Source organism: Carettochelys insculpta, chromosome 18 (genome assembly GCF_033958435.1).
Source record: "Carettochelys insculpta isolate YL-2023 chromosome 18, ASM3395843v1, whole genome shotgun sequence".
Classification (NCBI taxonomy): domain Eukaryota; kingdom Metazoa; phylum Chordata; order Testudines; family Carettochelyidae; genus Carettochelys; species Carettochelys insculpta.
In genome coordinates, this window is record NC_134154.1 from 10,237,563 (window position 1) to 10,525,920 (window position 288,358).

Sequence of the window (288,358 nt, forward strand, 5' to 3'; positions counted from 1 at the left end):
ACAGATCTGGAACACAAGTGCTGGGTCACCCAGCTGAAGCCCAGAGTCTTGCTGGGAGCTGAAGGTAAGCTGGGAGGCAGATGCAGCCCATGAACCCTCAGTTCCCATCGCTCTCCAAAGCGATGAACTCATCATCAACTGTTTTACCACCTTAAGTTATGGAAGTTTGGAAGCAATTTATTTCCATCCTGGGGTTGTTATTAAGCTACTCACATTTGCGGTCATGGTTTGATGTCAGCACTGGAGCTCTGATGAAAACTGCAGGAAGAAGGTTTTGTTTTGTCCAAGAATTATACAAAAAAAGGCAATTTTGAACAGCTAGGCATTCATCAAGGTTGGGTGGGGGTGGTGCTTTGGCAGCTGTTTTTCAAATTGCTGCCTGCAAACAACCCTGTAGAAGTTTAAAAATTAAGTTGAGATTCTTTGTAAATGCTCGTGCCTGGGCTGTTGTACACGAACTGGGTTCTTAGTGCTGGCAGTGAGTGAAGGAAAGCAGCTTGGCCCTTTTTTTTTTTTCCCCAAGTGTAGTTGTTTGCAAGGCCATAAAAAATACCACCATCACATTTGTACCCATATCAACCTTGACAGGCTGTAAAATGAGGATTTCTAAACAAGAAGTTCCCATCCTCCCAACAAACTCTGGAAAAAGTCAATGCCATTCACTGACTCCAACATGAGGCAGTATTACAGGCTATCTATACACATAGCAGTGAGTCAGTAGGGCCTAGCTTTAGAAAAAACAAAAACTCTCCTAAGACCCACAGTTATGGGGCTGAGTCTTTTTGCCAAAAACTGGAGTCAAGTCACATAATGGTGCTACAGTGGTAGAAGGGTTTTCCCTCTGCCAATACTGTGTTAGCCAGCCAGGACTAAAAGACTTACTACTGTAGTGAGAGAGACCTACGATTTTCACATCAGCCCCTGACTGACTCTCAAGTGAGGTTATTTTTGGGCCCCTGCAGACTTTACCTGAACTTAAATTGGTGGCTTAGCTATAAAAGGTCCTATGTCCCTACAAGTCCCAACACCAGCTTGTCCTCCTATTTGTGTTTTGAACACAAGGCAGTTAGCAGTAATTGTGGTTGCTAAGCAGATGCCTGGAGAGTAGTTCACTTCATGACTGGATCAGAAATTAACTTGCTCTGGGTGGGCATGGGGTGGACCCAAGGTTCTGCTTAAGTCCAGTTTAAGCAGAACAAAATCCAGCCCAGAAGTAGGTTGAAGCTATTCCAAAGTTAACAAAAATTGCCATTTATGTAGTTATCATCAGGATTCAGAGTCAGTGTTCTGCACAAGCCCCAGGGAATTCCAAGCATTTGCAGGGAGACCCTAAACCCACAGAAGATGTCTAATTGTGCAGACTTCCCTATACAACAAAGCAACTAATCCGTTCCAAAAGGTAAATCCGCCACCAGCTGTGGCTACCCCTGCTAGATGCAAGTGAGCTCTGGTTCAGACCTGGGGTTTGTACACCTTCAGATTGTTCTTTCCCATCAACACGTTTAAGGAGTTGAGTGTGTAGAAGATGGAGTCTTAACTGTGTACATGGGAAAACTGACTGATACGGCTCCAGCAGAAAAATTATTCTACTATAGCTATGTGCTGGTGCAACACCCCCTGTGAACACACTGTTCCAGAATACATATATGTGACTTGATTCAGTGTAATTGTTCTATTTCCAAAGTGAAGTCACACTTATTGTGGAACAAGGCACCCTCCAAGAGGTATACTGGTATCACAACAGCAAGGTAACTATTCAGCCCGAAAGGACAGAGGATGTAGCAGTCAGTTTTCTTGTTTAGTTGAGCTCCAAGAGAACATTAGGGGCAGGACTCAACGTTCGTCTATTTTCCTGTTGAGGGTGTTGAATTGAATCTCGGATCCATCAATGAGTCTGCTGTGCAGTTTCAAGTTTGGCGCAAGTCTCAAAGAGGGACTGAATCACAGCTAGGAGAAACTGCCTCTTCCTTCATCACACTTTTCATCCAGCTGGGCCTAATAATTTGGGTCCATTCCAGGCGTAGCCAACCTGTTTTCATCAGGAGCCACGTGGCAATTTTTTACATGTGGCAGGGGGCCGAACCCAAGCTCCCCCCTCCCCCAGATTTAACCTCTCAGCCCCAAACTGCACCCCCCCGGCTTAACTCTTCTCAGCCCCAAACCACTCCCTTGCCTCCAAGCTTCACTGCATAAGATATCAAACAAATCACTTTGCAATAACACGGATCTAACTGCCTACACACACATTTTTCAAGCATCATTGTTCAATTAATATTTCATAGCGTGAAAAAGTAGCACAAGTATTTCAAACCACACCCCCATCCCCAGGCATTATCCCTCTCAGCCCCAAACTGCTGCCACTCCCCTTATCTCACACAGGAGCTCCATGTGTTGCCGCCTCTTGCTGCACCTTCACCAGGTCACTGCTGCCTCCTCAGCGCAGCTGCACAAATCCCCCCAGCCCTCCTACTCCCTTCCCCACCTGCAGGGCAGGCATCTCCCTGTCCTGCCCTGCCCTTCTGAAATAATGGGACTCAGTTTAATTGGTTTAACAGCCGGATCCCGCCTGCCATCTGTTAAACCAGTTAAACCGAGTCCCATTAGTTCAGCGAGTCAGACAGGGAGGAGGAGTCAGCGGCAGCAGCATCCAAAGCTGCAAATGGCTCCTTAAAGAGCCACATGTGGTTGCCAATCACTCACCTCACAGAAGGCTTTGAAAATGGTGCTGCTGCTGGCTATGTGGGCCGGATGAAAAGGCTCCATGGGTCAGATTCTGGCCTGCAGGCCACAGCCCTGGTCTGTGCAGCCCTGGGCGCAGTGCAGATGGTCCCAGTGACTTCAGCATGCAGGTGCAGGCAGTACTGGCTGTGCATCTTGTATTGAGTTGAATTCCAATCATCTGCCGAGTCTGCTTTTTATTTTGTCTAAATTTACTCTCAGACTCCATCTGCTCTCCTTAGTAGCCACTCTGCAGGAGCTCTTGGAAGACTCTACTTGTAGCACTAGCAGCAAGTGTACATTGACAAAATGCTGCTGGAATGGTAACATTACCTACCTCACTGTGAATCTGGATCCGTGGGCCAAAGGTGTTTCCCGAGGCTCTCCTTCAGCCATGGCACAAGCATTGACCTTTAGCGTTCAAAATCGATGCAGATTTTTGCACCAGCCTCTGTCTTGGCCTCTTTTCTCCTTTTCACTCAACCCTCCACCTCCTCTTCTGAATTCCTACCTCCAGTCCACAGCAGTGTCTTGTTAAATGGGCTAAACTGAAATAGGTGGACTACCTGTGAACAGCTTCCATATACAGTGTTACTTGGGACTGCACAGCAAGGTTAACACATGCAGGCTGATATTGTTTAAAACAGACCATACATGCAGCATGCATGGTACAGTGGGGCTGGAGTAACAGTACAAAGGCCAAGATTCAAGCGAAGGGATGAAGGGAGAAAGCGTGAAACAGGTTATAATTTTATGAAGAAAGAGGTCAGGAGTCAGAGACAAGACCTGAACAGTTGTAAACAAGGGTATAATCCAGCCTTCTCTGAGAGGCTGGCAGTGAAACAGCATTTCTGGCATAGGGCGGCAGGCAGAGAAGGAAACAGCAGGGGAAATATCCAACTCAAGTCTCACCTGCCCACTCATGGGCCAAGCCTTTCATCCTCTGGAGAAGAAACTAGACACTCAGAACCCAAATTCTCCATTTTCCTGCTAGTGCCACTGACTTAGCAGAGGAACAAGGTTATGTCATTGGTTGGCAAGACAGCTGGACTGTTTTTAAGCTCCCTGTGTTTTGTTTTGTTTTGTTCTGTTTTTTTCTATTGCGCACTGCTGAGCAGCTTCCATCCTGTCTCCCCCCTGCCAGCTCAGTCTGAGTTTACAGAAGCAAAATGAAACATGCCACAATCATCAGTCAAGCTTTTCTCTCGGTTCTCTCCAGCTTGGATCTACCAGAAGAATGTTGACGTGGGGGTCCCTCTTCCTCCCACCATGTACTTCATAACACAACATGCTCAGCCCAGTGATGGACATAAAGACAATCCTGTCTCTGAAGTATTTATAATCCAAATAAGACAGTCCCCAAGCACAGGACACATTGGCTACGTCTACACATGCAGCCAACATCGAAATCGCTTATTTCGATGTTGCGACATCGAAATAGTCTATTTCGATGAATAACATCTACACGTCCTCCAGGGCCAGCAACGTCGATGTTCAACTTCGACGTTGCTCAGCCCAACATCGAAATAGGCGCAGCGAGGGAACGTCTACACGTCAAAGTAGCACACATCGAAATAGGGATGCCAGGCACAGCTGCAGACAGGGTCACAGGGCGGACTCAACAGCAAGCCGCTCCCTTAAAGGGCCCCTCCAGACACAGTTGCACTAAACAACACAAGATACACAGAGCTGACAACTGGTTGCAGACCCTGTGCCTGCAGCATAGATCACCAGCTGCCGCAGAAGCAGCCAGAAGCCCTGGGCTAAGGGCTGCTGCCCACGGTGACCATAGAGCCCCGCAGGGGCTGGAGAGAGAGCATCTCTCAACCCCCCAGCTGATGGCCGCCATGGAGGACCCAGCAATTTCGACATTGCGGGACGCGGATTGTCTACACAGTCCCTACTTCGACGTTGAACGTCGAAGTAGGGCGCTATTCCTATCTCCTCATGAGGTTAGCAACTTCGACGTCTCGCCGCCTAACGTCGAAGTTAACTTCGAAATAGCGCCCGACGCATGTAGACGCGACGGGCGCTATTTCGAAGTTGGTGCCGCTACTTCGAAGTAGCGTGCACGTGTAGACGCAGCTATTGACTCCAAGCAATGAGTGAGCAGGAATTTTACATTATTAATAGTACTGCTGACATCTTCTATGGGCACTGAACATTGTTTTTAGCTGGAAACCTAGTATGCCCAGTGGTGTGGTCTTAGCAGAAACCTTCAGGTGGTTAAAGCATTGCACCAAAAGCATGGCAATTGACTTACCATGTAGCTAAGTACATTATAGCACAGCTGTTTTAATTATACAGCAATCTGAAAAGTGCTAAGCACTATCTAAACACTAGAATTGGTCAAGATATGCTACCCAGAAATTAACCACATCAAGGCCCTTTAACTGCTGCAAAAATACACCAATTGAGGCGGTCATACGGAGGCAGTACACTCTATTTCCTCTGTCTTCAGCAAGGAAAGTTCACCAGTATTCCAGCAAGTTTCCTTACATTAAGTTTGTCATCTGCTATGCAGGACCCTGCAGTCTGAAGATGCAGAGATGCTGTGTTAGGGCTTTGGAGTCATAATATCCAGTCAGCTTAGGTACGCAGTGGAACCAGTAGGATTCTGAGAACACTGTTCTACAGGTGACACACAGGACCCCCTAGGTATATGGTGGGGCAAGATTCAGAGTCTGAAGGGAGATTTCCCTTTCCACACTGGCTGGTACATTGTGGCCTTCAAGGTCTTATACTGTTCAAGTGGGATAGAACTCCACTTCTCACCCAGAGGCACAGGGTCTCTAGCAGTAGAGCTAGAATAAGGTTCTTACCTGGCTAACACTTAAGCCCTGTTAGTCTGCACTTCACAAAAAGCTACGATTCCTGGTGCAGAGATAGGGGGTGGGTCTTACCCACAAAAGGTCATTACCTAATAAATACATTTGTTAGTCTTTAAGTTGCTACAGGACAGCTTGGTTTTTGTGAAGCAGGCCTGATACTCCATCCGGAAGAGAACCGTGACATGAGAGGTTATCACCACTCCACAAGCGCATGGTAAGTGCATGACCTATGTTGGTGGTTAAAATATAGTTACATTTTGACAAGCCCTGACTGAACTTGCCCTACATGTGTCCATTTTGTACCTCTTGATACAAGGGGGAGGGAGGAAAATCTCTTTCAAAACAACATCACTCAGAAAGTTTTTTTAAAAACCCTCAACGTTTCAAATGGGCCACCCTCCTTCCTACTTCCCCACTCCAGGATCTTGAGTTCCTCTGCACTCTTACATTGTAAAGGGTCAGAACCTTTATGGTAGACTACAGAACGTGCCAGAAGCTCTGCTAGTCTTTTTCACAAAAGATTGCAAATACTGTCTTAGAAAGAGATTTTAAATCTTTATTAAAAGTCCGCTGGATATTTCCAAGCTGGGACAATGAAACAACCTGGGAAGTCTGATAGATACAACTTAGAATTTAAAAGCTGCATGGGAACATTTCTACGGGTAGGTGGCTTTGGAAAAATGTTACTACATTTTACAAAACTAGTTCTAGGTCAACTAGTTTAAGCCTCTCTTAAGAGCACGAATGTACACAAACCTGATTTTCAGGAATTCCAAGGACCAGCTACTCCAAATGAAGTCAATAGTACTACTGGGTGCGTGTTCCAATATCCTGCCTTTGAATTGCTGATATAAGTTGAGGAGGCTTTCTTCTGCTCTCTTCCTTGCAATTGCCTAATACTGCAAAGGTCTTTGTTCTTAAAGGCAAAGCGTCGGCTGGATCAGAACATCTCATTCCAGGTGTAATCTCACTGAGGGTTTTTCTAGCTCCTAAAACTCCATTAATTCCCTGGTGCACAAAGAGAGATTATCTTATACCAACCATGAGCAAAAGCTAAACAGAGGTTGCCTCAAGCTCAGACAAATCAATGGTTGATAGAGATCAGTTCCCTTTAAAAAACAGGCTCCTAAGACTACGTCGGCATTAGGTGTATGGGTGTGATTCTCCAAGTTATGTGCACATACTGGCATTAGCTACATGAAACCATAGCTGTGAAACTATACCTGGGCAGACAGCAGCAGCATAGCTTAGCTCTGCTAAGCACAAACACTGCCACCTGAAGTGAGAGGCTGCATACTCCGTCCAGGTAAGATGTGCTGCCACTGTGGATGCTATCATGGCTACACTACTCTTGGTACTAGTGCTAGCTCTCCTTGAGCTACTGCAGGTATGTGAGCTGGGGAAATCATCGTAACCCCTCGCTTATCAAATAGACCGTCACACAAACAGTCACGCACGTAGTTCAAATCAGAGTTCACTGCTGCCCTAGGCTACATCTCTTATCAGGGGGAAAACATGCTGGACGTATGTCATGATCCTACCTCGTGACTTTCTTTGGTAAGATTTAGCCCTTTCCCATCTTCCTCTTACCCACCTTGAAAAAACAGTTAAAATGTCCAGTTTAGGCTCCAAATTCACATTTGTTAAACAAGGTAAGGTTTGGCAATGTAAGGTCAAAGGAAACGTTTCCATGTTTAAACTGCTTGAAAAAAAATCCAATGTGTTTGGTTTTAAACATTCCCTATGCAGGGCTTGCACACCAAAACACTTAGGGATTGGGGTAGCGTGAGAAAAATAGTGAAGCTTACTAGAAACAGAAGTGAAACTAAATGGTCTGTTTCTTCACCACTGTTGAATTTAATTAAGAGGTTTTTAAGGAAACCACTAAGATTTAACAGGTTCATGACTTTAAGCTGGCACCACCCCCTTCATTCATCATACAGGCATGGCATCTTTTCCCAGGATCCCAGACAAGGTCATTCTCACTCCATCCCTGCAAGGTGGTGTGGGGAAGTCTCTTCATTGTAGCCTTGTTCAGTAACAATCCCAAGCCAAAGTCATCTGGTAGCTCTTTTGTGAGGAGCTGGTGATTGGCTAAGATTACAGAAAATACCATGAAAACCATTGGTATACTTAGGAGTCCTAGGTTCCTTTATTATGGCCTGCGTTTTGTTCTACAGCTGAAACTACAGAATGGTCTATAGCACATTAGAATACTGGTGGTAAGGTGGGTGCTACACAAATGGCTGATGTACTGTGTTGTCAAGTTCATCAGGTCATGCATGTATACCTACTACTGATCTGTTGTATGTGACTTCCCAACAGCCTTCAGAGCTAACTGTGCATTCAGAACTGAGAGCCATTAAGTACAGCTCCTCTCTCAAACAAATAAAAAAGCCTTTCCAGACGAAGCTTGCTTTCACATTCAGGCCCCATAAAACATAAAAAGAGGCAGCCAGGGCCAGCAAACCACATATGTGCCTTTTCCTCATACGGACTTCAGCACCCAAGTTGGGTCATCTTGCGATGAACACTTTTACAGCAAGCCCAGTTCCTCTCAGGGGCACACTGAGACAGTTTAGTTTTGCCAAGTCCACCCATCTTATCAAGATTCCTGTGCTATTGGGTAGTTCTCTTGAAGCCCCAGCTCCTAGAGTCTTTTAGTTAGATGAAGCTCTTGCCATTCATTTAATAAAATTCTGAGCCTCATGGTGGAAGAAAGTTGGGGTGTAGGGGGGGAGGAAAATCAACACCCTAAAAGGCTCTAAATCAGGGCAACAAAGATAACCTAAGGCACATTTGTTTTCCAAATCTAATTTTTAAGGCTATTCTTATAGTTTCCTGGTGCCTGACTTGATTTTGAATGCTTGCTGTAGGCAATACTTAGTGCAAATAGTTTCAAATGAGTTTAAATTTTGTATGTTCACTAAGGAAGGTTCTGCAACTGCCTCATGAGTACCAACAGAAAGTAACATAAGAGTGGACCACTAGCTCAGATCCACTGTACTTGAACCTCTTCTGAAAGGTTGGAAGTTAGCTTCAGGGTGAAGTACAAGAGCAAGAGGTAATAGGTAGAATTACCACCTATTATGCTACAATGGTGCTCCTGCAGCTTGCAGTAGCAAAGATGAAACTATTCCATGTTACACACTTCCATTAGTCATACTCAGCTGTGATAAAGCACCTCCCATTTAATGTAATTTAGAGATTCACATCTTGAACTGGAGGGGGCTCTTGGGAGGTCATCTAGTCCAGTCCCCTACTCTTTTAGCAAGACCAAGTGCCATCCCTGGCATGTATTACCCCAATCCCTAAATGGCCTCCACAAGGATTGAATTTGTAACCCTGGATTTAGGAGGCTAATGCTCAAACCACTGAGCTATCCCTTACTCCTTATAGCAATGAGATAAAATGCCCTCAAATGCCACTCACTGTGGCAACAAGTGGGATTCAAGCAAGCATTCCCCCAGGATGTGTAAGGTGAGTATACGAACATGTGGCCATTGGGAGAAAAGTGATGAGCCAAACTATACATAACAGCATATTGAGAGTACGGCAGTGTAGTAGCAAATGCTACAAATGAGAGGGGCATGCGAGCACCTAACAGTTTCCACTGTGACCTTTAGCTTTGCTAGTTGTATGGGAGCTGCTGAATGCAAGTCTAAAACCTCCAAAAATCAGGTTGTTTTCTAACCTGTCATTTTGGTTTAAATTAGCCCTTTCAATGCAACTTAAACTCACTGAAGCACCATGGTTTTCGGGTTCCTAACAATTAGCAAGTCAGAGTGGTCAGACAACAATTAGCTATATACTTCTTTTAATTTACCTAACTGGCTTTACTAAGTCATGCTCACTTATAATTAAGTACAAACAGTTTTACAAATCTACAACCAAGATACATAACAGAAGAGGAAAGAAAGGATGAACTCTTCCCTACTTTTTATTTTATTTTCATACAATAAATTTAGGTCAAGGATTTGTTAAGCTGTTTTTGACACACCTTTCCAAATGCTAGTTGCCAATGGGCTAGGAAAGGACAACAAGCTGCCTTTGGCAAGGTTATTTACACAGATAAAGTTGTATATTAAGTTAAACAGCAACTTTGTGTGTTAGAACTGTGGTAGGTAAAGATGACATTTTATACAGAGAATACATTAACTTAGATTGTAACAAAGTCTGTTACATGGGTATTCGCTCCCATTTTATACCGGGGCACTTAAGTGCTATGGCAATGTCCCAAGTCACACAGATCTTGCCTGGCTGGAGCTCTTCAGTATGTACATTCTGAATTCCCCCTCTAGAAATAGGACTCAAGCACTTCAGGACATTGTTATGCAGAAGCCACAGCACAGATGCAGCTGTGCTGGTGCAGTTGAACAAAAAACTCTGAGAAAAGTGAGCAAGGCAGAACAGCTCAGGAAAGAATCAGTTTTTTCCCTGAACAGCCCCTCCACTCCCCCAAAAAGGCGCTCACTATTAAGATATCATCTTAAGTCTTCTGGCTTAGCTTCCAGGGTTGATGCCAGAGCAGAGAGTTGGCTGCATCTTACAAAAGCCAGCCACCAGGAACAACTTTGTTTTTGTGCAAAAGGCATCATTCCACCTTCTCTCAGTCTTTGGACTTTGCAGAGCATCAATTTTTGACTTTGAACCAGTCAATCAACCTTCATGGGAGGGTGCGAAGGAATAGTGAGGGTAGTTTCTATGTAAATAGATACCCAGACAGCCAACCCCAACACAAGCTGAGATTTTTAACAAGAGCACCGAGAACAGTACATGTGCTGGTGCAACAGGATAGATCCCATATGGGCTTGAGAGCTAAGCTATCTATTTCCACTAAGCCTTCTGAGTCACTTAACAGCTAAGCTATAGTATATCCCCAACACCATGGTGTAAGCTTTCCTTGCTGAGCACGAGAAGAGAGGGTGCAGTATTCTCCCACAGAACACCCGTTGGAGAGGGAAACTTATGTGGACTGATGGATAGCCAAGGTTAATTGCAATGAAGGAAACATACTCCAATGGTGAGCGGACAAGGTGACATATTTGTACATGGACCCTCTATTATGTAGCCTTTTTTGATATCACTCCTGAAACTCCCTCCCCATCTAAATTTTCCATGACTGAACAGCAGTAACTGCTAATGTTGCTGCTTTAGTTACATGACAAGGATGAAGGAGCCTTGGACAACAAGGATCATGATCCTGTTAGAAGAGCAAAAGACTTCATACCCTCCTTTGGTGGAATATTATACAAACTCAGCACTACTGTTAGAGTTGTGGTAAGACTCATATGGAAAGAGTCACTCCTCCTTCTTCCCACATTTGCCTAACTTTTTTGGGGAAAACTGACTGTGGCTTTAAACAAAGAACACACCTTAGAAAAGAAGTCTTGTGGCACCTTACAGACTAACAGAGTTTGGAGCATAAGCTTGTGTGGGCAAAGACCTGCTTTATCAGATGCATGAGTGGAGGGGTTGGTGTCAGAGGGGTATTTAAAGAGTGAGGTCCCCATAAGAGGGAGGGCCAGAGCTGACAAGGTTTATTCAAAAGGTGGAACTGGCCCACTGTCAACAGTACTTTGGAAAAAACAAGTCAGATCAGACGGGCATGTGAGCCTTTGTCAGAGTGTAATGGGGAGATATTAGCACCCAGAGCAGAGAAACTGCTTTTGCAAGATGCAAGCCACTCCCAATCTCTGTTTAATCCATGGTTAATGGAATCAAATTTGAAAATAAACTGCAGCTCAGAGATTACTCTCTCCATTTGATTTTTGAAATTTGTTTCATAACTGTCACCCTTAAATCTGCCACTGAGTGCCCAGGGAGACGGAAGTGTTCCCCCACAGGCTTCTGTACATTACCGTTCCTGATGTCTGACTTATGTCCATTTATTCTTTTACAGAAAGACTGTCCAGTTTGGCCAATGTAAATTGCAGTGGGGCATTGCTGGCACATGATGGCATATATTATGTTAGTAGTGTGCAGGTAAAGGAGCCCCTGATGGCATAGTTGGTGTTAGGTCCTGTGGCGACATCACTGGTGTAGATATGTGAGCAGAGTTGGCAGTGAGGACTGTTGCAAGGGCTGGTTCCAGGCCTAGTCACTGGTTTGTGATTTGTAGTGGCTGGTGAGGATTTGTTTAAGGTTGGCAGGCTGTCTATAGGCAAGGACAGGCCTGCCTCCCAAGGTCTGGGAGAGTGAAACATCATTGTTCAGGATGGGTTGCAGATCACTGCAATTTACACTGGCCAAAGCAGACAGTCTCTCTGTAAAAGAATTAATGGACATAAATCAGACATCAGGAATGGTAATGTACAGAAGCCTGTAGGGGAACACTTCAATCTCCCTGAACACGCAATAGCAGATTTAAGGGCGACAGTTCTGAAACAGAAATTTCAAAAATCAAATGCAGAGAGAAATCTCTAAGCTGCAATTTAGACTCCATTAACCATGGATTAAATAGAGACTGGGAGTGACTTGCAGCTTATAAAGGCAGTTTTTCTGCTCTGGGTACTAATACCTCCCCATTACACTCTGACAAAGGCTCACATCCCTCTCTGATCTGACTTGTTTTTCCTCTTTTGATAAGTGCTGTTGATACTGGGCCATTTCCACTTTGTTGAATAGACTTTGTCAGCTCTGGCCATCCCTGTTACTAAGGCCCCACTCTTTAAAGACCCCTCTGAAACACCTGCCCCCCCCCTCAACTCCTGCATCTGATGAAGCAGGCCTTTTCCCACAAAAGCTTATCCTCCAAAATATCTACTCGGTGCCACAAGACGTCCTGTTGTTCTCAAAGCTACACTAACATGGCTACCTCTCCGATACTTGTCACCATACAAAAGGGGTTTGGGGAAGAGTCCACAAGAGGAAGGCGGTAGCTTTCTCACTATGAGCATGGGTCCTTTCAATGAAGTGCAGTCTAGACTGGTGCTTTTCAGCACTGAGATTTGTCACTTGGGCATATTCTTTCATTCCCCACCATAGTTACATTCTTAGGATGGAAAGTGGAAGGGTAGATGAAGCTTAGTTTCCACTTTTCCACCCCAAAATTAGATTAAGAAAAGCCCTCGTGAAATACAGAAGTGTGACCTTGTTGAGGTTTGGGTTATGAGGAAGTGTATATAACAGAAGATACATGCATGACACTGCTGTATTTAGTCTGTTCTACTGGTGTAGCAGATTAAGTGGCATGGGAAAAATCAGAAATAGCAGCCTTCCAGCATGCACAATTGGTACATTACATGGAGTACAATTGCAGTGGGTGGATCTGAAGAGTAACCCATTCCATTGCAGGTACCTTCCAACCACAGCAATAGTTTTCAGTCTAAAAATTGACTGAGGTCCTCCTAGTGCATCTCTGGGGCCATATTAGAAATGTAACATTTGGTCCCTGCTCCTGTGCCTCAACTGATGGTAATTTTAGAAGTATGTACCCAGTAGAACTGTGTTTCAAGATTAATGTTAATGGGAACGGTTGTATATAAAAATCTATTGTTCTATCATCATGTTGCAGCCTGAGCTTTTGTTGAGGCTCAGATTCTTGGTGGCTAGAGTTACAGATCTCAAGTAGGCACATTTTTGAAACTTTTATGGGCAATGCAACAAATGCACAGCCTTTCATGCTTACAACCCAACTAGATAAGCCACTTAAAGTAGGCAAAGCACCTGCTCAACAAGTTATATGCTCAGTAAAGGACACCCTTTGGCTGTGTAAATTGAAGCTATGACTCCAGCTGCTGCAGCTTGAAGTATAAATGCATGCGTATAGGACAATGAATTACTGCCTCATGTATTCAAAGTTGACAGCTGCTCCAATAGGTTTAAGTTCCTTAGGACAGCTCTTAGTTCTCCTACTCCACTTGAATCAGTCTGAGAATGGTTTCCAAGTATATTACATTTCCATTTCTTCATTTGCCAGATGCAAGTCATTTTCTAGCTTTAGTAGCAAAAGGGAGGGATATACTTCTGTAGAATTCCTCCTGCAGGCAGGTTAATAAAGTATTCCAGTAGTATTTCTGTAATTAGGATATATGCTAGAGGAGCAAATATGGTAAAGGTAGGGCACTTGTTCTGCAACACTAGTGTTTGAACAGGTTAAATACACTAGAGGGAAACCCCCCCCCCCCCACTATGCACAAATTCTAGCATCCTTACTGAAGTTGTCAATTTGAGTTTATACTGTTAGTCATCTTAAGTGGCCCTTTCACAGAAGGCTGTTCTTGACTGTTTGAATGCATCAGGCCAATTCACTTCACCCTTTTGAACCAGAGGTGGTAGTTTCACATTCAGATGCAGAGTTTTCCTACTCTTTCAGAGAGGATGGTGGTGTTCTATAAACACCAGAATGGTGTAAACATCATGGAGAGTGCTCTAAGTTACACTGAATGACTTATAGTGGAGTATATTCTGCTAGTTTTGTGGTAGTTTCCAGTGGTGGTTGTTCTCTTTTCCTTACCTCTGCTTAGCTTACTCAGCTTCAGTTTTGGGAAGAGGCCCATGAAAGACTACAGCACAGAACATAGTGAGGTTGTCTTCCAGTACAACTGAAGAAGAACAGTAGAATGAAAATCTAGGCTGGACATTTCAGAGAGGCTGTGCATAAGGTGTTCCCAAGATAAAAATGGGCAAATTGCATTTAGCACTTGTTTAGCAGGGAGACCAAAAAAAAGGAGTAGATTGTTTACAGCACTGTTCACATTAGTTTCACATGGGATTTCCAAGACTAAGTAGAAGAATTGTCCTATACTTGTATTTCCTTATTCACCCTTCAGAACATACTGTACCTTCCCCCTCTAGAAGTAATTTCAGAGCACTTAGGACTGAGTATTATGGTGCAGGCAGTGTACAGGTGTGGAAAGATATGCCTAGTCTAGTTTTGACAGTTGCCATATTGGTAGATGGAACACTCCCTGCCAAAAAATAGCAAGACTACAACCACAGGTGTACACCAGTTTTACATTTATAATTGACATAATATTCATGATTAGCACAGTTCATTACCATAAATTATACATTGTTATCTAATTTCAGTACATAAAGTGTTAATTTTATATGTATTTGAAGAGTGGCACTAGAGTAAATACAGCCCTGTTGGCATTCCCAAAAGAAAAAAGGTGTGTGTGGTAGATGTGCCCTTTACACTACTACAGCACAGCAAGACCAAGAGTTGCCAAATGCTATCAGATCAGATGCTGCCCCTAGCTGCTAGTCAGGGTCAGGAATTTGAGTCAGCTCAACACGGTGGAACAGGATACCTTGACTCCAGCCTCAGATTTAATAAATATGCTCAACCAGGATTCTCTTGCCATTACCTCATGTATTTCAGTGATATCTTCCCTCTCCCGATCCTGACACTGTACTCTTTGAATCATTGTTACCTTAGCATATGCCCATAGCATTTTGACACATTCCTGCTACATGTTCAACTTGCCATACACACAGCTGGAGTTTTCCTTTTGTACCATTTAGTGTCAAGGAACATGCTCCCCTCAAACAAAAACAACCATCTGGGAAGTGTTTGCTCTCTGATATAATCAGATTTATTTCCTTTCAGTAATCAGGTCTCACACCTACACCAGAAGGTGTAAGACAGGCTCAATCCACACCCCAATAAACTTTCTGCAAAAATGCTCCCCTTGTTCCTCCAAACAATTGGTAGAGGACATTAGTCTCAAAGCCCATTCTCCTTTTAGCATACACTGATGCAAACAAAGTGGGGTAGGTAGATTTAAGCAAATTTCTAACAGTCCACCAGTAAGAAGATGCTGAATTCAATTCTGAATATCCATGCTACCTACTTTGTAGCTTCAGCTACAGTACTTAAAGCTTTAACGACTTGATGCCAGGTGATTTACCCAGCACAGCCACTGCCAGCATTGGGATGGCAGCAAAGAAATATATCCTTCCTCTTCCCCCTGGCCTCAAGCAGTTATTGCTATATTCTGAGTTTGATAAATAGTGCCTCAACTTCAGTTGAGAGTCTTGCAACATAATTAACAAAGCTGCCTTTGAGGTTGAAATGTAACTGGACAATAGCAATAAATAATGGTAACAGGTATCCTCTGGAAATCTCCTCACTGAGTGGGACAGCAAGCATTCAACCAACTGAGGGGTCATCTGTGCCATTAGGATCATTGTAAACTTCACCGAGTAGTCTGCAGGACGCGAAGGGAGAAAAAGACTGTAGGTCTGTCAAAAGAGAGACAGTTACATATTGAAACCATAGACAGGCGGCTGGGTGAATCCTGGCGCCGTGTATCCATACGGGAAGTTGGCCTGGGGTGGTACTGCACTGGGGCCTGCTGTTAACATTAGCTGCTGGCCTAGAAAGGAAAGGAAAGAAGCAATTTGTTGTTTAAAACAAAGTTCTGAAAGTGCCAATATAAAAAGATGAGGCTGTATTAAACTGTCAGCATTCAGAATGGCTATATAGCTGATTAATCTATACCCTTCAATCCATCTCTTTCACCAAGGAGAAAAAACCATGGACAAAAACTGGTCATCCAGTTTTTGCTGCCAGACAGAGGTAAGAGCAATCAATGTCTAAAACAAGGTGAAATTTTGAACACACTTGAACTGCAAAAATCTTAATACTAAAGCACTATCAGTTTGTGCTTGTTAAGTTTACAAAAACTAACTGTATCCAAATTTAAGAAATGTTTAGAAAAAAAAGACAGTTTTGAAATGTACCACTAAAATAGAATTAGTTTTTATAATGCCCAAAACAAAGCATCTCCTTTTGGGTCAAAGTATTTTGTTAGACCTAAAAAGATGTCTGAAGTTTCCAGCGGGGGGGTGGGGGAAAAAAAAAAAAAAAAAAAAAGAGAACCACCCCACAAAAATCAGTTTTCTGCCCGCCTTCCAACAAAGGTGAGCAGTGGGGGAGAGACCCAAAAAACCCAAAGCCCTGTCCCCTGAGCTTGAGACTGCTATATAGCTTTCCCATATGCATTGGTTTCCAAAGAATTCACATTAGTTGTTGTTAAGACTCATGCATGGTCAAAGTTTTGACCAAAGCAATTCAGGCTATTGAACAGTCAGCAGCTTGTTTACATGTAAAACCACCACACAAAAATGCAACCAGCCGCACACACACACCTCAAGCAACATTCAACTCAGGTGTAAGCCTGGACATTAGAAAATCAGACCAGTCATACAAGTCCCTGCTTCAGATGTACTTCAAGGAGGTGTGAGAAAGCAGAACCTGCCTTGTCACAAAACAGTCTACAAAGCAGCCTTATGCAGAGTCCATTGTGATAGACTCTCCATTTACCTGTTCAACAAAGTCTCTTGGATAGGGCATTTAAAAAAAACCACCACACAAAACCACAAGCCATCCATTCAGTGTTTGATTTGTCCAGTGGAGAGGCAGACATCAATCTCTTTGAAAGGTACTAAGATATCAGAGGACACAGGAGGAAGGTTTCATCTGGAAATTCAGAATAGATGCCGGGAGCCCAGAAGTCATGTTTACTTGCATTCCATCACTGAAAGGCTCAGGATTTATGCTTTATCTAAAAAAGGTGTTGGGATGGTAAAATGAGCTAAAACACACAAGTTGGACTGTCAGCTACAGTGTTACTCAAATATTTGATGTTTTAGTGCCCCAAAGTTTTCTAGCATAGTCACAAACAACCGGCTATTATCCAGGCTAAGGGCTCTACAGGTAGGGAGAAGACAAAACTGCTTCAAACTGACTAGAGTAAGGATACCAGTACTACAGAGAGGACCCAGAAAGTGATTAAAGGCCACCATGGTGGAGACCTAACTCATAAGATCTTGCTAGCAATAAAGACAAAATAAGACACCAAGTCTTTCACCTACCAAATACTATCGGAGTGGGTTCAGCTACTTGTTCCTCTTCTTTCCTTAGGCTTTCAGAAGCATCAAGTTTATCCACCTATGGTTATAAAGCGAAGAGGAGAGGTGTATGAAGGCCTTGTTTAAGTCCCGTGCCACCTCACTGTTCTGTCTCACATACCAAATGCTTCATGTGTTAGAGTACTACCCTTTCAAGTCTGATTTTGAAGCCATAACATACACTTGTGTTCCAAGTTGTCTATGGGGTCTAAATCCAAAAAGGAGCAGGGAGACTAATTCTGAAGCAAGCATCAAATATTTGCTTAGCTGGATACAAAAAGATATATTACTGGAAGTGGAAACAATGCTTGGTAACTTTCTCCATCCACAGGAAACATTACATCTTGTAACACAAGCTGCCAATTTTAGAGTTAAGGTCAAGTGTGTATGAATCAAAAAGAGACAGGTCTGTCTAAAAGCTACTGCCTAACCAGTAAAATGTTTGTTTTTAGACATGTCTACAGCATGTTTGATACTGAGAAACAGGCACCATGATGCAGAGTCCGACATAAATCAGTGTTGTAGCCCATGTAAAGCAAGTAGATCTAGTAAGCTCTATTTATGTACTTTGTCACACCACATATGTTCAGCTAATTTTTAGGACTAGGTTGCAGAGCTAAATACTATTTTCACTACTATAAAGTATTTTTAATTTAGAAGTAGCAAGAATTTGTTTCCTCCAGTAGTACTACAAGGTCCTGGGGACTTCAGTGAGATGATGGCTAGGTGTTGCCCTATATGGGGAAGCTTCAGCCAGTTCCAATTCACGCCCTCCCCGCCCCCCGGCTACAAACCCCAACCTCGTTTGGTCTGATACATAAGACAGCTACTTATCACCACAAGAGCCACCATTAAAATCCCTAGGTATTATTCTGGAAACTGGAGGAAGAAGTTCCTAGTAGCAACTCCTCTGCTCTGAATCTCTTAACAGATTAAGACAGTTGTTAGAGCAGCATGTCTGAAGTCACCAACTCACCTGTACCCACAGATTGCCTGCCTGCTGCCCTGACAAAACCTAAGTATCACACCTTCAGAGTTTCCATCTCTGGATGGAAAAAAAGGACTGTTAAGATAAGCTGTAAACAGCCTGTTTAGTTCAGCATATACAGAAATAAGGGATACAACTCCCTCTAGAGGGAAGAAGCAACAGCGTTCTGTCTGCAGGAGTCTCTGCTACTAGAAAAAACACTCCACTTGTTCTCCCCAACTAGCATACTCCCCACTACTGGCTCATGGGTTACAAGTTAGGACAGATAAGCTAAAGAGATGGATTCAAATATTTAAAAAAAACAGAGGCCCAGTGGGCCAACTCTTTGGAAGGGACAGGGTATTCCCATACTTCAGTGATAAAAGGTGGCCAAGGTATGTGTGTGGGGGGAGGGGAGGAAGATGTGTGAAAAGGGAAAAATACACTGACCAATTAATCTAGCGTGATTAAGAATTTGCTTGACTACATGATAGGAAGCAGAATATATCAGAGTAACAGAAACCCATTTTCTAATTCCACGTTTTCTGTCGTTAATGTCACAGATGAAATTAGTGTCACAGCAGACTCACCATGCATTTTACTTCTGGAAAAGTTATCCTGTGTTTAGTAGATCATGTTCACTTGTAAATCCAGCCAGTATTTTACAGGTACTAATCAAATCTCATTTGAGAAATCTACTGTACCACCTTTTCCATAGGAGTAGATTAACAGGTTTATTTAAAGCTATTGTGATTAAATTCTGAAGACTTTTTAATACAAGATCATTCCAAGAAGCTTCTAAGCATGCAGATAGAAGTCTGCTGGGAAGTTTTTTCCTGCCAAGTCAGGGGCCATCTTCTCCCAAGAGACTAAATATGCCAAAATACTAGACTTGTTCACATGCCCACTGTGGGTATATACACACAGAACACTTGGGACAATCCTAGCTGGAGAGCCGATGACCTTTTTTACTATACTATAAGGTTCTCATAATGGACTAACCCCCCACCTCTCTGAACAGGAGCAGTACAAACAGCAGTTAAGGATGACAGCCGCATTTACCTTGCATCCATTTCTTTTTTGAAATTATGAGCCCACATGTTTGTTAGTGTTGACTAGTTTTCCCCCAGCTGAAAGTGACCTAAGTCTGGCTGGATTCTCAAGTTGCATGTGAGCAGCTCTGCTTCTAGAGCATTAGAAGTTAATTAGAAAAAAAAAAAAAAAAAAAAACAGACAAAAAGCTAAAATTATGCTGCTTTGTGGCAGAAACTACAGCTACGTTCCAGTAACAAAAAAATCCTATTATATATATTAAGGGACACAAATGAACACAGACTTTAAAAATCAGAGACTGTCACCTTATTAAACAGACCATCAACCTGCAAGAAAGTTCAGAAGGGAATGCTTATCAAGTGACTATGCAATAGACAAAATCTGAAGTTTAAAAACCCACATTGAAACACTGGGATAGTGAGGCAAGAGATCTTTGGAGCATTTAGTGCAGAGAGGGGAAAAACAATGTGTCACTTTCAGCACACAACTTATGTCTTTCTAATCATGCACCTCACAGCTTACAGTTAGCTGTCTGCAGTGCTAAGTTTACCACATAACACTTGCTATTAAGACATTTGTCATGTCAATGACATAGGCCTTCCATTGTGCCTATTTTCGTGTATTAAACATGTCTCCATGCATGCACACATTTGCATATTTGTGCACTGTAAGCCACCATGTTACCCATGTAAGTGGGGTAGAAAAGTGACTTCCATCTTGTGACCAATGGAGCAATATGAATCAACAGGAAAGCAGCACTCTTCTAGTTTTGACAGATCATTGTTTAACACTATGGGATCTTGCACCTGCAGAGCTGCACAGTCATTGTAACCATCTATGGGCAAGATTCTCCCCAGCTGGTACAAATCAGTATAGTTTCACTGAAGGACTATTTCTATGATTCACCTCATCTGAGGCTATTATCCCTTATGGTAATATGAATACAGCCTCAGGATTTACAATCTCCCCTTCCCCTCTCACTGAGGAAACACATGATGCAAGTTCTGAGTTTGTCAGTATCACTGATATTACAATTTCAGCAAAATGAAGACTACAAAATTGCATTAATATTTTGACTTTCATTGCCACTGTGCATATTAGCTGTGGACCTATGGGACTACAGAATCTGTGGCTATGGAGTTTCTACATACATATTCCTATAGTTGTGGGTATGGGAAGCCTTCAGAAGGCTAGTGCTTCATGAAGTATTACTCCCCACTACTCCCAAAGAGAGCTAGTTATATTTCAGGCAAGATGACAATGGCAACCCTCACTTAAAATTGGTAGAAGTCAGAGGAATGGTAAGACACCAATTATAAGACCTCACAAGCCTAATTTTTTGCAAGCTGCCATTTTATGTATAAACTGGCAGGCAAAAGCATGACTGAGTTACCCCAGGAGACAAGTAAATGGCTAGACCACCACCAAACAGCCCCTATATCCAAAAAAGCAGCATGTGCTATGGTAACACTTTTTGCTTTGAATCTAGAGATTCAGTTCCCAGAAGAAAAAGGATAAACTGCTGGAGAGAAAGTGGTCAGTTGTTTCAACTAGTGGTTATAGCCTCAAAAGCATCTGTTTTAGTTAAGATAGTACATAACAATGTGAAACAGTAACAGGATCAATTGATAAGTATCAAAAGGGGCAGCTGAGTTAGTCTGTTATCTTAACAAAACCAGCAAGTCCTGTGGCACCTTATAGACTAACGGATATTTTGGAGCATTGGGTCTCTTGCCCACGAAAGCTAATGCTCCAAAATATCTGTTAGTCTATAAGGTGCCACAGGACTTCCTGTTTGAGGATCATTGATGTGTGCTGAAATTTAGGCCTCCATCTCAAACTCCGCCTGGAACAGTTCACGATCTCTACAATCCACAAGCCATCTTACCTAGCTCAGTTTGGACCATGCTAAACATATGCAAGAGGCTTGCACAAAGCAGATACTCTGGTTTTTAAAGACTATTACTCACTTTGGTAAGGTACTCCCTCATCACCTGGATGAAATAGGGCATTGCAAAGTCCACAATATTATGCCTCCATGCCAGCTCAAGGACAACATCTGGGTGCAGCAAGTCATAGCACGCAAAGAGAGATGCTGCGAAACACTCCTGTTTTCCTTCCTCCAGAAACCACTGGAGTAGTTTCTCTGCCAGCTCTGCATCTTTGGACTCTGCTGCATACTGCATGGCATCCTACAAGTGAAACACCACACACACACACATTAGAGTTACCGCTAAGTAGCACCCTATATGCTTATATCAATAAGCAAGGACAACTTGAAATACTTTGCATTAAGCCTATCCACATAACATATCATTGGATGCTGCTCAATGTGTATATTCTGTTTGTGAGTTTGTATCTTTCCTACATTTGAAGTTAGGAATACAAAAAATAAACAAACCCTGTTTACAAAGCTAGACATGTTAAGTGAAGGCCATTAGTGGTTCTTAAGGAACATAAAATGACCCTGTATTTGGGATGATGAACGGTGATCGATACTGCTGTTCCTCAAGCCTGGACTCAGGTTGGTCTTGCAAAGGCATGTGGACAGTCTCCTGATGCTGGAGCCCAATCTTGGGCTCTGAAGCCACTGGTTTGGTGCACTAGTAGTTATAATGCCTGCAATAACTTTAACCCCTATCAGCCAATAGGATAAAGTAAAGCAATGGCTTAACATTTCCAGAGTACTGTATTCCTTTCAGGAGGTTGATTAGTCTTGCATCTCCTTACTTAAAAAGTACAGAAGTGTCTACAGCACACTATTACTGAATTTGCTAGTGCTTTTCATTTAGCTTGTTGCTAAGATAGGAAAAATATCTAGCTGAGTTCATGTACTGCCTGGAAGACCTGTGCCTACCACAAGGGACAGGGAGAGGAAGAACAACTAGTGATAGTTACTCCTCAACTGAAAATCCAAGAAGAGCCAGCTCAGCTTCTACAAAAAAAGTTAAGTATTCCATGACTATATTATACAAAAGCATCAGACTATCATGGTGATACTGTATCTAGCACAGGATCATAGAATGTATTTTCACTGGCAAATCAAATTCTAGCTAATCTGACCCTTTAGTATTTGTCATAAATCCCATTAACTGGTTGCAGGCATTGAAGCAGCACATCCAATAAGATAAGACTTCCTCCAAGAATGGGGGGCGGTGGGGAAGGAATCTGTATGAGGATAAGTAAAGCAGTAGACCTTGGTTTCTAGGATCTCACTACAGCTGAGATACTGACATTTTAAATTACTGATGACTCCAGTATTTGAAGCCAGAGTGACAAAACCCAGAAATGCCTTAGGCTAGTTTACAGGACCATCATATGCCTCTTTAGAGCATCCCTCCCCAAAGTTGGCAAAGGTGTAGCCATTAATTCCGTTTCAGGTTCAATTCTTGGAAGACAGGCCTGTGTTCATACTTGTGCATGAGACAGGCTAGTGTCTGATGTTACAGTGTATAGGTTGTTTGCCACACATCCACTGAATACATAGCAGCTGCCTACTGATTTACACTGTAGTTTTAACGACTAAAGCCTCAGTAACTGCACACTAATTCAGCTACACCAGGCTCCCCATCTGAAATGATACAATGCTGCAGTGGGATCTCCTTAATTTTACAAGGTATTTTCTGGAAAAAGTTAAAACTATCCTTGCCAAGTGAATACCTCGTCAGCACTAGTGGACGTTCTATGAAAAGGAATTCAGATCTAATGACGGCCTCAGATTAATTTTGCTAAGACAGGGAGCAGTCTACACTGCAGTGACAATGCAGAACGCTTACTGCGGTTTTAGAATTGCCTCTTTAGAGAATAGCCTCCTCCACACCCTTTAAAAAAGGTTGGGGGGGGAAGAGAAGGGGAGTTCAACAGTAACTAACCTTGTAGAGACGATCCTTCTTGCAAAGCTCCACACTCTGTTTCCAACGATTATTACCTTTGTACAAGTAGGCTGCAATACGTCTAAATTCAATCAATTCATGTTTCTCCAAGCGCTGGGCTAGTGTGATGTTATCAAAGTTATCGTATGCATCAATAGATGCCCTCAAGCCCTGTTTAGAGAAAAATTCTGGTCACTAGAACAGCAAATAAGCTTCTGAATGCCAATGGGAAAGGAGAAGTATGACTAGCTTAAAGTGGTTTGGTGGGTTATGAGTTCTACGTTACTGCATTATAGATGTGGCCATTTTCTATTGGCTCTCGTTAAAAGATTCAGAGTAGAGAGACTGGCTCCAAAGGAGCCACTCCGGGGGGGGGGGGGGGGGGGGGGCGCGGGGCAGGCAAGATATGGTCTGCAGGCCAGATCCAGCCTACCCTCCCCGGGACCCTCTGGCTGGCTTCATGCCTGTTGAAGCCACAGGCAGCTGCAAGTACTAGAAAAAAAAAAAAAAAACAGCCAATGGCAGCTGCAGTTTTGTATTGCAGAGGGGCAGCAGGCAAAAAGTCTTCCCCCACCCTGTTCTGAACAGCACATTGAACAGCCAGCCACTGAGCAGCAGCACGTAGGGAGTGTACCTCATGGTCCCCTCCTGAGCTGCTGTCCAGAACCCTGAGCAAGCACCTCCCAGTCACAGCCTCCACCTGGCACCCCCTCTGGTCATCACCCAAACCCTCTGCCCCTTCACTCCCAGATCCTGTGCCCCTCCCATACCTCTCCCCCAAGTCAATCCTCTCCTGCATCCATACACCCCACCCCAAACCTGCATCTCATCTCCTGCCCAAGGTCTAAACCCTCTTTCACCCAAGCTGGAGTCACACCTTCTTCATCTCAGTCCCCGCCCCCTGCCCCCGCCCCCCAACAAGCTCCATAAGAAAGTTCAGCCCTTGACAGCTTACCAAAAGGTCTGAGTAATACCCCCCAAAACCAATAACTGCCCGTTCTGTGAGCCAATCCCACACACTTAAAGCCATGATGCTGGCTTGCCTTCATAGGCATTACAGAAACATTGATACGTGTGCCCAGTGTCCTATTAGCAGTGAACACGTTATGCAGACTGAACACGTTATGCAGACTGAAGTAACTGGTCTGTTTGCCTAGGCCATTTGATGCTGAAGGTGGCAACCTGTGTTTAAGATCCCCATGCAATGGCACACAGACCGAAAGAGATACAATTTGGTATCCTAATGCTGTCTAGAACACAGCAACTTTAGAAGGGGTCTGGATACATGGAGGACGTGCACTTCATTCTCATCAGTCCTCTTCAGTCATAGCTGCTATTCCTCCAAAGGCAGGCTGACCTCCACCTTTACATTCCAGAACAGTTTGAGATGACATGAATAATTCTAACAATGCTTGTGGAACAGCTGATTAACTAGCAGGCATGAGGGGGGGGGGGGGGGGAAAGGTGAACTTTCATACCAATGTGCAAATGCAGCTGAACTGGGAGACATACCTGATAATCCTCCTCCTCTGTCAGGAGATTGTTTAAAGCCTCATTTACTCCTTTGTTGTTGTGGTTCTGGACTGAACGCAGGTAAGGCTTCACTAGAGGCAGCTGATTAACCTGTAAGCAGAGCAGCAGTAAATACATGTTGGGCTCAGATTATTGCTTTGAAGGGCAATACTCCCAAGCAGCAAGCTTTCCAAATTTAGCACTATACACCAAATTTAAAAGAGCCCCAGAAGTTTCTAGAATAGCTGCCAGCAGCTCAGATATTTAGGCCAATTTTATCCCTTAATTGTCATCATGAAAGGCCTACAGTCAGGATTTAAAGTTTAGATAATATGAAAGGAGACAGGTTCAAAAAGGTGATCCACAGATAGTGAGACACCCATTGCAAGTGATTGTCAGCACTGTCTGAATACTTGCTATTCCAAGAGGTGGAGAGGGCAAACTCCTCTCAGTACATTCTTGTCCTTTTTCTGATAAATCTTGGAGTTTAGTTTCTATGCCTGTTCTTGGTAATGAAGCTCTCACCTTTGAGAAAAAGCTGACTGTCCTGGTATGATCAAGCCGTGGAGATAATACCAACAGAAGATCATTTATCAGGAGAGGTTTGTAGTCCAGGTAGAACTGCAATGCTTTATAATACAGCTCTACATTGGCCACCTGAATAGGGAAGAGGTTGGTTAGATCAAAGACTACCTTTGCATCTGAAAGTTTCAACTATGTTGAGGGGAAAAAAAAAAAAAAGTGTCAACTTTGCAAAAATAAAAGTTTAAATGTTAGATTTCTGTTTGAGTACTAGCCAGCTTCCCTTTGAAAAGGAAAAGCTTCTTGCTTGGAAGCAGGTAGCACAGGAAGCTGACAAATACTAGCTCTCCAGGAATCTGTACAAGATTCCGGTACAGTCCAACTGGGACAAAAATATTTACTAGATCAGCTACAGCCTCGAATTAAAGGGCAAAAAAGCTAGGCACAGTATGCCCAGGAGAGAGATCAGAAGCTTCCTGCTCATTTCAGCAGTTTATCCAACAAGTTAAGATGAAAGCTTTTGTCACTTCAATTTTGCTCTGTAGTTCATGTACTCAGCTAGAACAGCACTGGAATGTTTGAGTCTCAAACATGGGTTTTTTAGGAACATCATATTCAAGAACATTCAACAATGCAACAGCAAGCCAGTGTCCTTGACTAGCAGAAATAAGTTTAACTGCTAGTGTAGCATCTTCCCCTGAAGTTACTTAATAAATAAGGCCACACTATTCTCTGAAAGAGCAGTTGACAAGCAAACTTTTTGAATATTGAGCTACGGTCTGAGAACTAATGTAGTTTTACACAAATCCAAGAGTCCTTCAAGACAAAAACTGCACAATATATTTGAATGGATAGGGTCTTATTTTACAGAGCACTGAAGAATTAAAAATTAGTGAATCTGACTTAAAAGCAGACTCAAGTGAGCTTCTACTTCTGATAGGGTAGTACAGGGACTATTTACTTATTGCAGTTTGCAAGTGTAAACATACACTTGGACAATATGACTTTGGTAAAGCCTTGATCTTCAGTTGTGATATTTAACTTAACTTGTTTACCATTTGGCCCTTCAGATTTTTAGGGTATGAAGCCTGTAAACAGTCCTCAAAGTTCGCCAAGTCCAGTAATTAAACCAGGTATTATACCTTAGCTATTATGTCTTTGAACTGCCCTTCTTTCCAAGCATCAGTAGGATGGTTCATCATCGTAATTATTGCATTGTCATATTCTTCATATTTGTCATAAAGGAAGACAAGTTCTCCCCAGAGATGGGCTTGTTCTGCAGCTCTGAGCACCTGGGGATAGGAGGAAGATGGATAAAATTAGGAGTTGCATGTTGCTCAGCACTTGCTGAGCTGCCTAAGAGTTCAATGCAACAAGATGTCTACCTTTGGAATGTTGACTCTGGACCAGAAGAGCTCCAGATGTTCCCTCATCTTCTGAGGCTTGAATTTGGAGTACAAGATGGCAAGTTCAGTGAACATTCCCATGTGAGCACGTTCCAAGCCCAAAGCAGCTTCCAAGAGGGCAATCAGTTCTTCAAAGTAGCCGCGATCCTAAGATGGAGATGAATATCATCCCTTTTCAAAAAGTTTCCATAAACAGCAGAGTAGGGGACAGCATAGCAGGAACAGTGAAGTGAAGTCTGAGACAAGGGTTTCAAGACTGAGGTTTCTCATAAAGTACTAGCTCTTACTTCATTGCACAGCAAAGACGCTTTCCTGTTTAAGCCTACAATTTCAGATTTTTGAAGTGGGGAAGCTTACCCCGACTAGTACCAATACAACAGAAGTTCTGTTACTTTACCTACAGTAAGTCACTGATGCATCACCTTTTCCTCCTTCCTCACTATTGCCTAAGTTTCCAGCCCCTCCTCAAGAGTTCCATTAAATAACTTTTGTAGAAATTGAGCTTGTTTAGGTGGTTTGTAATAAAAACTGAAAAGGTTTTTTTTTTTTTTTTTTTTTTAAAAAGTCCTAGGAATGCCAACTGTTACTACAGCACAGTGGAGGTTTGTGTAGTTGCTGCCATTTCAGATTTTAAGGCTCATTAACCAATCCTGCAAAATAGGGATTGGACAGACAATTACTCAGATTAAAGGCAACCTAACCTGATAATAACTAATCAGCTCCTCGAGTTCATCTGCATGGATTACAATGTGTAAACCACATATCTGTGCCAGGCGGAACTCCTTTCCATCCACACAAGCAAAACACACCTGTAACAAGAGAAGATTGTGGTGAAACTAATGTTTTATGACATATTATCCAAAATGAGGTGGATAAGTGTAAAACAGGATTCTTCTATACATACAAATCAAAGAGACTAAGACAATATTGAGGCACTTAGAACAATATAGACTAGAATTCAGTAAGTTAGTCATGCTTCATTGTCTCATTTAACACAAGGTTCTAAAAAACAGCTGTTGAGGCTGACTTCTAAAGCATCAGCTATACCTTTTGCTTCCTGCTTGTGTGAAACCTTCTCCCATTTGTGATCACACAGTAACCAAGCAATTTCTCATACAGAAAGTGATACTGGGAAGTATTTTAGTATCATGATTAGTAGCTGTAAAAATCAGCACTACAAGCTTAATAGTCCACAGACTATGGATAAGATAGCCCTTTGTGCTAGTGTGCGTCTGCAAGAGAGACCTCAGCGAGGTAGACATCGAGCTGGACAACTGAGAAGATCTAGCAGATGGAGGCAGGGGTTACACAAGGGCAAGTTGAAGATCAGACAGCTAGCAGAGGAGAAGCGAGCGCACAGAAAGCACAAGAAGGACTTGCCAGACACCCACTACATCTGCAAGAGATGCAGCAAGGACTGTCACTCTTGTGTGGGTCTTTATAGTCACAACAGACGCTGTAAATGAAGTCCTCAATTGAAACTTTAAAGGGCGCGATCCATAGTCTATGCAGACTGAAGGATGCCTACTACTGTGCTAGTGTGCATTTGACAACTCTGGGAGAAGGAGCACATTATATCTTCCACAGGCAGCACCACATATTAAGAAGGGATTCCATACAGACCTGACAGTATTAGAACTGAGGTAAGATGCATTACCTCCTTCCAAGTCCTGGTGCTGTTGGCTTTGCGGCCACTGTCTACTGCTGCCTGGTACTCGCCAAGATGCACCAAGGTAGATGCCAGGCGGGCAAAATTAGATACATTGTTGTAGAGCAGCTTTGCTGCATCATACATTCCCTCCTCATAGCAGCGATCTCCAACCTAGAAATAAAAACAAGGTTGAATAGATTTGGAGTGATGGGACACGAGCGGAGTAGGATCAAGTTTTGAAAGCTCGTCCCATTTTCTTAGAGAATCAGGAAGTTTGACCCAAACCTATTTAAGGTCCTTCTTATTCTAACAAACAGGAGACATACCTGCTGAATGTGGGCATTGTTAGGACCACTGACAAACTCTTCCAGCTCTGAGAGGCGGTTGGTTTTTGCCAGAGCAAATATAAGTTCAGTTTCTACGTAGGACTCTCTGGCCTTTTTTCTGGCCATTTGCAAGAATTTAACCAGGTCTTCCCAGTTATCTTAAATACAAGAGGGGAAGTGGGGTGGGGGGGGAGAGACATTAAGAAATTTTGTTCCAGCCCTTTAATTCTGAGTTACTTCTGACAGTTCTCTTGACCACCACTTAAAAAAAAGCCAGGAATAAAAATTTACTCTGCAGAAGCTGACACACTGAGGAGCCACACAGTCCAAATGGAATTAGCTCATCCCACACCTAAAATGAAATGCAGGAGCCATCAATCCTTGTGTGGATCAAGTCGTGTTCCCCCCGCCCAAACATCTTTTGGATCATGGTTATTCAAGAGTGAGTTGTGTGGTCAGTATTTGTTGTTCTAATGCATGTAGACATTTGAGAATTGAAGTCAGTGACAGCACTTAATCTCATATTGAAACATTGGATTGGAAGATTCCATAATTAGTCATTAGGGACACCAGTCAGTAGTTTGTGCCCCCCACCCCCGACCTTAAAGTCGGAACTTTTGTTAACCTAGCTCTGTCCTCCTACCAGTTATTCTTTTTAAACCTTTACCCCAAGACTACTAAAAGATAACAGCTTTCATTAAACATGCAATGCCTAACGACAGAGGAAACCTTAGCTTACTGTTTCTACTAGCTGCCTGAACCACTTCCATGTAAGCAGAGGGATCATCTGCCTTAATATACGAGTCAATGGCTTCCTTCACCAAGTCCTTTTGGAGCTGTGCTCTGGCCAGTTGGCTCCATACAGCTGGTTCATTACATCTCTCTGCAAATTCATAGGCACGGTCCAGGTTACCTATGTGTTCTATCAGCACCTATAAAGGATAAAACCTGTTAAGTGTGACATTCCAGACCTATAGCCTTTAAATCTCTGGAGCTTTTCCACATATTTGAAAATGAGCAACAAAGGTTTTTCTATACTGGTATGAAAGCATGCAAACATTCTGGATTTCAAACATCTAGCAAATGAGTGCACTGTAGGGTGATAATGTCTGTGGGTGGAAAAATCTGAGGACAAAAGAAACACTGATTCAATTAAAGGATTACTATAGTTAAGTCCCAAGAAATTGTGTCCAAGTTACTTTATTTGGATGCTGAACAAAATAGATCATTTGTCTTTTCATCCCTAGCCATCTTCAAGTGCTCAAATAGTAGCTTCTTCTGTAGAACACTGATATGTACTGTGTTGGTGACAGGCCTTACAACACCACTTCAGCTACACAAATAGCTAGACTTCTGGAGAAGGCTACCAGCTACCCTACAGTTACCTGTTTTTCCACCTGTCCATTAATTGTAAATTCAGTTTGAAGCATGAACTGGTAGTCATGATCACACCTCACCTGTATTGCAGAAGTATTAACATCAAATTTCCTGAAGATGGCAAAGGCTTCTTCAAACAGCTCATTACTGATGGCTATATTTGCGATATCTGGAGCATCATAATTATCAAGGCGATTGATGTACTCCATCACACGAGTGCGATCAGCTTTAATGGCGGTCAGGATGAGCAGATTCTGGAGGTTTCTGTAAAACAGGATGCAAGTTGTCTATAAGAGGTGCTACCTACTACTGACCCCAAAAAGGCACTAAAAAGGCAGTGATGTCCACAACTGAAGTTCTGAAGTAAAGTTCCAAACCCTGCCCCCCCACCCCAAAAAGTCAGTCAATCCAACAATTTGTACACTCAAAGTGAACTAGAGAGCTAGTTACTCACAGTGCATCAATTCCCCTTCTAATCAAAAGGGCCAATATTCCTTTGCAATAAATACACTGGGCACACTACCTTCAGTTGTATTCAGAAGTTCACTTTAAAATCCTTGAATGCCTGCATTTAGATCACTGCTGTCACTGCTCCCCTTTTCTAGCCACTCATCACCTAATGCTACTAGATCTAATTTTGCACAGCCAAAAAAGGGCTATCCATTTATGGAGAGATGGTAGAGCGCACAGAAGTCCAGTATTTCAAAGGCTTAGGGTCATCTTTCAGAGAGAAAGCAAACTTCTATATTTCTTCCAAACAATGGGTACCATCTTCCACTTACCTATGTTCACTGAACACAGAGTTGTCCAAGACAATCTTTTCAAGAAGTTCAATTAATTCATTGGGCAGATCAGCAGTCATGAAAGCTTTAACAGTAACAGAAACTTCTTCAGGATCTTGTGTCTCAGATAAGGCTGTCTGGACAACCTAATTTTGAAGACATTTGGAAGGAGCAGTTGAGGGCTTTTAGGCTTAAATTGTGTTTTATTAAATGATCAGCCCTGAGATAAGGACACTCATTAAGTCATTCATTGCAAAAGGTTCTGGAATATCAAGCTAAAATGCACCAGCTTATTGCCAAAAAGATTCCTTTCAGTCTTATGCAGGTGGCTTTGAAATATAGCTTCAACAGTAATTTGTGGTGCTGGGCATTTCACCCATTTAATTAATAGTACCACTTCACTAGCTTTCTAGTATAAAAAAAGCCTCCCTTAGTTTCATCAGAGACAGGGTCCCAGAATTACTCCTTTTATATTTTATAATTTTAAAATATAATTTTATATTTTCATACTACCTGTAAAAGTAACTTGAATTTTATTCAGGATGGTTAAGACTATCTGGACACTGTAGAGCATATAACTAGTCAGTGAAGTAGAGCAGCTGATAGGGCAGACAACAGTATTTTAAGGGTGCAGAACAAGATGGATTTGGGAGTCATTATGAAGTCAGATGATACTGGATAAAAAGCTCTCATTTCTATTTGGAGCCAATTACTCTCCTGTACCTGATCAATGAGCTGTCGTCTGAATGGACTGTTTTCCTCAAGGACATTTGCCCAAAGGTCTGGATCCTTCCTGCGTACCAAATAGCGAGCTTCACTCTTGAACAAGGAGTTCTCATTGCAAACCTGAGGAGAGAGAAAACCATGAACCCTGAGCATGTGAATAGGTAAGTGAACACTTACAAATGAGATCCCACCCAAGTAGGGCTCACTGTTAGGGCCAAAAAGCCATACTCTAGTTTTTCCCCCCCCCAAATACAAATTAGCTGCTGGTCATCACTAAGTGCCACCCAGGCAAGTTCTGATTCTTACCCAGGCAAGTTTTGTGGTGTTTAAACATGCTAGCCACTAGCTACATGTAGCTATTTGGCCAGTTAAGTGTGGCTAGTTCATTTTAAAAAAAAAAAAAAAAATCTTTCAGAACATGACTAACATGCCTCAGAACTGGGTGGATACCATGGCTCTAATATAAAAAAGTGTCACAGCAGACAGAATGCCAGAGTGGCTAGCTTTTGCCCTGTAAAAATACAGGGCCTGCTTTTGGTAATATTTTTACTTTGTCTAAAGCCATTAGTTACACAGGCTTCTGACAAATTTCAGACCTCAAATGGGATTTGTTTCGTGAGGAGGAAATTTAGGTCAGTGTTCTTTTTATCTGATTTTTTCCACTCAGCCTCAATCTGTTAAGGGGAGAGTCAGACAGACTCCCTCCCCAAAACATACTGGTACTGTTCCCAGTGTTTCTGCAACTATAGATTAAGTAACTGCATGCTGTAGTTTTCCTGAATCAAAATATTTTGTGCAGAAGCTCGAACAGAGGAAGCAAGTTTCCACAATGGCTTATATAGCTTTTTTTAAAATGCTGATCACAATTGTGTAGTTTGAGCCTTCAGACTCAATGAAGCTTTTAGTTACATTTCATCAACAGCAAAGCAGGTCTTTTCAGATCATTTTAATAGGCATCTGGAGTCCAGTCCTTCCTGAAATTTTGGGTTAAGATTAGGCTGGCTACTAGCCTTGCACTTGATTTTATAACAAAAAAAGCAGTCCAGTAGTGCACTAGTTATAATAGCTCATAGCCATTGAAGGCAAGGCACTCTCTAAAATTAAAGTGGTGCTGAGACAGTCTGACTAAAGCCATCTCAAATCGTGTAAGTGCATACACAAGACTAGTACCCTCTTGATAGTTGCAGAAGTAGTCAAGGGTTACACATTTCTATTCACTCCTCCAGAAGTTAGCTGCACAGACAAACTGGCAGCCAGAGTAAAATCTTAGTCTGGCTAGGTCTTTTCTGAAGTCCTTGGATTGCTTTGGTCTCTTCCCACCCCCTGCAACGCCCCCCAACCCTGCCCACACACACACACACACACACACAGTTGCTGTAATAGAAACGTTTCCCTGCTGGAAGACAAGAGCCATTTGCACAGCCTCTTGTTGGGGAGTGAATTCTGTAGTATACTCTAAGAAAAGTGAACACAGACGTTGCCTTTAAGAGTAGAACCTGGAAAAAGCATTTTTGAATAACCACCTTACATGGAACTACTCTTAACCTCTGTTACTCTGTAAATTCAGATACTGAATGTACAAGAAGACTGATACTGAGGGTGCAGTCTCCCTTCCATTCTCATAAGGGGAATGTGAAAACTAGACTCAGCTGCTGCAGTGGACACAACCAGCTTTTTATACTGAATCATTAAGTTTGCTTTTTCTATAATGCACTATTCCTTAAAAGGAACCAGACCACATGCCAGAAGGCAGCGATTCCAGGCTGTGATGTGCTGCAGCACTGTGGACTGTTGGGCACTTTATGCCTCCAGTTACGACGTGGCCATTCCACCAATGATTCGGCTTGTGCACCAGAACATTAACAGCATCTGCTGTATTTGAAATAAAAAGCAAGTTTCACTAACCTTAATGAGTTCAAGATCACACTGCCCTCTCTCATATGCAACACAAGCCAAATGAGGGTCCCTTTTTTCACAGTATTTGCCCACAACACAGCTGTCGTAGTACGGGTTCTCCCGAAGAAACCGCTCAGGATTATTGTTACTGTCAATGTAGATTTTGGCTAGTGCATTGTGGGTAGCAGGTTCTTCACAGCCTTCATGAATTCTAGATTCCAACCATGGCAGCAGCAACTTTAGCCTTTGAGGAAAATAAAGCGTGTTAAATTGACAGACATTTATCAAAGTATGCTATTCAAGTTTTCAGTTCTGTCCCCTTACTGTCTGGGCCGAACTTGCCAGCAAGCTTAACAGTTGAGGCTAATTGCCTTGCTCCCCAGAAAGGCTGAGGTCCTAGCTTACTGGTCCTCTTGACCAACTCATACTTAGCTGAAAGGCCCCCAGAACAATCTACAAAAATACTAGCATTTTAAATCTGAAATGGGTTTCCCTTCCCCCCCTCCCATGTTTAGGGGCATGCCTACAGAGTATGCATTTGGAGTTTCTCTAATCTGACTGCACCACAACCAAAAAACCCCACAAATTTCACAGGAGAGAGGAGCCTGGGAGAAGCCTAGATCAGAGCGCCAATAAAGACAGTATGTCTAGAATCATACAAGCCTCAGGATTTTACTCTGAAAACAAGCTTTACTAAGCAATGAAAGCAGCATCAGTTGGACTAATCACCACCAGTTAGCCTCTCAAAAGGAGCTCACTTAAAACGTTACTTGAGTGCAATAAGTTGAGTATGGCATGTGGAACATGCCGTACATTATTTGATAGCTGCAATGTTAGCGAGGCTGCTCTCCAAATGGGCACTTCCTGAGTTAATGCTTCCCCCCCAATTGGGCACTACTAGAAAAAAAAAATGCATTAACTCAGGAAGCGGCAATGGTAGTTTACATATGCACATCAGAATAGCTTCAAAAGCAAAGATTAAAGTAGGGGAAACTAGGCCAGAAAGTTAAGGCAGCAGCAAAGGAACTTAAACAGGAAAAAATTCCAACTAGATTTCTGGGTGACTACTGCAATATTCCTCTGTCTAAGAAATGTGGTCCCTAATCCTATGGATTTTTAGTAGGGTTAAATAGGAATGTAATGAATTTTGAATATTAAACAGCATCAGTGTTTAATAGATTAATTTAAGCTTTAAGTTTAAAATGCTAGTGAAAGGATACTTACCTCAATTCCATACTTTTATAGTATCGTAGAAGTAGTTGAGTTTTCTGAACAGGAAGATTTAGCAAGTTGTGTTTATAACAACTGTCCCCAGGGCTCAAAAAAAGTCACTTACAGCTACTGCACACCACACTCCTGGTCCAACTACTTAAAAATGCAGTCAAATCTGTCAACTGACAATACTCTGCAATAGCTTCAGGCTTACCTGTCAGTCAGTTTCTTCCTTCCCTCTATCTTTTCTCCTGAATTTAAGAAATGAGAGCAGAACCACCAAATGGTCCCAACATTTGCAATACCTTGCCCCTTCTCCATTCTGTTCTAAGCAGCTCATCGAAGTAAAACATTTATTCTCCTGCTCTCTAGCTGTATACAGCAGACAATGTTTTAGTCAAACACTGTCAAAAACTCAAGTTTAGATACAGAGCTGGTTTTTACCTCCTCACTGCCTTGTGTAATGATCTCCCACATTCAGGAGTGGAACAAGTGAGCTCGTTTTAGGATTTAAATATGTGGCCTGAATTATCAATGCACAGGATACTGCAATGCCTTCCCACATACCATAGGCACACTTGTTACAAAATTTGTATATAAACAGGATTCCTTTGCTTAGGAAAGTTGCCTCACATTAAGTTACCATGACATTCTTTCAACCTTTTCATTTCAAGTACTTTCAAGCTGGGACTGACTTAGCAATGGAAGCAGCTCCTGCATACCAAAAAGTGGAAAGCCTCACAGTAGAGCCTAAAGACATGACTGTTTGACTTTTACAGTCTTTATTCTTACCTATTTCTTTTTTCTACTTCAGCTACCAGCTCATCAGTTGAGAACTGGCCTCTCACCACCATGATCAAGTTTTTAATAACATCTTCAGAACAGTCCACATCAAGAAGCCCTCCAATCACAGCTGGTATACGGCTTGGATTCACCTACAATAAGCCACCAGAAGAATGGTTTTTTGGATTGTCCCATAAACGGGGATATTTAAATCATTCTTTAATGTTGAGAAATTTAGGGAAACTGACTACTTCAATTAGACTTAATCTAAAAAGTGTTCTTAAAAGTGAGGCTCCATAAGTAAAGTTACCAATGTAGGCATTTACTTCTATAGAGACCACCACCAAAAAAAGTCTTACATACCTGAGTGAACCTCTCCTCTTCCCACATGACCCCTCCCTTAACCCCCAAAACAAAATGCCACAACACACCACGAGTCTCATCAGGAATATACTTTAGTGACAAAACTTCTCCAGTTTAAGAGTGCGAGGAGAGCAGTACTCCTTGATCTCCTATATCACAGTAACCAATAAGCTTAAATTATCATGCAGAAGCTACAGTCAGGTTTGCTTTTGTAGCTGAATTAGACAACACTTCATTGAAGCGTGGAATTTCATTCTACTCTAATAGCAGCTTAGGTTACTAGGGTGCTGAATAAACTTCCAGAGTGTCAAGTAAATCAAAACTCCCAGCACACATGCTGGGTCCTTTTTAAGGGGACTCCTTACAGGGAGATTTTATTTTACCTTCTGAACATATATCTCGATGTACTTCTGCAGGTTATTGCGGTATAAGTAGAGAACCAGGTCATGAACAAAGTCAAACCTGTCACAAACAATGATCAAAGGAAGCTGGTCTGTGAGCTTGGCCTCCTGTAAGTTTGAGGGAGGGAAATGGAAAAAGGAGAGAGAGTTAGAAGAGTCACTATCTCTACAAAATTAGAGAGCCAAATTGTTTTCTGAAACTATAGTTTCAGAAAGATAGTCCTAAAATGGACTCAAAATTAGTCCCATCCCTGACACCCCAAGAATCCATTGTATACCATCTTAAATTTGGCTAAATCACTGCACTTCGGCTTTAAAGGGAAAGGTGCTCTTTCAATAGAGACTAACAATCTTTATGTCCTTGGGGGGTGTGGGGGGGAGACAAACCACAACTGTAGAGGTCTTGCTGACAGTGGACATCCTCTGTATAGGACCTGACTTTCAAAATGCTGGATTTTGCAGTTGTAGCACCTAGAATCCCTTAAACCAACATAAGAATCTGGAAGCCCCATGTTCAATCAAGAAGAGACATGCAACTTGACTAGGGGTTTGTCTATAGTACCTCCCTACTTCGAAGTAGGGATAATGGTAAGTAGGGTGTTGGGAGTTCATTAATGAAGTGTTGTAGTGCATATGCAGCACTTCATTAAGCAAATTCCACCCCCCCATGGCAACTCTGAAGTTTTAAACTTTGAAGTGCTGGCTTGCATGTAGCCATGGCTCACGGGCTGGTACTTCAAAAGTGCCTGGGGTTCTTTGAAGTAGGAGGTAGGTGTAGACACAGCTTAAGTTACAGAAACACCACATTTCTCCCCCCTGGCCCATGCTGCCCATTCTTATAGAATGGCTTGTAAAAGAAAGGGCTGCTTTTACTTAAGTCACAAAGGAATCCTGTCTCTATATCTGGCCATGGGGAGACAAGTTCCCCATGGATCATAGCTAAGCCCAAAACTAGCAAAACATCCTTGAGTTAAGCATATGGGCATTATAGTTTATATTCAATTTTGTCATCTTACTCAGGAAATTCTCAAACTGTGGTCCATGGTTCCACTAATTAGATTCTTGGATCCAAACAAACATGTAACTTGAAGTGGTAGTATGGGGGGAGGGGAGAGGGGAAAGGAAGTTGGGGGAGTGCAGTAGGAAAGATGTGGGACATGCAGGGCTGCAGCAGCCACTAAAAAAAAAAAAAAAAAAAAAAGTTTTCCTCCAGCTCTACAGCTGTAGCTACCAGGCTGAGGTGGCCCTCCTTCCTAGCCTCAGGTCTGTGCTGAGACAGACCTCCTACTGATGTTGAAATAGAAATGGTGTACTTGTTTTTGGAAGAGCCAAAAATATACAGGTTTAAATGTACAATGTTTATCTAAAGCGCTTTACAAGCCTTTGCTTAATGGTCTTTCCAAATGCCTGTACAATTAGCTAAGAACCTCAGCTGCTTTCAAATAGTCCATAAAAAAAATAGCTGAGAATCACTGAACTGATGCAGCAGCAAAAGACTAGTGACATTCTTGGATGTAATGATACGAGTGTGGTTGAGCCAGACACGGAGAGGTCTTGCTCTACTTAGCACAGATGAGGACCTTGGGTGGGGGGGGGGGGGGGCGGGGGGAGGGAAGAGGGTCGGGAGAGCAGAGTGTCCAGCTTTGGGCATTGAACTTTAGAAAGGTGGACAAACCTGGTCACATTTAGTCAAAGGCACCCCCCGCCCCACCCCACCCCATCACCAAAACACACCACCCCACCCCAAGACTGTTAGACGCACATCCCAGTTTTTAAAAACATGCCAAAGAACCACCATATGTAGGACAGTGATCAACTGTTTTCCATGTCAACTGAAGGAGATACATTTCCCTTAACTATTAGGAATATTTCATAGTTTTCAAAAAAAAAAAAAAAAAACACAAGCACTAGAGTAGGCTACTAAAAAGGAGTGTGTGGTATTCCCATTACTTGAGCTTTAACAGATCAGACAAACAGGCCAGCAATGATCTAGGTTTGCTTGGTCTGCTCACTGTGCATGGTTGCTCTGAAATACATGACTTCTGGAGATTTGTTTAAGTACTATATTTGTATGATTCTAAGCCAAGCTACTATAGTTTTTATTAAAAAGGAGCAGGGGGAGAAACTGGCTAGTACAGGTTCAGAAGGCAATAAGGAAGTTTAAAACTAAAAAAAGTTTAAAAAGGAAGTGTTCTAGTAGTTTTTATGCCAGCTACAGTTTGGTCACACCTGGGACTAGATATACATATGAAGAAAATATGCAGGTTACTTTGTCTTAAAAAGACTACCTTATTTCTATTGCTATAGCAGGAGTAGCCCTTACAGCTTATACCTCTTCATATGAAATCTAAAAAGGTGATTAGTTTGTACAGCACCTAGTGCCCATGCCTACTGTATTATAACTGACAAACTAGAGCTCAACTATCTCTGGCACTGTTACTGGCTCAATGTTTAGCACCAGACTGTACATGGAGAGCTATTTGAGATCCGAGAATGATCCATTTGTCTTTGGACTTGTGATAAACTAATACAAGAACTGCACAGTGCTCACAGAGCCTTAGCTAATATGTTTCAATTCAGCAGTTGGAAAAATACCTTCAGAAAATTCTTCACTCGTTCTGGGTTATAGCAGTTACTTTCACGACAAATCCTTTCCACCTCCTTAATTTGACCAGTTTTGCAGGCTGCCTGAATATATTTGAAATGGACATCTGGATCCTGGCTGAAGTTCACAATAGAACCCAAGAAATAGAACAGTCCTAGAAAGAAGCAGAGATTACCTACTTACAGCTATGAACATCTGGAGTTGAATTAAGGTGTTCTATGCTTTGATGATTCATTACTAACAGGAAGGAAAAACACCCACTACACACTGGTGAGAACAGGTGAATTAGAAAATAGCTCCACAATAGTGGTCCTAGGAAAGCTGCCAACAGGAACAGACTATTGTGTACACATATGGTTGCCTTCCTCCACTCATGTGGAGCTCCTGGACACCACATGCAACTACTTGCAGGAAATGCAGTTAATTGTAAGCACCAGCCCTATAGTAAGTTTCATACTCGGTTCAAGTAAACGTTGCAGCTCAGTATGCCACTCAACTCCGGCTGCCAGCATACCCCAGACAGCAAGCACCTCCCTAGAACAAAAAAGAGCACCTCACCTTCGTAACTTTTGAAGGATTCAAAGAGCTCCACAAGAGACTGGGTTCCAAGCTGTTCATGGTATTTAGAAGCAACTTGTACACAGAGCTGTAGGTTTTGTCGGATGTTGGCCGATAGCATAGCACGCAGACATTCCACAGAGTCCTCAACTGACAGAGAGCCAAAGAAGTTTACAAGCCACTAAGAAAAGAAGATGTTAAAATGGTTTGTTGTTGTATACAGTCACCTCAAATTCAGAAGTAGTTTACCAACTGCCACTTTAAATGCAGAAGGTAAAACATGTGCAACAGAAGAGCACGTGTACTTGCTCTTCAGGAACAAGAGTTACTTGATCTCCTTTCAACCTTCCTAAAAATATAGGATAGCAAAGACTCTGCAACCTCTAGGCGATTATGGGTTGTTTTTTTTATTTTCTTTTAAGAATAAAAACCACTTGTGATAGTTATGGGCAAGAATATTCTTTTGGTAAGAATTTGAGCTACCAAGAAAAACTAATCTCAGGCTTTAAAAAAGTGAAGAGCACTTGCATGATTAAAAGGTCAGCAGCCGCCCCCCCCGGCTGAGTTAATTACCAGTGCAAGGTGGAGTAGCTACAGGCCAGTCACTAAGACTACTCATTTGGGCTGGTCAAAAATAATGGCTCCCACCCTTTCCAGGACAAGTTGCACCTCACTCAAGTGCTACTTACCCCAAAAAGAGTATCATACCACACTACAAAAAAAATTGGCCATTATAAATGAACTGGAACTTGTTTGTACAACGTTATCTACGGACAATGGTTTAGTTTTGGTGCTTTTTATGTAGCCTGGTATAGAAAACTAGGCCAATATCTAGAGAGCTGGTGAACCCCAAGACAGACCTTTTTATATTTCCAGGGATATATGTACACCCCTGGTTGAGAACCACTGGTTTAGGCAATTTCAGTACTTGAAGTTATGTATTACTTTCCCTTTTTTTGGAGAGACAAGCTTAATTTGTTTATTTATATAGTTAAATAGCAGGAGAAGTTTAGTCTACAAATTAAGTCAGTTGAATCTAGTCTTACCTCAGGGTTCAAGAGGTGAGTGTGAACAACAGCACGCTTTATATCATACAGATCCGTGTAGTGCTCCAGTGCTCTCTGTAGCAAGCCTGCCTTTTCACATAACTGTGCGATGTGAGCACGATCATAATGTGTGAACATTTGGTTTCCAAGGATGGCATCTGCAACCTGAAGTTTAACAGATTGTATCCTTAAGCTTACAGGAACAGTCTAGAGAGCGTTTATTCTACATATCTATTTAGAACACTTACAGTGATTCTGAATATTCACCCTTTCCATCTTTACCATAATACTTTGTCTCAACCATGCTAATAGCTGGAGACTGCTAGGGCCAGAAACGATGTTTAATGGCAGAGTTCTAAAGAAACTTTTCCAAGAAAGTTAGAAGAAATGGCACATTAGCCTTATTTTAAGGCAACTAGATTGCAGAACATTACCTGTGGTGCATGAATCAGATTCATTTCCAGCAGCCGTGTCTGAAGGTGTCCTTCAGCAGGACGATTATTCTTCAAAGCATCCAGCAAGAAGGAAGTGCACTGCTGAATGAGACTGTTTTCCATGAATACATCTACGATCTGTAGGGACAATAATCAGGTCATTCACCTACATAAAGGTCTCAGTTTTGAGTAAGAGTCAGGAGTCTGGCATGCGTTATGAAGTGCCTACTTGCATCAGCTATTGCACATCTATGTAACCAGCTTCTTAGCTCTTTTAAAAGCTTCCAGAATTGTACTTCCACAGTAACATAAGTCAGTTTGAGTGCGCTCAAAGGGAGAATATAAAGTAGAAACAGAGTGAACAAAAACATTAAGGTATCAGACAGTGCTCAGATTTGTCCTTTGTCAAAAAAAAAAGATTCAGAAACCAGTCAGTCATTTTGTCTGATGTGTCAAGTGAGTTTGTGCCAGTTAGTGAAGTTTTACAAGTCACAAAGTGCTAAACTATTTTCCCAGAAGACGGTTATGACAATAGTAACTAAGTTGTATTCTAGATCAGTCTTTGGGGTCTGGTTTATCTGCTGATCTACGTCTCTGAAAGAAACACATCTGCTCCTCCCCTAATCCCTGTTAGGGCCAAGAACAACTGCATTCCTGGACCTCTGAAGCTTGGCTGTCACCAAGGAGCATAGCCAACTTGATATGTAAAAGGTGCTGTTCTCCTTGCGAGTCCCAAGGCAATCTGTACAACTATATTTCAGAATTGACTGTAGGTTGTTTGGTAGATGGATTGGGGGAACCCAACCCCGCCCCCCAATATTACTAGAGATGTATGCCCATAGCTAGCCCAGTATAGCTAACTCAAGCACTAATGTATTGCAAAATAAAGTCACTGAACTGGGCTTTGATTTTACAAAATATGTCAGGTATACCTTGGACTCCATGTCCATTAAATGAAGTCATTACCAGCTGCAAAATTTTACCTGGTTAATGTTAGCCAGGGGCTCTTCATCCTGCACTAGCATCTGAGAGAACTGTAAGCCTTGTTCTGGGCTGACTCTCATCACACTTCTCAACAAGAAGATCCAGTCTGGTGTATAGCCAACCTAAAACATTACACAAGTTTCAGTAATCTAAACTCCCTGCAAATGTTTTGGAATTTATAGGTTTTTTGCTTTCAAAGTTACTGTAGTTCAGTAATGAATGCTTCCAGACTTGTTTATTCCCATACTGTGGGAGAGGTCTAATCATACAAGGCTATCCCATCCCAAACTGAAAATAATGTGTTTGGTTTTTAAGTTTATACACACACTAGTTAGATATAGGATTTTAAAAGCTGTGCTAGTCTTACCCAAGTGGTAAGATAGACAAGTGTAGGGACTCAGGATTTGTGAAAGTTAGTTCATGGGGAATGTTCAGACCAAACTGCCATCCAAAGTTTATGGTGGGCAAGACAGCAAAAGGACATGCAAAGTACTGTATTTATGACAACACAAATCAAACCGTCATCATCTTTCAAGTTGTCTCCATTATGTGACTGATTTAAGACCATGTTATCCAGTGTTCCAAAAACAGAGTTCAGATTCTTACAGGCTAAGCTATTGATTAGTCCTGTTGATATGACAAATCTGCATCAAGGTTTTTAGAAATTGGGAGTCTTAAGTCAATTGAGCAAAGGCAGATCTCTCAACTGCTTACCAGTTTTATGGAATCTTAAGACATTGCCTTATCTCATGAAAGATACCTAGAGTATGCACAGGTTAGAGTACTGCACAGAGGATGCCTACTAGGAATTCAGCAGTTAAGAGCTATTATACATTTACCTTTTTGGCATAGAGTACTATTTTCTGGAATTGACCAGTTTCTGCAAAGCACTGAATGACTTTGTTTGGCACATTAGCACGAAGGTAAACACTGAGTGCAAGGGTTGGGTCAGCTGTCTTCACCAGATCTCCTAGCTCCTCAGAACATTCCAGCTGAAATTAGAAATAGCATTTGATGATCAGGCAGAACAGAGGTAGCAAAGATGAACCAAGTCGTAACAGTTACAGAGAAGTAGCCATGTTAGTCTGTATCTTCAGCACTCCCTGACTCAAAAATAAGCTAATTCAGTCATATAGCACTTTAAAGCCAGACCCGTATAGCTAATTCAAGTACTAGAAGTATTGCAAAATTCACTGGATTGGACATGAAAGCTCATCACCTAATAAACTGTTAGTCTTTAGTTTTGTCGAATAGTAGCACTAAGTACACAAAAACATACAGCAGTCTACCTACACAAGACTAGCACTGAGTTTAATCAAAAAGTTTGCCTACTTTATCTTCCTTGAGCCATTTCTCCAGGAGCTGTTTGCGCCCTTGTTGGAGGACAGGACGGCAGAGTTCTAATGATTCAAATTTGTTAAGCTGTCCTTGATCAAGCAAAATACCAAAATACTGCAGCAAAGGAGATGCCTGCCCAGGCTGTGCTGGCACACTCTGGAACTTTCTGATAGTATCACTGGTACGTAGGATTCCCTGAAAGACACCAGGGGGTGGGGAGAGGAAATCCAAGATTTTAGCATAAGTGGTTACAGATAGATACCTTTATCTGAATAGCCTTTCCCCTTTTTCTGCACCTGAATTTTTTTTTTTTTTTTTTTTTTTTTTTTAAAAAAAACCAGCCAACTGAAAGCCATGTTGAGGTCTTGGATATTTTTACATCTGCAAGATTTTGACCCACAAGGCAGCTTTTAGCTGAACTCTTCTCTTTATACTGTGCCCAACCTAGCAGATCCTAAAAAAGATGAATATCTTTTTACAACAAGCTGGACTCCTCCACCAGAAAAAAGTCTTTGTATCAACTCACTAATTGTTACTAGCCTGAATACTCTGAACATTTTAACATCTGCTGTTATAAAAGCATGTTAGAGTAACCACCACCTTTAATCCTTAGTTTAACTCTGAAAATACTCACCTTTGGTGCAGATGCTGCTACCTTAGCAGCTTCTGCATAGCTTCCTTGTGCAAAGAGTGTATTGAACTTTCTAGCAAACAGCTCCTCTGCACCAGCCAAGTTACTGCGAATAGCCATACGCAGACCCAGGTCTGGATTCTGGAGAACGTTAGTAGCATAGTTCACAATGTTATCTTCTTCAACACAAACTGAAAGCACCTGGAAAGGATACAAAGTGACGTGAGGACCATGCTGCTCAAGAGTAATAGAGCTAACAGACTACAATGAGGACAATTTCACCACATTATCCCTTTTCTTAAAGGGCTCTTGTAGCATTAAAAGGCAAGTACTACTTTAGACTAGTGGGAAGAAAGTTATTTTTGTACTATGCCCCTCACAATGGGGCTGAGACCTCTTACATTATGTATGTAAGTGTCCAATTCAGTTAATTGGAAGCTTCCCAACTAGTTTATTTAGCTTCTAAAGGTGGCGATTCCCAGCCTGGGGTTTGTGGACCTGTAGGGGGTCCACAAGGTATTGCAGAGGGGTTGGGGGAAGGTTTGTACCTTTGCAGTTTTAGTCAAATTTTTAAAGTTAAATATCTTCCAATAGTGTTAATTGCTGTCTGAAAAGCTATCCTTAGGCTTCCTTTTTATTTAGTGAAGTGTATACCCTGGCAGGAATTGATTTTGATGTGGGTCTGCACTAGTGAAAAGGCTGGGAACCAGTGCTTTAAGATATCTTATAAGGCCATAAGAAGGTATGCCAGCAACAAATACAATCAGCAACACTACAGCAGCAAATAACTCTTAAAACAATTTCAAGTGCTAGATTTGCTCTAACATTTAAGAGCAGGAAAGTGTCACAGCCTGAGTCTGCAATTTTCCTCAAAGCAGCTGTTCAGTGGTGCATCTTACACATTTAGAAAGGAAATTTTCCATTCCAAGTACGTGTTAGTGTTGCAAGTTGGCATGCTAAAGGTCTGAAATTGTGGTAACTTTTTTTTTTTTTTTTACACACACACACACACACCCCCCCCCCTGCATTATACAGACTCAATACAAGTCAAGGGCATGCCTCATCACTTCCTAGACTAAAAAGGAAAGGTGGAGATATTTTCAAACCACTGCAAAAAGTGTGGCCTGATATGGGGAAGCCTTATGTTTCCAAGAAACAAAAACAAAGCTATGACAAGCTCAAGCTGCACATCATATGCATTAGTTGCTTTTAAAAAAAAAGTTACAACAAAAGACCCACACCCCTACAGCAAGCCACAAACCCCAAACCTCAGAAAGCAGTTTTCACGTCTTCAGTAAGGAACTGCAGGGAATGATGTTCTATACTATATTTAAGATTCCTCTGCACATTTCTCTTTATACTACTTAAAAAAAACAAAACTGCTACATACTCATGGCGGGGGGGCGGGGAGAAGAATAAAGTCAGGTTTGAGATTTTACACAAATATGCCAAAGAACAAAAGTAGTGTTTAGAATTTGAGTAGATAATGGTATTGACTATTAAGAAGTCAGCAGAGTATACCATGCTCCATTTAAAAGTTTAATAGGCTCAAGAGCTGACAGGACTCATTTACCTGTCCTTTTTTATTCACACCAATAATGCCAGATGAAGGTTCATGAGGAGCAGTTACAAAGATTGTGTCAGCACTAATACGGTTCATATAAATACACACTCCAGATTCTAAGTCATACATGTGAATGTATCCATACTTCGTGATCAGGTAGATAACGCCATGCTTAGTTCCAATCTGCCAAAAATGGAAAGAGAATATTTGAATACAGTTTCAATGTGCGGTCAAGACACAAGCTACTAGACACCTAAGGCAGTGCTATATAGCACAATAGTCTCACTATGTTATTTGGCAAAAGGTGAAGATAGAGCTGTAAGCTCTCCGCCTGCAAGGAAGGCGCATTAACAATCCTGTTGCTCACTTATAGGAGCTGCATGTCTGCAGCAGCAGTGGGCAGAAGACATCCTTCTCCAGGGCAGAAGACACTGGGAGAGAGTAGAAGGGAAGGCATGGGGCAAAGTTGTAAAAAGATTCTTTGCCTGGCTAAGCTAGGATGTTAATTCTGCAAGCTTTAAACAACTGCCTTAAAAGCTTCTATTAACATGAAAACTAGTGCTATCATCTCATGCTTCTTTTCAGGAAGGCAGCCAGACTACAGCAGACAGAAATGTAGTTGTAAAGTTGTGCACCTCTCACTTTAACATTGTCAGCTCAGCTGTCACATGTTAAACATCAGTATTGAGATGGAAGAGAAGTGACAACTGAAATCTTCAAATCCACTTATCCTTTTGGCCAAGAGGCAGATCTTAGACTGGATACCCATGATCATAGAATCAAGTTGTTCAGAATATAGTCATCTGACATTAAACAAATGTATTCTGCTAAACTTGAAAGTACTATATTAGCTAGCAAGTCTACAACTAATGATAGCTAAAAATTTTTAGCACTTTTGCACTATGCAGAGTAATACCTAGTTTCCATTATAAGTTGGATGTTCAGAGAAAAAGAATCTAATCCATCAAGCCATGAGATCTGAGCAAATGAATTTGAGAATTATAGCCACACAAGAAAGTGGAGCTATTCAATGTCACCTTCCAGAAGATTCTAGGGTCAAGGACAATGGCATATCTGTTTCCTTATCACCCCCCGCCCCCGGCCCCCCAGCACCCTTAGAGATCTGATTTGACCTGTTTGGACACAGTAAGCAATGAAGATCTTATGCTGAGACTCTCAAAAAATAAAATCTTTGCCATCTGATTCTCCCCCTTGCTGTTTTTATCTACCCAAGGTATCACAGCTTTATATTGCAAGCTCAAAGGCCATCTTTACTGTTTGTATGGTACCTAATAAGGGGACCCTGATCTAGATCCTCGATTCTCAGATGCCACATTAGTACAGGTTGAACCACTAATGCAGAACTCCTGCCCAGCAACATCTGTAATCTGAAGTGATTTGATAAGTGGTCATCTGCCTTGTGTGTGTGGCTAAGTTTGTTTACTACCACCAGTCCTGTGTGTCAGTGTTCTGTGCAGTTATTTGCCCAAGAAATTTAAGAGCTCAGAAAGCACTAAGTGTTGGCATTACTGCTTGACAATATTGATCTGTGGTCCAGCAAGCTCTCTCATTTGGCACCAATCAGGTCCTGAAGGTGCTGAAATTAGAGATGTACAACCTGTACAGATAGTTACTTTGAAGTCTATACTCCATTGCACTGAAGCTACAAAGTGAAATCCAACATCAAATCCAATATTAGGCTGGTTTTTCACTAAAAAATAAATAGTTGCCTAGGTTTACAGTGGCTGTGTAATATCAAAAACTTAGGTTTGATCCTTTGGGCACTGTTTCCCACATGCACAAAACTGCGTGTGCCCGTGCCTGTCCAAGGTCACCCTTAGAACTCCTTGCAAGGCACAAAGGATTGAACAGGAGGAGCACTCCCATCGACATTGATCCCTGTCTTCACTGCAGAATGTTAACTGCTGCAAAGTTGATTTTAGGTACTCAACACTCCCAATAAATGCAAATGTAGACTTAGGCTCAACAATGAAGTGTTTCCTTATTCCTCAAATTAAGTTTTGGAATATAGCACTATTCCTGTCGCATGTATGTTGACCAGTGGTTTTGTTTTTTTTTTTTTTTTATAAGCCAGGTTTTGGAGTTAGACAAGACTTCGTGAGTTACTGAGCAATCTCAACTGATTTGGGTATGAAGGAACAGTACTTGCTAACTGATCCAAGATAAGGAAAACATGAAAGTCCTCAAAAGCACAGATTAGGCTTCCATCCCCAAGTCCTAAAAAAGATCACAGCAAGTTTGTAATTGGACAGGTGGGAGAATTCTGGAACACATGTATGGGGGTAAAAGAAACCGGAGTTTATGCATCCAGTTAGGTGCTTTTTATGGTTTTTTTTTTTTTAAACTTGGGTTTGTATTTGTACTACTAAAGAGTTAACTGACCAAGGATGTACTTGTTGCATTATGGAAGAATAAATCCACAACTGACACAGGTCTAGCATACACTCTTGAACACCTTACCTGCATTGCCACAGGGAAGTCTGTCTGAGCTTCCGGAGGGAAAAACACATCAACAGCTTTCTTTACAAAGGGCTGGTTTCCAGCAGCTGGTTGACCTACTTCAATTATATGCAGCTGGGAAGAGGGAATTGCACATCACCAAGACAAGTTAAGCAGAGTCACGGTATGAAACAAGTTGATCCCCTATCCAATCAGTGCTACCCAACAAACAAACAGTCTACAGACCAGGCAACTCACTCACTGTTTCAATATCTTTTGCCAACTTACCCTAGAAGATTCAGCCAATATTCCCGATTCTAGAACTTTAGTTGTTTAAGATGCTTTTTAATAATGAACTTTGAACGTGGGAGCATCTGTGCTTGAGAACTGCTTTTCACTTCCCAAAATTAGTCACTAAGTACACCACTGTTTGAAGACCCGACTGCTGCCACTACTTGGCTTAGCAGTTTCAGATGTACTCAATCTTGAACAGTTTGTCAGAGAGCAAGGTTTATTATGGTCAGGTTCTCAAGATTTCAGTGCAAAAAGCAAAAAAAAAAAAAAAAAAAACACAAACATTTTTCTGGGGCTGTTCCACCTGGTAAGAGAGACTACCAAAATGTTACTCAACTCATTAGAGCCCAGTAATTCTCTCCATTCTACAGGGCAGCTTGGCAAGTGTGCGCATCTGTTTTGATCTTTTGGAAAATTTGATCAGAACTCTACCAATCTTTAAGGCACAAGAATGAGAACCTGACTTCTGCCACAATACTGGGGACTCCAGTTTTAAAATTTTCGATAAGGATGCAGTATTTATAAATGGACATCAATTTAAGGTGTGCAAGGGAGCAAGTGACCTTGTTCAACTGAGAACCATGCTATAAGCTACACATTTATTCAAATGTATAATCAAAAATGCCTTTGGTTCGAGATGTCACTGCTTTCATTATTTGTTTAGTTCCTTAGGAAAAAAGTCAGAGGACTAAATCGTGGGTGCTGCTTACTTTACAGTAAGCCATAATGCTTTGAATGAACAACCACTTAAAAAAAAAAATATCACTGTTGACTTTCCTAAGTGCAACCTTACTGAAGTCAGTTGAACTTAGTTAACTGTACAAGAAGAAAGCCCCCCCAATAAGTATTTAATGGGTCTTAATCTGTAAAGCTTCCCATGGTAATGGAAAGCTTACGTGACGGATAATTTGCATTAGCTTGAAGATGGTTAATAGGGTTTACACATTTTACCTTTCCTCCTGCAGGACTCCGCACAGCAAAACAGAAGAGCGTGGAAGGCTTGGAGTTTCCTTCTATTTTGAATTCTGCAAAGGCTGCTGCATGACCCTCAATAGGTTGGGAAACCTTCCGATCAACTGAGTACAACTGCATTGCACCAACCACACGGTTTTGCTAATTGACATGGGAAGAGGGGGAAGGAGAAAGAGAAAAGTGGAGTTTTTTGTTAAGGGTAGCTTCTCTACAGTAACTAAACATGCTTTTAGCACAATAGTGAAGCCAAAAAACCTAACCCCAAAACATTACTATACTACCTCAGAAAGGCTAAGAAAGCTTTTAAATGGGAAATAGTTAAAGTTTAAGTAACTACAGTCAGTATGTTAGCCAAAACAAGTTCTTGTTTCATTACTATCCCCTTTTTCTGGGCCGCCCACCAATTTTATGCCTTCATTCACAATTCACCTTCTGTACACTATTCCAAAGAGGCCCTTACCTGGGCAGAAATTCCAATCAGGAGCAGCCATTTTTGGTTGTCATCTGTCCTGTAGTTGATGATTTGGCAGCCTGCAAGACTAGCATGCCTGTCAAACGTCTTTTGGGGCTGAGATTCTCCCTCCATGCTCCAATGGAACACTGCCGTCTCTGTCACCAAGGCAACTGTGTTCACCGATATCCATTTCCAGAAGATGACTTCTTCTGCCATAGTATGGGCTTTCATCTTACTTTTCATCTCAATGTTAAAAATCTGAAGTGTCTTCCCAGCTGGTATCAGAGATACAAAAGAATCAGACCTCTAGACATGAAAATTATACTCAGCCCTCTTGTCTGCATGAATTGCAGGCATGTTTGGCACAACTTAGCTACAATGAGCTAGTGCTTCACTTTAACTATTCCAATAAAGATGAGGAATAGTGATTAAGTTGCCATGGCTTTGCTCCAGCAGAACTACCTCAGCAAAAGAATAGGTTAGGTCAGTTACCTCATGACAAATGCTGCACCACACAGACCGAATATTTATTTCTGAAGAGGCAAGGGACACTTTCCAGCAAGTTATTTTTATATTCGTGCATGCAAAAAAGTTTATTTTGTTTCAATGGAAACGCAGACAAGTCCTGACTTGTCTAGTGAGCCCAGTCTTGCCTTGAACAGGGAATAAAATAATCTTGATGAGGAATTTGAAAGTCACAAGTGTCTACAGCTACAGCAATAAAGTTTTGCACATGTATATTTCCCTTTTGAACATTCTGTAGTATTCAGTGAACTAGTAGTTCTGACATTGCAACAGTCAGCTTTATAACTGGTACAATACTAATATTAGGCACCTAAGATTTAGGTTGTATTTCATGATTCCTACTGAAATTGTGTACATTGCTAGCATGCCTCCACTTACTTTGTATTTCCTCACATTAGGAAGTTCAGAGTAAAGTTTATAGTAGTGTCAAAAGTTGACCCTAGCAGCTACTTCAAAAGAAAGCTTGCTTTTAAAAAAGGTAGGGAGGCTCTCCATGTATAGTTTAAGTGATCAAATTGAATTTTTGCTACAGGTTGTGCCTCCTTCAGGCCTTGAGGAGGGGGTTGCCAGACAAGAGGAGGTCAGGCCAGGTGCCTGGAAGGGCTGCCCACACTGTTGGGCTTCCCCCCACCCCCAGCAACAGAGCTACCACAAGGCTGCTGCATTCCCCCTAGGCAGGGGTCCCTTGGGCTTCAGGTAGGGATTCGTGCCCCAGCCTCCCAGCCACAGGGCTGCCAAGTCCCCCTGCTGCTGGTGTTGCCAGTGGGAACCTGGCTCCCCAGCTGTGGCTGCTGGCAGGGCTTTGCACCCCCAGCAGCTTCTCACTACAGGGTTGTTGGAACCAGCTGCTCTCTGCTCTGGCAACATGCATTGTCCTGATGCAGGAGGCATATTGCCAGATGACAGAGTGCCAGACAATGGAGTTTCAGCCTGTACACTTGTCTTGGAGTGAATTATGGTTGCTGTCTTCCTGAAGGTCTCCTCACATGAGGAATCTTTAATGTGGAGACTGCAGAATAATCCTGGACAGTTGTTAACACTATGCATCTGCCTGTATGCCACCTGACAGGAAGAGTTACAGTTCTGTAGTAAAAAAAGTGACTTTCATGACTAAACTAGCCCTGCTTCAAGGCCATAGAAGTTGACCCAGCTTCTATTAGCTTAGAAGCTAACACATTTTCACTCTACCCAGGCACAAAACAGAACATTCCCATTTAGAAGGGCAAAATTAGCATGGTAGATCCATCCTGGAAAACAGGCTAGCAAATGCCTTGTTACCTCATGCAGTTCCCTAGTAAGACTGGTTTTACTTACCTACAAGAAGTAACACACAGGCATTAAAAACCAATGTGAAATTAACCAAATCAGATTAGGCCATAAGGCTTTAGATAATATTATGGAGCTGCAAGTTGATTCACATTCCAATAAGAGGGTTGATAACATTTGTTATGGTGTTAGCTAGCAGGCACTAATGGAAATTCTTCTGCACCCCACATAAGAAGTTAAACTACAGACTGGAGCCACACACCAATGCCTAGGACAGGGGTGAGCAAAGTCGTAGGCAGGCCTCCTCCAGGGGTGTGAAATTTCCAGGGGAGGGGGGAGAAGGGGGCATGACTGGCAGCTGGTGCCATGCTCATCCATTTCATGTAAAATGCTTGAGTGTTCGTGTATTGATATTTACCTAACTAATTATGAAATTATACATACATTCATTCATATGGGGGGGGGGGGGGGGACTTTTATTTCTTACACATGCCAAAAGGTAACTAAAATTTCCATGGGTTTGGATTAAATTAGACAAACTTGGAGGGGTGGGAAGCGGGGAAACTAATTGCAGGAATTAAAATTAAGGCCAGATGTAAAAGAAGTTTGCTCATCCCTGGTCTAAAGTATGACTACTGCATAAGTATTGGCTTTTTGGAAGCAATACCAGATGTAGCTGATAGTTCTTGGACTGTCAGTTTATTCCCACCCCTTCCCCTTATGAGCTTCCTTTAATAAAATGGATACTCAACATGAATGTCAGCTTACAATAGCCAGAGCAACCCTAACTATTTACAAGGTAAAGCTATCAGAAAGCATGGCAAGAATATTGTCAAACAAGACATTGGTCAAAGAGACTAATTTTTTAACCAGAAGGCTTAAAAATTGTTTCAGAGCTTTGTGTAGCTAAATACTAGAAGCCCTATCCATGATAGGAAGGCTGATACCTGGGGCTCTCCCTGAAGATTCCAGAAGAAATATGAGAATGCAGAGACTTCAAGAAGCCAATTATCTTCTGCATATGTATGTTCTAGATCTCCTCTAGCAGAAGCTGCTAAGCAGTAATGAAAGCATCCTACTCTCACCAGCCCCCTACTGGTAACTTCAGTTTCCCATTTAGCAGGGCTACAGAGATGGATTAATTCCTATATCCTCAACTGAAGCTAATTAGCAGGATTAAGGCAAAATAGTTTTACTCATGGAATCTTTGTATACTAAGGAAGGACACCCAAATCTTCTGGGCTTTTAAGTTTTCAGCTCAAGTCATCCTGGCATCACTACTTCAAAGTGGGGGAATTGGATTATCTATGCCTAAAGTGCATCTTTAATGTCCACTTCTCAAAGCATTTATGAATATAAAACTTAAACCTCTTTAGTTTGGCACCCTCAGGACTTTACCAGTGCCAAGTGAGAATTTGCTGGATCATGGGAGGTCAATATTGTCCAGCAGCATTGACTCTTCCTCTGCTTAGGCATTTTGGGTACATTACAGCCAATTAACTGCACAGAACACAGCCAGGACTTGTGGCTGTACACAAAACCTCTTGGGAAACTTGGCCACTCCTATGTGGTCATCCACGTAACTAAAAATCATGTCAGATTAGAGAGGTTCTAACTACTATGCTTCAGCATTTGAAATAGTACTTGTTTTAGAAGTGCAGACTACTCAGCTAATTGATCCCTGGGTCTAATGGACAAGTTGAGTTGTGCAATCATGCTATTTCTTAAAATGAAATAGACTTCTCATTCTCTGCCCCTCCCCAAACACTCCCTGTGTTGCAGGACTGGGCAGTGCATAACAGACTTGTTTACCAGTGCCCTCTTTTCTTGGGTGTCTAGCACTGCATTAGAGGTAGGCTGGATCATAATGAAAAAACCAAATACTGTACTAAAAGTAGCACTAATCGGTCTAATAATTTTCTGCTCTGGGGACTTTTAATACTTGCTTCTACCCTAAGATTTTTGCTTTTCTACTTGAGTCTCCCATGTACTGGAAGGAAGGCAGACATTATCTTACTTGTCTAGGGCTATGTCTACATTAGCCCCAAACTTCAAAATGGCCATACAAATGGCCATTTTGAAGTTTACTAATGAAGTGTTGAAATGCATATTCAGCACTTCGTTAGCATGCAGGCAGCCACAGCACTTTGAAATTGACGTGCCTCATCCCGATGGGGCTCCTTTTCAAAAGGACCCCAGCTACTTCGAAGTCCCCTTATACCCATGAGCTGACTTCGAAGTAGCTGGGGTCCTTTTGAAAAGGAGCCCCGTCGGGACGAGGCACGTCAATTTCAAAGTGCCGTGGCTGCCTGCATGCTAACGAAGCGCTGAATATGCATTTCAACACTTCATTAGTAAACTTCAAAATGGCCATTTTGAAGTTTGGGGCTAGTATAGACATGGCCTAGGACTGATAGTGAATTTAAACAAATTTTCACTTTAGGGCCAAAATGCAAACTTTAAGAGTAATGCCTTGGAGGATACTATCTGCCATGCAGTTCACTTTAACAAAATTCAGACTGGCAGCCAGTCTACTTATAGGAAAAAAAAGTTGCCTACCACACATGAAACAATTTTACAGAAGTTTAAGTTAGAGCATGAAATTGCATTTTTACATTCCCATGATTAAATGTCGGGAAATGCCTTCTGAAAACACTTTGCCATTTGGTCCAAGGTATTGTAAAAAGTGCTTTGTGGCACTGAACATAACGAGAGATAGCTACAAGGACAAAAAAAAAGTGTCATACTTAGCACACTAGGGGAATGTCACATGCAATCCAGAAATGCAAGTTGTATTCATGTTTACCACAATCCATAAATTGCTAAATATTAGAAATCTCATTTCCCACTGGAGATTGAGATTGTACATGGTTGCTCAGTAGTTCTCACATTATGAGCAGCCACCAGTCATGGTTCATTACCTTTTTCATAAAAGGCATGTTATGTAACAGCTTAGACTGCCATCTTCACAAACTATCAGCAGGGAAAGTTTTGCATGTTTCACCCCTTTAGCTAGACAGTCAAGTATTAAACATGGGCTAAAGTCTGACCTAAGTTTACATTTTCAGGGCACTGGATTTCTCTTTTTAAATGATAGATTCACATTGCTATAATTTGTGTACCGTTGTCCAAGGATAGCTAGACAAGAGACCCCCTTGTCATTAGCTAACATCTTTCCTCCCTGCCCCAGACATCCAGTCTGGAGATATGGAATCTCCCACAAGCCTGCAGGGCCCTAAACATTAAAACAAGTCTATCTAGTACATTGTCACCACACACTGAGTGAGCTAACATGGCCTTAACAGACGTGTAATTACACACACTGTAGTAGCAGGACAATATTACTTCTGGGTAAGTAATGTTGCTAAAAATAAAGCTAGACTGTTAGAAGCTGATGACACTAAACCAATTTCACAACTATTTATCCCACAAAAGCTCACCACCTAATAAGTTATTTTGTTAGGTCCTTACTGGACTGTTTTGTTTTGAGTGTATCTGTTACAAATCAGTAGGTTAGCTTCAGTCAAGGACAGGCTAGTAGTTTTAAGCGCTGGATGAAGTTACTACTACAACTACTACTACACAGGATGCACTTTCCTTGCCAACAGGTTGCTTTACAGGGGGTCCAAGATTATAATTAAGGAGAACGTTCTAATCAATGTGCTACTGAACAGCAAGATAATACCAATTTAAAAAGTCTATTGTTCAGCATCTCTGCCCAGCTCTCATACATGGAGACTAGTCACAGTAGTCTGAAGGAAATCATGCAGCAGCTGAAATATTTTGACTCCAGCTCAAATTGGAACTGGTTTATATGCTTTTGAAGACAGCCTTGGCCTCAAGTCTAGGCTGACAGAAAAACCATGAACTGGATTTCAGAAACATTTCTTGGACCCCCAGATATCACCATGACTTCTCAGACTAAATATCACACTTAGGCAGAAGTTACTAGCACACAAGACACCATGCTAGCAAAAGGTCTCTCATAAAAGTATTTGACAGTTTTGTCTATCAATTGTACTACAATTACATACATAACATTGGTCTCCTTTAATTGGTACAGTCAATAGCCAAAGGCACATCAATGAATTGATGTTTTCTTCCTGGTGCACTTACTAAACTGAGGATTCAAATTCCCAATTCGCTCTAATTACAGCTCAAATTACTATTTGTAAAAAGCTCATTACTTTTTATGAGATTTGACCATTTTGTACTAATAAACATGAAATGTCAGTACAAATTGACTCACCATCTGTTTAAGACAAGAATGCAGGAAGAAAAGTACAGAGTCAGTAACAGTGTGAAGCAGTTATTTCAAGATTAAAACACCAGTAAGCTTGCAAGTTTTTTTTTTTTTTTTTTTTTTTAAACATATATAAAGACAGGCTGGGAAGCCTCCAACTCCATGATGCTCTGGTAGCTTGTGAAGCAATACCCAGAAAACTAAGAGCAATTAAACTAGCTTAAAACTGTTGCTAAAACCTCCTTTGCAAGAGTTTTATAGATTCTGCATTTACAGTTTTAGCTGCAGAGACAATTTCCACTTAAAGTGACAGAAGTCACATGAATTAAGAGTATTTATACAAGTACTTAAGCTTACAATAAGCTACTGCCTTCCCTTATGTGTCATTAACATTAAAGTATAAAATATCTGGCAATATTTGACACTAGCACACATTGTACTTCACTATATTTTTAAAAGCTGTACAGTTCTTCCACCTGCAGATTTATTAGCCTGCAACAGTCTGACTTTTCTATGCATATTCTGTGAAGCTCACATGAGCATTGGCACTTTCCAGATTGGTTGAAATGGAATCTAGAAGTCTATGGACTCTCCATAGCCAATGCCCTTAGAGTTTCAGGATGGAATGCAGTCATGCATTTCTGCAGAGGAATTAGCTTTCTACCGTGCTGTGTATGCAAACTGAGCTCAACTCTTAAATCAAAAGGGGTGGAGACTATAACCACGATTGCACAGTCAAGAAATTTGAGAAGCTCAAATCCTGCATAAAATTAAGCTTCAGTACAGAAACATCCACCTTTTGGCTGAATGCACGATAGCTACCACTGAAGCCAGTATTGACTCACCTTTTAGAGCAATGACTTTAGAAGCTGGATTCATGATGGCACTTTCTGCAGAAATTGGACGTCTGATAGCTGTAGTAGGATCACTCATATCTATTATGACTACTTGTGCTTGTTCGCCTACTTTCTCTCTGATGCAGATAAATTTATCAGATTCCATTGTTAGGGTGCTGAATCCAATGTTGGCTGGGTTAATTCCCAGGTTTTGGAGCTAAAGAAAAGAGAAAGTTGTTTATGCTTTGACAAGTACTTGTTCATACAAGACATCAGCTTATTAAACTTCTCTGGAAAGGGGAGGCATTTCTCTTTACTCAAAAGAAAGAAGTAGAACACCAGATACAGCAGTTTGAAGAGAATCCCCATTAACAAGTGTTGTTTTGGGGAACTCTTCCCATGAAGGCTGATCAAACACTATAGACATTTTTAAAATTAAGAGTAGTTTAAATTTGTTTCAAAGTTCTGAAACTCTGACTCAGTTTAACTCTTATCCCAAATTGGCAGAGAAAATGACAAGTGTCAAATTACTGGAATTTCCTGTGAGATGCAAGCTATTTTATGAACAGTTCTATGGGATATTGTGAACCGAGGCAAGTGATGTTTTGTAGTAATAAGCTCAGTATTTTGGAGCTAGACTGTAGTAGTCTTATCTATTATGAAGACCTGACATTCTCCAATACAAAGCTCACACCAAGTCCCTCCCCAGACCTGAAAAGCTTGGTGTGGATCAAAAACTTGTAATTCCACTAACAGGAATTGGTCCAAAGGAACCCCACAAAAAGTAGAGTACAAATCAGAACTCCGACAGGGAGAATCAGTTGACTGAGCATCAAATTGTATAGTTTTCATTCAAGATGCAGAAGTGAGGGGGTGGGGAAAATGTAAGTTAACATGTAATTTCACTTACATGGGCATTACTATTCAATCAGTATTCTATATTTAGTGGAGAGCTTATGGAGCTGCTATAACAGAGAAAATAGTGGAATCATCTTGTCCCTCAAGGGAGTGTGGGCCTTTATACTTACCAGTCCCCCAAAACCTAAAGATCCATTAGTATAGCGATTAAAGCTTTTACTAGCACAAAACTATGCCATTCAGCTATAGAGCAGGGGCAGGCAAAAGCCACAGCCTGGACCTGGCCTGCTCATGTCCTCCAGCCCAGTGGGACCCCAGGCCAGGCTTCCTCCATGTTGCACTCCCAACCCATGCTGCTCAAAGTGGTCAGCTGATGGAGCCATGAGCATTTCTGCATGCTGCACCCCCCCACATAGAGGGTGCCTCCACATGCTGCTCCTGCCCCCAGCACAATCTTCACAGTTCCCCATCGGTCAGAAACTGGCCAATGGGAGCTGCCTGGGCCATGCCTTTAGGCACAAGCAGCCCATGGAATGTCTTCTTTCCCCCAGGGCACAGGGTACACATATAAACACATGGCCCCAGAAGTGGGGGCTAGGTAGGCAGGGAGCCTGCCCCAGGGTCTTTCTGGGCCACTGACCAGGAGCAACCTAGGTAAGTGCCCCCAAACCAGAGCCTGCACCTTGTCCTCTCCCCCAAACTCCTTGCCCTGGACACAACCCTTGTTCAGATTCTGCATCCCAATCCACTGTCCTAAGGCACAAAAACCCTCTTTCACCCAAAGATCTCCCTCCTAGACACTATATCCCACTCCTTTCTGCACCCAGCCTAAACTACAGATATCATTCCTCCTGCATAGGAAAGTGCAGCATTTGACCATTTGCCAAAATCTTGGAGTGGCTCCAGCCCTTCCTAATAAAATATTATTGCCCAACCTGCTATAAAGTCTGTTCCTGGAATGCTACCTTTGGTACGAGGCTCCTTATTACCAGTATGACATATGAAGGTGCTGAAAAAAGCAAAAAGTTAGGAACTTGGGCTTTAATAAGCAGAGGACATAGTACAATTATTTAAAGTTGAATGTCAGAGTGGTACAGACACAAGATAGTACAAGAAAAGGATAACTCTCCCTGCCCCCCACCCCCACCCCCCTGGAGCACCATGGGCAAGGGGGCTCCAGACAGACCAGAATAGCCCTGTCCACAGCAGCCCTAGAAGGCAGAAGGTGACTGGCTAGGGACTTGAGCACTCCCACCCTAGAGCTGCTGCAGAGGGGTGCTGCTCCAACCAAAGCACCCTTGCCCATGGTGCTCCTGGGCTGAGCTGCTATGGAGATGGGGTGTGCTCTGGCCTGGCTGGACAGCCCACCCAGGGTGGGGCCCATGGGCTAGGATGCTCCAGCTAGGCTGAAGGAGGCCTAGTCCACAGCAGGAAGGAGCTCTTCAGATGGGATGAAGTGGCCTCCCTAGTTACCTCCCCTGCCCATGTGATCATTTAACCAGTTAAACTTAAGGATTAACAAAACAAGATTTTACATCCATCCCTACCCACAACCATAACAGGGAGGCACTACTGCAGAAAAGGCACCTTCTCCAAATTCTCTATCCTCTACACCTTGCTATCTCTAACAGCATGGGCTTACCTTAGCTAGGAGAAGTGTGCCCCTCCCTCAGCTCAACTAGAGTTGCCATGGCTGGCAGACATGTCTCTCACCGGCTCAGAGCTGCTGCAGTGGAGTAGAGAGGAGCCTTCTATCCCACTTGTACCCAGACTGCACCCCCAAATCTCCTCCGACCCCAGCCAAGCCCCCTTCCACACTCTGAACCCCTTGCCCTTCTATGTGCGTTGTGTTATGTGTGCAAATTTGTGGTTCATGTGTCAAATCTCCACACTGGGGCACATAGTTCATTCTACATGTGTTTAAGGATGATCACAAAACTTACAGTTTTTGGTAAGTGTTAAGTATTAGTTTGCCTTGGAAAGGTTCATAATTCCTGGCCTAAAGCATATGGAATGTGAAATATTAGTGCAAATTGAAGACAACTATTTGAATCTTAAATACCTACTACAGTGCCAGCATATTACATGAGGCTGATTGTATACAGTTTGTAAGTGGCAGAGTGCTGAAACTGGACCTCTACATACCAGCTAAGTTCTGGTGACACCTTTTTATTAGTCACTAAATCCTACTGACAGCTTCATTAATAAAAATGGTGAAGCTCTGCATTTTTTTTTTTTTCAAATCCAAACGTGGTGGCTTTAAGCAAGCTCCCAACCTCACTGGAGCTTGAGGGGGGGAGGGGAAGCAGCTCATCTACTGGTTCACATGCTGATGAAAATTGGATTGCATACTGCTCTTGGCACCTGTGCCAAGGGTTGCCGACACCTATTTTAGACCAATGTCTTAAGAAAAAAGCCACAGAACACCAGACTATTTTTAAATGCAGAACACCTATGAATTTAAAAAAAAACAAAAAAAAAACCAAACCCCCCCCCCCCCCACACCACATTGTCAAAACACAAAAAACCTCTTCTACCACAGCAACATATACAGCAAAACCAGAACAAAGTAGGTTTTATCAGGCATCAAAGCAATGAAACAGTAACGTTCTGTTTTTAAAGATCTACACCAGTGTATGATAAAGGCATCAGATGCTCCAGCACACCTGTGAGCCGTTCACAGAACAGTGTTCCAGAGTATAGTTTAAGAAACACTGCTTTAGACATGACTTCTTAAGCAGCTTGCTCCTGGGCACAAGGGTAAGGATTAGAACTGCAGAGTTCTGCTTCTTGTCACATGCTCTGATGTGGACTATGCTCCTCTTAGTGTATAGGGAGGAATCCCTGGTCATGCTACATAGATAGCCAGGCAGATACTTCCATAGTCTAATGGCTGAACTATGAGTTAGAAAAAACTGGACTATTTCTGTGCAGAGAGTCTTTAAGACAGTTCCAAATAAGCAATAGTGTACATTTTCTTGAGCATTTCACATCAAGCTTCCATAATTTACCCAAACCAGAAGAGTACCAGCTTAAAAAAAGTGCACTTTGCCTATGATTTCACTTGTTATTTCTATAACACAACCTGTAGCATTAATGCAGCACTCAATTTTCATGTCTCCATATATTCCCCTTCTTACCATCTTCTTGGTTTTGTATCTTGTAAAAAGTTTAACTCCACTGTTTGCTTGTACCATGTGCTATTCTTCATAGGGTATTTCCTCTACTGCTACTGCCACCGCCTTCTTCCCCCTCCTGCCCTTTGAGCACATTCTTCATGAGAAGACTCCCATTAACCATCTAGCCTTCCAGAGTCATTTTTAGTAACTAGAATTAAGCAGGCTTATATGTTGCCTGTATCTGAGTCAGTGAAGAACTGTTCCCATGGCTTGGCAGAATAAAAAGCACTTAGAGTGCTGCAAACTGCTATTATTCAGTAGTTGTATCACCAGCCATGTACTGTCCTCTACACTGTACACCTAGCTCATTTTTACCCCAACAGCCCTCCCTTAAGCCATACACCAATAAGTGAGCTTTAAGAAGTCTGAGTCAGAATGAGTTACTTCCTCACTTTTGCAAGTGAATATTGTTTTTTCTAGACAATGACATTATCTTGCAGGCACCCATGAATAACTCAGTATTCCAAGTTTTATTATGGTATCCCTTCCTTAATTGTCACCGGCATAGTGACCGATGTCAATATTTTACAATGCTTTGGAATCTAACATCTAGAGGTTTTAGAACTAGTTTCCACTCTTCAACAGGGCCTTACAAAGGTAGTAGATACCTGGTATTTTGTCTCTCTTCCAACATGTACTTACTGCCTGTGCAGAAGTAAGGGCCAACCTCTTTAGAGGTATCAGTGAGCTACTCCTGGACCTCCTCTTCTTTACCCAGGATGTTCTACTTGTGGGATTTCACAAAATAATTTTCATTTTAGTCCCCCTCCGCCCAAGGTTCTTTACAAACACTACTCCATTAGCATTTGAATTTTGTTTTTTCTGTTTACATTCCCTCCCTGTGCTCTAAGAAGGAGCAAAAGCTGACTTTATGTTTTCATTTGAAGGATCACCCTCCTGATAAGATATTTAAAATGTGTTAATGGTAAAACGATGAAGGCACACAAGGACAGCTAATAGCTTGCTTAAAATGACTATTCAGACTAGTATTGTATACTAGGGATAGTCACAAGACTTAGTGGAATTGTCTTTGTAGCTATGGCTTCAATTGAAGCACAGATGCTTTCCTTACCTTACAAGGTTTAAAAAAAAGGGTGTGTTTTTGTACTTTTAACAAAGTATTGCTTGTTTTGCAGTTCTGCTGCCCGATTACATCCTCATTTCCACCCCCATACAAGCACAATTGGTTCCCAACTTTCTGCTCATAGGCAAAAAAACCGCATAAGAGGGACACTAAATTACCACTGAAGTCTCCAATTGGTTCCTAGTGCTCCTAATTGGGAGAAACGAGTAACAGCATGCAGCTGCTTTTGAAAAGAAACTGAACCTTGGGAGTGGTGTTGGTAACGATTAGAGACTAGGGGCAGTTTGGGGCCCCATGAGCAGGGAGGAGGGTTAAAACCTGGTGGTGGCTCCAGTGGAGGTGGTGGCCACTGGTTCCTGAGGCTGCAGAAGCAGTACCTGTGTGTGTGTGGGGGGGGGCGTGTTGGAGCAGGCCAGGTGGTGCTGGGGGCCTCCCCACACCCCAGCCAGGGACCCCACAGTTGGCTCATGTAAGTAGGGGAAATTCACTCTTTTAGGCTGCATCTACACTAGCCCAAACCTTTGAAATGGCCATGCAAATGGCCATTTCAAAAGTTTGCTAATGAAGCACTGAAATAAATACTCAGCGTCTCATTAGAATGCTGGCAGCCACAGCACTTTGAAGTTGACGCGGTTTGCCACTACCTGGCTTGTCCAGATGGGGCTCCTTTTCTAAAGGACCAGGGCAACTTCAAAATCCCCTTATTCCTATCTGCTGTTAGGAATAAGGGGATTTTGAAGTTGCCAGGGTTGGTTTTTTGTTTTTTTTTTTTTAAAAAAAAAAAAAAAAAAAAGGACCCCCATCTGGACAGGCCGCGTCAATTTCGAAGTGCTATGACTGCTGGCATTCTAATGAGTTGCTGAACATGTATTCAAAATGGCCATTTTGAAGTTTTGGGCTAGTGTAGACACAGCCTTAGTGAACAAATGTATGTATATATCATAGAAGATTAGGACTGAAAGGACCTCGAGAGGCCATTGAGTCCAGCCCCCTGTCCTCATGGCAGGACCAAGCACTTTCTAGACCATCCCTGAAAGCCATCTAACCTCTTCTTAAATATCCCCCAGTGATGGAGATTCTACCACCTCCCCTGGCAATTCATTCCAGTGTTTGATCACCCTGACAGTTAGGAACTTTTTCCTCATGTCCAACCTGAGCCTCTCCTGCTGCAATTTAAGTCCATTGCCTCTTGTTCTATCCTCAGAGGCAAGGAAGAACAAGTTCCCTCCCTCTGCCTTATGACACCCTTTTAGATACCTGAAAACTGCTATCATCTTCTCTTTTCCAAACTAAATAAGCCCAATTCTTTCAGCCTTTCATAGGTCATGTTCTCTAGACCTTTGATCATTCTCGTTGCTCTCCTCTGGACCCTCTCCAATTTCTCCACATCCTTCCTGAACTGCGGTGCCCAGAACTGGACACAATACTCCAGCTGAGGCCTAACCAGCGCAGAGTAGAGTGGGAGAATGACTTCTCGTGTCTTGTTCACACCACATCTGTTAGTGCATCCTAGAATCATGTTTGCTTCTTTTGCAACAGCATCACACTGTTGACTCATTTAGCTTGTGGTCCACTATAACCCCTAGATCCTTTTCTGCTGTACTCATTCCTAGGCAGTCCTATCCCATTCTGTGTGTGACACTGATTGTTCCTTCCTAAGTGGAACACTTGGCATTTGTCCTTATTAAGCTTCATCCTGTTTACCTCAGACCATTTCTCCAAATCCTTTTGAATTATGACCCTATCCTCCAAAGAAGCTGCAACCCCTCCCAGCTTGGTATCAGCAGCAAGCTTAAGTGTACTTTCTACGTCAATATTTAAATCGTTAAAGATATTGAACAGAACCAGTCCTAAAACAGACCCCTGTGGAAGCCCACTAGTTATACTTTTCCAGCAGGATTGAAAACCATTAATAACTACTCTCTGGGTATGGTTATCCAGCCAGTTGTTCACCCACCTTATAGTAGCCCCATCTAAGTCATATTTGAGTAGTTTATTGATAAGTATATTATGTGAGACCGTGTCAAATGCTTTACTGAAGTCTAGGTATATCACATCCACCACTTCTCCCTTATCCACAAGGCTCGTTATTCTACCAGAGAAAGCTATTAAATTGGTTTGACATGATCTGTTTTTAACAAAGCCATGCTGGCTGTTCCCTATCACCTTACCACCTTCCAAATGCTTGCAGATGATTTCTTTAATTACCTGCTCCATTATCTTTCCTGGCACAGAAGTTAAGCTGACTGGCCTGTCGTTTCCCGGGTTATTCTTGTTCCCCTTTTTATAAATGGGTACTACATTTGCCCTTTTCCAGTCTTCTGGAATCTCTCCTATCGCCCATGATTTTCCAAAAAATGATTGCTAAAGGCTCAGATACCTCTTCTATCAGCTCCTTGAGGATTCTAGGATGCATTTCATCAGGCCCTGGTGATTTGCAGACATCTAATTTTTCTAAGTAAATTTTAATTTGTTCTTTTCTCAGCTTCTAAACCTACCCCTTTTTCCACTAGCATTCTCTATGTCAGGCATTCCTTCAGATTTCTCAGTGAAGACCGAAACAAAGAATCATTAAACATCTCTGCCATTTCCAAATTCCCTGTCACTGTTTCTCCCTCCTCACTGACCAACGGTCCTACCCTCGGTCTTCCTCTTGTTACCAATGTATTCGTAACAAGCCTTCTTGTTTCCCTTTATGCTTGTAGCTAGTTTGAGCTCATTTTGTGCCTTAGCCTTTCTAATCTTGCTCCTGCATGCTCATGTTTGCCTATATTAGTCCTTTGTAATTTGTCCTGGTTTCCATTTCTTATACGACTCCTTTTCTAGTTTGAGATCAAGCAAGGTCTCCTGGTTAAGCCAAAGCAGTCTTTTGCCATGTTTTCTATCTTTCCTACACAGTGGGATAGCTTGCTTTTGGGCCCTTAATAATGTCCCTTTGAAAAACTGCCAACTCTCCTCAGCCGTTTTTCCTCCTCAGTTTAGCTTCCCATGGGACCTTACCTACCAGCTGAGTTTACCAAATCTGCCTTCCTGAAATCCATTGTCTCTATTGTACTGTCTTCCCTTCTACCCTTCCATAGAATTGTGAACTCTGATTTCATGATCACTTTCACGCAAGCAACCTTCCACTTTCAAGTTCCCAATAATTTCATCCCTATTTGCAAAGATTAAATCTAGAACAGCTCCCCCCCCAGTAGCTTTTTCAACTTTTTGGAATAAAAAAAGTTATCCCCCATGCAATCCAAGAATTTATTGGACAGCCTGTCTCCTGCTGTATTAGTTTTCCAACATATACCTGGATAGTTGAAGTCCATCACCACCAAATTCTGGGCCCTAGATGATTTTGTTAGCTGTTTCAAGAAAGCCTCATCCACCTGGCTAGGGGGCCTGTAGTAGACTCCTAGTAGGACCTCATCCTTGTTTTTTTACACTCCTCCGAGTCTAACCCAGAGACTTGCAACCCATCCATCTCCACCTCTGTCCAAGGCAACACCCCCTCCCTTCTTTCCCTGTCTGTCCTTCCTAAGCAGGCTGTACCCTTCAACACCAACATTCCAATCATGAGTATTATCCCACCAAGTTTGTGATGCCAACGATATCATAGTTGTGTTCATTTATTAGTACTTCCAATTCTTCTTGTTTATTTCCCATACTTCTTGCATTTGTATATAGGCATCTCAGACATTGATTTGGTCTTGCCTCCCAGTTTTGCCCTGGCCCTCTTTTTACTCTCCCAGTGTAGTCCATACTCCCTCCCATTTCAAGTTGATCTCCCAGGTATCCATGCTCTCCACTTACCTGCAGGCTTTGCTCCCCTGCCCCTGTCGAACCTAGTTTAAAGCCCTCCTCAGTAGGTTAGCCAGCCTGTGTCCGAATATGGTCTTCCCCTTCCTTGAAAGGAGAAGGCCATCTCTGCCTAGCAGTCCTTCCCAGAGAAGGATCCCATGGTCAAAGAAGCCAAAGCCTTCTTGGCAACACCATCTACGCAACCAAGCATTCACCTCTAGGATACACCTGTCTCTGCCTGGGCCCCTACTTTTGACAGGCAGGACTGGAGAGAATACCATCTGTGCCCCAAACTCCCTGACCTGTGCCCCCAGAGCCCTGAAGTCACTCTTGACCTGCTCAGCATCACACCTCGCAGTATCATTAGTGCCCACATCAATGAGAAGCATGGGATAGTAGTGAGAGGGCTGGATAATCCTCGATAATGCCTGCGTAATATCTCGGATATGGGCCCCCCAGCAGGCAACACACCTCCCGAGATGAAGTGTCAGGGTGACAGATGGGCGTCTCCGTCCCCCTCAGAAGAAAGAGAGAGTCTCCAACCACCACTACTCTATGTTTCCTTCTTGCAGGGGTGGCAGTAGACTTCCCAGCCTTGGGGGTATGAGGTTTCTCCTCTTCTGTATGGGGTAATTCTTGGCCTCCTGTATTGAGTACAGCATAATGTTTTTTTCAGTACCATGGTGGGAGGGTTCTGAGCAGGGGTGGGGCACTGCCTGCTACAAGAAGTAACCAGCTGCCAGTGTCCACCCTGGTCCACCTCCTCCAGTGGTTTGTCAGCTGTCCCGTGCATTGGGACAGTTACCTCTGCAGTCTCCACCTGACTACTACCCAGGAACTGCTCATGGACTTGGATACTCCTCAACCTGGCCACATCCTCCTGTAGCTCCCCCACTTGCTGTCCGAGAGATTCCACCAGCAGGCACCTTTCACACTGAATATTCCCCTCAGCCTGGGTATCAGTAAGTGAGAACGGCAAGCCACAGTCCTTGCAGAACCACACCAGGATCTGGGTAGAAACATCCATGGTCAGGCAGTCTGTCTGGCTACAGGCAGAAGTGGAGGAGACAGCAGTAGTGCCGGCACAGGTATTGCGGGTCTTCCTAACCATTATAGTCCTCTGCCACACTCCCTCCCGAACTCCCCTGTCTGCAGCTCCCTGTCCGCTTCGCATTGTTTTAGTGAATACTTCTAAGTCAAGTACTTGTTAAATGAGGGATTAGTGTACTTCCAGATCAGTTTGTAACAGGTTCTTTTGTAGTACTCCAGGTGAAAAAGAGACGCAGCTGTCCCAATAGCCTTGCACTCTACACCGGATGATAGATTAAGAGGCATGCTGGCTAAACCAATTTGTAGCTGACATCACTTAAATACAGAACTTCAGACTACTGTCAAACCTGGCCAGAGGGCAGTTGACAAACTCACAACACCAGCTACAAGGCATGTTGAATCTTCACTGGCCTCCAGTGTGAGCGTTTGCTGCATATTGACCCTGCTGTCTTCAAGCAGGAAGAGAGCATGAGTGGCATTGTAAATCAAAGATGTGTACACACATTGTTTGTCATCTGGTAAACTGTCATCAGCTACAAGCCATTCTACAGGCTACATCCATGTTGCAGAAAAAAGCCTAGGTAGGCATCCTGTCCTGAGCACACTTGCCCTCAGTGATAAGGGCACTCTGGGTAATCTAAGAGGTTTGTGTATAATGGTAGGCTTGGGACCTCACCTCCAGCCATTCAGGCTGCAGCAGCCTCTCAACTGGTGTGTGGAGGAGTGATATTGCATAATACAAAGCCATGTACTTGTGTGGGGCAAGTCTAGTTTACAATGCCTATGGCTAAGGATTGTGTCAAATTTGACATAATGGAGCGCGCACTCTGCAGTGGAGTAACAGAAGGACAAGCCAGATCATGGAGAGCAAATTGTGAATGCTAGCCAATTTCCTTAAAAGACTGCTATGGGACAACCTGCACCAGTTTGCTACCCACTAAATGGGCTATGCTTCCAAAACAAGTTTTTACAAGAATTATTTGTTTCAGTTAATTCTTTGACACAGAGCTCATGTTTTGTTATGTGCGGCACTGATTATCTCCTTTATTGTAGTCACTCCCCCTCCTGATACCGTGTCCATTGTGGCTACGTCTACACTAGCCCAAACTTTGAAATGGCCACGCAAATGGCCATTTCAAAGTTCACTAATGAAGCGCTGAAATGCATATTCAGCGCTTCATTAGTAAACTTCAAAATGGTCATTTGCGTAGCCATTTCGAAGTTTGGGGCTAGTGTAGACACAGCCTCTGAGAGCTATACTTGTGAATTACCTAGATCTTTCACATTTAACTTGCATTGTGTTCTATTGGTAGTTGAAATTCACACTGTTTCAGACTAATGCTGACCGTCAAGCTATTTAACAGCGAGGGAGCCATGCTAGTCTATATACTATCAAAACAAAACTGACTGCTTTTTGTTTTGATAGAAAATATTTAGTATTAGATTACCCAGCTATAACGGAAACCCGAAGTAATGGAATACAAAAATGCCTACTGTCTAAGATTTCACATGGCAGACTGATACAAACACTAACATTTCAGCATCTTCAGAGGCCTGTTTGAGTAGTGGTACACGTGACAACTAAATGAGTCACCATTATGGGATAGAAAACTACTTCCCCTTCTGAGCTGCTATGACAATTTAAGACTTCTCAGCTGTCAAGAGTGGGTAGCAAACTGGTGCAGGTTGTCCCATAGCAGCCTTTTAAGGAAATTGGCTAGCATTCACAATTTGCTCTCCATGATCTGGCTTGTCCTTCTGTTACTCCACTGCAGAATGTGCGCTCCATATGTCAAATCTGACACAATCTTTAGCCATAGGCATTGTAAACTAGACTTGCCCCACACAAGTACATGGCTTTGTATTATGCAACATCACTCCTCCACACACCAGTTGTGTCAAGAGTTTGACTTTGTCAAGTTTCTTTAGAAGTGAGAAAATACAAAATGCAGTTTTAAATCAGCTGAGAACAAGACAACTGCTACGGTGCGGTCATGTTTCAGGCAGAAGGCGGTAGACAGGTAGACTTTTGACATAGTTCAGTAGACCCAAGGTTAAAGTTTACACTTAATGAAGATCACAAAGTTGTGTTGGAAGACTTTTCAGGATTGAAAAAATCTTCTTGAAGGAAAATTATTTGCAAGTGACCATTCAAGACGGAAGCCCATTCTACGTGCCACCATGGCTATGATGGCGGCCATTTGAATCTGCTAGTATAGGAATCAGCAACCCCTAGTATGGATGCCAAGAGTAGCATACAAGCAGATTTTCATCAGTACAGAAGGCAGAAGCTCAGTGGGGGTGCAGAGATCTGCAGGTGCTGCTCTGTTCTTGCAGGTGCACACTGCTGTGAACATGGCCACTGTGGGAAAGCAGGGACATGCAAGCCCCACCTGCAAGCCAGCCAGCCGAGGAGCAGGATGGGCAGGCCAGTCTACAGAGCTGCCCTGAGCATGGGGCTTGGCCCTTCAGGCGAAAGGTGGGGTATGAACAGAGGTGCTCCCTTCAGCTGTAAGTGTCGCACCATCTCCCCTTGTCTCCTCTGGGGAAGAGTACTGAGCCCTTCAGGCCACCCTTGACATTTGCCCCTGCCTCCACCCACTGTCTGGGATGGAGGCTGACCCCTCTTGTTTTCCATTTCTGCCCTGTCTTGCTACCTCACCAATTGATGGTATCACCTTTGGCAAAGGGATTCATTCCAGTGAGGTGTTTGGAGGTCCTGCTTAACCAGATCTGCCTAGTTTACGCATCTACAACCTGCAGCTTTGAGGGCTTCTGTAGATCCTGATGCTATAATTGCAAAGTAAAAAGCCCCCCCGATTATTTCCAACAAACAGTCAATGTCTAAAAGACCAAAAATGAACTCATACCTAAATAGCAGACAATATATGATCTCAGAATGTTGCATGACTCCCCTAGCATCCTCCAGAGGAGAAGTTCGCAAGTGAGTCATGAAGGCCATGGTACAAACAAATGTAAACTGCGAGAACAAAAAAAAGCAGTCAAGTAGCACTTTACTCACAAAATAACTTATTAGGTGAGCTTTCGTGGGACAGACCCACTTCAGACCATAGCCATCCCAGAACAGACTCAGTGTGAGGTAATGGAACATGTAAAGTTTGTAGACATCCTGCAGTAAACATGCATCGCACTACAAGTCATTGTGCACATGCTGTTCTTAAAACAGGAGTTATGAAGAGCACGGTTTATTAGGGACTGTCTCATATTCCAATGCATTGCACCTCTTGAGCATTTTGTCCAGTTAGGTGTAAAAACTCAACTCTTGTTCCTATTTTGGCTGTCAACCCTTGGCCTACTTCCTCCCCTTCTTGCTTACCCCCAACCCAGACCAGCCCCACTTCTGCAAGCCAGGACTCTCTCTCCTGCCACCAGCCACAGCTAAATAATAACCTCTGCATCTTAATCTATTCACAAAGCTGTTGTAAGTAGGACTGTTAGTGACTTCAGAGGTATCACCACACTTGGACAGTATATAGAGGTCAAATGTCAAGTTCTGGCACTTCACCTAGTAAAGTTTGCTGACGCCTGTACTAGTGCATACTCCAAAAGCATGGAAGGTCTTGGGGTCAGCCCCCTCCCCAGCAAAGCAGCAGATACTGCTGAATTGTTATATTGCCTAGCCAAAAATGTTGTCTAGTTCCTTGATTGTTCCTTCTTACCCATTTTTAACAGTGTACATTCCCAGTATTTTCATTTATTTTGGTTAGCAAATGTACACTGTCTCACCTATTCAAGAGAAAACATTCTTTAAGATTGCAGTTACACGGAATCCTGTATTAGAAATGCATTGAGGAAAGTTTAAGCCATATTTTGCTAATATTGAGTAGAGTTTAGTCTTTAAGAATTAATCATTTGGATGCCCAAGTGTAAGATGTCAAAAACATCTAGCAACAAAGTAAAATTTATATTAAGTTGTTTTTATGGTAGGCTGGAAGAAAGTTTAGTACTATTACAGACGGATGCTACAGGAGGAACAAAAGTTATTAAACTAGTACTTTATACTGTGTCATAATAGCCAGTCATTTATTTCATGCTTTGCCTCAACTAGCAACAGTGAATTAACTAGCTAGCATAGTCCTTTCTCTAGAAAGAGCCTCATTTGCATAAATTTAGAGTTAAAAATAGGTTGACCCTCTAGTCCAGCACTGACTGGTGCCTAATGAGCGAATCTGGCAATATGCCAGACAATACTGACACTGCCATTACTCACTGGGTTCAAAAAAAAACAAAACAAACAAACCATGCAGCTCTATAGGGGTAACCACCACCACAAAAAACACTGAGCCAGGACTAGTGAATACACTTTATTGAACCACAGGAACCTTGGCCACAGCCAGGACAAGTGGTTGTCTAGCTAACTACAATCATGCCAGATTATGGATGTTGCCAGACCAGGGCAGTTCAAGTGCAGGACTAGGGCAGTTCAAGTTGTAAAAGCAATTTTAATCCCGTTTTGAGTACAGTTAAAAGGGGCAGTTTGACTGCAGAAAATGAAACCTCTGTCTGTTTTATCAATAGCTAAAACTACATCAAATATTTGAAAGCTATTCAGAGTTTAAAGGATGAGGGATTGCTGGAGAGGTGTTTTAGGCCCCAGAACTTACTGAAGTATAGTGTTGGTACCATAAATTGGTTCTAAATGGCTAATTATTCAGGAAGTTTAACATTGTTACACTCAGTCTGTACCCACAGTAACTATTTGTTATCTAAAAAAGGGCTGGCAAAAACAGAAAGGGAGCCAGAATCAAACAGGAAAGACAATTTGAGACAAGAGTGCTTTCACACAAATTTTATACACATTCCTCCAGAATTTTAACGTCCATACAAGCCACTGAGGAGTTTAGTACAGCTTGCTCACAAAAAGTAACAAGCAGGCAACAAGCTACATACAGATGCACACTTATAAAAAAAGAGAGTGTCCCTAATTTATGGAAAGGGATGTTATCCTAACTGTTCGTATCAGCTGGCTCCTACTTCCTGCCTCAGTATTGCATTCAACTGAGCACGAAGACAAAGCCATCAAGAACTGGTGGAGACTGACAGAATCTACCCTCTTAGACTCTTAAGTCAAGGAAGAAAAGGGATAGTTTGAAGAAGTGTGTCAAGTTTGACTCATCTTTTCCATTTGGGCATTAAACTGTACATAGAGTTTCTACAGCTCAGTTGAGGACAGAAAAATGCAAGTTTAAACACCAGGAGATGGAGTGAGGCACAAAAAAGCCAAACAAACCTGCACTGTGACAGACAATTGGCATTTTGAAATGAATGCTAATTTGACAGCACCAGAGCAATGAAGACAGCACTTGCCATGTCCACTTCCTGTTCACTCATTTGTTTAGTGAATTTTTAAGTCCTGTCTAACTGCTTGTTCAGGGGCAGCTACGTTCCTTCAACGTGTTTACAAACTCCATCTGCTGCATCATCAATTAATTAAAAAAAAAGTTAGCCTATCCATCACTGCTGTAGCTATTGCCACACCATTGCCCTGATCTATTCAAGGATCACTGCCAATGCTGTCATTATTCCTTATGCAGCAATAAAAAAAAAAACAAACATCATTTTCAGGGAGGAATTTAATATGACTTTGTAGGAAGGTGGACAGCATCCAAGTTTGGATCTCCCCACCCCCACTTGCTTTCTGACCTTGCAAAACCCCTCCTCCCCAGTAGCAGCTAGAGATGCATGGTCCCCCCAGAGGAATCCATGCAATTTAGAGGCTGATGGTCATTCCCCCCCACCCCAAAAAACACCCCCCCCCCACAAACGAACCAGCCACATGATAGCGTAAATTAGGGGGACCACCTAAACTGAAGCTCTTGCCCACCACCCCAGAGACAAATAACGCCAGTCCCCGTTCCTCATACTCCCCATTGCCGGAGTAAAGCTGACAAGCAGCTCCGAGACCTCTCCCTTCAGCCCTAAAAAGACAGGCACTCAGGCAGCGAGTGACTCTGCACAAATAGCAGCGGCTATTCCAACGAGAGACAGCCACGAACGACAGGGCCAGTTCCAGAGCCCGCACCTGAAGCCGACTCCCGTCCCAAGCCCCGCAAGCCAGCTTCGGCCCAAGCCCTGCCCCACCGCCCAAAACGCGGCCATCTGTGCAACGCAGCGGGACAGGCAAGCCAGGCACATAACCCTGCGCGCATCATCCGCGCGGGCCCTCCTGCGAGAGGGACTCACAGGCAGAGGAAAGGCCACCCCTCCCCCACAGCTACTAGCCCCCCCTCCCCCCACCGGGCTCTCGCTGCTCCCCACATCACACTGGACGGGGGGGGGTGTCCCGCCGCTACCTGAAGGACCCCCCCCCCCCCGCACATGCCCCCCCCCCGCGGCGGGGCCACTGTAATCTCCCACATTCTCCCCCCATTACACCAGCCCCACTACTAGGTGGGAGGGGGGTGTCGCTGCTTCCCTCGCCCCCCCGCAGCCCTGACCCCCGGAACAGGCTCGGCCGCCACCCCACCTCTCCGGCCCGCAGCCCCCCACCGCCGGGCAGAGGAAGGCCGGGCGCTACCTCCCCCCGCCCGCTCACCTGGAAGTGCTCCTGGAAACGAATGGGCAGGATCTGGGCCATGGCTGGGGGCTGCCTAGGGCAGAAGCGCAGGACCCGGCCGCGGCAGGCAGAGGGGCAGGCGCTGCTGCACCCCGCACGCACAGTCAGGGGAGGAGGACGGCGTGGGGGAGCCGCGCAGGCGCAAAGCAGCGCTCAGGGATCCTGTCCCCCCGAGCTCCCTTTTCTGACTCAGGCCTCGGCCCCATCACCCTGCGCGGGATCATTCCGCTCCTCAGCCTGCCGGGGTCTCCAAAAATAGTCCCTCCCCTAGCGCCCGCCTCCCTCTTCCTCCCCTCCCTCTCCGCCTCCCATTCCTACTCCGGGCTGCACGAAGGCATCGCGGCGCTCGGAACGAGACCGTGGAGGATCTTCATCCCCTAAAGGGATGCACCACTCAAAAGAGAGACGAGCACGCCTCAAGCCCAACGTATCCTTCCGCAGGAGCCGGGGTCCAGTCCGGCCTCGTGGTGTCACGTGACTCCCTCCCACCCTCTACCTAGTTGTTCCAAGCTCCCTGCAGTGGGGCCCGACTTAAAGAGGTTGCTGGTGTTTCTCCAGCAGAGCTACCCAGGGCTCCCTCCCTGTAGAGAGGCTCCCTTCCCTTCCGTAATATTGATTACCTGTATGATAGGATACACCTGCCTTTCTTGTAAAGCAGTTTTCAGAAGCTGGACGTCTCCCTGCCTGCCCCCACCCTGTCTATTTCATGGAGCCCTGTCAAATGGCACTGGCCCCTTCTCTTTCAACCTCCCTCCTTGTCACAGCTGATCTGTCAGCTGCTGTAAAAGGGTTTTCCTCTGGATGTGCTGCAGTACGAAGGCAGTTCATCTGACCTCCAGGATCCCAACAAGACCGCTGCCAAAAAGAAAGAAAAAGCTTGGGACTGGCAAAATGCACTCCCTCTCCTGTTCAAACTCTACAGAGTGAGGTATCACTACAGTTCTATATTTTAGAGAGTCGGTGGGTCTGTCTGTGGATCTCTGTGCCCATCCATACGTGAGTCTGTTTGTTCAGGAACTCCTCCTAAATGTTAAGCGCTAGGGGAGGGACTATTTTTGGAGCCATGCAAATTTGGCTTACCGCTTATCATAACTTAAAGCAAAGTCAGAGTTTGGCTGTGCCAGAACAATGGCATTTGCAGGGAATGTAAAATTGTTTCGCATCAAACAGGAAGGGTGGGGTGTGACAGGAGGGACAGTTATAGTCATGAATGACCACAAGGGGGCAGAAAGCAAAGTGGACAGGTATAATCATGAATGACCACAGGATGGTGGACCAAGTGCCCCAGTACCAAGAAGCAGCTGCTGGAAGCAGCATCACCCCCACCACCTCGGCCTGCCCCAGAGAGCAGCTGGCAGCAAAGCCCCCACCATCCCGGGCTGCCCCCAGGCCACCCTGCCACGTGGCCCCAGCTGCACTGGGGAGAAGCGAGTGGAGTGCAGTCCTTCCCTGATGCTAGGGAGCAGCAGCCAGTGGGTAGCTTCAATCACCCCCTGCTGCCTCCTGCCCTGCCCCTTTCCCAATACTGGCCCCAAGCAAAAGCAGACAGTGGGCGGCCTACACAATCCCCCACCCCAGGACAAACCCGAACCTGAGCAACGCTGGGCAAATCTTCTAGTTATTCATAAGAAGCATCCTCTCTGCTACCCCATAAATTATAATCATAAAATCTACATCCTGTCCATTACAAAAACCAAAACAAAAATCCATGCTAGAAAACTATTAATTTCCACCAGCCCCTATTTCTTTTCAGCATTCAAGTAAGCAGTTTATTTTTCAAAGATGCCCACTCCAACTGAAGAAAATGAGTGCTAATGGCACTTAATGCCTGCAAAAATCAGACCAAAACATGGTTGCATCATGTATCCCATTCAGAGTGGGCCATTGTCCCCCGTATGTGGTAGCTAAGACACAAACTGTGTTTCATGAGTTTGATACACTATTAGCTAACAGAGCTGGGACATTTCACTCAGCTTGGAGAGCCTTTGGCTATAAAAAGTAGAGACTGACTCATAGCTGGAATCCTTGATGCCCCCACATACTTTGGGGCAGGGTATTAAGTTGGTACCTTGGTATGTCACACACTGATGCTTCATTAAAATGTGACTTAATAGTGTTTGATGACCAAATTTTGTTTTTGTTGTTGTTAAGCACTGGGGCTGCATCTACACTAGCAAGATCTTTTGAAAGGGAGCTCTTTTGAAAGATCCCACAGAACATCTGTACGCAAAAATTCACACCCTTTCTTTCAAAAGTAAATTGAAAGAATGCAGCACTCCTTTCAAAATTACTCTTTATTTCACATTTCAGGAAGAACGCCGCCTTGCGAAAGCTTCTTTTGAAAGAAAACGTGTGGATGCTCCACGGGCCCTGTTTCTCCCAAAGAGCAATCTTCATGGCAGGGGCTGTGTCGACGCTCTCTTTTGAAAGGGCAGATCACTCTTTCGATCTGCTTTTGTGCGTGTGGATGCACTTTTTCGAAAGAAGGGCATTTCCTTTCTCTTTCTGGCTCTCCCTCAGTTTGTGGATTACCATCAGTTGACAGGTAAATAATAACTTGTAGTATTGATGCCCAACTGCAGTAATCAATTACATTATGCTTTGGGATGAAAGCTGATTGCTTAAGGTTTCTAAACTGATGCAGTTTAAATACATCCAAAAACTGTGCATAGACAAGTCTCCATCCAGGATATAATCAGTCTATTGATTCACATAAATCATAAATTCCTAGTTGTATGTCTGATCCACCACCCCGCATTCAAACTATTGATGATGACTGTCAAAATCTAAAGGTTTGTGCTCCCACTCTTGTCCCCTAAATTTGAAGCTAATCAGCTCTAGTTTAAAAAAATAATTTTCTTTCTTTCTTTGTTTAAACAGTAGGAATTCTTTAGTTCACTAAAGTTGCATAGTCATGGTTGTTGGATGATCAGCAAGTTTAATTTCTTTTAAATTCCTTGATTGCACAGTCAAGTTGAATGGAATCAAGGAGACTCATGATGTATCATTTACAGAGAACAATATTTAAAATATTCAGGGTTGGAATCATAGGCTTGCAACATCAGCAGTTTTACAAATAGAGTAGGGATTTGACTCACTTTTAAAATGTTAATTTTTAAAGAAGCCAGTAATGAACACAAACAAAATTTATCTTTGAGAGCTTTATAAATACCCTCCAAAATGCCAACAATTCAAAAATATGCATTAATGTAACTTCTTTAAGAAGCAGATTCTATAACTGCATACTACAGGTTGAACATCTCTGGTGCCACAGCACCTGTGGTCTGGCATGATTTTAGTTGGCCACTTCTATGATAAGTGGACATCAGACTAAGTTTCCTGGGGTCCCATAAAGTTTGTTGACAGCCACCAGTCCTGGCTCGTGTTCTGTGCTCTGGTTTAGTTCTAATTTACCCCAACTGTCTACTAAGAGCCAAGTAAGCAGTGAAGTTTTCATAAAGTTGCTAGACCATACTGACCTCCTCTTTCACAAATTCTCTGGTTCATCCCAAGGATGCCAGATTAGAGGGGTTCATCTTGTATGTATACCCAAGCCTGATTATGGTGCTATGACTCCTGAGGACTGATACAGGGAATGTAAATCAGGAGCCCAAAAATGTGGGGAAGCTTAGAGTATTGGAAGGATACAGAATCTCAAGGTTTACAGCATAAATAACTTTTATTAGCAAAGATCACAAATAAACAAATATTTACATGTTTAACGACAGAGACTTAAAATACATGGACTCTTTTAGTCTCTCATCTCTCTAGTCTAGCTTTCTAAATCCAGGAGCTGCATAGTGGCAGATACCATCAGACACTACAAATTATCCAAGTCCTCCTAATTTCAGCATTCCACCCTTTTACGTGTTAAATGGGCAACACCCAAAACATGCTCACTGGTTAGCAATTAAGAGAAAAACACAACTTTCTTCTTGTGGGCTCTGTTGTACAACTCTATGTGAGTCTACTGCCCTTCCTACTGGGTAGCTGCTTTGTTGAGGTACTTAATGGTCTATGAATCTGATTTTTTAAAATACATAAGCATTCTAGCTGCAAGGGTTTGATTTTTGATAGTACTGACACACACAGTTCTTCTTCCTTCCAGGTGGAACTCTTTGAAAGTTTCTTAAATTAAAAAAAAACAAACAAACTTGACTTTTTGTGAATTTTTTCACCTTCCTGGACTTTTCTCAGGTAAAATACATTGAGTTCCACAGCCACCAAAGTCTACTACATCTGGGCATTTCAGGTGCGACTTTGCAAACAGAGGTCTCTTTTGCTCCGTGTAAACATTATGGATTCTGTGCTACTTTGTATAAAGGTAAGAATTTACCCCGTCTTCTCTGGCTACAATTTCCAGTTCTCCCAATCCCTGTGCATTATGTTGTTGTGGTGGTGTTTGCCTATTGTGCATCCACTCCAGAGATGGTGGCATTTCAGAAATGGGGACAATAATACCTGTGTGTGTATAATCTGGGAACCTTTAGGTGAAAACCAAGGCATTATTGGGGTGATCCAAAGCCTAGTGAAGTCCATGGGAAACTTCCCCCTTACTATAATACACTTTGAATCAGGTCTCTGAAATGTAATCTATTATTACTACTTCTACTACATTCTTCTGAATGTGTAACTCATTTGGTTTTCCCTCTGATATGCAGAGTCACTGCGCCTACCAGCTCTTTAAAAGGCAGCCTATAGTGCTGCAAAAACCATTTTTACTGTGGGTGGAAAGGCCAATATTCAAAGGGGTGGTCTTCTTGCCAGTCATTCACCAAACTGCTTCCCCCTTACTTTTTGGGTATCTCCTCTCCTCTGGATACACCTTGTTCTTTAGTCTGGAGGGTACCACTCTTATACCACTCAGAAGAATAGCATTTATTCCTTGGAAAAGCTTTTTTTTAAATGCAACAAATAACACTACATGTCAGCTCACCCTCCTTCCCCAAAAAAATCAGCCATCTAAGTCTCTCTTGAGAAGATACAGATCCCTTTTAAATGCTCTTTTTTTGAGCCCCCACATCACCATAACTCTTTAGGGTTGCCTGGTAGCTAGAAACTGTATGATTTGCAGATCTCTAGTCCCCTTTCTAGTTTGATGACAAATATTGAAATGGCACTCATAAATGCCCTGGGTAGGGTATATGAATGCTGGTGCCCTCGAACGGACAAAACGTTATAATGACTTGATCATGATGTCCTAATACTGACTTAAGTGGTAGAAGACTACACTTCAGCAGCTGAAGATCCTATATATGCTCTCCTACAGCACAAAATTCTAGGTAACAATCTTTGATGGCTGTGTATCTGTTCCCATCTATAAGAGATCTTTTGGAGCCAACTGGGTCTACACTTGCCCCCAGCTTTGAAGGGGGAATGTTAATCAGGGCGATGGGAGATTACTGATGAAGTGCTGTGGTGAATACGCAGCACTTCATGAGGCTAATTCTCCCCCACGGCAACTTCAAAGTGTCAAACTTGCAGGCACTTCGAAGTGCCCGTGTTTACATGGCATGCCAGCACTTTGAAGCTTGACACTTCGAAGTTGCCATGGGGGAGAATTTGCTTAATGAATTGCTGCATATTCATTGCAGCACTTCATTAGTAACCTTCCATCACCCTGATGTCAAAACCTCAGGACAGTAAATCATGTCAGTCGTTTTGGGGTACCCATGTTATGATGTAACAAGGATCAATAACATGATAATAGCTCCACAGTTCCTAGTCTAACACATGCAAAGAGACACCATCTCATGTAAAGGACGCTACCATTCACTTCAGACTCCACTTCAAAATTGTTTCTCTTATTCTTAAATTAATGCCCGCCTCCCCCCGCCTATTGCAAAGACTTATTTCCAGTTTATGTCCTGGAGACCTGGGAGCCTTCCCCTTTTCTAGCACTTGACTTTTTTCTCTCCTTCTCCAGAAACTCATTATTGCTAGTACAGGAATTTTCTCCTATGTACATCTGCTGCTATCTGGAAACTTCTTGACTATTTTTCCCGTTATTAGCTCCACATTTAATTCCAAACCTTCACCAGCAACCCCTTATTTTCTCCTTTGCTACTGCTGCTTCTCTCCTCCTCTTCTCTTTTTCATTATTGAGTACTATAATTTTGTCTAACTGCTTGAAACAGTAAAATTCCAACCATGACACCGGAGACCTGTACAGCACTTCCGGTGGGCACAAGGCTCTCTTCAGAGGTTTCTAAAAAGTAAAATCCTGACAAATCTTAGTTTAATTCTCTAAAAGCTATTTGTAAATTAAAAATACTCCGATAGGATAAAGGCAGATATGCATTTTCTCTCTGTCTGGCTACGTCTACACCACAGCCATGTTTCAAAAGAAGTCCTTCTGGAAGATCTCTTCCGAAATAACTTATTTTGAAAGAGTGCATCCACACGCACATCAAAAGAGTGATCTGTTTTTTCAAAAGTAAGCGTCCAAACAGCCCCCTGCTCTTTTGAAAGAATGGGCCAGGGACTGAAAAATCAGGTGCCATGAGGACTGCTCTTTCAAAAAAAAGGGCCCATGGAGCATCTACACACATTTTCTTTCAAAAAAGGCTTTTGAAATGCACTCTTCCCGAAACAGGAGCGGAAGGGTGCTTTTGAAAGGAGCGCCATGCTCTTCTGCTTTAATTTCGAAAGAACACTTCTGTGTGTACACATCCCACTGGATGGAAGGAAATAGTAAGAGAGGCATCAGACACCCATGGGCACTGAGCCCACAGTTATTGATGATGATGATGATGATGATGACCCCACTGGATATTTTGAAAGAGCCCCTTCTTTCGAAAAATATTCAAAAAAACTTGCTAATATAGACACAGCCCGTGAGTCAGACTATTATCCAAATACATATGGTCAAAGAGGAAATAAATTACAAACATGGTAGAGTTGTCCCTCACTTTTTAAGTTTAATTTGAAGAATAATATTGATATAGCTCACTTTATAAATTGATACCATTATGTTTTTCAGGTGCACTCCTTACTCAGGCAAAGCATCACCTCAAGAATATTCAGTTATCACAGTCACATTTGACAAAATTGAAGACATTTAAAGTCTAAGCAAATAGCAACAGCTCTAGAGCCTGTCACAATGCAGGCAGCAGCTATGCAAGCATCCCCCACAGAGCTGGCTTCATTAGGGTATGTAATTCACTCATGACTTGCCAGCAGTATCCCTGACTTTTCTCCGAGAAGCATTATCACTTCATGAAAGCATCTTCATCCTGTTTTGTACAATGGACTGACATTCAAGCCCTCTGTACTATTTGTACTATAGCTTGGTAATTTGTCACTGGACACTGAAGCATTTCTATTCTTGAGAGTTTGCAGCCCAGATCCTGAATTACTTACTGGCAGGACTGTATAGTGGGCTGCTAAAATTGCAGCTTCTGGGGCCTGACCTTATAAAACGAGAGGTCTGCGGAACAGTGACGCAAAATAGAGTCAAGGATATGCATGGGAGTGAACATCTGTGCTCAAAATCACAACAGATGGGTCATGGCCAGTTACTCCCTGAATCCTTTTAGAAACTGGATTTCTCCAGAGTGTTTGCTGTGGCAACCCATCCCTCAAAGAGAGAGATGTTAAACCTATTCTTTGAAAAACAGAAGTAACGAAGAAATATGAGGTAGATCTATCAAGCATGCATCTCTAGCTAATTCTTCTAGATCTAGAATGACAGAATGACAGATAAAATTATAATAGACTAGGTGAAGAGCCATCAAAAGGCTGAGCCATTAAATACAAAACAGGAAAAAAAAAGGGAAAGTAACTGTACATGGAAGGAGGTACTGTTTTCTGCCATAAACAGGTGATTTGTGAAATTATATATATATTAGGAGTTCAGCTGGTGGGATCCAAGGCAAGGCTGGTGTTTGCTAAAAGGACGTTCAAAACAAAGGTTTTGGACCTATGTTATGGCTGCACGCAGTCAGGGAGTGAATTACATGCCAGGAGGCTGTGAGTGACTCAAGGGAGTGCTCCAATAGCAAAGCATCATAAGGCATCTAAGGTGAAGGGCACTATATTGGTCTGGATTGCACCCCAAAAGGTCACAAACCCTCTGGTGAAGGAACTGCATGACTTCCGCATTCTGCCCTGTCTCCTCCCAAGATAAAACCCTCCAAGCTAATGGGAAGAAATAAGACCTGACCATAAACAGAGTCTATGCCCCAACCACGCCCCTCCCTCCCACAGCATTTGTAGAATAGCATTCAGTGTCACTTCTCATTATACCTCCTCCAGACCATTAATTTTAAGGAAACATATGGTCTAGCAATAGTACAGAATATCTTTTCTGTAACAGGTTCAAGCTAGGATTCCGCACAGAAGTATCTTTCATACAAATTGTTTTCAAGGAAGCTCAGCAGCTAGGAAATCTTTCTTCTGAGTTGTGATTCAGAAGAAATTTCCAGCCAAATTGCCAAGAACAAAAACTGAGTAAAGCATAGATGTGTGATGAACACCCACCCCCCACGCCAGGTTACCCTCACTTAAAAAAAAAAAAAAAGTCCCACTGATTTTCATATCAGTGATGGGAGAACAAGCGGTCTGGTGGCACCTTAGAGACTAACAAATTTGTTAGCTGACGAGCTTCCATGGGTAAAACCCACTTTGGTTTTATCCAAAGGTAATACATCATAATACCTTTGTTAGTTTCTAAGGTGCCACTGGACTGCTTGTTTTTAAAATTAGGGATTAACATGGCTACCCCACTGAGACTTTTTATCAGTGATAAAGATACTATGGAGAAGGCATAAGTCTTTTAGCTACTAGGCATCTAGAGTTGCTTATAGATGACCATGATTAATATATCTGCGCCTCAACAACACTAGGGCTCAGTGTTATTGTCACTGGCAGCAATGGTGCACAAAGGAAAAAGCATAGTGTTGATACAACCTAACCATAATTTTGGGGAAATTTAATACAGAAGTCTCTCTAAAAGTTATTTTCCCTTCTAAACATTTTGTGGCACTTGCTACTTTTTGAAGAAACCACAGAAGGTACCATTCTCTGAATCAGAAATGCAAGAAGTCTTATTGCAGCCCCTAGGGTGTGCCTACACTAGGAATTAACTTTGAAGTTAATCTCAAAAGTTAGGCACTACTTTGAAGTAGCCAGCAGAGAGTCTACACACATTTTTCCCTTACTTCAAAGTAGGGAGCCCAACTTCGAAGTCCTTACTCCATTCCTGGGAATGAAGCAGTGCCCTTCTTCAAAGTTTAGCTTCAAAGTAGGGTGTGTGTAGACGATCAACTTTGAAGTTGCTTACTTCAAAGTTGTACTTCAAAGTAAGCAACATTGAAGTTATTTTTGTAGTGTAGGTGCAGCCTAGGGTTTAAGACTAGGCAGGCCTTCATATGAGGATGGGTTATGCTATAAAGGGAAAATATTTTTAGAAGGCTCATTAAAACATTTATTATTTGATGAATATTCTCCAAAATCTGGCCAATGGAGTTGTTCAGTATAGACTTCTGAACCTATTTCAATCTTCATTTTTCCTTTGTAGCTTTGTTTTATTACCTGAACTAGCTCATTCTTACTCTCCCCACTCTCCCACTCCATGTAAGTGGCTATACTGCAAGGATTTCATGCTTATTTCCACTTTGCATGATGGCAGAACGATCTACGAGTCTATTTGTCTCAAAAGATTTTATGCAGATCCCCTCGTGAAACAGCTTGTCAACACTGAGCAATACTGCACTAAAGAGGAAAAGTAATGTGGTGAAGAAAATGTTTTTGAGTTCTACTTTGATCTTTCAGAATTTCATCTGTTCTATTGTGGCTATCCACAAGTCACTCTGATTCAACAATATCTTACCGTATAGCGCCTGCCAATTTGTGGATAATGCTTTGTATCCACAGGTATCCACATTCAAGGATGTCAATGCAGATATCCATGACATTTTTGTGACTATGAATGTGGGATACAAATTTTGTATCTACAGCCCTGCAAATTTGTAGATATCTGCTTTGTAATCCACAGCTATCTGGCTCCGTGGATGTCAATGTGGCTAGCTGCAGCTCATTTTTCCAGCTGAAGATACAAATTTTGTATCTGTGCAGAGCTCTGCTAACGTAAGCATATGAAAAAAATTGCATCAAGTGAGGCCGTGTAGCCAGAGAATTGGAAATGAATTTGCTCCTTTTTGTTCTAGGTGCTGCCTATTTTTGTTTTATGAAAGCTAAATTTTAACTATTGATAGTAAACAACTCTTCCTATTGTGATAGGAAGTCTCAGTTCTTAAATTGATATTTGGGTTATGGTTGAAGAAAAGAACAGTGCATGAAAGGAGATAATTAATTTTGACATTAATAATTATTTTTAAAAAGAGCCATTATTTCAATAGGTCCTCCTAACAATTCTGTAATTAACATTCAGATCTTCTAGCAACCCTGAATCTGAATGGATCAGCTTAAGATATATCACCTAACAGTTGGACTACTATTTCTAATTACTATATACTGGTAAGCCTTGATTATGTAATGAAACTCAGACTGCAAGGCCTGGGCTGTGATTGATCACACTCATTCACTAAGAAAATGAATGCAGACAATTTCATGAGAATGTGGGAGGGAAACTTAATTGTACTTTTAACCCATTATATGCATGGAATAAAACAGGGATGGTCAAATACAGACCACAGCCTTGCAAGCGAGCCTGAATTCATCCTTATATTACATGTAAGGGTGGGCAGTCAAAAGGTACGCTCCCTGAATGCTCTGTTCGACCCTGACCATCATCTCAAAAATGAGGCAAATGCAAGATGATCCATTATGTGCATGTTGTTGGACCCTCATGATTTTGGCAAATTTCCAGCACGGGCCTTGGTTCACTCGTCTGGGTTGATGGGTATGTATATCTTTTCACTTGCTAGGTTAGGAAGAAAGTACTGATCTCGTATATACTAAAGTGCTTGCCTTAGCTGTTGCTGTCTGTTCAGCTCTACTCACCATTTCATATTACAAACTAAACATTTTCAGTTATATTTGACCTGCAGTGAAGCTATTATCTCTCTGTGTGTGTGTGTGTGTGTGTGTATTATTATACAAATATGATAGTGTAAAAAAGTTATTTGTCTCCTTATTTTAGGAAAGATATTATGAACATCAATATGGATAAATGCCAGAAGATCAGATGCTGATTTGTCAGTCTGCTCACACATTTCACCGTCCATCTGTTTTCTTTAGATGAGAAATTCACTTCAGAGACACTACAGTAGCTGATGTTTATTTTGATATTTCTGGCGAGTTTCAATATTTTTCATCTTCCACTATATCCCAACATTGCCTTTAATTGCTTCTTGTCAGCAGATTTTCAAGTTATATCTCCAGGCTGTTCTCTCCCAGCTTCTTTAGTTGACAACACTCCAGCCATGATATGCTGCAAAAAGAGGTATCAAAATGGGAAAGAATTTGATGAAATTCAAAATAAAAAAAAAAAAAAAAGCCAGGTGGAGGTGTTATAGCAAATGGCCAATGGATGACTGAATAGTTTAAAAATCATCACAGAAAGATGACAAGAGTATCCACCAAGAAATAATTGCATTTTATATACATCCCCAACAAAAGTACTCAACAATTCTGCAAAGCTGAACAAATTTCAGGCCAAATAATTAATCTGTTCAGATTCTATTATATGCCTTTACTCTCAGGGAGAAAAAGTTGACAAAGAACCCCAAAAGGTGTTATAAAATACAAACAAAACAAAAACAACAAAAGGTATGTTGTCACAAGAATTGTCCCCACAGCAAAACAAACCAGTCATGCAGCACTTTAAAGACTAACAGAATAATTTATTAGGTGATGAGCTTTTGTGGGACAGACCCACTTCATCAGATCATAGCCTTACCAGAACAGACTCAATACATAACGCACAGAGGTCCAAAAATTGCTTTCAGGGCGAGAACTCTGTGCTGGTAAGGCTATGATCTGAAGAAGTGGGTCTGTCCCACAAAAGCTCATAACCTAGTAATTTATAGTTAGTCTTTAAAATGTTACCTGACTGCTTTTTTGTTTTGATAGAATACAGACTAACATGGCTCTCTCTCTGTCGCTGTAGCACTTACTCTCACCAAGCCTGGGGGAGAAAGAAGTTTCCTTAGGGATTATTGAAGATGCTCCAGGATACCAATAAACACAAGCCCTGACTCAGCAAGTATGCAAGGATGCATTTGACTAAATATGCAAATAACTTCACTGACTTGTATTGTACTATCCATATGGTGAAGGTTAGTCACGTGCCTTGCAGAATTAAAGTTTAATACTTCCATCTCCATTACAGAGGTGCAGGTCAGAACATAGCACAACTCCATCCTAACCAGGAGTGAGATGTATTATTGTCCAGCCTCAGGATTTAGCTGAAACCACATCACACACATGGGGCAGGGATTATACTCCTTGCACTGTTCAGTTTATCTCCCTTGAACATAGGTGAAGCCCTCAGGCTCTCAAGAACTCTCCAGCGCACACCCAGCAATGGAGTGAGAAATAGTACAGTCCTGAAGCAGATCAGTAAAACAAATATTTTTAAAAAATATTGAAAGGAAATGCCTTTCCAGAAGGTCTTACCCAGAAACGCTAGGAGAATCAGTGCAGTCAGAGCATCTATGCCCGTGAATCATCACCATCTCCAACGCTTTTTCCTCCAGACATCACAACACAACCAATACATAAGCTCAAACAGCACAGGGCTCATTTAGAAGAGATCCAGCCTATAACAGATTAGCATCTAGCGCAGACAGCTTTCTAGCTACCCAGCTATGACGCCCACCACAGTAACACCCAAGCACTATCTGATCATCGATGAATTTATCCTGACACTACCCCTGTGAAATAGGGCAGTTTTGCAATTCTCATTTTACAGAAAGAGAATTAAGGCACAAAAGGATTTGCCCCTGATTACACGAAGAAACTGACAGAACCAGGATGTGAATGTCATGTTTCCTACATTCTGGTCCTATGTATAAACCACAAGGGTGTGAAGAATTTGGATGCAGGGGAGGGACAAAAGAAAGAGAGGACTACTTAGCAGCATTAGTAAAAGCCCTTCCTTTCCACAGCTGAAGGTGGGCAAGTCCAAAGGAGGTAAGGAAATAAATATCGGGATGGAGGAATAGAGAGAAAGCTGTGGGAGAACTAAAAGCCACAGTACAACTATAGTGGAAGGGAAAGTGGATATAGGGACAATTATATTAGAGGAGAAGAATACAGAATTAAAATGGCAAAAGGAAGGGACTTCAACCAATAGCTGTGTCTAAACTAGAAAGTTTTGTTGACAGAAGAGGCCTTCTGTTGACAAAACTAGGGAGTGTCCACACTGCAAATGCATTCTGTCTAGAATCTGTCGACAGAACACCTGTTTCCTGGCAGAGTTACATCTTGAAAGTTTGAGGCATAGCACTTCTGTAGACAGATTCTGCAGACAGAAAATTAGTGTAGCTGCTCGGGGGGGGGGGGGGGGGGCCCTCTGTTTGACAGAGTGGTTTCCAATTCACCTGGCAGCCCTGTTTGCAGAACTTCTGGTTAGCTCTTCTGTTGACAGAAGGCTGGGCAGTTTGGCCTCTCTCTGTCAACAGTGACTTCTGTAGACAGAACTTTGTAGTGTAGACCCAGCTAAATGACAAAATAGCTTGATATTTGTGAAAAATAAAAAATGAACTACATAATCATTCATCTTTTCTGGTTTGTTAAACATGCCTCTGCAAAAGCAGCTAACAAATCTGGGTGCAGCTTAATATTTTATAATTGAAGGTGTATATCTGTTAGAGAAGGAAGGGACCTTGGTGGGTCATCTAGTCTAGTCCCCTGCCCTCTTGGCAAGAGCAAGTACCATCCCTGACATCTATTTGCCCCACTCCCTAAATGGCCTCTTTGAGGACGGAAATCACAACCCCATGTTTAGCAGGCCAATGCTCAAACCACTGAGCTATCCCTCCCCCAGGGAGGCAACTTGTAAACTTTTTTAAATGAGATATTTAAAACATCTCCTAGAACATACTCCCTTTTACCCACTGCTGTGTGCACATATGTTGACTATTTACATTATAAACTCTTAAGGGTCATGTCTGGCACATTCTAGCAACAATGTATATTTTGTTACATTATGTATAAATTCCAATCTCTCCTCCTGCCCCTCCTTTCCTGACTATAGCTTGGCAACTGTCTTATTTTGAGGGCAACTCCACTTTTCTTTCAGCTCCAAGACTATGAATCTTTTGTCCCCCCGATGAAAAGGCACACTTAGTGAAAGGAAAAACCGCAGAATTTCCTCTTGTGGAAGTTGGGGGTGGGAGAGGGGAGGACAAAAGTCGCAAGGGAGAGGAAAAAAAGCTGAGGCTGCAGTATCTCTTTCTTCCAAAAGTACACTCACTCCATTTCTTGCCTGAGTAACTACATGATCATCTCTCATTTACCTCCTGTGCCCTGCCTCACTCCCAAGAAAGCGAAGGATTATGTGGACAAGGAAACCCTTTGAGAGCACAAAAGGGAGAAATTACCTGGCCGACAACCATAAAGAAGATACCACCCATAGTTTCGCATGAAGCCCAAATATTTCTTCCAGCACTGCTAAAATACTGCATGTAAGTACAGTGAGCTGAGACCTAAAAGAGATTCCAGTACTCAATGCTTTTAACCTCTCTCCAGTATCTCTGCCGCACTCGGATTTGTATGCACCATTTATAAAAGTCAGGGAGGCTTTCATCTCCTATTTGTAGGAGATCCATGCTAAGAGACAAACCAGCAGCTAGAATGATAATAGGTAATTGAGTTCTAAGCACCATTCCTATTCCTCTAAGAACTGGCTCCTCATTTCTGCTGAGAACTTCCTGCAATAAGACCTTCGAGTGCCTCTTTCCTGGGACACTAACTGAAAGAAGTATTTAAACCCTTATCCCATAGAGAGACTTCCACAATCCACATTACTCTCCCAAAATGCAAGTAATAATATCACCATGGTTACAGACTCTTTGGCCCTAAACTATATTCCTGCTGGTTTAAAGCTGCAGAATGCTGCAGAATTTGATCACCTTATTCCTAAAGAGCTGCCCCGTCACAGAACCTAGCCAACCTGTGATGTTCACTGCTAGACTAAAACACTGTGACAAAATTTTGATTTTGATATTTTGAAAACAAAGTCTGGATTTTATTACCAGCAATTAAAGCTATGTTGGTTAATTGAGGACATGCCAAAACCCAAGAGTCAGGGTCTGAAGTGATCATCACAGGGTCAGGTAGAAATACTGCCTGCCTTTCTTAATCACACCCTCAAAAGCATCTGCTATCACTGCACAGCAATCCCAAGAGGCCCACGCATTGGAAATCCTAGCTTTTCTATACAGAAGTATGTGCTGTCATTCAGCAGGAAATGACTGGTACAGTTACATGATTTGCTAAAGCAACTCTTTCAGAACTATAGTTCCTTAAGAAAGACAGCACATTGCAGCAGCTTTTGGGAGAGGACAGGATGGAATTTATGAAGGAAACATCCTCTACTAAAGAATCACCCTTTTCTGGAAAAAATCCCAGGCAATATGCTTTGTTTTCAACATCTGGTAACAATACTCTCGTCCTGGAAATAAAAAGCAAGAAGTCTTCACACACAATAAGCACCTTTATTGAGCATTTCGCCATTCAGCAGAGATTTCATTTGTCATCTTAAATTGCTGATTTAGAATCCAGTTTAATTTTTCATTAAAAAAGAAAGACTTCAATTTGGCTTTCATAAAAATGTATTGAATCTGTGTGATGTACAATTATGTTTCTATTTAAAAACTCAGGGCTGTGGTCAGTAATCACCACCTGTGATGCCGCTGTCATGCAAAATTTCAAAGCCAAAAGTATTCTCTTTCTGATCGAATTATCCATGTGAAAAGAAGCAGCAAAAGTCAGTTTTCTGTTGCAGGCTTAACAGGTGGCAAAATATTTTCTATTTCCTAGTTTTAAATATGGGTGAACACTTTATAAAAGCTATTAGGCAGCAAAATACTTTACCTTTCTAACACTTACAAACTGAAATTTTAGACATAAGCTAAATTTCAGAGCATGTTGTTCGCACACAGTCTAAATTCAGTGTCTTCAACAGAGCAAAAGTTTCTTCTACACATTCTTTATGTACACACAAAGTCGCAGACAATGATCCTGCACTGACCATCATGCAGGCAAATTTCTGTGGCCAATGATTTCAGTCAGCCTTAGTCTGTGCAGTTCTCAGTGCAAGAACGGGGCTTTCGAACCTGCATATTGGCTGCCCTATCTTACTTAGCGCAGCTTTTGTTCAATGTTCAAGAAGAGTTTTATAGGTATAATTTATTACAAACCAAGGGACAGATTTAATTTTTAAAAAACAGAGATGCTCATTGTCAAATGTATATCCCTAAGAGAAAAAAAATGTGAATATTTGTAATCACATTTAAAGAGAAATCTTCCCACGTGGGAGCCTTACTTGACAAAGATTTTGCAACTTCATTCTGAAATTTAAACACAAGCTACCACCCAAGACAAACATTGCCTAGTCTACACTGTAACCAGAGATGTTCTGCTGTAAAACATGGAGCTACTCTGTAACACTTAATCAGAATAGTTGGTTTAACTGGCACTCAAGGGTAAGCTTATGGAATCATTTCCAAAAAGCTGAAGCCAACATGAGAGAATGAATTTCTCAAGCTATTGAACAGAAAGATGAAATGGTATTTTAGGCACAGGAGCTAGAAGAATAGTTAGTGAAATTAAACTTTCAGCAGCATGGGAAGGCACACATTTCTAGGAAAGAAAATAACTCAGCTTTTCAGTTAATTCCTCTTTTTGTAAAACAAAGCTGTTTTAGTCAGCAAGAATGTCATCACTGTATTACAAAACACAGCACTGCTCTCTTCATGTAGATAACATTTCAGCTTTTAGCAACAGTGCAAAGCATTTTCTATGAAAGCGGAGAAAGGAGTTCATCTTGCAGCAGATTTTAGTTTATGCTTAACTTCAACCCTTATTCCCACAAAAGAGCCCTAATGTGCAAAGCAATTCTTTAAAACAGGACCACAGAACTTAGCAGAGCAGGAAACCCCTCAACAATGAGGAAAAGAACAGCAGATGTCACCAGCTGGCGAAGGTGAAAGGGGTTGAGTAAAGAGATGAGGAATTAGGCCGTTGTGGAACTCCAATGTAAGTCCAAATTCTGATCTGAAATGTGCAATGATCAAATATTCTAAAAGCTGATGTAGATTTCTTACAGCAAGGATCTCCCCATAGGACATAAACAGCTTTTAGTATGGCTGAAAACATTTCACAAAATTCTATTAATTTCTTCTTAAATTAAATTATGTTAGAGAGGCATCTCTGTGAAACTAACAAATCCATTGATATTTCTGTTCTTATGCGAGTCCTATTTTCCTCTTGTTTTTCAATATACACAAACACATAAATGAACCATGGAGCTATAGTTCTTCTCCATTAGCTACAACTCCATGGAGAAAACAACTCAGCCTGCGAACCGATTACCAAAGGTCTTACTTTAGGAAAAGTTTAGTTAAGGGGTAAGCATCTACATGTGAAGGCAGATTTCAAATAATTTACCAACTGGTAGTGGAATTTTTCATCGTGTTTAAACTCAAGATAGACTAGAAATAAACAGCTTGGACCCAGACAGAAGCTTCTGTCAATAAGAATGGCATTCTGGAAGATCTATAGCAAGAAAACAAAATAACATCCCCTCCTCCACACCCCTATTTTTTCAGAAGATTACTAAAATAAGCTATCAAAGGTAGGTAGGACAAGCATTTAACTCTTCTTTCCCCCATGTGCATTCAGCTTTTTCAAGTTAATGATATCTGTTACTTCCTAAATAAATGCCTTAATATTAAGGGGAGACTGCTAATCACTCATGAATATCCTAGAAGTCAAGAAAAGAGCTAGTCATGGTATATATACATAAGGGCAGAAGATGTGTAGGTAATAACAGGCTTTTTTAAAATGGCAAATGGCAGATAAAACGACAATTAAAAAGGTAATGAAAAAATATATGGCAGAATACTCTTGTAACTGGTACTTGTGCATTTCCTGCTAGTGGCAGCCATGTTCTTTGCAATGTGTTATTTGTGACACTAGCAGGGCAGGGTGCAGCATAAACTAGATTTTGAATGGTTTCACGTCAGAAAAATAATTATTGGGAGCCTTAGAGAAGTAACATTGCCCCCCCATAGCAACAGATTTCAGATGGTTACATGATTTACTTTCCTACATAAACTTTATAGAACTAGAGGGCTGAAAATTCTCTCTCCGTCCTTCAGGTGCCAGAGGGAGTGTGTTCACACCAAGTCAGAAAAAGGGCTTTAAGTGTTTGAACAAGCCTATTAAAAAAAAAAAGAGTATAAATGTAGTTGATCATGAAAAGTACCCTATCAGACCTAGTCAACAAACTTTTCCATTTATCAGGATGACATGCGGTACAGGCACATGCATAAAATGCAAGCTCTCCATAGTGCCAATCAATCAATGTGCCATGACAATTTGGAGGGACCAGTTGCAGTGACCAGAGTTTTAATTTGCTGGCCTCACTGTTAAGAAGACTATTACTGTAAAGTGTAGTGGTGAATTCTGCAATATGGACACTTGCCCAGCAAGATGTCAATATACATTTCTAATTCATTTTAGAGAGGTACCAAATGAGGCAGATGTGGATCATTTGGTGTTACTTTCTCAAGACTGTAGAATTAAAATGATTTTTGTTCAACTGTGTTATTTACAAAGGCTTTTAGGTGGAAAGAAGTCCAGCAAGAGGAAAGGCCAGTTTGGATTTTGAAAAATAAAAATACTTAAAATATTTGTCATCTCCAGGAACTCAGAATTTGACAGCCAGAGAGCTGGAGTGCATGTAGCTACATGCAGAAGTTTAATTACTCATCAGTGGTGATAGGGCAGAAACAGACATCTCATAAGACTATGGCACAAACTCCCCCACTTCACCTTTCCCATCTGAAAAACATAAAATGTTTAAAATAGAAATACTAATACAAATCTCCATTTTAATAGAGATGCTGCTGTTCAAAGAGCCACCTACTCAGAAGGCTGGCGAAAAGCAGCACATAAAAAAGAACCACCACCACCACCAGAGGATATTTGAGCATGCAGAATCAGAATCTAAAAATCTGAAGTTATTTGTTTCTGTTTGCACTACAGGAGAGGTTGCAGGATTGGGGCCTTCAGGATCAGTATTTTGCTATAATTTTGACAATACTGAGGTAGGCCAGTTGACACTTCCCCTAAAGAAGAGGGGAATCAAAAAGAAGTTTTAACACTAGCATCATTGCATGTTACATTTGAGAACTAATCCAGCTGTTTGGAAATATCCAAGATTCTTTAGGAGAAAACAAATGCTAGGGGACCATCATTCAGAATTATTGTTTCAGCTGGTATGTTTACCTAAAGCTATTTTTAAATCCTTAAACAATTAGAATTGTCAGCCGTACGTACAGCACACCCTGTACTATTCTTTGCTAAATAGGGACAAAAAATAGTTATTTTCTTTGCCGGAGCTCTAAGGGTAAGGGCATTGAAACCACAAACTGAAAATTCCTATATGCAATGTCAAATCATAATGCTAACAAGTAGATATCCACAGTGAGGGCATTGACCTCAAACCAGATGTAGTACGGTGTACTGTCCAATGCATACCTCTGTATACATCAAGGAGTGTTTTAAAATCTTGTGTGGCACTCAAGATTCTGCAATTTTAATGACAGCTAAGTGATGCACAAAGAACGAAATGGGTATTGCTCAAGATTTAAAACAAAAACAAAAAAGTCCCAGCAAAATAAAACATCCAAGATCTTACACTGAAGGAAAGCATTTCTGAGAAGTCTTTAAAGTTGCCGAACTTTTCTTTCGGTGCTTGTAATATTGACATCCAGTGTGTCTACTTTTTTGGTTAGCCGGTCGAGAACGTCATCCTGCTCCTCAATTTCTGTCTGCAGACCCAGAGCCAGGTTCTTCAGACGGCTCAGCCCATGGGACATTTCATCTGCCAAAGAAGAGAGATAGCATGAGAGCTCAAACAGTGGGAATAACAAGAGATAGGTGGCATTTGAACAGGCATTGCTAAAATCCCACCGAATCCCACCAAACCCTTAAACAAAAATGTCAGTTCAAGTTGTGTAACTATTCCCCTACAGTATTTGCAACACAAATGTTACAACACTAATAGTGCATTAGTATTAAATAAGCGACTAATCTCTTTTGTTGCTCCAAGTGAGTATGTTGTAAACTACAAGACAAATGATGAAAACTGTGTTTTGATCTGATAGATTAAAGGTATTTGTCATGCATAAAATATATTTTAAACTTTCTTCCTTTGCTTTAAAGCTGGATCTATTTTTTGCATGCCTCTGTATATCTGACACCTTAATTTAAGCAGTCACAACGCTTTGTTCTTTAAAATTGATATTTATTGTCAAGAAAGATCAAAATACATAGGGGTAAAAATGGTTAACTCTATAAAGGCCCAATCTTTGCAACACACATACGTTCTGTATGCAGATTTTTAGAGCGCTTCCTCCCATGAAATACAAGCATGTTAAATGTGGATGAACATGCTTACTGGTCGCAATATCCTAGAATGTGTTCTTTGAGGTATTTAGCTGCAGAAAAGAAGTTTATTGCTCAACCAGCTGGCACAAATGTTTTGGGAGCTAACAAGTTTAGAGTGGGCTGGGAATACAACAGTTGTTATAGCTATCCTAATGCCTATAGCGCAGCATCCTGATTCTTCATATGTTTGTTTTCTTCCATATTACTCTTTCTAGGTCACACAACTCCAGAGGCATTTGAAAAAGAACAAAACAAAATTAGGCTGCATTTTCTTCAGAGCTACTAATATGTGCAAAAATATAAAAATCCATACGTTACAGATTTCTTCCCTTTCAATTTTTTTCTGGTTTTGCCAAATTTTAAAGCTCTTTAAAATAGCATTTTAAGCATTTGTTTATGAAGGCTTCAGAATCCAAACTGATACACTACAGGCTGAACCTCTCTAATCTGGAACACTCTCTTCCAACACCATCTGTAATCTGGCATGACTTTAGTTAGCTGGGCAACCACTTATCATGGGTATGGCCAAGTTTCCCACAATCCCATAAAGTCTGTTTACAACCACCAGTCCTGGCTCTCAATGATCTCATATTTTATTTAGCTGTAATTTACGCCTAAATGTCTTCTAAGGGCCCAGTAAGTAGTGGAAGTTTTGGTAATGGTACTAGAGCAGGGGTCTGCAACCTGTGGCTCCAGAGCCACACACAGCTCTTTAAAGTACTTCTTTGTGGCTCTGGATGCGGTAATTGCAATGTAAAAACAAACAAAACAACAACAAAAAACCCACTCCTGATTATTTTCAGTGAACAGCGAGGCTATGTCTACACTAGCCCCAAACTTCGAAATGGCTATGCAAATGGCCATTTTGAAGTTTACTAATGAAGCGCTGAAATACGTATTCAGTACCTCATTAGCATGCGGGCGGAGGCAGCACTTCGAAATTGACGCGGCTCGTTCAGATGGGGCTCCTATTCGAAAGGACCCCGCCTACTTCGAAGTCCCCTTATTCCCATCTGCTCATAGGAATAAGGGGACTTCGAAGTAGGCGGGGTCCTTTCGAAAAGGAGCCCTATCTGAACGAGCTGTGCGGCAGCGAGCCGCGTCAATTTCGAAGTGCCATGGCCGCCCACATGCTAATGAGGCGCTGAATACGTATTTCAGTGCTTCATTAGTAAACTTCGAAATGGCCATTTGCATGGCCATTTCAAAGTCTGACGCTAGTGTAGACACAGCCTGAATGTCTAAAAGCCCAAAAATGAACAACTCATCTCTAAATGGCAAATGATATATGATCTCGAAATGCTGGATAATTCCCCCTAGTGTCCTCCAGAGAGAGAGAGAGAAAAGTGTTGGAAGTGGAAGTCAGGAAGATCGTGGTACAAACACATGTGAAGTGTGAGGAAAAAGAATATGTCAAAAGGTGGTGAACACCCTGCAGTAAAAATATATCACATTACAAATCATTGTGTGTGCGCTGTTCTTAAAATGGGTTATAACAAGTATGGTTCAACAGCACTGATTAATGACTGTCTCATATTAACATTCACTGCAGCTCATGAATTATTAATTTTTTTTTTTTTTTTTAAACTGAACTCGAAAAAAGGCTCCTCTTGCTATTTTGGTTGCCAACCTTTGTACTAGAAAATATTGACCTCCCATAGTCCGGTAAATTCTCTTGTTCAGCACTGGTCAGGTTCCAACAGTGCCGCATTAGAGAGGTTCAATCTGTACTGACAATCATATACACTCAAAAGTATTGTGCAAAATAAATTGTACCTTCTAGACTACAGTATTCATATTTTTATATTTCTGTATTGATATTTTTATCAGTAATACCCAGCTAATGTGCTTTTTCAGCATGGCTAGATAATCCTGCTTGGTTCTGTTCCCTTCATTTGAGAGGATGCTGCATAGGAACATCTGCACAGTAACTGGTTAAACATACAGCAGATATTTTGATGTAGTCAAAGACAAGAGACTTAAGTTACACAAAGTGGCAAATGTTCACCTTTAAAAAGTTTTGGGATGACTGTGACACAGTTTTCTTTAAAATAATGAATTGCTCAGTAAGCAAACATTTTTGAAAAACTGTTTTCATCTTAGTGAAATCCAATATTGAAAAAAGCCATGGGAGCCCAGAGAACAGACGGTATTGACACCTCAGCAAGAATGCCCACTTGCAGAGGTTAGTTTCCATACAGATTTATATGACTGCAACAATCTCAGTCAGTTTCAATCTATAGCATGAGAACCATTTTAATTCAGATCTATTACTAACCTGTCCCATCCATCCTAACAGCCTGCCATATAATCCAAATCCATTTTGGACCAGAAGTAGACTTACTATTCATAACGTGTGAAACATCATGGCGCTTAATCACAAAGACTAGCCTGAAACATATAACAGATCTACAAGGCAGAAGCTTTTGAAATAGGAACTGCACGCACAGAGATGTTTTACAATCAAAGATCTGTGCGTCAACACAAAGTTTTAGAGGCACAGCTAGCTGGGAAAAGACTGCTCTGAATTCTCTTAAACTTTAAATCAGAAGCTAAGGATCTGGTTAAGTCTCATGGCTTCAATTTGTAACTCACCTAAGTTGCTGTCAATTTTCTGATGGTAAGTTCTGAGATGCTGATTCTTTGGATAAACTTCAGATTGGCCAGATGATTCTGAACTGGTTCCACTGCAATCATAGTCTGTTAACAACATTAGACATTTCAAAACCTTATTACACTTGCACACACACACAAAGGAATGGTTCAGTACTAGCAGGACTATTAAGATACACTTCCTGACTGACAACTGGCTTTCAGTCAACTGGTAACTAGTACATTCAATCTAACATCTCCATCAATTGGTCTGGCTTTATGATATGCAGAGACCGATATTTGTAAGCGGATTTCCTGTTTGTAAATTAAATTACTAACTTAAGTCCTGTGTGTTGCTTTCTATAGTTCTATTACTTAGCTGGGGGGGGGCGGGGTGGAAAATGGGCCAAATGCCAAGAAAACCCCTAATATCAGAAGGCAGCTGCTTGTGCCCTCTAGTGGCCATCATATATTGCCAATGGAGATCTATTCAGATCAGATGTTTAACATAAAAAAAAAAAAATCAATTTTTTTATTTGTTTTTTAATTAAATAGAAAGGCTTCTAGCCTTCTTGAGGTTGTAAATTAATGCTTTGCTATCTTCAAAGAGTGAAGCTCTCTGATCTGCTGGCAGACAAATAAACAATCTAGCACCAGAAGTGTCATTTCTGTACCCTATATAACAGGGTCAATGCTAAGTGGTAAAATTAACCACTTAAGAGCAAAACACCAAATTAATGAATAAATCACACAATTATACTCCTCTGTTAGTTGGCTACTCTAGATCAATAAGGTACACAGTGTGGTTTTATGTACAGATCGACTATTTAAAAATTTTTAGTATTTTCTAACCCTCACAAACATTACAGAAAGCTAATTATAAAATGGGCCCTTATTTAAAGGGGATGATGGCCATTCAATAGCAGAAAACATTAGCCAGTTTGCTTAGTACAAGAGCAAAAGACAAAACAGCAGCCTACACGCTCTTTTGTATGAATAAGACATGTGTCTTCTGGACCAGCGTTAGTTACACCTGTATTTAAGGTAGCCTGTTATGTTTGAAAGCTGGTTCAAATATGCTACTTCTGAACCATTTTTGACAGGCACAAGATATGGCTGTATTTGAAAACACTAGGCAGGTTCTTGTTCACTACTCAGGATGCACCTGCATGAGGAAGGAAAGGATCTCAATCTTGCAAGCTTCTACTTCTCTTTATTGTTAATGATTGCATATGATGGAAATCTTACCAGGAAGGCAAACTACACACAGCTGTAAGCTACGTAATGTACACTCAAAAGAGATTGTCACCATCAAATACATTAACAAACCTGAATTACGCAGCTTCCTTAAATTTGGATGACTCTCTTGGTACTTTGACTCTTGTTCTTTACTAACAGCCATGGCATCTTTTAATCTGGTGAAAGAAAAAAAAAATTAAGAGGAAATATTCTTTGTGACCTGTGGCATCCTTCAGTCTGCATAGACTATGGATCGCGCCCTTTAAAGTTTCAATTGAGGACTTCACTTACAGTGTCTATTGTGACTATGAAGACCCACATGAGAGACAGTCCTTGCTGCATCTCTTGCAGATGTAGTGGGTGTCTGGCAAGTCCTTATTGTGCTTTCTGTGCGCTCGCTTCTCCTCTGCTAGTTGTCTGATCTTCATCTCGCCCTTCTGAAGGCCCTTGTGTAACCCCTGCCTCCATCTGCTGTGGTCGTCTGCTAGTTCTTCCCAGTTGTCCAGCTCGATGTCTACCTCTCTGAGGTCTCTCTTGCAGACATCTTTGTAGCACAACTGGGGGCGTCCGGGAGGTCTTTTGCCAGAGGCTACCTCACCATACAGGATGTCTTTTGGAATCCTTCCATCATTCATCCTGTGGACGTGGCCAAGCCAGCAGAGTCGACGCTGCCTGAGGAGGGTGTGCATGGTTGGGATTCCAGCTTGCTCGAGGACGGCGGTGTTGGTCACTCTGTCCTTTCATGATATTCCAAGGATGCGCCCAAGGCAGCGCAAGTGGAAGACGTTCAAGCCTCTTTTCCTGGCAGGCATACAGGGTCCAAGTCTCGCTGCCATAAAGGAGGGTGCTGAGGATGCAGGCTCTGTAGACTTGCATTTTGGTGTGAGTGTACAGCTTGTTGTTATTCCACACTCTCTTGCTGAGTCTGGACAGAGTTGTGGCCGCTTTTCCGATCCTCCTATTTAGCTCAGTGTCCAATGACAGGGTGTCAGTGATGGTGGACCCGAGGTAAACGAACTCATGGACAACCTCTAACGTATAGTTGTCAATGCTGATTGATGGGGATTCAGCAACATCCTGACCGAGTACGTTTGTCTTCTTTAGGCTGATGGTAAGCCCAAAGTCCTTCCACGCTTTGGAGAACTGATCCAGCAGTTTTTGAAGCTGGTCTTCTGTGGGAGACACTACAGCAGCATCGTCTGCGAATAGCATTTCTCTGATGGGGACTTCCCGCACCTTAGACTTAGCTGTCAGCCTTGCAAGGTAAAACAGTTTCCCATCAGATCTTGTGTGCAGCAAGATGCCCTCTGTTGAAGATCCAAAGGCATGCTTCAGGAGGAGTGCGAAGAAGATCCTGAACAATGTCGGAGCAAGCACGCATCCTTGTTTGACGCCGCTCCTGATTCTGAAAGCATCCGATAATGCGCCATCATATTGGATGGTTCCTCTCATGTCTTCGTGGAACGACTGGATCATCTTCAGTAACCGTGGAGGACAGCCTATCTTGTGGAGCAGCTTGAACAGACCATCCCTGCTGACAAAGTCAAAGGCCTTGGTCAGGTTGATGAAGGCTATGTAGAGTGGCTTCCTCTGCTCCCTGCACTTCTCCTGCAGCTGCCTTAGAGAGAAGACCATGTCAATGGTAGACCTCTTTGCGCGGAATCCGCACTGCGATTCGGGGTTGAAGTTTGTATCTAGCGAATAGGATTAGGCCTTAATTTCCTTTATGAACAGCAAAATCCTTCTTGCTTAGAACTAGTAGCTTCTCTTCCAGGGCTTAGTCATACTCCCTCTTAGGTCAATAGCAAAACTGCGATAAATTTTGGGGGAACAGATTCAAGCCATAAAAATCTTTACCAGTAGAGTTACTCACCAAAGCATATAGCCAATGTAGCCAAATACCACAAACTCACTTACCCACCTACCCAAAACAATATACATGCAATGTTGCTGTGTTTTTTCACACTTTTCTGCACTGAAGAGGAATGTCATATGTTTCTGCCCCAAGAGTCAACTTCACTTTTTTTTTATTCAGAGATGTTAGTAAACTGGAAGAGAAGTTGCCCAACATCACATGAGATTTCACTGTGAGTTTTTCAGTGTGTTTGATTATGGCAGGGTCTGACTCAAGATTTTCCTTTTTTTTTTTTTTTTTTAAAGCTGCTAAGTAAAATTATAAGATTGTACAGCTACAGATCTCTGCACAGTCATAATGAAAAGGAACTTTCCAGATAATATGAAATTATTCTTAAAAAAGAAAACAAAGGAACTTTTCAGCAAAAGCACCAGGGAAGAAAACAGAGTCACCATCTTGCCCATTTACAATCTACATTTGAAAGAATCTGCTTTCTCATTGCAAGTTGTTGGAAAATTGGAACATTTCAGAACTAAAATAAAAATTGTTCAATTGTCAGATCAGCGATATTTAATAGTTTCCTGCTATCCTGTGATTCTGATTTTCTCTAGAGTTCATGAAAAACAGCAAACATACAGCACTTTTGTCTTAAAAAGTTTTATATTCAACTTTATCACCCTGTGAAATGTATCCGCATGCATCAATACAAACTGGCGGCTATACAAAGCCATGACCATGGCTTCAAAACATTCTTTCATTTGTCCACATTTTGAAATCAAGTTAGCAAGATTTTTTAATTTTCTGCCTTTAACAAATAATGATCACATTATTTTGCAAATGTTTTTGCAATATTTGATTGATACTCAATGGTCAAAAACTTTTCATATTTAGTGAGCAGAAAGGCATGTTGGTTTGATGAACATTTCAGAGAATTGTATTTATTAGAATACAGTGCCAAAGCACACACTAGGCCAGGGGATCACAATATACACAAAAATACTTGGTCCACCTTGACCTGAAAGGCTTACAAACTAAAGCCTTGACTCTACCATTTGGTCTGTGCTAATTCTAGTGCCCATGAAGATTCAAATGCAAAACTGGGGTTCAATTTCAGAGACAGCACAAAAAAGTAAAAGCCAGTAAAAGCACTGTTATACAGTGAGGCTAGTACACAGCATGGACAGAAGAGTGGTAGTATTCTTTCAACTAAAACATGTTAACTACTTCTAAATTGTGCAAGAAGTACATTTTAAGAAGGGATTGGAATGGAGAAGGAAATAGTGGCCTTGTAGACCATCTCATCTAACCCTTGCAAGTGCCAATCTACTGCAATGCCAATAGTGAAAACTGATGAATAAACCCCATATGCTCTTCCCCAGCCCACCCACACGACTTCTGCTGCTAACTCCAGCTGACCAGTACCACTCTTAAAAATTTCATTCTACTCACCTGCTGTTTGCTTGATACTCAGGGGCCCCATTCTGCTCAGGCTTGGATTCTGGAGGTTTCGATTTGAAGTAGTTTACAAGACCACCAAAGACACTCTTAATGCTATTTATGTGTCTCTGACTAATCTTTAAATCCTGGTCCATTTTATCCACCATTCGTTCAGTGCGCTTTAGTGCCTCACCCTGACGTACAAGTTCCTAAAGGGAAATTAGCAGAAAAAAAGTTAGTAGAGTCAATGGATAGATTACCACATTAATGGCTTTGCATTTCAGAATAAGATTTCAGGAGCTGCCTTTCCCCTTCTTGTCTGTACTGGGCTGTGTTTTATGGATATACAGAATTACTATACATCTCCCTAGCTAACAGTTCCTCTCTGTTTATCCTACACTCACTTGAAGTGTCACAACTTTAAAGATACGGCTCTTACTCAGGAAAGCCAGTTAGATGGAAACAGGAGGCCAGAAGAGAGTTTCCTTCCTGAAATATGAGTTAAGCCCTCCTAATGTGTATGTTTAGACTACTACACAAGTTATATTCACACACATCTCATGACAAGCTACTTCCAGTATTTTGTACTCTCAACATTTTTCCCCCCATCTCATATCCATAACACACATGGAAACGTTATCTAAAATTTCCACGTTGGCCACCCCGAACTAAACAGTATTTTATATCCCTAAATATCCATTAGGCCAGGGGTGAACTAACTTTTGATGCTGGCCTCTCTTTTTGTCCCTGAAATTAGCAGGGCCCCCACAATCTGTCTAACGTGATCCAGACTGATGGAAAATTTGGTTATGTTCATATGAAAAAAATTAATTTTGTCATGTGTTAGAAAATAAATACGTAGAATGTAAAAACTGTATCAGTATATAAGTGTGAATACAAATACATTAAAAACAGCAACATATTTCAACATTTTAATGAGATGGATGAGCCTGAGACCTGGCAGCTGACCATCCTGCACCTCCTTTAGGAAATTTCACCCCTTCCCCCAAAGGACCCCACTGCCCACTTTGCTCACTGTTGCATTAGACTATGCTGCCTCAAAACATATTTGATTATACATGCAGCAATTCCTAATAAAGGTGACAAACTGACATGTTCCACCTTTGAACCACTCTATCTAGACGTACAAATGTCTGTACACTTTACACTGGGGTTGTAAGCAGATCAAGATCAGGAATCAAACCAGCAGCTTGCTAAGCCCTGTGTCCCAAGGCCCAAAAGGGACTGCTTCTTCCTGCTCCTTGAAAATGGAGTAGCAGAATTAGTTTCACTTTCCTATCCCTGATTACAAGCTCAGCAGAAAAGTGGAAACAAGATTCCTTATCAATTTTATCTGGTTCTCAGCATTAGATACATGCAAACAAAAGTGAAAAGAATTTGATAATTACATTTCAGAGTGCTGGTAATTGTGAAAAAGGAGGAAAATAAATAAAAGAGAGAGGAAAAAAAGAAAGCCAAGATAGAGGAAAACAGACATGCCCCTTCCTCCCTGAGGAATTTCTAAGGCGTCTAGCTCTGCAGCATTCAAATCAAGAACTTCCAACTCCACGTCAAGGCAACTATACCCTTTATTAGCTCTACAGTTCTTTTCATTAAGAAATGCCAACTTTTTGCCACCTAGTGTGACCATGATCTAGAAATTTGCTAGTCACTATTTTTATCAGGTCCTAACACCTTTATCTGTCCTTGCTAAGGTATGTTACATTGCTCCATGAAAGTACAGAGGTGAAAAGAGATTACCAGCGCAGAATCTGTATTTGTGAGGCAAGTAATGCTGTTAGAATTATTTCAATTCCTGATTGACATTTTTGCTAGCAAAAGGTACTATTTTTATGTCATTAGACTGTACTATGGGATTCTGAAAGGATCCACTTACAGAAAAATATCAGTGTTATTTTATTATAGCAGTCTCTCCTGCACCCACTGATTCCAATAACATATGGTTTTAAAATTCTAAAGCTCAAATTTGGCATTCCAGTGGCTTATACATATGCAGACAGAATCCCTCTGCTTGCAGATGCATTTATTAAAAACAGAAATGCTGTCCATATTCTGTGCTAGGTTTTCCAAATTTTAGATGAGTAGTCTCTCAGTTTCTCACTTCATCTTATGGTTTCCACTCAAGCAACTAGTTCTGGACTATTCAGACTCTACCATTAACCCCAAAATCAGGCCTACAGCCCAAATTTCTTTCAGATTCTCAGTAACAGACCAAATTGTTTTGTTATAAAGGTTGGACTTCTCCTTCCACTATCAGAGAATTGTCATTATTTCTTCTCAAAGTATGCATATTGAAAAGCTCACTATCTAAATCAACGAAGGGTCCTGTGGCACCTTATAGACTAACAGAAAAGTTTAGAGCATGAGCTTTCGTGAGTTAACTCACTTCTTCTGAAGAAGTGAGTTAACTCACGAAAGCTCATGCTCTAAACTTTTCTGTTAGTCTATAAGGTGCTACAGGACCCTTCGTTGCTCTACAGATCCAGACTAACACGGCTACCCCTCTGATACTATCTAAATCAAGGTGGTCATGTTGTTATAGACAATTATATGATTTATGTATATGCATTCCCTCAGGATAGTATACATACATTACTACCATTTGAGTAAACATCCTCCCTCCACAGATGACTCAGCCCAGAAGACCAAATTCGGGAGCTGGAATGGTGTCATCACCACTTATTCACAAATATCTCTATCAGTGTAAGGGAAATCGTAGGACAGGAAGGGACCTGGGGAAGTCATTTAGTCCAGTCCCCTATTCTCATGGTAGGACTAAATATTACCTAGGCCATCTCTGACAGTTGTTTGTCTAACCTGCTCTTAAAAATTGCCAGTGATGGAGATTCCACAACCTCACTTAGCAACTCATTCCAGTGGTTAACCACCTGATTAACAGGATGAGTCTAAGAATATTGCACAATGTACTATACTAGTTGCAAGCCACAGTTTAAATGGGAAAAAGAAGGCCTATCAAATTTACAAATGGTAGAACAATCACTTAAGTTAAACAGCTGTGGTAACAAAATACCTATATAGGCTTTGCTAATTTTTAATTGGCATTTTTAGTGAAATACAGTTATACATCAGTCAATCAGACGCCATAAAAGAAAGCTTTACTGCAAGAACCTGGGTACGCTTCTCTCGTGACTTTAAAGAAGCTGCAACTTGGATTTTATTGAAAAACCCACAACACTAACAGCTTTGTTGCCAGTATCTCCTCCCTGCTCCCGACAACAATGAAACAACAGTTTCTACAGAGCACCAAGAGAAACTATAGATCTTTTATGAAACATTCCTATGAAAGTTTTCATTTTTAAACTCCCTTAAGGACAGGTTGTAAAAGTGGTCACCATGACAGCAGCCAAAATATTGGGAAGCACTTTCAGTTTAGATTTTTTTAAAGTAGTGAAATAGATTTTTGTCTTGGTTTCAGGTGTTGACATTTCATAAGATCAGCAGGTTAATAAGGACCTTTTTAGAAACATGGAGATATATGTCTTATAGAACTGGAAGGGACCTTGAGGGGTCATCAACTCCAGGCTCTCGCACTCACTGCAGGACCTACCATTATCCCTGACTTTTATTTTTTAATCTAACTTGCCCCAGACATTGGAAAGGTCCCCTCAGGGACTGAGCTCACAATCCTGGTTTACAAGCCCAATGCCTGAACCACTGAGCTATCTCTCCTTCAGTCTGATAAAACTGAAGTCACTCAACATGAAAACACTGTCACAATCAAACTTGCACCCTTCACTTATTTAGCTCCATCATTCTGTACTCCAGAAAGTTACACAGGTTTTTAAATGTTTACAGGAGCTGGGCCTTACTGATCTTTTTACATTTAGTGTTAATATTGCTGGGTCAATATAATATGTGACTAAATAAACCAAAAAGGCTCTTACATAAAGTTTTAATTGTATTGTGTATAAAATCAACATCGCTGTCATTCAGAAACTTACCTCTGATGTGGCTACTCCAATTTGCTCAGATTCATAAATGAGGGAAAGAGATCTATTAGTGCTGTCTTCTGTCATCTGAGCCCGCCTCAGAACTTCCTGCTGAAGATACCTCTGTTTATCTGTAGCCTCCCTACGTTGCTTTTCAGAAGGGTCATGAAAGATGTCGTCGCCATCATTCCACTTCCGTGGCTTCAAACCTTCGTCGCTGTCATCATCAAACGGGTTATAGCTTTTTGTGTAAGATGACATGATGCCAGTTCCTGTGTTCTCCTTTTGCTAAAGTGTGAGTGAAGCCAACGATAAGTGAGGTTAGAGTCACACTGGCATTCCTCAGGCCTACAGCAACTGCTTAATTTTAAGAGGGATTGAACCTCAAGAGGATGAACGATCGATCGTCACCTGTAATGGAAACAGTTTTTTATTTATTTTTATAACAATAAGTTACGTAAAACTGTTCACTAAGGCATAAAAATATAAGCTTTGATATGAGTCACAAAACATGTACAAGGAAGAGAGGAACAAATACATTATGTATTTGGGTAGGAAGTTACATCTTGGCATATTGGTCACATACACCCACGCTCTGCATATAACTTAGCAGCGCCCTCCTTCATTCCCTCCTTTCCTCCGTGTTACAAACTCCAATTCTGGAGCACACTGGAACTCTCCATTGCAAGAGTAAAACTCATCTTTACGGGCAACTGCCAATCTCTGGGCAGGTCTAAACCTATGGAATAGGCTCACACAGGGCCATCACAGATCTCACCAACTTCTGTTTCAAGCCTAACCGGTACTTATTTCACACTGCATTGGCTTACTCACAGCACAGCACTCATACAGCTGGTAAAGCAAAGTGATACACAGCACATTCAACAAGCCACACAGAACAAATCACTTTGCTCAATGCACCGCGAAAAGGCGCTGAGATGTTATGTGATGGGAGGCAGTAAAAGCCAGAAGAAAATAAATGTTCATCAAGTAGTAGATTTAACGCTCTGCTATTTACACCAAAACAAAAAGCAGTCAAGTAGCACTTTAAAGACTAGCAAAATAGTTTATTAGGTGAGCTTTCGTGGGACAGACCCACTTCTTCAGATAAGTGGGTCTGTCCCACGAAAGCTCACCTAATAAATTATTGTGTTTGCCTTTGAAGTGCTACTTGACTGCTTTTTTGTTTTGACAGTATACAGACCAGCACGGCTCCCTCTCTGTTATTTACACCGCGTGAGACGATCAGCATTGCCCTGTATCTGTCAATCAAGTAACGCCAGACACAACGCTCCTGCGGTGGCGCCGACCCGCACCTCGCTTTAGTTTAGCAGATACCATCAGACAGCAAAAGCTCATCTCCGACCGCAGCCCGGCCGCTATCCCCAGCCTCACCCTGCTGCGGGCCGCCCCCCGGGAGCAGTCGGGGGGGGGGGGGGGGGTTACTCCTAAGGCAGGGCCGCCCCCGCCTCAGCGCCACCATGGGCCTGGGGGGCGTCGCCCCTCACCGCTGGAGTCCACACGGCCCCGCTCTGGCTGGGGAAAGGGGCGCGACGGCCCATCGCCTCACAGGACTGGCGGGACCGGGCGCCCCTCCGGCGGGAGGAGATCCCCGGACAAAAATGGCCGTGCGGAACTCGCCTGGCAGCTCTCTATGGGGCACCCCACGCAGCCCATGGGGCGGCCCCGGGCCCTTCAGTCTCGGTCTGCGAGACGCCCCCAGTCCCGCGGAGACATCCCCCTACAGGAGCCCCATGACCCCGATCGCGACGGCCAGGCCGGCAGCCCCCACTCACCGCCGTCCGGCTGGGCCAGCCCGTGACTCCACCGGCTTAAACCATCGCTGCCCCTGCGCAGGGGAGGCGGCTGGGATCGACCATCGGTAGCCGCGGGTGGGGGAGCGTAGAGAAGCGCTCCAGGCTAGAGAGGCGGGCGGCTACGGAACCTGCAGGCCGGGGCGAGGACACTCCATTCCTAGGCCGGCACTGAGGGGTGTGGTTCGAGAGTTGGGACAGTCCATCGACCCCGAGCGGACGGGTATCTAGCCCGGAAGTGAAGTCGACGTAGGCGTCGCCATCTGTATTACCGGATTGGCGCTTCCCGCTCTCGCGGTGGGGGGGGGGATTCTCGCGAGAGTAGCGGCAAAAGCTCCGGCAGAGGATAACATCGTCGGGTCGGGTCCGCTCCGCCCGGTCGCGTAGCTCGCTCGCCCACCGGGAACATGTCGGTTCCGGCGGTGTCGGCGGCCGCTGGCTCCGCCGCAACTGCGGGGAGGAGCAGCGGCTCCTCGCGGGGCTTTTACTTCAACACGGTGCTGTCGCTGTCGCGCTCGCTGGCCGTGCAAAGACCCGCTCCCCTGGAGAAGGTAACGGGGCGGGGCCGGCTCCTCTCTCCCCTCCCGGGCGGCAGGTGTCACGTATGTGGGGGCAGGAGTGTCACGTATGTGAGTTGTACATCATGTATGTGGAGGGGGGTGGCGAGCTATGCAGGGAGGCCGGTATATGCCCCCGATGGGTGTCATGCCTGGAGGGTTTCATGTGTGGGGGTGCTACATGTGTCGTCATACGTGTGGAGAGGTGGGGGCATGTGTTACGTGAGGAGGCCGGTATATGCCCTGTGGTAGATGTCATGCCTGGAGGATTTCATGTTGGGGGGGGGTGCTACATGACTAGAGAGTGCAGGACATGTGTCATGTGAGGCAGCGTGCGCCTTTCATGTGGGGAGCTGGGTGTCATGCATGCGGATGGGGCGGAGTTGCGAATGTGGTGTCAAGATTGCACGTGTGCGTGTTGGTGGGTATGTGCTGGGTGGTGGTGTGGCACCTCTGTAACAGGGACGCCAAGTTGAGAGCTTGGTTGAAATGGGTTTCAAGTTATGCATGTGGCTGCATGTTAGGGAGATTTTCAAAACATCCCCTTGGTTTGGTTTTTGAAGAGGACTTGGCCTAATAACCTGCTGACAGGAAAAGAACTACTTCCCTGAGATCTGCGGCACCTAGTTTTTAGGGAGAATTAGAGTAACAATAATTAAGTCTGTTTTTGTGGCACATAAAAGAAAGCAAGTTAATTTCCATGTGTCATGTTAAATTAAAGCACACTCTGTAATGTATGGTATTGGTGTGTAGTGGAGCTACAAGCTTACAAGGAATGGGTAAGACAATGTTGATAGCAAGTGTCTTCTCGCAACAGGTTGCGCTTAGTTGGAACAGGCATGGGGAATCTCCAAAAGGTGCTGAGTGGGATGTGCCACCTGCAGAGCATTGGTTTAGTTCAGGGCTCTAGGCCTATGAGTACAGTTGTGCCTCGATTTACACAAGGGTTGCATTCTCACGCACCCTCACATAACTCGAATTTCATGTAAGTTGGGGGGCAGCTTTTTTCCCTGGAGGAAAGCATATTCTGCAGCCAGGGAAGCAGCAGGAGCACATGGAGCTCCTTTTGCAAGGTAAGTCCTGGGGCTGTGGGGGCAGTTGGGGTGGGTTAAGCCTGGCAGCGGGTTGGGGCTGCAGGGGGTGGAGTTGAGCTGGAGCTGCATGCATGGAGTTTGAACCCGGGTCAGGGGAGGTTGAGCCAGAGCCATGCTTGTGTAGTGATCCGGCAGGGGGTTTGAACTGGGGCCGGCTGGGGCAGGGGCAGGGTACGTGTGAGGGTTGGTGAGCCAGACCCAGTGGTGGGCATGGGGTTCGGGGTGAGCTGGAGCCTTGCACAGGTGGTGAGCAGGGGTGGAGAGGAACGTTGAACTGGGGCCGCGTGGGTTGATGTAGGGCTGGGGCAGGGGGGATTAACGTCGAGCAGAAGTTAAGCGCAACTTGAAATCATGCAGTTTGAGGGTTTTACCGTATATCTGTGTTATGCTTCTTACCTTGTGTTGGTTGGCAATCAGTTTAAAAAGGTCAAGTGACAGCAAGAGACCAAAACTGAGAGCAAAACTAAAAAGGTGAATGTTAGGCCTCTATTAGGTCCCTAACACCTGTTTTAATGCTCAGAAAAAGCAATTTATTTGTCTGAGCTTTTTTGTTTTGTGGTGCATAATGGTAAAATGAGAAGTTATTAGGCAATTACTATCAGGGAGGTAGCCGTGTTAGTCTGTATCTTCAAAAAGAGCAAAAAGTCCTGTAGCGCCTTATAGACTAACAGATATTTTGGAGGATAAGCTTTTGTGGGGAAAGACGAGAGAGACACAGAGAGAGAGAGAGAGAGAGAGAGAGAGAGAGAGAGAGAGGTGTGAGTGTGAGTGACTGCGTTTGTAAAGGGCCAATCACTCCCAGTCTCTGTTCCAGCCTTGGGTGATGGAGTCGAATTTGCAAGTGAATTGCAGCTCAGAAATGTCTCTTCCAATTTTATTTTTGAAGTTTTTTTTGTTGTAGGACTGCTACTTTTAAATCTGTTACTGAGTGTTCAGGGAGACTGAAGTGTTCTCCTACATGTTTTTGTATGTTACCATTCCTGATGTCTGATTTACATCTATTTATTCTTCTACATAGATACTGTCCAGTTTGGCCAATGTAAATGGCAGCGGGGCATTGTTGGCACATACTATATTAGTAGATGTGTGGGTGAAAGAGCCTCTGATGCTATGGTTGAAATTAGTTCCTGTGATGATATCGCTCATGTAGATGTATGTGCAGAGTTGGCAGCGAGGTTTGTTGCAGGGATTGGTTCCAGGTTTAGAGTTACTGTGTTGTGCTCTATAGTTGCTGGTGAGAATTTGTTTGAGGTTGGCAGGCTGTGTGTAGGCAAGGACAGGCCTGCCTCCCAAGGTCTGTGAGAGGGAAGGATCATTGTCAAGGATGGGTTGCAGATCACTGATGATGTGCTGGAGAGGCTTTAGCGGGGGTTATTATTGTACATAAAATTGTTGAAACTAACCCATAAATGAATGGGTAGCTGAGTTTTCAAAAGTAAAAATCCTGCATTAATGTAAATAACAGTATATGACTTGTCCCAGGCTAATTTTTGTAGATTTTGAATTAATTTTGTGTGGTGGACCCTTAAGATGGGGTGAGCAAACTTTTTATCTTGGGCCCCACTTTCCATCCCTGTACTTAGCGCCCTGCCCTGCCCCACCCCACCCCAAACCTGCCTAATGTAATCCAGAACAATGGACATTTCGGTTATCTTCATAACCCGGGGGGGAGGGAATCTTTTGGCACTTGTAAGAAAATAAGTATGTAGAATGTAACAGCTTTATTAATCAGTATATGTGTCAATGCAGACCTAAAAAACAATAACATTTCATCATCGTTAATGAGATGGATGAGCCTGAAACTCAGCAGCCCATCGCCCTCCCAAAGGACCCACAGCCCACTTTGTACGCTCATATACTTGTACATTAAGACATCCGTCTGTGCTGTGGTAATCATCTAAAAATAAAGTCTTCTGGTTCCAGATTGACCAGTATCCAGAGTGTTTTATGGGAACCTGAATTAGGGATTGTTCTTTAATTTTAAGTTATGTTGTCAAATTAAACAAAATACATTTGTTGCACTGTTAAATACTACCTGACTTTATTAAAAATAAAAGAAAATAATTATTTTTTCTGCTATTTGTACTACTTTATGTGACACAGTTTATTCATAACATACTGCCAGTTCATGTAGTTACAAGGTAGGGATGTGTTTGTGGGATCAGCAGCAGCACTGTGATGGTTAAAGGTTTGATATGTTCATGGATGACAGGGCTGTTATGGCTATTAGAAGATGGTCAGGGATGCAACCTCATGCTTTGAGTTCACCTAAATCTGTGACTCCTAGAAACTGGGACTGGATGATGGCATGAATCACTGGAGAATGGCCATGTTCTGTTCATTCCTTCTGAAGAATCTGGCATTGGCCATGGTTGGAAGACCAGATACTGTATTATATGTACCATTGTCTTGTCCAGTATGGCTGTTCTTACATGGTTAAAATGAGCAAGGCTTTCAGGTGGCGGTATTAAGATACAATGCTTAACTTCTTTTGCATAACTTCTTTTTAAAAAATTATTTAAAATGCCGGCACTTTGTTAATTTAATAAAAATTTACATGTATGCCTGCTTTCTCTAAAACAGTCCACTTCTGATTTATTTTAAGACTTCATAGTCGTTGATGAGGCCATAGTGTCTGAATGTGCAAGTCAAAAGTCCCAGCTTACAATATAGTACTATGCAAAGGACCAAACACGCTGTCTACCAGGTGCAGAGCTTAGTAATATGAATGTTTGCTTTATATTTAAGTAAACTTCTCGGAATATTAAGTAGAGTATCTGGGATTAACTATTGGCAGGTATCAAGTATTGGAGGGGTAGCTGTGTTAGTCTGGATCTGTAACAGCAACGAAGGGTCCTGTGGCACCTTATAGACTAACAGAAAAGTTCTGAGCATGAGCTTTCGTGAGCACAGACTCACTTCATCAGATGCTGTGAGTCTGTGCTCACGAAAGCTCATGCTCAAAACTTTTCTGTTAGTCTATAAGGTGCCACAGGACCCTTCGCTGATATTGGCAGGTACAGCCTCTTGGACTCTAAACCCAGATGAGTAAATTCCAAACCCCTGTTTTCTTTATCGTACCAGCCATATTGATGGTGCTTACTGGGCATTGTAACCTTCGATTTTGGCCTAAAGTACACATTTCAAAAAATAAATATTTTTCCAAATTTCTTGAGACCTGAGCTATAGCAATGGAAGAGCCTGAAAGTGAAATTCAGGAGAGTGGGTTATTGGGGAGATGGAGCAAAGAGAAATGGATTTTTTTGGGTCCTTAAATTAAAGGAAATGCGATAAAGAAAGAAAGAAAAATAAAACCAAGGCCACAGAAATAACAAACTGGATATTTTCATTTCAAATAAACATGTAAGAGTTCTTCTAAAAACATCAGTCACCACAATGTCATTTGGGTGGGTATGATACCCTATTTTAACAATAAGCAATGTTCAGTATTAACAATCGCATACGTATAGTGTGGCAATAGAGTTTTATATATATATTTATATAAAATTTGGCAGATGCAGCACATTAAGCAGATGTTGTAGAGCATTTGTAGACGAAGATCGAAGATCTTTAGCTGTTTTCAGTTTAAGAATTTAGGTTCCATCATTTTGTACGTATGGGTCGGTTTATGTTTTCCCCATGTACATTATGTTTCGTTCGCTATTGTGTTACCTGGTCAGTCAACTTGGTTAGGTCCCTTTGTAAGTCTTAATTAAATCCAAAGTGGATTGTGGTCTTTGACAATTTTGTAACATTTGCAAATTTCCCACTTCGTTGTCTACCCCCTTTTCCAGATCTTCAGTGAGTATGTTGAACAGGACAAGTCACCCTACAGATGCTTAGGGAATGCTACTTTTGTGCTTCTGTATTATAAAATTAATGCATATTGTTTGGGAATCCTTTTAAAAACTACATGATGGCCACATCAATACCACCCTGTACCGTAAACGTACTGACCACTATGCCTACTTTCATGCCTCCAGCTTCCATCCCAGACACACCACACGGTCCATTGTCTACAGCCAAGCACTAAGATATAACCGCATTTGTTCCAACCCCTCCGATAGAGACAAACACCTACAGGATCTCTACCAAGCATTCTTGAAACTGCAATACCCACCTGAGGAAGTGAAAAAACAGATCAACAGAGCCAGACATGTGCCACGAAGCCTCGTACTACAGGACAAGCCCAAGAGAGAAACCAACAGACCACCACTAGACATCACCTACAGACCTCAGCTAAAACCTCTACAGCGCATCATCAGGGATTTACAACCCATCCTGGACAATGATCCCCCACTTTCACAGGCCTTGGGAGGCAGACCAATCCTTGCCCACAGACAACCTGCCAACCTGAAGCAAATCCTAACCAGCAACTATACACTGCACCAGTCACTCAAACTCAGGGACCCATCCATGCACCAAACCTCGTTGCCAGCTCTGCCCACATATCTACACCAGCAACACCATTACAGGACATAACCAGATCAGCCACACCATCGTGGGTTCATTCAGCTGCGCATCTACCAATATAATTTATGCCGTCATGTGCCAGCAATGCCCCTCTGCTATATACATGGGACAAACTGGACAGTCTCTACGTAAAAGAATAAACGCACACAAATCAGATATCAGAAATGGCAATATACAAAAACCCGTAGGAGAGCACGTCAGTCTCCCAGGCCACACAGTAGCAGACTTAAAAGTAGCTATCATACAGCAAAGAAATTTTGGGACCAGACTCCAAAGAGAAATTTCTGAGCTACAATTCATCTGCAAATTCAATGCCCTCAGCTCTGGCTTAAACAAAGACTGCAAATGGCTGGCTAAATACAGAAGCAGCTTCCCCTCCCTTGGTGTTCACACCTCCAGATCAGCTGCTGGTAGTAAGCCTCACCCTTGCTGACTGAGCTAACCTTGTTATTCCCACCCTTGCTCTGGCTTATTTATACCTGGCCCTGCAGATTTCCAAGACCAGCATCTGATGAAGTGAGTCTGTGCTCACGAAAGCTCATGCTCAAAACTTTTCTGTTAGTCTATAAGGTGCCACAGGACCCTTCGTTGCTGTTACAGATCCAGACTAACACAGCTACCCCTCCGATACTTTTAAAAACTGTTAAGTATTAGAGAAGATTGAATGGGAGAATCTTGGAATACAATGATTTAAAAATCTTAGTTGTAAATGAAATGACATATATCCAGTAATACATACTGAGTACTCTTATGCAGTAGTTCAAAATAAAAATAGCTATTTTCCTTTTCTTTCTGAAATTAGATAATACTTGGTCAACATTTTTAAACTTGACTGCCTAAAGTTAGGCACTTAAATCAAAACTTACCTGACTGAAAAATTTACTGAGAGAGAAGCATTTTTGGTAGCATATGCTGTCATCAGTGCGATGTGTGGGGTGCTGAATACCTTTGAAAGTCAGTCTGTTTTGATGACTTGCCTTTATGTTTTTCCTTTTAAATAATATCTGCTTTCAATACGTAAAGCAGACATCTGGGAGATTTGATATATTCTGTGGTTGCGCATCCAGCAGTTATGGAAGCACGTACTACAATACTATATTAGGCAACGTGTAATAGTAGAATAATACTTGTGCTTTGGTAACTTACTTTGTTACATGGTTACAAGGATATGAACAATCTATTGCACCCAGCTAGACAGTATGTCTATTTCCACCCATGGCTAAGAAAAGTTTTCTGTACTCAGGGGATGAGTAAATACAATGATATATATATATAACCCTATAGTTTATTTTTTGTACATCCAGAAAACAAGTGAATTCAGTGGAAAGGAGTTTTCAATGCAAAAAAAGTGCAGCATTAGTCCCTGTCATATGTGATATTTATATGAAGTTGCAAGATTTCCTGAAAGATTTCCTGCAGACCTAAAAACTGTACAAGTGTAGGAGAAATTTGTTAATTTGCACTAAGTATGAAAGTGGATAGTTGACATTTATTCTTTCCTTTCTTACTAAACATCATTCTCCAATTCTACTGGAATCTCCTTATTTTCATTAAAAGGCTGGACATTAGAGGGCAGTTGGGGTGAGACATTTGACTGACTTGCAAAATGGAAATATTGGTGTCAGTGTCAGATGGAACATGAAACAATTCCCTCATTTAAATCAACATAATGTGGTAGACTCATTGTTTTACCCTAAAAATCATTAGGGGTGATTAGGAGCTACCTGTGGGAAATTGTGGAAGTCTGATATATATCTTTGAAAGACTAGTCACTAGAGGGGGTACTGTATGGAAGAATCCTGCTTCAGGAGAGAAATGTCACAATGACCTTTTTGGTCACTTTCATCTCTAGTCTCTATGCATGTGAAGCCAGCGCTTTTAATTTGTTTTTTCTAGGCTATATCCATATTACCAACTAGGGGTGTCAGTCCTGTGCCTGTAGTTAAATGAGAGCTAGTAACAATATCTGTTAGGGATGTAAAATCCTGGTTAATTGGTTAACCAATTAGACGGCTTAACCATTTATAAGTGAGGAGGGAGCAGTTGGGAGGGGGACCTGAGCTGCTCTGCCTGGGCTGGAGCTTCACTGCCTGTGGTGCACGAGGGACCTGGGCAGCTCCAGCCCAGCTGCAGCTTCCCTACCCACAGCACTGACATGGGGGGAGGGGGGGGCACTTCAACGTGGCCAGAGCAGGCCCAGCCCCCGGTGCACCATGTGCCTCCTCACTGGCCCCCCTTTTTCCCCCACTGGGCCGCCACAGGTCGGGGCTCCTCCAACCAAGTTGGAGTGCCTCCCATCTGCGGCAGCCCTGCGGGGCTGGAGCAACCCCCTTCCCACACTGGACAGGAGGCTGCTTCAGGACCTACTGGTTAACTGGAACTGGTAAACCTCATCTAGTTATGATGAAACTTACCAGATAACCAGTTTAACCATTAATACCCCTAATATCAATGGTAGTGAAGCTCTGGTGGCACAGACAGAGGCAAGGGGTTTAGTTGGGTTTGTGCATTGCACAACTCAGCTGTGCTTCTGTTGTTGCTGCCCATGCTTTCACAGCCGCGTTGTCTCATTGAATTAGTGTGTGTGTATGTGAGCTCCCTTGCTTATGGGTATTGACCATCATAGTTTGAATGTGTGCATTAAATGTTCCTCAATGCTGTGTTCTTGACATTCTTTTTTTTTTTTTCTTCCCTTTTTGCAGGTTCAAAAGCTGCTATGTATGTGTGCAGTGGATTTCCATGGGGTTTTCCAGCTAGATGAGCGTCGCAGAGATGCTGTGATTGCTTTGGGGATTTTTCTTATTGAGTCTGACCTTCAGGTACCATTTTTATTGAGTCTGACTTTCATTTTCAGCTAAAGAAAGTTAAATACTTTTGAATAAATCTCTAAATGTGATTGGTTGATGAATGAAAATGTAGGTATGGCAGTTCCTGGCTTAAAATAAGAGGTGGCAAAACTAGCTTCTATCTAGGCCTAATTCAGAAGGGCTTGCACAAAAATATATATGTAATTGCTTGCTTAAATTTTAATACACACGTTTAAACATACCTACAGGCTCATAATTTTCTTTTTTATGCATGGAAGAGAGGAGGATAAAAAGCTGTACATATAATGCTGATTTATGTTGTTTGTTAACTTCTTAATCTTCTTGTCATTGTGGGACAGGCAGCTGCAATGTTTCTGTTTCAGGCTTCAACCTGATTTAAAGGTGGTATCATCTCTACAAGGAAGGTGATATGATGCATTAAGTGCCTAATCCAAAATCGATTGAATTTAGTGTGACTCTTTTTTAATTGATTTCAGTGGATTTTGCGTCAAGCAATAACCACTTCTGTTTTAGCCTCCCCCTCAGTTATCATCAGTTGATGAATGGGATATATTTGGCAGCTTGGCTATTTTTTTTTTTTTTTATAATTTTATGATGTGAACATTTTACTAAGGACTGGGCAGACCACATCACTTGGAAATGGAACTTGATATTTATATAATTTATAGCATTGAATAAGTGTTAATCCACTCCTGTGAAGAAAGTTAGTATTGTCTTCAATTTATACATCAGGAAACTGAGCTCCTGTGCTTGAGAGGTTAAGTGATTTGCCCAAGGCCATGGAGTGTGACAGTGGGAGTGCTGGCATTAGAAACTGGGAATTTTCAACTCTAAGTAATCTAGCAAAAATCTTCTGTTTGTTGTTGAACTCAAATCAACATACTTGAGATAAAAGACTAAGGCACATGATCAGTCCAAAATTGCACAAAAGATCAATAGTGTCCTGTGCCTATTAGCAGTTGGTAGAATGGAACAATTTTATCTTTAGCATTGAACTAGTTACGTGATTTACCTGTATTAAGCTGTGTGTATGTGTATTAAAAGTTTTATGCAATATTTAAGTAGCCTGAAAGTAATCATTAGATAACTTGAGTTCTGTGTAACTTAAGTTTTGTCACTATACTTTTCTTCTGCATGACTAGCCTGTTATGAAAATGTTACTCAATTTTTATGCTCCATTTTAAACAAATGTTATCTCTTTCAGCACAAAGATAGCATTGTTCCGTACCTTCTCCGGCTTCTGAAGGGTCTTCCCAAAGTACAATGGATAGAGGAAAGCACTGCACGGAAGGGCAGAGGTGGTTTTCAGTTTTATTCTTCAGAGTATGTGCTTGTGAAATAGAACTGAATTGGATAATTCTGGGCTGAGGTGCAAAGGGAAGTGGTCACCTCCCTTGTGCTTCTAGCTGTTGATGTAATCACCTGTGCTGGAAAGATAAAGCAGTAAAATTGATTCTTTTGAGAGATCAGAAAGGAAGTTGAATCGCTCACAGTTTTCCTGATGTCAGCTTAACTGCTTCTCAAATAATTCAATACCAGTCACATCATCAGTGCTAAGTAGTTAGTATAATGGCTACACTGGGAGAGAGAAGGTCAAGATTCTTGGGTGCTAATTACCTCTTTGCCACTGAATTGTAATTCAGATATGGGTAAAACACTTAACTTCTTGGAGCCTTAACATACCTATCTTTAAAACAGTAGAGAGAATAAATTTCTACCGTGCCAGGTATGCAAGGTTAGATGGTTAGGTTTAGGGTACTTAAAGTTTAGCTAATGTGTGTAAATATATTCTGAAATATATTCTGAAATATATTAAGCTGTGTCTACATGTGCATGCTACTTCGAAGTAGCGGCACTAACTTCGAAATAGTGCCCGTCGCGGCTACACGCGTCGGGCGCTATTTCGAAGTTAACTTCGACGTTAGGCGGCGAGACGTCGAAGTCGCTAACCTCATGAGGGGATCGGAATAGCGCCCTACTTCGACGTTCAACGTCAAAGTAGGGACCGTGTAGACGATCCGCGTCCCGCAATGTCGAAATTGCCGGGTCCTCCATGGCGGCCATCAGCTGGGGGTTGAGAGATGCTCTCTCTCCAGCCCCTGCGGGGCTCTATGGTCACCGTGGGCAGCAGCCCTTAGCCCAGGGCTTCTGGCTGCTGCTGCGGCAGCTGGGGATCCATGCTGCAGGCACAGGGTCTGCAACCAGTTGTCGGCTCTGTGTATCTTGTGTTGTTTAGTGCAACTGTGTCTGGGAGGGGCCCTTTAAGGGAGCGGCTTGCTGTTGAGTCCTCCCTGTGACCCTGTCTGCAGCTGTGCCTGTCACCCTTATTTCGATGTGTGCTACTTTGGCGTGTAGACGTACCCTCGCAGCGCCTATTTCGATGTGGTGCCACGCAACGTCGAAGTTGAACATCGACGTTGCCAGCCCTGGAGGACGTGTAGATGTTATTCATCGAAATAGCCTATTTCGATGTTGCTACATCGAAATAAGCTATTTCGATGTTGGCTTCACTTGTAGACGTAGCCTTAGAGTGCATGCTCGTTTGTTTGTTTGTTTGTTGGTTTATTAAATTATGCTTGATGTGCGTACGATTTTCCCCTTTTTTATCAGGAAGGTTGCAGGAACTGGAAACTCCTATTTTTCCTTTCTCTTTTCTCTCTATCTCTCTCACCTCCCCCCCCACCTCCCCACCCGCCAGGAGTCACAGACTCCACCTGTATGCTATGCTTTCCTCACAGTATTTGGTTCTTTTCCTACCAGGGGGCACCTCTGAACTAGTTTGCAACTTTCTGACATTAGCTCAATTTTTGGTCCTCTCCTCTCCTGCTGAGTTTGTGCAGCCTTCTCTGTTTAAATCCTCTTAGAATGAGTTACTCAGATTCAAGCTTACTTTCAGCAAAGGCTGGTAGGGGTGCTTTATTAAAATCTTTGCCACCCGAAAGGCACATTAACTCAAGCACCGTTAGTTTGGTCCAAGAGAGACAAGTGATACTGCTATCTTGTCTGCTCTCCAGTGCATTATTGGCACCACTGACGGGATTTAATGTGTCAGTTAAGTTGTGACTCATCAGCATATGCTGCCTTGCAGTCTCTTTCAGTCCTCTCCTTGGGCCTTACCCTGCTGCACTAATGATTGTTAAACAATAGGTTTTATCCTGCATGTTGGGAAGAGGCTGTTTTTCTGAAACAGATGTGCTAACTTCATAGGTTGTTGCAACAATGACTATTCCATATAAGCAAATATTTTTCCTTCTTTTGCACATGCTCCTTTTTCTTTATTGCATCTTATATTAGTAACAGAGAGGAAGCCATGCTAGTCTATACACTATCAAAACAAAAAGCAGTCAAGTAGCACTTGAAAGACTAGCAAAATAGTTTATTAGGTGAGCTTTCGTGGGAAGAAGTGGGTCTGTCCCACGAAAGCTCTCCTAATAAACTATTTTGCTAGTCTTTAAAGTGCTACTTGACTGCTTTTTGTTTTCATCTTGTATTAGTTCTCATTTGGAATGAGTGTAAATTCCTTTGTCTTTCTGTCTTTGGTCAATTGAATTTGTTCTTTGAATGTTAATGCCAAATGATTCTTTCAAAACATTTTTTTCTGCCATGGCTTATGTATGAAACAAGGAACATTTATTTTTCCGTTGAAAGCAACATACTGCTTTCTTGTTTTTATTAATTGCTGTCTAAAATGTATGATATAAATTTTGGGTTATGTCTACACTAGCCCCAACTTTCAAAAGGGGGATACTAATGAGACACTTTGGCAGATGCTAATGAGGTGCTGCCATGAATATGCGGTACCATATTAGCATAATGACAGTCATGGCAATTCGAAAGTGCTGCTTTCAAATAGCGCACCACCCATGTAGATGGGGGCCTTCTGAAAGGACCCTCCCAACTTTGAAAGCCCTTTATTCCTAAAACCAAATAGGAATAAAGGGCTTTCAAAGACTCGGGGGGTCCTTTCGAAAGGCCCCCATCTACATGGGTCGTGTGTGATTCGAAAGCAGCACTTTTGAATTACTGTGGCTGGCATTATGCTAATGAGGCACTGCATATTCATGACAGCACCTCATTAGCATCTGCCAAAGTGTCTGATTAGCATCGCCCTTTCGAAAGGCTGGGCTAGCGTAGACATAGCAGCCACTTGTCCACTCACTTGATTTTAGCTGTGCCGGAACATTACTGAGAAGATGCCTTATGACTTCTTTTAATATTTTATTATTGTCACTTCTCATTTTTAAATGACTGACCCAAGTATTGTTGTAATGTTTTCTTCTTTCTCCAACCCTTCCCTTCCTGCCTCTGTAGGCATGCTTCCAGTTGCAGAAAACTTCAGCTTCTGTTTGGTGACTTTGTTGTCAGATGTTGCATATAGGGACGCCACACTTCGAGAACAGGTAGAGTTTACTGAAATTTTTCAGTGTATGCGGTCTCAGACCTTTGTTATTTAAATAACTATCTGAAACAGGTGGAAAAAAGGGGGTTGAAAACAAAGAATACTACGGCTTCTTTCCTCCTAAAAGATGTGGTCACGTAAACACTGCAGTTGGATAACTTGTGTGAATAGTCCTATTGTGTTCAGAAACTAGTTACATAGGCTTCTTGAAGCTTGAGCGCCAAAACATTGCCCATGACAAAACCATGTGACTTAGAATTAATTTTTGACTTGGTCGGCAGGGATGGTCTGTTCAAACTGCTCCACAAGATAGGCTGTCCTCCACGGTTACTGAAGATGATCCAGTCGTTCCACGAAAACATGAGAGGAACCATCCAATATGACGGCGCATTATCAGACGCTTTCAGAATCAGGAGCGGCGTCAAACAAGGATGCGTGCTTGCTCCGACATGGTTTGGGATCTTCTTCACACTCCTCCTGAAGCATACCTTTGGATCTTCAACAGAGGGCATCTTGCTGCACACAAGATCCGATGGGAAACTGTTTAACCTTGCAAGGCTGAAAGCTAAGTCTAAGGTGCGAGAAGTCCTCATCAGAGACATGCTGTTCGCAGACGATGCTGCTGTAGTGTCTCCCACAGAAGACCAGCTTCAGAAACTGCTGGATCAGTTCTCCAAAGCGTGGAAGGACTTTGGGCTTACCATCAGCGTAAAGAAGACGAACGTACTCGGTCAGGATGTTGCTGAATCCCCATCAATCAGCATTGACAACTATACGTTAGAGGTTGTCCACGAGTTGTTTACCTAGGGTCCAACATCACTGACACCCTGTCGTTGGACACTGAGCTAAATAGGAGGATCGGAAAAGCGGCTACAACTCCGTCCAGACTCAGCAAGAGAGTGTGGAATAACAACAAGCTGTACACTCACACCAAAATGCAAGTCTACAGAGCCTGCATCCTCAGCACCCTCCTTTATGGCAGCGAGACTTGGACCCTGTATGCCCGCCAGGAAAAGAGGCTTGAACGTCTTCCACTTGCACTGCCTCAGGCGCATCCTTGGAATATCGTGGAAGGACAGAGTGACCAACACCGCCGTCCTCGAGCAAGCTGGAATCCCAACCATGCACACCCTCCTCAGGCAGCGTCGACTCTGCTTGCTTGGGCACGTCCACAGGATGAATGATGGAAGGATTCCAAAAGACATCCTGTATGGTGAGGTAGCCTCTGGCAAAAGACCTCCCGAACGCCCCCAGTTGCGTTACAAAGATGTCTGCAAGAGAGATCTCGGAGAGGTAGACATCGAGCTGGACAACTGGGAAGATCTAGCAGACGACCACAGCAGATGGAGGCAGGGGTTACACAAGGGCCTTCAGAAGGGCGAGTTGAAGATCAGACAGCTAGCAGAGGAGAAGCGAGCGCACAGAAAGCACAAGAAGGACTTGCCAGACACCCACTACATCTGCAACAGATGCAGCAAGGACTGTCACTCTTGTGTGGGTCTTTATAGTCACAACAGACGCTGTAAATGAAGTCCTCAATTGGAACTTTGAAGGGCGCGATCCATAGTCTGTGCAGACTGAAGGATGCCTACTACCTACTACTGATACCAGAGTTGGAGATAGTGCTTTCTCAAAAGCTAATCTTATGAGTTTATTTAGAATATTGCTTTGGCTAAGGAAGCTCCTCTGGTGAAGAATTTGGGAGAAGAATGTCTTTGTTTCATACAGTTTCAAACCCCATTCAGTTCAAAATATGTGATCATTATTAATATTTGAAAGTTTCATTTGACTTAATGTAATGATTTGGCATGTGCTAACTTTAAAGTGTTCCCTGAAGTATGTTTTTCTTATCTTCCTTTCACTACAGACCACTCCAGGGTTACACTCATATGTATTTTATTCAAGGCCACTGTTGGATTAAAGGAAAAAGGGAACTAGCTTGCAAGCACACACCCACACACACTCACACCCTCCAGTACTCATTCACTCACACACAGGCAAAGAGTTGTGTAGAGATAGCAGAAAAAGCCAAGGCATAGTAGGTGCAGTGTGTCTGCCTGCAGTCATGAATCGGGGGCAGCGAGCTCATCATATAAGCCCCTCATCAGCTTGTGCTCTCTTGTTAGCAACAGTACTCAGGAGCAGTCAGTACCATCCATCCTGGGAACAAAAGGGTTGGGCCCAGAGCTAAAGTTCAGGACCTCCTCCTGCCTCACCAGCCAGCCGAGATTAATTCCTGCAGAGTAGTGATGGCAAGAAAAAAACCCTTATAGCTTTGCACCCATCTTTTTATATGTCTCAGTTCATAGCTCGCTGCTCCAGGACGCTATGTGACCATGAATCATCACCACTGTCCCAGGACTCTGTGGCTGTGTCTACACAGCAGTGATATTCTTGAATAAGCTATTTTGAAAGAGGTATTCCAGATTAATTTATGGTGAAGTAGCGCAGCTATACACAAAATGCAATTTGAAATAGTAGTTGGATATTTCAAAATAGTGCCAATACACAATATATCTTATTTTGAAATAGCCATTGGATGCAGTATGACTTATTTTGAAATAGGCTCTCTTCCCTATCTACACAGCCTCTATTTCAAAATACTTATTTGAAAATAGGTGCTATATATACCTCATGCAGGCCGTGGTCACACTAGCCCCTCCTTTTGGAAGGGCCGTGGTAATGTGGCACTTCAGAATATGCTAATGAGGTTTCCAGGAATATGCAGTGCCTCATTAGCATAACTGCAGCTGCGTGAGCAGTTGGATTTCCAAACACACAACGCCTATGTAGCTGGGTGCCTTTCTGAACCACCCCCCCGCCCCCTCCCCCCTGGATTTCAAAAGCCCCTTCTTCCCAAAGCCAGATGGGAAGAAGGGGCTTTTGAAATCAGGGGGATCATTTAGAAAGGTACCCAGCTACATAAGTGGCGTGCGTTTCAAAACTGGCAATTTTGAAGCCCGCATGGCTGCCATTATGCTAATGAGGCACTACATATTCATGGTAGTGCCTCATTCGCATATTCTGAAGTGCCACATTACCATAGCCCTTCCAAAAGAAGGGGCTAGTGTGGCCACAGCCACAATGAGGTTTACCAATTTCAAAATAAGGCAATTGTGTTTTGTAGATGCTTTCATAGCTCTTTCAAAACAGGGCTGCTATTCTGAAATAATTTTACTGTGTAGACATATCTTACATGACCATGGGTCATCAGCTGACGGCAGATGGGATTTTGATCTCTCTTGATGAGGCCTTTTTCTTGGGTGGGCTCTTTTGCAGGGCTTAGCTCCTATTGTTCTCTGGCCAGCAGTGTGCTGCTGGCAACTGGTTGTCCAGACAGGCTGGCTTCAGGGATTGATTCCATTGTGCGTGCTTCATCCACATTCACACTTCTAAATGAAATTGCAGACACACCTAACTTTCTAAAATGGAGTTTGTTACCTTGCAAAAATTTGTTGTTCTAATTCTTAACAAACTACTAACAAGTCTTTACGTTATAAGATTAATACAAAGTTTTTTGTAAGACTAATAGAAAAGTTTTATATGATAGATTGTTAAAAAGCTCAAAGGTAATACAGATAATAACTGACAGTTACAAACATACATCCACATTATACTGGACTGGGCGGAGGCTTTATGGCTGTGTTTACACTAGCTCCAGAACTTCGAAAGGGGCATGATAATGAACCTAATCAAAAGATGCTAGTGAGGCGTTGCCATGAATATACAGCGCCTCATTAGCATAATAGCGGCTGCAGCACTTTGAAAGTGCCGCTTTTGGTTGCGCGTGGCTCGTCTACACGGGGTCCTTTTTGAAAGGACCCCGCATGCTTAGAAATCCTCTTATTCCTATAACCAAATAGGAACAAGGGGATTTTGAAGTGTGCAGGGTCATTTCGAAAAGGACCCTGTATAGATGAGCCACACATGACAGTTTTTGACTCTTACTTGATTTTTTTTTTTTTAATGAAGGTTTTAGAGGCAATTCTGCAAGTGATGCAGTTCCTGCTGGGAATGTGCCAGTCTCCACAAAACCAGGAGAAAGGTATTGGGACAGTTCTTTAAATTGGAATTGAATCTTTCTTGTAGCTTCATCTGAATTTTGCTTGCTCTCTAATCTTTACCACTGTTCTTTTAAAAAGGCATATTCTGTAACCAGTATGCACCATTTGGCCTGTCATTGGAAATATAATTTCCATAATCGGTGAGAAAATTCTGTCTTGTTTGTATGTAAGTTGGTAAATATTGAATTAAGCTGGAAAAACATACTTTTATGGAACAAATTTGCTGTTCTTCCCCCAGTGTAATTCTGGATTTGTGATACACATTTTGCTGTAATGCTTTCAGTGAGCTAGAAAAGCTGGCAACAGGAAGTCATAAGCTGCCAGTAGTATGCTGCAATAAGAATGATACGTAGCTTAATTTTGTTTTCCAGAATACCTGTGCAAATATGCAGTGCCATGCCTGATTGGAATTTCACGAGCATTTGGTCGCTACAGCAATTCAGAAGAGTCACTCCTCTCGAAGCTTTTCCCTAAAGTTCCTCCACATTCCCTGAGAGTCCCAGAAGAACTTGAAGGAATTCGCAGACGTTCTTTTAATGATTTCAGATCAATTCTTCCCAGCTCTCTGCTCACTGTCTGTCAAGAGGGATCCTTAAAGAGAAAGACCAGCAGTGTGTCCAGCATCTCACAGGTTTGTGTGGCTGTCTTTACCACGAAGACAGCACTTCAGCTCTTTTTCCATTCTTGGGTGACGCTGAAACATTCACACTTACGTCCACCGACAGTCATTCAGTGCTGTACTGGAAGAGATTCAGGTCTTTGACCATTTTTTCAGTTGTTTAGTGCTCCCTGAACTACAGACCAACTGGTTATTAAGCTAGACATCTCCATATTAATAGTCAGATGGTCCTGGAGAACTTGCCATTGTTGAGACTCACTCTTGTTGTGTAGCAGATACACAAACGCGTGCTTGTTTAACAGAGGGGACAATTAGAAAAGTTAATTTGCCAAGATGACGAATATCCACAATGCTCTGTGGCTTCAACAGAAGCTGTAAGTGTACTCCCCTTTTGGAAAATCAGACTTCAGATGACCTGCCCAGAAACACAGAATGATATATTAGCAGAGTTGGCTATAGACCCAGGAATCTTAATGACTGGTGCATTCTTTTCACCAGGACACTCACTCCCTTCTGCATCAGTGTCCTTCTGTGTGTGAAGTTCTGCTGTGAGTCGAGGATTGAGTATTACTGAACACTCAAAACTGTCATTGACTTCAGTGGGAGTTGGGGACTCCTCAACACCTTTATGGATATATTAGGCATTTTTATAGCACCCTACAAATTCACAGATGTCTGCTTTATAGCTGCAGGCAATGTTTCCTCTAATTTTTTTCCATCCTTACGCAGAATAAATTTTGTTGCAGGCCAAATCATATGTGAATGTGCACCACCTGCAGAAACATATGCTACCAGCTGTGGGAAGTTAGTGTGAGATTTAAAAGGTGATAAGTACCTACTAATCAGGGTTCCCACTAGTTAGCATTTGAATCTCTTCTGGGTAGCCACTCGGGTACTCAGCTTACAGGGAGCGCTGCCTATGGGTATCTGCATCTGCAGATATGGATGCAGATATCCGCTGATGATTTTTCATATATGGATGCAGATACAAACTTTTTATCCATACAGGCCTATACATTTTTTAAAAGAGAAAATATCTGAGTCCATTTAATCTGAGATTTCTCAAGTCTTCACTGGCCTTTAATGATAAACTGCAAGTGTTGTCTTGTGCTTAGGTCAGTCCTGAACGTGGAATTCCCCCTCCCAGCTCTCCTGGAGGCTCTGCCATTCATTACTTTGAAGGTAAGACTTCAGCTTCCATGCTTTATTATTTTGCCAAGGAGCAGCGAACTTTTTGTTGCTCTTTACCAACAGGAGGGCTTGGGAACGCAAACCTGTGTGCATTCTCCTTGCCTGCAGATTTGCTGGTAGTAATTCTTTGGCAAGAATATGGTAGAGATCCAATAAATTTTACATTAACAAATTGTTGGATAATCTTTATTTCCAGGAATGGTGATTTCCAAATTTTGTCTCTCCCAAGAGAGGCGTTATTTTCTGATAACCAAGAATTTTATGCCTAATCCTTGAGCTCTTAATTGCACTGGGACAAGACATAGGCTAGGTCTGCACTACATTGTAGTGTAGACATAGCCATAGTTTAGAAGATTAGGTGAAATAACATTCCATAGCACATTTTTTATATTGTACTACAACATACAGCTATAATGGAAGACTAAGGATTGGAATCTTGACTTTTGTTTTACAGGCTGGATAAGCCTGAATTAACGTACCATACTTGACATATATTGGTTAGGGACAAGTTGTAAGAAGTCTTGCATTGATATGGAAAAGTCAGAGAGAAAACTCAGAAAGGAGATTTTAAAATGCTGCTGGGGCTGTGTATGTTCCCTCTGCTATTGATACGAAAATCAAGTGGTAGATTTCCAGCTGTGAATGAGATGAATCTGTCGCCTTTCAGTGGGCCACTAGCAGGGCTGAAAAAAAGAATTTGTGCTCTGGGTGAAGTGGGAGGAGAGTGAGCTCTGTACTTACTGGGTCTTTCATTGTCTTCTGCCTTTGTTTAGACCTTGTTGGGCCTTATTGCTTGGACTCTTCTCAGCCTTTGATGAGAAGGTGTTCTTCCACTTCTGGGCTGCTCTAAGTTTTGTCTCTTCCCTTTCATTTCTTTTCTGTCTTTCCTATTAGTTATTTCTGGAGGAGTCTCCCTTCAGGGTCAATAGTTTGGACAGGGGTTTCAGGGGAGGATTGTCCCAATTCCCCAGTTACAGCTCAGTTAATTTAATTCCTTCCTGTTTTAGGTTAGTCTGTACAACCCGTCAGACTAACACATCTCTTGAACTACTAGGTATTCACATTTGGATTAAAAAATAGAAGAGAGGGAATTAGAAAATTCTTCTCTTTTTCTGTTATTGCGGAAAAATACAGCTGAATGGAGCCTATTTTGGGTTGGGCTATACATATGTGGGACTTCTGAGGGGCTCTCTTTCTGAACCATGGGAACTAAAATGCTGGGACAGATCATCTACTCAGGTGTTTTGCTTCTCACTCTATCTTCCATCAAATGCTTGAAAGGCAAATAAATCTTGCATTTATGCACCATAATGCATGTGGCCAGTTAAGTACTTACACATTGTTTTTCTTGATCCCAATTTGTAATCGTCTCTCCTTTTGATGCAAGAGAATTGATGGGCTTTGTTGGTTTTTATTCTGTCCAATAGTTGGACAAAAGAACTAAAAAAAAATAAAAGTACAAAATGTAGATAATACAATTTGAGACTCTTAATCGAAGAAAAATACTGCATTAGCTAACACAGCTGAGGAGTTAAAAAAAAGTGAGGTTTCTATTTAAGAAGGAGTAGTATAGCTTTACATTTTACATGGTTTTGCAAGCTTTTCTGATTAATTTATTAGCCAGTATTATTACATTTCCATCCAGAATCATTTCTTGGAGTTTTTTGAGGTAAACATGCTATAGAAGTTGACCAAAATTCCTACCAAATGTTATTTATAAAATGAATGCAAATATTAACAGAATTTCTTCACTAATCTTACATGTATCAAATGGGGCTTGTCTACACTACCAACTTCCTTCAAAGGAAGGATGGTAATTAGGGTGTTGGGAGTTCACCAATGAAGTGCTGTGGTGCATACTCCTCCCTCCCCCAAACGCAGCAACTTTGAAGTTTTAAACTTTGAAGTACCGGCACATGTCTAGCCGCGGCTCATCCCCTGGAAAAGGGACTTTGAAGTTGCTCCAGCACTTTGAATTACCAGCGGGTGAGCCGCGGCTAGACGCGTGCTGGTTTAAAAGTTGGAAGTTACCGTGCTGGGGGGGCAGGGAATTTGTTTAATGAAGTGCTGTGTATGCACCACAGCACTTCATTAGTAAACTCCCAACACCCTAATTACCATCTTTCCTTCGAAGGAAGTGGGTAGTGTAGACAAGCCCATGGTTGAATCTGCAGTTGCTACAGTTACGTTAGATTATAGAGGGATGTCTTTCATAGATGGATTCAGTTCATGTGGAAACTGGATTAGACACTTCATGTTTTATCAAGGATAGAGAATTACTGTATTGAAAGTTATGATCAAAATACCTTCCCTTTTTATTGTTAACCTCGAGGTTTCTTTTCTGTTTGACAAAAAAAAATACAATTTTTGGATAACCTAACGTTGTATTCTTATCTCCAGGGTCCTACCTACCTGATGGGAGTGCATTGGACCCCGACTATTACTTCTCTACAATCAGTTCTAGCTTCTCAGTTTCACCTCTCTTCAATGGTATTAGTAATAAGGAATTTGATATTCCATTGGAAATGCTACGCCAGCTGTTGCTCATGGTATAGTATTAGCTGCTTTAAAGATTACTTTAAGATATGAGTTCTGTGCACTCTTGTTAGATACATGAGTTAAGGGTATTTTGTGTAGGCTCCAAAGTGAAAAGTTTTCAGGTGTATAAGAAGAGGTACCGTATATAATTACATTGCATAAGGTGTATATGCAAGTTGTGAGTGTATTGTTTACCGTGGCATATAAATGGAAGAATATTTTTTCTGTTCCATTAACGTCAGGGCCTTAGTGATTGATAATGCCCAGAAAACTGCATGAAGTGTTGGTGATTTAGGGCTTGTCTTGCCCCCAACTTTGAAGCTGCCACGGGGGGGATTAACTTAATGAAGTGCTGCGTATTTAGTGCAGCAGTTCACTAGTAATCTCCCATCGCCCTGGTTAACATGCCCCCTTCAACGTTAGGGGCAAATGTAGACCCAGCCTTTGAGTAATGTAGCTCATATTGAAACATTTGCATTGGCAAAGCTGTCTTGTTTGCTTTGGATGAGCAAATTATTCCATTGTAGCTTGTGAACTGCGCACTGCAGTGAGAAGTATCATTTTTGAGTGGCAATGGCTTATTAAGAGAGTATCTGATGTCAGAGTTTGGTGCCTCCTCTTGGTACATCCTGTGTTTATTACACAGGGCTTTGTGCACCATGGTAATACAAATTCTGGTAACAAGAATGACTGTATAACTTTTCACGGTTGACCATGATAAACTTCTATTTTCTGTGTAGGTGAAACAGATAGTTGGGGATTCTGTTCTCAAAAACTTAGATGCTGTTGCAGCTGAATTCTCAGAGGTATGTTTTAACTTTTTTTACCATTTGAAATGTTTAAAAAGTATGTGGGATTCTTTCAAAAGTCCTAATTATTGTGAAATCAAAAGTAAGAGATGAGTAAAAATAAGGGAAGAGATAAGAGAAGCACTGCTGGTTGAACCTCTCTAATCCAGAACTCTCTCATCTGGCAACATCTGTAATCCAGCATGATTTTAATTAGCCTGACGACCACTTATCATGGGTATGGCCAAGTTTCTTGTGGACCCATGAAGTTTGTTTAAAGTTGTGGCTCTTAGTGTTCTGTGCTGTTATTTACCCCTAAATGTCTTCTAAGAGTCCAGTAAGCAGTGTATGTGTTAGTAATGTGCTAGAAAATATTGACTCCTATTGTCCAGCAAATTCTCTTTTCTGGTGCCAGTCAGGTTCCAAGGGTGCTGGACAAGAGAGGTTCAACCTGTACTTTTTTAAACGAGAGGAGCCAGTACTCAGCCGGCTTCCCACCCCACATCAGCCCTGCTGCTGGGACTGCCAAGATGCCGTTACTCAGTACTGGCTAGTATCAGCACACAAAAAGCACTGGGGTTACCCTTTTGATCCATAAAAATCAGTTTTTGTTTTCCAGAGCCTAAGACCAGTAGAAATATTTCCATTAACATAAGGAAAATCTGTGCAAACATTTTGTTTAAAAAGAAGTTTTCCCCTGCAGCATTAGCATCCTAAGCACTCACCATGGAGAATTTGAAACTAGTTTATTAAAATTGCTTTGAAAGAGGAGATTTTATGCATATGTACTGTACGTGTTCCATCAGTAGAGAGCATTGAGAGACATTTTGTAACCCAATATCACAAATTGTTGGATATATATTGGCAAATGATTCCTTGGTAATCCTCTGGGGCTTCCCAGTGGCGGTGGTCACGCAAAAGAAAACAAATTATTAATCACCTGTCTCCAAGTAGGTGCAAGGCTACTCAAAGCTTCTCACTGGAAAAAGAAAATTTAGCCCAACTCTAGAAAAATGATTAACGAACATGAGAGATGGTTGTAATGGAATAACTAGTGCAAAACTTATGTATTCAGCAAAAGAGAAAGAGGACAAGTAAATACTTTGACTATTGAATAGATGGTATCCAAATATCTAAGTACACGCATCTGGGGAAAAAAAAAACCTCAACACACCTGGTTAAATATGTGTAATCAAATATTTCATTCAACTTTAGTACATTCACTAGGAATTGCATACCAGAGATGTAATGATGCTTATTTTGTAATATGTTAGCACTGTTAAATAGAGCTGATGATTTAATTCCTATTTGTTTTCTTTGAGAAGTGAGAGCAAAATGCAAATATAGTAAATTATTGTATGCAGCTATGGGTGCCCTTGATTTGTTCTTCACTGCCATCTGGCATGGAAGTTCTTGGTACTGTTGTATTTTTAAGATGTTCTCCTTCAAGTTTAGCTGTGTTTGAGCTAGTGAATGACTGCTTTCAACAGACAGATTTTTGCATTGAGTCTTTATGGGAGTAAATGTTTGCTCTATTTACAATACTGTCCTCTATCAACATAGTCTCTAGTGCACCTCGGAAATTTAAAGTAGAAAACTGTTCTGAATGGAATGTATGTTCATAGCTATAGAAAATCCTCCTATATTTTTATATGTGGAAAAGAGCTATGCTCTTTATATAATTTTCTTGTTGGTAGAACATGTAGATTTTGATGGAAACAGCTCCAGTCTTTGCTCCTAATTTTCCACTTAAAAGTGGTTTTGGATTCTTTCATTAAACAGAGAATTTTGTTATGGAATGTGATGTTTAAATAGATGGGCTAGCAAAGAATTACTGACTGCCTTGAACAGGTACAGTTTTGTCTTCACAGTTAAACAAGAAAATTAAAAAAAGTACTTTTGACAGTGTGAACAATAAACAGTACCAGTTATCACAAGTGTATCAATTGCATTTCGAGTATAAAGCATGGCAGTTGCCTGGTTTAAATAAGACATTTTGTATGTCTTCAGCTTACTATTGCATAGAAAATGTTTTTTGTTCCCTTTTAAAACTTATAGCTCTTTTTTGTCTTTACAGATAAGTCCTAATGCAGATCTCTATTATAAAACATTCAGTGACCCCCTTTACCTTGCACAGTTCAAAATGCTGAGAGACACGTTATACTACATGAAAGGTGTGCCACTTATGTGGATAAACTGTCTGCTACATAATATGATGGGGTAGAATATAAAGCATTGTATGCTTTTCTCTAGCAGGCTGGGGAGGGTGCATCATTTTATGGGTACTGCATGTATGTGATAGAGTTTGTGAAGCACTCTGGTATGGATGATGTTCTATGAAAGTAAAAGTATTTAATCAGTTGAAGTCATCTGCTGGGGGGGGGACAATCAATTTGTTAACTTGCAAGTGGTCTTGCCTATGAAATTATTTTACTTCTTATTTCGGAAGAAATCTCTTATGGAAAATGTTTTATATGTAATAAAAATAGATTCATCTAATTTATATACGGGTTGAACCTTTCTAGTCCAGCACTCTCTTGTCCGGCAACATCTGTAATCTGGCATGATTTTAGTTAGGTGGACAACCACTTATGGTAGTGGCCAAGTTTCCTGTAGGTCCCATAAAGTTTGTTTACAGCCACCAGTCCTGGCTCTCAGTGTTCTGTGCTGTTATTTAGCTGTAATTTATCCCATGTGTCTTCTAACAGCCCAGTAAGCAGAGGAAGTGTTGTTAATGTACTAGAGAATATTGACCTCCTCTGGTTCACCTAATTCTCTTTGGCACCAGTCAGGTTCTGAAGATACCGGATTACAGAGGCTCAACCTGTACTATCTTTGTGGGTCACAGTTACTCTCTGCTAGAATATATTTTCCTTCTTGCTCCTGCAGATCTTCCAAACTCATTTGTTAAGGAAATCCATGATTTTGTTCTGGAACAGTTCAACAGTAGCCAGTCAGAGCTTCAGAAAATCCTCCATGATGTAGAACGGCTACACAATGAACTAAGCCCTCTGAAATTGCGTTGCCAGGCTAATGCTGCTTGTGTGGATCTCATGGTGTGGGCTGTGAAAGATGAGCAAGGTGTGAAAAATAAATGCTTCTGTCTCTTCAGAACGTCATTTGTGTTACAGAAGTGTTTTATATAACTATTTTTTTCTATTGTCAGTTGCTGGTAAAGGATCATATGTATTATATGATGTTTGCCATGAAATACAGTTACTGAAAAATGCCTGTAATTTTTCTCAGAGAGAAAGTTAGATTTGTCAGAAATTCCAGGGTCATTTTAAAAAGCTTTTAACTCATAAACTAGTTAACTGACTTAATTCTCAGAAAATCTTTTCTGAATTCAAAGAATATGTGCTGTAAGTTTGGGGAGAATGCACTGTATTATTGAACAGTGAAGTGTAAATCTAAATTCATCCTTGCCTCCAGAGAGACTTTTTCATGTCCATAGTAGACAATTTGTGAACGATAGTTGCTATCTTTCACTCTAAGGCTATGTCTACACTAGCCCCAACCTTCGAAATGGCCATTTAAATGGCCATTTTGAAGTTTACTAATGAAGCGCTGAAATACATATTCAGCACTTCATTAGCATGCGGGTGGCCGCGGCACTTCGAAATTGACGCAGCTTGTACCGACGGGGCTCCTTTTCGAAAGGACCCCGCCTACTTCGAAGTCCCCTTATTCCTGTGAGCAGATGGGAATAAGGGGACTTCGAAGTAGGCAGGGTTCTTTCAAAAAGGAGCCCCGTCAGGATGAGCTGCGCAGCGGCGAGGCGCGTCAATTTTGAAGTGCCGCGGCTGCCTGCATGCTAATGAGGCGCTGAATATGTATTTCAGCGCTTCATTAGTAAACTTTGAAATGGCCATTTACATGGCCATTTCGAAGTTTGGGGCTAGTGTAGACATGGCCCAAATGTCTCTTCTCTATTACAGACTTGATTCAGGAAAACCACCCAACTGTTTGCTTGAAAGTGAGAAAGTGCTTTCCTGAATAGAGATTTTTTCCTGACTTGGGGCTATATTCTATTGCTATTACGTTGGTTACTTGGAGTTTAGAGGAGAGATTCCTATAAAACTGATATTTTTATTAATTCTCACACAGGACGCGTATATCACCTTTTAACGTAAGTTTATACAGTCAGAAATAAAGGCAGAGACATGCAATATCTAAAAGTATCGCAAAGTTAATGATAGAAATCATACAGTATATTAGTTCTTCCAGACCATGCCCCAACCAGTGCAGGATTGCTGGTACATACACCGTGTGGTGTGTGTGGTCCACCCCCCCAATACTTGTTTCTAGTTTGGGGAGGGGAGTTGTTTTTTTAATTTCAGTGAAATTTTGGACATCTTAGAAAGATGCTTCCACTTTTTCATAGATTTCATTGTCAGGAAACTTTTTCCTGATATTCACTTACATTTTCCCTCTTTAAATTTAAATGTATACCCTCTGATATATTAACATTTGTTAAAATATTTAAAATACTTGTAGATGGTTGTGAAATAAAGACCAAAGCTCTTTTTCAGACCTGTAGCTGTCTCAAGTCACGATATGTAAAAGAACTCTTCTCAATTATTAATAAGTTGCCTGAACTTTTTTTTACCAAAACATTACCAGTAGAGTTTTAAAGAATCATAGACCAAATAGACTAAAACATCATGGATTACATTCTCTGAAATGAAAACTTTTCCACATCTTTGCACTGTTGAGTAGGTGTATCCAGCAAATTCTCTGGCTGTTCTATGGTCTTTGGGAAGCAAATGATCTGAGCTAGGCTAATAAATGCACATACATTCGTCTGTTACTAATTTCCTTCTTTTGGAAAAAAGGCGCAGAAAACTTGTGCATCAAGCTTTCGGAAAAGCTGCAGTCCAAGACCTCCAGCAAAGTCATCATTGCTCACTTACCGCTACTGATCTGCTGCTTACAGGTCTGTCTTTGAAAAGTTGAAAACAAATATGATTTCAGCAATCATTTAGTAAAATTGGTAGGGAGTTCACAGACTAATTTTAGTAATTTTCTTACTTTCTGGTTACATTGCTACTTATTAGTGTCATCTATATCTGCATGTTAGGGATTTAGAACTGCAGTGGGTGGTGCCTCTCAGAACCTGCTGAGGTCAGATTTTTTTCAGGTTATTGTACTAGTTATTTCTTTCTCACAATTCTGGGTTTATACTTTCTTTTCCTAACTCAAACACGTAGCAGGATTAGGTGGCCCCTGGAGGGGTAGTAGAGATATGCAGCCTTTTGCCTCTTGTTCACCAGTTGATCTGCAAGATAGGTTGGTAGTGCTCAGAAACTGAGACCATTTGTTGATGCTTCTGTAGTTGATATGAAATGCTTCTCAAACCAGCCGGGAAGATGAGGTGTCCCATTCATAAAGGCCCTTCCACATTTGGAACTAATTAACCTCTTTGTTGGCATTCTGTGTGGAGAGCAATGTGGGAAAAGTCCTGGAGATTGTCCTGCCTTCTCACCACTATGGTGATCTCTTTTCAGCTAGTGTGTGATTCATAAAGGCAGGCTGGTGTGTGGAAACTTGCCCATCAATAAAAGTGTGTGATCCTTTAGTGTTATCAGTTGGGGTGTTGTGGAGTAACAACTTCATTTTAAAAATGGAAAAAGAAATAGTGTTACCAGCCTCATTCCAGTTAGACACTTATCAGTCCACAGCTGTCATTCTGTAATCAAGACTGGACTAGCAAAGATAAATTACTCTGGGCTCTTTAAATCTTAAAATATTTGTGTCTCTAATAACTTCACTTGCAGTGAAGCTTGTTCATTTATTATACTAGCTGCTATTTCCTCAGGAAACCCCTGTGAAGAAAGGACAATAAATAGTTTTTCTGTCATGTTACCACAGTGGTCAGAGCTTTGAAATACTCTTTCACCAGGTTACAGGTTTGAAATGCTTTTTCACTAGGTTACAGATTAGTCAGCAGTGATTTTTTTTAAATCGGGCACTAACAGTTGAAATAAAAATAGGTCTGTGTATGCAGCAGGAAAGTTAAAAAGTTCTAATGCATCAATTCTTTTCCCTTTAGGGTCTGGGTCGTTTGTGTGAGAGGTTCCCTGTTGTGGTTCATTCTGTCACTCCATCTTTGAGGGACTTTCTTGTTATTCCTTCCCCAGTGCTGGTAAAACTTTATAAGTACCACAGCCAGTATCATACAGGTAAATGAAAGCAATATTAACGCTACATATGGTTCAGGTGTGTGGTGTACGACAACTAACACCGACCTACTCTTAAATTTCCTTATATTATTACAACTTAAAGTTTGTTTTTTCATTTTCTAACATTTTATTTATTTGTTGGTTGTGGGGGTTTTTTTTGTTAGTGGAGGGAATGCAAACAAAATTGATTCAAAACTACATCCTAATGTCCAGGAGATAACAATAGCCGTACAGAAACAACCGAGTCTTTAGCACCCTACCCTCTCAACCTTGCAATGTCAGTTGTGCCTGTTTTTGAAAATTACATTGACATCTTGGTTATTGCTTAGAATTTCATCTGTTAGTCCATAGTTGAAAGTGTAACTGAAGAACCCTCCTATAGCCTGTTTATTTCACTGGATGTGCCTCAGGAATGAATCAGGTTGAAGGTATTTGAGTGGTAAAGCTACTAAAAGGAGCCCCACATAGCTGCGGCCAGTAGAACAGGCACCTGCTCAGGCACAGGGCTCTTTTCCCCACACCCCATTCAGCCTCCAGGCAAAGCAGGAACTGGCACTAGGGCAGACTGCTGCACTGCTGGCAGGAACAAGGTGCAAGAATTATCATCCTCATCAAACCATGGGCTCAGTGGCCATTGGTATCTGATGCGTTCCTCACTATTTCCTCCCATCTTTCCCTGTCCAGTGCGGAGTGGCATAGTTTCTGTAGACTAGCTCTGCACCAATCTGCTGTATCATTTACTCCTTCTCTGTGGGTCAGCCTCTCTTATTCCAGCTGTCCATTATGCCAAATACCAGGGTTTTATATGCATTAATTGTAATTTTCTTTCGATCACCAACTTATCAATCCAGCCCCAATCACTTGATTGGCATCGCAGACCTTGTTTATCCAGGTGGTAGCTGAGCCGGTATCTTTTACCAATTAGTTGTACTGGCATCAGATTTTATTCATACGGTTTTATGATCAGTGCATCAACACTCATTTGACCAACCCTCCTCCTTTATCCAGGCTTGGGACTGCTATGGAACCTCTAGAGGCTTCATGGTGGAGTTTCTGCCTAAATCCCTCTGCAGCAGAGGCTGAGTGTCAGCTTCTGCCCTTCCTCCCCTATGTCCCCCATATCATGAGCACTGACATGCAGAGCTCCAGTCGTGAGTCCCTACTGCCCCTTACTCCCCAGGCCTGTTTTCGTGCTGCCTGCCTCTGCCCTGTAGGACTCCGCCTCTCTTCCTTGCTCATCTGTGTTCTCTCCCCAACCCCTCCACGTAATTGGTTGTGCGCATGCAAGTAAAATCTGGATTGCGTATCGGATGAGGAGTGGAGCTGGTGGATGTGCAGAATATATGAATCCCAATTTTTTTATCCATATCAGGCTCTACTACTAGATGCGAATATGGAAACTAAGGCAATATAAAAACAGCTTACTAAACTGTTTTCTTGTCACTGACGTTCAGCAGATTTGATTTGAAAAACCCTGGTGTTCAGTTTGTGTTCTACTTTGAGATTGCCAATTACATGATTTTAGTTACTACTAGAGCAATATCCAAAATCATGCAAAGTGTGAAAGGTGGATATTTCTGACAATGTATTAAGTAATGAGTTTGGTTATCATGTGAACAATGGCTACCAAAGTTCTTCAGAGTGCCTTTCTCTCTCGCTGGTTACCTCGTATGTGTCACATTCACTTGCCAGGTATTCCTCTGCCTATGTATTACACAGCCCCAGGAAAGATATTGCAAATGATATCGTCTCATGTGCTCCATTTCTGTTTTTTAGTAGGTATCAATGACATCAAAATCAGTGTAACAAATGAGCACTCAGAGTCCACTCTAAATGTAATGCCTGGCAAGAAGGGTCAGCCGTCCATGTACGAACAGCTTCGGGACATTGCCATAGACAACATCTGCAGGTAAAAATTGTGCTTGGAACCACTGGAGGACTAACCTTACGTGTAGTTTAGATACACAGGCGCTGTTGTCACAGAAGTGGACCAACACCACTGTCAGTTAAACAGAGATGCTGTGTAATGCAGTGTTTTTTAAACAATCTCTGCTACTTTTTGTACTGCTATAAACTACTTGACTGGCTGTTTGTCCACTTGCTGTGTGCACCCTTAACTCTACTTAATGAACCCCGGGGTGCTCAGAAGGCTTCTGCTCTCTCCTGAGATTAAGCTCTCCTGCAGCAGATGCACTTGTAAATGCTTCTTAACTCAGGCAATGGAAAGTCACCCCTTTCCCATTTTTCTAAACCTTTACCATCTGCCCCTGAAGTCTGGAGTAGCTGCACTTTGGATATAAGGAGAGAGGGAGATGGCAGGGTGGAGCAAGACAGCCTGATCCCATTCTTTCTAAAAGATAATTCTTATTCCACCTGAACCCTGGTGGGTGCTTATAAAAGTCCTTGTATACCACCTTCCCCATCTACCATCTGTTGCTTCAGGGGAGGGTGAGCTGGGTCAACCTGTCAAGGATATCTAAAATAGCATAGCAGATAACACTGCAAACAGCCTTCCTCAGTTCTTAAGTCTCCGTCTGGAAGAAAGAGGGTTGAGATAATTCCAGCTTTGCAGGTACAAACACTGGAAGGCAGAAGAGCAGCAATGAAGTGCAGCAGTATCAGAGAAATTTTTATTGTCAATTGTATTTTAAACATGTTGTCAGTTAGAAAGTAGGAAACCTTGATTTAAATAATTGATTTTAATTTTGTTTTGTGTTTATGCATACTTTTTTTCTCGTTGTTTTCCTTTAAAAATTATTTTCATTGGTTGGTAAACTTCACAGAGCAACATATATTTAAATTTAACATTCATGCTTAATTTGGTACTTTTGTAACATGCCTGGAAGGCCCGCTGTCCACATTTATTTAACCATTATATATAGTTTAATGTACATTTGCATATATATTTTTAATGTTTAAATTACTTATGTTAGAAAATGGTAAATGACACTTTATTAGATTTTTTTTTTTCATATACTAGTTTTTACGCCAGGTGTCTATTAAATTGTATTTGGGTGGAATTTGTGTGGAGGGACAGCTCAGTGGTTTGAGCATTGGCCTGCTAAACCCAGTGTTGTGAGTTCAATCCTTGAGGGAGGCAATTTAGGGTTTGGGGCAAATAGATGTCAGGGATGGTGCTTGGTCACGCCAAGAGGGCAGGGGACTGGACTAGATGATCTCCCAAGGTCCTTTCCAGTTGTAGGAGATGTGTAGCTCCAGTTATCTCCTTTATTTCTAAGATAAACAGCATTATAAAGGCTCTTTTCATTTTTTAAATGAAACTACAAGATTAGTTGTATCAAAACATGTTTTATGTTTAACTGACAGAAAGATTTGTGATCTGAAGTTAGTGCATTGACTAATTGTTTCTGGTCATCATGTCCTTCGAGATAGTAGAATTAGTAGCTCTTACCTTCTTATACCTTGTTTTCCTGTTCCAATCCATCAGTAAAAACATGCTTGTTTTTTCAGCTTCCAGTTGATATCTTAACTTTGAATGAACTAGTCATTGAAATGAACTAACCGAATAAACAACATATTTCCTTTGTACCTGCTAAAGAAGCTACTGCTGTTGAAAACTACTTAAGAATTTCAGCAAACTGTGGTTCCAAGTGCTTACCCATAGTTCAGCTGATAGACGTTATATTAAAAGAAAAAAAGATGTTTGGCAGTATACATGTACTGGTTAATTATAATTTAATAGTTAGTACTAAGTTTAGCCAATAGGTTGTCATAATTTAAATGTTTAATTTTAAACAGGTTTACTTTTAAAACAAAATGCATTTAATTTAATGAAAAAACAATTTTAGTTATTTTAAAAAGTCAGTGTTTTTTGTCTACCTTGCCTATTTTTATATGTAAATAAGCATGAACATGTAAAGAATGCTGAACTCATGAAATAAACTAAGTAATTGAACATTATTTTCTAAATGGAAGGGTACCAAGAATGTTTTAGGGATGCCAAATATTTGCTAATGTGACTACATCCTTTCATAGGAATAATTTTCTGATTGAACACAATTCAGATTGTATCAGAGCTACACATAGTGATTTAGGTGTTGGGCTATTATTCTTTCCTTACAGTTACGTCTACACTAGCCCTCGCCTTCAAAAGGGGGATGCTAATGAGACACTTCAGGATATGCTAATGAGGTGTTATAATGAATATGCAGCACCTTATTAGCATAATGGCAGCCACAGCACTTCGAAAGTGCCACTTTCAATCGCATGTGGCTCGTCTACACAGGGTCCTTTTCAAAAGGACCCCGCACACTTGGAAATCCCCTTTCCTTGTAAGAATAAGGGGATTTTGAAGTGTGCGGGGTCCTTTCAAAAAGGACCCTGTGTAGATGAGTCGCACGCGATCAAAAGCAGCACTTTCGAAGTGTCGTGGCTGCCATTATGCAAATGAGACACTGCATATGCATCACGGCACCTCATTAGCATATCCTGAAGTATCTCATTAGCATCCCCTTTTCGAAGGGGGTGGGGGGGCTAGTGTAGACATAGCCAAAGAGAGGTATCAAAATATAACTGTTGCTGTTTGAATGTTCTGGCAAGCATTGTGTTTACTGTTTTCAGGTGCTTGAAATCTGGTCTGACTATAGACCCAGTGATTGTTGAGGCCTTCCTAGCCAGTTTGTCTAACCGTCTGTACATCTCTCAAGAGAGTGACAAGTAAGTTGTTAGGCTTAATACCTAATTTAACTTAAGACCCATACCTGCGAAGACATGCAAGCATGAGGAGCCCTTCTCGTGTGTGAAATGCCACTGAAATAAGGTGGATGACTTTTGGGGATATGGATCAGTTCATGCAGCTCTTTTGTGGGACTGGACTTTTATTTTAATACTACTACAAGTGTGTAGGCTTCATGGGCTGCACAAGCCAATTACTTAACATTTGGCACAGTTGATAAATGTTTGTGGAGTCTAAGTTGGCTCTCTCCTATTAAAAGGTTGGTCTGCTAAATCAGACCTGAGGTAGTTGACGAGTCATCTCCAAGGGAAGCTCCCACTACATTTACCCAACTGTGCTTTCACCTTTTTTTTAAATTAAGTTATTCCAGACAGGCTCTTTATCTTTTTCCACTTTATCTTTTGCACTATAATGCGTAGTTAACAGATCAATACAAAAGCAACTGTCTGTTCCAGTATGAAATATATTTTTGATTATAATGAGAGGGGAAAACAGCATTAAGATGATAAAGTGAAATTAAGCAATATTACGGCTTACTGAATGCATCAGCATTTCTCAGGTAGATGGTTCAACTTGTAGAGATAGATGTGTATTTGTTTCTGAATGTCTTTTAAGAATATTGTTTGGTTTTTGTTTTGTGTTTTTTGTTAGGGAAGCCCATCTGATACCTGACCACACAATTCGAGCTCTGGGGCACATTGCAGTGGCACTTAGGGATACTCCTAAAGTGATGGAACCCATCTTGCAGATCTTGCAGCAGAAGTTTTGCCAGCCACCATCTCCACTTGATGTACTGATCATTGACCAGCTGGGCTGCTTAGTTATCACTGGAAATGTAAGGAGAGAGGAACTAGCCAAGAGAACTAAGCAGACAAAAGGAACACTTATATCACTATTCTCTATTGCCTTCAGTTAAGCCCCAAAAGTGCTTCTTTATAAGTGCAACATTTGCAACACTTGTGTTTTTAAAACATACGCTGGTGTCGTCATTTGCTTCCAAGTACTTTTTTGTATAGGGTCACTAATAACTAGAAAGCCAAGCCTCTCTAGCAAAGCACCTGAGTTTCCACAGATACATACCAAATCCATTAATACAGAGGGGGGAAGATCAAGGTAATGCTTTCACAAGCTCCTGTATGATTTAGAAATGCCTAAGTTCTAGTTAAGCGTGAGAAACTCAAATCCTTTTTGAAAATGGGTCTTAAGTTCATAAGTCACTTACGTCAAGATTTTTAAAGATACTTATACACCCTGTATAAGGGTTTTATTTGTCTGAATAGAATTTATTTGTATGGGTTTATTCCTCTAACTGGTATTGTATTCAATGTACTTCACTTAGCTTGTTTTCTTACAGCAATATATTTACCAGGAGGTATGGAATCTATTCCAACAAATCAGTGTAAAAGCAAGCTCAGTTGTTTACTCTGCTACTAAAGATCACAAGGATCATGGATACAGGTAACACTTAAAATTTTAACTGCCTCCTTAGAATTCATGATGATTTAAATCCAGCATCTTCCTTCAAGCTATGTTATGAATATTCACTTTTTTCCAGTAGATTTTACAGCTTTATTTCTTTGTCCTTTCCTTGTACTCCAGAGGTTTATTAATGAGGGGCACGGTGTTTTGAATGTATAAAGATCTCATAAAGTCTCTGATTCCCGTATTGTTTAAAGTAACACTTCTTGTATTTAAAGAAAACTGGTGTGCCTTTCTCCCTTCCATTTGCTGGGTTTAAAACCGAACAATGTGCTTGTGATTTTATATTTTTTTCTTGATGAGCAGTTGGTAATTATTTCTTCAGTGTTGCAATGATGCTTTATCACAAGGGTGCTAGGGTGCTGAATGATAACAGGGACTCCTAAATCTCATTCAGAGACAGTAAGCATCAAGAAATACCAGTTTTTGTCAGAAAAGGTCAATTGTGTGCAGTGGTGGTGTAGCCTAGTCAGTCACAGGATATTACAGAAACAATGTGAGTCGGGTAATATCTTTCAGTGGACCAATTTCTAGAGAGAGAGAAACGAGCTTTATGCTTGTACAGAGCTCTTTTGGATCTGGGAAACTTGGAGTGTCACAGCTAAATACAAGATGGAGCAGATTGTTCACACATGTTTCAAGGGACCATTCCAAGGAAAAAGTACACGCTGTATACCTTAATTAATATTCGAAATGGCTGTCATCAAACAACACTCAACCAGAGAAGCTGATTTCGTCAGGAAGCAGCTACTCAAATACCCTGAGTGAACATGTTTCAGTACAGAAACAAACACCCTTCTGACTGCATACTTTTTATTGACACATGGCTTTAGTCTGGGCCCATTATTCCTAAGGAGTACTGAATTCCTTAAGAATAATTTATCAAAGATTGCTTAATAACTAGGCACACAATCCAATTACTGTTACAATTAATAGAATATATTCCAGTGACTTCACTGGGAGTTGATCAGGCCCTATTTGAGTAAAGTATTGAGTGTAAAACTGCAGATAACAGAATTGCTGCTGGCATTGATCCTGTCATGTGATGAGTAAATTTTTACTGAAGTATTCAGGAATGCGGAATGGTTATTTGTATCAGAGTTCAGTTGCTTTATAATATAAACCTTTTAAAATGCTTGAATTCAGTTACAATGAGGATGAAGGATTGACACTAAAGACAAACAAGCATACTGGCACACACTCATTAGGCAGGCTTTCACACACTGTCCTGCTAAGTGAATGCCAGTAATTGCAGTTCTTAGTTTGATTCTCTCTCTCGCACTCTACAGCTTTTTCAATCCAGAAATGTAATATTTTTCTGCTGTCTTCAGTTTTAATTCTGATTCAAGCAGTATTTATTTGGCTTTCTGAATTGGACTGCTAATACATCAACCCTGTGTAATATCCATTCTCACTAAACCCTCAACAAACAAAATGTGCCTGCTACTATCAGCATTATTCAGATTTGCTGCATAATGGTGTTAGTGAGAAACCATGATAAAATAATTACAAACCTTTTAATTAACCATTTGTTTTTTCTAATTTCTCTTTCTTTCTTGTCAGACACTGTTCCTTAGCTGTCATTAATGCCTTGGCTAACATAGCTGCTAACATTCAGGGAGAACACCTTGTGGATGAATTACTAATGAATTTACTGGAACTGTTTGTACAGCTTGGACTGGAAGGAAAGAGAGCCAGTGAGAGAGCAAGTGAAAAGGGACCAGCACTAAAGGTAAGGAATAGTATAAAATTTGTGAGTTTTAATTTAATACCTCTCTGCAATGGAGTGGCTAATGTAAACATTCTTGCTTCCAATTATATACAATTAAAAATTTCACATTTACCTACTGAAATAAATCAAAAACTTGTGTGTGTGTTTTGGTGCCTATTAATACATTGCTTTTGTAATCTTTCTTGTATCAGTTAAGCCTCACATAAACTCTGTAAACTAGATGAGGAGTAGTGCTGTACCATTTTTCAGGTAGGTTAATTGAGACATTGGTAGATAATTGTGATTTGTCCAAGGCACACAGTAGACTGGTGACAGAGGTTGAAACAAAGTCCTGACTTCTGGGCTGTGCTGTGACCACTTCCTGAGAAAGATGAAATGTTATAAACTTGCAGTTCTAATCTCAACTACCACATATGTTAATTTATCCTGAATAGTACTATGGTAGTTGCGCACATGTGGGCTTTCCAATATTAGAGTTAGCAGAGGCCTACATAACTAAGTTTACAGTAGATTACATGGACTAGAACAGCCTGGTGTAAATTACAGATGCGGTGAGATGAGTGCAGATTACCGTCACTGAGTAAGTATTTGAAATTGGTTGCTAAAGATTAATTTACATTGGAAAAGAAGGATGGTCTCGCATGAATGATGGAGAAACCATGATGCTTTGTTGGTTAGACGTTCACTCTCTAACCAGTGACTCAGCTGTGGTGCTGAAATAACTATTTTACTGAACCAAAGGAAAACCAGTGCAAAAGAAATGGTGTAATAAAAAACTCTTTACAAACAGTGTAATGCAGTGAACTATTTAAAGGGGGGGTGGGGGGAGTGGGTTTGTCTTGGGACAGGGGTTGGAGGGCATCAGAATTTGGAGGGAGGCATTCTTGGGATGGGGTGGGGGGAGCATCAAACCACAGAGGGGGTTGGGGGCACAAATTCAAAGGGGAGTGGGACCCTGAGCAGCATTAGTCTCAGGATCCCCTCCTACTGTGGTTTCAGGGCCCATGTCAGGACTGGGATGGGGCCAGGACCAGGGTGAGGTATGGAGGTGATGGGGCTATGATAGGGTCTGGGTGGGCCTACGGAGGCGGGGCTGGAGAGCAGTGGGCAGGGCAGACATGGCCCTCAGTCACGGCAGGAGGTCCAGGATGCCCTGTGGGATGGCTGGCGGGGTGGGGTGGTGTGGCAGATGCTGTGGAAGATGCTGGCAGCTGGGCCATCATGTCCCACCAGGTGCTGGTGTCGGCATCAAATCAAAACATGAGTTGGCCCCAGGCCCATTTCTAGTGCTCCCTGTTGTCCTACGCCCACTGCTCCATGATCTTGGTCATCCTCCAGAGGGTGTTGTGGTCCCTCTAGAGGTCCTCCCGGATACAGTGATGGCCCCTCTGGCTGCAGGCTCACCCTGGGGTGAGGCTGGTCTGGCCCTCAGACAGTATAGGTGCAGCTGTAAGGGGGGTAAGGAGTGGGGGATGGCGAGTCATTCATGTAATACTGCCCCCAAATGTGTGCAGCACCCAACACTCCCTAGGCCACAGGATGGGAATGTCCCAGGAGCAAAGCCACGTGTGGCCTGCACAATGGGCCCTGCTGCATGGGGGCTCCACGGTGCTTCCTCCCACACCCCTGCTTGATGGACTATTAGCCAGGAAGCATGTCCGGCCACAGAGGGGTCCCCGCATGGATGGCAGGTGAGCCAGGAGCAGCCTGGCCCTCCCCGGCACCCTCACGCGCACCTGTGGCTTGCAGCACCGTCTGTAGCAGCAGGTGCTGCCTCTCATGCCCACTTGCCAGGTGCTGCACTCCTTGGTGTGTTGGGGGTTGGGCCAGTGTCTTTGTGGCCAGCCCACTTCCAGCTGTGGAAGGTACTTGCAGGGCCTCTGCCCCAGGGCCTGGGGCTTGTCCAGCCTCCCATGAGGCTAGCAACAGTTTGGCACCCATGACCGGGGCTGTTGGTTGGGTCTGGGTGGCGCACGCTACCTTGCATATGGTTCCACATACCGCGACCCCAGTGCAAAGTGCTGCCTGAGCCGTCCACGCAATGCTTGCAGCACACATTGTCTGCACCTGCCTCCCATGCCCTGGGCTGTGTGATGTGCAGGGTACTTACCGGAGGGACCCTCACCCAGCACCAGTGAAGCCTGGGTTGTGGCTTGGCTGATGAGAAACGACTCCAGCACTATGCAGTGGCTGTGCTGTTCTCCAGTACCATGTCCAGCTGTGGCCCTGGCAGGGGTGATTTTTATCTGACTATTCAAGACACACTGATCTCTAGATTTTCATGTGGATTGACTTTATAATAAAAAGGAAGGAAAAGTGCCTGGTAAAGTGGAATTTCTTCACATATGGTGTGTATATACTCCTCTTGAAATTGAAGCAATGTTTATAGCTAAAATTATACCCACCCAAGACCATGCTACTCATACAGTAATAATTGTTTTTCCTCCTTTTAACCTCCCCCGCACAACATCCGCCCATCCTCCCCCACGCACTCTTCAAATTTTCATAGTGCAAAGTTCTTTTCTTTTCCTTTTATGGGATTGGTTGAACTCTTGGCAAGTCTCTTTGAAATGAATAGAATCTCTGTTTGCTTTGAAGATAAACTCCATCTGTAACCAGTAAATGCCTTTTATGTCACTGACCAACTCAATAAAGCTGCTGGGTTAGTTGTTTCATAAGCAAAAGAGTCTCTAATCTGGGGGGTGCCAGATCAGCTCTTATGAGGGAGTCAAGATGAATTCACAGTTTGTTTATTGTTTCAGCGAACTCCAGTGAAAGGCAGGATTATCCATAATGGCAGCATCCACATTTTTTAGATTCTAGTCTTATGGATAAGTGGCTGTGATGTTTAAACATATATAAATGGTCTAAAAAACCACCTTTTTATTGTGTTCCATTAGTCTCATCTCAGTGACAGCCCAGCAGCTTGTGTATCTCCCATGTTCCACATCTCAGGAACTTCATATCTGAGTTGATTTCACACATCTAGCAAATCCACATTGAGCTTCATCTGTTCTAGAAACCAATGTTCCCTTATTTTAAAAATATTAAATGGTTTGGGTTCTTGACTCCAGTTTTCAGAGCATAATTTACTCAAAAAGATTTTGAATATATTCTTCGGACTCTGTTACTTCTTATTCTTGAATATTTTTAAATCAATTTATGTTAAGGGTATGTCTATACTTACCAGAAGATCGACTCTTTCAGGGGTTCGATTTAGCTCACCTGATGGGGATATGCTAATTCGAACCACCATGGCTCTGTCAACCCTGGCACTCCTCACTGTTTCAAGGAGTAAGGGAGGTTGATGAGAGAATTTCTCCCTTCACCCTCTCACTGTGTGGATGGCCAGAAAAATTGATCTGTGATACTTCGATGCCAGCTACGCAATTGTCGCAGCTGGAATTGTGCATCTTAAAATCAACTTGGTCTCAGTTAGGTCCTGTCCATGACCGCATTGCTGAGCCATTTCCAGAGTCAATGGTGGTTTTAAAAGCAGAACTCTCAATTTTTTTATAATGTTGATGGGAATATAATGTTCTGTTGCTCGTCAAGTTTCCTGTGTTTATTAAGAGGCCTTCTCTTATTCCAGATCTTTTTACCTGACTGTTAATCACATCTGCATTAATTCTTATTGCTTAGTTTCAGAATTAACTAGTTCAGCAGATTTTGTCGCCAGGCAAAATTTGTTTTTTGTTTGAAAAGGAAATTAACTTGTTATGATTAAGTTGGATGGGTCAGTGTTTTTTGTTGGAACAAGTCCCTTAAATTCCTTAGTCTTTACAGATTCGTAATCTTGGCTTTAGTACAAAAGTAAAATCTGATTTCTGACAAATTATTTGATAGTTAGCTTTGGTCATGTAGAGTTAACAGGAGACATTTCAGTTTTCAGAGGTTTCAGAATAGAGATAACGGACTAATGTTTTTCCCCTGGACTGAAAGTGTGATGTTTTGATTTGCAGTTATAACAGTGCTGTGTCTGTGGTAGAAGGCCCTTTGGCTCATCTGTTTTCGATTAAAAATAGTGTTTTTCTTTCCAGCTGTAACATCCTGAAGGGAAAAATGGTGCCTATTGTAGAATTCTAGATCCTGATTCTGTGCTTGGATTGTCACGCGCAGGCTTTGCCCCTGTTTGGAACCCCATTGATGTAGACTGAGCCCCATGCCTGTGCGCACAGCCCATTGGTTTCATTGGTGCTTAGCATGAGTGACGTAGGGGTTTTTGCAAGCTTAGAGCTATGCTGTGTGCTTTGGGGGAGACAAGTATCAGAGAGGTAGCTGTGTTAGTCTGTAGCTTCGAGAATAACAAGAAGTCTTGTGGCAGTTGATAGACTAAGAGATATTTTGGAGTATAAACTTTCGTGGGCAAAATCTTCAGGTTGATGAAGAGGGCCTTTGCCCACGAAAGCTTATGCTGCAAAATATCTCTTAGTCTATCAGGTGCCACAAGACTTCTTGTTGCTCTCTTTGGGGGAGACATTCTCTCATATACTTCCCCAGTGTGCACACAGTTTCTGTCTCTCCCCTCCACACACACTCCCTACCTTCCTCCTTCCCTGACAAAAGGAGTGTCATGTGGATGTGCAAACAGCAGCTCCATGAAGGTGTATCTGCACTAGTGCATGTGTACAAGTAGCTAAGGAACATATGCCATTGCAGGTTTGCTTTGTAGTAAATGTTGCTTCAAACTGCTTTGTGTTTCTTTGCCATTTTCATGTCTTGTAAAACCTCTCTTCTTTTTCAGGCCTCCAGTAGTGCAGGGAACCTTGGAGTGCTTATTCCTGTTATTGCTGTGGTGAGTGTTCATAGACTGGGCCTTTGCAAGCTGAATGATAATTTCCCAGAAAGCTCAAGTATCAGTGCAGTTTGAGTGGTGAAGTCGGAGGGCGGAGGCAGATGGGACTGATAAGTAGGCATGAAAGACACATACTTATACCTTCTTATATGCTAGAGATTAAAAACAAATCAGCATTTGTTTGATGATCACATCTCTTTTAAAGTAGCTGATATTTTGTTATTCTGAAAGAGGGTCTATTGTTAGTCACAAACTCAAGAGATTTGTGACCCAACGAATACCACAGGGGATCTTATATCAACTAATACTTGGCAGCCAGTGTAGTGAGAGGCATGTGACTGGAAGAAAGTATGTATGGTGCCTGGAGAGAGAACCAGAAAAATCAAGTTAACTTAAAATTAAAAAAACACAGAAAATAAATTCCAGACAGCAGCATAATAGAAAATTTTTGTAAAAGAAGTCAGATTAATAAAGGAGAGAGGAAAGACTCCGTATCTTCTGTGGATATGAATTCACTTTCATGATATATGCATTTTATGAAACTATTCAAGTGTACTAAAGTTTGAAGATGGTTTTGAACATAAGATTAAACTAGCGCAAAATAGCAGTGTGTTATTTACAGTTTGTCCCCTTGGCTTAAGATGATTTTCCAAGCACAAATAATTTTTAAACTAAATCCAGCAAGGAGTCCAGCCAGAGACAATCGATTCATGACTTTTTTTAGGGCTACATCTATACTACAGCAGAAAATTGACTTAAGGTATGCAACTCCAGCTACGTGAATAATGTAGTTGGAGTGAGTATACTTTAAGTTGAGTTACGAAGACGTCTACACCATGAGGGGTCAATGGGAGATGCTCTCCTTTTGACTTCCCTTATTCTTCTTATCTGGGACAGAGTTAACAAGCTCCACTAGGGAGTGATCTGCAGTTACGTTGGCAGGTCTTCAGTAGCCCAAATAATTCAGTCACTGGTAGATCAGTCTCAGCATCCATCCCCACAAGTAGCATAGGTGAAGCCTAGCTGAAGACCAAGAAATTTAATAGTCTAATCTGGGATTGAAAAGCAGTGGGAGAAGTTGAGTGCCTAATTCATAAGAGCCGTTTTGACATCTGAGCCCCAAACATGCTAATGGACAGATTCACTAGAGTGCCTGAAATGGCTGTGATTGCCTTTCCCTCTCCCTTTGATTCCTCTGTGTTTGGAACTTATTTGTATATATTTAGTTGGGAGAAAAAAGAGGACTCTGTGAAATATTTGTAGAGTGACCCTGCTAGGATTAGTTGTTGCAGCTCCCATATACACTTACACACATTTACTATTGTCCTGGTTTTACCAACTTCTTGGCTCAGATTTTCAAAAATAAGAGCCTAATATTTGGTTCCTTAAATATGTCTTTCAGCACCTGCTTGACTTTCAAAAGTACTGAGCATCCAACATCAACTCCCACTGAATTCACCCATGACTATAAAGGCATGATGTAGAGATTACTGGAGCATTCAGATTAGTAGGGGCCCACTCTGTTCATATGAAAGTTATTGCTTCAGAAAATAGAGTAACGTTTAAAGACGGTGACCCTCTGTCCCGTTTTCAGAGGGACAGTCCCGTATTTGGGATGCTGAAAAGGTGTCCCTGCTTATTTTATAAAAGGGACTAATTGTCCCATATTTCCTGCGCAGGTGCAGCTGCCTGCCAGAGAGCATGTACTGTGTGTTAGTACGTGCTCTGCGCGACAGAGGGAGCCAGTTGAGCCTCGGGGGAAGGTGTGTGGGGAGAGTGTTGCGGCTGCTGCTTCTCCGAGGCTCAGGGAAAGTGGGTGCGGAGAACGCTGCACCTGCTCCTCCTGGCTGCTTCTTTGAGGCTCAGGGAAGAGGGCGGGAGCACCGCCCCCATCCCATGTGTGGCTGTGGGGGATATGGTCACCCTACATTTAAATGTACTGATTGTACTCCTACTTGAGGCCTGCAGTCCAGTGGTGACTTCTGTACTGTGTAGCCCTTTCAGATCCTGCACCATCTCATGTTGAAGTCAGTGGGAATTTTGGCGTTCACTTCAAAGGGAGTAGGATCAAACGTTTAAAAATGTAAAAAAAATGGTCTCTTTCATTAGAGACTACTGCACAGGACTTAGAACTATTTTCTGTTTCACATGTTGGTTGATAAAACGCATTTGATGAATGCTTGCTGTATAATGTATTTTCTTAACCAATGTGACCTCTACATGGAGTAAAATAAATAGTGTCAAAAGTTGTAGCAAGAGTTAATGGTTACATTATGGGTGTAGTAGCAAATATTTGATTTTCTTGCACAATGCATAAAGATCATGAGTTCTGAGCTGCCTCTACATTTGCTTTTCTGTTTGACCTCTTTCCCTTGTTACAGGAATTGGTCTAGGCCTCAAAAATAACATTTAGAACTTTTGTTTCCAACTAGCATAGTCTTTGATAAACTAATTCTTGATTGCCAAGGGTTTCATCTAGCTTTTTAATTTGATTATTTTCTTTCCTATGTGTTCCACATTTGTGAAGAATTGGGTAATGTTCCCATACTTGAGTTTGTTCTTTTAAAATTTTCTGTGGAAAAAAGATTTTTAATGTTGAAACTCTTGGACAAGGACTGTGTATGAAATAGGAATATTGAAAAGGGAAAAAAGATTTATTGAGTTGAGTAATTACTTAATATCAGCTTTTTGCCATCCTATTTTTCATTTTCTTTAATGTTTCAACAACTTCATTTATGGTTGAGTGCAAAATTCAAAAGGACACATACTGTATAGACACAGAACAGGATCAATTACAAATTGCATTTTAAAGACTTCCTTAAAGACTTGTAAATCCATAAAATAACTGTTGGTAGGTTATTTTTTATTATGCTACCAGAGAACATATGCAAAGGAAAGCTTAGTATTGAAAACATTTAGATAGAACAGTAAACTTATGAGACTTCAGTATGCATCCCTTTAAAAGGGACAAAGGAAAGAGAATTTTTGTGATGTGAATGCATGGGATGTCAGTGAGTTTATTTTGACAATTGTTTTTTTTAAAAAGGTGTACATTTGTTCCTCCTAGCAAATGGTAGCATTTTAGGTGGAAGTAAGCTTCATCTACATGAATAATGAAAATAATTAGACTGTGTTTATGTTCTTACTGTAATTTTTTCAGACTTACCAGCAGTTCACTGTTTTTATCAAGTCATTAGATTGAGCTTTAGTGTCCTTATTTTCTGCCTAAATGCTTTCCTGTAAAGAGATGGAGAAAATAAAGTATGATAGAGGATGTAGGACTTCAGGTATTGAGGGTGTGTGGGGGAAGAGGGCAGAGAGAGTATTCTCCCTGTCTGCTTAATTTGTATAAAATGCCTTTTTGTCTACAAGCTGTGTTAGGGATCTTATGCTCCCCACTGAGGTGTGCCTATGTACAATAGGCTAATTTTGGTGATAATTTACAGTGATACGAGTTACCTATTTGGCCTGACGGTGATCTCATGCTACTGGAAACCAGGAATAACTGTGTTGCAATTATTGGAGTTAACACCAGCATAGAATGAGTATGAAATCAAAGCCAAACCTATTGGTAGTGCGCTCTTCCTACAATCCCTCTTTTCTGCCTCATGGGCTTGTAAGTTTCATGTTTTATAAATCTGTTGAATGTGAAATCAGTGCAGGTTTCTCTGCTTCACTGCTTACACCTTCATTAAGATTGCTGCTGGATTTGGCTGGGAGTTCCCTGGAAGTTTGTGCCAGTTTCCTCCAGGCTGAATTTGGCCTCCGAGATCTCAAAGGGCAGAATATATTCAGAAAGACCTGCCTGTTTATAGGTGTCTGAATGCAAATTTAAGAGATTGACTTTAGACACCTACTTTTCAAAATTCTGTTCTAATGTTTTATTTGCTTGATTAAGTTCAATACTCTGAAATAGAACCTTAAGTGTAAAAGTTATTTAATGAGAGCTTAATACAGATATGTCTGTACCTGGCATTCACCTTTTATAAATTGCAGTCAAATCACCTACTGCTGTAAGTCCACTTGTGTATATATATTGTTACGTACATCTGAATGGACTCATGCATGTATTGCATCTTCCTCTGATAAATGGTGGGTCGCATATAGTGATCGTAACTTGAATGACAAATATGACAAGTAAAAATCTTCCTTTCAAAATTGCTGCACTAAAATGTAATCATACAACCCAGATCTGAGAGCACAGTGCTGTTTTTAAGACTTGCTGGGGTTGGCGACTCTGCCCATGAACAGCAGGCAGTTGGTGCGATGCTCATAGATGAGAAACAGAAAGGGGCGATCAACGATGAAACGAATCTGAGTGGACAGAGGCATGAACCCTACTGTGGTCACAGCTGCAGCCTCTGTGCCTTCTTCATTCACAGTGATTGTGCCTTGATGATTGAACTGTAAAAAATGAGGCAGAAAAAGCAAATCATTAGACTTTTCAAATCTTGGTATTTTGTCTTAAGTGAATTGTGCTGCAGTTATTTTACTGAAAGAATGTTGAACTTTAATTACATCATAACATCTTTTCTATGCTACACACTGCTTTCTTACCTTGTCTTCACTGATAGCTCCTGTATGGTATTAGTCCTCTGGCTTTGCCGACTCCCCTTTCCTGACTGGTCGTAACCTGACCCCTCCCAGACATTTAAAAGCATAACGCTTCATAATGTATGCAGTCTACCATCAGTGATTCTCCACCAGGGGTATATGTACCCCTTCTGATACACCCAGGTCTTCCAGGGGTACATCGGCTCATCTAGATAGTTGTCTAGTTTTACTTTAAGCTACATAAAAAGCATTGTTGAAGTCAATACAAACAAAATTTGATAGATATAATGACTTGTTTGTACTGCTGTATAGCTTACATTGAAATGTAAGAGCAATATTTATGTTCCTGTTGATTTATTTTATAATTCTATACCAAAAATGAGAGAGTAAGCAATTGTTCAATAATGTGCTGTGACACTTGATATCTTTGACTAATTTTTGTAAACAAATAGTTTTTGAGTGAGGTGAAACCTGGTGGTATGCAAGAGAAATCAAATTCCCAAAATGGGTGCTGTAGTCTGGAAGGGTTGAGAGCCATTGTTCTGCCCTTACATATGGAAAAATACAGACCTCTTTGTGTCCCAGGAGAGTCAGGGATAGTGTGTTATTTGCTGAGCTAATCTGTTAATTTTTGTACATTGTTGCCATGCTTCAGGTGACAGGAATTAATAAGTAGGTAGCATGGGAAAAATTACCATATCAATGTTGACTTTCTCTTCTGATATTCCAGAATAGTCACCCCCGTTGTCAAACAGTGTTTCTATTCCCATGAATTTCAGATAATCAGTCAGGTCGTAGCTCTTTTCCAGCTTAAATTTAGGCAGAACTATTTCTCTTGTTCTAGTGAGAAAACAGAAACATTATACGTCACATCCCTTAACTCTGCATGTCAGTTCTACTCTGATCAAGAAGGCATAACAGTGAAAGATACAGAAATCCTGTTCTGTGTTCTCCCAGGCTTAACCTTTCTAAAAGGTAGGGTTTTGTCTGTTTTAGCAGTTTTTCTAAGTTTAAGGTAAAAGGAAATCTACTACATAGTGTATTACACCCTTGTAATACTTTGATGAAAGGGCTTAACATTAGTTGTACTTCTGCTCTACGTATTTCATATTCCACTGACATGGGTATTGTATGCAGATGCAACCAGCTATTATGGAACTTCCTGGCACAATAAGTTGAGAGTTTTACCAAGCACATGCAACCTAAGTAATCTGTGTTTTTTAAAGAAAGAGAGTTGATGATTTATTCATAGATTAAGGCCAGAAGGAAACATTACAGTCATCTAGTTTGACCTCCTATGTAAATAGCGCTTTGCCGAGTTACTCCTGCATCAAGCCTGTAACTTTTGGATGAGCTAAAACATGAGCAATAATTTTCACAGGGGTGCCACTCCAAGATTTTTGGTAAATGCTCACAGGCCACATTTTCTATTAATGGAAGAGGTGTGGGACCTGGGACAGAGATTGGGTGCAGGAGGGTGCTCTGGGCAGGGGACTAGGAGCAGGAAGGGATTCTGACTTGGGGCAGGAGGTTGAAAGGGGAAGGGGTTGCAGAGTCTGGAAGAGGATTTAGTTGCAGGTGTGGGATCTGACCTGGCACAGAAGTTTGGGATGTGGAAGGGGGTGGTGAGGTACATGTTTTGCTGCTGGCTGGGAAGCATTTGCCATAGACTGCCTGCATGCCATGGTGGCCGCGCAACACTCAAAGCAGCAGGCTGCTGTTGTCAAACACATGTCTCTGCGGGGAAGGGGACAGTGGAACTCTGCCTACTGCCTCTGCCCCCAGCACCATCCTCACAGTCCCCACCGGATGGGAACCCAGCAGTGGGAACTGGAGGGGCAGTGCTGGCAGGCATCAGCAGCGTGCAGAGAGATGCTTGCTGGCAGTAGCCTTCTCCTCTGGGAGTGGTAGGGCGGTAGCTGCAGCCGGCAGTAAGTCTGCCTCAGTTGCCTACTGCACCACAGGACTTGTAGCAGGCCAGGGGGAAATGTTTGGCAGGCTGGATCCAGCCCACAGGCTGTATTTTGCCTGCCTCTGAGCTAGATAACATCAATCAGAAAGAGATCCCGTCTTGCTGGAAAGACTTCAAATGAGGTAGAATCCACCACATCTCTAGGTATTGCGGTGGTTAGTTACCCTCACTGTGGAAAACATGTGGTTGCCTTTCATACTTGTCCAGTTTCAGCTCTCTATGATTAGATCTCATTTATGCCTTTGTCTGCTGTACGGCAAAGCCATGTGTGATCAGAAGTCTCTCCACGTAGGTAGCTGTAGACTGCAGTCTGATGGCTTATTAATCATCTTCAAGACTGAGTTTTTGTAGTATCTGCCCTACATTCAGAGCATTCTTATGTCCCTTCTGAACCCTTCCCATTTTAGTATTATTTATCACGTGCCAATTCTTGGGTCATTTCTGATTATTTTCTTCCAGATCATTGATAATGAAATTGTATCGCATTAGTTCAAGAACAGATCCCTGTGGGATCCCCCTAGGAACTCTCCCACTTGATGATTCCTCTCCCCTGCCTTACGATAACTTTTTGAGATCTAACATTTGACCAGCTTTTACTATATTTAATATAGTTTGCATTGATTTTCAGTTTAGTACTGTTTTAAATCAGAACATAGTGCAATACTAAGACAAATATCTTCCAGAAGGCTGTTATATCTACATTGTTACTTTTTGTCAGTCAAACTTTGATTTCATCAAGAAACTATATCAGGTTTGCTTGACAAGACTTACTTCCTATCAAAGCATACCTGTTTGTCATGCTCTTCTGCCATTTCTCCACTACCTGAGGGGTCAGTTGTTTCTCCAGTGCTTTCATGCCAGATAGTTTGTTTGGCAGAACAATCAACATGCTGATGTTCCCCACGTAGGGCAGCTGTAGGACACCACAATCTAGTTCATGGTCTGCAGCAGCCAGGAAGTTTCCCTTGGTCTGCATCATAGGAACCTTTATTGTTTCTTTCTCATTCAGTCGGAAGGTCCGTTTGTTTGTCATTTCCACTGGAAACTTGTTTTCCCAAGTTCCTATTAATAAAGCAGAAAACCTCATCCTTCTATATGTAATTGTAGTTTGTGAAAGAAAGATGTTAAAATATAAATTTAGTGATGAAGACTTATTTGCTAATATCACAAAATGTAGTCTGGCCATTCATTTTAAGTTTGGCTGGAATAAGAGGGAATTAATTCTGACAACTTAGGTTCGCAAAGGCCTAGTTTTTAAAAAAGGAGCATGTAAAAGTGTAAGCACTTGATTTGCAAGTGTTTGGAGATGGACCATTAGATGTTTGTCTGACTTTGCACGCATTTAAAGGAGTTATACACATTGTCTCAAATCACTCTAAAATATGAAATTGAAATCACTTCAGAGATACCTGAGAAATGTTTTCTGGGCGGTACAGATTACAGGCTTTAAAGGATCTGGTGTTGATGTTGGCAAATCAGCGAAATTCTGCTGATATGTAGTGTTCAAAATCAGAATTCATCTTACATTATACTGTCTAATCAACAAAACAAAATGCAGCTAACTTTTAATTCCTATGTGAAACAAAATATTTATATTTTGCCTGCCAAAACTTTGACATCATTAAACTGAAAATATTTAAACAAGTATGCTACTGCCTGGCCATCCCCTGGTGGTAGATGACCCTGTGTTGTGAGGTGCTGTTCATGCTTGACTCCAGTGACGTTGAGGAAGTTCATCTCCAGAAGGATCAGACCCTAAGGACCTGATTCAACTCCAGTGAAAAGTCATAAGGAGCCTTCCTATTGAGTTTCTTGGGATTTGGAACAGGGCTGTGTGAATGCATTCAGAGGGCCCCTAGTCCTGTGAAGATGTTGTATTAAAAAAAAAATAGTCAATGATCTGCCATTTTAATGTAATCTTGGGTTCATAGGGATGGCTTTGGAAGGAGTTAGCCTGTTGTCTTCTTAGATGGAGAGGCACAGTTAGAATTTTATATATTTTATGATAGCTATTGGTATCTCCATATAAAATTAGAGATAGTAAATGTAAGTGAACAAACAAGTATACAGCATGATGGTAAGTGCATGGAGGATGTTATGGCCTTTGCAATAACTCCATAGGGTGCAGCGTGAAGAAGTTGGCGTTTCCTTCCGCAACTCTGGCTCCTAAACATAGTTGTTTTTTATAACATGCATCCCATTTGATTAAGAAAGTCTGACTGATCTTTGACCTTTACCTCTAGAAGCTTGGATAAGTCTGTCACTGTGTTTGCTTTTGGATGGTTAGTAATGTGCAGAGCATCTGATGCCTCATCTTTTTTCCCCAAAGTTTGTCGTCATGTGCCAGAGACAACCTGGGACTGCATGCTTAATTTTATCTGCAGAGTAACAGTATGTTGTGCAACAGGCGTTATTTAAGCTTTTGTATTCTAATGTTTAAACTAAAACTTTTTTCTGTAACTCCTCCCCATCAGTGGGTTTGTACAGTAGTTACAGAACATCTAACATATTGGAATACTTAATGACAACAAAATTGTATGAGAGAAGCTTCATTATAGTACAAGTTTTTTTTTAAAGCAAACTATTTAAAGTAGTTGATTCTCAAAAGCGAAGAAATAGAAAGTAATGGGCTGCTAATAGATATTTTTAAAAAAATAATCTTTTAGGAGGACAAAGTTGGTGCATTTTTTAAAAAGAAGCAGGGAGAACTGTTAAAGAGAAGCAGAGACTAACCCTAGGAACCATTCTCAGAAAGGCCCAGTAGTTTGCTGACCTAATACAGGATGGTGGTTTGCTGAAAGGTCGGGGTGCAAATGCAAAAACTTCAAGATAGGGCTTAAAAAAATCTCTAATATCCCTGGATTTCTGTTACACCATTTCAAGGGGTTAAAAACCAGTTGTGGAGCAACTTAGTTTGCCACTATATAGTCACTAAATATGAAGAGGTTAAAGTGGATGTGATGGGTCCTCTTTTACCCCACTAACCTCTTGCCCAGTCTCTTCTTCCCTTCTCCACACCCTACCCAATCTCAGTCTTTCTCACCCATTCTCAACCTCTTTCCCCAGATATTTCATACCATTCTCTTCCCTCTCTGCACCTCCCCTGTGTCAAGATTCCTTGCCTCAGTGCCAGTATTTTTGACATGGCCAAACCAACAAATTTCCTGTTTGCTTTCTCCCTGGAACAGCTGAACCATTTTTGCTGAAATGCCGTACTCCACTCCTCAAGTAGCCTGCATTAGAGACCCAACATTGGAAAGTTCAGCCCAAACAGTTAAAGTTTGGCAAAGTTATAACAAACTGAAAGCAGTGCTTTATAATGTGATGTTTCAGGCAGTTTAACGCTAGGGACTGCTACCAGTTCTACCCATAATTAAAAACTTTTCAAAAATTCCACCTACCTGTCCACCCAAAGAACCCCAGTCACAATGACATTTTTCTGCTCTGCCTTTTATTAAGAAGACCACTTTTCTTAAACTAATAACTAGTCAGGCCTTAGCGTAGACCCTGGGTACAGATCACACTGTGTTTATATGCATACATTAAGCTTTGAGTCTTTGACCCTGGCAGATTCTTTGGATTCTGAATACTTTAAAAGTCTTTATAAAGGTGTTTGGTGTTAAAATCAACCCAACTGTATCTCTCCTGAAGTCTGTGAAGTTGCAGCTCCTTATGATAGGATTGAATTTGACTGTTCACTCACAACACATAGGGCAGTGGTCCTTCAAACAAGAGTAATTTTTCATAGTCCCACAGCTGTAACTGTTCTTCCTGACATCGATGCCAGCCCCACACTGTGCCAGCCTCCGCCCTTTCCCCAGCCAGTGCGGTGCCTGGCCCAGCCCCTCAAGCTGAGCCTCCCTCTCCCCCGAGCCCCCGCCACCGTGCCAGCCCTAGCCCCTCCCGCAGACAGCTTGGGGCCCAGCCCACACACTTTGGATGTGTATTAAAACACATTTCTGTCTGGAATTTTCTTCCAGACCAGCTAATGCAAGCGGAGCTGCATCTGGCTCTCTAATAATAATAATAATAATAAATATAAATTCTTAATACCCAATGGGATTATGAAATAAAAAACAGTTATTGTGATCTCAGTTGTAGTCTAGTTTTGATCCATACTTGGTTCCTCAGATTGATGTGTGCTATGTGTTTAAACAAATAAATAAATAAATGTATCCATTGGTGAACATTGAAATTACAATTATTTTACCTTTAAAGTAAATACAGTTGAGAATCATCATCACCGTTGTAGGGTTGATAGCCACCAGAGCTTCTTTTATTAATCCTTTGGTCAGTTTCAGGATGCGCTTGTTGGTTTTTGTGATGAAGGCGGTGTCTGAGAAGTCAGATAATTGGGCCTCAGCAAAGTAGTAATTTTTCATGTTGGTTTTGAAATCTTCTGTAATGGAAAATTGCTTCTGAACATAAAGATCATTCACTGACCGCAGTGTGTAACCGAAATTACGTCTGAAGAGCCGGTGAGTTAGTTTACGGAAGAGATTGTGAATTGTCATAATCTCATACTTGGTGCTAGCATTAATGAAGTCTCCAAAGCCTAGAACAGACATTACCTCTTGGTGCGTTTGTCCTTTCAGCCCCAATGAAATCATAGCCATTGCAGTGGAAATACCAACAGGAGCCATCAGAATGTTGTCTGAAGAATTGTTTTTTTCATTCAGACTCCTATAAAGGTTGAACGCAAAGTTTGCATTGAGGATGTTAAGGCGTTGGATTCTGGTTTTACCATGGAATAGCTCAAGAATATTTCCTTGCTGAATTTCAGGAACCAGATGTGGCGGAGCATCAATTATGTCACTATAATCATCATCACCAAATATCTTGTCCCATTCTAAATAGTCTTCCTCTTCCTCTTCCTCAGCAATCAAATCATTGGTTATGGTGTTTTCCTTATGAAATTCTGGTGGCAAATTAGGCATATTTTGGGTTCCATTTTCATGGGGCGCACGGGGATGTGCATCTTCCTTACCACTTTCAAAATGCTCTTTAAAGTCTTTGATTCCACAAAATGCAGATGTTACGATGAAAGAGAGAACAAACAAATGAAACAGGAGCTTCATTGTGGTAGGTCATATGCTGGAAGACACAATATATCATAATGAGAAACTGTGTAGTACCTGTGTTTAAGAGGTTGCCCTTCAGTAAGTTGCTCAATTTCATATTGAGCCTTACGTTGGATAGATGGCTGGCTCCTGCAATCATTATTTTTTTGTGTGTGCACTAGTCTTTCCATGTGAATGGCACCTGGATTAATTCATGCTTGTTTGATATCTTAAGCCTGGAGATTTCCTGGTCTGAAACCTTCAAGTTGGTTACACAGCAGTTGATTTTTAACATTGGAACGTGCTGCTGCTTCCCAGCTTGTATGCATTCAGTTAGCAATCTTCTAAAATTTCCAGGTCTTTTGTGTATTATAAAGCTATAAACTGTTAGAGCACGTCCACTTAGAAAGGGCGAAGTGTGATAGACAATATCTTCCCAATGTTTGAATTTAGTAGGAAATCTTTAGTTTAGAGCCGTGGTTCCCAGCTTTTTCAGTAACACAGCACACTTCAATGAGACAGACAATTCCACGGCACGCTCACATTTTTTCAGCTGAATTGACTGCTCAGAAATGTACATTTACTTACATTTGATATGGTTACAGTCTTATTAGAGAGATTTGCAACATAATAGTGCAAACAACAAACTGAACAAGGATCAAATGCATTGATGTTTCAAATCCACCATAAAATACACAATCTTAGACAGGGAGCACAGACACTGTATCAAAATCTGTTCAATGCCATGTTGGGGATAGTGAGTAAACGAGTAACCATTGAAATCAGGCTCCCCTCCCTACCTGCCTGTTGGAGCTAGGATGTGGCATTTAAACCATATCCCAGATCGTACAGGCATCCCTCTCTCTCTCTCACTCTTGCCATAACTGGGAATAGGGACAAGCTCCCCACCAGTTCATTTGGTATGGGAAGCAGCATTGCAGCTGCCTTCTGGCACGAACAGGGTCCTGCAGGGTCGGCATTTCCCCTCATGGTGGCTCTGAAAAAAGCCAAGCAATGGGAAATGGATGAAATTTCGTAGCACTCTTGAACAGTTTATGTGGCACACTGGTTGAAAAACCACTGATTTAGAGCACATCAGAGAAATGCAAATAAAATTTGATGAATACTTAGTATTTGAAAAAACATGCTTTAAACATAAACCTTAATGGGATTTGTATGGGCGGTTTCTTTGAAAGGGTGGAATTGAATGAGGATGGAATAAAGGAGATCTATGGACATGGCGCAGTGCCACAGGACACGTGTGCTTGTTTAACTTCATTAAGATTAGTAATGTTGGGACATGCATGTGACTTTGCCAAATCAGAGCCATGTTTAGGTGCATGGTTCCTTAATCATATAAGCTTTTCTGCGCCAGTCTACTTCATCATTTACCCTTTGTTGCCTGGAAATTTTTGAGGGATTGGTTTTAATTTTTGTTTTTTCTGGGCATTGTGCTTATTATTTGATGTTTGTGTAGGATTGTAAAATGCACTATAAGTCCTGTTCAACAGGCGTGATATCTATACAAGTAAAACTAGAGCAGCGATAGCTTTTATAATTATTGGACATGCCAGTGTTCTTCTTTTGCTTAGAAGAAAAGATTTAGGATCAAATAAAAATAAAAATAATGTCAGTTATTTTCTCAGGGAAGATGCTTTGGTAAAATCTGTTTTTCTATGGAAAATTGTTCCTCAGTTGTATGCATGCAACTCCTGTTGATCCCACTGAGTAATATGAAGGTCTCAGAACGTAGGATTAGGCCGTGTGGCTTCAAAACCAAAAGTTGCACTTCCATATCCTGCTTTGCCAAGATACTCACTATCCACAGCTCTTAGACATAGTCCCTAGATATTTAAGCACATGATAATATTGATTTCATTGGTTAGTGATCTAAGATACACAGGCAAATGCTGTAATGTGCTGCTATGATATCAACTAAGAACAGAATGCAAGAATTTGACAATATCCAATTCTATACCGAAAAGGAGGAAAAGCAGTTTGAATGTCAATCTTTTCTAATCCAGTTTCCTGTGGCTACACAAATTAACTCAGATTTTGTTAAAATTAGTTATTTCTGGGATTTATTTTAGTTAAAGATAACTGTTTAGAACTTGCAATGTGAGAGAGTGCCATTGAATGCCACTAATTCAAAGACCTGTATTTAAAACAGACAAGATGGTTAAAAAATAAAACAGAGTGGAGGTGGAGAGGGGGGAACCTGGGAAGAGGTTTAGAAAGAGAATGTAAAGTTGTTCTTAATGAAATCGAGAACAAAGAGGGAGGTGGAAAGAGAAATATTTAAGCATTTTTATAGCATCCAGGTAATATATCGGTTTCTTATTTTCCTGTTTGATGCACATAAAGAATGAAAATGAATTATCTTAATTAAATATTGTTTAATCCTTAAAGAACTGTAATAGGTCAGGACTAAACCTGTGCTATACAGTGAGTGAAGTATTGCAGTCTTAATAGCTCACTTAAAAATTTTCTTTTTAAAGTGACGACATACTTTTTTGTTTCATACTGTTAGAAGTTAACAAAACAACTTGTTTACAGTAATCCCTAATGAAAGACTGTGCTATCTGTGGTTCCTAGTTTTATATTCTCATCTTTTCCATAGACTAATGTATTGTTTACCCTCATTTTATTACGGGCAAACCATTTTCCCTCCCCACTATTATATGGTTTAAAATCTAGCTCAAACAATAGTAATGTTCCTTACCTCCAAGCCACTGTGTAGAGAGAGGTTTGTTGAATAGCTAGAAGAGGGCAAACGACTCAGTTTAAATCTGAACTTTGATGCTAAGAAATTGTATGTCTCCCAAAGTAAACAGGCTCTAAATCAAACACTGCTGAATTTGCCTTGTCAGCCAAAACCCCTCTGCTTGCTTAGTAGTCTCTGCCAAGTGATTTGTTGCTTCTTTCATGGATGTTTTGAGGTTTTTATGGTTCTCTGGCATGCTTACTTGCTTTTGCTCTGTGGCTCTGGATTTGCAGGACATGAAAGATTTTCCTCAATACCTTTGTGCAACAATGTGTATGCTTTTGGATGGTATAGTTAGCTCTCTTTGTGTAGCTATGCACTGTAAATATACACCTGGTACACAAAACAAATTTAAAATAAGTTTATTAAGGTCTCAGAGTCAATCTCAAAAGTGACTGGTTTGTAACTGTTTCACAGTGAGGTTCTTCTCTCTCTGTGTATTTCTTCTGTAGCACAAAGGGAGAGGTTCTTTAATCAGCTATGCAAAATTAGTATTGCTAAGACATTGCAACACAAACAAATGGCCATTCTTACAGTATCCGTAATGTTAACTACCCAAAAAACAAACAAACAAACCAGTCGTAGCACTTTAAAGAGTAATAAAATAATAATTTATTAGGTGATGAGCTTTCGTGGGACAGACCCACTTCTTCAGATCATAGCCTCACCTCAATATATAAAGCACGGAAGTCCAAAAATTGTTATCAAGGTTGACAAACCAGAAAAAATTCTTATCAAGGTTGGCAAATCGGATGAGCAGAGGGACAGCAGGAGGTGTGTGGGGTTGAGAAGTTAAGAGTTAGGTAAAACATCAAAGTATGTAAAAGAGTCCTTTATAATGGGTCAGGTAATTGCTGTCCCTGTTCAAACCACATGTTAATGTGTCAGATTTGAATATGAATGTTAGTTCTGAGCATTCCCACTGGAGATGGTTGCTACAGTCCCTTTTCAGTAGAACACAGACTTTCAGGTCTGTAACAGAATGGCCCACTCCATTACAGGGCTGGCTGACAGATTTGGGTATTTGGAATTTTTTGATGTCTTCTGTGTCTATTCTTCCTTTATTGAAGAGTGTGTGCAGTCTGTCCTATATACATTGTGCATGGGCATTATTGGCAAATGATGGCATATATGATGTTAGTGAGGAGCAGAAGAATATACCCCTGATTCTGTAATTTAATGTGAATAGGTCCAGTGATGGTATCTCCAGAATAGATGTGTGGACAAAGTTGGCAAGGAGGTTTGTTGCAAGGAAAAGTTCCAGGATTAGTAGTATTGTGGTAAAGCCTGTGATTGCTAGTGAGTCCTCATAAGATTGGGAGGTTACCTATAGGAAGGAACAGGCCTATCACCTAGGGCCTTATGGAGTGTGGCATCATGATTTAGGATAAGTTGTAGGTCTTTAATGATGTGTTGCAGTGGTTTGAGTTGGGAGCTGTAGGTAATAATGAGTGGTGTTCTGTTGTTGACTTTTCTGGGCCTATTTTGGAGTGGTTGGTTTCTGGGTATTCATCTGGCCCTGTTGATTTGTTTTGTTAACTCTCCCGGTGGGTAATTAAGGTTTATGAATGTTTGGTAGAGATCTGGTAGTTTTCAGTCTCTGTCAGTAGGATCAGAGCAGATGCAATTGTATCTCAGGGCTTGACTGTAAATGATGGAGCATGTCGTGTGTGCAGGATGGAAACTAGAAGCATGTAGGTAAGCGTAGCAGTCAGTGGGTTTCCATCAGGGAGTGATATTGATCTGGCCATCAGTGATTTGTACTGTAGTGTCCAGGAAGTGCATCTCTCATGTGGAGTGGTCAAGGCTGAAGTTGATAGTGGGATGCAGATGGTTAAAGTCTTTGTGGAATTCTTCTAGAGCTTCTTTACCATGGGTCCAAATGATAAAGATGTCATCTATGTATTGTATGTAAAGGAAGGTAATAGGGGACAAGAGCTGAGGAATCCTTGTTCCAAGTCAACCATAAATACATGAGCATATTGTGGGGCCATTGGGGTGCCTGTAGCAATGCCACTAACCTGGAGGTCCCCAGATTGGAAATAATTGTGGGTGAAAACAAAGTTACAGAGGTCAGACACCAGTTTAGCTGTGGTAATGTCAGGAATGATATTCCTGATTGCTTGTAGTCCATCTTTGTGTGGAATATGAGTGTAGACAGCCTTTACACCCAAGTTCTCAAGGATAGCGTTGTCAGGAAGTTTTCCCGATGTTTTGTAATTTCCTCAGGAAGTCAGTGGTATCTTGGGGATAGCTGGAAGTGTTGGTTGCATGGGATTTGAGGAGGGAGTCTACTTAACTACATGATTTTATTAATGTAGTGAAACAGATGAGAAATTAAATTCTGAAATGCTATGACAATCTCAGAATGAGGCTATTTTGACTTATTCTTAACAAGTGATTAAATTATTGCAATCTAATTATTTTCTACCTTTCATGTTAGCTCACCAGACGTTTGCCACCCATCAAGGAAGCCAAACCCAGGCTACAGAAGCTCTTCCGTGATTTTTGGCTGTATTCGGTGCTTATGGGATTTGCTGTGGAGGGATCAGGTAGTATAACTTCCAGTGGGAAAGGATGCAGTGGCAGTCCAGTAGACTTAACTTTCTCTTGTTTTAAGCGCAAATCAGTTGTTTGACACAGGCTACGTCTACACTAGCCCCAAACTTCAAAATGGCCATGCAGATGCCCATTTCGAAGTTTACTAATGAAGCACTGAAATGCATATTCAGCGCTTCGTTAGCATGCGGGCGGCTGTGGCACTTCGAAATTGACGCGCCATGAGCTGATGGGAATAAGGGGACTTTGAAGTAGGCGGGGTCCTTTTGAAAAGGAGCCCCATTGGGATGAGCCGCGCGGTGGCGAGGCGCGTCAATTTCGAAGTGCCGCGGCTGCCCGCGTGCTAATGAGGCTCTGAATATGCATTTCAGCGCTTCATTTAGTAAACTTCGAAATGGCCATTTGCGTGGCCATTTCGAAGTTTGGGGATAGTGTAGACACGGCCACAGACCGTAGAGATTAGAAGGATTAGGGGTAACTGGGAAGGGACCATAAAGTAGGCATCTCACCAGGCATTCCTCTGATGACAGATTGCATTGTGTCCAAAGCACTGTGCTTTGCCATGGATAAGATTACAGAAGCGTACAATGTAATATTGTTTATATGCCATTCACAATTGGTGCAGCTAGTTGGACTGTGCATGAAAATATAAGCATATGATGACCATGATCGATCATGAGAGAGGCTGGGATGACACACACAAAGCAGAAACTGCTTACACATTAAGAGGTTTCACCTGCAGCCGTCTGGGCAGGTTTACTACCTGGTTGGAAAATAGGCCATTTGTTTGAAATACATATACCTGAATGTGTGAAACCAGGGTTTAAGAAGTAGCACAAAACTTGGTGATATTTATTTTCATTGAGTGAATCTTACTATCTGTTGGTAATAACCAATTGAGGGTCACTAACTTTAAGTTTCTTTAGTAGCCAGATCAGTTGATTTTAATAAAATGGGAATATAGTACGATGTTTCACCCACACATGGTTTGTCTTTCTCTCTCCACTTCCTTCCTCCAAATTTCTACTACAGGTCTTTGGCCAGAAGAGTGGTATGAAGGTGTATGTGAGATAGCCACTAAGTCTCCACTACTCACCTTTCCCAGCAAAGAACCTCTTCGATCTGTCCTTCAGTACAACTCTGCCATGAAAAATGACACAGTGACTTCTGTAAGAAACAGATTCTTTCATTATGCTCTTTCAGCCTTCCCACAGTATATCGAGTAGTAACTAATAGATGCTGCTTAGAACAGAAGTATAATGGTTTCATCTGACTCCCTTCATTGAATAATAGTAGCTTTCCAGATCCACTGTTGTATCATGTAAGTTGTGCATGATTTAACAGAGCAAAAAGTAGTACAAGTGTGTTTTGGCTAACAGCAGCAATAATTGATTGGCCAACTGCTGAAACTAGGCCTTTGTGGGAAGGGAAACCTCATGATGATTTTGTGTTTGGTAGATTAAATCTGCAGAATAGTGATGGATATTAATTTGTTTTTGGAGTAAAATGACATTCTGTATTTTTATCTATGACAGTGGCTCCTAACTGAGCCTTCATCTTCTGCTATTGCCTGTTGCTTGGTACTCGTTCGTGTTTTTTTGCTCCATATGCTTTCCTCATATCCTGTAACAGACAAATATGTGTTATTGTTGGCAGTGTCACTTTAAAAAAATAAAGGCTGAATGACCAGTTTAAAATTGAGAGCCAAATTCGTTGCTGGTATCCACACTTCTAATGAATTCTGTTGAGCCATACGACTTGAACCTGACTTCTTACAAGTAATAGCATTGATGTTTCTTTTCCTGCTGCCACATGAAAGCATTTTATGCACTATTCCAGTACTTCAGGGTATGCCACTAATAAGTATTATGTGCCTTTTTATCTCCTCTTTTGCTTATGTGCACAATGATAGTGTGAAGGCTTTTTGGTTTTGTTTTAGTATAGTACAAAACCATAGCAATCGACATTAAAACTTTTCATCATGCAAATAGAGGTAATGCCATCATGTTGGCTATCTCTTCTTATTCTGAAGTTTCTTACCTTCAGGCTGAACTGAATGAGTTACGGAGCACCATCATAAACCTCTTGGATCCTCCTCCAGAAGTGTCTGCTCTGATCAATAAGCTGGACTTTGCCATGTCTACCTATCTACTGTCTGTTTACCGTCTAGAGTACATGAGGTATATCTTTATTACTGCATGCTGGTTTTGTAATCTCTGGTTTCTGGCATTTCATGAACCCTTCAGCCAAATTTGGGAGCATAGGGTGACACTTTTCTGTTTGAGTCCGTAGGAGTTTTGCCATTGACTTCACTGTAGCAAGGATTCCACCCACAGGGTAAAACCTTCATCTCTGCCAAGCCCCTTTATGGCAGGTAAAAGAGCTACAGTGACATAATGTGTCTGCAAAAGCCCCAAAGCCCCTGGTGCAGGAACAGTGGAAGATGGCCATAAAGCTGCCTTCCAAGGAACTTCTTGTCCATATTAAACAACCTCAGTTCCCACTCCCCTGGACTACGAGTCCTGTGCTGAATCTCTTGGAGTCATAGTATAGAATCTCATGCTTCATAGTTGTCATGATTACAAAATAGTAGATCCAACATACAATTGTTACTCTTGACAGGTGTATTTGTGCATTGCAAATAATGCACAGCAATGGACAGTAGCAAGCCAGGACGTTAAATTAATATAAAATTTCTAATGACTGTGTGTGAGAGCTGAAGAGGGCTTTTACTGTAGGGGTGGGAACAATGGCTAAGTTATACAGGTGTTGTTATAACAATAAGGACAAATATTTTATTCACAAAAGTCTTCCAGACATATTTTAAGTACCATCTTTTAAATGCTGGTCGGCATCGCCATTTTGGGCAAATGCCACATGGAAAGAAGAATGGGATCTGTGTATATACAATTAACCCCCAGACAACTCACCAGATTGGTGAACTGTGTGAAAGTTTTTTCCCTAAACCCTTGTAAACTGGAGATAGAGCCAAAGAATCAGCCATTAAATCTCACTGTACTTTTAGTTTCTTGATGTGTGGTTATTTACTTTAGGGATGAGACAAGGTTTCAATGTTTCATTTTGTGTGAATGTGTTAAATTATTATCCTTCTAGGGTACTGCGTTCAACAGACCAAGATCGCTTCCAAGTGATGTTTTGCTATTTTGAGGATAAAGCTATTCAAAAAGACAAATCTGGTAAGATTGCCTAAGCTGTGTGCTATGTGAGAAAGTAAAAATTTGTCTGTTTTGTATCATACAGAACAAAATAAAGGAATTAAGTGAATTCCAAGTGAACCTGCATTACATGGGCCTGCTTTAAACTACAAAGTTTTTTTTATTGTACATGTCAGAGATAAAATAAATGACTATCAGTGGTGGACCACACGTTTTGGCTTGGTGGCCACAAAACCACTGGAAACAAACTCTTTAGACCGCAGCTGATATTAGTTTCTTACTTTTCTTACAATCATTGTTTCTAACATGCTAGCCACTAGGCACATGTGACTCTTTTTGGCTGCGTCTACACGTGCACGCTACTTCGAAGTAGCGGCACCAACTTCGAAATAGCGCCCGTCACGTCTACACGCGTCGGGCGCTATTTTGAAGTTAACTTCGACGTTAGGCGGCGAGACGTCGAAGCCGCTAACCTCATGAGGAGATAGGAATAGCGCCCTACTTCGACGTTCAACGTCGAAGTAGGGACAGTGTAGACGATCCGCGTCCCGCAACGTTGAAATTGCTGGGTCCTCCATGGCGGCCATCAGCTGGGGGGTTGAGAGATGCTCTCTCTCCAGCCCCTGCGGGGCTCTATGGTCACTGTGGGCAGCAGCCCTTAGCCCAGGGCTTCTGGCTGCTTCTGCGGCAGCTGGGGATCTATGCTGCAGGCACAGGGTCTGCAACCAGTTGTCAGCTCTGTGTATCTTGTGTTGTTTAGTGCAACTGTGTCTGGGAGGGGCCCTTTAAGGGAGTGGCTTGCTGTTGAGTCCGCCCTGTGACCCTGTCTGCAGCTGTGCCTGGCATCCCTATTTCGATGTGTGCTACTTTGATGTGTAGACGTTCCCTCGCTGTGCCTATTTCGATGTTGGGCTGAGCAACGTCGAAGTTGAACATCGACGTTGCCGGCCCTGGAGGACGTGTAGACGTTATTCATCGAAATAGCCTATTTCGATGTTGCAACATCGAAATAAGCTATTTCGATGTTGGCTGCACGTGTAGACGTAGCCTTTGGCTATTTAAGCATGGCTAGTTGGCTTTAATAATACATATATTTTCAGCATAGTGTGCCTACTTCTCTGGCTTCAAAACTCATTGGACACCACAGTCTGAGAACATATTGCCTACATAGTATCTGCTTGTGCTCTGATTTTTTTTTTTAATTACTTACTCACTCCCTTTTGGGGGGCAAAACACACTTATGTACTTTCTCAAATCAAAAAGCAGTCAAGTAGCACTTTAAAGACTAGCAAAATAGGTTATTAGGTGAGCTTTTGTGGGACAGACCCACTTCTTCAGACCATAGCCAGACCAGAACAGACTCAATATTTAAGACACAGAGAACCAAAAACAGTAAGCAAGGAGGACAAATCAGAAAAAGATAATCAAGGTGAGCAAATCAGAGAGTGGGGGAAAGTCAAGAATTAGATGGAGCCAAGTATGCAGACGAGCCCCTATAGTGACTCAGAAAGTTCCCATCACGATTTAAACCATGTGTTAATGTGCTGAATTTGAATATAAAAGTCAGTTCATCTTCGTGAGTAACCAGGTTACTCACAGAATCACAGGCACTTTCTCGTGCTCCTCTACTAACATCATATATGCCATCATGTGCCAACAATGCCCAGATGCTTTGTATATTGGACAGACTTCTAACTCCCTTAGACAAAGGGTCAACGGGCACAAAACAGACATCAAAACACTCCGGATCCACAAACCAGTTAGTCAACATTTTAATGGAATGGGGCATTCTGTCAATGACCTAAAGGTATGTGTGTTACTGAAGAGGAATTATCGCACCATTTTGGAAAGAGAAGTGGACGAGCTGACTTTTATATTCAAATTTGGCACATTAACACATGGTTTAAATCATGATGGGAACTTTCTGAGTCACTATAGGGGCTCGTCTGCATACTTGGCTCCATCTAATTCTTGACCTTCCCCCCACCCCTCCACACTCTGATTTGCTCACCTTGATTATCTTTTTCTGATTTGTCCTCCTTGCTTACTGTTTTTGGTTCTCTGTGTCTTAAATATTGAGTCTGTTCGGGTCTGGCTGTGGTCTGAAGAAGTGGGTCTGTCCCACGAAAGCTCACCTAGTAAACTATTTTGCTAGTCTTTAAAGTGCTACTTGACTACTTTTTGTCTTGATAGTGTGTAGACTAGCATGGCTTACTCTCTGTTATTATGTACTTTCTGTTACGCTAACCTCTATTTCAACATAAGTGTTCATGTTTTAGTTTTTGAGACATACTCTGCTGATAAAGTGACTATTCTGCAGCGCTGTAAGAGCAGAATATTGCCAAATGCTACATTCAGCTGAGGGTGACTTATTTTTAACTCTTTTTAAAAACTGGCTTTTGCTGGAATGAGCATTATTTAGAATTGTAACACAGCTTGATTCGGTATTGGCTGGGTACAAATAAACATGTTTAAGTGTTAATAGTACAGTATACAATGAAAAGTTAATTTTTATAACATCACATCTTTTTCTTGATTCTTTTCCAGGGATGATGCAGTGTGTGATAGCTGTTGCAGATAAAGTGTTTGAAGCTTTTCTTACAATGATGGCTGATAAAGTAAGCTACATGGAGAGGAGAACCTAAAGGAGAGAGAGAGAGAGAGAGAGAGAGAGAGAGAGAGAGAGAGTGTGTGTGTGTGTGTGTTCATTTTTTGAAAAAAAATTTTTTTAAATGAAAAGGTTTCCTGCTTCTCTTTGGAATATCTAGCCTAAAACGAAAGAGAACGAAGAGGAGCTGGAGAGACACGCTCAGTTTCTACTAGTGAATTTTAACCACATTCACAAGAGGATCAGGAGAGTGGCAGACAAATACTTATCTGGTCTTGTAGATAAGTGAGTATAGCCATCCTTTCTGTATTACCTTTTTCACACTGATTACTTGATTATCAAGAATGTTGTAGTTGAAAGGGGCATTCATTTGGATTTCATGTCTGCAAGTTACATTGAACAGACATTTTGCCTATCTCGTGGATGAAATTTCCGATTTAAAAAAAAAAAAAAAAAAAAAAAAAAAGGGGCGTAACGGGACACTAAAATGTTACTCTGGTTCAGAAATGCTTTCTTAATTACTACTGCAGTCCTCTTTCTGGTACCCACACCAGGTGATCTGCATAGAATGATCAAACTTAGAGCAGAATACACTTTAGCATTTATTTATCATGCTGTATATAGTTGTGAAATATTCAGTGCCCTCTGCTGGCCAGTAGTGTACAATGTATTTACTATGCATGATTAGAGAGAAAATACTAAAAATCAAGAAATAACCAAACATAGGTTAAATGAAGTGGGTCAGCCCCACGAAAGCTCATTACCTAATAAATTATTTTGTTAGTCTTTAAAGTCCTGCATGACTGCTTTTTTATTTTGTCAATCCCTTGTGTTTTAGTGTAGATATACACATGGGTACATTGCTCTTTATGTACCATCTGTGCCTTTTGGTAAAGGCATAATCTATTTCAGCTGTCTGTTCTGTATGAACTTGTTTTATTTTAGGTTCCCTCATTTACTGTGGAGTGGGACTGTGCTGAAGACCATGTTAGATATCCTTCAGACGCTGTCACTCTCTCTTAGTGCGGTGAGTACTTTTTTTTTATTAACCCCTTTATTGCTGATAGCAAGCGTATGAGTATTGATCAGAATTTTCATAATGGTGGAATAGAGATACCATATATAAATAAAGGTGCATATTTGCCAAACATACTTTAAACCATTTATCCACTTCATTGTTGAATGATGCATAATGTTCCCACTCTTTTTTTTCTTTGACTTAAATTATTCATTTCACAATTATGATTTTCCTAAAGATCTGCTTTTTTTGAGTTGTAAATTGCTTGATAATGTCCAAGAAAAGACACGTTTTCCAATAAAAAAATATAGGTTGTACCTCTCTAATCTGGCACCCTTGGGACCTGACCGGCACTGAACCGAAGGAGGTCAATATTGTTTAGCAGCCATGCTTTTTTTTGTGTCACTACTTGCCTGTACTGAGTACTGGCACCTCGGCAGCTCTACCTGCAGGATTGGGAGGGGCCTCTTTTTTTTTTTTTTTTTTTTTTTTAAATACAAAAAAGCTCTGTTTAGCTGTGTTACCAACACTTCCACTGTTTACTGGGCTCTTAGACCACATTTAGGGTATATAAAACTATGGCACGCCCACATCTTGAGTACTGCGTGCAGATGTGGTGTCCTCACCTCAAAAAAGATATATTGGTGTTAGAAAAGGTTCAGAAAAGGGCAACTAAAATGATTAAGGGTTTAGAATGGGTCCCATATGAGGAGAGGCTAGAGAAACTGGGACTTTTCAGTCTAGAAAAGAGGAGACTGAGGGGCGATATGATAGAGGTATATGAAATCATGAATTGTGTGGAGGAAGTGAATACTGAAAAGTTATTTACTTGTTCCCATAATATAAGAACTAGAGGACACCACATGAAATTAATGGGTGGCAGGTTCAAAACTAATAAAAGAGAGTTTTTCTTCACACAGCGCACAGTCAACCTGTGGAACTCCTTTCCAGAGGATGCTGTGAAGGCCAGGACTCTAACAGAGTTTAAAAAAGAGCTTGATGAATATTTGGAGGTTAGGTCCATAGATGGCTATTAGCAAGGGGTAAGGTATGGTGACGAGCCTTTTGTCAAAGGCGGGAGAGGATGGCAGGAGACAAATTGCTTGATCATTGTCTTTGGTTCACCTCCTCTGGGGCACCAGGCATTGGCTACTGTTGGCAGATAGGATAGTGGGCTAGATGGACTTTTGGTCTGACCCAGTATGGCCATTCTTATGTTCTTAGGGGTAAATTTTAGGAAAATAACAGCACAAAACACTGAACACCATGACAGGTGGTTGTGAACAAACATTCTTCTTCGAGTGTCCCCGTGGGTGCTCCACATTAGGTGTCGGGCTCGCCCGGCGCCGCAGATCGGATCTTCCAAGCAGTTTCTGCCGGACCGCGCATGCGCCGGTGCGCGCCGCTCCCCCGCGCGCTCCCGGCCATGTGCGCGATCCGGTCCCCGCCAGTTCCTCTTAACCGCCGTCGGCTGCAGACGGAATCCAACTAGGCTAAGGCCAAGTAGTGTATTCAACGGCTTTATCTGTTTTTTCTTAAAGTTTTTTCAGGCACTTAGGCTACTATAAGCTAGCCGGTTGTTATTTTGTAAAAAAAAAAAAAAAAACAACAACGAACAAGCTAGGAGAGGGACAGCTCAGCCAGTCCCAGTAACAAGCGCCGGAGGCCAGGAGCTAGGGCCATCAGCCCTCCTGCTAAGGCAGGCCATCGGACGGGGAAAACGGCACAAAGAAGGTGCTAAGTACCCACTTAAAAACACAAAGACTCACCAACAATGTCCTCTTCAGGCTTTAAAAAAAAAAAAAAAAAAAAAAAAAATGCTGCTTTTCGACAAGGCCCTCCAGCCAGAAGCGCCGGAGCGGCCGCAGCAGGAGGGACCCTCCGGGGCCCTTAAAAGGAAAGCTGCCTCCCTCACCCCATCAGCGCAGAAACGGAGGAAAGTATCTCCAGCCCGATCCCTGCCGGCAGCAACAGCGAGCGGGACGGGAGGAGCAAGCAGCCCCCAGCCGCAGCAACAGCTGATCGGCGGCGGCACGGAGAGCCACGTGGAAGCGGCTCAGCCTCCAATACTCAGCCAGCCGCCCCGCACCGCAGGCAGGGCGGCGGCTAAGCAAACGCCGGTACTGGCGGCACCGCAGGCAGCGGCACCGACCCCCGGGGAACCGGCGGTGCAGAGCGCGCAGGCACGCAGCCTGCCGGCACCGGAGGACACCGCACATGCGGCATCGCCCTCGAGCGTGCCGAGCTCGGTGCGGACGGGGCCGGAATCCCCTGTATGCTCCCCAGCCCGATCCCTGCCGGCAGCAACAGCGAGCGGGACGGGAGGAGCGAGCAGCCCCCAGCCGCAGCAACAGCTGATCGGCGGCGGCACGGAGAGCCACGTGGAAGCAGCTCAGCCTCCGATAATCAGCCAGCCGCCCCGCACCGCAGGCAGGGCGGCGGCTAAACAAGCGCTGGTACCAGCGGCACCGCGGGCAGCGGCACCGACCCCTGGGGAACCGGCGGTGCAGAGCACGCAGGCACGTAGCCTGCCGGCACTGGAGGACACCGCACGTGCGGCACCGCCCTTGAGCGTGCCGAGCTCGGTGCGGATGCCGGAATGCCCTGTATGCCCCCCAGCCCGATCCCTGCCGGCAGCAACAACGAGCAGGACAGGAGGAGCGAGCAGCCCCCAGCCGCAGCAACAGCTGATCGGCGGCGGCACGGAGAGCCACGTGCAAGCGGCTCACCCTTCGATAATCAGCCAGCCGCCCCGCACCGCAGGCAGGGCGGCGGCTAAACAAGCGCCGGTACCACCGACCCCCGGAAAACCGGCGGTGCAGAGCGCGCAGGCACGCAGCCTGCCGGCACCGAAGGACACCGCACATGCGGCACCGACTTCGAGTGTGCCGAGCTCGATGCGGACGGGGCCGGGATCCCCTGTATGTCAGGGGCGGAGTTACCTCCTCAAGGGAGGGGGAAGACTGCACACAAGAGGAGGCATTGCAGCCCCTCTCCGCACAGGGCTGTGTAGTTGCTTTCTCACAGCCCTCCGCTATGTTGCAGACTCCAACTAGAAGGCAGGGGTCCCCCTCCCCTTGGCCTACCCGGAGCCCCCTTCTCCATTTCTGCAACCAGCCTCACCCTGGCTGGGACCACCTCCACCCTTCCTGGGATTTGAACCGCTGGACTATTAGGCAAAGTCGCTCTCTCCAGGGTCTCGACGGTCTCCCTCCCCCAGACGCAAAGGGTATGCACCAAGGGAGTGGTCTAGGTCACCTTCCCAAGACCAGTGCTTATACTGCCGTGGTCGCCCCTACCACGCAGGGCATAGACACCATCGGCAATCTACTAGGGAAAGATCCCTACGAACGATCTCGTACCCCCGAGGGCAATTGTGACCGGGGACAGAGACTTAAGCATCTCAGGGGGGACTGGTTATGGAACCCCGAGATTTTTCCTCGCACACCTCTAGTGAGAGGGTGTACCATCATCAGCAGGAACCGGAAGGGTCCAGAAAGACGTACCCCAGCGGTTCCTCGCTTTCCTCCCCGGATGAGGCTACGGCCCCGGGGGGCGTCCATCCTCCGGACGATCTCAAACAGTTCCAAGAGCTGTTTTACGAGGGTGGCCTTCACGCAAGGCTTCCAGACAGCAAAGGTGCAAGAGCAACACCATAAGCTCCTCAAAAATCTGAGACCTCCGGCCTCCTCCAAAATAGCAATACCGCTGATGACGCAATCTTGGAGCCTGCCACTATGATATGGCAGACTCCTGCGACTATTCCGCCTGTCCACAAAAGAGCGAAAAAAAAAAAAAAAAAAAACTTCGTGCCCACGAAGGGCATGGAGTTTCTGTTCAGCCACCCACAACCAAATTCTTTGGTGGCGGAGTCGTCGCAACGTGGGGGAATAAACAAACATGCCAAAAAGCTAGAGCTGTTGGGCAGAAAGGTCTACTCCTCCTCCACGCTACTGTTGCCAATGGCAAATTACGCAGCGCATCTAGCGAACCATAATTTCAACAACCACATTAGGTTGACCTCCCTCATGGACTCGCTTCCAGAGTGCACGAAACCAGTGCTCAAGGCCATCATCCGACCATTTTATAACCAGTGGCAAAGGATCACCACAGACACATGGGTGCTGGAGATCATAGCCACGGGGTACGCCATCCCCTCCCAGTTGCTCCCACCGCCATGACCTCCACCCGGGGCCCCACCTCCAGGAGACCTCCCATGTAGCGAGGCTCAAGCAGGAGGTAGACCATCTCATGCTCGTAGGGGCAGTGGAAAGAGTGCCGGAGCAACTGCAAGGGAGAGGGTTCTACTCGAGGTACTTCCTCACGGGGAGGTCCATCTTAGATTTTCGAGGCCTCACCGGTACCTGAGCAAGCAACGTTTTCGGATGATCACAAACGCCTCCATCCTTACGGCACTAGACGATGGAGATTGGTTCGCAGCCCTCGACTTACAAGGTCCTACCGTTTGGGCTCTCCTCAGCCCCCAGAGTCTTCACCAAGACCTTGGCAGTGGTGTCAGCCTACCTGCACAGACAGGGGGTATTTATATTCCAGTATCTGAATGACTGCCTACTCAAAGGGGCCTCAAAGGAGGAGGTACTACGCATAATATGTGTCACAGCAGGCACGTTCTCTTCGCTCGGCCTGCTTATCAATCTGACAAAATCAAAGACAGACCCCACACAGGACATAGAGTTCGTAGGGGCACGCATAAATTCTATTACAGCGAGGGCGTATCTACCAGAGACTCGCTTTCAGGCCATCGGCTCCCTCGCGCAAGGCTTCACCTTCAGCCCTATGGTGCCGGTTCTGACGTGCTTACAGCCGCTGGGCCACATGGCAGCAGCAACGTTTCGTAGAACAGAACGCCAGGTTACACATGCGCAGCATGCAGCATTGGCTGGCGAGCGTATACAAACCGGCAGCACACACTGTTCACAGGATGGCGTCGCCCACAACGGAGGTGCGCAAATCCCTGCAATGGTGGGTAAACCCCGAGAACCTGCTAACAAGGGTACCCTTCCACCAACCACACGTATTGGTTTTTCTTACTACAGATGCCCCCCTCATAGGGTGGGGAGCACACATGGGCGAAGAGGTGACGCAAGGGCTGTGGTCCTCTATGGAGCAGTCACTGCACACAAATATACTGGAGCTCAAAGCAGTGTTCAACGCCTGCAGACACTTTCGAGACCAACTGAAAGGCAAGGTAGTCGGGATCAGTACAGACGATACCTCCACCATGTTTTATATAAATCGGCAAGGAGGAGCTCGGTCCCGTGCCTTATGTGTAGAAGCAGTCCGGTTGTGGAACTGCTGCATCGCCAACAATGTAACCTTGAAAGCCTCGTACTTACCAGGCGCTCGCAATGTGAAGGCAGACCAGCTGAGCAGGCGTTTCGCACTCACGCACGAGTGGCAGATCCGTCCCGATCTGCTGCAACCGATTTTTCCATGCATGGGGTTTTTCCCCAGATAGACCCTGTTTGCTACTCAGCACAACAAGAAGTGCCCACGATTCTGCTCCAGGGCAGGACTGGGACGGGGGTCCCTGAGGGATGCCTTCGCGATCTCATGGAGGGGCCCCCTGCTTTACGCTTTCCCTCCCACAGTGCTCATCCACAAAGTGTTGCAGAAAGCCAGGAGGGAAGGAACCTGAATGATCCCGATAGTCCCAACGTGGGATCGACAGCAATGGTTCCCCCTATTCCTGCGCATGTCGGACCGGCCACCGATGTCCCCTCCGGTGGCGCGGGATCTGCTCACGCAAGCCCAGGGGTCCATAGTGCATCCGCACCCCCAAAGCCTGCAACTACAAACGTGGTTAATCCATGGCTCAGCTCCCTAGAGAGCACATGTACGGAGGAAGTGCAGCAAGTCCTAGAAAGTAGCAGGAGGACTTCCACCAGGAAGACCTTCAAGCAGAAATGGACTCGCTTTACGGCATGGTGTTCTACCAAACAGCTAGCCCCCTTTCGGTGCCTATGGCTGTGATATTAGAGTATTTACTGGACCTCAAGAGAGGAGGACTCTCGCTATCCTCGTTTCAGGTCCACCTGGCCGCCATTTTGGTGTTCAGACACGAAGAGGAAGGGCACACGGTGTTCGCCCATCCCATGGTTACCAGGTTCTTCAAAGGGCTGGTAAGCCTATACCCCCCTCAGAAACCGCTTCCACCTCTGTGGAACTCGGACCTGGTGCTTAATGCGAAAAGGGGACCACCGTTTGAGCCTTTGGCCACGGTTTCCCTCCGCCTCCTTATGATGAAGACGACCTTTCTTCTCGCAATCACGTCAGCTCGCAGGGTGAGCGAGCTTGAGGCAGTTATGGCAACGCCGCCCTGTGCTGTTTTTCCAAGGAGGCGGTAACCATACGGCTGCATCCAGCCTTTGTTCCTAAAGTTTCTTTCTGAGTTTCATACTAACGAACCTATTGTTTACCCTTGTTTATCCAAAGCCTCATAACTCTAACAAAGAGGTGCGCCTACACCTCCTGGACGTGAGCAGGCGCTAGCTTTCTATATGGACAGGACCAAGTCCTTCCGGAGAACGGATAGGCTCCTAGTCTCTATCGCTCCCAAATCAAAAGGAGAATGTCTCTCTTCGCAGAGAATCTCTAAGCACATCGTATCTTGCATAAAAATGTGCTACAAACTCAAAAAGACTCCTTTACTGGCCACGCCCAGGGCTCATTCCACTAGGGCGGTGGCAGCATCAACAGCCTTTTTTCAAGGGCGTTGCACTAAAAGACATTTGCAGAGTGGCGACCTGGTCATCCTGTGACACCTTCGCCAAACATTACGCCCTTCACAGGGTATTCCAAGAGGATACCCGTCTCTTGGCAGCGGTCCTCTCGGGGACAAGCTGCACATAATCCGATTACTCACCTCCTATCTTGGGTTACTGCTGGGTAGTCACCTAATGTGGAGCACCCACGGGGACACTCGAAGAAGAAAGAAAGGTTACTCACCGTAGTAACGGTGGTTCTTCGAGATGTGTCCCCGTGGGTGCTCCACTACCCGCCCATCCTCCCCGCTCCGGATCTCTGTTTAGTGTTTTGCAGGAGCATCCGAGGCGGTTGGTCAAGGAACTGGCGGGGACCGGATCGCGCACATGGCCGGGAGCGCGCGGGGGAGCGGCGCGCACCGGCGCATGCGCGGTCCGGCAGAAACTGCTTGGAAGATCCGATCTGCGGCGCCGGGCGAGCCCCACACCTAATGTGGAGCACCCACGGGGACACATCTCGAAGAACCACCGTTACTACGGTGAGTAACCTTTCTTTGTGGGCCCCCAAGGAAACTTGGCCACATCCATGATAAAAAGACGTCCAGCTAACATGGATATTGTCAGACTAGGGAGGTTCAACCTATGTTTCTGAAAGCACCTTAAATCCTAAAATCATAAATTATATTACAGACATTACTAAGCAATTAAAATGCAGAATTGCTGTGTGAGATGAGTCTTGTTTAATTATTGTAATTTAATATTGATGTATTATTGTATGGAACATGCTTTGGAGATGGAAAAGTGCTGTAGAAGTACTGCATTTATTTTTTAATGTTTCTTTGTAAAGTATGATATAGTTTATAATTATGGTCATGGTGAAAGCAAAATACAATAATCTCGTAAGTAGCTATTTTACCTGCTTTGTGAGATGGGTGGTTTAAAAAAAAAGTTGGTTATAGTTAGCAAGTCAGAGATGACTGAACTGCTTCTTATTGAAACTTTAACATTTTTTATTTTAGGACATTCACAAGGACCAGCCATATTATGACATTCCAGACACCCCATATAGAATCACTGTCCCTGATACTTATGAATCTAGAGAGGTAAGTAGTGTCTTTTGATGAGATGGCAAAAAGGGCTTTGACTAATTTAACAGTCTTGTTTTGGAGGTGCCTTCTCAAGAAAGGCTCCTGTGCAGTAGTACCAGATGTTTGAAGCTCATTCTGAATTTTTCTGTTTAGAATTGCATCTTATCAAAACCTAACAGTTCTCAGCTTGACAGCATACACTTTGGTAAAGAGGCTGCAATATCCTAATTTTACTAAAAGTCTCTTGAACTGTCTCTGGCTGGGGCCTGTCATGTTGTTCACTATGCCAGCAAGCACAGTACTGTTTGTGAATTATTGGCTGACTCACTGGTGTAACAATGCACTTTTCCTAGAGTATAGTGAAGGACTTTGCTGCACGCTGTGGTATGATTCTCCAAGAAGCAATGAAATGGGCTCCTTCTGTCACCAAGTCCCACCTTCAGGTAATGGACTTGAATTTGTGAAGAAGTAATTTGTGATCTTCCGGCATGTACAAAGTCCAAGTCCCTTGAAATAACAGTATATCATTCGACTAAATGCATTTATACATATTGTGTAACCTTATGGCTATTCGGATTACTCATTTTCCCTATAACGAAAGCACCACTAAAATCAGTGTCATTTTAGTTTTTGTTTTTGAAGTAGTTTTCAAACTATATCTTTGCTAAGATATTCAAACTAATGTTCACTGCTTCAGCCATTCTGTTCAGCTTTGTTTTCATGTTAAGAATGAAGAATGTTTTGGAGGTTTTGATCACCTCACATAGGAATGTTTTGACTCACCTCACATAGGAATTCTGATGCACTATTATGAGATTGATAAGTTTTGACTTACGTGCATAAAAATTCATGCACGTTTAAATTCTCAGTAGGTAATGAGAATGCAAAATTTTTGCTCTTGGAAGTTGTCTCGATCTTTTAGTTCTTTTCAAATACAGTAGCATCTTGCCAATTTATAAGACAATTGTAAAGTACTGAAATTTGTTACTCAGTGAGGCTGTGTCTACACTAAGATAAAACTTCGAAATGGCCATGCTATTGGCCATATCAAAGAATACTAATGAACTGAATATTGAGCACCTCATTAACATCAGGACTCTTCCAGCCACGGTGTTTCGAAAGCACCTCTTTCAAAGGCATGTGGCTCAGCACGGCTACACGAGAGTCCTCTTCTAAAGGACCCCGTGCATTTCGAAGTCCCCTTATTTGTCTCAGCTGAGGGGAGTAAGGGGATTTCGAAATGTGCAGGGTCCTTTAGAAAAGGATCCCCCATGTAGCCATACTGAGCCGCAGGCGTTTGAAAGCAGTGCTTTCAAAGCGGCGTGGCTGGAAGCGTGCTAATGAGGTGCATGGCTATTTCGAAGATTTTTGCCAGTGTAGACATGGCCTAAGTGAGGGCTTGATCCTACTGCGAGTACCTTTTGCTGAGCCCAGCAGAATGTATTTTGCAGTGTTTGCACAAACACAAATCAGAGAATGTGTCACAAAATATATTTTATTTACTCAATTACAGCTTAGTTTTAGTTATTTATCATTTATAGAGTACCAGTAAATGTGCCATTGTGTATTTGATAAAATCAAAAAGAAATCATGAGAGCATGGAAGCAGAATAATGCATTTATTAACCCTGTGCTGAGATGTGGGGATAATCTTAGTCAAGGTTAGTTTTTCTAAAGAAATCTTTTTCTCTTACATCTCTTCCTCCACTAGCACTGAGGTACCTGTTTTCAGAGAAGCTCAAGAATGCTCTGGAACACTTCAGATCTACCTGTGACATTTGTATTCCCTCCTGACATTTGTATTCCCTCCTGTAAAAGGAAGACAGGACACGAGCATTTTAATCTTCATTTCTAGCAGAGCAATACAGATAGTGTTTGTCTCCCTTCATCTTAATGTTGTACAGAACATCTGGACTTGGTTTTCAAAACCGTGATTTGTGCTTCAGACTTTAGATCCTTGTTAAAGTTGCTTTGTTCCCTGTGCAGAAAAAAGACCTTTTTATTTTAGGGTTCTAGGAGGTGACTTTTAAAAGCGCCTCATGTTTTGGGAACAGAAGTCATGGTTTCTTAGTGGTGAAGGAGCAATGTGAGGAAAGGAAAACAAGGTGTAAAACCTAAGTAAATTGTCTGATAGTGTATAATAAATCTCTTGGTAATTCAGCGTGGCTGTGTCTACACTGAGCCATGCTGCCAGCAGCGTGATGCAAGTGAGAGGTCTCAAAGATGCAAGTGGCCGCTCATTTGCGTATTTTGCAGCTAGCTTGCATATTTGTACGAGATTGCCCTGCTGGCAGAAAACAAGAAGTGTAGATGTAGTTTTGCCAGCAAAAGTCACCTTTGTTGGAAGCCCCTTACCCCTGATATTTTTCCAGGCATAGGGGGCTACCGAAAAAGCAGGTTTTGCTGGCAGGACCATGTCCTACACTGCCTGTTTTCTGCCAGCAGGGTGAGTGCATATGAATATACAAAATATTCATGTAAATATGCAAATGAACATTCATTTGCATATTTGAGTATCCTCCTTTGCATCACACTGCTGGTAGCATGGCTCATTGTAGACACAGCCGATGAGTATTGCTCAAAATGAACAAGCTGCTCTTGAAAATTAGATTCTTTTGAAAACTATATCTAATTCCTTTTCTTTTAGGAGTACCTAAACAAGCATCAGAACTGGGTGTCAGGCTTGTCTCAGCACACAGGGCTAGCTATGGCTACCGAAAGCATTCTTCACTTTGCAGGCTACAACAGACAAAACACCACTCTGGGGGTGAGTATCAGCATTAACAAAGTAATCCTACATGCTGTACATCGTGCCATATCATAAATAACATCCCCGGTATCCACTCTGGTACATCGCTTGATTTGAAATGAAGGGAAATATGAGTCTTTTTTAACCCTATTCTTCCTCCTTTGAATGACTGGAAGCTAAGAGATACTACAAGTTTAAAGTTTCCATTTCATCTGAAGGGCTGTGTCTACACTAGCCCCAAACTTCGAAATGGCCATTCAAATGGCCATTTCGAAGTTTACTAATGAAGCGCTGAAATGCATATTCAGCGCCTCATTAGCATGCGGGTGGCCGTGGCACTTCGAAATTGACGCGGCTCTCCGCCGCGCAGCTTGCCCCGACGGGGCTCCTTTTCGAAAGGACCCTGGCTACTTCGAAGTCCCCTTATTCCCATCTGCTTACAGGAATAAGGGGACTTCGAAGTAGCCGGGGTCCTTTCGAAAAGGAGCCCCGTCGGGATGAGCTGCGCGGCGGCGCGCTGTGTCAATTTCGAAGTGCCGCGGCTACCCGTATGCTAATGAAGCGCTGAATATGCATTTCAGCGCTTCATTAGTAAACTTCGAAATGGCCATTTGAATGGCCATTTAGAAGTTTGGGGCTAATGTAGACATAGCCAAGAAGCGGGCTTTACCCATGAAAGCTCATGACTTCATAAATTTGTTAGTCTCTAAGGTGCCACAGGGCTGCTTGTTATTGGTGAATCTACAGACTAACAAGTTAAATTGTGAATCTTTTGTGTTTTTAAAAGCAAATGCTATTAGCAAGACAAAAAAGAACATACAGACTAACACAGCTACCTCTCTGAGTCTATTAGCAAGGGTACTTTTAATAAGAGTTTAGTATTATAGATGTAATTTTTAAACGATAGGGTATCTCCCTTCCCTACTTTTTGTAGAGTCTGGAAAAAGGAAAATGTTAATACTTACCAGAATAACAGTTCAAGGTCAGCCAAGTGCCATTAAATAAATGTTATTTTTTTCACTGCCTCTTTTCCATTGATGGCAGTAACTGCCCACGTGCATCACAGAGTATATATGTGCACTCTGTTACCCTACAGTACTCCATGTGTAAAGTTTAAGTTGTGTTAGATGTTTATATTCACACGATATACTTTCTTAACGCATTAAGTGGAAAGTCTTCTTTTAATGGTAATCTCAGTGATTAAGGCTCTGTTTCTCAAACTGAAATTAAAACTCTGTCAGATTCTCCAATTAACAATGAAAATCTTTCCTCATCTCCTTTTTTTATTACCATGGAACTTGATTCACTGTTATAAGCAAAACGATGATTATTACACAAAGTATTCAAAATACGTAATATGAGTAACAGTCACAAGTTTATCTGCTGACCAGGGAACCAAGCAAGCCACTAGGAAGAATGCAGAAGAGTGTTATTAGCAGAGTGCTGGATTGTCAGTGTTCTTGATGAGCCATGTGGATTTTCTGTTGAGACTTAGTGTTGGGATGATGATTTTAAAATAGAAATTAGATGGTCCCTTCCTCATAGCATCTAAGCTACTCCACTTATTGGTTCTGACTGTTTTTGATGTTCAAAAGTTCAGACACTGCATATGGCTACTACCATTTTTGCATATTAATGGTTGATAACAGTTACAACTGTTGTTTATAGGCAACTCAGCTAACAGAAAGACCTGCCTGCGTGAAGAAAGATTACTCTAACTTTATGGCTTCTCTTAACTTGCGCAATCGCTATGCAGGAGAGGTAACTATAGAATTTTTCCTGAACTTATGGAGTTACCCAAGTGGGACATGTTCCTTTTCCAACTTGTACTTGCTTTCAAATGGAGGGTGAGGTAAAATGCAGCTCTCATAGCAAAGAGGCGTCAACCTGTACATCTGAAGAAGGGATGTAATGAACGTTAGCTTTTCTAGTTTCAGGGCATAATAGACATAGTTCGTTGAAGAGATCATTTCACTCCAGGCCTTGAAAAGATTTCTTCATATTTCAGTTTCAAATAAAGCCCTCATGCCTCTTTGTGTTTACTCAGTAACTTTAGCAAAGTTACTGAGCATGAAGAAATGATCATGAGGCCTTCATTGGATCTCCATATTGAACTGTGAATGTGCTGATTCCTAGACTGCAGCATGTACCAGACAGTAAATGTTGGCCATTTAGAGATTTTTCTCATCACTGTTGACCAAGTAAATATGTTTTACAGGTGGCTGGAATGATTCAATTCTCACATGCTACAGGTCGGGCATCTGACTTGAATAAACTGATGATCAAACAACTAAATGATGCGCTAGAACCAGGCCAGCCTGAACTCTACACCCAGGCCATGTTTAAGTTGACTGCAATGCTGATAAGTAGCAAAGGTAATAAAACAAAACTGTGTCAGACTTCTGAGTGCTGATGCTCTCAGGAATAAATTACCATTATATAGTCAATCTACATCAATCGAGTGAATATAAAATGAAGTAAAGGTGTTTTGTCCAGTAAACTTAATTCAGAGGGAACCTGTTGTAGTCACAACTGGAAGTTGTTTGGTTGGAGTTGATTGTCACAAGTTGGGCAGACCAATTTCCTGCTGACTTGAAAACTGTTTCCTATGTGCTCTTTCAAAGAAATCTGTATGAATGTTTGTTTTCAGACTGTGACCCTCAGCTCCTGCACCACTTGTGTTGGGGCCCCCTGCGAATGTTTACGGAACATGGCATGGAAACTGCAATTGCTTGCTGGGAGTGGCTACTTGCAGCTAAGAATGGAATAGAAGTACCGGTAGGAAGCTTCGTTCAATCATTTTGGTTTATCCTCAAGAAGAAAGAGAGGAGTGAGATTGCGTTTAGAATAAATCAGTTCAAAATAGGCACATTCAATACAACTGTTGATGTGTACTGAGTCAAGATTTCCCACAGTGCTAATGAGGTGATGTTAGCATACGGATAATCTCACTGTCTCAATGTACTGCTGGAGGAGGATCTTGTTTAAATATTGCCTGCCATACTTTCAGGCAATTCACTTGAGAAGCTTTTCACTTTCAGAAAACATGGATGATTAAGCCAGATATGCTTGCAATTTCCCCTTGTAATGCATTCATAACAGACTCTAGATATATACTTTCAGGCTCATGTCTTGTCTACACACAGAAGTTGCCCCAGTTTAACTTAATTAGGTTTTTAACCCAATTTAATTAAACGAATTCAAACTGTAGTATGCACCGTTTTGTTTTGTTTTCAAAGTATCTGATTTCAGTTTAGCTTAAATAAATCTAGTTTAAACTGAAATCAGTGTCTGTCCATCCATTTTGCATTGATTTAACAACTGGTATAACTCCTGTACATAGACCAGGTCTGAATTTTCATAGGTTTTGGGGTGTACAGATAAAGTATGCGCCCTGTGAATACGAAGAAGGAGGTGTGAGGTCCTGCAAACAAGCAAATGCACTTGAAGCAACAACACTTTTTTTTTTTTCCACAGTTCATGCGAGAAATGGCCGGAGCTTGGCAGATGACAGTGGAGCAGAAATATGGCCTATTTTCTGCTGAACAGAAAGAAGCAGATCCATTAGCTGCTTCAGAAGAGAGTCAGCCAAGGCCTTGCCCTCCAGAGGTCACACCACATTACATCTGGATAGATGCAAGTATCCCTTTTCTCCAGTGTTACCCTTAGGGTAATGGTGGGATGGTAGGATGCAGGCACGCTCCCCAAGACTGAGCTGCTCTATGCCTTTGGACTTCTGTTTTTGGACCAGTAACACTGTTCCTGGTTGTGGCACCGTAGGGTGACATTTTCATGTTTACAGAGGTGCAGAAGAATGGGAGAAATGCAAGATGGGTTCCGGTTTTGTTGAGCTTTGTTTTCCTTTGTTTTTTGTTTCATCAGTTCCTGGTGCAGAGATTTGAAATAGCCAAGTACTGCAGTTCTGATCAGGTCGAGATCTTCTCCAGCTTGCTGCAACGATCTCTGTCTCTGAATATTGGAGGGGCTAAAGGCAGTTTGAACCGACACGTGGCAGCTCTTGGACCCCGTTTCAAGTGAGGAATATTTATGTTCTTAAGAGGTACATGGGATAGGAGGAACAAGATCTAAATGCTGAGTATAGGACTTGCTCTTTGTCTCCAGAGAGAAAACTTTCAAAAGTGCCTAGAATGACTTACTAAGCTAAGTTCCCATTTTTAAGAGTGATGCAAGTACTCAGGGGGCTAAGTCCATTAAAAGTCAGTGGGATTTAGCTTCTTAAGTCATTCTAGGCATTTCTGAAAAGTTTTTATTTTCACCCCAAACACCAGGAGTTTTGAGTAAATCTCTAGTGTAGTTCATACATCAACCCAGAGATCATTTGGCACAGCAGTGGTACCCTTTTTCTGAATTACTAGTTTGAAGATTTTTATGTTCCATTGTTTTCCCACTGATAGTTTCAGGAACAAGTCAATGGTGAAGGAAAAGCAGTTTGCCCAGAGTTTCCGAGTGATAGTTTGCTCCCGTGAATCTTCGAAAATACTTCTTGCATCGATGCCAGTGAAATGTGAAAGCCTATCACCACATTCCAGTTATGAGACGATAAAAAGATGATGCAGTATAGCATTGTATTTGAGTGCTGCCTTTTATGCCAGCAAAACAACTCAATGGCCCTTATATAATATGTGTATTACAATCCTTGGCCGTGATGTGCAAACATTGGAGGGTAAATGAAGGGGACTTTTTTCCCCTCTTCAAATTCAAGTTTGAATTGCTCTGAAGTGCTCTACACAGAGCATCAAGTTCAGGTGTTACATATTTAACTATCCCTAGACCTGGCATAAGCAATACAACTCTGAAGAAAATCTGTTCAGCCCATGACGTGTAATTTTGTTTTATTTTGTCCTGACATAATCCATCTTTTGCTTAAAGAAATCCATTCATGCTTCGGTAGTACCTTGGCTATTAGTATGGTCTAGTGTTAGCAATTCAGAGTATAAGGGTTGTCTTTTCATGCTCTGGACTTTAGGTTGCTGACACTTGGGTTGTCTTTGCTGCATGCTGATGTTGTTCCAAATGCAACCATTCGCAATGTCTTGAGAGAGAAGATTTATTCTACTGCCTTTGATTACTTCAGGTACTCTTTCTTTTCTTTTCACCAGTTCCCCAAGAAACATATGATTTTTTTTCATCTCCAAGAATACTTCACAATAGGGACTATTTTATTTCTGATATTTGACTGAATTCTGTGTATCTATTAATAAAAAAAAAAAAAAAAAAAACTTTCCACGTCATCTCTGCTTCTACACTTCTCAGTATGTATAGTTAAGAAATCAAAATGGAATTCATAGTTTTGATGTGCTTTGTATTATCCCTACTAACAAGGTACAAATTTCTCTTAACCTCTTTGGTTTTGAAGATTGCAGACCTTGCTGTGGTAAATTTAGGTGTCACAAATTATTTCACCCATACTACTATTCCTGTGGAAGCCATTGAGCATGTGAGGCTGAAATTTATGCTCAGTTTTGAAAAGGTACCCTTACGTAATAGTTATATAATGTATACCCTTAACACATTATATTTTTAGAATCTGGGATAGGTGCAATCTAAAGTAATATAAGTGACCAGAAGCAACTGACAGTCACAGGATGTTGACAGTTGTCTCATAGTTTTTAATACCACATTATTCATAGACACCAAGAAGCTGCTTTTTCACTCATCAGAAGTTGGTAAGAAGGCTGCATCTCCCAGGACAATAGAGTCAAAATCTAAGGATGAAACACAGCAAGACTTAGTCTGTGCTCATTCAGTGCCCCTGCTCTGAAGAAACCTAAAGCTTTTTTCAGTATCTTGAATTTTACCATGTATGTTATTTTTTAAGCTGCCCTCCAAAGTTCCCCACACAAGGTGAGAAGAGGCTACGTGAGGATATCAGCATATTGATCAAGTTTTGGACAGCCATGTTCTCAGATAAGAAGTATTTAACAGCCAGTCAGCTTGTGCCTCCTGGTGAGTTCCTTATGTGCAGTCTCAAAACCCATTTTTATTTCTTTGATTATTTGGTTCTTCATGTCAATCGTTTGTTTTTATTTTTAGATAATCAAGACACCAGGAGTAACCTGGATATCACTGTTGGATCTCGGCAGCAGGCCACACAAGGATGGATAAATACTTATCCATTGTCCAGTGGCATGTCAACCATCTCCAAAAAATCAGGTCTCCGTTCTTTAATTGTCACTAGCTACATGTGTCCAACCAGAGTACACTTCCATTTCATGTCATTTAAGGCCATTCAGTTTTACTGATGTTACACTTGACTAATATTGCAAAAGGCTGAGGAAGGGAAGAGAAGAAAGAGCAAAGTTTTGAAAGTAGCAGTTTTCTCCTCCAGACCATTTAATGGTAAGATGCGGAAAATGGAAGATGGGAGGAGATGGTAGCTTAAATTCCAGAGAGGATATTGCTTATTGTTCTTCAGTGTGCCAAAGCTCCTGGACACCAAAGTGTGTGTGGGCTTGTGAGGTTCCTCGTTTGTACATGTGCCAACTGCAGGTTGTTATTTTTATAGATTACTAAAGTGAATGTAATGCTGCTGAAGGTGCCAGATTGATAGCCCTGTAGACTTAACTCCTTGGCATGTTCGTAGAACAGGAACACAGATACAGCTGCAGAGTAGGCTTCCTCCCATCACAGCATACTTGGACTTGTCTGAGGAGAATTCTGTGCCATTCAGTCCCACCTCCTGTCTACTGAGACTGCCCATAAGGGGACAATTTGAAAGCTGCATTTCATGTATATGTAAAAATGCCCTCCAGCTGAATACATTTTCCCCTTCTTCTCAAGGGATGTCTAAGAAGACTAACAGAGGTACCCAGCTACACAAGTACTACATGAAACGGAGGACACTGCTACTTTCTCTGTTGGTAGGTCACCCTTCTGTTTCACAAGAACATGAGTGAGAAATAGATTTCTAACATTTTTAGTTGCTGGAGCACAAATATGCTAGCCTAGCATTTGAGAAAAGCCTGACTTATTTTATCTATGCCTGGAAAGCAGCTTATTTTTCTGTTGCCCTCAGGCTACTGAGATTGAACGTTTGATCACCTGGTACAATCCACTCTCCTCCCCTGAACTGGAGTTGGATCAAACTGCAGAGAACACGGTGGCAAACTGGAGATCTAAGTACATCACTCTAAGTGAGAAACAGTGGAAAGATAACGTGAATCTAGCATGGAGCATTTCCCCTCATCTTGCTGTGCAACTGCCTACCAGGTGAAATGTAGCTCAAAACACAGAACCAACATATGCTAAATTCTTCGATATCTGGCATGCATGGGTCCAGGGGGTTGCTGGACAGACAGTCAAATATTCTGTATAATACAGAGTTCAGTACTCACGCTGGATAGGAGCGCAGAGGAGCTCCAAGGAGCGCGGTGGGGTGGAGCATTGCTCATGTTCTCGGTTGTAGGCTGGCTGTGGGCTGAGGCATGAGCCTGGGCAGGACAAGACAGGTTTACAGCTGCCATCTCTCACACTCAGGGTTCTGCAAAGCCCCCCCATGGGGGGAAGTAGGGGAGGAGAGGGAAAGAGGCACCATGGGGAAGGCTGCGTCCAGCTCTGGGGAGGGAGGGAGAGGTGAGGTGGCACTGCAAGGGGAATTGTGTCCTGGCTCCAGGGGGCGGGGAGGAAGATGCGGGACGGCATCATGGGGGAGGGAGCTGCATACGGCTCTGGGGGAGTGGTGTGACGCTGCTGGGGAGAACTGCATGTGGCTCAGGAGTGCGCTCCCCCGCCATCACCTTTCCCCTTTAAGAGCAGGCAGCGAGATGTTGAGCCTGCGCCGGAAGCAGCTGCTGTGCTGGGAGACAGGAACAGAGAGAACAGAGGATTGTGTGAGTACAGCTGGCTCCCGCCCGCTGTCTCCTGACCAGACTACTTGGCTCTGAGTTATGCCAGTTATTTGAGAGTGCTGGTTACTCAAATACTGGTTTAACAAGTTTACTGTAATTCCCTCCGCATAGTGAATACCCAAGCATCAAATTTACCATCTCTTTACACCTCATGCATCTCTGTACTGCTGGCTGAGACCATTAAACAAAATGAACCAGACTGCTGAAGAAGCTCACCCATTTCATGAGTAATTAGAAAGCTTTAATGGAGCCCGAGTTCAATTCTTTTACCATAAAGCCCTGATGTAATGGTTTAGTTGGAATGATGTTCAAACAACTTCACATTGTTTCAGTGGCCAGGGGGCGTGGGGTTAAAACTGTGTTACAATAAACTTTCATATCTAGCACCTCCGGGACTGGGAGGTTGCCAGATATTCAAATATTCCAGATAATAGAGAGGTATGCCTAGCAGTGCATAACACTAAAGAAAAACAAGATTAGGTATTAAGAAACTAATAAAAAATGTATGCAGAGTACTTTATTTACCAACAGCAGTAGTATGGTCCACTGTAAAGTTATACTATATTTTCTGTATTTATTTGTATATACTTTCACTATAGTGTACTTAAGGAAAATGTAACTAAAATATATTTAAGGTTAAAATGTCGGTTATCTGAGGGTTCTGGATGATAGAATGCTGGATATGAAAGAATTTACTGTATAAGCCTCTTTGAAAAGTGTATTTTTGGCATCAATTGGTTGGAACTTTAAAACAAGTCAGACAACAGGAGTAGCTTGCTTAGCCCCCAAAGAAGAAGGAAGAACTTTGCCTCTTCCAGCATAAGCAGAATTGTGGAGATAGGTTTCCATAGAGTCCCACGGAGAATTCTGTATCCAGGAAGTTTGTGACAGGTGGCAGCAGTGAGTATTATGAAGGCAAACACTAAAGTTACATCTACACTAGAGAGTTTTGTCACCAAAACCCAAGTTTTTTGTTGGCAAAACTTGTGGAGTGTCCACACTAAAAATGCATTCTGTTGACATGCTGTTGGCACTTTTGTCGACAGCCTTCTGCCTCTCCCCCATGAAGCAGAATGCCTTTCTCAATGCAATCTGTCACCAAAAAGGCTGTGTGGACACTCCAGGAGACCCTCTGTCAACAGACAGGGCTTCTGGGTCACTGGGCAGCCCTGTCTGCTGTTCTTCTGGTTTGCCATTCTGTCGAGAGAACAGCTGGGCAGTCCAGCCGCTCTCTGTTGACAGAGTGGATCAACAGAGCGATTCACTTTTGTGTGTAGCCGCAATTTATGGACAGAACTTTTGTCAGAAGATCTCTTACAACAATAACTTCTTTTAACAGAGCACTGTAGTGTCGGCATATCCTAACAGAATGAGGTTAGCTATTTCTGGCTAACTTGTAGGTTTGCCACTATGTATGTTCCTTATTGTGTATGGATGTCACATGGTGTATTTCTGTTAATAAAGCATCTGATCCTATTTTTAACTGTTCCGTCTACATGAAGTGAGACTAGAAGCTCACTGTGATCTGCTAACACATCCGCATTCCTGATTACACTTAGATTTAAGAACACTGAAGCTATTGGAACAGAAGTGACCCGCCTGGTTCGGTTAGACCCAGGAGCTGTTAGTGATGTACCTGAAGCAATAAAGGTAATTAATTGTAACAATAGTTTAGATTATCACGTTGCCCAAACTCTGCTAAGAGCTGCACAGACAAGCAAGAGCACATAGCCTTTACTGTGGAAAATTTACATAGTAACTTTAAATGTGACTCAGCAAGTGAGAGTCATAGGTAAGGAAACTGAATGAGAAGATGAGGGTTACAGAAACAAGATTGTTTCCTTAGGTTTTGTTGTGCTCACATCTTGTTTACAAAGTATGTTCCCCAACGTAGATTACTGCATCTGGCGATTTTTCAGCCTGAGAGTTAAATGATGCAGGTTTGACGTCATTGGTCCATCATTCTCGCAACCTGAGTGGTCCTGTACTGGGATTTTGCCAGATCAGTGAAGGTCAATGATCCCCTCTCTGGCTTGCTGTCCCCACTTATGGGCTCCCCTTCTTCCTGTTGCTTGCTGTGTTCCAGTCCCTACAGCTTCTTGGCCATGGGTCACCTGCCTTCCCAGCCGTGACCCTGTCTGGGAAACCACCCACTTCTGCTTCCCTGGCTCTGTTTGGGGAGCCACTTGCTTCTGCTTTCCCTGGCTGGGGGACTGCTTGCCCCCTGGCTGCATATCCCTACTTCTGGCTTCCTTGCTGAGCCACTGCTCCCAGGCCACAGCTTTCCAGCTGCTGCTGACTGCCCTGTCACTTGACCCAGCTGGAGCTCCCACCAGTTGCCATTCTCCCAGCTTGTCTTTCCTCCCAGCTACTGGGGTTCTCTGGTCCTGCAACATCCATGGTGTTTCCAGATGGAAGACTCGTGGATTTCAAAGGTACGACCTGTACCAGGCTTTTGTCTGAAAATAGAACACCTTATTCTCTTTCATATAGCACCTAAAGATACAGAACACTTAATTAGCAAAAATCGATTCAGGAATCACTTATTTCTGTGTTGTAGCAGACTAGATTGTGGTTTTGTAATTGTGAGTCAAATTTATCACTGGTATGTGCTGCACCAGAAATAACTTTGGGCCTGTAAGTTCATCCTGCTCCTTTTCCTGCTTACAGTACCTGGTTACGTGGCACACAATTGATGCAGATGCCCCTGAGCTCAGCCATGTTCTGTGCTGGGCACCAACAGATCCACCTACTGGCCTTTCGTATTTTTCAAGTATGTACCCACCTCATCCTCTAACAGCTCAGTATGGAGTTAAAGTCCTGCGGTCGTTCCCTCCGGTAAGAGACTATGTTGCAGGAGAGATCTAGAGAAAACATACTCATGTTCAGTAAGGACTTGGGGATTTTATACCCACATGTCTTAATTTCATTAGTGTGATGAACCAAAATGATATTGGGAGGATAAAGTAGTTGAAGCTGCAGCCAGAAATACTTGCATATAACCCATATGATTTTGGCTCTGGTGTTTTGAATTGTGCTTTCTGTCAGTTGTTCTGTGCTGGCATACTTGGTCTGTTTTTTAAAGACTGCATGTGTCTCAAACTGCTCCTATGAGTAAAATCACTTTCCTTCAGTGACAGGTATTGTTTCTGGAGCTGTGTAAAACTGGGGTTTTTGAATAATTGTCAGAATAGTTGTGAAGATCTGAAACATACTAAGTCTTCATCAGCCCTGTTAATGGCATTTCTGCCACACCTGGGTGGGCAGAGGGTAATCGGCATGCACGTTCAGCTGAATGAAGAATGAAATTTGTGATGCCCAGGCCTCTTTAAAAGAAATAAAACACCTTTCCCCTGACATTGGTGAAACATTTTTTTCTCTGTTTTTCCTTTTTTTTTTTAGGATGCTATTTTATTCTACATTCCACAGATTGTGCAAGCCCTTCGCTACGATAAGGTGAGAGCTTATAACTACTGCATGATCCAGGCATTTTGTTGAGAACATTTTCAAAAGACTTTTTATTATCTCTGAATTAAAAGAAGCAGAATAGCCACTATTTAGACTTAAATGATACTGCATCATATCTAGTAGATCTTTTTTTAAAGACGGATGTGTTTCAGAGGCACCTGTTTGATCAGCGTAGCCCACATATATTAAACTTAAAAGTAGCTTTCAGTAGATGTGAGGTTCTTTGTGTCATGAACCCCTCAGTTTAAGGAGTTGCGTAAGCAAGCTTTCTGTATGCCTACAATAGATATGACTAATAGCAGAAAAAAAACTAGAGGTTGAAAAGTAGTCCTTCCTCTGTATTGCAAAGTGATATATAGATGGATATAGCCTGGATATAGGTTATAGCCTGTTCATGTTGGAGCTTGTGGTAAAACTCTCATTGGCTCCATGCAAGCTTTCCCATCCACACACAAGCTATTTTTATTCTGGTCCATGCAGCGTGCTTAAATTAATAGCATAGATAACAATGTGTAGTGGTTCTCCACATTGTTAGTGTCAGTGTGTTCAAATGTCCTACTGTCATTGATTGTGCTGTGCATTGGATTAAAGCATCATATCAGGAAATCTTGCTCCCTGATGTCATAATCCTCAAACCACAGAAAGCACTGTAAAAGGAGCTGTGTGACTGTGAACATCTTAACCTATTCCTAGAAAGCACAGACATCTGTTCAGAAATTTCTGTACAGTAAACCCCCAAGATACATGCATGCGACTGCTGCCCCCTGGAAGGAGTGGTTTCCTGCTCCTGTCAGGGGCAGCAGCCACTCCTGTTGGGGCAGCAGCTCGGAGTCAGGCTGCCGTCCCTGACAGGAGGGGGAAACTGCTCCTGTCAGGGTGGCAGTCTGACTCTTGGCTGCCACCCCTGACAGGAGCGGTTTCCTGGTCCCTGGAAGTGGCAGGGAGCTGGGAACCAAGTGGCAGCCTGGCTCCCAGGTCCTGCCAGCAGAGGAGAGCCAGGAGCCAGGCAGTAGCCTGGCTCCTGGCTCCCCACCGCTCAAGGGTAACTCCCAAGTTACCCAAAAATTCAACTTACACAGGGTTGCCAAGAACACAACCGTCGCATAAGTTGGGGGTCTGCCATACTCCCATGTGGAACAGACTGTATTAGTAGTAGTAGTATTTATAATACCCTGACCACTAGAGACACCAAACAAGTTCAGGTGCCCATTATATTCTTTTCAACAAAATAGAAGATACCTCTGTAGTCCAGAGCTTAAAATCTGAACACGAAAAACAAACATGGAAGAGGGAAACAGGCACAGAGATTGAAATGACTCTTCCAAAAACAAGTTAGCGACAGAGCCGACAGTAGAATCTAGGCCTTCTGACTCCTAGTGCATTGCCCTGTGCACCAGATCATGGTGCCACGCTTATGTTCCTGGGGAAGCACTCAAAGATATCACCATTGTCCTCTTTCCAGTCTCGAAATATGTTCAGATGTTGATGGGAGTGAGCTGTGGCACTAGGCTTTTGGGTGACCTGAATTTGTGCTGTTGCAGATGGGCTATGTGAGGGAATACATCCTGTGGGCAGCTGCCAAATCCCAGCTTTTGGCTCACCAGTTTATCTGGAACATGAAAACTAATATCTTCATGGATGAAGAGGGACACCAGAAAGATCGTGAGTACTGCATGCTTGGGCCTGTTAGCTTGAATGTGTCTTTTATTCCCAGCGTCACAGATGAAATCCCCTCCCCCCCACTCTCACCCGCCATCATCTTTTCCTCAGGCGTTTTGAATCTTTTACTTGTGCAGCAGATAAGATCCATTTATTGAAGGGTTTTTCCTTGTGGAATTCAGCGAAGTAGGTCCATGCATGCCTGTGTTTTGTGACTGAAAGGAAAATCTCCCCTTTTCCCTCTTGTTTGTTAAGGCTCTCTGTGGGTAGGGATTCAAGGTTTCACTCATGCTTGTTTCTTTTGGTTATGCACGCAGCTGACATTGGGGAATTATTGGAGCAGCTAGTGGAAGAGATAACAAGTTCATTATCTGGACCAGCCAAGGAGTTCTACCAACGGGAATTTGATTTCTTTAATAAAATTACCAATGTTTCAGCCATCATCAAGTAAGTGTGGGAGCTGAGGAGATGGAATTGTTGCATAGCTCCCCATTCTGCTAATAAATGTAGTCCTGAATTGAGGACTTTGTTTTGGGTGAGATCTGAGCCTATGAATCTCTAGAAAGAGGGTTTGTTTTTAAATTTAAAAATTCAGAAGTATCCAAAGTTAAATAATTTTTTTCCAGCAGATTGTGGCTCTGTGCTAGTAAATAAGGAAAAAAAAAATTTGCTTTGTATTTCTGTTGATTTGGATCTGGCCAGACATGGGAATGCTACAAGTGAGCAGTAATTTTTCTAATAACCCCCAACTATCTGAAATATGCATTATGGTCCAAACTGCAAAGATATGGTGATAGATTTAACTTTGGTTTTAAATTAATCTGATTTATCTTTTGTTTTGCAAGCAAGCATGGGGAGTTCAGTGTTGGTGGAATGATGTCCTGTAGGAAAGTGCAACTAGGCAAGAATGAAAATACTAACACAACCGATGCTTTTGTGCCTGTAGAACAAGTCATACAGACCTAGTTGGTGTTGCCTGCCTCATTAGAATGGACATTTGGCTAGGTTAGAAGCTTTCTCCTGGAAAGTTAGCAGAGCTTGCTTCCCCCAGGCAAAGCATTAGTGCCCTGTAGAGGTATATCAGGGTTTTCCATTATTTTCTGCAAATTACAACTTGCTGGAAACCTTTTGTTTTGGATGTAAAGAGCTATAGAGCGCCAGTAAATGATACACACTCCGTTTTAGTAAAGGCTCTGTCAAAATTTCTCTTTCTTCCTGAAGTCATTTCTGTTTGTACTGTAATAGAAACTTGATCCTGTCTACATAGCGGAGTTTTCAGTCACAAAGTGCCATAATAATCCACTTTTTCTGGATCAGCCGACCAGCTTTAATGGATATAGATAGTGATGTGTCTTGCTAGATTTTGTTATCACTTAATGAATGTGAAACGTCTGTTCACGGGGTTTTGGAAACTAAGAGTAGCAATAGGAAGGCAGTTCAGTGGAAGTACATAGCAGATCAGTTTTGAAGGTTGCCAGAGGATGGCAGTGGGTTAGCACACAAGTTCATAAGCCAAGCATGTGCTTTGGTTACACATTTAAAATCTTCTCTGAGGTAGAAAATAGCTGAAAGCAGTGTAGAATATCTTCCCTTTAAACCAAATTGGTTTTCGCTTTTTAAAATGAAATCTTGCTAATTGTTAATTAACATTAGCATGTCTTAACACAGGAAGATCAGGCCAAGTGGCACAGCTGTCACAGGAGTCACCAGACATTAGGGGATTTGTTGGTATGCTGTAATGTTGTTGGATATGTTCGGATGAGATTTAAAGGGGACCATCTGCATCTTAGCTCCTGAAAGTCTTGGTGCCTGAGTGACTGCCCCACTCATTTTTAGCATTTTAAAGCTGTGAGAAAATATCTTAATAGCACGAGCTTTAAGCAGGTAGGCATTTTGCAACTGTTTCCATCTTCTACTCTGTTCCAGGCACCCCTTCAGCAAAGAGTTCAAATAGTGTGATGGATTGGGAGGAGGGAGGGGTTCTATAGGGCACAAATGTGGAAGAAGATGGGACCTAGCATGATTTGATTCTTAAGTACTGGACTCTGGTCTCCAGAGATGAAAAGCTGTTTATGGAACCATTACTGCACCATTTAGCTTCATAGGCTAAAGAGAGACTTTCAGGTACTTGACTTCTAGATTATTGTGTAAGTGTGTAACTGCATGACTTATTTCCACTGACCTTTGCCATGTGCGAATTGGATAATGTACATGCTTAAGTATAATTATGTGCCCAGTTACCTGATTTGCACCTTCAGTTGTTGTAAGTGTGTAAACAAATGAGGAATGTAATTATGCAGACATTTTACCTATCGCTTTGAAAGAGGTACAAACAAAACCAGAAAAAAGTGTTCTTTTATTGTGGAACAGCTGCCCGTAAGGGGAGGTATACCCATTATAGTTCTATTACTATAACTATGCTCGTAAAATTACCTGTGTAGACCAACCTGAACTTGCTTACGTGTATCTATGGCCAGTGCGTTAGAGTTAGGGGACTTTTTGCCAGAAGGTGGTGCATAAGACCTTTCCTCATCTTCTCAGGCCATGATATAAAAGGAAGGTGTTCTCTTCCTGCCTCTCAGTTCTTTCTCGCCACCTGCAGTGAGAACTGGGGCTTCTAACAGCATTTGCTTCAGTTAGCCAGTTTTTCAAAGTTCCTATAGTGTACCTAGTTAGAGATGGTTCAGTTATAGTGTTTCATATAGGCCCCTTATGGAATTCATTACAAAAAACAAAATCCCCAGGTTTCTAGCAGTGTGCAGGCCTGTTTTCTCTCTGGCGTGTAGGCACAAGAGTTGTTGAGGGCCTTGTGAGAGAGAGATGCCCCATTTGCACCTCCTTCACCACCGGCTCTCCACCCAGCACCCCCCTCCCCAAAAAAGGGTGTTCTGTCGTAAAGTCCACTTTTTGTGAAAAAGGCAATGCACCCAGTGGGCATCAGAACTAGGCTTGAAAGCAATGTAGTGAATTCAGAATCTGTGAGGAGTGCTCCCCCCGTTGCCCATGATTCAACGTACAAGTCTGATTGGAAATGTCAGTCTTTGCGCTCACCATTAGCTTCACTGAAGTCTGAATCTTCTCCTAGAAGACATTAATAAGTACTCTGGCACTGGTTCACACCACCACTAATCTAGACAACCACTGCCTCTGTCTGAGGCAGCACCATTGACTGTAGAAACTGATGTCTTCACCATGGCTAGGTTCCTTTTCATAATTGCTACCTATCCTGTCTATCTCAGCACTGCTGGAAAAACGCTTAGGTGGTTTGATCTCTCCTGCTCTGCAGACCTTTCCTGTCAGCAAGGGGTCTTTTGAGTCCCCCCCTACTGGACTCCCCTTTGCCACAGTCAGTTCTACTTCAAGTGCCTTAGTTACTGGCAGTACAGTTGGTGTCATCTGTATGGCTGACACCCTGAGCGCTGCTGGCACACTTAACATCACCAGTACAGTGATGCGTTATTATCCCTGACTACTTTGAAAACTTCATGGTCTCTCAGACTCATGATGCTAGCATCAATGACTTCATTGGCATTCCAGTCACCTTGACCCTTAGTTTCATTGAATCCCTGTGTGTTACTCATATCCAGACCACAGTGAACCCCGACGAGGATCACTCCTCACTATTCTGAAGAAATCTACATTTTGGAGTCTAAGAGGAAACCTGTATTCCTTCAGGGTCTTTAGTTACAATCAGTGCAGTACATAGTCTTCATAGGCACAGACCTTGATGTCACAACCCCCATGGCTTACCTTCCTCGAGTAAGGCTTTGATCTGTAGCCTTTCTTGAAAGCCTCAAGATCAACCCAACAGCATCCACATGTGCCTGCCTACAGTTCCTGGGCCACGTGGCTTTGTGCGACTAGATAACACCACATGCCAAGATTTCACCATTGCTATCTGCAGTCCTAACAAGGCCCTGCATCTAGTCACCCTCTGAACATGCGAATTTGTGTACCTGCTTGAGTGCTTCAGAATCTGGATTGCTGGTTAGATCCACAAAATGTAAGCGAAAGAGTTTAGTCTCTGTCCCTAGAACCAGCTATAGCTGCGGTCAGGGTTGGCAACCTTAGTCTGCTTCATTGATCACCCCCGGAAGTTTTTCACTTTACGTGTACTGGAACACAGTACATCAGACAACATTGCCCTGTTTTATCTGAATACGCAGAAAAGTGCAAGATCATCTTAGTTGGATGAGGGAATCCTAAGCATGAGAAACTGCATCTCCCTGAAGTTTTATTCGGTGATGAGCTTTTGTGAGACAGACACACTTCATCAGATCAATCTCATTTCCAATACAGACTGACATTTATAAGTACTGAGGATCAAAATAATGTTCCAGCAACGTTATATATGCCATTATGTGCCAACAATGCCCTGCCACTATGTACATTGGACAGACCGGGCAAAACCTTCATCAAAGAATAAATGGACACAGAGCAGACATCAAGAAACTCAATGCACATAAGCCGGTCAGTCGACGCTTCAGTGGAGTGGGCCCATTCTGTTAAAGACCTGAGAATTTGTGTCCTAGAGCATAAAGAATTTGAAAACAGATTAGAGCTAAAAAATTGTGAATTGGTGTTCATGTTGAAATTTGACACATTTAACACGTGGTATGAACAGAGACATCAACTACCTCATGCATTACAAGGACTGCTTCCCTTCCTTTGATGCTCGTAATTATCTCACATAGGACAATTAACATCCTCCCTCCACCCCGCACAATTCTATTTGATTTCCAGATTTTATAGCAATTTTTTTTATCCTCTGTACTTATAAATGTCAGTCTGCATTGGAAATGAAATTGCTCTGATGAAGTGGGTCTGTTCCACAAAAGCTCATCACCGAATAGATCATTTTGTTAGTCTTTAAAATGCTACATTTCTGTTGCTTTGTTTTGTTGGAGTATAGACTAACATGGCTACCTCTCTGTTACTGTTCTCACTGGAGTTGTTCTAGGAGTGAGAGAAACAACCGAGGATTCACTCAGCCTGGATTTCACAGGCCAACATGAATAGGTTTTCCACTGCGAGTACTCGGCAATAGGCTTGTTCACAACCAACCCAAACATCAGATGCAGGAGATTTTGCCACAGGATGGGCTGTAGCCTGGACTCCACTACAGATGTTTTCCTTCTCCCTGGATCCAGTCAATTTCTACATGGTTTCCTCCTAGTTCCTCTCATTCCAAGGGTACTCTGGAAGCTCAAAAAAGGCAAATCAAGTTCAAGTTTAATTTTCATGCCAGTGGCACAGTCAAAACAGCACATCACCTCTCCATCTGGTCATTGATATTTTTTTTTTCCTCTTCTTTCAGAACCCTAGCGCAGATCTCTTTATCCCACCCTCCAATCTCTTCATGCTGCCATGTGGGTGATCTCTGGTTAAATAGTCATGAGAAATAATGCTTCCAAGACATTCAGGCCATCTAGGTGAAGACCACAGAAGAATCCACTAGAGCCCCTTGTACAACTAAGTGGAAGAGATTTTTAATTTGGGCACGATCTCAACACTGACTTCTTCTTCACCCAGAAGTTAGACATGTTGAATTATTAGTTGCACATAATATTTTCAGGCCTTTCTGTTAGTTTTGAGGGAGTTCACCTGGCTGCCATACCTGTAGTACATCTGCTAGGATTTTCCTTTGTGTCTCACTCTCTGGTTTTCTGATACTTGAAACGTTTACTCAACACTTACCCTCTTGTGGCTGATCCTGGACCTAGCTGGGGTCTTAGTCTAGGGCTGTCCTAACATTTAAGTTCCTCCTCTGAACTTATGGTGACAAGCTTTTTATCTTCATTATCTATGAAGACAGTGTTTTTGGTGGTAGTCACTTCTACATTTGATTTACATGAGTGCACTGGGCACACATATACGTTCAGAGGAATCAAAACAAAAAGCAGTCAAGTAGCACTTTAAAGACTAGCAAAATGGTTTATTAGGTGAGCTTTTGTGGGACAGACCCAAAACCATTTTGCTAGTCTTTAAAGTGCTACTTGACTGCTTTTTGTTTTGATAGTGTATAGACAAGCACAGCTTCCTCTTTGTTACTCTTCAGAGGAATGTACATCTGCATAACGCATCTCTAAGAACAACATTTAATTTACAGATTAAAAAAAATTATATCTGTATAATCACACTAATTAATGCTTCATCTATATTAGTATGAACTCATCCTCCACAACCAAAATACTTAAATGGGTACAAAAATTGTATGTAGACCAAGCCTTTGTTAATTCCTTGGGCAAGGAAAGAGCCATCACATCAGTTATTTATCTTAATCTTTTGTGTAACATCCAGACCAAGAAAAACAACTTTCATTACTCAAACTGTTCAAGGCCTCCTGCTGCTCAAATTAAGATTTTGCACAATAAGCAAAATAACTACAGTGGAGAATTAAATATTTCAAAACCTTGGATTCAGTTCTGTTGTTACCAACTTTTTCTATTTTTTGGGGGGTGTGGGGGGGATTTTGCTGCTAAACCCGTTTGTGTCACCTTTTATACTAGGTGTTGCATCTCAAACTGTTCAGCTGTTTACTATGTGTAATTTCTATGAACAATCATAGCAATGTATCATTTTACCTGAGGTCCTCTTTTTCAATATATCATCTATTATATAAATCTTGTTTCTATAGAGTCATTCTTCTTATCTTCCTCTGAAAGATAAATAGAAGTTTGATTGTATTTTTTTTAAATGATGGCATTCAATTTTTTTATGTAACTCTTCCAACCCGTAACTTTCTCTCCTCTTCTTTCACCCTACAACCACAATTCCAGTGAAGAAGGACTTATGTAATATTTTCACATCCTTCACCTTTTCCCTGTTGCAGTACTTAAATGTTTACCCTATAGCTGAGGTCGAGGGATTGTGGAAGCTCCTGGGATGTTCAGAAATGTTTTGTCACCTTGGGTGTGCAGCAGTATCTGAACTCAGGTTCTGCAGAAGGGGATGAAATGTTTCTCATGGGATAAGGTAACTCAGCAGTGGCTCAGTATATCCCCTCCAGTTTTGTCCATGTTATGCCTTATTACGCTTCGTGCTTCAAACCATCCTCATGATCATGCTTGGCTGAGCAGAATTCTGGAGCTGATAGGTTCATTGTTTAATCAGAGAGAATGGCTTTTAAGTGTTTTAATGTGTTGCTGAATGGGAGCCAGGATTGAGAACTCAACAATCTTAGTTTAAAGTGTATATATTGTTTGGCAGAGAGGTAGATTTCCTATTTTGTCTAGGTAGCTTCACATTAATCATGTTATGTTGTTCTGTTAAGCTTTTTTCCTATGATAGCTAGTGAAAGACCATTTATAATGGCACACACTTTGTTTGTTTCTCATACTGTACCAATGAGAAGGGCTGCAGAGCTTTGAATCCAAGGATTTCCTGGCTGCATCTGAAACGGATGTGGAGCCTGCTTGTATAAGAAACTGTTCCTCTTGCAATCATTTATTATGGGCATGTAGCTCAGCCAGTTAAGGATCTGTTTTATATCCTATGCTTGGAAAACACGCAATGCATTTGTCATCAGATTGCTAAAGTGCTACTTTCACCTGCCCATACACACTTGGAAATAAAATTACACTCCAGATGGCCTTTCAACTGGGGATGGAAGGGTAAGAGGCCTGTTGTCAGCTACTATGCAGTATACGACTACCTTTCCTATCCAGTGTTCTGCACAGAAGTTAGGAAAGAGTTTTTTTTCCAAAAAGCAAAGATTTTCTTCATCATCATCGTTATTATTATTATTATTATTATTATAGGAAAAGGTTCAGACTCTATACTGAATTAATGTGTTTAGAACTGCAGCAGTGCAGTAAGAGATTGCTGTTATTCTAAGAAGAAACTTTTTTTTTTTTTTTTTGTGGTTTAAATGTGAAACAGACTTCGGTAAGTAAAATAAATTGTCTTTCTTCCCAGGCCATTCCCTAAAGGAGATGAAAGAAAGAAAGCTTGTTTGAGTGCTCTCTCTGAGGTGAAAGTGCAGCCTGGTAAGAAGTGGTCTAATGATACTGTATGTTCCTTTTGCATTTAGTGTGAATACTGTACTTTGTAGGAGTGATTCACGGGAATTCCATCATGATTGGTCTTGTCTCTGCCTCTTTTAATATTTTTGCTGCCTGGCGCTAGGAGTTGACTTGTTCTGTTGTTGCCATTGTTGTTCCTTGTCAAGCTAAGTATGAACATGGCAGCACAAATATTTGTATAGTATCAATAGTGTTCATGGCATGTCAGTGTCGTTATGAAGAGCCCTGTCCCAAAGAGCGTGAAGAGAGCAGTGCAATTGAAGAGCAAGATAAAGAAAAACCTTTTACTTTGTTTCACATAGTTTTTAGTAGCTGATGGGCAGGCTATGCTTGTGAAGAAATGCATTTTCAGGAGTGAAACACATTCATCTCACTGCCCCTTTACCTTTCCATGCCTTCTACACCTCCTATACATATCCTATGCTTTGAAAGTCTTTGCTGCTCCCAGACATACTTTCTTCCTCTGAACCTTTTAAAAGTTTTAAAGGAAACCTTTCCTGAACCAGTGACAGAGAGGTAGCCGTGTTAGTTTGTATTCTGTCAAAGCAAAAAAGCAGTCATGTAGCACTTTAAAGACTAACAAAATAATTTATTATTGCTGTACCATGTGTTCATTACAAGGGGCTCTCCCCATACCAGCTCTTTTTAGGGGTTTTGGAGGAATATGTTTTATCTGTGCCTTGCTATGGTAAAGATCCCGCTGTACACATTTGAAACTGTAATGTGTTTTCTCTGATGATCGGTGACCAATCTAAAAGGTATCTTTTGTCCGTTACAGACTGCGGGCTACAGCCTATACACTCTCCTGTGGTGGTAGACAGTAATGTGTACATTTCTAACTTCAGTATAGATTTTTAAATTACCTGGATCCATAGAGCTTTACTCTGTCACATTAGCTGGTTTTCTTCTCCCCACTTCTAGGCTGTTACTTGCCCAGCAATCCAGAAGCAATTGTTTTGGATATTGACTACAAGTCTGGAACTCCTATGCAAAGGTAATTTGTAATCATGTTGTAGCCTTCTTTGTCCCAAGATATGAAAGACACAAAGTAGGTGAGGTGCTATCTTTTATTGGACCAGTTTTTGCTGATGGAAGATAACGTTTTTGAGCTATACAGTGCTCTTCTGGTTTGGAAAAGGAAGCAGAGTGTCAGAAGAGTAGATTTAATGCTTGTAGCAATCACTAATAGATGTTGGTCTCACCTACTTTTGTCTGTTACATATACAGAGGCAAAAGTCTCTTGTTCCTCAGATGATCTTAGTTACAATATTTAGGTCTTTTCTAGGACTTTATGTTGGCTAAATACCTCAAACTCAACCTCCCTATGTATGTGTGTGTACTTTTAGTGCTGCAAAAGCGCCATACTTGGCTAAGTTTAAAGTGAAATGGTGTGGAGTCAGTGAACTTGAAAAAGAAGGTCAGTAATTTTTTTATTTGTTAATTTTATTAGCGAACAGTCAGTGATTCACTATAATTTCATACTTTTGGTGGATTGTATCATTCCAGTAAAACAGGGCTCAAATTTTAACATAAGGTACAATGATTCAGAAACTGAATTTTACCTGTACAGTTCTTCATTAAATCATACATTTCAGAAGGGTTATTAACTCCTGGTCTTGGGTTATTAACTCCTGGTCTTGGCTTATGCATGCGCTTCTCAGGCAGATAATGAGGGCTGTTTTGGAATATGATTTATATGTCTAAATTTTACCTGTACCGTAGGAAGCATAACATCTTCAGGAATTCACTCTTAGTAAGTGCAGTTCACTCTGCAATGCAGATCTGTAGATGAGTGAAGTGTAAGTCATTTATTAAAGGCTGCTAATTAAGCTCCATGTTCAGGTTTTGCTTTATGCTCTATGTGCAGGTTTGCGCTGTCGCTCTGACTCCATTGATGAAAGTGGAGAAGAAGGGGTTGACGGTAAGAAGATCTGTTGGCAGGCAGCTATCTTTAAAGTGGGCGATGACTGCAGACAGGTACAAAGCTTTCAGAGTAATTGAAAATCAGTTGACATTGCTTGTTTTTTAAAAAGGGAGTAAAAATGACACTCAGATACATTTTTCTGTGAGGTTCTTGGAATCAACATTTGGCTTTCACCGAGACATTGTGAAGAGGAGGAGCTACATTACACCATCCTGGAAAAAGGGTGTGAAGGAAATTTTGTATGTTCAAGACACAGCTTTACCTAGTGCCAAAAATGCCTGGTCAAGTCTTGCTCTCCAGTCAGCAAAATGCATAAAAAAAAAAAGAGAATCGTAGTGCAGCAGTGGCTTCCAAAGTGATGTATGTTATGTTATTCAACCCTGTCTCTTCTCAATCGAGAGGGGCAATATTGGCTGCTATTTTGGAGTTACTCCTGATCTTCTTCTCAAGGAATGCCAGGGATTTTATTATCCATCACAGGCAAGCGGATAATTCTTCAGTGTAAACGCCTTATCTGAATTGCACCTGTGTACGCTGACTTGTTGCCCATCCAAATACCAGTTTCTGTCCATTTTTCCTCCACAGATATGTTGAATGCAGGACTCAGTACATGTTTGCTAACTTTCTGTGAGGTGCTTGTTTGCTCTGTTGTCCTTCAGATCACTTTCATAACCAGCTGGATCTTGTTGCTTTTGTTGTTGAACAGGACATGTTAGCTTTACAAATCATTGATCTCTTCAAGAATATATTTCAGCTGGTAGGCCTGGACCTGTTTGTGTTCCCCTATAGAGTGGTGGCCACAGCACCGGGGGTAAGTAGCGGATTAACTATTCAGACTGTAGAATAGAATTAAGCATCATTAAAGGGGGCCTCTGTCTTTCAGCCCATATTCCTCTGGAACAGGGAATTTTTATCCCCAGATCACCTTCCCCCAAGCGTCTAATTAGGCTCTTGCTGCCTGTGACACTCCTACCCCCTCTCCCTTGAGATTATGTTGTGTGAGCACCAGAAAGCACCAAAGAGAAGTACCTCTGGGAAGCAGTCCTGAATCTCCTCACTGATAGTTATAGGAAAGGTAGAAAGTGCGGGACATTCTTTTTGATGAATAAATGGAAAATATATATTCAATGTTCTACAAATTTTTAACCATATGTCCCATGGGATCTGTATAGCTGCCACCAGCCATGAGAAATGTGCATTGAGAACGTGCTTTCCAGTCTTGTTTGTCTTCCCCTTCAGTGTGGTGTTATTGAATGCATTCCTGACTGCACCTCCCGTGACCAGCTGGGCAGGCAGACAGACTTTGGAATGTATGATTACTTTACAAGGCAATATGGGGATGAGTCGACTCTTGCTTTCCAAAAGGTAACATACCAACTGGCCAGACAAAACAAAATATTGACTCTCTAGAAGAATTGTGGCTATAAGAAATACTGTGACACTATATTGTATAATTACCATAATACTTTTCCTAGCATTGGTTGCAGATAATCCACTTCTCAGCAATGCACAGAAGCTGTGGCAGTACTAGGGGAATGTCATTCATTTAAAGTAGTGTAACCATGAATGGAAGAAATTCTTTATCAGATGACATCTGCTCTTGGGATGATGTAGCACAGATGAGCTCTGCTCTTCTGAATTTGTACTAATTTCTTGTTTGTGCAGGCTCGATATAATTTCATCCGCAGTATGGCTGCCTATAGCCTCCTTCTGTTTCTGCTCCAGATTAAAGACAGACACAACGGCAACATCATGCTGGACAAAAAGGGGCACATCATTCATATTGGTCAGTTTTGTCTCCATGATTTATCCAAAGGAAAGAGAGAGCTTTTTTGATGTGTGAGAGAAGTGTGCATTTCAGTAGAGTATGGGTGATGTGTGCTGCTTTCTAATCCAGTTTTGCAATTTCAATCAGCTGTGAGCAAGTACTTGCTTGGTTATTTAATTTTGGTTATGCTAGTGAAGTTTCATTTTTTTTTCTCGCAATATGGATGGATCCTAGATTTTGTGCTTTCAGTGGTAAGATTACATAAGCCTCTTTTGAGGCTGTGTAACCTCTGCACAGAATTTGTGTTTATGGAACTTCACTGATGTTTCCAGGAGAAGCTTATTTATTGAATAAGCTGTAAAACACCTCATATTTTAATTTCATGTTTCCTTTTGTGTCATGCACTCCAAAATCATCTACAAACACCCGTCAGAGGGGGGCGATAGGAGTGCAATCATAATATGAGGTCTGGGGCCCACCTCTCAGTTACTGCTTTTAGCTGTTACACTACGGGTAGCATAGAGGGATTGGAACAGTTGCATAATTAGTATCCTCATGGGCAGAGAAACCAGGGATTTTGGGGACAATAACAAGAAGGGTGACGAGTATTTCTCTGAGAGGCAGAATTTTGCACTAATTGGAGATTCTGGGAGGTTTTGAAGGTTGTCCTAAGAGGTGTGCGGTACATGGTCTACTTGGAGTTGACAAAGGGATAGAAGAGTGTTGAAGTCTGCATTGAAGAGGAATGGTCAGTCTCTGGTCAGGTATGGCTAAGGAAAGGGACAACCACTAATTAGGCTATTGTCATATATTCTACATAAGGCTTGACATCCCAGAGAAACTTCAGCCTGCAAGGAAGATAACTGGCCTTTCTTTAGGGAGTGAGCCATGATAAGCTGACTATATATCTATCTAAATCTCCACATGGATTCCTGGTCTCTTTGGATGTAATTAAGCATTTACCTTCTATAGTGATAGTTCCCTATTAACCAGAACAGTACATTCACTGGTTTATTATGTGTTTGTGTGTGTGTGTGTGCGCAGATTTTGGTTTCATGTTTGAAAGCTCACCTGGTGGAAATCTGGGCTGGGAACCAGACATCAAGCTGACCGATGAGATGGTGATGATAATGGGAGGAAAGATGGAGGCCACCCCTTTCAAGTGGTTCATGGAGATGTGTGTCAGGGGGTATCTAGCAGTCAGGTGAGAAGGCTTCGCATCTCTCCTCATTTGCTCACAGACAGGGGTGCTTCTGCATCTAACAATTTAGTGGTTAAGCAGCAGTTAGCTTTCTTTACTGTTTCATGAGTTTGAATCTCATACTTAAGTGAAGACTGTATCCTTGCAAATGGAATTGTTGCTCCCCAAATGGTGAGAACCTCTCTCAGATAACAAATATGACCCCAGAATCTGAGGCCTTGCTTTGAATTATGAAGAACTGTGAAAACTCTGCCTTTACCATAAGGAAAAGCTACTGTGTTCAACAGATAATGGACATAATCTAAAATCTGGGAGGGGAAGACTTCTTTGCCCTGGATCTGAACCCATCCCAAGAAATGCATCCCTCTTATCTGTCAATGACAGTGTGTGTGGGGCAAGGTGGTGTCTTTACAAAGTTAGTGCAAACTTCTCATTCTGATCGAGTTTCCCTTTTTCTTGTTTATTTCATGCTTGTACATGACATGGGGGAATTCCTGCCTTGCTGATCTTTAAGTGTAGCCCTTTCCTTGCTTCACTGCAGTAGTGTGTATGGTGTTTAATAATTTGGGGTCTGGAGAAACTTCTGAATTTCTCCGGAACCTGTTCCATCAGTTGTAATAAGACAACCATTAATTCCACCTAATGTGGTGCTTATCAGATGGACCATAAATGGGGGAGCCCGAACTTCCAATGCAAAGCACGTAAGCAGTTTGGTGAACCCTGCTGTCCAGCTTGCTGCCAGCTAGTTATAACGAAGATTTCTTAAAACTTTACTTTAGTGCTAGAACCAGACCCACACTGTTGAACTGGGGACAGGGAGTAAGTATTGTATTCCAAAAAGTTGAAAAAGCCACCAGGGGAGAAACTGTTCTGGATTTGATTTTGACAAATAAGGAGGACTTTGTCGAGAATTTAAAGGTGGGAGGCTGCTTGGGTGAAAGTGATCATGAAATCATAGAATTCACAATTCTAAGGACTGGTAGGAGAGAAAATAGCAAAATAGAGATGATGGATTTCAGGAAGGCAGATTTTGGTAAACTCGGAGAGCTGGTAGGTAAGATCCCATGGGAGGAAAAACTGAGGGGAAAAACAACTGAGGAGAGTTGGCAGTTTTTCAAAGAGACATTATTAAGGGCCCAAAAACAAGCTATTCCCCTATGTAGGAAAGATAGTAAATATGGGCAAAGACCGCCTTGGCTTAACAAGGAGATCCTGCATGATCTCAAACTAAAAAAGGAATCCTATAAAAAATGGAAACTGGGACAAATTACAAAGAATGAACATAGGCAAATAACACAGGAATGCAGGAGTACAATTAGAAGGGCTAAGGCACAAAATGAGCTCCAACTAGCTACAGGCATAAAGGGTAACAAGAAGGCCTTTTACAAATATATTAGAAACAAGAGGAAGACCAAGGACAAGGTAGGGCCATTGCTCAGTGAGGAGGGAGAAACAGTAATGAGGAACTTGGAAATGGCAGAGATGCTTAATGACTTCTTTGTTTCGGTCTTCACAAAGAAATCTGAAGGAATGCCTGACATAGTGAATGCTGGTGGAAAATGGGTAGAGTTAGTTTTTGAAATAAAAAAAGAACAAGTTAAAAACCATTTGGAAAAATTAGATGTCTGCAAGTCACCAGGGCCTGATGAAATGCATCCTAGAATCCTCAAGGAGCTGATAGAAGAGGTAGCTGAGCCGTTAGCTCTCATTTTTGGAAAGTCATGGGAGACAGGAGAGATTCCAGAAGACTGGAAGAGGGCAAATATAGTGCCCATCTACAAAAAGGGGAATAAGAACAACCCAGGAAATTACAGTCCAGTAAGCTTAACTTCTGTGCCAGGAAAGATAATGGAGCAGGTAGTTAAGGAAGTCATCTGCAAGCACTTGGAAGGTAGTAAAGTGATAGGGAACAGCCAGCATGGTTTTGTAAAAAAACAAATCATGTCAAACCAACCTGATAGCTTTTTTTGACACGATAACGAGACTCGTAGATAAGGGAGAAGCAGTGGATGTGGTATACCTAGACTTTAGTAAAGCATTTGATACGGTCTCGCATAATATTCTTATCGACAAACTAGGCAAGTCCAACTTAAATCGTGCTGCAATAAGGTGGGTGCGTAACTGGCTGGCTAATCGCACCCAGAGAGTAGTTGTTAATGGTGCTCAATCCAGCTGGAAAAGCATAGCAAGTGGGGTTCCGCAGGGGTCTGTTTTGGGACCAGTTCTGTTCAATATCTTCATTAATGATTTGGATATTGGCATAGAAAGTACGCTTATTAAGTTTGCAGATGATACCAAGCTGGGAGGGGTTGCAACTACCTCGGAGGATAGGGTCATAATTCAGAATGATCTAGATAAATTAGAGAAATGGTCTGAAGTAAACAGGATGAAGTTTAATAAAGATAAATGTAAGGTGCTGCACTTAGGAAGGAATAATCTGTTTCACACATACAGAATGGGCAAAGACTGTCTAGGAAGGAGTACAGCAGAAAGGGACCTAGGGGTTCTAGTAGATCACAAGTTAAATATGAGTCAACAGTGTGATGCTATTGCAAAAAAAGCAAACATGATTCTGGGATGCATTAGCAGGTGTGTTGTGAACAAGACACGAGAAATCATTCTACCGCTCTACTCTGCGCTGGTTAGACCTCAGCTGGAATATTGTGTCCAGTTCTGGGCACCCCAATTCAAGAAAGATGTGGACAAATTAGAGAAGGTCCAGAGAAGAGCAACTAGAATGATAAAAGGTCTGGAGAACATGACTTAGGAAGAAAGGCTGAAAGAATTGGGCTTGTTTAGCTTGGAAAAAAGAAGATTGAGGGGGGACATGATAGCGGTTTTCAGATATCTTAAAGGGTGTCATAAGGAGGAGGGAGAAAACTTGTTCTTCTTGGCCTCTGAGGAGAGAACAAGAGGCAATGGACTTAAGCTGCAGCAAGGGAAGTTAAGGTTGGACATTAGGAAAAAGTTCCTAACTATCAGGGTGGTCAAGTACTGGAATAAGTTGCCAAGGGAGGTTGTGGAATCTCCCTCACTGGAGATATTTAAGAACAGATTAGATAGATGTCTATCAGGGATGGTGTAGATAGTGGTCGGTCCTGCCGTCGGGGCAGGGGACTGGACTCGATGGCCTCTCGAGGCCCCTTCCGGTCCTAGTGTTCTATGATTCTGTGATTGCCTACTGAAATGGGGCAGGCAGCACTGGCAGTTAAGAGAACTAGATTCTGTTCCCCCTATTGCCACTATCACAGAGCTTGTCCATACTTGCAGCTCAGTCAGCACTACTGCAGTCAGTGATGTTGATTTATAAGGTCTAGTAAACACAAGTTAAGTCAATGGCAGAGCACTTTCACATCAGTATGTCTGTCCTCCACTTCCCCAAGAAGGAAAAGGTAAGTCAATTGGGAGATTATGCTGTGCAGTGTTGGGAGCCACGTTTTATGGTACATTGGTCTAAGTTTGTTGACTTCAGTTATGTAACTTGGCCAACCGAAATAGTGTAACTTAAGTAGATTTACAGCTTTAAACTAGACCAGCCCTCACTCTGTATCTTTTGGGAAAATCATTAAAGGGATATTTTCAGATAGTTTGAGGCCATCCTTATGAACATTTTTTTTTTTTTTAATGTCTAAAAGTGTTGGAGATGCTTCGCTGGGAAGCACTTTATGGATATGTCTTCACTGCTAAATTTACTCAGGTGATTGGCAACTGGTTAATCTACCCCATGTCTACACTGAAAAACCCCTTTCAAAGTTACTGAATCCTCACAAGTGTTGCATTCATTCATGTGTCACTAGGACTTCTAATGTCATATCCTGTTGTTGTCTGTGCTGCAGTAAGTGGAGTCCGTTATTATTCTTTGGATTGAGGGAGAACTTTTCTGCTTTCTGGGCAGATTAGGGGAACGGGGGGAAGGCACGGAGGAGCCACCAGCGCTTGAGTGATTTAACCCACATCCTGATTTCTAAGTTTGAAGGCTACCAGCTCAAGTGAACACCACACCCTGGCATTAGTTTGTCATCCAAGATGAGCTGGTGAGCATGGCTTTAAGCACTACTTGGATGACGATGTTTCCCATGTGTACAGGAGGAGGATTGGGGCAATACCCAATAACAGCCCAAATTAAATCTGCAGGGAAGATGCACTTTCAGTGTGAAGTATTATTGATCCTAACTTAAAACAAAAAAATCAAAGCTTCTCAAGTTAACAGCCCACCTTGTGCTTATCTGGGACCTCTAGTCATGTCAGCAGTGTTCAATATGGTAATTTTGGGGGGCCAGTACAGGAACGTAAGTTGAGGCAAAAATGTCATCTGAATGTTGGGAGTACACACACAGTGGATTATCAAAACAAAAAGCAGTCAAGTAGCACGTTAAAGACTAGCAAAATTATTTATTAGGTGAGCTTTCGTGGGACAGACCCACTTCTTCAGACCAGCTTGGTCTGAAGAAGTGGATCTGACCCACGAAAGCTCACCAAATAAATTATTTTGCTAGTCTTTAACGTGCCACTTGACTGCTTTGTTTTGATAGTATATAGACTAGCACAGCTCCCTCTCTGTTACTATTCATAGTGGATTATGCGGGGGAAATAATGGTGGTGTAGTAGAGGGCTACATACAGGAGTTAGGAAATAATACCGCTCTAATGGATTTCCCATGCTTTTGGCTTAAGAGCAGGTGCTGTTGCATCCAGCTGATTTCACATCTTTACTGTAGCCAAAAGAATGTTACTTTACCCGAATACTGTTTGGTACCATTATCCCTGAGGTTGTTATCCATCTCACACTGTTCAGTTTATCTGGCTGCCAAACACAGAAGAATGAAACTGCCTTTGTCGCAGTAATTTAATTAGGGTGACATACTGCAAATAGCAGTACAGCTTCATCAGCAAACATAAGAGGATTACACTGTGTAGATGTAATTACAGTAAAAGGTGTGATCCAGTTTCCAGCTGAATTCCTCATGTTATGCTCTGTACCCAGCAAAGGCAAGAAAAGTTTGAGAACTCTCATTACCTTTTGCTGTGGCTCTCTCTCTCTCTCAATCTCTCTAGACCCTACATGGATGCTGTGGTCTCTCTGGTTACCTTGATGTTGGATACAGGGCTCCCCTGTTTCCGAGGCCAGACAATCAAGTTGTTAAAGTAAGTTATCTGTTAACCCTTTCATTAGTTTTTCATCATAGGAGCATTGCCTCTACTGTTTGTCTGAACTTAGCAGCAGTGTAGTTTTACCCTAGCCAAATATGGCCTAGAAAATAGTTTGAAAAAGGATCGTTTGATTGTTTTATAGCATCTCTCAAGCAAAAAGGAATTTCAGGGCTCTGCGCAGAAAATGAGTTAAACTCAACCAGGGGATTGCGCAGGTAAATATAGAGTAGCTTTTAACAGCTCTGCTGGAGCACCCCGGGGGAAAAAACGTGTCCTTTGTAACCACCACTGGCCCCATTGATCAGCTCTTTTCCCCCCGCCAGTGGTCAGCTGTCCAGCAGCATACAGGAGGCAGGGGAGGAGCAGGGGCAGGAAGAAGCAGAGCAAGAGTGGGGCATGTTCCAGGAATGGGATGGGAAGAGGTGGGGAGAGGGTAGGTTCTTGAGGGAACATGTGGAGTGGCAGTGGGGCCTGGACCACAGTGGGGATGGAGCATTCACTGGACCAGCAGTCCCCTAGTAGTGCATCGCAATACCAGTAGTTAGGCATACCTCCCGTTCCTAGTGTGGCACTTAAACCAAACCCTTAACCTTCTGACTCTTGCATTAGCTTAGCAATCACCTTTCTTCCAGACATTCGTTCATTCCTTATGGTGGTGGAGAGGACTGTTTGAGTCCCACGTGGGAGAAAGTGTAGATGTTTGAAAGGCAAGAGCTAATCGGGAATAGGAGTTTATTTGATCTCTCCTCTTCCTAAAGTCCACAGTTTTACAGTATCCATATCTTCTCTTGTGAGTGTCAACACTCACATGATTCTTCAAGGCTATGTCTACGCTTGCCCCCAACTTTGAAGGGAGCATAGCAATCAGGGTGATGGGAGATTATTAATGAAGCACTGCGATGACTGTGCAGCACTTCATTAGGTAAATTCTCCCCATGGCAACTTCAAAGTTTTTGAGAGTAAAGGCACTTTGAAGTGCCTGCAGCTACCCTAGCAAGCCGGCACTTTGAAGTTGGAGGGGAGAATTTGTGCCCTTCCAAGTTGGGGGCAAGTGTAGACATAGCCCAAGTGTCTGTGTCAGTAAAATACAGTGGATGCTAATAACAAGTAGAGGAGAAAAGGTATATTGAGCTAATACCCAATGGTTCGTTTGTTTTTCCCCACTGTAAGCACCAGAGGAGCACAGCTAATATGTTGTTTTTTCCCCGCCCCATACAGGCATAGGTTCAGCCCTAACATGACGGAGCGGGAGGCAGCAAACTTCATCATCAAGATCATTCAGAACTGCTTCCTCAGTAACAGGTCTGGCATCTTCTGTCTCTCTTCCTATCTCTTCCCTAGATCTGAACACTACTTAGTTCGTGTTTGCAGGAGTTTGAGATCTGGGTTTGAACTACTGAACCATAGCTGGCATAAAAAAGTTTGGTAGTTGATGATCTTGTGGTAGTGCAGGATAATGACCCTCGCTTGTAACTATACTGTGCCTTACCGTGTTTCCTTTTGTGGGACCAGCATAGTGCTAAGTTCAGGTTGATACTACAGCAGTTTCTGCGGGATAGTGTAAAGATCATGGGATTTTGTGTGCCATAGCAGAGCCAGGCCTAATCAAGTTCAGCATTTTGCCTCGGCAGTGACTTATGCCTGATGGCTTCACAAGGCAGCCAAGCACCCCAATCCTAATATTGCATCTAGCTAAGTGTGCCAGACTGCTTAAGAGCTGGGAATCCTTTTGGATTTATGCAGGGAGAAGGTTGCCAAAGAATGGTGCTGGCTGGCAACAAGGATCTCTCCCCTACTTTTCCCAATGTAAAGCAGTCATGTGCTTCAGTAGTCTTTTAGAAAGTTACGAGGGTATGTGCACAGGAAGCAGCCTCGGCAGCTTCTACGTTGAGCGTGGGGCTTAGAGATAGAAATGCTGGGACTTAAAATAATCTTGGCAACTGAATTGCCGTGTTGCTTTGCCCAGTCACTTAATCTCTGCAAAACAGAGTGGGTGGTATCTGCTGCTGGTACGATAATTTGAAGGTATAAAGAATTACGTAGGTGCTAAATTGTTACTTGTGGAGCAAAGTATAGTCTACCCTTCTCTGTGAGAACAATTCCTGTCTCTCCAATCAAACATCTCTGCATGCCTGTGCATCATGTTGATGCATAAGTCATCTCACTGTACTCGACATGGCACATACAACTCACTGCAAAATGTTACGGTGTCTCAGAAAGAGAACAGCACTTCAAGTATAGTTATACCCTGAGATACACCCATTCGAGTTATGAGAATTCGACTTTATGAGGAGTTTCATTTAATACCCCTACGTCAGCTTACAAGGCATTTCTTCACATTTATGAGGACCGATTTGGAGGCTGGCGGCTCTGGTAGGCAAGCACCGAGGGGTTTGGAGTTGGCCGCATTGGTCTTGACGAAGAGGCCGTGTAGGGGAGTGGCGGCAGTCTGGTGCAGGGACGTAGACTCATCCAAGTCCTGGCAGTACATCATGCCGCTCTGCGAGACGTGGTTGCTGTGTGTGCAGCCCATCCCAGCCCCGCTGCTGCTGCTCACTCTCTGCATGGCTAGGGGGCCGCTGCCGCCCACCCTGCACAGCTGTGCCTCGAGCGCTGCTCGCCGTCTGCGGTGCTGCCTTCCATTTAGCACCTGGCTCCACCCACCACTGCTGCCTCAGCTGCCACCAGCGGGGCCTCTCCGCTGCGCAGCCCCACACGAACGAGGCATCGCCCCTCGCCAGCTGGGGACCCCATGTGCCTGCCTAGCTCCGCGCGCGGCCAGTCCCTGGTAGCACCCACTCCCCACTTAACCTAAGCTGTGCTCAGGCCGGGCTGCCTCCCCATGCCCTGCTCTGCCCTGCCCACCCCCTTGCACCGGATATAATGGGATATGGAGTTGTTTTAGCATAAATGGGTGTACGTTTTTGGGCTCAGGAACGCAAAAAATGTTTCCCATTGAAACTAATGGTAATTACATTTTCGACTTACGAGAATTCACCCTAAGAGGGGTTTTTCAGGAACGAATTAGCCTCGTAAGACGGAGGAAGACTGTAATCACTACTTCATTAGTAACTGTGTTCTTGCCTAGTACATAAATAGCATTTTTGTGTAAAGAGAAAATGAAATTAAGTGCGAAGAGTATATTTTTAAATATTGGGTTTTACTCCTGTTGTAAAGCTGATATTGTCATTTACTTGCCTGTGGCCTCCTCAACTCCTCCTGTTGTGGCATAAAAGAGAAAATCTTGTCAGATAATGTGTGTCACAAATAGAAAACGCAACATTTAGGTTCCCTTGTTAATATTTCCTCTACTGCTACTCTAGTTATTTCTGTTTGTTTCTGTTTTAGGTTACCTGTGTTTTTATGTGCCCCTGAGCAATACTCTGAATACTGCTTCATGAGCTGTGTATTTCTTTCTCCTAAACAGGAGATTTCAGTCAATCTAATATGCCCAAGGTGCCTCTTACAAATCTAAGCACTGCAAGTTTGTTCACTGCTGTTGGATAAAATAGAAAAACACCTTGCAGACGGTGTCACCCCTTTTCTTGCCTTAGTAAAGAACAAAGGCGTTATTCTCTTTAGCCTAGCAATAATAGAGGGCTGGGCAGAGCCATGCTTAGTCTAGTTAGTAAGGGTGTAACCCTGTCCCTTTTGGTACTGCACCAGTCCTAGTGTCAGTAACAATGTGTCTCTCTCATGTTAGTCCTGTAGCCACTAAAATGCCCGACTGTAATGTTGTTGCACAGTTTCCACTCGATATAATTCACCTCCTGGTTAAAGACTGGAAGGAGAAGTAGTCTGGTTTCTTTTTAACACCCGATTTTATCATGAAATTATTGAAAGATTTCTCTGTGTACGCTCAGCTGACTGTTGTCAGGGCCAAATGAGCTCTGCTAGTCCTAAACTGGAGGAGACAGTTACGCATTACTTGTCATGACTCTGCTTTCCCAGTGCCTTCAGAGTGGAGGTTTGAGTTCGGTTAGAGGTTATCATCCATGTATCTTGCATTCCTTTGGGATTTAATTTTTGCAGTTAGTCTGCTGATGTTCTTCTGTAGCCCCTCTCATTCACCCAGGATTCTTCTATTCTCTTTTTTTTTAGGAGTAAGACATATGACATGATCCAGTACTACCAGAATGATATCCCATACTGAGAGATGAGGAGGATTAGCTTGGGGAAAATGATACTCATCACAGCCCAATGCCCTTTCTTCAGATTAGTATTAGGAACTGTTCAATCATGTATCAGTGTCTCCAGTCTCATATGCATGCACACATCTTACTGGATCCTGCAACAATCAACAAATCCAGTTAGTTCCTCTCTGCCTCTCTACTGGGATGTGTGTTTCTTCTGTGGTTTTCTTGGAGTTAGCTGCAATCCTCAATGACCATCCCACTCTGATTATGAATGTGTAAGTCTCAGAGGTAAAGCTGAGAAGTACGGGAGCTTTTGTGCAATGCAGGGATTTGACAGTGAGTTCAAAAACTCTTAACACATCACCCAAGAGACTCTCCTGCAAGCGAAGGATGTAAAGTTCTCCTCGGGGCTGCGAAGAAGGTTTCAGTTGCTCTATACTGTAGAAAAGTTATGATAATCATCCAAGGTGGTGATGTCTCAGCATCTGTGTTGCACTGTCTGTGGTCCCTGCTATACATGGTCAGTATTTCATATGTACATGAAGAATGTATTTTTTCCTTTTGTGTGTTTTAGAAAAAAACTCTACTGAAGATATATTTAATCTATAAAATGTAATAAAAGATCTCTAAAGAAGTTCATTGTGCCTGTCTTACAAATCCTTTGAAATTTACTTCTCTGTCACCCAAGGATTGCATGCAAAAAAAGTTACTTAGGTTTAGTCCAGCACATCCTTCTGCAAGTTCATGCGGTGACTGTTGTTCATGTTTACTGTGGGATTTTTCGTCACCTGTCTGCAAAAGGAGTCTCAACCCTTCTACAGCCACGGGCAGATTCATTTTCAAATGGTAGATGATTTCTGTAACGGTAATTTCTTTGCACAATTCTCACATCTGGGTTCAGCTCCCTAGCAGGACTTAAGCAGAGTTCCTGGTATGCTTAAGGATTTTTTGGTCCCTGAAGGCAGCCATCGTATGAGTGACGAACCAGGATCTGAATGGCCAGGCCTAGTAAACAGAGCAGAGGCAGTCAGGCCAGGAGCAATGCTGAAGGTCAGAGCCACAGTCAGGAAACAAACATCAGAGTTAAGGGTCACGACCGAAGTCAGGAGTCAGGCAGGATGTCCAAGACAGTAGCAAGGCTGAGAACAAGACCCACCCAGGCTTAAAGCAAGGCTAGAAGGAACAGAGCAAGCACAGCCAAGATTGTAGCTGTGGGCAAGAGCATTGAGTAGCCAGAGATCAGTTGTTGATGCTGGACTTCCGAGCAGATTTGTTGACCTCCTCAGCCAGTCAAGTGCAAAGATTGGTTAGGTGGCCCTACTGTGGCTCAGCTGTGCTCAAACATTGTCCAGAAACCAGGCAGCTGCGGTATCAATTCCTCATTCCTGGCAGTGTCTGGATTCATCGATAATCCTTTTTCCCTCTATGGCCATCACAGAACTTAACTGTGACCTTCGAAACATCCAGCCAGTCCTTTCTTTCCCTCCTCCTTTGAGCTCAGCACGAGGACTCTCCTCTCAGCTTGCTCAGGGTCAGTCCAGCCATGAGTATCTGACCACCCTGTTTCCCTGTCAGGTCTGGCTGGAGTTACGACTCACCCTCACAGGCTGGCTGTGCTTTGTTCCTCCATTCCTGTAGGTGGATGATTGGCTGATCAATGATCTTGCTCTGCAGGGTATCAGAAAATCAATCCACCTTTTCACTGGTGTGGCTGTTCCAGTGGTTGCAGTAATATACTCAGAGTTCCAGCAGGTATCTAGAGTACAGCTGTGTGTAACTTGATTAAAACCTGGAGGTCAGAGTGCAGGTCACCACCACTCTGTCAGGAAGTGCCAAGAGCCAATAGGGTGAAAGCTGAAACCATGCTGCCTCTGTTGGATCTTGTGGCTGCAGTGATGGTGGTACCCAGGGTGTGTGGGGGAGCTCTTCTTTCCAGGGTTTTAAAAACAAAAGAGCATATACAAATTTTTGACCTGGGCTGGGTTCTTTCCACTACTTTCAGTTTTATTTTTGTTACTTTTTGTCTGAGGAGATTCCTTAAATGACCAGCTTTGCAACAGGGAGAAACCTGCACAGTTGGTACCTATCAAGAAGGGATAATTTACCTGTTATCCAACTTTACTGAAGATATCGAGCCAGATCCTGTAATCCTATCAAGCACATCTCACCCAGAAGACCACAATTTGCTTTCAGCCACTTGTACGTTCCCAATCCAGACCAGTGGTCCCTATAAACTGAGTGCTCGAGCAGCCGCCCAAGAGAGATTCAGGTGCCACCCAGCCGATCAGCAGTGCCCACAGTTACCCACAGCCGTCATCATGTGTTTCCCTTGGTGGCGCAAATCTACGCATGCCCTGGTGCACATAACAAACCTTATTCTGCCCATGGATGGAAAAAGTTAGAGGGAACACTGGACAGAACCTCCTCCAAATTAAAGCGGTCGGAATGCAGCTCTCATTAAAGTATTACTACCCAGAGCCTCAAGGGACCATTCCCACAGCCAGTGGTTGTTGTGGGATGGGGTATGCTGCCACTCGCTTCACTTGTGAATGGTGTAGATAAAATCAAAGTGACCCTCTATCACTTTTTCCTTGTGATTAGCTGACACGATGTGTACACTGTCCCTTGATTGACACAACTTTGGTCATCCATGGATGCTATCCCCACCCACCCAGTGAATGAGAGAGGTGTTTTGCTGCAGCAAATGAAAGCGTGAGCACTGCTTTGCCAGCAAAAGTGATACCCCCTTGTTGGGGTTTGAAGTATGTTGTTAACAAAGTGCTGACAAAGAGCATTCACGCGCACTGACTTTTAGCGACAGAGCTGTGTTGACTCATTCATTGAAGGCTGTATAGGGTAGACATACTTTTTACTTTCCTCTGGGCAGTCTTCACTTTCTGCTGTCAGAAGGCTCCATGATCAGTGGTCATGCCCAGAGAGCTGCATGAAACCAGCGGAAGGGTGTGGAGGCAGTTCATGCTTCAGTCTGCCATTGCTGTCCTTATGGACCAAGTTATGCTAACATCTTGTTCTCCCTTTGTTATGCACACTTTAAGAATAGGACAGCAACGTGTGTTTAAAAAATTCATCTCAACCCTTAGCTGAAAAGGAATGGGGCTGCTTCCTTGAGTGTGAAAATGGAAGACCAGCACAGATGCCGACCTGAGTTATGGATGAAGATGTACAGATGAAATACATCCAGCAACAGGAAGCTCAACTGTTGATAAAGGTTGCACTAGTGAAAAAGCAGGAAAGTGGGGAGCAAGCCAGGAAGAATAATCACATACGGTCATGCATTTCAGCAAGTGCATGTCACGTGACAGAGGTCCAAACCACTAAATTAAGTATCAAGTTAAATTCTACTTTATCACTGTAAGTTATTGTAAAATGTTGGTTGGGTTTGGGATTCTTATTCATCATGAAATGGATAAGTAAATGGGACTAGGCAGAAGAGGGCCAAGTCCAGTGGGAGGTGATTCTGTCTACTTCAAGGGTCAGTCACTCTGATCGTCTGTGAGCAGGTCTGAGTTGGGGAGGAATACATCTGGGAACTACGTTACCTGACCAGTGCTGCTTGCTGATGTTCTGATGGAAGCTCAAGGGGCTTGGATCTACCATCTGGCTTTTTTTCTTCAGGGGTTGAGGGGAGCTTTTGGGATTTTGATAGAGCTGGCCTTTGCCTCCCTTGGTGAGGGCAAGGTGCCAGCATCACACTGATGACTGCTAGGCTGTGTCTTGATGGGGACAGTGAGCCCTATTTCTACCCCATCTTCCTCCAAGAAAATAAGATCTAATGGATCTCTTTCAGGCTGATGTTGGGTCTGGGTGTGGCACAGTCAGCACTGCTGTAGCTGGTGTTGGGTAAAGCTCTGTCCACGTGCCTGCTGTTTGTCAGCCTGGCTCTGATCTGCATGCATGGTGTGCTTGTTTGGCTTTTGCAGTGTCTGGTCACAATCCAAGCTTGGAAGGGAGCCATGACAGACATGATGGTCATTCCAGACAGGCAAAAAGGAGGAGGCATCTGCTGCTTGGACCAAAGTGATGTTCACTCACTTTTGGGACTGTGGTGCTCCAGGATGCTCCCATAGCAATGGTTGCCCAGACTTCTACTGCATTTGCCTCTATCTCTATTTTTGGCTAGGATGCTTCTATTGGAAATCAAGATCTTGCCACTCATGTGAATTACTGTGACACACTCCATGTAGGGCTACCAGTGAAGACCATGGGGAGCAAGTTGCAGTTAATTTCATGGTGTCTGTTACAGGGAGGATACTTAACCTCTGCTCTATCAATTGCAATTTAAGGTTCTGGCTTGAATCTGTACAGGGCTTCAGGGGTTGCCTATTTTAAAATACACAGGTCTACCTGGCTTAGCTCGCCGGTAAGTTCAGCTGGACTCTGACAGACCTTAGATTACCACACCCAGAAGCGTAGACAGGGCATTCCCCATGACAGTAAGTTCTACAGGAGGGTAGCCAGGTTAGTCCATTGCTGCAAAAATAGCAAGCAGTCCTGTAGCACCATAGAGACTAACACATTTATTAGGTCATGAGCTTTGGTGAGTAAAATCCCTTCCTTGCATGGAAATGGAGTGGGAATGCTATCTAAACCCTGGATTCTGTTTTTTTCACTCCATTTCCATCTGATGAAGTGGGTTTTGCCCACAAAAGTTCATGGTCTAATAATTTGTCTGTCTCTAAGGTGTCGCAGGACTGCTTATTATTTGTGTAGCTTCGACAGTTTCTTTCCCCTGATTGACTGATTTTGCTGTTTGCAGTAAGAACTTTCTGCAATAAAACTAATTTTTGTTTTATTTTCATTGCTTTTGCGTGTGCATTTTTCTCTCCTGTGCCTGAGGTGATTCAGAATTGCACTGTATAAAGCTAACCGAAAATGCCTCAAGCAAAGCTAAAAAGGAGGATGAGAACTTAGTTAGCAATAAATGAAGATGACATAAGAAACAATTGATTTTGATGAGGATGGAAATGATTAGACAATAGAAGAAGCTATCCTTGCCTAGTGGAATTCTTATTAGAGAGTTCCAAAGCTAGAAACTGCACACAAATGCTGAGAAAGCTATCAGGAATAATGAACAGTCCTGCCATGTAAAAGCTGGATTATTCTGAAAGGTCACTTCCAACGCTGAACCCAAAGATGTGAGAGTGCCGGTAGAGCAGTCAGCGGTGTTTCTTAGAAAGAAAATGAGCAATTAATTCAACCAGTTTTGTTAACACTATCAAGTGATCAGTCCACCCTGAAGTCTGACAGGTTCCTTTGGTGGTAGTGGTGTGGGTTTTTTTGGTTTTTCATTTTTATTTATTTATTTTATTTTTGTCAAACGTGCACAGCAAAATAAAAGCTACTGGCCCGCAGTGCATTCTCAAGGACACCTGTTGTCTTCACTTGAAGTCAGTCCACTCATCTCTACATTGTCTTTAAAACAGAAAACGACCTGTGCTTAGGGTTGCTCAGACATAGCCTATTTGCTGGCATGAAATCTGGTGAATACAATGAGCTCCTTTAAAGAAAAAACACTCCTCTAACTTCCAGGGGCACTTGTGCTCTCACAGCTGCAGATCTCATTTTCGTAAGTCAAGCGCGCATGCATCCCTATGAAAGGGTAACCGCAGAGAGTGTCTGTGTCTGGCTTACCCTGAGCCGTGAAATGGAGAGGACTGCTTCAAACTGCATCCCCTCCAGGCAGTGGAGAGCATGAACTAGTTGGTGTTTGATCATACACATCAGAACGCTAGCCCCAAATCCTTGTCTTGCCTTCAGTACCTTCACTTTCAGACAGTGCTAGACTGGAGACAGAATGAGAGGTACATAGGGAAATATGTAAGGACAGTGGTTCCCAACCTGGAGTCTGCAGGACTCCGGGGGGGGGGCTGCAAATAAATAAATAAATTAAATGATCATAGAAAATAAGTTTTTAAATACATTACAAAGTTACAATCAATTATTTTTAAATTAAGTGCCTTCCAATAATGTCATTAATTGCTCTCTGAAGATCTGTTTTGATTTCATTTTTAATTTAATGAAGTGTACCTAGCAGCTAGAATTGGCTTTGACGCGGTCTGCAAATGGTTTGTGAGAGTAATTGGGGGTGAAAAGGTTGGGAACCACTAACTACAAATATTCCAGGCACTTTCAAGGCATTGAATCAGTCAGTAGTCAGGCAGGCTAGATTCAGTTACTGAGTATGTCCACCTGGCCCTGCAGGACAGAGCTGTCTCAGAAATAACATGGGTAAGACTTTCAAAAGTGCTTACATCCTGTTTTCAAAGGGGGCCAAGGAGGTGCAACCCCCCTCCACTGATTGCATCTCCTAAGCGCTTAAGTCAAGTTTTGACAAAGGAACTTGGTTTAATTTGTGGTTGAAATTTTCAAACATGCCCATGTCCTAGTAGTGCTTTGGCTGCATTGGGGTAGTGGTATTATTTATACGTATTCCGTCCAGACACATATGCCCTCTTGCCCCCACCCTCAGGATTTCTGTGTCTCACTGAGACCTGAGTCTCAGGGTCAGAGTCTGCCGCAGTTCAGTCTGTGTTTGCCGTGCAGGAGAATTTATAGGCACCCATTGGCATCGGCTGGGCCCAGAGTTCAGTGCTGCTGGTAACTTGAGCCAGGCTTATTCAAATGCTAATCTCACACACACAGAGAGAGAGAGAGAGTGTGTGTGACTGTGACTGTAAACCAAGCAATCTGGCTGTGTGATACTCTGCCTGGTAGGCAGTGTGGGAGTGAGTATCCCCTATGGATAACCAGCACATGCTGCAACTTGTCAGGAAAATGCCCAGAGCCAAGGTTGAGCCACTTGGGGAATAAAGATTCTTCCTCGAGTGTCCCCATGGGTGCTCCACAATAGGTGTCAGGCTCGCCCCAGCGCTGCAGATCGGATCTTTCCAGCAGTTTCTGCTGGACCGCGCATGCGCCGGCGCGCGCTGCTCCCCTGTGCGCTCCCGGCCACGTGCGCGATCCGGTCCCTGCCAGTTCCTTCTTAACCGCCATCGGCTGCGGACGGAATCTGCTCAGGCTGCGGCCAGAGTCAGCGTATTTAGAGGGTTTTTTTCAGAATTTGAGAGTTCTCTTTCAGAGTTCTTAGTTAAATTGTTTGTTTCTTTATTGCAAAAAAAGCATCGCGCTAAAAGACACTTGCAGAGCGGCGACCTGGTCATCCTATGACACCTTCGCCAAGCATTATGCCCTACACCGGGTATTCCAAGAGGATACCCGCCTCTCGACAGCGGTCCTTTCGGGGGCAAGCTGCACATAACCCGATTACCCACCTCTTTTCTTGGGTTACTGCTGGGTAGTCACCTATCGTGGAGCACCCACGGGGACACTCGAGGAAGAAAGAGAAGTTACTCACCATAGTAACGATGGTTCTTCGAGATGTGTCCCTGTGGGTGCTCCACCACCCGCCCATCCTCCCCGCTTCGGATCTCTGTTTGGTGTTTTTCAGGAGCATCCGAGGCGGTTGGTCAAGGAACTGGCGGGGACCAGATTGTGCATGTGGCCGGGAACACGCAGGGGAGCGGCGTGCGCCGGCGCATGCACGGTCCAGCAGAAACTGCTGGAAAGATCCGATCTGTGGCACTGGGGCGAGCCCGACATCTGTTGTGGAGCACCCACGGGGACACATCTTGAAGAACCATCGTTACTACGGTGAGTAACTTCTCTTTCATGGGTCATCCAGGAACCTGAGGAGAAAAATAAATACAGGAACAGGAGCTGGATTCTGCTTTGTCACATGTTCAGAGGAAATTCTGGCTGGGCTGCTGCCAGTGTGTGGATCACATCTCTAGTAAGTGGGTGTTGCTGCTGTGGGTGTAGAGAAGGGGTTTGACTACACAGTCACAGGAACTTTCACACCCCCAACATGTGCAAATGCATCCACACGCTTTTACAATCACTCTTGTCAAAGGGGGTGTGTCTGCACTTGCGTTCCTCTTTCAAAAGAGGTATGCAAATGAGGTATAAATGTGCATATTTAGCACCTCAATTGCACATTCTAATTTTGAAAGAGCTTCTTTCGAAAGAAGAAAGCCAGTGTAGATGCTGCTCTTTCGAAAGTAAACCCATCTTTGAAAGAATCCTTCTGCCCATTAAAGGGAAGAAGGATTCTTTCGAAGGTGGGGTTTAACTTTCGAAAGAGCAGCATCTACACGGGCTTTCTTCTTTCGAAAGAAGCTCTTTTGAAATCAATATATAAATGAGGTGCAGAATATGCAAATCTACACATTTGCATTTTTAATTTACCTCATTTGCACACCTCTTTCAAAAGAGGAATGCAAGTGTAGACACACCCTTTGGCTAGGTCTACACATGCCCCTTCCTTTCAAAAGGGGCATGTTAATGACCAGGTTCAAAATATGATAATGAGGCACTGCAATGAATATGCAGCACCTCATTAGCATAATGGCAGCCATGGCGATTCAAAAGAGTGGCTTTTCGAATCGCGCACCACCTGTGGAGACAGGACCTTCTGAAAGCCCCCCCCCAGTTTTCGAAAGCCCTTCTTCCTATCTGTGATCAGAAGAATGGGCTTTCGAAAACTGGGGGGTGGTCCTTTCGGAAGGTCCTGTCTCCACGGGTGGCGCGCAATTCGAAAAGCTGCACTTTCGAATCACCACGGCTGCCATTATGCTAATGAGGCGCTGCATATTCATTGTGGTGCCTCATTAGCATATTTCAAACCTGCTCATTCACATGCTCCTTTTGAAAGGAAGGCGCACGTGTAGACCCCAGCCTTTGAGTGCTGCCAGACAGGCTAGGTTCATCCAGGAATCGCACTCCTTGAAGAATGTCCAAAATACCATTTACATTCCATTCATTTGAAATTCTTCCTCCTTGTAGAACTACACTTCCAGTGTTGCCTACTGGAAGCTTTCAACAAGGGTGAATCAGGCCCCAAAATCATGAGATTGCTCTAAAACATAGGAGGCTTTTTTTAAAAAATGGGTTTTTAGTCACTTTTCTTGCTTTTTGAGCCTTTGGATCACACATATTCTACATTTTGGTGAGTTAGAAACATAGTTTTCTTTTTTATTTCATGAAAGTGGCTGTTCTCATGCAGGCTCCAGAAGCAGAGGCTTTACAAAAAAACACTGACTTGCTATAAAATTGCAGTTGGCCACACTGGCCAGCTCCCAAGACAAATGCATGGCCAGGCAGCAGGGCATGAGAATGCTCCAAAGCAAAATCTCTCGCCTTTGGCATTACTGATAAATTAGGACAGGTACAGGGTAACCCACTTACTCTAACTACAGCTGAGCTGGAGGGGGTCTCATCAACAACTTTCAAATCAGACATCCTCAGCGCCTGTGTGTTTCCAGGGGATGAGTCATACAGGAAATAGGTGCTGGTACAATCTTAAAAATCCAGCTGCTCCCCAATGCCTAAGTCAAAGTGAATCCCACACAGGATGCAAAGCAGCTTCCAGCCTGTGGCTGCTTTGTGCATGCATGGCGGCCAGGTGTAAATTAACAAGTAATCTAAGCACATGGTGGTATTTATGGGTGTTCCCTTAGAAGTATTTTTATTACTTTAATTAAGTAACAAATTTACAAGAACAGCTTGTGCTCTGGGCAGAGGCTGCAGGAGCTCTGAACTCCAGTTCTAACTTTAGTTTTAATTAACTCTAGCTGGCTGCATCAGGCTCTCCGGCAAGTCTCTTAAACTTTTGGCTTTGTTTTTGCCTGTGTGTTACATGGGGATAATGCCTGCCTGTCTGACAAAGGAGCGGATTCTCGGCGGTGGGAGAAGATTTGGTTGTAAAGCCCTATGGCAGGTTTCATGGTTGGAAGATTCCTGTGTTTTCTGGTATGCCACTATGCTGGTGAAAACTGCATCCAGCTGTCGGAGTCCCCAGCAAGGGATTCCTGACCCATTGTGTTGGGACAGGGTGATCCTCACCCCCCCACTGAAGAACAGGGGTTACTTTAATTGGCTTCTCCACAGCACGAAGGCAAGAGAGGGAAGAAAACAAAACCCTACAGGAGAGGTGGTGCATCAACCTCAGAGAAATAGCAACTGGATGCTCTCTTCCTACCAGGCCAAACACATTGAAGAGCTGCCGCGGCAAAGGAAGCAACCACCTGATCAAATTGCTTGTTTGATCTGGTGTGTGGAAAAGGCTCCCATCCTACCACCTGTGACACAGCCTGGCAGGGTTCCCAAGCTGGCTGGAAGGAAGGATGAAGCTGTCTCCTGCAGCCCCTGTGGAAATGCCCGGAGGACTTTGTGCTGGGATGCACTTTCTGTCTAGAATTCCAACAGGGGAACTGAGAGGAACTGGGAGAGGCTCAGAGAGCCACACCTGAGGTACTGTTCCTCCAGGAATATGAAGAAGAGAGACCGTGAGACCAACCATTCCCAAAAAATTGTCAAGCTCCCTAAACCAACAAGGGTTTGGAGGGTTGAATTTGGGTCTCTTCCCTGGCAGCACAGAGAAGCAGACAAAGCCTGTGATATCGTTGCTCGTTAACTAACTCCTGCTTTATATGCGTGACGGGCAACTGTAAACTATGAGAGGGCCACTTCCGTGGGCCTCCATCGTCTCAGGGGGCTGCAGCCCACTCGGGCTCCGCCTGCCGCCTCCCCTGCCCCACAGGTGTTCCACAGTGCTGGGAGGGAAAGGAAGGAGCAAGGGAGGCGCAGGGCTCCGGTGCCCTGGAGCACGAGAGGCGTATGGGGGTGGGAGCAGCCAGGGGAGCCACAGGTGGAGCCCGAGTGGGCTGCAGGTTGCCTGCCCCTGCTTTACAGAGATCTAACAAATTTCCCCTGCCTTGGAGAGTGTAACTTTATAGCAGCTCCAGAAAGCTGCCGGCAGAGGACACTCTGCCACAGGCTATCACGGAAGTGAAGAAAAGCAGTTAAGGAGGGAAAACAATCTCTGGCTTTGCTGTGAGTGTGGGAGCCTGAGACTTTCAGCATCGAGCCTCTGCCAGAGAGAGGCCACCGAGCTGGTGGTGCTCTGACCCCTAAGCTTTCTCTGTTTGGAATCACTAGACTCTCTCCCATGGCAGTGGGCCGAGCCTGGCATGGTCAGATGGCCTTGTAGACCTTCCAAGGTAGATAGAGGAGATGCCCATGCAGTTGACTCTCTGTATCTTGTCAGAGGAGACCTGTAACAGCATAGTCCTGTCTGCCCTATGCAACTATCTGAGTCCAAAGCACATTTACAGAGAGCAGGGCTTTGCCCTGGGCATCATGATCAAAATCTCCCCCTCACTGTTGGGCTGGTTGTGTCTAGACTTCAATGGTACTGTATGTACATATTTTGTAAGTACCTTGGGATGAAAGGGGCTCTGTAAATGTAAGGGGCATTGTGTAAACGCTACCTTGGTTGATGTGTGTGGTTAGCTCGTATGTTTTATACTGCTTGGGACTATTTGCTTTCTTTAATCCTGCTTCCTGTAATAAAACTGCTCCCATTATCAGCTGAGGGGGCGTCTTCTCAACTCTGCTCCCTGGGTGGTGACCCTGCTTGCCAAATCCAGAACACCCTAGAGTAAATAGGGCAAAAGCCATACGATGGGGGGTGGGAGTGGAGGTGGTGAGAACAACTCTCTGGGTCACAGGAGCAAGGGAAACCCTTCGAATGAAACCACAGACTTGATGCTTGGGGGCCTCCCTTTGTTACAAAGAGTATGCTAAAGGCACAGGCCTACTTCCAATCCAGGTGGGAAGGGGTTAAGTCTCCCCTCTCCAATTTTATGTGATATGGTGGAGATCAGATGTTTGGAAGTGCCTGACATGAACATGGCACCTGATCTGTGGTGTTGTTATGCTTAATACCCTCGTCTAGGGCTGTGCCCCTTCAACAAGCTTGGGTTTAAACACACCCTCCTCCCACCCCAGCAGGCCGAGCCCCAAAACTTTTGGGCAAGTTTGAATCTAAATCTGAACATTGTGCCTTGGGCCTGTTTTCATCATCCAGCCCAACGCCTACCCTGTGACAAAGAATTTCAAGTATTATTGCAACCCGCTATGCCTAGCTAAGAGCTATAGGGAGAGGTTCCTTGAAGAAAGTGCATTGGGTTTGGAGGGGGCAATGTAAAGGATAGTCTGCCCCGTGACAGATGGTTAGGACAGCAAAGAGCGTCAGACTGGATTAGAAGGGATGCTTAAGCTCCAGGTAGGAAGACAGAATCAGAAAAGAAACACTTAAGATGGCTCCGGGAGGACATCTGAAAGGGGTACCAGGACTCTCAAATCTTAGTTTCAAACACCAAGCTGACCTTTTAGGTTCTCCCTCTAGTTCCCAGCTCCTCTGCCCAAGCGGTCCTTTTGCAGTCATGCTTTTCACTATGCTTTTCTTTCCCCTGCTGTGCGGGAGACCCATACCAACCCCAGGAGAAAATGACAAAGTCTGGTGTTTTCAGAAGAGCCCAACCTGGGGCACCTTGAGGTTTCAGAAGAGCTGATTTCCATGTGAAGTCAAGAAGAACTGACATATCTACAGAGTCCTGCAAAACCACAGATATCTGCTTTATATCCATGGGTGCCTGCATCTGTGGATGTCAGTAAGGATATCCATGATTCATTTTTGAGGATGTGGATACAAAATGTGTAGCTAAACCCTGCAAATTTGTGGATATCTGCTTTATATCCCTGGTTATCCACACCTCTGGCTCATTTTTGCCAAAGTGCAGAGCTCAACGTAGCTAATTGACTGTACTTTGATGACATCCCTGGTACAGAGTACAGAGAGATTGCTTTTTTCTCCAATGTGTCTGTTACAGGGCTTTGAGGTGTCACTTGTACCAAGAGTAAGTACAAAAATTCAGGTAAGTTCTGACTTGGAAGCTGAGGATGACCCTTGAAAATAGATATTGGACTAAGCCCCATGCAAGCTGCTCTCCTTCAAAACTGCTGTCGTTAGCATACACAGACTCCTAGGGACGGAGCTAATCTCATGAAATCAACAGGAAAAACAGCCTCCCCTGACTTTACTGGTGAGTTCCAGTGTTCCCTCTAATTTTTTTCATCCATGGGCAGAATAAAGTTTGTTCCCTAAGGCATGTGCAGATGTGCACCACCATAGAAGCATATGCTGTCTGCTGTGGGTGCTCTTGCTAATCTCTCCTGGGCGGCCAGCTTACAGGGCACACTGCTGACCACTGAATGATTTTCAGTGAGACTGGAAAGTTGTGCTGTGTCTCCATTAATTTGTACACTGCTGGAGATATTCATTTAGTAAAAGTGCAAGTACAGCCCAGTCGTGATTTTAGGCTGCATCCATACACAAGCCAAAGCAAACCAGCAGTCCTGTAGCACTTTAAAGACTAACAAAATAATTTATTAGGTGATGAGCTTTCATGGGACAGACCCACTTCTCCATACACAAGCCACGGTGGTCTGTTACCACTAGGTGATGCCCTATGCCTGTCAAGGAGATCCATATGACAGCTTTGTAAAGCACCCTGAAACAACGAGGGTTTGCCTCATTTGGGGTTTTGTTACAAACCCAGAATGTCGGCTGGATTTACAAACTTTTCAGTGAACCTCGGTCAAGCTTCCCAGGAACGCAGGCTGACGTTGGGCAAGGTTTGGGCTGAATTCCAGGTGGCGGAGGGGGGCTTATGATCTGGGGTTCAAACCCTGTGAACATTAGACTTGAAACTGGGCCGATCATGGCTGCGGTTTGCCCACAGGGCCTGCATGTGGTTGAAACAAACTCTGATGCTGAGATTCAGGAAAAGTGAAGCCAGCAGCAAAAACCAGAAAGGGGGTGTCCACAGCCCGACTGTGAAATGCATCAGGGAGGTGGCATGGGACTTTCCTATTAACAGAAGATGGATCTAGTCCTGAACTCAAACCTCCTGATCCAAATGTGCAGGTTTGGGTCCCACTTGACTGTTATTTAATGGTCTTACGCTCTTCCCACAAACATCTCCTCTTGGCCACAGCTCTTCCAAGTCAATTAAGGGGGAGTTGTGTTCCATCTGGGGAAAAAAATAATTGATTTAGGGCCTATTCCATCCCTCTACTCGTGCTGAGTAGTAGCTTAGTCTGTGAATAGTTACATTAATTTCAATGAGGCTACTAGGCAACAAAGTACATGACTATCGGTCACAGAAGGGGGCGGGGGGGGGGGGCACAGAAGAAGAGACCAGCTGTGTCAAACATTCTGTGTAGAATCTGGAAGACGATTAAGAGGTATCTACTTTATATCAGATAATTGGCTAGTTGAGTATGGAGGTACAGCTTTAACCTCTCTAGTCCAGCACTCTCTGGTCTGGCAAAATCTGTGGTCTGGCATGATTTTAATTAAGTGGATGTCTGCTTATCATGGCTGTGGCCAAGCTTCCCATCGTCCCATAAAGTTTGTTTACAGCCACCAGTCCTGGCTCTCAGTGTCCTGTGCTGTTACTTAGCTCTAATTTACTCCTAAATGTCTTCTAAGAGCCCAGTAAGCAGTCCCAGTGTTGGTTATGCTACCAGACAATATTGACCTCCTGTGGTTTGGCAAATTCTCTGATTTGGCACTTGTCAGGTCCTAATGCTGCTGGACTAGAGAGGTTCAACCCATACAAAATCAAATTGCCTGACAGGGATAATTTAGAGAGACGTGAAAATGGAAAGACCCTTGCACCCCCATTGACCGGAGATCAGAATTGCCACTCCAGTCCTCAGAAAAAGACTGTGGAACAAATGCAAACCCTGGAAGTTAACAACAGTTCTAACACCATTGATATTGCACCAGCTCTAAAGCTGCCTCTAACTCTTCGTGGCTTTCTAGAAGAACAGCTACAGTCTCAGAAATCTCACAATTGTCTCAATCATCCCCATGATTCTGTAAGATTTGAGGGACATTTTTTTCTGCAAAGTCCTAGATACTTTGGGGGGCAGATAGCTAGGCTCCCTCGTTTTCAAGGACCCTGGCCAGCAACCCCATCTCTATACATTACAAGGCTGTAGAGTCAGGGCAGAGAGGCTGTTTAAAATTTATACTGACAAGATTAGCTGCTGAGCCTAGCAAACGTCTCCAGTCTTTACTGTAAACACAGAATAGCAAGTAGCAGAGGATAGGAAGGACGGGCATTGCATTCATGCAGCTTTTCCAAGAGCATAATGAAAGATCATCTTCCTGTGAAGCATTGGATCTTAGTTACTGGCACTGCACTTGGCAAAATAGTTCTGTGAGCCACTGTTGAAAGTATGTCTACACTACTGAGAAGATCAGCCCAGTCAGGGTCAGTCTTCCAGAGCTCAGTTTCATGTGCCTGGTAGGAGTGCATGAAATAAAACTATCTGAGGCCAGCAGTTGACTACTGTATTCATCGATTTCATGAGGAGTAAGAGCGACATGGACCTCCCTCTGTGTAGATGGCCAGGTAAGTCCATTCTCTTGCAGTTATGGAATTGCCCTTGCCAGAATTATGTATCTGCAGTCGACTTACCTGCCTAGTGTAGACCAAACCTAAGAAATCAGCCAGCTCCTCTTTGTCACCCAACCATAGCTGAGAGCTCGCTGGTCACACCACTGCGGTTCATACAATGCAGGAACAGTACCTTCCTCAGAAACACTTTGCTTCATAACTATCTAGTTCCTACCAGCTCTCCCCACTGTACGAATTTTTTTCCCCACCACCAGCATGGTTTTCTGAGTTCTTGACCTTGAAATATGGCAGAAGCAAGCAGTTGCAACCCTAAAATGTCCATTTGGTAACTGGCTTTTTGTGGCATCTTCCTCTTTTTTTTAGCTGGGTAAACGTTTTTAGCTGTCAGTCTGTTTCCTCTTTCTCACTCCTGGTTCTCACACTCTACATACAGGTCACTTTTCTGATTTTGCTCCCCTTCCTGCAGAACTTCTAGGATTCTCTTCAGACTGTTCAGAAAGTAAGCCATGAAAACCTCGAGTGTTTGCAGAGTGGGTTCCAGCAAGGTCTGCCACTATCCCGACTAGATGGCCCGGATGCATTTGCGAGTTGATAATCCCAATTCCATCTTCCAAGAGATTTTCACATATGGCTTGGCGTCCTCCTAGGGCTGTGTTGATAAGGATTCCAAGATAAGCTGGTGCTCCCTTTTCTCTCGTTGTTTCCTCAACAACAGCCCAACCCAGTGAAATAAGGAGCCAGCACCGCGCATTGTGTTTGACACAGGCATTTCCAAAATGACTGCGTTATGCAAGAGGGCTAACAGCGTGGGGCTATAGAACCAGTTCTTCTCAGAAGTCTCTTACTCTCAGCCTTGATTCAGTGCCTGCTAAGGCCAAGGTGGGGCACTGGACCAGAACCCACAGGAACATAGATGGCTGCTTCGGCCCTGAGTCGCCACACAGCTCTCTACTTGCTATCTGCTCCATGTGTGTTTGGGACCTTAGAATGCAAGCCTTGAGAGCAGAGATGTCGGTGAGGTTGTGTTTTTGCTGTGCAGGATGTCCTAGCTGTCGTAATGTCCCCTAGATGGTTGCAATGCTATGCAAACAATAAATTATTTACCACTTGTGCACGTGACATAGAATGCTATGAATGGGTGATTTGTGCTCTGTCCCCTCCCACCGAGAGCTGGAACACTGTGAACCAGCTGGTCGGCTCTGGGAAGGTGAGGGGAGTGGGTCTGAAGTGCAAATCAGACTTTTTCTGGGGCTCCGAAAGTGCGGAGAGGAAGTGCAGGGCTCCAGTGCCCCGGTGCATGAGAGGTATGTGATGGAAGGAGGGCCCCAGAGCTGCAGGTGTAACCCCCATGAGATGCAGGCTGTTGCGGCCCACTGAAGTGAAGGAGGGCCATTCATGCATCCCACTCCCTAGTATCGGTTGCCCATCACTGATCATCTAACCCCTCTAGGTTAAATAACTCTTGTGAATTTTGTACCTGTTTTTCACCACATGCCGTGTGACCTGGTGGCAGAACGTTGGCGAGATCTGTAGCCTTTAAACCAGCTACATTAATATGCTCAGCTATTACGGCGACCATCTGATACTGCTGTTGTAAGTTTTTGGCTTGGCAAGATAGCCAACCAACAGGCTGCTAGAATGGGGCCCTCCTCCCGACTCTCATCCCTGTGTGGCCTGGAGTGAGTCACACAGCTGCTCCGTGCCTCAGTTTCCGCAACTGTAATATTGGAGATCCTGATAGTCGAGCATATATGGAAGATGGCCTCCAGGGTTAAAGTTTGTTATTTTGTTCAGTGTTTGACTGTCTGACGACTATGAAGATTTCCAAAGCTCATGCTCGAGGTGAGTGTAGGTGAAGATTTTCTTGCAGCAGATACTCCCAGCAGCCGGTGGAGCCCCCATTCTTCTCCATGCTCCTGCTGAGGCCCAAGGGGAGCTGCAACAATTACTTCAGTCTCTAATGATGTACAACATCCTCATTAGCTCAGCGCGGCAAAACAACACGGAGAGACAGCGAGGAAAGGGCACGGAGCTAACAAAGGTGCAGCTCCACAGCCCTGTCGTGTCCCAGACAGCTGACATGAGACATGTGAGAGCTGAAGGCATCTCCCAGCTGTGGGGCCCCGGCTGGGCTCAGCACGATGGCTCAGCTGATGTGTCAGCCGAGCCTTTGACCGGCCTCAGCTCTGATCCCACTGCGACAGAGGAGCCACCTCTCCACAAGGGTTTGCCTGGAAGGGGTTTGTGCACTTAATTAAGCCCTGGGTAGCAAACCCTTCACCCACCCACCTTCTTCTTTTCGGGCCACTCTCAGGAGGGAGTCACAAGCCTGCCATTGCCACTTCTCAGTTCAGCAAGGCTGGTAAATAATTCAGCAGGAGCACATCCAACACACAAGCAGGTGGGAATACTGGCTGGGAAGAGAAATGGAAAGGGGAGAGGAAAGGAGAAAGAGCCAGTGAAGATTAATGGCCTTTGCCAGGATGGCTTCTCCTCAGAGGTGTCTCCAGCGCTTCTCCTAATACATTCCCTCCAGCCGTGCCCCCTGCCGCCTGCCTGCTAGGGACCAGCACAAGTAACTCACTGTACCTGATGGCTAGTTCAAGGCTCTCTTCTAAGGTCCTGTCTACATTGCCCAGAAGATTAACCCATGCAGGGCCGATCTTCCAGGGTTCAATTTCACACACCTGGCAGAGACGCACAAAATTGACCTGTCGGGGTCAGCTGTTGAACCCTGTCCTCCTCCCGTCGACCTTCCTCGGGGAGGACTGCAAGGTAAGCTAATTGCAGATAAGTCAATTCTAGCTGTGCCATTGCCATAGCTCGAATTATGTATCTGCAATCGGCTCACCTGCCTAGCGTAGACCAAGCCAACCTTCAGGGAAGTGCAGACGGCCCCTGCTGCTGTGGGGCACCAGCTGGAATCAGCACTATACACTGGTGGATATAGGCAAAAGGCGGCAGCAGGGCGCTCTGATTCAGGAGAAGTGGGCTCTGGCCATTGTTCCCGCTCACTTTTTCCTCCCATGGGCGGAATACATTTTGTTACATGCACCAAGGCACATGCAGACGTACACCACCACAGAACACATGCTGCCCACTGGGGGTGCTCTGCCAATCAGCTGGACAACACCTGAACCTTTCCTGGGCAGTCACCCAAGCACACGGCTTACAGAGAACACTGGTTCTGGCCCGGCTCTGCCATGGATTGACTGAGGTACCCCAGGTAAGTCTCTTCATTTCCCTGTCTCTAAAAGGAAGATGATAATCTCTCCCCACCAGTGTCTTACAGGGCATGTATCCAAGCATAAGGGGCAATGGAGAAAGCTGGCCCTGCTGCACCTCAGTAGAGACCCCTCTGCATGTGTTGTAAAATATTGTGCACAGCAAGGTGAGGCTCTTCCAGTTTTCTGTACATGGTCAGAAGGAGTCACGGACTCAACCCTGACTTGGAGAGACAGTAATGATGTCCGCAAACGCGAGCGAGCAGGAATTCTCAGCGAGAGAGCATAGAGCACGGAAAGCGGCTTAGAAGACAACAGGCGACTTTGCTCAGGCTTTGTGCATGATCAGCATCTCTGCTGGTTTGGGAAGAGTCCAGATGGCTTCATCTTACACCAGGGGACATGCAAGGCATGGTGATTGCCGTCACTTCTTGGAGCAGTCTGGCCTGAAGCCGATTGAGACAAGGCACAAGAATGATAGGCATTTGGGGAAAAACCTTACGTGAAGAGTGGCTGAAATACCAGGGGCCATTTAACTTAGAGGAGACTAATAAGAAGAGGGACGATCAAAAAAGGATGCAAAATGATGAATAGTCTAGAAAATGTAGATCAGGAACTATTTTTCCCCACCTCGTAAGTAAAAAGAGAGACGACAAATTCCAAAGGAATAAAAAAGGAATACTTGCCCACAATGCAGGGCACTCCTGTGGAATTCATTCTTACGGGGGACGACGGGGGACAAGAATGAAGCAGGGTTGAAAAGAAGGGTTAGAGATTGCTACAGGTAACAAGACAATCCAACTACAGCAGTAAATATGGGGGATAAACCCTCAAGCGATGTGGCGTTATAGAACACTTGTTGAAAGGAGGTTAGTTTAGGGATTCCTGTTTTCCTATGACCATGGCGCTCATTTCATGTGCTGTCTCATTAGGTGCACACAGATGAAACATCCACTAACATGACTTGTCGGTGTTTCCTTCCACGCATGGCTCTGATTGCCTCCGGTGAATTCTCTAGGGCTGATAAATCGCAAAACTGAAGCCCGCACAAGCCATTGGGGAAATCTTTAGATAAGACACATCAGCTAAAGTATTTCCCAAGTCCAGAACAAACTTCGTCCTGCCTGCCAGTAGTGCCTGACAGTTAGTCGCTGAACTCAGACTCTGGCAGGCCGAAGGGGAAGTGAGTCCTGAGAATTCATTCAGCACACCCTGGAGCCTCCTCGTCTCAAAGGGGCTGTCGGTTCGAGTCACTTGAATAGTCACTATAATCAGGGTCTTATGCAGGGAGTGAGCGATCAGTTGGTATCCAGTTCAGATCATGGACATTAGCGTAATGTACTTTTGGGGCAAAAATGATTGAGAGAGTATCAGCACTCCTGCACTGCCTATAGTTTCCAAGTGGTTTGGAAGAATAGTCCCCTACAGACCTTCCGTGAAATAATCCAACTCCCAATTAAGACATGAAGGCGCTGTGTTGGGTTGGGCTTTTTTAACATACCTTTTCATTTTCCAAGTAAACTCTAAGCTTACTTTAAATGTTTGTCAAGTCCTATGAAAATATATTCCACTCAAGATGTCAAAACTCGATGATCCAAGGTAAATACTCCACTGTTTAGTCTTAAAACACGTGCATATAAAATAAAATATTGGCATCTGGGACTTTGCACTGTTAAACTTTCAAGAGCGATGACCCTCACTGGTGTGCTTTTGCAAAAGCTCCTGCATGTGTACTGAGGAATTAAATTAGCGTAGGATAACAGTGTTGAAGAGACTGGTTTATTGTTTCAGCAGGCCTGATGGCCACCTTGCATTCTGACTTTGGGAAAGCCCTAGGTAGTGCAGTTCATAAATTGGATAGCCTTGATGCAGCTATGAGCTTTACAGAATGCAAATCCAATGAGAAATAACCCAAGAAGCCATCAGTGAAGACTGCACCTCTGTTATGCCTGGCAATGGGCTGGAGACTCGGGGGACAATGACAAATTTGCCGTCTATAAAAGCAGCGCTATTTAAGCACTCAGGGCTTGGTCCTGCAAGCTGCTGAGTTGGGTGGGGAGTCAATGGAAGATGAATTGGCAGATTTCAGTGCCTCAGACTCAGGCCCACAACTGTGTGGTTTGTAAGTGGAAGTGGAAGTTGGCAAACATGCCAGGTGTCTACTCAAAACCTGAATCTGAGCGTGAACGATTCCAGGCTTCTAAACTGTGCCTTGAAAAGAGATAATCAGATGTTCTTCTATGGCTCTGGAGTGAGAGCGGCTATCACAGAAATGTGCCCTTCAGAAAGATTCAGTTTCCCCAGACTCCTTGGTTCAACAGCAGAGCATAAACCTGAACCAGAATATCTTTGCAAGCAACCATCCCTATTTAGCCAAAGGTCTCGGCTTTTGTTGCGTTAAGGCAGGCCTGCACAGGGTGACCCTGGATGGGTGAGCGCAGACAACCTCATCCCCTCTGTCCTCTGGATGTAGGTGCGTATGAGTCACACGTCACTTTTCGTCTCAGTATAGAACTTGTAGCCATGACAAGGATGAAGAGAGAGAGGTGGAATTGCTAACTGAGAGCCTGGTCTGATTCCTGTTTATCTTAATAGGAGAGTCATTCCCCTGACTTCATAAGAATTTGGTTTGGGTGTATTTGCATGTTCTGACAACTAGTTAGGGTCTGTGCAAGCATTTTGGAAGGCATTCCCTGCCCCAAGAAGCTGACACAGACAATACAGTTAAACCAGGGGTTCTCAGCCAAAGGCCTAATCGGCTCTCGGCTGTGGCCCATGTGACATCCTCAGGGCTCTACAAGCCCTACATATATAGAGAAAGAGAGTGGCTGTGACCCACCTGACACACAGGAAGTTGCGTATACAACTCGCAGTGGTCCATAGGTTGAGAACCAATGAGTTAGACAGGTAACTGTAAGATGTTGGGTCCTGAACCAAATTCAAAGAGGGTGTAGGAGTTCAAAACAGTTTTTACATATCCACAGGCCTGTGTCAAACAGAACACGAGTGCACATATGCCTGCAGTCTTTGCCGTTAATTGAAATCCTTTCCCCACTGTGAAAATTCTGCTTTGATAATTAAGCGTGTTGCAAAATGTGATGTGCTTTGTAAAAATAGCAGCAAATTTCTGCATGATCTTCTCTTTCTCATCCTGGCTCGTGGTCGGTGTGTGAATTTTGCAGGCGTCTAACAAATCCAGGGGTTGAGTTTGATATTTTCTCCGGAGGAATCTTTACTTCTGGAAAGCATGGGTGAACTTGCCCCTTTGAACTGGGATGTTTACTTTTGCTTTTATCTCACAAAGCTGTGTCTATCTGTCTCTCAGGTTGTGCTTTTCTCACCCCTCTGACCACACAGTGGTTTGTCATTTGCAGCTTCCGTGGAGTAATAATATACTTACTGCACTAATGACTTAACTTTAATATTCTGGTATGTCTTCACTACCTGGAAGATCGACCCAGTCTTCTGGGGGTTCGGTTTTGCAATCTGAGTGAGGGTGCACGAAATTGAACGATCAGGGCACAACAGTTGACTCCTGCACTTCTTGATCTCATGAGGAGTGAGGGAGGTTGGTGAGCGAATTTCTCCCATTGATCATCCTCAGTGAGGACAGTCAGGTAAGTCAATTGTAGGTAAGTCGATTCCAGCTATACAATTGCTATAGCTGGAATTGTGTATCTACAATCGACTTTAAGGTCTAGTGTATATCTGGCTTGAGGAAATGTGGCTGAATAAATATTATTATACCCATTTTGCAGTTTTTGGGGCAAGTGATTAAGTTTTCATCCATGGTCTGACAGCAAGTCTGCGTCAGATGTCATAGTCAAGCTGATAACCTCTTAGACCTTTGCCTGTTGGTGCTTATTCTTTCAGAGCCCCTGGCTGTTTATAAGCTCTAGAGAAACCCGGCCACCAAGCGACTCTGAAAAGACCCTTCGAAAAGCCTCTGTTGGTATTATTGACAAGAGATACTTTGTCTCTTCGTTATCACCAGAGGCTATGGGCATGTCGATACTTACCTGGCATTCGACGCACCATGATCGATCTTTTGGAGTTCGATTTTGCTGCATCTGTGAAGACATGGAAAAAATCTGTCTCCCTGGGCTTGTCCACTGACCCTGGTACTCCATGCTATCATGTGAAGTAAGAGACATTGGCACAAGCCCAATGAGCCCTGATCTACACTAGGGCAGAAAGTCTATTCAGATACGTCGGTTCAGATATGTTGAGTCTAGCTATGCTAATGGCGTAGAATTGAGTATCTGGGATCGACTTTGTTCCCTAGTATAGATCAGGCCTTAGTCCTCTGAGCCCTGGTGCAGCCTTCCCAGGCTTTGTTATACCTTCCTACAGCATCCAGCCTCCATGGGATGGCTCACAAATCTTGCTCCCTTCAGACACATTGCAGACTGGAATCTTATGAGGGCTGAGGAGAGGAACTGAGAAGGGCTGAGCCTAAGGAGCCTAAATTGCTGGGATTTTTCTAGTACAGAAAATGCCTTTGTTGCATGGATTGTCTGGGGCTGGGGTTGGTTCTTATTTTTATTTTGCTTCCCAGGCTGGGCAGGGAGTAGGGAGGAAGCAGAATCAAACTTATTTTGTTCCTTTCCCCTGAGTTTGCCTTTAAGCTCCTCTTCCTCCATGACCCGAGGGGAACAGTTGCTACAGAGAGCTCCGCATTCCCCAGCTGAGAGCCACATTAGCCCACATTTAACAGTTTCAGTGGGGATAGGGCAGGTAAGTGCGCCTGGCACACACCTTGTGTTCTTGTTCACACTCACTCTTCTGCTTGTTTTTCGCTAAGTGCAAGGTGCTGTACAAAGACCAAGGCGCAGCCCCTGTGCTGTGGTACTTGTAGCCCAGTAGGCAGACAACGAGCACAGGGAAAACCAGAGAAAGGAGTCACTTTTGAAAATCATAGAACATTAGAACTGGAAGGGAGCTCTAGATGTCATTGAATCCAGTCCCCTGCACTCCCAGCAGGACCAAGCCCCCAGGGGTCAGCAACCTGCAGCTCCGGAGCCACATGCAACTCTTTAAGGAGCCACTTGCAGCTCCAAGCGTGGCTGCCGCTGACTCCATGTGTGGCTTTAGAGGCTGCTCATTCGGCTGTGGTGGGGTGGAAGCTGGCAGGGCTCCACATGGGTGGAAGTCATCCTACTGAAGGCTGGGAGAGGGGAAGGGACGGTCGAGCCTGTCCCTGCCAGAGCTGTGTGGAGAAGGAGGCAGCATGAGGGAGCCTCAGCAGTATGTGGAGCTCGTTGGCCCAGGTAGGTAAATCTTGGAGTGTGGGGTGGACTGGGGATGAAGGGGTTAACCTTGGGTTGTGGGGGAGGGTTTGCAGGATGGGGCAGGGGGTAAAGCCTGTGAACAGGTGGCAGATTTGGGGGCTGAGGTGGGTAAAGCCTGGAGAAGGGGGTGACAACTTTCTAAATTGTACAAATCATTGTGTGTGGCTGTTCGTAAATTAGGAGTCACAAAACGTGTGGGCTGATGTTATTTATTGCACTGTCTCATATTCGCATGCACTGTGGCCCTTGAAGTATTGATTTTTATAACCGAATTTGGCAAAATGGCTCTTCTTCCTATTGCAGTTGCAGACCCCTGGCCTAGACCATGATAGGTGTCTGTCTAACCTGCTTTTAAGTATCTCCCATGATGGAGATGCCACAACCTCCCTACGCAATTTATTCCGGTGTTGAACCACCCTGATAGTTAGGAAGTTTTTCCTAACGTCCAACCTAGACCTCCCTTGCTGCAGTTTAAGCCCATTGCTTCTTGTTCTAATAATGTCTCCACATATGAAATTCAGTCGACAGACACACATACATATAATATAGTCCTGTTGCTTAGATCTGCACGCATATTAAATTGAGGTTATTCTGCCATTCTATAGTTGCTGGAGGACTCAAGTATTGCAAAGTAGATTAAGATTTAGGTTTTTTCCTGGGCATTCAGTCCTGGTCTCCAATGTAAGGACTGAGCACACGAAGCTCTGACTCTCCTTAACGGAATTTCCCAGCAGCTCAGTGAAGTCAGGAATTATTATCGCATTTCCCAGATGGGGAAAGCCGACACCGAGGTTTAACTTTCACAGAGCAGAGCCAGGCTCCGAACTCAGACCGCCTGGCTCAGTTGTGTGCATTAGGTGTGAGTCTCTCCTGTCCTCCCCTGACACCCGTTGGAAATGAGAGATGGATGAATCAGTTTGGGAAACTGCCCACCCTGTGTTATAACATTGGTCTACGTCCTCCAGAAAGAGCCTCTTCTCTGGGACAGCCTCACCCCTCCCCACCGTGAAGTTGCCCTCTTACAAAGCCTTCTTTTTCCCAGCCTGCCATTCTGGGGCTGGATCTTCCAATACGGCAGAGCCAAACAGTGGCAGCCCTGAGGTAGGTGCTTACTGAACCTCCCTCACCTTCCAGCTGCTGAGTCTCCATACTTCCTCTCACATCTCCCTCAGGGTTTCACTCTCTTTCCTGAAGAGAAGCCGTGTGTTCTCACCCCCCTTTCAGCTCCCCAAGCCCATTCCTGGCAGTGCTTGAAGATTCCAAATAGCTGTGGGAGGGTTGTTTTCCTTCCATTTTCCCAGGCCTGGGGTCTAGTCAGGGGTGAAAGGGGGCATGGTGAAGTGCAGCATTAGCTGCGAGCCCATTCCTTGAGGGTTTCTCTTCCTAGTTCAGACTGCCCACTGGGGCTCTGCCTCCTGCCACACGGGCAAGGATGGTTCATATGCAGCCAGTCCCTCACGTTGGAGCTGATCTCACCTTCCTCTCAGTATTGCCATTCATTTCCAGCACTGACCACAATGCACTGGGTATGTTGCTACCCCAAGAAGCAAGGAGGCTGAAGACAGACAGGCAGGTGGAAGGGGTACAAAACAGGCTGAAAAACATGCAGGAGGAGGGAATAGGGTTACATCACCACAACAGTGTTACCAGCCCCACATATTCTAAATCATGAGATTGGATTAAAGCTCAGCTTTTTTTTTTTTTTACTGTAACAAATATTGTGTTCTTTTTGGTGGCTGTTTTGTGTCTGAGCTTGTGCTCAGGCTACGTTTTCAAGTTTTCCTTCCCAAACACAAGGAACAGAAACTGAGAAAGAAGCCAACTGAAACTTTCACTTATTCCCATGTTTCCAGGAGACCTCTCTGAAAAATCCTAAGTATTGCAAGACTTACAAAAATCACAAGAGATGCACAATGTGTTGTGTTGCAAGAGTGTATATCAAACTCTTCAAAATTGCCCCTTGCACATGCACCTGGCTTCCCATTGGTGCTGCACAGAAGTTAATCTTTGGAGCAGTGGGACTGCGCTACGGCGAGACCAGCAGCCTTACAGGTAAGCACGGGAAGGACATGCAGGCACGGTGGCAGGGGAGCTACATGTCGGAAAAGCCGACAGACTGGTGGCAGAGGCCGAGATCAGCAGCAGAGGAGGCGGCGGCAAGGCTGAATAAGTGGAGCAGAGCTGTGTAGCATTTGGAAAGTGGTGACAAGAAGTCAGTGCAGTGAGGGAGGAGGTGCCGGTGTGCATGTGGTTGTGTGTGTGTTGTGTTATCTTGGCACCAGAGTTTTGTACAGACTGCTGGAGGATGTGGCTTTTGGGGAGGCTGAAGAGGAATAGGCTGTGGTGATCCTGGGATGCAATGAGAGTCAGGACAGGAGTTTTTGCTGCAGGCGTTTGACAGGAAAGGGTGGTCATAAAGATGTTGGGTAGGAAGGCGTGAGCCTTGGATACAGCTTGTGTGGGGCAGGGAGAGAGGTGAAGTCCCTTATTAAAATGTATCTGAAAGGAGCTAAGTTCCATGAGCAAGTGTCAGGCAGGACATGCAGCAAGAACCCTGTCTAACTGGCCCCTCACTCCCCCTCCCCGGGACACTTCTGTACTGAGCTGCACCAGGCCCTGTTTTTCAATCCCAGGCTCTGCCAAAGCACGTCCATTCCAATCCTCAGCATCCCAGGGGTTCCAGCAATGGAGCGGTTCTGTCACTGCATCCCATGCCTTACCAGCAGCACCACTATTGTCCTCATGGCTAAGCCCTGGCTATGTCCCGCCTAATATCCCAGTCGTAAGTTCCTCCTGGACCTGGGCTATCAGCCTCCCAGAAGCTGTGGTCTGGCAAACTGCCGCAAGGAAGTTATGAAAAGATTGTTAAACTCATGTGATTGGTGACCCAGCCCTTCTGCTCACCCACGGCACCATTTAAACCCACATGCTCTATTTGATCCCTGCCTTCCAATCCTTCTTCCCTAAAGTTCACAGACTTTAGGGTTTGAATCTAAGCTCTCTCCTAGCCAAAGTGAGCAATAAGGAGAATACTTTAATTGAGCAATTTGTGGCCCTGGAAAAACTTGAGTTACATGTTCTTGGGTTGGCGTCACCTGGCTGAGAAATCCTCTCTTGCACATCAACAGCGTGAGATTTAAATCCCAACTCCACAAGTCCTATCAACAGGAATCCCTCTTTCACCTTCCCAAATTGGAGTATTTTTTTCAGATTTCAATTCACTTCCTGAATGTGGCAAAGACTCATAGAATACTAGTGCTGGAAGGGACCTCAAGAGGTCATCAGGTCCAGCCTCTGCTGTCATGGGAGGACCAAGCACCATCTAGATTCGTGTTTCTTAAACTATATTCCATGGAACACTGGTGTTGCGTGAACAACTCACAGGTGTGCTGCAAGCATTTGGAAAAATACACCAATAGTCTGTATTTTCTGTTATTAAAACCAGATACAATGTTACTTCTTCATTGCTATGATACCTGATTAAATTACTTCATTTTGCTTTGCAGTGTATGTTGCTGTTTGGTTAGGTGTTATTTTTTTCTTTCCCTTTTTTTTTTTTTTAAGAATATTTTCATAGGTGTGTTCTGCATTAAAAATATTATTGTTTGGTGTTCCATGGTCTCAAAAAGTTTAAGAAACAAGGATCTAGATCATCCCTGATAGATGTTTATCTAACCTGCTGTTTGGAATCTCCATCAATGGGAGATATTTCAGCCTCTGTAGGCAATTCATTCCAGTGTTTAACCACCCTGACACTTAGGAAGTTTTTCCTAATGTCCAATCTAAACCCTCTTGCTGCAGTTTAAGCCCATTGCTTCTTGTTGTAAAGAAAAGGCAGTTGTCAGAACAGGCAGCTAAGGCTGAATAGTCATTACTTTCTACAGACTCAGTTTACCACCCAGGGTCAGAAAGCAGCGCTGGAAGCTGAATTGTGAAGTGGAAGCAGCAGAGCAAGAGAGGAGCTCTGTGCAACCCAGACGCACACACCTCATGAATTTGTCATGAATGAATTCTGTAAGATTCTTGCTACATAAATAACTGATACCACACAACGCAGACAATCCTGTACAGCCATTCTTCATTTCCTCCCCGTTTGTGCAGTTTGCCATTTTGGAAATGTGCTCCACGATCAAGGTAAATCGCTTGTTGTATTGATATGTTACACATATCAAGGGGATGGGTTTTCTAGCATAACAAGTGGCTGGGTGTTTTGCATCAATGGAAAGTGATTTCGTATTGCATAAGGCTGGGCATTTAAAGGAGTAATTGATCTCCTTTGGGTTTATTCCATGGAGCCAGGGGTGGGTGAGGGGGCATCATGTTACCTCTTTGACTGTTTCTACTGCAGTGAGTACAGAGAGCCAAAGATCACTAAAAGCTAGATTTTTCCCTGGTCTGTCTTATTCCTCCCTGCACCATGTTCATTTTGCACATATTATGCGCATGGTTACGCTGGGCTAGAAATGGATACGGGCATAGGCTTGGGCTGTGACATTTCTAGGGCCCCAACCACAAACGCTGAAGCTGCATTTTCCTGGGGTTTAGGGGTGTTCCAATGCGGGGATTTAGTTTGTCCTGTTCCAGAAGGACTGAGCTGTAAAGCTGCATTTGGATCAGAGCTTTCCCAGAGGCTGTGTATGCAGGGTTAGATCTGGAATTCTGCTGGGGTTCATCTCCAACTGCTAGCTCAGATACCCTCTTAAGGAAAGATCCCTGGCACTTACATCACACTTCCAGTGAGTTGGGATGATATGGTACACTGTGAGGATAAACAGGACACGGTGCAGGTATCATCAGCCCAGCACTTCTCTATTAAATACTGTTGCTCGCCAAGGCTGTGTTTAGATTGCCGAGAACTGTCGGCAAAAGACATGCAAATTGTGCAACGCATTTGTATTTCTCCTGCCGACAGCTCTGTCTGGAGAGGCTTTCCTGACATTTGGCCCATCCACAGGGGGCTAAATGGTGAGAAAAACCCCTCTGCGGATACATCCCTTCTTCCTCGTTCAGGGATATCCCCAGAATGCTCCAGATGTGGCAGACTTAATCTGAGACACTACTGGTCTCCTGACAGAAGCCTGCAGTTTAGGCATAGCCTAAGGGCCCATCAGTTTTAGTTCTGCCTGTAATCCTAATCGTGACCCCAAATGTAAACTGAAGTATTCTGCACTTTAAAATCATCTGTGCAGGATGCCTTTAGCAGTCAGGCCCCCAGGGAGGGGAACACTGATTCCCTTGAACAATTTTTTCATCTCTCTTTAGTCCTGGAACGTTGTTCTTGCCACGTGTAACAGGATCCATGCTCGGGAACGTGGCGCCAACTGAAAGCCAAGGCATCAGGTGAGGATCATTTAAAGACGTTACCGCAGGGATGGATGTTTTACAAATACCTAGAGGGGCAGCTGGAAGAATTTTTAAAAAATAATCCTCCATGCTCCTCAAGGTACAATATATAAATTACTCTAGAAGTATAGTGTGTCTATAGTGTGGATGAGTGATTTCTTCTGCAGGTCTGAGCTCCATTCATCACTCACTTTTTCGGAAGAGTCTTTAATTCACTATTTTTTCCTCCTCAACACAGGACACCTCGGCCACTCTGACCGCTTATGCAAAGGAAACAAGGGCTCTTCTGCCTTTGGTTTTATATCCATTGGCTACATCTACACTATGGTGATCTGTCAACAGAAGTTGCTGTCGAAAGAGATCGGCTGACAAAACTTCTGTCGCCAGATTGCATCCATGGACGAAAATGGATCGCGCTGTCAACAGACAGCAGCCGGACTGCCCAGCTGCTTTCTTGGCAGAACAGCCAACTGGCAGCACAGAAGACAGGGCTGCTTGGTGACCCATGGGTGAGGGCCACATTAACAATATCTTGGTGACCTCTGTGCTTCTTCCACAGACCTTGCATGTCAATGACTTTTTTTGTGCCACCATCTCCCACATCCACCTGCGCTGGGACTGGAATACTCCATTTCCGGTTGCCACAGTAGAGCAGAGCAGCCAGGCTGGCCTGGGAGATGGTGGCAGAGCAGAGGCTGCTTCATTGTCCTGCTTCCCCACAGCACCCATTGTCATGCAGATTGTAGAGGTGCCTGACCCCTGCTGCTGCCCCATCCCCAGGCTGCCTCCCTGGGATGGATGGGGGGCTTGAAAAAAGGGGTGTGAAGAGGGGAGAGGGTGGAGCTGGGGTGGGGGTGGAGCAAAGCCTGGACTTGGTGAAAGCATCTGGACACTCCCCCAAGGCTAAAGGGACTCACATGACAGCAGCTGTGCACAGGCCAGATTGTGGAAGTGTTGGGGCCCCAGATGGCCCGTGGGTCAGGAGTCTTGAGACCCCTGCACTAAAGCAAGGTCAGCACCAGTTAAGAGGAGCAATGTCCTTCCAAGTGGGGGTAAATAGATGGGATTACCGGGGCTTTGTGGATACAGGACATGAATGTGAGGCGAAGCCATGGAGGTGCAGGGCAGAGCATCTCTCTCCAGGATGCTGGCAACATCTGAAATGGTGACTAGGGAGGCTGGTGGGAATCTTTGTTTTGCTAATTCTGAAATGAACCTGCTATCACTGACCTGGTGAGCCAGATGCTGCTCCCCACCCCGAGCATGGCAAGCAGGTTGTCCTTGGCCAGGCGTCTGCAACCTGCGGCTCCAGAGCCGCACGCTTTAAGGACTTCTTTGTGGCCCCCAACACTATCATTGCAAAGTGTTAAAAACAGCAACAACAACAACAAAAAAGCCTCCTGATTATTTTCGATAAACAGTGAACATCTAGAAGTCCAAAAATGAACAACTCATCTAAATAGCAAATAATACGCGATCTCAAACCATTGGATAACTACCCCTTTAATGTGTGCAGCGCAATGTGGGATATACATACTGTACCTGTGTTTTGATTGTGTTGCTAATAAAGTTTTAGTCATATGCATTGTGGCTCTTGAATGATTAAGTTTTTTACCTGAATTTGAAAAAAAAAACCTGAGTTCCTCTTGATATTTTGGTTGCCAACCCCCTGCCCTTGGCCATGAGGGGTAAGGGAGGGCATCTGTTTGCCATTCCATCTCCTCCATCTCTGGTTGCTTTTCTCTCTTTTGCCTTCTCATTCCTTCATTTCTCCTCCCTGCATTTTTCTCCCTTCGTTCCTAGTCTGGTACAAGTTTTATGGGAACTCATCAAATTGTTTCGGAACATCAGATCCATTCAGGATGAGACCAGTGGCCCAACCAGCAAGGAACCAATCTCTGCCAGAAGACTATTCTGGATGGTCTAGTGTCCAGTAAATTCCCAGTAAAGCACCTCTTGGCACCTTGTACCTCTTCATAATGCCGTCCCAGCAGGATGGTGGGGGACATGGTGTGCTTAGAACATGATGCATGAACATGAGCAAGCGTTGGGTTCTGTTCCTACCTGTGCTTGTGACTCAGTTTAACTGGAGGCTGGTCTGCACTGCCAAGTTGGGTCTGCTCAACTACATTGCTTAGGGCTGTGAAAAAGGATGTTACGCTGTGCAATGTAATTGAGCTAACCTATTCCCTGGTGCAGACATCAGTAGGTCAACGGACAATTTTTTCCATCATCTCTTGGAGAGGTGGTTTTACTGTAGCAAACCTTCCCATGGCTTCAGTAAATGTCGACTTCAGCTGTGCTGCTGTGGCCTTTCAGGTATAGGTATACCCTGAGAGTATGGGCCAGTCACTTGCAAATTAGGTTCATTTCTGCAGTGATATTAGAGGTGATGAGTCTAATATCCAGGGTCAGTAACAGTTTGCATGTAAAGTATCATCGGCCAGATGCCCTTGTTACGTTCTTGGTCTCCTGACCATCAAGATAATTCGCTGCTGTTTTGCTCTACAATGATTCCAGGCCACCACCATGTCCCTGGTTTGATGACCTTGAAGTGCACTGCCAGTTTTCCTGGGCAAGCACTCAGTGCCTATGGACACAAGCAGTTGGTGATTGCTCATCTCATCTTCCCACTGTGTAGACTGGAAATATGTTCACTTTGCAGAAACTGCCAGTGCCCAAGCACTAATCAGCTCCCACATCCTGCTCATCTGAGGTAGGAGTGCTCTCATTTCATGTGGAAGGGCAGGGCACAGAGGGACATAAATTATGCCCCATCCTTCACACTAGCATTTAGGTCTAAACTATTTTCCATCAAGAGAAACTTTCCAAGTGTCATTAGCACTGAAACACTGAAAGCCATAACTGTACTCTCTCATGCAGCTGGGAAACATCTGCAGGCACTTGGGCTGGGTGACAGGTTGATGAGGGTAAGGTCAGTGGAGAACAGCAGCCAGATGTACATGGCTCTCGAGGACAAAGAGCTGCTGCTGGTGGGGCTAACGCTTTCTTCTGTTGGACCCAAAATCTCAGGGATGGTCAGAAAAATGACTGTAAATCATAGCAGCTCACAGGTGATGGAAAGAAGTGGGAAGAGGTTCTAGTGATGTTATACAGTCAAGCGAAAATATTCACAAAAGCTAATTTAGCTGACATGTCTTGCTTGTGGAAACTGATTACGTTTCCCCAACTCTATTCACTATTCCAAAGGAGATAGTTTCCTTGCAATATTTCCAACATTATGGATTGATTGTGAGCAGTGCCCTGTAGCCAATAACTAGGGCCCTACCAATGCACCACGGGCTGTGAAAATGCACCAGGGACTGTGAAATTAGCCTGTCCCCATGATATCTGATGTGTCCTCATTCCTAGGTGTGCCCCATCAAAGGGGGCTTCCTAGCTCTGATTGTGCAGGAGAAGGAGAGAACTTGTCTCTCTCCCCTGCAAACTGCTCCCGCAGCAGGGGGTTGGGGTGGACAAGACCTCCCCTGCTGCAGGATGCTGTCTGGGACCAGGCAGCAGCTTGATGTTCCTGAAGCTGGACGAGACTGTGGAGTTGAAGCAGATTTTCCCTGGGCTGTGGGATTGCCCCATCCAAAGGGGCTTCCTAGCTCTGACTGGGCAGGGAAAGGACAGGACCAACAAGTGAGCATGGGGCAGGGGATGCAGAGCTTCTGCAGCTGTGCGAGAGACAGCAAGTATTGTCCCTCCCAAGCAGCGAGGAGCCCCTGGGGGCAGGGTGGTCCCAGAAGCACAGGAGGGATGAGATTCACCCCTATCTCTTGGAAGTTTCTGTGGCTGGGGAAGGTCTGCCGTTGCTGCTTTCACAGGCCAGCTCTGAAGGCAGCACAGAAGTGAGGGTGACAATCCCGTGACCCACCCCACCACTGTCTCCTTTTGGGTTGGGACACCCATGGTTACAACATCATGAAATTTCCGGTTAAAACAGTTGAAAATGTGAAACGTACCAATTTTCCTATCCTGACTGTGAAATTGGTCAATAATGGTCCATGAATTTGCTACCCATAACTGCTCTTCAAGCTCTATTGATGGGGTATAATCGGCCATGCAAATCACACGATGGTGTTGACGGTTGTTGACTTGAAGATCATAGAAACAGCGTTCTGGTGTGCTAATGTGAGAGTTGGTTTCTGGGCCCACTTGTGCAGATGGCTTTGAGATGTGCTTTAGCTCATGCTCGTAGAACAAGTCAGCTGAACATTTGCAAAGAGTGAACTTGGAGGGGTCATAGACAAATCCAAAGAGAATCATTGCTCCTTTTAGACCTGAGCAGCTAGTCAAACTCTGGAGCTCCGGAGATGTTCCAGTCGGAGGTAGTAATGGGCAGAGTCTGGTCTTTTCTTTGGTGCAGTCTTGTTTATGTAAAATGAGCCTACACAGTTTTGCTTTTAAGGTACAGCTGGAACCAAGAGCAGTACCAAAGCACTTTAGCCAATGCCAGGCCATACCCAAAGCTTTCTCCCTAGTTTTTTCCTGGGTAACATTGTGCTCACAGGCTGCTTGTGTTGATGTCTCACCTGGCAACAGAGTAATAGGGGAAAATAGCATGGTGCCTCTGGAAAACATGATTCTGACAGCAGCAGAGTGGCTCCAAAAATCGGACAGCTGCTACTCTTGTCAATTATCCAGTTCTGCATGTTCTCAGGTTCTGCCTGTTCTACCTAAACACATCACATAACAAATATTCAGCAAAAACAGTTCAGACTTCTGGGCAGGTTCAGAACCTTCTTTTATCTTCTCCTGACCTCAGCCTGACAGTTACATAACTGAAGGGTGCATTCATTCTCAAGCTCTACGAACGTCTGAGATCCAAATAAACGTTCGCACTGATGTCTTTGCCAGACTTGTTCTGAGGATCTGGTGTGGGGTTAGGATGTTATAATTTTTAAGCTGTTGCCATTGTAGTTTCCTATTTGCGTTGCAATTAGTTAGCATCGAGAAGCAGCAGCGGTGGATGGGGTCCCATTGTGTCAGACACTGTGTACGCACAGAACGAAAGCGCAGTCCCTGCCCCACAGATTTCATGATCTAACTGAAAGTTACCTTCTTTGTTGCCACAGGTTGCGCCTCCCTTATCCAGCATCCTTGGGACCTGACAGATCCTGAACAAGAGAATTTGCCACAGAAAGGAAGGTGCAGAACTGTACTCAGGGGCTGCTGGAACCAGCTCCTGCCCCATCCCCACCATAGGGTAGGTGGGGACTCCAACTTCTGCCCTGCGGCAGTCTCGCAGCCCTGCTCATGCAGGGCAAACAGGGGCCCAGGCTGCCAGCCCTGCACTGCTGTGGGGCAGGCAGGGGGCTCCAGCTCCCAGACCTTGCTGCCTAGGGGCTCTGTTTTCTGGCCCCATGGCAGCCTCCCACCCTGCTACTGCAGGGCAAGGGGGATTTGGGCTCCTGTACCTATAGCAGCCTCCTCCCACCCCCAATAGCTGCAGGACAAGTAGGGGCTCCAGCTCCCAGCCCTGCTGATGCTCCCGCACCAGCCAGCTACTCTCATGCCAGACAGCAGATGTTGCTGGACAAGAGAGATCTGGATTTGAGAGGTGCAACCTAGAGTGTCACAACATTCATGTTAATTTGCATTTGGGGGCTGGTTGCCACAGACTAAGCTGGACAGCTAAATAGCGAGGCGCTCAACATCACGAAGCATTTTTGAAAATCTTGGTCAAAGCCTTCAGGACATCTCACGATGACACTCTTCTCCTAGACTCACTGACAGTAATTCCTGCGTCCATCCACAAGCCATTTTCTACCAATGCATTAGCTTTTTTATTTGCTGTTTCTATTAAGCATTTTAATTACATTTGTATATCATGTGCATTTGATGGGTGAAGGCTCTTTCTGGTCACTGCTCAGCCGTGGAGAAGCACTGCAATTGTCATGAGATATGAAGGGGTTCTGGTTCTTCTTTTCTTTCCAGACCTTTCTTGCAAGGCCCCAGGGAGCCAGATCACGAAATTAAACAAGCACAGCAATAGTTGGAACGTTTCCTAAATGTAAAAACATTTAGAAGGCAAAAGTCCATTTCTTCAGGCAGAGGTGAAGTGCTGAGTGCTTGGGCATCTACCCAGGAGAGATGTCTTCCAGATGATTAGCAGAGCACCCACAGGCGGCAGCATGTGTTTCTACTGGTGGTATACACCTGCACATGTCTCAGTGCACAAAATTTATTCTGCACATGGATGGGAACTATTAGAGGCAACACTGGTCAAGGCCTCTCCCAGACCTATGCCAGACTCACCTTTTGCCCCTCCTCCCCCGATTCAAGCAGCTGCTAGAGAAGGTGTGATATGCTCTGGGTTTGTGGGCTTCCCATTCTATTTTTACTGAATTCTCTTTGTGCAGGATAAGTAACATGGACGGAACAAATTCTATAGCTGCAAAATAATGTATGTGGTTCACAGAATCAGGAGATACCAAGAGGATTGTGTATGAAAAGGGAGAGTTTTTTTTTTTTTTGTTAAAGCTAATATGAAGCATCAACTTTATCACCTTTCTGTCTGGGCAATATTTACCTGTGAATACTCAAACTGAAGAGAAAAAAATATATTCCCCTTATCATCATCTTCAATGTACTTTGAACATGATGACATGCTCTGTATAGTCACTTTCAGAATTATAATCATCCAATGGGGTTTTAGCTATGAAAGACATATGTGGGCAGGTAGTCCCGTTGAAATTAATGGGCATCTAGATGGTGTTAAGGTAACAAGCAGTCCTGTAGCATCTTAAAGACTAACAAATTTATTAGGTCATGCGCCGTCATGAGTAAAACCCATTTCATCAGATTATGTACGAAAGCCAAAGCGTTTACGCAGGACAGCTCACAACCTAATAAATGTGCTAGTCTTTAAGGAGTCACAGGGCTGCTTGTTACTGTGAAACTACAGACTAACACAGCTACCCCTCTGAGGAGTTAAGGTATTCAGTCATATAAGCCTTTCTAGTATCAAGGCTTCAGTCACTTTCCTTGGTTGCTGCTTGTGCAGATGTCTCACCTAGCAACAGAGGACTGGGGGGAAAATAGCATGATACCTCTGGAAAATGTGATTCTGAAACCAGAGGACTGGATGCAACATTGCCCACTCACTTACACGGGTTTCCTATCGTAACTCTGTTGACTTTCAACGTGCTGATCCTTATGCTGAAATAAATGAGAGGCAAATCAGGCCCAGAATGCAGGAGCTTTTTAGTCAGGCATGTAAAAATCTGCAGTTTTGTTAAAACCTGAGAGTACTAAACTCCCCACAAAGGCTTGTGAGGAAAGATTCAACAGCCTTGCCCTTCTGGGTCGAGAAATTCCCACTCCAAATCTTTGGTCGACCAGGGAGTCCTCCAGTCCAATAGGGAAAGACCAGATTTGGTAGTCCGGATACTCCCATAAGTGGGTTTACCTGCAGTTTTTATATGGTATAACTGTTCACTTAGGGGGTGATTCTGTCCCAGTAGAGCTATCCCCACACAGACAATAGCGTGTGGGTGCATTTATACCAGTATAAAGGCATTTGTACTAGTACAGGTTTAACCTCTCCAGTCTGGTTCTTGGGACCTGACCAGTGCTGAACCAGAACATTTGCCAGACCATGGGAGGTCAGTATTATCTAGCAGCATTGTCAACATTTCCACTGCTTGCTGGGCTCTTAGAAGACATTTAGGGGTACATTACAGCTAAATAACAGCACAGAAGCCTGAGAGCCAGGACTGGTGGCTGGAAACAAACTTTATGGGACTGCAGGAAACGTGGCCCCACCCATGATAAGTGGTCATCTGCCTAACTAAAATCACGCTGGATTATGGATGTTGCCAGATGAGAGGGTGCCAGATGAGAGCGGTTCAACCTGTATAACCATTTTCTCTAAGGAAATAGCTATACACTGTACTAGCTTAAAGCACCTTTTTACCAATATAACGGTGGGAACACTGTTGATGTTGTACAGCTTTACCTGTTTCTCTACAGCTGGGTCTATGCTACAAAGTTCTGTCTACAGAAGTCACTGTCGACAGAGTTTTGCCAACTGAACCCCTGTCTATAGAACACGTCCACGCCTAATAGTGGCTCCCCCTGTCGACGCCCTCTGTGGACAGAGCATGGCCAGACTGCTGAGCCGTCTGTCAACCGAACAGCCATCTGGAAGCTCTCCTGACAGAGGGCCTCCTGGAGCACCTGCACTACTTTTCTGTCTACAGCTTGTCGGCACAAGTACAACTTCTGTATCCAGACAAGCAGTTTAAAAAGAAAAACAAAACCCAAATTTCAGCAAAACTTTCAATCTTCTTTATCCGGCAGAAGGAAGCAGGAGAGGGTAAGTCCACCTTAACTTTACCTCCATTCTCATTGTTCTAATTTCATTTTTTAATCAACTCGCCCAAGTTCGCAAAGCAAGTCAGTAGCAGGGCTAGAAACAGACCCCAGGATTCCTGGCTTCTCGTTTAGCGGCCCTAACCGCTGCCACACTTCCTCCAGCTGTTTCTGCAAATGGATCTATAAAACATTTATGAAGTTGTTGCTCAATCATAGTTCCTTTGCCTCTTTGCCACAGGGCAGCTTGCCACGATGTTTTTAATGTCACTGCTTTGAAGGACTGTAGCAAGGAATGACAGTGCCAGAAATATATTATTATTAATAATCTGCAAAGTGCAACAGGCATTTTACAGGCTGGGAGGAAGACAAAGGTCCCTGTGTGTTTCATATTAAGAAACTGAAAGAGTCTCATTGGATTTAAATGAAATGCATAGGTGGGAACCTTAACCCTTCAAATGCTGGAAAGAAAATGTACACAAGCCTGAAGAGGTGGGGTTCAGGAAATACCCAAGAGTGTGTGAGTTTCATCCCTAGAGCTGTGCTTCCTAGGGCAGGCAGGACAGCATGCTTCAAAAGCAGTAGGATGGATCAAATATATCCACTTGGCATCTGAATGGTTAATTTTAACTATTTTTCCAGTTTCTTTGGTCTTTTGTATTTGAAATAGACCCTAAAAAACCACAGAGAAAAAACACTTAACCCAAACCCTAAACTTTTTCCCCTCTTAAAGTTACATGCACACGTCTGCCATGGCCCATGTTCAAAATCCCAACTATAAAACATGCAGCTGTGACATAGGGGAATTGTCGAAAAAGGATGAAGTCTGAAGGTTTATGATTAGGTTTTATATCCCCTCTGTCTACAGAGCAGCACTTCCTGCATGTTTCTGTGGTGGGAATGGCATCCCAGCCATTTCCCCTTGTGGATGATGGTGTAATTAGAGCTGTAAGGAAAGAACCCATGACACTAAAAGGCTATAAGTGCTGCAGATTTAGGACGAGAAGTTGCTATGGAAACAAGTGAAAATGGGACCTTAAATGGGTGAAAAGCGATAATACAGAATTCTCAGTTTGGATCAGGCAGTTGGTTCTCCTAAGCATGTTCTGCCATTGTTGGTATATCTTTACCCATGATGTTTTCTCGGGAACCTTATTTTACTTTGTGTCATCTTTTTTTGAAAGCCTGGCCCAACAATGTCCAATTTGTACAGCAAAAGGTTCCAGCATAATCCAAGGAAATGACTAGTGTACAGAAAGGAGAGGATTAAAATTCACCATTCCATAACACAGCTAATGCCATTGCTCTGCCTTTCGATGAGTCTTCCCTATAAGCTAGATGCTTGTGTGTCCAATGCTGCCCAGCGATTAGCAGAGCACCCACTGCTTGGTTTTTGTTTGTACCAGTGGTGCACATTCTCACATGCCTCAGTGCACATAGAAAAATTTATTTGGCACATGGTTGGACAAGATCCATGTGTAGTACCCGGAGGTACTGAGACTTCATCTGGGGTGAGTGAAGTCTCTGCTCTACAGCCTCAGCTAAGAGCCAGCTGGCCTTTCGCTCATGTGGTAGAGTGCAGGGCTTTAGACCCTCTGCTCACAGGTACTATCCCTGGGGCTGGCAACCTGGATCTATCAGTGTTACACATGCATGGATAGAAAAAGATTAGAGGGAACGTTGCTTCGGACCGCATGCAGGTGGACTCCTCCTGACTATCCATGAGCAAGCTCACTTGAGCTAAACTCTTGTTTGCTGGGTGCCCTCTTCTAGGTACCTCCGAGTTCAATGAAACTACCCTGTATTGGGACCTCAGGTACAGAATTTCCTTTTGCTTGACCCAGCTAGATCACTGTGTGTTGGTGCTCAAGATTTTTTTTTAAATTCTAACCTGAGATTTGTCTCCTGGAATTTTGCTTCCCTGTGTCAGAATAAATGTTTTGTAATCCGAAGCTCATGCCGGGGCCTGTGGTCTGCATTTTCCCTTTCCCACAGGATCTACAGCTGCCAATGAAATCAGGAATCTACTGTTTTTGGCTGCTGAGATCACTGGCAAGGTCCCCACAGTACAAACCTGAACAATTCACTCCAGGTCCTTGGCCAAGCTCCATGCTGCATACACCCAGCATCTAAAATTGCCACTGTTGTAAACATTCCAGGAAAGAACACCAGGCTGCTTGGCACTTTTTCGGCCAGGCTCTCTCAGGGTGAGCACTTAATAACAATGGAAACAATGAAACTGAAGCCTGGGAAAGATCTAACTGCCAGGAAGGGAAAGACTGTCATGGCTGATTGTGGTCCTGTAGGCTTGTGCAGAAGCCGCTGCTTCAGCTTTGTTCATAGTGATAAATATCTTGGAGTTTGTTTATTTCGGGGAAGGGCTCGTGTAGCTTCGTGTCATGACACTAGCCTCACCGAGATAGGAAATGGTATTTGTGTAGCGTGCACGCGGGTGCAAGATCCCATATTGGGTGGGAGCTGGCAACTGAGCCAAATGTGTGACTCCTGGCTTCTCTGCTGGTGCAAACTCAGGGCAGCGTCCAGATGCTGACTGCCTGGCTCCAGACAGTCTCTCTACTGAATAAATGCTCTTAAAGTCCTGATCTGATTGGCAGCCCTGGGAATTCAATTCAAGTCCCCGGGGAGAGCTGGGAGCGCGTCTCTTTTCTCCATGGCTATTGTCATGAAAATGAGTAAATGTCTCCTCCTTCCCCACTCCCCTCGCCATCTTCAGGTTGTCACCAGCCTGGATTAATGTTGTATCCGTTTTCCATCTTCCTGCCCTTGTTTTAGGGAGGCAGTCGTTTAATCCTATTTTGCTGCTTGGGGCTACACCCAACCGAAACAGCTCTGTAGATGGAAATCCTGGGAAAGAGAGAGGCAGAGAATTCTGTGATAAAACTGGACTAAGTGTCTACAGTGGGGTCATTCGATAAATGACCAGCATGTTATCTGCAGCACCTCTAATGCAGAGTGAACCCCAGGGCTGGTGACAGAGGAGGCAAGTCGCTCTGTCTGTTTCTCTTGCGCTGTTCTTTAAAAACAGCAAGGAGTCCTGCGGCACCTCAACGGCTTAACCGATTTATGTGGGCGTGAGATTTTGTGAGTAAAAGACAATTCTTCACATGAGTTGGAGTGGAAATACAGAAGCAGGACGATTGCTCTCTCTCAGTAGAAGGGAGATACTCACCAAGTGTAGGTCCAGCATTAATCAGGTATTTCAGGGTGGATCACTCCCAGCAGCTGATGGGGAGTGGCCACACGACTCCTCTTTGTTTCTGCGGTAGATGAACAGGGCCACCCCTTTGTTACGCACTGGCTGTTTTGCCCAGCATTGCAGGCACATGCAAATTATGCAGAGCTGTGCGGGACCCCAGTGGGCTGCCCCTGCCTTGTCTCTGATTCAGCGGTGTGAAAGCCAACGCAATAGTAGCTTGCAGGACGCTGCACAGCCCAAAGCCACAAGCTGCAATGTGGGTGAAGTCACACACAAATGAACTGGAGGTGGGCAGTAGCTGGGACACACACAGCACGGAGGCCGGGCCTGCACAGTCAGCATTAATCAAGTCCTGCTGGCACGTTACAGCTGAGCCTGCCCATGCATACAACCAGGCCTGCCGACCAGGGTGGGGGAGGGAACAGAGCAGTTGTCCAGGGGCCTGGCGATGCACAGGGGCCCCCAGGGTTTCTGGCTGCTGCCACTGCTACAATACCAGCAGCAGCAGCAGCAGCAGCTGGAGTCCCAGGCCTATGAAATCACGGCTGGAGCACTGCGCTGCACACTCTGGGCAGTGCTAAGGACTAGGGCAGGGGGCAGGGTGCGCCCTGGGCGGTGCTGAGGGCTGGCTGCCCTTGGTTCTGCCCCTTCTTGGGGCATGGAGCTGGGCCGCCCACTCACACTTTGTCCAGGGGCCCACAGAGGCTGTTGGGTCCCCTGCATACAGTGCCAGGGACTTACCTATTAAACCAGACCCCAATTCAGCAATGTATTTAAGCCTATGTGTAACTTTTTCAACAGGTGGCTTAGCCCAGCAGGGCTGGCGGCAGCCCCAGGCTGAGGCGAGGTGGGGTGGGGGGAGGCAGGTTGCATGCCCTGGAAGGGGTGGGGCCAAGGGCACAAGGGGAGGGGCCTTTGACTTTCACCCCTCAGTGCTGTCCACAGCATGACACTTCTGCCACCGCCCCCACTTCCTCACAGCTGCATGTGGCAGCTCAGCAGCAACGCCATGGCATTTCAGAGGCCTGGAGCTCCCCAGGAGCAGTGGGGGTGGCCAGAGCTCTGGGACCCTTTGAAATGTTGAGTCCAGAGGCAACTGCCCCCTCTGCCATGGTCTCCCTCCCCTCCCCGAGTCAAAAGGCCGAGGGTTCCCTATTGGATTCAGTGGAAGAACTTGCACAGAATCATGGACATGTAGGTCTAGAAGGGACGCGGGGAGGTCATCAAATCCAGTACCTATGCTGAGGCAGGACCTGATCTACTGCTAGACCAACCCTGGAAAGTAGCTGTCTAATCTCTTCTTTAAAACGTCCAGTGATGGGAATTCTACAGCTTCTCCTGGAAGACTATTCTGGATCTTAACTACCTATTGAGCTGGAAAGGTTTTCCTAATAACTAACCTAAATCTCTCTTGTGGCAGATTAAGCCATAAGGAGATGGTTAACATATTTTTTTTAAATTGGAAAACTACATAGTTCTGCACTGAATTTGATTTTGTCCAAACCTTTCTTGTTTTTCAATGCAACAGGGCAAACAAAAATGATTTTAGGGTAGAATTTTCAATTTTTGAAATACTACTTTCTTTGGTTTTATTTCTGTGTGTGTCTGTTGGAAAGTCAAAATATTTCCTGAAGAAATTTATCATAAAAATAAAGCAAATCTAAAAATTCAAAAAAACAACTGCTAGGTTTTCCTACTCATCTGCAATTACACATAAGCAAAGTATCTTGATGAAAGCCCAGGTCCTTGCACAGCTCAGCAAAAGCAAAGAGATTTAATGTATTTGCACTCTGTTTTATCATATGATTATAGGTTGTAATGACTTTAAAAGTTACATTTCTTTTATTTTGAAAAAGTGTGTCTAATTACATATTACTGAAGCCTTTGTCTTTACAAGTTCCAACAATCCCTTTTTAAGAAGAAGTCAGATGCACTCACACAAAGCCCCTGGCTAGATTGTGCTTCTTAGGGTTTCCAGGGCTGTGTCACCTTGCTGCCCGCTGCCTCCTGTTTGAAGGAGTTGTGCCTGTTAGCTCCCTAACACTCCACAATTTATAAGCTACTGAAGCACTTTCTTATAGGCTAATCCAGCCAGGCCTTTGCCTTGATGTTGCCAACAGATCACTCCAGCCCCAGTAATCAGGGACTGGATGTATCCAGCAATCAGGGACTGGGTACCCCACAGAAATTCCAGATCTTCGTCTCCCAAAGGAAAAATGTAACCCAGTTTACCAGTTTACCCCCAAGTTCTGCTCACGTATCACACTCCACACTTGAGTTCCATGATGGTAAAAGAAAAGGAAATTTAGTGAAGAAAGAATAGTGAGTCAGACGGTGTGAGTGTGTGTGTGTGAGAGAGAGAGAGAGAGAGAGAGAGAGATGGAAACTAATGGTTTCCTATAAAACAAACTCATCAAATGTGACCTAGGGCCTACAGTACACTTAATAGTTACTCACCCCATCTACTGCACTAGATCTAATAGAACATAAAGCAGTCAAGTAGCACTTTGAAGACTAGCAAAATAGTTTATTAGGTGAGCTTTCGTGGGACAGACCCACTTCTGAAGATTCTCACTCCAAAGTTCACTTTTTGGAGCATTTGCTGGTCCCAAGAAGTCAGAAGGCAGTCTTCCATGAAGCATCCCTGCTCATAAAGGTACCCCCTCAATGAATGGGCCTAGAGTGTCTTTCTCTACGCTGTGCTATACTGAATGGGTTTTTTATCTCTCTTCACAGACAAGATGCTTCCCTCGCTGTTGTATTGTCCTTTTCACTACCACCTGATTTTGAGGTTTATACCTTGTGATGGTTTTCCATGGACTTTTCTGGGTTGGTCCAAAGGTACACAGTTGAGAATAGATGACATAGTTGGCTAGCCAGGGATGAATAACAACTCCCTCCCTCTTGAATGGGCCATGACCAAGACACATTATTCCATGGGGACTGTCTTCAGTCCAAGACCATCTGGGTATAACTTTCAATTCTGTTACATTATTTCTCAAATTTTACCCATACACATAACTAGCAATGATTTTGCATATCAGTAAGTCATAAGCTTCCAATAGAGATCTCACAGGCTACACTTCCAGGATAAATATGAGGAAAGTACCGTATTAGGTGTAGTGGCTTTGTCGAGTCTGAGACAGTAATTGCTTGTAAAGAACAGTGAACCAGTTAGCATCAATGGGTCTCTGCATCACAGGCTAGTGAAAGAGAAAGGGAAATAGAATGTCTCCAGGTTCATAGGCTAAATTAATCCCTGGTGTAACTGAACTCAGGACACAGCCTGAACAAAAAAAAGTGGTGGTTCTCCAGCTCTACCCATGATAGCAGCATAGCTTGATACTGCTACAGGTTGAACCTCTTTAGGTCGGCATGCTTGGGACCTGACTGCTTACAGGGCTCTTGGAAGACATTTAGGGGCAAATTAGAGCTAAATAACGGCACAGAACATCAAGAGCCAGGACTGGTGACTGTAAACAAACTGTATGGGACCACAGCAAACTTGGTCACCACTTCCCCTATATCCACAAGGCTTATTGTCCTATCAAAGAAAGCTATCAAGTTGGTTTGACATGATTTGTTCTTGACTAATCCATGCTGACTGTTACTTATTGGCTTATCTTCCAGATGTTTGCAGATGGATTCCTCAATTATTTGATCCATCATCTTTCCTAGCACAGAAGTTAATATGACTGGTCTGTAATTTCCTGGGTTGTCTTTATTTCTCTTTTTATAGATGGGCCTATATTTGCCCTTTTCCAGTCTTCTGGAATCTCTCCTGACTTCCATGACTTTTCAAAGATGATAGTCAGTGGCTTGGATACCTCTTCCCTCAGTTCTTTGAATATACTAGGGTGCAATTCATCAACCCATGGTGACTTGAACACATCTAACTTCAGTAATTTTAAACTTTTTCTTTCCCTATTTTAATTTCTTGACTTACCCCATTTCCACTAACATTCAGTCTCCATCAACCTTCTTGGTGAAAACTGAAGCAAAGAAATCATTAAGTACCTCCGTCAGTTCCATGTTTTCTGTTATTGTTTCTCTCTCTTCATTGAACAATGGGCCTACCCTGTCCTTGGTCTTGCTTTTGCTTCCAATATACTTGTAGAATGTTTTCTTGTTTCCATCTATGTCTTGAGCTAGACTCAGCTCATTTTGTGCTTTCACCTTTCTAATTTTGCCCTTAATTCCTTTGCACTTTGACCTAGTTTCCACTTTTTATGCAATTCCTTTCAAATTTTCATTATGGATGCAACATAATGAACAATATGGAGCAGGTCAATCAGGCAGTCCTCTTATTCTTAACACAAGAGGAAGTGTGGGTTGAACAGTAGCCTGTGTGAAGTGGTTAATGGAAACGGCTTGTTGAATTATGCTTCATTAGCCTGTGGAACTCATTGACAGAAGTTCTGACTGATGCCAGGCACTAGGGAGGATTTGAACATAGAATTAACGTGAGTGTGGAATTTTCAAAGGCACAGAAGGCCGTGGGGCTCCTCATTCCTGGTGAATGTCAGTTTGGTGCCTAATATCCATTCATAGTGACCGAGAGATAGCCGTGTTAGTCTGTATTCTATCAAAACAAAAAGCAGTCATGTGGCACTTTAAAGACTAACAAAATAATTTTTTAAGTGATGAGCTTTAGTGGGATAGACCCACTTCTTCAGACCATTGCTTGCCAGACCAGACTCAATATATAAAGCACAGAGGTCCAAAAATTGCTATCAAGGTTGACGAATCAAAAAGAATATTAACAAGGTCGGCAAATCTGAAGAACAACCCCACCCCCCTGCCCCTCTGCTCTTCTGATTTGCCAACCTTGATAACGTTCTTTTTGGTTCGTCAATCTTGATAGCAATTTTTGGACCTCTGTGCTTTATATACTGAGTCTGTTCTGGTATGGCTATGATCTCAAGAAGTGGGTCTGTCCCATGAAAGCTCATCACCTAATAAATTATTTTGTTAGTCTTTAAAGTGCTACGTGCCTGCTTTTTGGTTTTAACTTCCATTCGTGTCTATCTCAACATGGAGCATGAGAACATCCACAGTTGTACTGAAAAGACCAAAAAATACATTAGGCTATAGCCCCTCGTGCTTCAGGACATAAGCAAACCTCTACCTGACAGGGTTAGGATGGAAGCAACTTCCCCTCTGGGCATGCCATCTTTTGGCTTTTGTGGTGTTTTTGCCACTGACATGAGAGGTATTTTAACACAGGGAAAGGGGAAAACAAATATCCCTTTGCTTCATCAGATCTGCTCATGGAACCTCAGTGACAATGTCTCCAATGGCACCAGGTCTTGTGCTAATGACTGAAATTTCTCTCTCTCCAGTCCAGTTTTCCCTACAAGGTGAGCACTGGGGCGGCCACCCACAACTGATTCAGGCACTGCCTAGCTAATTAGCAGAGTCCTGGCAGCGTGTGTGTCTATTTATGGTGGATGTGTGTACATGCCTTTGGTGCACATAATAAAATTTATTCTGCCTGTGGATAGAAACAAATTAGAGGGAACACTGCTCCTGTCCAGGACTCAGTGGGTCAGAATGTGCTCTCACTTAGGTGGGTGCAACCCCACTGAAATCAGCAGGGCCAGCTTCTAACCCTCTGAGATTTAGAACTGAGGGAGCTGCTGTTTTAATAAGAGTTATTCTTACCTCACACTGACAGGACGGTTCGCTTTTGTTAAATGTGCAGGAAGGGAGGAGGAGGTGCTTAATTGTATTTTAAATGGAAGTGATTTGTCTGAATTCTTGGTTGAATCTACTGTTAATTTTTCATGCTTCCAACAAAGGTATAAGCACGTCAGGGATTTACCTCACCCAGAACGGGAGTGTAATGAGTGTGCAGATACAAAGCAAAACATGTCCGCCAACTGAATCATGCATGTTGCATTGCTGATGTGTGGCACTGCTGATGGAATGCAAGCTTTTCTGCTCCCAATGCACAGGCGTCAGTGGTGCTAAATGAAGATCTCACTACTCCAGCAACCCATGTGGAGTAAATCATCCTGGATATGACTCAACTGGAGTGAACCGAATTGCACTGGCTGAGTGGGATTAGCTCTTGTATCCTCTGTGGTCTGTAAACACAAGAGGGCATTATAATCATATGCATTTGATCAGATCTGTCTTTCCATCTCCAACGGGAAGGACATACACGTGCTAATCAGCGTACTTCTAGGCGTGTACAGAAACTATGTCAGAGTTGCTCGTCCCAGCTATTTTCTTCCTCTTCCAGAATGGCATTGTCTGCTCATTCCAAGAGAGGGAGCCTGGCAGAGATTTAGCAACTTTTAATCTTCCAGGATCGAAACAGGCCATTGTCTTAGCTTTGCCCGTCTACCTCCTTGAGATCAAGCCAGCATCTTACAGTTCATTAAGAAAACACCTAAAAGGAGAGTCATTTTTAGCTAAACTGATGTACAAAGGAGGACTTACGTCCAAATGTGAGAGATTCAAGGTGATTTTAGCACCAAGTTCTGGTGAAATGTATCCTTTGAACCATGACTTAAAAACTAGCTTTGGAATATGGTCTGTTTGGACGCATGGCATTGGCTCACGTGGGTGCAATCAAAGCCCCAGACACAGGCCTGTGGACAGAGGGCAACAAAGGGGTTAATTGCCCCAGGGCTGGGCAATCAAAAGGGCTGTGGCTCCTGGCTCATGCTACTGCAGCAGTAGCAGCCTACAGAGCCTTGGGCTCTTTAATCCATCACCAGAACTCCATGTGGTGCTCCGGGTGGCTCTCAGGGCTGCTGGGGGGAAGTGGGAAGACATGGAATGCTGTGTTCCAGACAGCACTGAGGGCTGGCTGCCTCAGCCCCGCCCCTTCCGCATGAGGCCCTGTCCCTTAATGGGGCACAGAAGCCCCCCCCCAACCTTCCACAGGGGCCCAGCAAGTCTGTCATTCATCCTACGCTGACACCTAATGAAAAACATACCTGCCAGGATGTTCTGGGGCACAATCTCATGCTCTGGGTGTCCACAGGCCTGCCAGAAGCTGGGACTCAACTACGGGAGACGGATTGCTCAATAATACCTGTGCTGTGTACATTGCCTTTGAAGCCTCTGGGTTCAGTCACTGCCAGAAGTCAAAATACTGTGCCAGCTGGGCCATTGGTCGGACCCTGCAGGGCCGTTCTTATGTTCTCAATATCTTTATTCAAATATACCTAGCATTTCTTTCCCCTGTCTTTGATTGACATACGCTTCTTCTGTTTTGTCCACTGAACAAGGAGCCAAAGGCTTTTTCTACACAGAACAGATGTTTTTTGGCCCATGTTTTTTCCCCACTATCACTAAAACAAGTGAATTGTCATGCAAGTGTGCATCCACACTGCTCTGCTTTTGTGCGTGTGAGCTGTTTCCCCCGGGTATCTGCACTTTTTGAAAATAACTGCGCCACATTCTGAGTGGGTATGCTGCGGTTCAGTGGTCCGCTGCAAGGCTCTGTGCATTCTCAATACTTTTTGATCAAGCATGACAGGAGGCCACCTTGAACCTACTGGATTGCTGGGATTTGGGGGTCAAACTAAATAAACAGTCGTTGTTATCCTGGCAGCCCACAATTTATCTGTGTTTTTTTTGGCGAGTCAGAATGGTCTCTGAATGACTATCAGGCAACATGAGCACCGTGGTTCTGACTACATTTGTACAATCTGAACAGGGTAGTGCATGGTGAACAGATGGTCGTGCAGCTGGCTGGGTTTGGACGGGCTGGGAGACAGACATGATCGTTCTGTAGGAATGGAAGTAGACGAGGACTTTGAAACCAAGCAGTTACTTCTGCAGGAGGTTTTCCTGGATCAGCTTCGCTCAGTGGAGTGCCGCTTCTGGGCTGGGCCAACGAGCAGTCACCAGTGTTCCCCCTCTTTTTTTCCATCCATGTGCGGAATAAATTTTGTTATGTGCCCTAAGGCATGGTAGGTGTGCTGCCAGCTGTGGGCGCCCTGCTAATCAGCTGGGCGGCATTGAATCTCTTCTGGGTGGCTGCCCAAATGCTCAGCTGACACGGAATACTGGCAGTCTCTAGTGGGAAAAAATAGTGACATGAACCCGGGATAATTGGCAGTGGTAGGAAAACATCAGGCTAGTCATGGCTACTTTCCTAGAACTCTTAGCAGAGCTCACCTTGGAGCTACAGCAGTGGAAGGCCTATATGAAAGTTCTCCTCTGCAGGAGTATGACCTTGCCACCCCGGGATTGCTACTAGACAGTAGCCAACCACTTTGGTGGTGGAAGATCTGGTATCAGGGCTTTCCCCAGGAGATCCAGGAGGTTGCTGAGAGGGTGCTGGTGCGTAGGTCATAAATCTTGCCAAAGTTTCTGAAGCATTTGCCTGGTTGGAGTTTTTGAACTGTATTGTGGCCATGAATGGGCCAAATATGTATTGTTTGCCTCTCACCCCAGTCCTCATAATTCATCAACAGAAAGGGATGCTTCTCTCCCTGCTGCAAGCTCCGGTCAATTACTGGAGAGCTTATATGTGTACTAAAATGAGGTAGTTTGGTCAGGTCCAGGCCACCAGGTTCTTAAGAAACTCTGCCCTGTTTCCCGCAGAGACAAAAGGGAAGTTTTGCTCCCAGGATTACTGTGACTATTCATAGCGATGTGATTCCTTCCATCTTCTGAGAGACCTAAATTAGTCACGGCTATACCAGCTTCTGGAACCTTTTACTGCACACTAGACAGGGGAAAGAATCTGTTTATCTATACTCCTGAATAGCTGCAGAATGACAGTAAAGTGCGTGCTGGGAACATGGAAGTGCTGTATGACAGTTCTGGATACTTATAAACCACATCTGCCTCATGCGATCTGTGCTTGCAGCGTATTGCACCAAGGGTCAGAGCCTCTCCCACAGAGAGACTTTCCGATCATTAGGAACAGCCAGAGAGGGTGTCTCTGCAACGTGCCCCAATTGGTCAGGAAAAGAAGGTCAGGGTACATTGTTTTCCTCTAGGTCAGGGTGTAGTGGTGGAAAATGGATATACCAAACAAATTCATGAAATGTGCAGTGTTGTTAGGGATTGGTGCTGGTAGGGGGAGCGGAACAGCCATGACATCTTCCAGCTGAGCTTTCCATAATAAAAACAGTCATTGATTCATCATAACAGCCATCATAACATAACAACAGACCAAACGCCTCTGGAACTGTGGCAGAAAGTGCCTCAAGGATGATGTGCTCATGGGTTTGGAGTGCCAGGCTTACAATCGTGCACAAGGGCAATGGGAAACTGTTCTCCTTGGCCTGTGGGGTGAATAGAAAGGGCCTGACAGGATGGGAGCCTGTCTACTGGGAAGGCAGCAGGGCTGACAGCCATCCTGGGCTCCGGGGCAAGGTGGGCCTGGTTCTGCAGCCCAGAAGGGGTGAGGCCAAGGGCCGAAGGGTTGAGGCTTAGGGCAGTCAGCCCTCAACACAGCTCAAATCGCAGAGCTGGGCCCCACCTTCTTCCTTCAGAGCTGCGCTTCTGCAGCACTTCAAAGAGGCCTGGAGCTCCAGCTGCTGCCTCTGCCAAAGTTGCAAGAGCAGTGACTGGAGCTCTGGGCCCCTTTCAAATGCGGGTGGGGGCCCCTGCTCCTTCCCCTCCTGCCCTTTTGTCAGCAGGCCTGCAGGAAAGAAACCCTCTTCAGAGCTTAAAGTCTCTGGCTTGGGTGCCATTTTGGGCCCCTAAGGGTAGCAGGGGGTGGGGGGAGGACCATATAGGCCCTGATTACATGCAGAACAATGTTGTATAATTCTCCCTGCCTAGTGGTATGTGATGCTGCACTACTTTGGGGTCTCTAAACCACAGGCTGGTTGTCAAGGAATTAATTGGAGTCTGTGAGCTCATTTGGCCATGTTGATTGCACCGGGAAGGATGTCAGAGTCCGTTCCTTTTCAGCTGGGGTTGCTTCATAAAGCAAGGAATGGCACTCCACAGGGGAGACCTAGGAGAAAAACAAGCAGTCTAAAATGCCCTCTCGCTTCGAAAGGACCCAAGAGAGGAGCAAGCCCTGTGGTGGGCCCTGAAACAGCAGCAAGAGCCCAGGGAGGTAATGCTGTGGCATGGTGTTCTGGGAGCTTGGGAAAATCCAGGACTACAAACTCAAACCCAGGATGGACAGACATGACTTCAGGTGGGTTTCAGTTTTGATTGGGATTGAGTTCTGCTGGAGGGGTTGGGGTGAAACCTGGAACCTTGCTACGCTGAAAGAAGAGAGAAGGCTTGGTGGGGAGTCCCAGAAGTGTGGCAGATGTGGTATGTGTCAGCTTTAGTTCTGTTGGATGCTGTTTTGTTTGAGACACTGATACCCTGGGAGGGGTGTGATTGTAAGTGACCTCGAGCCCCCTGGAGGAACCAGGTCCTGAACAAGGGACAGAAAGAAGCCCCTGAGGGTGAAGGTCCTGCAATACCCAGCTCAGCCAGTGGGGGTTGCTGACTGGTGAGTAATTTCCCACAAGCAGACTGGCCCAGCTTTTGAAAGCTTCTTAGGCTGCGGTGCTGGAACAATGCGTCTAGTGGGGGTGCTGAGAGCCATTGAATCCCACTGTAAACCCTGTGTATGATGGAAACCACTTCAGATTAGGGGATGAGGCAGCCCTCTGGGCATTGCTGACCTGAGTGTTGTAATGCCCAACTGATTTAGGAGTCTAAATTTCATTTCCCTAAGTGCCTAAATCTCTTGAGAGATTTAATCTCCCAAATCAGCAATGCTCTGCGATGCTGAGCTTGGCAATGCAAACTCAGCTTTAAAAATCTGGGCCACGGTACTTACCAGGAGACCTGCCCTTCAGCGTGGTGCTCTCCCTTGGTCTGGAGAGCACTGTTAATGCCTTACTGTTGGGCTCAGGGTTAAGTGCGCTGAAGTAATACTGACAATACAAGGGAAGCCCCTCCTGGTTGGGATCTGTATTGCTGAGCTGCCTTTCTTCCTGAGTCAAGTCCAAACCGGTGCTTGTGGAGTTGCTGTGATGTGAAACTGGTGCAAGTGAGAGGAGAACTTGGCCCAGTGAGTTTCACACCTGGGAACTAGGCCCCTTCTGAAGTGGGAGGCAGGTGCTGTTATTTCTTGCAGCAAGTACAAAGAGAATGTGTTGACACCAGAGATCATGCCGATTTGCCAGTTGCAGTAGCTCATTGGTAGTTCCTGCAGTACACTGTGGAGATACTACACTGATGCTTTTTATATTGCTTTATAATACAGTGCATAGCTACCTATGTACTAACTTCTGTCACCATGCTGAATTCTTGTATGTACAGCACAGCACTGATCTGTTGATGAGCAGATCACAGTATCCTGCAGGACACTGCATGGGGATAGCACGCAGGAAAAAGATTATAGACTAGACATGGGTGAGTTGTTACACAGCAGTAAAGTTGAAGTAATCCAACTGAGTTACTCTGGATTTCCATTTGATGTGACTGAGGGTAGTAATTGACCTTGTTCTTTCTTAGACCCCGGGCGTAGCTGTGTTAGACAGTAGCTTCACCAATAACAAGCAGTCCTGTAGCACCTTAAAGCCTAACAAATTTGTTCATTGGGTAATGAGCTTTCCTGGGTGAGAACCACGTCCTCAGATTTACTTAACAAATAAATTTGTTAGTCTTTAAGGGGCTACAAGATTGCTTGTTTGTTATATGTAGAGCATGATGCAATGAATCCATTACGGGAGGTAGAGTTATATATCAAGGGGCTGTATTCTGACTTATGGGGCTAAGTGTTTTAAATCTGGTGCCTTGATCTGCAAATCTGAGCCATAGCCTGTGAGATACAGATTATATTGATATGTGGTAGCTCAAGGCAGTGCATACTGCCAGAAGAACGCATTCTCGTTGGCCTATACCATTGCGTGTATCAGGAGTGGATCACACACCGCAGCGTGTTGTGAAAAGACTGCATGATGCACAGTCTGTGTGGTACTGGTTATACGATAGTAAAGTTCTGCAGCACAGAGCAGTATCATGCGCCTGTAACATACCTATCCGTCCTGCTTGATCTCTTTTCCTCTGAGATCCCTGCGAAAGCACCAGCTGACTTCACTGGGAGCTGACGAGCCCTCCTGCTACAGCAATGCAGTGCAACATCCTGCAGAATGTGACAGGAGTTATACTGGCTTGCGGCACGTCAGGGAATCTCCCAGGAGTAGCGCTCGCTGTCTGACCTGTTTATAAATGTGAGGAGGCTAATTGAACGATACTACTCTCCTTAAATCCACAGCTGCTAGAAGACAAAATAGCCCTGAAGGGCAGGAGAGAGCCACTGCCAGAGTCTTCAGCAAGGTTGCTGATTTTGCTGTAAAGTAAAGGTGGGGGAATTACTTTGTTCTCAAATTGATTTTTTTTTTTTTTGTTTTTGTTTTTCCAGCAAAGCCTCGATCACACTGGGATGAATTTGTGTTGGAAGTATGGGTGTGAGGGGGACTGCTGCACCCCCTGGCTTGAAGTGGATCCCATTATACCCAGGGTTTGTGGTATGGGTTAATGGCAGTCAGCACCCTGGCTGTGAAAATTGTTCTCTCACCCCTGCAGGAATGGGTGACCTCGTGGGTGTGACGCTCCGGGCTTTTCAGTGCAGCTCAGCTTTCTGCTCTCCTTTCTCCTGGTGAAAGAGCCAGAGCTGCTCCTGACTCCGTTTCTCCTCCTGTTGCTAGCGGGAACTGGAAAAGGAGCCGGGCAGAGGGAACCCCACTTCTGCTGCGGGTGCTCCTGTCTTGCAGCCTGCCTGCAAGTCGGTGCAAGGCTGGGCAGCCTGCCAAGGAAAGCATTGGCCAGGGTCTTCCCAGCTGGCAATGGGCCCAGAACTGCTCTATAATCAGGGGCATTCAGCCCCGTGCCAGAATGCGGCTGTGTTTACATGCCTGGGGTCAGAGAACAGGCAACAAGGGGCTCTCGGAGCCCGCTACAGCCCCTGGGGAGACTCTAATGACTTTGCCTCTTCTTAACTCATGATGTGCCAGGCTGGGGCAAACAAGCTGGGAAGAGTCAGGCTGGGACGTGCCAGAGTGGGAAATTCCTGCAAATGCAGCTGCCTTAGGGAAGAGGCCTACCACGCAGTGCCAGTGCTAGGCATCAGCAGACAAGCACTCACTTAAGGGCTGGAAGAGCTCAAGGCAGCCTTAATAATACCCCCCAGATTACCAAATGGTTAGGATTTGACCGGTCTGGCTGGTTTTCATATAGAGTTGCCAGAAAACTATAGATTTGTGTTTAAAAAAACATGGTTACTTAAGTTTTGTGTTAGCTGTCCCAGTGCACTGGGATGAAAATGTTCAAAGCCTGCGTCTCACTAAAGATGCTGCAGTGTTCCTACTTTTGCTGTTTAAGCAGGAACTAATCAAAACAGCTAAAAATACAGTAGTTGTCTGCTCACCAACACACAAGCTGTGTGTGTGCGCGTGCGCTTGCGTGTTGCTGAGGAGACATTTGGTATCAGTGTTATCTATCTGTAGCGCTTTAAAGACTAACAAAATAATTTGTTAGGTGATGAGCTTTCATGGGACAAACCCGCTTAGGATCTGGACAGTTCTGAAGAAGTAGGTCTGTCCGACAAAAGCTCATCACCTAATACAGTAAACACTTGAAATATGCGATTTCGAATTGGACCTAACTCACATTAACACTAGTTAAGGGCAACTCAAAATCCCGCTCACCCCCTGTCCTGGCTCAGCCCTCCAGGCCCTGTATGGCTCTGGCTCAGCCCCGGCCTCCAGTCCTGCTCACCACCTGCGCGTGGGTCCAGCTCACCCCACCACCAGGGAGGGGGGCGTGGCTCCTCCTGGCCGCACCATTCCCCGAGGAAACGGCAGCTGTGGGTGCTTGCAGCCCACTTCAACCCCCCGTGGCTCTGGTTCAACACCTCCCCAACTCCCTGCAGCCCTAACCCCAGGCATAACCCCGCTGCCCCAGCCCACTGCCAAGCTTAACCTTCCCCAACTGCGCCGACAACCCTAGGACTTACTTTGCAAAAGGTTCTCCAGGAGCGCCTGCTGCTTTCCTGTCTGCAGAACGTGCATTCTGCTGGGGAAGAAGCCGCCACAGCTTACACGAAATTTGGGTTACGTGAGGATACGTGGGAACAGACCCCCTCCTGCAAATCGAGGGTCTACTGTAAATTATTTTGTTAGTCTTTAAAGTGCTACAGGACTGCTTTCTGGTTTTGTGAAGATACAGACTAACCTGACTCCCTCTGTGTCATCTCTCCAGATGGTATAAGTCATGGGCGGTGGGTGAATCTCAGGCTGAGGGAGGCAAGTTAGCCCATCCACTGCTGCCTACAGCCCTGTCTCTTTCACCCAGGGCCCTGTGGGTGGGAGTCAAGCCTCCCTGATGTAGGGACAGGCCACCTCCCTCCCAGTAGGAGGTGTGTATCCCCAGCATTTCCCAGCCCCAGGAGCACTGGGAGGGCGAGCAGCACCTGACCCCAGTCTCCAGGAAAACTGGCAGCACAGCCCCAGCCTCTCAGGGACAGAATGCCTGGCAGCCCCAGGAGACTGGGGGAGCCAAGCTGAAGCAAGGCGGGGGGCTGCCTGGAGGCAGAGTGTGGGTAGAACCACCCAGGCAGTTTGGGAAGGCCTAGCCTGCTGCCTCTGGTTGTTGGGAGCAGGCAGTTGCAGGCCAGCCTTGTGGCTGGGGTTGTGTTGGGTTTGCCTTGCACAGGGAGGGTGCCTGTGTCAGTATTTGCATTTCAAAGGGGGCACTGCGACTTAGAGCCCTGGCCTGGCTGCCTTGTAGCAGTGCAGTCTCAACCCCAGGCTGCCTGGCTGGCTGCCTTTAACCAACATGCAGGACAAGGCATTGAGCAGCTGTCATTGAGAGCTTCTAGGTAAGCCCAGGGGTCTTTGCTGAGCTCTGTTGTTCTTAGTGCTGCTTCCTTGCAGTGTACTGGGGCAGTCACTCCAGTCCTGGCTTGCAGTTCCTTACAGTGGCCAAGTCACTGGGTGCTTGCTGCTACTTAATACACAGACATGCTAGGCACAGATTAGCAGGAGTAAGGAGCAGCTAGGAGTCTCTATGCTGCTTCCACCAAGGAGCCAAGCATCAGGCCGTCTTTGATCCAAATCCTCCAGTTTCTAACTCCTTCTTTGCCCACACTGCAGCTTTGATGCAGCCATTGCAGCTGGGAGGGTGTAAAATGGGGCAGGGTGGCTTGGAGGCAGAGTGCAGCAATCTCCTTACTTCTGATCCTGGATGGCTGTGCGGCTTTGGGCAAACCACGGATTTCCTGGGCCCCTCTGGTTCCTCCAGCTGCAGAAGGGGGGAAAGGGGCATGGCTCTGGAACCCCCTTCCCTTGTGGCCAGATGGAAACTGGCTTGGCTGCCCCTTCAGATCGGAGTACAATATCGTGCCCCTCTGCTGTCTTGGGCGCTGTGCAGATCTATGGACCGCTCTCAGATCAGCTCCTCTGCATTGGTGTGTAAAGGCACAAGAGGTAGCAAGGACCGAAATTCAGTAGTGCTTAGTGCACAGAAGGATTTAGAGATTATGACAATGAGGGACTCCTGGCACTATCTATAATCCAGTGCACCTGCAGGCAGGTGTTCTGCAGGCTTCCTGCATGCACAGTGACCCCCACCACCCACTGACTGAAGTGTGTTTACCCCCTCCTCAGCCCCACCACTCCAGTTCCTGTCGGAGAACGTACACAGGATGCATAGAACTGGGGCAATGCTGAACAGCCATCAAATTACTAATGAGCTCCATAGAGAAAGTAGATACTGGAATCTGAATGGCTGTTGGGCACGATTTATCTGACCACTCCAGGACATATTGCTCCTCTGAGCCATGTGGTCTCTCGCCCTTTGGATATCAGAGTCACATCAGCTTCAGGCTCCTCAGTGGAACTTGCTGCTTACAGAGATGACCAGGTATCAAAAAGCAGATCAGAATCCTGTTACTGGTTACCTGTTTCTCCAACATGCCAGGGCAGGAGGCCAATAATTACTGCATTCCCAGATAGTAGCCATATTACGAGACAGTACAGGAAGACACAAAGAAACACAAATTAGAGCGTGGTGAGGGATAGCCACAAAATCTGGGGTAACCCTTGGGACAAAGACCAGTTGAGAGGCAAAAGGGTTTAATGGGGAGAGCATGAGGTTCTCTTTCCAATTGTGCCATTGATCTGTTGTGTGGCTTTGAGAAAATGATTTCACCTCTCTTGTTCCTATTTTCCCTCTCTGTTTTCTCTGCTTATATTACAAACCTTCCAAAATAGAAGCAGTCTCATGAGCTATGTTTGTACAGTATCTAACAAAATTCAAGTAAAGGATAGGTTCCACTGTGAAACAGGGGCTATGTGAAAATGGCCTCTATGCTCCCTGTCTGCATTCTCAGGGGGTGCTGGAAATTTGAGCTTACTGCTTATTATGTCAAACATGCTCGGAATATTCATTGTGCTGTCTCCTCCCTTTGCCCTGCCTTTGTTCCATTCACCTGCTGTGCTGTATCATGAACAGAGATAGCAAAATCTTCAGCATAGGGACTGCCTCTTTGTGACAGGGTAGTTGCGGACGCATTCCTGGGACGAGAGCCCCCTGATTTTTCTTGGTTTACCAAGTTCCCATTCCGTTAGACCTGAGTTCACCCACTGAAGACAGGAGTGGGTGTGTTTGACGGAACTTGGTCCCCAGAATCTTTGCTGGGGAGACTCCTTAAAGAAAGAACATAGAAAAACTTTTAGAGCACAGGACCGAATTGGCCTCACTGATGGACTGAAGAAAAGTCCCTTTATACGAGAACTGAGTGCAGCTTGACCGTAAGTCACTTTCAGATAATAAATATGGGGCAGGTCTACACTAGACCTTAAAGTTGATCATAGATAGGCAATTGCCTAGCTGGAATGAACGTCTCTATGGTTGACTTATCTGGCCATCCTCACTGAGGGAGGTTGACAGGAGAATCTCTTGGTCAACCTCAATGACTCCTTGCTAGAATGGAGAGTACAGGGGTTGACTGTTGACCTCTGATAGTTCAATTTCATGTGGCCCCGCTAGGGTTACAAAATCAAACCCTGGCAGATTGATCCTGACTGGGTCGATCTCCTGGTTAGTGTAGCTGTACCCCTGGAAGTGACACGTTTGATCACAGAGATCCCTGTAAGACTGCCCCCCCCCAGTGTGCTGGTCATGCCACTGAAACTGACCCGCCACGCTCTCCTGGTGGGCCAGAAGTTCTGGTCTCCCCCAGCCAAGGCAGAGAGTTGGCATAGCAGCTCCCAGCGCAGCAACACAGATGATGAACCAGCTCAGCTCTGGGAGGGCTCAGCAGTAAGGCTATTGACAACACCCAGGAACACGGCCCTGAAGAGAGCCAAAATCCCAAACAAATCGGTTTTACTCTGAATAAAAATTTTACACAGAGAGAGCTCGTAAGATCAGCTCCCTTTATGAAGGAAAGAGAGATGCACACTGGTTGTTCCCCTCCCCCAGGTTAAAATTATTTATACTGGGTTGAATAATCAACAAAAGTGTTTTTATTAACTATAAAAAGTATGGTTTAAGTGGTTGCAAGTGAAATCAGGTAGATCAAAGTAAGTTACAAGGCCAAAATAAACAAAGCACAACTGCTAATCCTAATACACTAAGAAACTTGTTCCATGTAAATTCTTACCTTAACAGTTCTAATCTGTTCTTTCACTAGCTAGGCAACCTCCTAGGTTGGACCCAATGCTTCCACCTATTCAGTCTTAGATGTTTCCCTCAGGCATATTGAATGGTAAGTGGGGTTCTCCTGGCATCTGGCAACTACCACGCCTGTTGTTTGGTTTTCCACCTTTATATCCCTTTTAACCAAGGCAGGAGTTCTTTTGTATTCTGTTTAAACTTTTATCATTGTGAGTGAAAAAGTACCAGATCCAGAATGGGTTCCAGCATCAGGTGGCCAGGCCACATGGCCTGGCAGGACCAACCACGATCCAGGCATACAAGAAAAACAAGCTCATTCAGAGGTTGATACCTTTAGCACCAGGCTATTAAGTTTTCAGAGTATCATTAATGGCCCTCATTAGCACATTTAGAATTATAAACTGATCCACATTCCATATTTCTAACTTCAAGTATAAGAATTATACGTGCACAAAAATAGAATACACACATTCAGCAGATTGCAACTTTAAAAGGCTATGTCACTTGATGCATTTTGCATGAAACCTGAGTTATGAATATTCATAAGCCAATTTTTATAAAGCATGGGGTGTTGTGACAATGGAGTTCCAAAAAAATGCATTTAGAGTCACAAAGTGGGACTAACCCTGGAGAGAAGAGAATGAGGTAGCTTTGCGTATGCTGAGTGGGAAGCTGTTGTAGTTATAAAAGACATTACAATGAAAGTAAAATTAAAAGACTGAGACTAGTACAGCTTGGAAGTCCGGAGATGTATATTGATCAATTAGTCCACAAACATGCTTTTTATTCCTATTAATGTTTCTAATGTCTACTTGTGACATCATTGTATATCTTGTGCAGGTGTGGTTGCCTCATCTCAAAATGGATGTCTTGGCTTTGGAAGAAAATTCAGAAAAGGGCAACAAAAATGGTTATGGGTGTGGAATGGCTGCCATATGAAAAGAGATTAATAGAACATGTCTGTTTTCCAAGCTTAAAAGCCCAACTAAGGGGGGATATGATAAAAGTCTGTAAAATCATGACTGGTGGTGAAAAAGTGAATAAAGAAGAATTATTTGCTCATTGCCATAACACAAGAACTAGGGGTCACCAGCCCTTATCACCAGTACTCAGACATAGTTTATCCATGTAAGCCAGTGTCCGTGGAACTTTTGGATGTAGTCATGGAATAGTTACATAAACAGTTTTGCTGATAGATGCCACTAAGGCAGAAAGTTTCCTTCTTCAAAGAAATTGTGTCTTTTCTGATCCACTAGTGTTTTTGCCCCATCACCCACCCCTCCTTGGGCCTACTGTTTTCATGTCATTTTCTTAAATCCTCTTTGCTGACACAAAAGGTGTGATGAAGACTGCTCTTAAAACACTCGCGTTTGCCCATTTTGCTCTGTCCTTTGTGTTGTAGTTTTCCTCCTAGTCATGGCTTTCCTGACTTCTTTTGCCTCTGCCTGTTTCCAATGACGCTCTTTTCGCAAAGTTCATTTATACATGTTGCCTGATACACTGTAAGAGAGTCTTTGTGGGACAACGCTGTGTGGGATGTCTAGGAACTGCCAAAGCTTTCTTAGCAGGGTCTAGGCTGTGTGTGTGTGTGTGTGTTTGGGACTGCAACTCCCAGGGATCTTGCTGGGAATGGAGAGGATCGCTGGGTAGTTAGGATTTTAACTCTATTGCCTTCATTGCTGCAGAACAGTTGATAGATAATTCTATGGCTTGGTCTGCACTAGAGAGTCAAGCTAATCGCAGATGTGCAATTCTAGCTATGGCAATTGTGTAGCTAGGATTGACTTATCTGCAATTGACTTACCTGTCCGTCTGCTCAAAGGAAGGTCAAAAGGAGAAAATCTCCTATCAACCTCTCTTACTCCTTGTCATAATGAATAGCACAGGGCCCGACCGCCAACCCCAGACAATTCGATTTCACAAGTCTCTACCAGGCATGCAGAATCAAACTCCAGAAGATAACCCTGATCAAGTCGATCTTCCCCTTAGTGTAGACATACCCTAGGTTACAGGACCAAACAACAATAAAAGGGCTAGATTTTGCCACCCTCACTTGCACTGAACTGTCCCACGATCTAATACCAGTTTCACTGAAATCTGTGGAACAGCTGGTGCCAGAAGGGTGGCAGCACTGGTCCCATTACCTTTCGAGAGGGAAGGAGAGGTGTAACGTTTAGATAGATTCTTTACACGAGTGCCTTTCAGGTGACCCTCCGTGAAGTAGCAGGTGGGGGTGGCGTGATCTTATTTCTGTCTGTTTCCATGTGGCAAAGACCGTCTGGTCTAGTGGATGGAGGGAATGGACAAAGGTAGCAACCCAGCCTTCTATTTTGAGTGGAGCTGAAATTAACATGGCACCGTGTGTTTAGACACAACGTGATTCTGTCAGGGATGATGCTCTTGCGTCGAGGGCCGGGGGACTGGACTCAACCTCTTGAGGTCTCTTGCAGCTCTAGTATTGTATGAGTGACTCACACACACCGCCCTGCCTGGACAGCCAGATTGACTGATGTCAGCAGCGCCCTGCCACCCCCTCACCTGCTTACCCAATAGATCTTGGCTCGCGCACAGACTGCATTGCTGACACGCTCATCCTTGCACCAACGGGGCCCTTGCACGTAGTTTGCACACAGACTGATCTAATGCCAGGAAAGATAAGTTCGTGGAGGTTGGGTCCGCCAGTGGCTGTTGGCCAGGATGGGCAGGGATGGTGTCCCTAGCCGCCGTTCGCCAGAAGCTGGGAGTGGCTGACAAGGGAGGCATCGCTAGATGATTACCTATTCCACTGATTCCTGCTGAGGAATGAGGCCTTGGCCATGGTCAGAAGACAGGATGGGCTAGATGGATCTTTGGGCTTACACCACTGCCACCAATCACCCTCCAGGCAGTGCAAAGTCCTGGCTTGGTGCAGGGCTGTCCCTGGGGGGAGGGCAACCTCCTCTCCTGAGCCACAGGTCCTGCACAGCCCCCCAACTCCGCTCCCACCCTGACCCCCTCCATGACCAGCCTGACTGGGGTTTGCCTGGGGAAGGGCATGGGTGGTGGACAGAAGCAGCTGCAGGAGGTTGCCTCCCCTTGGCTTTCCCCCACGCTCATCTCATGGCATGAGCGGCAGTCTGCTCGGCTCTGCTGCACCGGTCAACCTGCTGAGCCCCGCTGCTCCATGGGTGGTTGGGTCGGCCTCTCTGCCAGCTGCAGAGAAGCAAGGCTCAGCTGGCTGGTAGGCCATGGAGTTGCAGAGCCCATCAGGCTGCCACTCGAGCCACATGGTGAGTGGGGTGGGGCAGTGGCTGCAGGATGAGGGGATAGGAAGAGATCCCCTGCTGCTGCCCTCGGCCTGGCCCAGGTCATCCTCCCCTTTCCCATCCATAGGCCAGGTGGGACAGCCACTGAGGGGGCCCCACCTCATCCTGGTTTTGTGCTACTGATCCACCAAAGTGCTCAGTGGATTCTTTTCTCCTGCTTCCTTAAGGGTGCACAAGGAGTGTATTGTGTATTAAAGGGGGCACACCTCAGCTCTAAAGTGCTTTCTCCACGTGTTTGAGAACGATCAGATTTGGGATCTCAAAAAGCCTTCTTCCTGTTCAGGTCCCTGACAGGATATGATAAATAAATAGTTTCCCTTAAATAATTAACCAACAGGGTACAACACAAAAATAAGCTGAAGGAATGTAACTATCATGGGATAAGCAAGTGATTAGAGTGTTATGATGCTCAAAGTACAGCCGTCTAGTCAGCTGCTTAATTATTGATATTATTATTCATGGATGGGTCTTTATGATGTGGGAAGGGAATATTTCTTGCACTGGAAATGGATGCAAGACATCAGCTTAATATGCTGAACAGGGCTTGCAACCATGTGAGGAGCTTCTGATAAAATTAAATCTCCTCATTAGCAGCGTGCCAGCCATCGGGATGTTCCCTCTTTCTATTCATTTGTGCAGCCTGATTAGACAATGTGAATAAAACAATTATTTGCTCCTTTAACATTTTTACAGGGAAAGGTATGTGCCTAAGGCTGGAGAAAGCTGGGGAGGAAGGAAGAGAATAAAGAGATAAAAATCTTCCGAGGTGGAGCAGGGCTGGGAGCCACCTTCTCGCAAAGGAATCGCAGAATCATAGGGCTGGAAGGGACCTCAGGAGGTCATCTAGTCCAGCCCCCTGCTTCAAGCAGGATCAACCCCTACTAAGTCATCCCAGCCAGGACCTTGTCCAGCTGGGACTTAAAAACCTCGAGGGATGGAGAATCCACCACCTCTCTAGGCAACGCATTCCAATGCTTCACCACCTGCCTGGTGAAGTAGTTTTTCCTAATATCTAACCTACACCTCTCCCTCTTCAACTTCTGGCTATTGCTCCTTGTTCTGCCATCTGACACCACTGAGGACAGTTTCTCACCCTCCTTTTTAGAGCTCCCCTTCAGGAAGTCCTCTTCTCAAGCAGTTTTGGCTTGCTTCTCCTCTCGCTGGTGTAACTTTACTAACAGCAGAGTTGCTCCTGATTCACAGGGATGTGAGTGAGAAGAGAACTGGGCCCCGAGAAACCAGAGGGATTGCCCAGATCTGCAGCTGCATGCTATGGCCTTCTGAAACGTTTGTTATCAAAAATAATTCATCAGATGATGAGGAAGGTGTGAAAAGTACCTTGGGTTTATTGTCATTGGGGAAGGGCAGAGCTAAAGTTATCAGGTGATGGTAGCTACATATTTTCACACACTCTGCTGTTTGGGCTTTTCTGTTTTTGAAGTTTTGCTTTACACTGAGAACAACAAAACTCAGCTCAGGTTTATTTCCTCTTCAGTGAGTCACTGAGACTTGAAGTCTTTGCTCTGGTATAACAAAGTATTGTTATGCCTGGGAATAAAATTTAAAATCAATAAGGGGGCTCTCGAAATTCTAGTGCTCAGTTTATCTGAAAGGTGTTCTTCCGGCAAGAAAGCAGAATGCCTGCAACCTTCGGAAATGTCAGTGTGTAGCGGTACCTGCGTATCTCTCATTGAGATCTAGTGCAATGGAGAGGCAGGAAATAGAAAAGGGGAAGAACCTGTAGATCAGGAAAGAGATTTTTGAGGAAATATTCACCTCACACCCTAGACTGGCTCCATATTTTTTGCTGCAAGAACAGAAGGTTTGTAGTAGTGACACCGGACTGCCCATAGCTCAGGGGATGAAAGCCACTCTCATCTCTGGAGGAGGTGGTGGGGTGGAGGTGGAATATAAAGAGGTGACCCTGTGCTATGGTGCACTTGAAGAGTATGTTTGTTCAGGTATTACAGTGGAGTTCTTCCTAACCTTCCTTTGGTGCTGTCCGCTCCCAGCTTTGCACTCCTCCCTAACAATGAACCGCAGACTGGAAGCAGAGTCATCCATAGATCATGGGTTAGCTAGGGCAATTTCCCACCCTTAGCTGTCACAACCTGTCAACCCCCAGCATGCAGCTCTTGCCAGGTGGCCCAGGACATCTTGGTGCATGCACAGGCTGCATTGCTGACATTCCTGTTATTGCAAAACAGGACCTCAAGTCTGCAGGTGGATTGGTCTGAGATGAGCCTGATTGTCCTCTCAGCCTGTGTTCATGTGCTCTGGCTTTGGAAGTGAAATCCTGTGGGGTTTTGTAGCCAGGCTGCTCAGCCATGCAGCTCCTTTGCAGTGGAGATTCTTCCACCTTTCTTCCCTCACCATGCAGGGTGATTTCTTCAATTCATGGTTGTAAGCCATAGAATTGTAGGACTGGAAGGGATCTTGAGAGGTTGTCTAATTGAGTCCCTGCACTCATGCCAGAACTAAGTATTATCTAGACCAGAGATGGGCATTATAGGCTAGTGAGTGGTCCTTCATCTCAGTTGGTCACAAGGCTGTTATAACCAAGGCAGCCTCCTGGTATGGGGTAGTGGTAAATAAAGGCAGAAGTTTCCAGCCTAACGAGAGCTCTTGCCAGCTTCTGAAATTTCTGTTTAGCCACTTGCTCCTTTGGGAGAAGCCACATATCTAAATGTGCACTGGGTATTCGGCATCAGGGAGGTGGGGGCTGTGCATATAAATATGCTCCAGAGGTGCGTGGTGTGTATGTGTGCGCAGGGGGGAGCCGTGGAAGTAAATGCCCAATGGGTGTCTTGGGGAAGAGGCAGAAAGCAGCGTGTGTGCACAGGCAGGGAGGGAAACCTACGTATAAACGGGCCGGCGAGAAGAGGCAAGCCTTGTCTACAAAATGGAGCTAGGTATTCCAGGCAGAGTTCCCTGCAAGCTGAGCACTTAGGCAGCCACCCAAGAGAGAGTCAGATGCCGCCCAGCCAAGTAGCAGAGCGCCCACAGCTGGCAGCGTGTACACGGGTGCTGTACGTCCGCACATGGCAAAATTCATTCATCCCGTGGATGGAAAAAATTAGAGGGAGGACTCATTATGGGTAGAGAGGAGTTGCATTCTGTGGCGGTTTGGGTGCAAAGGCAGTTTATACGCACGCTGCCATGCTTGGGAATAAATAATGATTGTTTTCCAGGTAGTCCGTGCTTGCTGACGTTGCGTTCCATGTTTAATGCAAGCTGGAGAAAGCTACGGTCTTGGGAAGGTGTGTTGGGGAGGGAGCGGCGGAGAGGGATGTTGCTTTTTTTTTTTTTTTTTTTTGCTTTATTACAATCCAGTCTACTTGATCTTTTTTCTGGTGGCGTTATGAAGACTCCAATGCATTGCTATGGCAACTGGCCAACCAGGCCTGCATACTAAATGGAGACGCCTCCAGTAGGGCTGGCAGAGGAAGGAGATAAGCGTTAATAATGCAAACAAACAGAGCACATCCACAATAACAACACCCAGCTGCACCGCAGGGGGTTGGGGGGGACTCAAGGGGTGGGGTGGGGGTGGAACGACACTGCTGTCAGCTTTGGGGAGAGAACTTTCTATAACCTCCCATCAGTAGAAACTGTCACCCCTTCTTCTGCAGTTGCTACTGGCAAACAAAATATCTAGCAGGCATGTTAAAATGTAAATAAAGGCGGGCTGTTAATTCAGAGAGGGGCGGGGGGGTGAGGGGTGGCTGTGTGCATGGAATCAGGGATGCAAATACTTAATTACTGCAGCCTGACAGTGACGAATTGGGTAAAGGTGGGGGGTGCAGTTCTGTGGCTGGATTTGTTTCTTCTTGGTGCTTCTGTTCTCGTTGGTTTAAGCTGCATTCCTGCCCCTCTGCCCTTGCACAGCAGGGAAATGCTGGGTCGGGGTGGAGGGGTGCGGGGAGTGGTAAACTAACACAGCTTAGATGTGATGGCGGGAGATGCCCGTGGATGCTAGGCCAGCCGAACTGTGAAGGGGCAGCCCTCCAAATCTACGGCAGTGGGTGTTTGTTTTTTCTCTGCCTGCCCTTCTCTCTATCTTTCCCTCCATCTTTACCTCCTCCTGTCCACGGGCCCAGATGGCCTTCACCCCTCCCCGGCAGCCAGAGGACAAGGCTGTCTCTGATCTACTGTGACCATCCATCCTGTTTTGGGTGGCTTGGCCCCATATTTCGAGTGCCAGGAAGGCGTCCTGGTTTATTTTAACAAAGGGGCTAATTTCCCCGTATTTGCGTGGCTGCTGGGAACCAGGAGTGCATGGGTGCGGCTGCCGCCTGGTTCCCAGGTCCTGCAGCTTGGTGAAACCACACCGGCATGGCTTGTGAGAGCCAGGGGCACACAGACACAGCTGCCGCCTGACTCCCCACAGCACGGGAGCTGGGAGCTGAACCTGCGTGGCTGCACCTGGCTCCCGGCTCCCTGCTGCTTGCGGGAGCTGGACTGTCACCGCTGAGGCTGGCTCCCGGCTCCCTGGAGCCACAGAGAGCCAGAAGGAGCACTGGGGTGGGGAGGTCACCCACAGGGCTGCAGCCTGTTCCTGGCAACCCAAGCATGCGGCAACTGGGAGCCTCAGCTGTCCCTCACAACTAGGGAGTACTCCCTCCACCCCGCAGAGAGGCAGCCCCATAGGGCAGCCACTGCCTGACGCAGAGTGACCATCTCTCCCGTTTTGGCCAGGACACCCCCTCCCCCGGCTGTCCCGCATTTAGCCTAGGTGGATACGGTCACCCTATTCTGATCCCAGAAATGGGAGCAGCGGCTGGTGCCGCTTTTCAGGTCAGATGGCCCCAAAAGGGCAATTCAGCAGCCTGCTGCGTCCTCGTTCAGACCTTTTCCATGTGTTGATCCCTCCTTCTTCCTCCTGAGCCAACACCTGGTGTTGCAGCAGCTACAAGTACCTGACATTGCAGGTCAAGCCAACCAGCACGCTCCCCCACTGAGATCTGGGGTACGTCTGGCTCTCGGGCGCCCAGGCACCTACGAGAGAAGACAGCCTTTTCCCTTTGCCGTGCTGAATTAGCATGTCCAACGGTACGGGCATGGAGGGGAGCGGGGGTAAAGGGTTGTGTGATGAACTCGCATGCATAGTGCAAAGCCCTCTCCCAGTCTGGGGGGCTCTCAGCGCTCATCATAGAAATTGCAGTAACTGGCACTTCTACAGAACTTCTCATGGCGAGGACTCAGAGCACTTTACTGAGATTAAATCCCTACTTGACAAGCGATGAAGCTCCCATTGACCTCAGAGCATTTGCACTGGTGTCACTTGGGTCAGAATTTCGCCCTCCAGGAGCTCAGGCTTTATTACAGGATCAGCTAACAGGAGGAGGGATAGTTCAGGGGTTTGAGCATTGGCTTACTAAACCCAGGGTTATGAGCCCAATCCTTGAGGGGGCCATTTAGGGATGTGGGGCAAATAGATTTAAAAAAAAAAAAAGCATGGGGCTTGGTCCTGTGAAGAGGGCAGGGGACTGCACTCAATAACCTCCCAAGGTCCCTTCTAGTTCTATGAGATGTGTATCTCCATTTCACGCACATGGCAATCTTTATACATAAATGAGCCTCCACGTAAGAGCCCGCTTGCTATGAGCAGAGCGCGTTTAAATGTACTTTACCTTATTTCAGTGGCTGGTGCCCACCTAGGGCACTCAAACAAATGTTACTAACTAAGGGCCAGATTCCGGCTGATGTTGCTCAGAGGCCCACACGTAACCTACCGCAGCAGGAGTGACTCACCTCTGCAGAACTTGGTGGAGATCTGGCTCCATAGGCTTTAGGGTAAGGGTGGGCAATAATTTTTTTGATGGGGGTCTACTCCAGAATTTAAGGGCCGCACTTTTCTATGGCGGGGATGTGGGTTCTTGGACGGCAGTTGGGTACAGAAGGGAGCACAGGCTAGAGGAATGGGATGCAGGGAATTGTATGGGGTCTGAGTTGGAACTTGGGCAAAGGAGGGGGTTATGACCTGGGGCGAGGGATTAGGGTGCAGGGTCTGAGAGGGGTGTGGGTGCAGGAGGGGATTCTGGCCTGGGGAAGGGGTTTAGAAGAGGTCAGAGGGTCTGGGAGGGAGTTGTGACCTGGGGCAAGAAAGGGGGTGACCTGCAGCAGGGAGCTGGGGTGTGGGAGGGCATGGGGTGCTAGAGGCAGGCTCTGGCTGGGAAGCGCTTACCTAGGTGGTGCCCGGCAATCAGCCAAGAGGTTCCCTCAGGCAGGCTCCCTGCCAGCTGCAGCTCCCCACCACTCAAAGAGGCTGACTGCTCCTTCCATGTGCTCTGGTGCCACTTGCTGGGGGATGAGGATGAGGCAAAGCTTCATGTGCTGCCCCCACCTCCAGCACAATCTTTCCTCTCCCACTGGCTGGCCATGCGCCAAGCCTCTCCTCCCCCCCACCCAGTGCGCTGTGCAGAGAGGCACATGGAGCAGCCAGCTGCTTTGAGCAACATGAGGGTCTGCTCTGCCTGAGGCTTCTGGCATGGTAAGCCACAGGCTGGATTCAAAGGCTTGGTGAGCTCGATCCAGCCTGTGGGCTATAGCTTGCCTGCCCTGCCTCAGGGTGAGCAGGTGTCTCAATATTAGGGATTTGTCCTATATGTATATATACAACTATACCCTCCCTCCCACCCGAAAAACATGTCCTGATTTTTCACACTTGCTATCTGGTCACATTATTAGGCCTTCTGCTGCATAGATCAATTCTGGGCATCATCCAGGCAAAAGTCTGCAAGTTTGCATGTGATTTGTACGTTCAGTGCAGATTTGTTACTTAGCCATGTCTTCACGGCAGAGCGAGTCTGAGCACTGGCGTTAGCGTAGCCTGAGTGTGAACAGCTGCACTGGCATGGCTATTCCGGAGCAGTGTGTCCTCACTGGCACAGCATTCACCCATGTGCAATGCTAGGACATCTGGGGCTTACCCAAAGGACCCCCCACCCGGAAGGAAGTGGAATTGCACTATACTTTCCAAGCCAGTTGCAGTACACTGATGGCTTCTGTATGCCACCAGACTGGCATATAAAAGCCATTGCTGGCAATGGGCTCTGTTTCCCCATCAGTAATATCAAGGCTCTCCTGAGAGCAAGAAAGGAGCTCAGATATCACGCTGATAGTATTTGTAAAGTGCTTTGAAGGCGGAAGTACTCTGCATTACTCCTGTTAATTATGATCACACACAAGTCCTCCCCAGTGTACTAGTTATGTAGAACTCTTAGACCTAGCTCTAAAATCCCTCAAAGACCTGCAAATAATTGTATCCAAGGCTTTGGTTTCCGACAGTCTGTTGGAACATGTCCTTGTTTGCTGAAGGCTCATTTCCATGAAATTCTGCATCCTTACAGGAGAGAGTTTGAATGCTGTGGCCCTTCCACAAAATGCTGAGTTAGTTTTTCTTTGCCAGATTCAATATGTTGCTATTATATTTGCAGGGCTGCACCAGGCTCCCTGCAGTGGCTAATTAAACACATTGGAAATTCTTGCGCTTACGTTTTCACCAAAGCCCCTAGGCAGCCTGGTACAGAAGGATAAGGTTTGCTGACTTTGGGGTAGAAGGCAGCAGGTTCAGATTCTCTTTTTCTTCTCCACGCTTGCTAAAGAAAACAAAAAGAGGCAACATCAGATGGAGAAGTGTTAAAGAAGTACAAAAATTTTGGAACTGGAGTGGGGAGTCAACAAGACAAAGCTGAGATCATTGCAGAGTGGGAACACGTTGGAACAAGGTTAGACCTGGAGTTGGCCAAGTTAAATAAGACATCAGCACTGACAACTTGGCCCCTTCTCTAAGGTTTATACATCTGTATATATGGGGCTTCAGAGGGTGAGACAATCTAGCCTTGAATCATATTTATTTTGGCCATGTCAATGGCTCACCCAGCTCTACATGTACATTTTCAGAGATCATACTTTCATCCAGCTGACATTCCCCCACTCCCATTTTTGATATGTGCTATGAGTTTGCCTGTCATCAAATTAATTGAACCCTTGCAGGCTTTCCATTTGGGGCCATGGGGAGCATTCTCTGGGGCTGTAGCTAGGTTAGAGGAACCAGACAAACACATATTTGCCACTGTCGCTCTCCATTCTCTGAGTTGTGCTTCATGGTGATAATTCTTGTAGTCCTGGGTTAGCTTGTTTTATAAAATTTGATTTATCCCCTCCCTGCACCTCCCAACCTTTCTCTTTTCACTGTTTTCCGACAAATCAGTCTTAGACATAGCTGCCACATGAGTGGTACATGGGGGTCACATGCACTCCCCCAGCATTGGCCCACCCCTCCACTCACCGTCAGCATGACACTGCTTCCAGTGAATGCAGGGGCAGTCCTGTCCCTATGCCAGAGCGATGCAGCCAGACAGCAGTGCAAGCTTCCTACTGCTCCAAGAGACGGGGAGAGGGGGATGCTGGCTTGCACTCAGCAGAAGAGCCGGATGAGGGTGGAGCCAGGGGCAGGGGTATGCGTGGGGCAGAGGAGGGGCACATATCTGGAGCCCACTTCCCAGAATCCCCGCACAGGTCGCCTCTGGTCTTAGAACTCCAATTTTTTGGAAGGTCTTTCCCAACGTTTGGAACTGGACATTTGCTTTCATTTGTTGTTTTGTTTTTGTTTTGCTTTTTTTGAAGAATGAGGCCCAATGGGTCGACTAAGTCAGATGGACTTTATGGCAGCTTTGCCATTGACTTGCAGTATGACCTCAAGCCGGTTAATAAGGGACTTGTCCTGTACAAGACACCTTTAGAGACTGTTGTGGTCTGGAAGGATGCGAACAGGACTGTACTGGCAGGAAGAGTTGTCTTGTAGCTCTGAGGAGACCCTCCCATAACATTATGATGTATATTAAACAAGCACATCCACCCAACAGAGTTTGGGGCCCAGTTGTTCTGGGCATTGTACGAAGACAAGGGGACAGACAGTTCCTGCTCAACTCATTCGGCGAGGGAGTGGAAAAGGAGCTCTGACCCCACATTTTACAAGTCAGAAGATGAGGCACAGAGAAACTAGGACATGCTGAGTCTGCGCTGAGCCAGGCACTGGATCTGGGCCGCCCACTGATGCCTTAACCATAAGGCCACTCTGAGGTCTAGCTGCAGGGCACCAAATGTGCTGTGAATCAGAGTGTGGGACAAGATGCTCTCCTTCCACAGAGTGGGGCCACCAGCCTCACCCCTAAGGATTTAAGGGAAAGGAAAGGATTTTGCTGGCCACGTTTCCAGGGTGTCCTGCTGAGTTAGTACCCAGTGGCTTGACAGGCCCACAGGCTGCAACCAAAACACTG

The 288,358-nt window shown here is 43.6% G+C and overlaps 4 protein-coding genes across 13 annotated transcripts; 1 reads left to right on the forward strand and 3 right to left on the reverse strand.

Annotated features, from left to right (window-relative positions):
• Positions 1–14,493: 14,493 nt before the first annotated feature.
• Positions 14,494–73,177, reverse strand: CLTCL1 (clathrin heavy chain like 1). Of its 5 annotated transcripts, XR_012647964.1 has the most exons (34): positions 72,984–73,177; positions 56,480–56,687; positions 49,607–49,875; positions 49,126–49,287; positions 47,902–48,015; positions 45,430–45,603; positions 43,860–44,057; positions 43,220–43,420; positions 42,727–42,879; positions 41,887–42,009; positions 40,904–41,041; positions 40,470–40,634; positions 39,424–39,604; positions 38,856–39,019; positions 36,243–36,368; positions 35,506–35,648; positions 33,511–33,745; positions 31,603–31,725; positions 30,880–31,025; positions 30,178–30,361; positions 29,460–29,652; positions 28,721–28,878; positions 28,401–28,565; positions 27,445–27,552; positions 26,723–26,890; positions 26,480–26,629; positions 25,341–25,472; positions 24,816–24,926; positions 23,304–23,474; positions 21,402–21,623; positions 19,737–19,757; positions 17,376–17,451; positions 16,825–17,065; positions 14,494–15,874 (listed from the first exon to the last, which is right to left on the reverse strand). XR_012647964.1 is itself a non-coding variant. In XM_075012278.1 (33 exons), exons 1-33 carry the CDS (start codon positions 73,023–73,025, stop codon positions 15,759–15,761), a joined length of 5,040 nt encoding a protein of 1,679 aa, XP_074868379.1. In that variant the 5' UTR covers positions 73,026–73,177; the 3' UTR covers positions 14,494–15,758. The 5 variants fall into 5 exon arrangements, 3 of the variants coding, with proteins under 3 accessions (XP_074868379.1, XP_074868380.1, XP_074868381.1); XR_012647965.1 differs by lacking the exon at positions 19,737–19,757; XM_075012278.1 differs by lacking the exon at positions 16,825–17,065.
• A 5,385-nt stretch (positions 73,178–78,562) lies between these two features.
• On the reverse strand, positions 78,563–106,714 carry SNAP29 (synaptosome associated protein 29). Of its 6 annotated transcripts, none has more exons than XM_075012490.1 (8): positions 106,484–106,714; positions 105,071–105,098; positions 104,700–104,975; positions 100,729–100,925; positions 97,515–97,600; positions 96,189–96,293; positions 92,842–93,027; positions 78,563–84,399 (listed from the first exon to the last, which is right to left on the reverse strand). In XM_075012490.1, exons 3-7 carry the CDS (start codon positions 104,946–104,948, stop codon positions 92,870–92,872), a joined length of 795 nt encoding a protein of 264 aa, XP_074868591.1. In that variant the 5' UTR covers positions 104,949–104,975; positions 105,071–105,098; positions 106,484–106,714; the 3' UTR covers positions 78,563–84,399; positions 92,842–92,869. The 6 variants fall into 6 exon arrangements, with proteins under 6 accessions (XP_074868591.1, XP_074868592.1, XP_074868587.1 ...); XM_075012491.1 differs by lacking the exon at positions 106,484–106,714 and adding an exon at positions 106,329–106,469; XM_075012486.1 differs by having other exon boundaries at positions 104,700–105,098.
• A 122-nt stretch (positions 106,715–106,836) lies between these two features.
• PI4KA (phosphatidylinositol 4-kinase alpha) lies at positions 106,837–218,040 on the forward strand. Its single transcript, XM_075012485.1, has 55 exons — positions 106,837–107,052; positions 115,328–115,444; positions 116,658–116,751; positions 119,765–119,853; positions 123,825–123,897; positions 124,288–124,547; positions 125,651–125,717; positions 128,127–128,275; positions 129,005–129,070; positions 131,130–131,226; positions 131,942–132,133; positions 133,888–133,988; positions 135,105–135,234; positions 137,011–137,143; positions 139,816–139,911; positions 140,582–140,765; positions 141,285–141,388; positions 142,973–143,141; positions 147,886–147,936; positions 164,730–164,838; positions 165,878–166,014; positions 166,892–167,025; positions 167,960–168,042; positions 170,569–170,639; positions 170,790–170,914; positions 171,575–171,656; positions 179,392–179,475; positions 179,814–179,903; positions 182,107–182,226; positions 183,877–183,969; positions 184,427–184,583; positions 184,859–184,986; positions 185,686–185,844; positions 186,091–186,242; positions 187,196–187,303; positions 188,048–188,175; positions 188,263–188,382; positions 189,010–189,089; positions 189,245–189,438; positions 191,636–191,726; positions 192,747–192,914; positions 193,479–193,532; positions 195,086–195,206; positions 195,521–195,650; positions 203,121–203,191; positions 204,149–204,221; positions 204,574–204,644; positions 205,095–205,204; positions 205,858–205,962; positions 206,391–206,516; positions 206,817–206,937; positions 207,964–208,123; positions 213,175–213,264; positions 214,489–214,572; positions 217,372–218,040. The coding sequence occupies exons 1-55, from the start codon at positions 106,909–106,911 to the stop codon at positions 217,421–217,423; spliced, it is 6,297 nt and encodes a 2,098-aa protein (XP_074868586.1). The 5' UTR covers positions 106,837–106,908; the 3' UTR covers positions 217,424–218,040.
• SERPIND1 (serpin family D member 1) lies at positions 150,580–159,552 on the reverse strand. Its single transcript, XM_075012617.1, has 4 exons — positions 158,673–159,552; positions 155,251–155,524; positions 153,186–153,330; positions 150,580–152,340 (listed from the first exon to the last, which is right to left on the reverse strand). The coding sequence occupies exons 1-4, from the start codon at positions 159,538–159,540 to the stop codon at positions 152,149–152,151; spliced, it is 1,479 nt and encodes a 492-aa protein (XP_074868718.1). The 5' UTR covers positions 159,541–159,552; the 3' UTR covers positions 150,580–152,148.
• Positions 218,041–288,358: the final 70,318 nt, after the last annotated feature.

Excerpts from the sequence above, each read along its gene's own strand:
- SERPIND1 (XM_075012617.1), bottom strand. The coding sequence starts at position 159,540 with ATGAAGCTCCTGTTTCATTTGTTTGTTCTCTCTTTCATCGTAACATCT. Across the intron at positions 153,331-155,250 it reads CAGAAGAGCATGACAAACAG|AACAAGAGAAATAGTTCTGC; the intron begins GTATGCTTTGAT and ends TTTTCTCACTAG. Across the intron at positions 152,341-153,185 it reads AGAAAGTCAACATTGATATG|TTCAATCATCAAGGCACAAT; the intron begins GTAATTTTTCCC and ends CATTTTTTACAG.
- SNAP29 (XM_075012490.1), bottom strand. The coding sequence starts at position 104,948 with ATGTCATCTTACACAAAAAGCTATAACCCGTTTGATGATGACAGCGAC. Across the intron at positions 97,601-100,728 it reads GAGTATCAAGCAAACAGCAG|ATTAAAAGATGCCATGGCTG; the intron begins GTGAGTAGAATG and ends TTCTTTCACCAG. Across the intron at positions 93,028-96,188 it reads GAAAATTGACAGCAACTTAG|ATGAAATGTCCCATGGGCTG; the intron begins GTGAGTTACAAA and ends CTTCTTTGGCAG.
- CLTCL1 (XM_075012278.1), bottom strand. The coding sequence starts at position 73,025 with ATGGCCCAGATCCTGCCCATTCGTTTCCAGGAGCACTTCCAG. Across the intron at positions 56,688-72,983 it reads GTTTCCAGGAGCACTTCCAG|CTCCAAAACCTGGGAATTAA; the intron begins GTGAGCGGGCGG and ends TCTTTTCTTTAG. Across the intron at positions 27,553-28,400 it reads GCACCAGGACTTGGAAGGAG|GTGTGTTTTGCTTGTGTGGA; the intron begins GTAATGCATCTT and ends CTCTTGTTACAG.
- PI4KA (XM_075012485.1), top strand. The coding sequence starts at position 106,909 with ATGTCGGTTCCGGCGGTGTCGGCGGCCGCTGGCTCCGCCGCAACTGCG. Across the intron at positions 119,854-123,824 it reads ACGCCACACTTCGAGAACAG|GTTTTAGAGGCAATTCTGCA; the intron begins GTAGAGTTTACT and ends TTTTTAATGAAG. Across the intron at positions 206,517-206,816 it reads CGACTCTTGCTTTCCAAAAG|GCTCGATATAATTTCATCCG; the intron begins GTAACATACCAA and ends TTGTTTGTGCAG.